This window comes from Eretmochelys imbricata, chromosome 3 (genome assembly GCF_965152235.1).
Source record: "Eretmochelys imbricata isolate rEreImb1 chromosome 3, rEreImb1.hap1, whole genome shotgun sequence".
NCBI classification, from domain to species: Eukaryota; Metazoa; Chordata; order Testudines; family Cheloniidae; genus Eretmochelys; species Eretmochelys imbricata.
In genome coordinates, this window is record NC_135574.1 from 83,062,599 (window position 1) to 83,350,956 (window position 288,358).

The 288,358-nt window shown below is 41.5% G+C and overlaps 1 protein-coding gene across 4 annotated transcripts; it reads left to right on the plus strand.

The window, feature by feature from the left end:
- Positions 1-35,565: 35,565 nt before the first annotated feature.
- Positions 35,566-184,638, plus strand: FOXO3 (forkhead box O3). Of its 4 annotated transcripts, XR_013345610.1 has the most exons (5): positions 35,591-37,600; positions 160,291-161,732; positions 176,527-176,596; positions 178,011-178,161; positions 179,660-184,638. XR_013345610.1 is itself a non-coding variant. In XM_077812904.1 (3 exons), the coding sequence occupies exons 1-2, from the start codon at positions 37,034-37,036 to the stop codon at positions 161,695-161,697; spliced, it is 1,974 nt and encodes a 657-aa protein (XP_077669030.1). In that variant the 5' UTR covers positions 35,593-37,033; the 3' UTR covers positions 161,698-161,732; positions 179,660-184,638. The 4 variants fall into 4 exon arrangements, 2 of the variants coding, with proteins under 2 accessions (XP_077669031.1, XP_077669030.1); XR_013345609.1 differs by lacking the exon at positions 178,011-178,161; XM_077812904.1 differs by lacking the exons at positions 176,527-176,596; positions 178,011-178,161 and having other exon boundaries at positions 35,593-37,600.
- Positions 184,639-288,358: the final 103,720 nt, after the last annotated feature.

The window sequence follows — 288,358 nt, forward strand, 5'->3', positions numbered from 1 at the left end:
ACATTAACCTTAACTATTCTAACTCTAGAAATTATTATTCACATAAATGTCTGGTCCCTTTGTAAGCCTTGCTAAGTTTTTTGCTAGAGTGGCATCCTGTGGCAATGATTTCCATTATTTGATTGTGTGAAAAAGTATTTCCTTGTATCCGTTTGAATTAGCCACCTTTGCATTTCATTCAATGTCCCCTTGTTCCTGTGTTATGAGACAGGGTGAAGAGAAGTTCCCAGTTTACCTTCTCTGTGCCATTCGGTATTTTATATACTTGTTTCCTCTTAACTGTCTCCTTTCTAAAATAAATAATTCCAGTCTCTTCAATCTCTCTTCATATGAGAGCTTTCCTGTGCCCTTGATCATTCTCACTGCCCTTCTTTGAGCCCTCTCTAATTATGCAATATCCTTTTTTGAGGTAGGGTGAACATGAGCAGTACTCCACACCGTATTTCAGATGAGGCCATACCATTGATTATATAATGTCATATTTTCTGTTTTGTTCCTAATTTCATTCCTTTTGCATCTTGTTTGTGTTTTATTGTTTGTTTCTTTTGTTTTGCCTTTTTATTGTAGTTGCCCATAATGATGACCAGGTTCCATTTTTGAGCTGATATTATTAATGTGGAACCCCGTGAGATGAAAGAGTAGTTTCAAATTTTTCCCTCCAAATGTGCATTATTTTGTATTTATCAACACTGAACTTAATTTGCAATCACGTTGCCTTATACTCAGCCAGGTTAAAAGAGAAAATCCCTGTTGCTGACTTCTTCCCACTGAAGGGTTAGGAAGGCTACTTGTGTTCAAGTATTCTCTGCCAGCAGATACTAGGCTCCCCTTATCTTCTGTCATTTTCTGGGGTAAGGGTACCTCACCAGTCTATTAGGCCGATGTTCAAGCAATGTCTTTAGTGGATGGCTGACAAGACCTTTCCAAGCAATGTAGCCAGGCCCCACTAACACAAATCCATCAGAGAAGCATCTTCAAAGACAGGATGCTTTGTCCACCTCACTATTAGGTGGCAGGGGACCAGGAAAGGTGTGCCTTCAAATGTCACCTTTCTTTGCCCTGGCTTAGAGAGACACCCAGAGTATTCCACATTAATAAGGCACCTGTGGGGATTCATTTTCATTAGGTTTGCAGAGCTCTACAGCATAAATCTTTCTCAGGAATATAACTGTAGAGAATTTTCTTTCTTCTGGAAGTGCACCACTTCCCTTAATAGTTGGAATGAAATAGCATGGTAAATCTGGAATGTCCATGCTGCCTTTGAGATGGAATATTTTTCCTACCTTTTGGTTAGGTCAATGGATGCATTCCCATTTCCTCCTGCTGAGAAGAAGCATTTATAGCTGCAATCCACTGTCTAAGAGAACAGGAAAGGGACAACAGATGGAGCATGCAAGCGATTTATTTCCTCTCCTTTCCAGCTTTCTGCATTCTCCACATATTTGTAAGACTACTTTTGTTTTAAAAATTAATGTAATTCTCTTTGAGTGCCATCAAAATATAGAAATGTTTCTTTCTGACCTATCACTCTGCATTCATGCTGGTAAAATTTTGGCTGAGTTTCTTATATTTTACCATGCAGTTTTTTGTCAGGGTGAAGGGTTTGCTTGGCTCTGATACTTCACTTGCTAGCTGAAATTGTTCATTTAAATCATTATAAAACCCAGTCCTTTCCAATGAGAATCTTGTATTCCAAAATTCCATTCCCACTTCTAATACAAAGATTCCAAATTCTTCTTTCAGTGCAATCAGGGTCTCGACCTGTCCAAAGCAAGTTCACAAACAGCTGTCCAGAATGCCCTCAGTTCACCTTCCAATCAGCAAGCTCATCCATAAAAAGCATAGGAAAGAATAATTAGGAGATCTCAGGTGATGACAACAGTTATCTGTTTATCAGTTCCCTCAACAATGAAACATTGCTCTGTCATGTTCTTCTACTTCAAAAAGATTATTCCACACAGTTGAGCTCCATGATTTATATGATACAAGTTTATTCTAAGTGAACTGTAGTGCAAAAAACTCATTAGGGTTACTGTGCATAACAGAACTGCAGAGTCTCATCATTTCTCCAACTGTCTGCTATTAAGTCACTTAAAGGGTGAAGCGATGTGGTTTGACTGTGATTTGAAATAAGATGGTCAGACACTGTAAGGCTTTTGCAGATGGCAGGAGCTGTAGAGGAAGCAGCACTGTAACAGTAATGGCTAGGAAATGTAAGGAACGATGTTCCTCTCCATGAAGTTGGGTAACCTTTCTATCCTGATTGAGTTGCAGTGCATATAGCTTGTGGAGTACTCCATTTCCTTGGTGACAGCAACTCTGCTGGGCACAAACCCTATCCCACCTTCCCCGTCCCACCTTTTTTGTTGGTTGGTTTCAAAAGACACCACATTCTGGTATCTAAAAGCAAGAGACAAGGAAGCAGAAACAAAGTGGCAGAAGGTTATAAAACACAGGAATAATTATAAAAAGAAAAGGCGTACTTGTGGCACCTTAGAGACTAACCAATTTATTTGAGCATAAGCTTTCGTGAGCTACAGCTCATTTCATCGGATGCATAAAGTGGAAAATGCAGTGAGGATGTTTTATACACACAGACCATGAAAAAATGGGTGTTTATCACTTCAAAAGGTTTTCTCTCCCCCCACCCCACTCTCCTGCTGGTAATAGCTTATCTAAAGTAATCACTTTCCTTACAATGTGTACGATAATCAAGGTGGGCCATTTCCAGCACAAATCCAGGGTGTAACAAGAACGTCTGAGGAACAGTGGGGGGGGGTAGGAAAAAACAAGGGGGAATAGGTTACCTTGCATAATGACTTAACCCACTCCCAGTCTCTATTCAAGCCTAAGTTAATTGTATCCAATTTGCAAATGAATTCCAATTCAGCAGTCTCTTGCTGGAGTCTGGTTTTGAAGTTTTTCTCTTGTAATATCGCAACTTTCATGTCTGTAATTGCGTGACCAGAGAGATTGAAGTGTTTTCCAACTGGCTTATGAATGTTATAATTCTTGACATCTGATTTGTGTCCATTTATTCTTTTACGTAGAGACTGTCCAGTTTGACCAATGTACATGGCAGAGGGGCATTGCTGGCACATGATGGCATATATCACATTGGTTGATGTGCAGGTGAACGAGCCTCTGACAGTGTGGCTGATGTTATTAGGCCCTGTGATGGTGTCCCCTGCATAGATATGTGGGCAAGGTTGGCAACGGGCTTTGTTGCAAGGATAGGTTCCTGGGTTAGTGGTTCTGTTGTGTGGTACGTAGTTGCTGGTGAGTATTTGCTTCAGGTTGCGGGGCTGTCTGCAGGCAAGGACTGGCCTGTCTCCCAAGATTTGTGAGAGTGATGGGTCGTCCTTCAGGATAGGTTGTAGATCCTTGATAATGCGTTGGAGTGGTTTCAGTTGGGGGCTTAAGGTGATGGCTAGTGGCGTTCTGTTATTTTCTTTGTTGGGCCTGTCCTGTAGTAGGTGACTTCTAGGTACTCTTCTGGCTCTGTCAATCTGTTTCTTCACTTCAGCAGGTGGCTATTGTAGTTGTAAGAATGCTTGATAGAGATCTTGTAGGAGTTTGTCTCTGTCTGAGGAGTTGGAACAAATGCGGTTGTATCATAGAGCTTGGCTGTAGACAATGGACCATGTGGTGTGGTCTGGGTGAAAGCTGGAGGCATGTAGGTAGGAATAGCGGTCAGTACGTTTCCGGTATAGGGTGGTGTTTATGTGACCATCGCTTATTAGCACTGTGGTGTCCAGGAAGTGGATCTCTTGTGTGGACTGGTCCAGGCAGCCAGTCTACACAAGAGATCTACTTCCTGGACACCACAGTGCTAATAAGCGATGGTAACCTATTTCCCCTTGTTTTTTCCTGCGCGTCCATCCATTGTCCCCGTCCCCCCCTCAGTGTTCCTCAGACGTTCTTGTTAAACCCTGGATTTGTGCTGGAAATGGCCCACCTTGATTATCGTACACATTGTAAGGAGAGTGATCACTTTAGATAAGCTATTACCAGCAGGAGAGTGGAGTGGGGGGAGAGAAAACCTTTTGAAGTGATAAACACCCATTTTTTCATGGTCTGTGTGTATAAAACATCCTCACTGCATTTTCCACTTTATGCATCCAATGAAGTGAGCTGTAGCTCATGAAAGCTTATGCTCAAATAAATTGGTTAGTCTCTAAGGTGCCACAAGTACTCCTTTTCTTTTTGCGAATACAGACAAACACAGCTGCTACTCTGAAAGGAATAATTGTAGCTTCTTTGCTTTAGGCTTAACTTATACTAGTTACACTGAATTCCCAAAGCCCCTGTGGGTTACATTAGCCTTTCAGAAACTAGATGTCTATGTTTGTAGGGTGTCTAGCACAACAGGGCCTTCATCTTAATTGGGGCCCTGAGGGACCACTAAAAATGAAGCAAATAACTATGTATATATTATTTTAAGCTGAAGTTAACCAAGCTGGGAAAAGCAAAGGATTACCTCTGCCTCAGGAAAAAGTCTTAAATGTGTCCTCTGCTGTATCTTTAAGAATTGCTAAAGCCAAAAAAATCTTCACACAGCAAGCACAGAGTTAATTCTGTTTATAGTCCCTAATGACATTGAGCTCATGTATGCTATGAACAGACTGAAATATCTTTCATGTGCTAGCTCCATTTAGGATGAGGATTGGGTTTTGGTTGTTTTCTTTCTTTCATTTTCTCCACAAACTCTGTTCTGACTATTACTGGCGCTCAGAACTTCTTGATCTGGCTGATGTGTTGAGCACATTCAGCGTTTCCCTATAGAGATAAGATTTTAAACATTCTGCAAATGACTGACCAAGTTGTTGTATTTGGGAGAAACCTGAGGTTAAACGCTTGGATACTATGGTGGCGATCACTATAGAATATCCTAGCAGAGAGAGAGATTTTCCAGAATTGTAAAGTTGGACTGAGTGTGAGGCCCATTTAATGAGGCAGCTGCCAGTTGTGCCTGTTTGCCAAGTAAATTGTTGTCCACTGAATGCACAACACAAATGAAATTTCAGTCACAGACTCCTGTCCAGTTTTGGTTTCATGCATCCAAAGAGTATACAGACACAGGCAATGAAGCATTAAAAGTGTTCCTCCTCTTTGCATTAATATATCTTAGGAAAGCTGCCTTTTGCAATGTTTGAGATCAAGACAAAGCATAAAAACTGTGTGCAAATTAACAGCATCAATAGATCCTTAGATATCTAGTTACCATTTATTCAATACTCCAAGTACACTGGTCTGCAAAAGGAAAATTGCATTTGGCAAATGTTTTGAATACAAATAAGTGTCATCAACTTGTTGCACATTGTTAATCTGAGTAAAGATAATTATCTTTCAGTGCAAGAAAAAATCCACACAAACATGTCCTGGATGTTCTGAAGAGGTTCATACTTTAACAGAAAAGCTTTAAGACCATAAATAATATTTCTCCACAAAAAAGTGACACATTCCTTTTAGTGGTGGTTAATATTGAATTTTTTGTATGATTGTGCTTACATGTATGGTTTACCTACATTTCCTAAATAAATAGTGGTTTTTAACATAAGAATGGCAATACTAGGTCAGACCAACGGTCCATCTAGCCCAATATCCTGTCTCTGAAAGTGGACAGTGCCACGTACTTCAGAGGGAAGCAACAGAAATGGGCAACTTTGAGAGATCCGTCCCCTTTCATCTAGTCCCAGCTTCTGGCAGTTAGAGGCTTGGGGACACCTGGCACATGGGGTTGCATCTCTGACCATCTGGGCTAATAGCCATTGATGAATCTATCCTACATGAACTCATCTAGTTCTTTTTTTAACCCAATTGTATGTTTGACCTTCACCACCTCCCATGACAAGGAGTTCCACAGGTTGACTGTATCTTGTGTGAAGAAGTACTTTCGTTTATTTTAAACCTGCTGCCTATTAATTTAATCAAATGACCTCTGGTTTTTGTGTCATGTGAAGGGGTAAATAACACTTCCCTATTCACTTTCTCCACACCACTCATGATTTTATAGATCTCCATCATATCCCCCCTTAGTCGTCTCTTTTCTCAGATGAACAGTCCCAGTCTTTTTTAATCTCTCCTCATATGGAAGCTGTTCTGGACCCGTAACCATTTTTTTTTTGCCCTTCTTTGCCCTTTTCCAATTCTAATATATATTTTTTTGAGATTGGGAGACCAGATCCGCACACAGTATTCAAGATGTGGGTGTACCATGGATTTATACAGTGGCATTATAATATTTTCTGTCTTATCTCTCCCTTTCCCAAGGTTTCCTAACATTGTTGGCTTTTTTGACTGCCACTGAACATTGAGCAGATGTTTTCTGAGAACTATCCATGATAACTAGGGAATTATTGATAAAACAGTAATAAAACAGGATGCTGTGTACGAGCACTGAACCAGCAATACAGAAACTGATATTTTCTAAGCAAGCTCAAGTATCATGTTAGAAAAAGTGATTGTCCTTTATGTTTATTGCATAAAATAGTTAGGTATCAAAGTGAAATGTCTCCAATTCCCTTCTGCTCTGTATAAGGATACTAGTGTTCCTTGGTGCCACCTGCTCCCATTGCCTTTCATTCTCAACCGCTCCCTACTATCTAGGTTCAAAACGTACCTTGTCACTCCTAATGATTATTCCCGTTAGATTAAAGGAAAATAAATCAAAGAGAAACTCTGGTATGGCATCTGCTATTCAAGAGTGGAAACCAGCTTTCATTTAATAGGAATACTGCACATGTTCTATGTTGGACTTCTTCAGATCTTTCAGTAGCCATTTTTACAGCAACGGTTTTTCTTCTTTCAAGATGTCTTCTTTTGTGGGGTGAGGGAGAGAGTTCCATTTCTGTGAGTTCAAAACACTGTGCTTATCCCAAGGCCTTCCATGGTCACTGCTGTTCTTACACTTTGGGTTGTTTTATATTTATGAACTCTCACCACCAAAGGGCACCACCAAAGTCTACCACTCAGCACTCTAATGCTGCCTTACTCTGTTGCCAGCTGGAGCTGCAGAACTTGAATGGAGGATAAGCATGAATAGAATGTGTTGCAAGGGTTTTCCTCCCTTCTGCTATGAAACCAAACCAGTACCCAACAGAGGCTGCTGCTTTTTGCCTTATGCTGTGTAAAGGGCTCAGTCAGCACTCTGTTTGTACAGTTCCCTTTGTAAGGCCACTTTTGAAATCTGCACTCAAGCACACCCTCTGCTGATAGTCTTCTGGTCTTGCAGTGATTACTAAAAATTGTACTGTAAGTTAGTAATTTTTTGTGTTACAGTAACAGCTAGAGACCCCAGTCAGGGCTGAGACTCCTTTGTACTAGGTATGGTAAAACACTTCTGTGGTTCCAACGATCAGATGTAACTGCACTGTAATATTCCCTCAAGATTACACTACAAACTGTCCAAGTGAAGAGGAAGGGTGAGCTAGTGGTAAAGGGGCTAAACCTGGGACTTGGGAGACCTGGGTTCAATTCTCTGCTGTGCCTCAGCCTTCCCGTGTGACCTTGGGCAACTCACCCTGTGCCTCAGTTCCCCGTGCACAAAATGGGGAGAACAACCCTCCCCTACCTCCCTTGGGTGTAGGAGGATAAGTACATTATAGATTGTAAGGTGCTCAGATCCTACAGCACCAGGCCCAGATAGTGGCCTGAGCCACATAGAAATAACACTGAAATTATGGCTCTAACCCCATAACCAAAGAAATCTAGGCTTGGAGCTGAAATTCTTTTCTTAATATGCCCTGCCCACAAGTGTTTGACTTAAGTACTAAAGTCATAGATTTATACGTGTAAATTAAATTAAATACAGAAAAACTCTCAGTGGAGTATGCAAGACACTAAATTGCATTACATTCGTTCTCCGACATCAGCGAAGCTACAAGTGAATTGACTGTGATTACGACACTATCTGTCACTGTAGACGCAGGCTCTTTCACATGCATTGATGACTTGATTTACTAATGGCTAATACAGAGCTGTTATAGCATATTATGTGTGTATACTCAGAGACCTTTTAATGGGATTTAGTGTCTTCATGGAGTGTCTAATTGCTTCCATAGGCTTGAGTTACAGTTTCATTAAGGGACTCTAATCTGTTGATTCTTGAAATTGGTTATTGACACAGCAAAGTGATTTGAGTGATACTTGGGGATACCTTAGTCAGGTCAGACTGACCCTAATAATAGCCTGGCATGGTGCACTGTAGGTGCTTTATAAGGCACAAAGTTAAATGTCTTCTGTGCCTAGGATATCCCCATTACACCAACATGTGTTATAATCATTTCCTTTAAGCCACAGTGTAATTGGTTGGTCTCATTTTAAAATATTTTCTTCAGTCTGTATAATTCTTTGGAGTTTTACTCTGGTTCTTTCCAGTTACACATTCCTATTTCATACTGCTCTCAGCCAGTCAGCCTGCCAGTCTGAGGCACAATTACTCAGGGCTTGTCTTCGCTACAAGGGTAAGTCAACGTAAGTTACGCTACTCCAGCTATGTGAATAACGGAGCTGGAGTCGACGTTGCTTGGGTCGTCTTACCCTGGTGTCTGCACTGCGCTGAGTTGACGGGAGACGCTCTCCAGTAGACTTACCTCACTCTCCTCAGAGAACTGAGGAGTACCGGGGTTGACCAGAGAGCACTCTGCTGTCGATTTAGTGACTCTTCATTAGATCCGTAAATCGCCACCCGCCTCATTGATTGCGGCAGCGTCGATCTCCCCGATAGTAAAGACAACCCCTCAGTGCTTAAAGGGCGCGAGGGTGAAATGGGCCAAAGACCTGGGAAATACATTTTCTAAAAAATGAGTTGGGTTGGTGAGGGGACTCATGATCTTCATAGCACCTGTGAAACAACACCCTCTGACTGGTTGCTTTCCCTAGCTGTCCCCACATCCTGAGGTAGAGCAGCCAATCAGAGCTGCTGCAGAGCTCTCTCTCTCTCTCCCCCCACACCTCTATCTGAAGCCAAGACTATTTTCATGCTGGGGAGGGGGAGCAGAAAGAGCTCTTCTCCCCCCTCCCCGTGAGGAATGGGATGGCTCTGCTGCTCCTCCCCTACACTGCAAAGCAGGGACTCTGCTGCAGGCCTGGGGAGGGAGATGAAGAATTTCAGAAGCTGCAGGAGAAGTGAGGCTGGGAGGTGCTGAATTCATAAGAAGATGGGGAGGGGGGACCAAACTGATGGGAGGGAGGAACTGATTTGAGGCTTAGGGGTAGAATTAATTACTGGCCAGGGGGATGGGCAGATTGTGGGGGTGACGAGCCCTCCCCTTTGTTCAGATCACTTTAAGAACTAAAATTACTGACTCACCATTATACAGGAATTCTCTAACCACAGTGTGCAAATTCCTGCTCACTCATTCTCTCCTGCCTTAGAATCGCTCTCCCTATGGCCACAACTATGCTGACTGCCTCAACTTTCGTTTTACCCCGCTGACAAGAAGAAAAATGTAAGCTTTTCCTACTGTTAAAAGTCAACATTTTAAACCCAACTTTCCCTTATTTAATAATGAAATGGTACAGTTTTATATCTAGCAATAGCCTCATGGTGCTTGGACTTCAGCATTTACTTAGTCTACAGCTATTAGGTAAAATTTTCAAAAGCAGCTCAATGACTTGAGTCATTTTCAAAAGTGCCTTAGGCTGCTAAGTCGTATTGACATTCAATGAGATTTACATTCCTTAGGGCCTAAGTGACTCATGAAAATGGGACTCTGGCTCTTAGGTCTCTCAGTTGCTTTTGAAAATTTTACCCATTGCCTTTTAAACAGGAAGATCATTCAATGTAACATGTCTAGGTCTGTGTGGGTGATCAGGGGTTAAAGAAAGGAAGAGGGGGTGGAGCCTAGCTTCCCCCTTCTCTGCTAAAAGCAGAATAGAGCTCTCCTATCCCCCTTCTTCCTGGTATTGGTTATTCACGGGTCCCCTCCCCCTGGTGCAGTGAGATTACCTCTCCTTGTTCAAGCTGTTTGAACCACACTGTGCAAATATTGGACCATACAAAGTATACGTGGAAATATTTACATGTGCGATTGTATCTGATTTATTTCAGAGTAACAGCCGTGTTAGTCTGTATTCGCAGAAAGAAAAGGAGTACTTGTGGCACCTTAGAGACTAACGAATTTATTTGATTTAGGGGCTTCTATACGTAAACTTTGCTACTAGTTTTATTTTTCATAACTTTCACCTAAGGAAAATTGACTTCTGAAAAAAATAAATGCATGCTGGTTGGTGTGTTTTCTTTACTTTTTTGACCTTTTCATCACTGGCATGTCAGATCAGGAAAGGTATTCTATACTGTATTTAAAAATTAATTTATATAGTATAATTCAATAATCCAGTTAAAATGTAGGATTAAACATTTCAAGATAAAATAGTGCATGTGCTATGCTATCATGTAAGACTGAAAGCCATGAATAGGTAGTTAGTCCCTCATGGTTGTAAAAAACATTTTTACTTTGGGTATATATGTTACTTTTCATATGTCATCATCTAGCTCCACCAAGTGTTGAGATCAAATCTTTCTGCAGTAGGGGAAGAGGAGAAGATACTCTTTATTTCTAACCCCATTACATACCAACTGGCCCATAATAGTACACTTTTTAAACCTCTAAATGTTTTAATATATTCAATATACATTGTATACATAAATCAAATGCATCATCCAGTGTGCTTCCTTAACACTTCAGAGATAAATGTACTCTCTGCAATCGGGTCTTATCCTCTAGTCTTCCACAGACATTCTGCAGGAATATGCACCTGAAAAACATGGCCATTCCTGCGGCATTAATGGCAGGAAAATCGTGAGGTAGGCCTGCTGGTTTCTGGTTGTGTTTGGACTCTGAGGGAGCCATGTTTTTAGAAGTAAGATACCAGACTTCTGTAAGAACTTGTCATATACAAAGCTTACATCACTGGGCTTTGCTGCTTCTTCCCCTTCAAACTTTGGAGCCTGATTCACTCCCATATCCACCCACCCTCCCACAGAGATGCTAAGGGTATTCCCTTTGAGCCCATAGAGACTTCAATGCAATTCACAGCATCCCATAGAGACTGCCTGAACTTCCCTTCCATCCTTTTCAATGCACAAGCCTGACCTTGTCCACCATCCAAGGGAGCACGTCATTTTGAACTAATGGAATTAAACTTAAAAGAACACAATCAACTTAAAAAAAAAAACCACACGTCTTTCTGAAAATCTCCTACCTGCTATTGTTACAAGTAACACCTAACATTTACTATGACTGAAGGCTAGGAGAGAAAAGAGAACAAAACATTTCTCTCCCCTCCCACCCCAGTTTGTCTGTGCACTTGGTGGCACTTTGTATATAATCAGAACTGGCCCAAAGTTCAATTGTATGGAGCAGGAGTTTGGTACTGACTCATCTCTATGTGCATGTGACATTTTGGAAAGCCTGGGTTACCTACGAGGAAGGCCATGCTACCCACAATTGATGACTATGGGAGCTGCAGGTGCTGGGCATATCTGACCATCAGGCCCACGGCAACTGAGACTAGGCACCCAAAAGTTGAAGAACCCAAAACAAGCCACCACTTGTGAAAATTTTGTCCTAGTTTTTTTCCAAAACTTTTTTTAATGTATTTCCCCTGTTTCCAAAATTTTGATATTATTTAAATGTGTCATTTTTAAAGAAGAGGAAGAGCCTGACTACGTTTTGCCAATAAGAACAATCAAATGTTTATCTTAAAGAATGAAGAAGGAATTTTGTTGACCGGTTGCAAAAGGAACCATGGTTAAATCCAAAACACAATTGTATTTAATGAATTTTAAGAGTACAAAAATAAAATCTCCTTTTTATTTCAATCTCTAGAGCTTTTGTTATTTACAGGTATTTGATAATTGATTAAAAAATTCTAGCCTATAGAGGTTCTTCTACAGCCCTCCTCATGGTAGCTTTTCAGTAGTGCATTAAGCAATGTGACTACAGTATCTCATGTGTGTAGTTTGAGCTCTCTCTCATGGGAAGAACTGTGTATGCAGTGGAGAGTATTGTTTTGGTAGTGCTTTATTGGTTTTTAAAAGTACACTCTGCTCTGTTTGTTAGAGAAGGCAGGTAGAAGTGCACTTTACACTTGGAGCGCAGGGTGGTGAGGTTTGTGCTGGTTCTTAGTTCCTGTGGGAGTTACCTTCCACCATACAGGACAACATTTTCAAAAGCGGCCGCCTATTTTGGGCACTCCAGTTAGTGTCTTTCCTGACTTTTACAGATGAGGCCTGATTTTCAGAAGTGCTACACACCCCTAATTCTAAGTACAGTCAGTGACAGTTACAGGTGCTCTGAAAAATTGTCTGTTTATCCTGTAATTACACATTTACCACTTATAGAAGGGCTGTGTATATTGTGATGGTGCCTATGGCCTCTTCCTTCTCTTATTTTCAAATAAGTTTTTTTCAAAATTTAAAAGAACCAGTAAGAAACTTATGGAAAAGGAGGATTATGTTACATTCCATGCTTTTAATTTGAATTTGCCTGCAAGTATGATTAAGACCACAAGATGGCATAATCAGATAATTGAATATAGGGTATTAATATTTCTGATTTTAAACAGCTGGGAAGGAAGTGACTTCTTTCACTAGCCTGCAAACTTAATGGAAGATATTTCTTCTTACTCCTAACAAGTGAGAAAAACCATGCTGGGACCTTCCCTCTCTACTTCAGACAGCAAATAAAGGAAAACAAATATATTGCATAATCATATTCCATTCTTTCCTGCATATACAAATTCTGTCTAGTGAGCACTACTGATGTGGTGACTGTACCTTTGGGGGTTTTTCAAACCACAACAATTCTGTAAAAATTCTCCATGATTCAGAAATATAAACACACAAAACATATTTAAGGGTCACGTAGTGAAAGTAATGTTGCTGGAAAGCCTCACTGTTAGGAAGAATCTGCCACAACAGAGGTCTAATATTGTCTAAAAACAAGGAAAACTTTTTTAAAAAAGGCAGGACTAAATAAATAAATAAATAAAAAGGGGTAGAAGCTGCAATATTTTGGCAGGCAAGAAAGATGATCAGTCAAGCTAAATCAAAGGCAAAACAAAGAAAAAACACAACCAAAGATGTGAAACAATAACTCTCTTTGTAGGGCATCTTTGAGGAAAACAAGGATTCCAACCCTGTTAAAGAGCCTGAGACTGAACATAAGACAATACTAAATTCTATTAACATAGAAAAGAGGCACATTAACAAAACAAGTCAATGAATTTTGAGAGAATTGATTTCCCCAGATAATTAGCTGCATTGCTGGGGTAACCAGATTGGAAAGGCCAAGGAACACAAATCAGCACACCGAGAGATGTAGAGATCTGCTACAAACTTGTATGGACCCCCAAAAATTAAGACAAACTGGCTGTCCCAGAAAACAGGTTTCACTTTAACAACGTCTGTTTGCTGGACTCTGTGGTATCATGGAAGTATTTCTGCACAAATTGATTACTAGTGCTAGTGTTCCGAGACCTGGAGGGCTTTCCACAGCACTCAAAATAGAAAGGGATCTCACAGTGCTGGCCCAAGAACTGGATCTAAGCCAGCTGGGCCGAGCTATCAGTTCTCAGTGATACATTATTGTAAGAGTGACTGAAACCTGTGAACACCACGCAGAAAAAAAAAACAGCATTGGGGAACCAATCACTTATTTTACCCCAGCTTTAACACTGAGGTACAAAAAGAGAGAGAGAGAGAGAGAGAGAAGCCAAGAGGAAACTGAAGGAATGAAACGGTACACTAAATTCCAGCTTAGACAGCGGGGAGAGAGGGGGGATATTTTAACACCCAGAGGAAATCTTTACCCACCTGGAAACTAGAGATGGCCTCAACCAACAAGGCTGAGTTCCCAATTAAAAATTTCCCACTGTTTGGGCAGATTTCAGATTCATGGTTTTGGTTTGATTCCAGATCTAGAAATAGGGACCCACTCATAAAATTACAGAGCTGAATGTCCCCTAAAGCATAGAAAATTTGAGTCTGGTTTGGATCACTATACTGAAGACCCATGCAAGCCAACATATAAGAATGGCAGAAACCCTAGGCAGGACTTTACCAGGAGTTTAATAAATCCGTTTCTTTCCCTCTGTTCACAAGTCCTACCTCCAGGTGATCTGTTCTGTTTCCCCAGTTTGGAGGCTTATGCTCCCTCAAACACTGTCTTGCCACTCTCCAGTGCTAGGATCTTACATGTACCTAAACACGGGCATCTAAAATACCATGTCATTAACAGACGCAGGCCACAATACATTTGTAGGAGGGAGAACTGATGCATTTTGTCAAACATATTATGAGAAAGAAACAGAGCCTGCTCCCAGAATTTGCTCTGGGAAACATCTAAGGCTTCCCGTGCCAGAGCTTATCAATAGATGGGACAGAGACAGCCTTTTTTATTTGCGGGAGGAGGCTAGAGGTAAAAAATAATAGCTGCTGAATATCACTGGAGTAATTTTGTACCATAACTAAATTGGTTCTCTTTTAACAAGTGAGATAAATGAGCTTCAGAACCAAACTCAGTGTTTCCTTTATTCATTAATGCAGTCCCTAATTATTTGTGGGGGCAGGCAGGGGGAGCTAGACCCCCAAATTGTTTATGCCCATGAATAATACAGTATATTCAGCTCGAGAGTAGAAGGAAAGTAAGCATACACCAGTTCCTAGGGAAATTAGGAAGTCTAGAGTACAGGCTGTTCCAAGTCTCTAGGAGATGAAATAAGAACAATCCAAAGGGAGACCACTCATATTCCAACATAGAAAAGAAGGGAACTCATGAATCTGAGACAAAGGTTATATTAGAAAACCGATGAGGACAGTGACAGCAGAGCAGCATGGGGCTACCATATGGGCTGCTAAGCATGGTGCCTTTTACACTCAATCCAATAAAATGAAAGAAGCTGAAGCCAATTGGCACAGGGTTTGTGGACTGGGGAAGAACTCTGTGCTCAGCATATATTATAAGGCACTGAACAAGTAGCTGTAAAAGATACACCTTTCTTAGAAATTTTGGACAAATTTCTGTGTCAGTGTTTGGCCTTCATGTTGACTGTTTTCTTTCACTTTCGTCTAAGTGCAGCTCTTCAGTAGAGTTTAAGACAAGAAGGGATCATTAGATCATGTACTTGTATATTATAGGTTCTTACATTTCATCCAGTTGCCCCTGTACGGGGTGCAATAAGTTGTATTGACTAAATCATAACTCATATTTGGCTAAAGCGGATCTTCCACTCTTGATCTGGTAGTTTGTTCCTTTGATTTTTAATCATCCGCCCTGTTAAAAATGTGTGCCTAATTTCTATTTTGAATTTGTCTGGCTTCAGCTTCTGACCATTGGTTCTTGTTAGGTCTTTCTCTGACAGATTAGAGAGCCCTTTAGTACCTGTTATTTTCTTCCTGTGAAGATACGTGTATATTGTCTTGGCCAGAATTCAGGTTCTGTAACCTCTCTTAAGAGTGTCTTGTATGGTACTGAAAGAAGCCCATTTCCTGTGAATACATCTTCCTATGATAACTACTTTCATAGCCAGTTGTCTTTCTGTCTCTCTGTGGCTCACTGCCTCTTTAAGAGACCAAGCATCTCACGTGTGTATGCCCAAGATCGGTTGCTTGCTTCTGTGTACCACCACAAACTCTTGTTTTATCATTTTTCATTTGTAGTTAAGTGTCAGTGTGTTCTCTCCAAACACTGGAATTGTTCCTCCATTATAGTCTTTCACAGACATTTTTGACTCTTCCACTTTTATGTGCTCCTTACATCTTTGCCTCTCCAGGCTTTTCTGGCCCCAACTCTTCAGCTAAAAAAGTTCAGTTCCCCTTCTGGGGTGTATCAAAGTTCAGGCCACTTTCCCAGTGGCTGGTGGGGCAGGACCTGGGCTCACACTCTACTCCGGGTCCCAGCCCAGGGGCCCTATAGATAACAGCTCTCCACTACATCCCTTTAAATAAACTGCATTGTTGCTACAATTCCCTGAGCAACACTTCCCTGTGGCCCAGCACGTTCTTCACCTTTACCTCAGAGTCTTGTCCTGTTTGAGTTCCAGCAGCCAGTCCAGAGCTCCTTCATGTTCCCCCCGGCCTCTGCCAGCACTGCTCTGTCCAAGGCTCTGTAGCTCCCTCAGCCAGTCAGGTGCACCATCCACTCTCCTCCACCTCTAGCAAGGAACTGATCTCTGCTCTGCACTGCAGCTTCTTTTATATGGGGCTGCTGGGCCCAGACTGGCTGCTCCCTGCAGCCCCTTCTGACTGGCTACATCCCACACAGCCAGTATAGGCAGCTTGGAGGACCCGCTCCACTGCCCTTTTCTGGGGTGGAGTGTGGCAGAGTCGCAAGGCCTCCCGCAGAGGGGCCTCAGGGCCTAGTCCACCCTGTCAAAGACACACAAGAGTCTTTGGCCAACAAGCTAGTTTTGTATGAAATTACACGAATGGCAGCTGGTGAGTAGTTCATCCACAGAGATGACACTATAATGAAGTCTAAAACAGAAGTTGTGCATTTGTCCTGAGATGAGGTATCCAGCTAAAGGGATATAATAACTTCAATCTGCCCTCCTTTTAATGTGTGGGAAATACAAAGAGTCTCCCATTTATGTAAGTTATGTATGAGATGCTTTCCTTCTTGAATGGAGCACAGCATAACACTGAAAATGTAGCAGTTTGCTGTTAGCCATAGATGGCAATAAGATGTGACCATCATGAGCTAGAAATACCTGTTAACAGAACTTTGGCAAACACTAACAGCAAATCTTGTATCCTTTCAAGAGCCACTAATTCAGGGTTTCTCTGCTTGAAGTGCAAGAAGTTGACTCCTCTGTATAAATCCTTTAATAAAGTAGATCAGTTTTCTATTCCTTCTTACACCTCACAATATGCACAAATATGGCACTTCCTGTCTGGGTCTACTACCTACCTCTGATCTAGTTTTAACCACTACAATAAATCAGCAAAAGCTAGAACTGGGTGCATTCAGCAAAGCTTACTTTAATCCAGTTACATCCAGTTATTGGGTAGGTTATTTGTTTTAGACCCAAATATATCTGTGTCTCATGGGTAAGGTTGGGCCTGCACAACACAATACAATTCAAGTTTCTAATCCCACAAAATTTGCAGGGTTTTCAGATTCACTGTAGACATAGGAGACATCTGAGAAATCCATAGCTGAGTTCAAATTCCAAAGCCACAACTGCTTCCAATTTCAGGAATATTCAGATGAGGGAATTTTTGAGACAAGATATCCTCCACCCATCTCACCATTAATTACTGGACGTTTTTTTAAATCAGTCTTTTATTTTTACTATCTTATAAAAAGATATTTACATCTGGTCCAAGCCTCTCTCCCTTCCCACAGACGTTTTATTTTCCTGATGTATTATTAATTTTTCTGTAAATTAGTGACATAAAAATGCTGAATCACAAACCCAAAGCTCAAAAATAAAACAAAGCAAAAAAAAAAAAAAGCAATTCATACACTGAAGACCTGTATCTTACCTCACTTCAAGCTTCCCTGTCTGCTCTTTGGTGTCATGTTCCTCATTATGGGCCTCTGTTGAAAGTTCCTTTAAATACAACTGATCATTGACAAGTAATGAGAAATATGCTACATGATAGTTCAGATATCTTCTCTCATATGAGAGGGCCCAACAGCAATGCAAGTGGAGCTGTTTCCAAAACCAGTCTGCAGCAAAAATTCAGTCATAGTAATATTTTTCAACGCATTCTTGAAATCAATATTCACCATCATACCAGGATTCCATAGGCTGGGAATTACTGCAACAATGAAATGTTACTGCCACCTATAGGTAAGTAGTAGCATTAACATTCATATTTTATAATTCAAAGTAGAAACGTATATTGAACTGGTCACATTCTGACTACAGTCAGGAAAGTTTTAACGGATTTTAAATAATTTTTTAAAATATCTTGTAACAGCTAAGCTATATAATTTGAGGAAAACTAAATTAATTCCAGTAATTACTTCTCAAAGCGTTTGTTATAACATTAAGTATTCACTTGAATAGCCTACTTTTGGCCGAACAACTATATTATGATGCTCACATGTCAACAATCTAGAGAAGTCTCATTATAAAGTCTAGAAAGACAAAATAAAAATAATAAAGTGTGGACACAATGATCCTGTGTTTTGTTGTTTTAAACTAAAGATTTGAACTTACTCTGAAGTTACTCAGGTCCATTTTTGTTGTGATGTTTTAAGATGTTTGAAAGACACAAAACACTAACAAACATGCCTCTGTCCTACATGATGGAGTAAATTTAACTTTTTTTCCTAAAATTTGCAGTAGGAACAGAGGATGCTATCCTGGCGGAAGAGGCAATCAACTGGTTTATTGGTTCATGTGAAAACAAATACATATCCCTTCCCCACTCCGTGCCCCAAAATGTGTTCTGATCTATTGCTTCGAATGTAAAAATGATTTTTAAACACCGCTCTTTTTCATTCATATTTGCCTTTAAGTAAGAATTTTGTGCTAATTCAGTAACTAGGTGGGCTATATATGAATTACCTATCATTTTCTTCACTGAAATCTTTTAAAGAGAATTTTTTTTAGAAGTATAATTTCTGTAAGATATACAAAACAAAACTGAAGGCTCACGCTCACTGAGAGACTATAGAGGTGACATTGCAAAAGAAGTCAAAATAACTCTACCATCAACAAACCAAAAATAAAACATGCTTTATGGTAAAATCTAACTAGTCAGGCATCTACACCACACTCGTCTCCATGCTATCGGATAATAAGGATTGGATAAGGCCACCCAACTGGTAAAGTTCTCTGCTGACACATTAGAGACTTGGGTCCATTTTTAGGTACAAGCTATTGCTCTCCTGGCAGAAACCGTGAAAGCTGTGAAGGGAAAGTGCTCTGATCCTGAAGGCAAAGATTGCCCCATGTCCTGTCAGTCCACAGTGATTCAAATGGCTGAGACATCAGAGTGTTGACATGTCTGAAGGGAGACCTATCCAGGCTTATTTGGACAAGAAAGGTCACTGTAACACAGAACTGGGAGGGAGGAGCAGTAGAAATGATGTGTTAAAGACTGAAGAAAAATATTCCTCCATTGAGGTCAAAATCAAAGCAGACCTCTGGATAGCATTTCATAAAGAGGGAAGCAGAGGTAATTAAAAAATAGCATAAAATATGCAATTGAAATTGCCACAAACTCATAAGCAAAAGACACCTATTTGCTCATACAAATACCTTACTTTCACGCTTGGCTACAGTGACTGTACAAGTTGGCCTCTCCATCTGAAAACATAACCCTTGAAAGTTAAGGCATCTTAAATTCAAACCCATCAAGACAAGTACTGTATCATTAGCACTGAATCTGTTTGTGTCTCAACCTTCAGATTATTTAAATATAGTTTGTTTCATACTAGTATATATTGCATGCCCCATAAATACTATTTAAGAAAGTTTTTGTTGATGTGTGTACCATGTTTCCAAAGTTTTCCCACTTTATGGGCTTTTGTGTGTTGTCACAGTTTCATTGGTTCAGGGATGTCCCCTTCTTTTCAACTGATTGATATAGGCAGTAATCTGAAACAGATTTGGTGACCCTATAGCATTAAATCATGCTTTGTGGTGCTTTATTCCTGTTTCAGAAGACTTTATGCACTAGTGGGTACATAAAATTGCACCAGAGAGATTGAATACATACTGAAAAGTAATACATGGCTCCATATGGTCTTCATTTTTAAAAGTGGTACACTACTGTTTTAAAGCAATTTATGTTTAATTTTCCAATTAAAAAGCTTTAAATAGATTTTCTAACATGTGGACATGGACACACACACACTTCAAGAGTTCTCCCCAGCTGAGAGGTTGGGTGAATTAACAGCTTTCATAATCAAATGCTGTCCTTGGTCAGCTAGCTAGCAAGGATGCCATCAGCCTGGACAATTAATTTCTTCCTCCTTTTACTCAAAAACTGCTTGTGTCATCATTACTGCAAAGACACAGGACATAAAGCCTCTGCAAGCAAATTGAATAGCATACATTCCTCCTTAAGCCTCTTGTACTTGAACATATGTCAGCCCCAAACTACACTCCCACCCTAGTTTTCCACTCTACTTTGCCAGGAAAAAAATCAATTTTGAAAAAGCAAGTCTTTGCAATAATTCATCACTTATATATTTTAAGTTTAATGTGTATTTATATTATGAAATGTGAGCCTTCTTTCTTGAAGAGACCTGTTCCCTGTGTATTTCGTTATATGCTCATCTCAATGACCAAAAACAAACAAAAAAGGAAGAAGCAGTTGTCAGATTTTACTGTTTTTTATTCCTCTTAGCCCTTCAGAGCTAAAACAGCTGAAAGTGAGCTGAATTATAGCTCTTTTTTGTGCATGGACTATTGTTTACTAAATTGAAGGCAATAAGATTGCAGAGGTATCAATGAGGGCATAATGTGGTTTGCAGAACCTCTGTTATTGATAATGCACAAGAAGGGAAAAATTCAAGTAAATTTGCCAGATCCCAGGAAGAGTATGTAGGGCTGGCAATTAAACACACACACAAACCCATCCACTTCTAAATTAAGCACATTTAAAGTGGAAGTCATTGAGGCACATAGAATAGATTCATAGATTCCAAGACTAGAAGGGCCACTGTGATCGTCTAGTCTGACCTCCTGTGTAACACAGGCCACAGAACTTCCCCAAAATAATTCCTACAGAAGATCTCTTAGAACAACATCCAATCGTGATTTAAAAAAATGTCAGTGATGGAGAATTCACTATCACCTTTGGTAAACTGTTCTAATGATTAATTACTCTCGCCATTAAAAAAAATCATCTTATTTCCAGTCTGAATTTGTCTAGCACAGTGGTTTGCAATCTTTTTTCATTTACGGACCCCTAAAAATTTTTGAAAGGAGGTGCAGACCCCTTTGGAAATCTTAGAAATAGTTTGCAGAACCCCATGAGTCTGTGGACCACATGTTGAAAACCGGTCTAGCTTCTACTTCTACCGGTCTAGCTTCAACTTCCAGCCTTTGGATCATATTATACCTTTCTTTGATAGACTGAAGGATCCACTATTCAATATTTGTTCCCCATGTAGATACTTCTAGATTGTAATCAAGTCACCACTTAATCTTATATTTATTAAGCTAAATACATTAAGTTCTTTGAGTCATGTTATCTAATCATTTAATCATTCTTGCGGTTCTTCTCTGAACCATCTCCAATTTATCAACATCCTTCTTGAATTGTAAGCACCAGAACTGGACATGGTATTCCAGCACCAGTCGCATCAATGTCAAAGGTAGAGGAAATATAACCTCTCTATTTCTAGTCAAGATTCCCATTCATGCATCCCAGGATACGTTAGTTCTTTTGGCCACAACGTCACCCTGGGAGCTCAGGTTCAACTGATTATCCACCATGACCCCCATGTCTTTTTCAGTCATTGCTAACAAGGATAGAGTCCTCCATCCTATAAGTATGGCCGATATTCTTTGTTTCTAGATGGATACATTTACATTTAGATGTATTAAAATGCATACTGTTTGCTTACACTCAGTTTACCAAGTGATCCAAATCGCTCTGAATTAGTGACTTGTCCTCTTCGTTATTTACCATTCCCCCAATTTTTGTGTCATCTGCAAATTTTATCAGTGATGATTTTGTTTTTATTCCAGGTCAGGAATCCCCCTGGAAACACACCCTACTCAATGACTATTCCCTGTTTACAACTACATTTTGAGACCTATCACCGAGTTTTTAACCCATTTAATGTGTGCCATTATAGTATAACATTTTTTTAATCAACTCAAACATCTTACAGAAGTCTAAGTAAATTACAGCAACATTATTACCTTTATCAGCCAAACTTGTAATCTCATAAAAAATATTGAATTAGTTTGACAGCATTTATTTTCTACAAATGCATTTTATTTGCATTAATTACATTACTCTGCTTTAATTCTATATTTATCAAGTCCTGTATCAGTTGCTCCATTATCTTGCCCAGGATCCAGTTAAGGTTGATAGGCCTATAATTACATGGGTCATTCTGCTCACCCTTTTTAAAATTTGGCACATTTGCTTTCTTCCAGTATTCTGGAATTTTCTTTGTGCTCCAAGACTAACTGAAAATTATCTCTAATGGTTCAGCGAGCTGCTGATTTTAAAATGTCCAACTTTAGTAGCTTCTGTTTAACATCCTCCAGAGATACTAGTGGAATGGAAAGAGTGTTACCATCACTATATGATGAGACTATATCACCTGTTTTTACCTCAAATACAAAACAGAAATATTTATTGAACACATCTGCCTTTTCTGCATTATTATTGATAATTCTACAATTTCCATTTAACACCACTGTCAGGATTCTTTTTGTTCCTAATATATTTTTAAAAACTCCTTCTCATTGTCCTTAACTCTGCTGGCCATAGAGTTCTCCTTGTAGTCTTCAGGGTAGTCTTCATTCAAATGTTTCCCTTATCCATTTTCTACAATTCCTAATGTCTAATTATGTTCATTACTATCAACTTCCCTTTTCTTCCATTTGTTATATATTATTTTTTATAGCTACCTTCATTTCCTCTTTAAGCCAGGTTGGTTTTTTAACCAGTATGGCCTTCTTTCTCAATTGTGGCTGTTTGGGCAACTAGTATGGTGTTCTTAAATAATTCCCAAATATCTTTCACTCTTTTCTGATTAAATTCTTCCTTTGAGCTGATCTGGCTTGTAATTGTTTTCAGCCTTGTGAAACTGGCCTTATTAAAGCACCAAGTATATAACTGGTCTGGACTTTATTCTGTTATCACATTACAAATGTGATCAAGTCATGATAACTTGTACCTAAGCTACCATTAATTTTTAATTCTGTGATCAGTTCCTCTTTATCTATTATGACAGGGTCTAATAAAGAATTTCCCATGTTGGGAATCTCACACTCTCATTTTTACAGTCATTTTTCACAGGAGAAATGCATTTTAAATGGAGTAGGAAAGTCACTGCTTTTTCCAAAAAAAAACTGACAACAGATTTTGATTTCACTTGAAAAGATCAAGATATATTCATATCTATGAGACTGATCATGCTTCCATTATTTCAGTGAAAAAACTCCCATTGACTTCAGTGGGAGCTCAGCCCACTGGACTTTTAAGAATGACAGATTCACTGTATGTTCACTCAGAGCCCTAAATCCTCTCTCCATATTTCAGTGGTCAGACATTAAAGTTGAACTTTTCCCCGCATGAAATATAATTACACTTTCAACAGATATCACAAAACTTACAATCGTTTTAATAACTCAGCAACTAATACTGTAATTTCAAAACAAACCCCAACCATAACCAAATGAAAGATACAATACATAGTGAAGCATGTTTTAAGCAACTACTCAAGGGACAAGCAAGCAGAGGGTAGTCTTCATTCAAATGCTGAACAAAAATATACGAGAAACTCTGAGGGAAGCTTTAAAGTGGCCTGTTGAAGGTGGTCTTTAGTGCAAGTTTCCCTGTACTTTTAACATAGAATCATTTTCACTGTTACTATCACTGGGAATGGAACAAATCTTGTGCAGTAATTTACATAAACAGAGAGGTGCCTCATGTCTCCTTCAAATGGAGACTTTTATTTGGCAGTTAATTTTTAGGCAGTGTTTAAAGTCTCTCCTTTGAAGGATGAGGGAATTTTTCTGCATGTGTCTCAATCAGACCAAGAAATGTGGTGGATTCACCATCACTTGACGTCTTTAAATCAAGACTAAATGTCTAAAAGATATGCTTTAGCTCAACCAGAAGTTATGGGGCTTCATGCAGAAATTACTGCATAGAAATTCTATGGCCTCTCTTATACCAGAAGTCAGACTAGATGATTATAATAATCTCTTCCAGTCTTAAAATCTATGAGACATTTAAAATGTCCCTCATAATTTAACTCTCATTCTCAGTGTCCCAGCTGCCTAATGGCCCTAAGCAGTATGCAGCCTCTTTCCTCTCTACATCTTGACTGTCATCTAAAAAAATCATCATAGTAACAGTTTGCTCTTTTTTTTTTCCTTTTTGGCATCCTAGTTAGCTAATTTCAGCAGTACTGCTGCCCCTTCAGCTAGAGCACCACCATCAGTACATCCCATTTAGAACAGGAACAGTCACAAGAGTAAAATGCCTGCAAGTTGCATTGAAACTATTTAAAAACACCATAATAGACACTCAAACTAAATGTATACCCAATTAAAAAAAAGGTAAGAGAACCAAAAAATGCCTCTATGACTAAACAACAGAGTAAAAGAGGCAGTGAGAGGCAAAAAGGCATCCTTTAAAAATTGGAAGTCAAATACTGCTGACAAATGTAAAAAGGAGCATAAACTCAGGCAACTCAAGTGTTAAAATATAATTAGGCAGGACAAAAAAGAATTTGAAGAGCAACTAGCAAGACATAAAACCAGCAAAAAATTTTAAGTGTATCAGAAGCAGGAAGCCTGCCAAACAATCAGTGGGACCACTGGATAACTGAGGTGCTAAGGGAGCACTCAAGGAAGAAAAGATCATTGTAGAGAACCTAAATGAATTCTTTGCATTGGTCTTCACTGTGGAAGATATGAGGGAGATTCCCACACCTGAGCCATCCTTTTTAGGTGACAAGTCTGAGGACTGTCCCAGATTGAGATGTCAGTAGAGGAGGTTTTGGAACAAATTGATAAATTAAACAGTAATAAGTCACCACGACCAGATGGTATTCACCCCAGGTCTGAAGGAACTCAGTTGTTCTGCAATTTCATATCTAACTGTGGTATATAGCCTATCACTTAAATCAGCCTCTGTATCAGATGACTGGAGGAGAGCTAATGTAATGCTGATTTTTAAAAAAGTTCCAGAGGTGATCCTGGCAATTACAGGCTGGTAACCCTAACTTCAGTACCAGGCAAACTGTTTGAAACTGTAGTAAAGAACAGAATTATCAGACACATAAATGAACATGATTTGTTGGGGAAGAATCAACACTGCTTCTGTAAAGGGAAATCATGTCTCATCACTCTATTAGAATTCTCTAAGGATGTCAACAAATATGTGGACTAGAGTGATTCGGTGGATATAGTTGTACTTGGATTTCCAGAAAGCCTCTGACAAGGTCATACACCAAAGCAAATTAAGCAGTCATGGCATAAGAGGGAAGGTCCTCTTTTGGACCAATAACTGGTTAAAAGATAGGAAACAAAGAGTAGGAATAAACGGTCGATTTTCACAGTGGAAAGCGGTAAATAGCAAGGTCTCCCAGGAATCTGTACTGGGACCAGTGCTATTCAACAAATTCATAAATGATCTGGAAAGGAGGTTAACAGTGAGGTGGCAAAGTCTGCAGATGATACAAAATTATTCAAGATAGTTAAGTCCAAAGCACATTGAGAAGTGTTACAAAGGGATCTCACAAACTAGGTGACTGGGCAACACATGGCAGATGAAATTCAATGTTGATAAAGTAATGCACACTGGAAAACATAATCCCAATTATACATAGAAAATGATGGGGTCTAAATTCACGGTAATCACCCAAGAAAGAGCTCTTGGCATCATTATCGCTAGTTCTCTGAAAAGATCTGCTCGATACGCAGCAGCAGTCTAAAGCACTAACAGAATATTAGGAACCATTAAGAAAGGGAGAGATAAAACAGAAAATATCATAATGCCGCTATATAAATCCATGGTATGCCTACCCCTTGAATACTGTGTGCAGTTCTGGTCACCCTATCTCAAAAAAGATATTAGAAATGGAAAAAGTACAGAGAAGGGGAACAAAAATTATTATGGGTGTGGAACAACTTCCATATGAGGAGAGATTAAAAAGACTGAGACTGCTCATCTTACAAAAGAGATAACTAAGTGCATATATGACAAAAGTCTATACAATTATGAATGATATTGAGAAAGTGAATAAGGAAGTGTGTGTTATCCTTTCACATAACACAAGAACTAAGGGTCATCCAATGAAATTAATAGGCAAGCAGGTTTAAAACAAACGTAAGGAAATATATCTTCACACAACGCACAGCCAACCTATGGAATTCATTGACACAGGGCTGTTGTAGGCCAAAAGTATAACTGGATTTAAAAAAGAATTAGCTATGTTCATGGAGGGCAGGTCCATGCATGGCTATTAGCCAAGATGGTCAGGGATGCAACCTCATGTTCTAGGTGTCCCTAAACCTTTAACTGTTAGAGGTTAGGAATGGACAACAGGAGACGGCTCACTCAAATTTGCTGTTTTGTTTATTCCCTCTAAAATTTCTGGCACAAGCCACTGTCAGAACACAGAATACAATAGAATCTCACCATTACACCACCTCAAGAATGAAGGTTGTTTGTAACTCTGAAATGTTCACAGTTCTCAAGAACAAAACGTTACGGTTCTTTCAAAGTTTACAGCTGAACATTGACTTAATACAGCTTTGAAACTTTACTATGCAGAAGAAAAATGCTGCTTTCCTTTTTTTTCCAGTAATTTACATTTCACACAGTAATATACTATTTTTGCTTTTTATTTTTTTTACTCTCTCCTGCTGCCTGTACTTCCGGTTCCAAATGAGGTGTGTCGTTGATGGGTCAGTTCGTAACTGTGGTGTTCGTAACTCTGAGATTCTACTGTACTGGGCTAAACGGCCCATTAGTTTGACCCAGTGTCGCCATTCTTATGTTCTTTATAAGAGTTAGTCATGTGTGTAAGGACGTGCAAGTTGACTTGCAACAGCAGATGAACAGAGGCACATATGACTGGTGTGTGCATCTCACCAGGTTAGCTGAACATGCATTATACCTCTTACCCCAGTTAGGCCCCTTCTAGAATACCCCCCCCCCCATAGGGTTGCTAACTTTCTAATCATACAAACAAAACACCGTTGCCCTACCCCCTGCCCCTTCTCTGAAGCCCTACCCCTTCTCCGAGGCTCTGCCCCTGCTCACTCCATCCCCCCTCCCTCCGTTGCTCGCTCTCCCCCACCCTCACTCACTCATTTTCACCGGACTAGGGCAGAGGGTTGGGGTGCACAACGGTATGAGGGCTCCAGCTGGGGGTGCAGGCTCCAGGGTGGGCCAGAAATGAGGTGTTCAGGGTACTGTAGGGGGCTCCAGGCTAGGAGTGTGGGAGGGAGCAGGGGATTGCGGTGTGGGAGGGAGTACAGGCTCTGGGCTGGGGGTGCAGGCTCTGGAGTGTGGCCTGAAATGAGGAAGGAGAGCAGCAGAACAGAGACCCTGGACTTCAGAAAAACAGACTTTGACTCCCTCAGGGAACTGATGGGCAGGATCCCCTGGGAGGCTAATATGAGGGGGAAAGGCGTTTAGTAGAGCTGGCTATATTTTAAAGAAGCCTTATTGAGGGCGCAGGAACAAACCATGTGCAGAAAGAATAGCAAATATGGCAGATGACGGGCTTGGCTTAACAGAGAAATCTTTGGTTAGCTTAAACACAAAAAGAAAGCTTACAAGAAGTGGAAACTTAGACAGATGACTAGGGAACAGTATACAAATATTGCTCGAGCATGCAGGGGTGTAATCAGTCAGACAAATGCACAATTGGAGTTGCAGCTAGCAAAGGATGTGAAGCTAACAAGAAGGGTTTCGACAGGTATGTTAGCAAAAGAAGGTCAGGGAACATGTAGGACCCTTACTGAATGGGGGAGGCAACCAAGTGACAGATGATGTGGAAAAAGCTGACTACTCAATGCTTTTTTTGCCTCGCTCTTCACAGAGAAGGTCAGCTCCAATAGGAGCTGCAGAGCCAGTGCTTGCCTGGCCGTTTCTCCACGTAGGAGCCAAAGACATGTGGGCCGCTTCCCGAGAGCCACACGGAGCCTGCCAGCCCTGCGCCAACTGGACTTTTAACAGCCTGGTCAGCTCTGCTCAGCGCTGCCAGGGTCCCTTTTTGACCTGGCAACCCTACTCCCCGCTGTCACAAGGCTAGCTCATACAGGCCCCATCGCTCTCCTCCTCTCCCTCTTCAACAGGGGCGGCCAAGGCAGCTTAACCCTAAGGTTTCCACCTGCCCCTTCTTTCCCCCCACCCCCAAGTTCTCACAGGCACGGAGGTCTGCCCCTGCCCAGCCTCAGGCCGGTGGGGGCGGGGGGCGCTGTATAGCCCCCCCCACCCCAGGCCCGGGCCACGCACCTCCCCGCAGCGCTCACAGACACAGCGCTGGGCCACCCTGCCCGCCCAAGGAACCTCCCCCGGGCCCTGCCACGTGCCCCACCCCGGCCGAACTGCCGCAGGGCCCTCTGCCCGGGGCGCCCTCCCGCAGCGGCCCGAGAGGCCGCCCGCCGCTGCCGGGGCCCCCTCCCCGGGCGCGGCAGGGTCGCAGGCGACAGCAGCCTGCCCACGCCCCTCGCCTAATGTTACTAGCTTGTTTATTATTTTGTAATGGGCGGGGGAGGGGGCGCCCCGCACGACCAATCAGGAACGCCGTTGCCTAGACGGATGGCAGTGTCCGGCCAATGCTGGGAGAGGGCGGGTCCCTGTGATCACGCGCTTATTTATAGCATGACATCATCTGTTTGCACGCCGCAGCCTAGCTTGGTGGGGAGAGGCGGGCTGGGAGGGGGAGCGACCTACGAGAAGGCGGGGGTGGGAGGGGAAGGTGTAGGTTGTTTGCAGTTCGGGTGCCTGGTGGCTCCTATAAACCCCTGAGAAGGCTGCGAAGAGAGTTGCTCTGCGTTGCATACAGTTCCCAGCAGTTCCCAGCACTGCTGATGCGTCCATGCCTGGTACAGCATATTGTATACAGCCCCCAAGAAAAGAAAAGGAGTACTTGTGGCACCTTAGAGACTAACCAATTTATTTGAGCATGAGCTTTCGTGAGGTACAGCTCATGCTCAAATAAATTGGTTAGTCTCTAAGGTGCCACAAGTACTCCTTTTCTTTTTGCGAATACAGACTAACACGGCTGTTACTCTGAAGCCCCCAAGAAAGTGTCCATGGACCTGCTGCTCAGGGGTCAGGAGAGGGGTCAGGCCAGCAGCTTTTAACTCACTGCCTTGTACAGCAGTGCTACTCAAAGTGGTGGTCTGCGGACCGGTGCCGGTCCGCGAGCCATTGGCTGCCGGTCTGCACGCACATTGGACAAAAAAATTGCCGGTCCCCCACATCAGATAGCTTGAGAAGCACTGTTGTACAGTACACTCTGACGTCCTGCTCAGTTCTTTGCAAATAATTCTGCTGCATTGGGGAAAGGAGAGGAGGGGGCAAAGGGTTCCTGAATGCACTTTTGTGTCTCTCAGTTGGAAGGTGCTTTATTTACATTAATAATAATAGGTGCATTGTGATATTTGTTCTATATAGCACCTTTCTTGGAAGCCTCTCAAAATACTTTACAAACATTCATAAATAATATCTCGCAACACCTCTCTGAGGCAGACTGACTGTATGCGCCTAGGGTAGGGATCATATCTTCAAATATCTAGGTAAAGGGGCATGTTAAATTATACTAATATGGTAATTAAGTAATAAACAGGTATTATTCCTATATGGGGTAACTGAGGCATAAACAGGTTAAGTGACTTTCTGAAGATTACACGAGTCAGCGTCAGAGCCAAGAGCAGAACCACATTTCCTGACTCATTAGAGGAGTCCTGGTGAAATGAATAAAGCACCCAACCAAGTGATCAGAGTTGTCAATCTGCGAAATATTGAGTGAAAACATTGAGATTTTTAAATGCCTCATTGAATAACACACGCAGAGCAAAATCTTCCATCATAGAGGTGAAATACTTCAGATATTGCCTAAAAATTAGTGCATTAAAGAAGGACTCTCTTTTTTAAAGGCTGGTAGGTTTTAGCAGCTTAGATTAATTCCACTATACAAACTGAACTATTGCAAACCCCCTAGTATTAAAAATCCACAAAACAGGCCCCCCCACAAAATCATGAGCTGTTAAAAAAAACCCTACATGTGGGTTTCTTTCTATTTGACTTCTAGTTTTTAAACCCTTAGAATACACACAGATGACATTTTCAAGCTTTTCTCTGAAACCATAAGGTCTAGGACTGTACGGTTGTTTTAAATTAAAGGGGAGATTTCATTTAATAGGACTTTAGGGTCTGGGTCTTTAAGGAAAAACACCAAATATTGCAAGACTCACAATGAAATTGTGAAAGCTGGCAACACAGAAAATGCTTAAATTATACACACTTTGGGGTTCTTGTTTTAAATAAAATAAATGGTTAAAAATCTACTTCTCCCACCTAGTGGATTGTCCTTTTCTTGCAGTCCTTACTCAGTCCAAACACTATTTGAACTCAGTAAGAGTTTTTCTTGAGTAAAGACTACAAGATTGAGAGCTGTGGTAAACTCTGGCAGTGCAACCCCAGCAGGTGGAAAGCAGACTGGACTGTAATTGGGAATTGTAGCGTAGAAGAGATCTTCTCACTTCTCCAGTCTGCTTTATAATTCCTTACTGAGATTTATATCTTTTGGGCCTTCTGCAATAGATCGCTTTCCCTTAGATTGGTCAGCCTGTCTACTGGAGCCAGCAACTGCAGTCTGGGGCCTGCAGAGTGTCGAAGGTGGCAGATACTTTCTACTGAATGCAGGCATATTTAAGTTTAAAACTGCCCAGTTTTAGGGCCCGTTTCTCAACCCTGAGTCAAGCTCTCTTGGTAAAAGAGGTTTCCATAGTGGTCAGGGGAAGGAATTCTCCTTCCTTTTCCACAGCAATGCAACCCTTTCATCTGTTACTGCATTGTCTCTCCCCTCATCCAGGCACCAGCTTTGCGACTGCTTGGGGCAGCAAAATTGGTAGAGCCGCCCCTGCCCCCCATAAGGATATTTGGTGAGTTAGTAATCCACAGTCAAAACCCACCCTTAGTCTTCTAAATCACAGTGTCCATTGTTCAGAGGGAATGTTTGTGGGGCACAGCTCTTGTAACCTTCTCTGGCAAACCCTGGACTCATTCACTGCAAAATTGCACGTCAGCTTTATTCAGCATGCATATTTGTTGTATGGTGTGCAATGAATGAGGCAGGCTGGCACACATTAAAAATTAGGACAAAATAAAATTTTTAGAGCTGCCTCATTATATAACTGTATTGTATTACAGAGCATAGGAGCAGCCATCCTAGGTCAGATCTGAAGTCCAGCTGGATCAGTATCCTCTCTCTGACATCCTACCGGATGTTTTAGAGGAACGTGCAAGAAACCCCGCAGTAGACAGCTATGGAACAGCCTGCCCATAGGGACATTTTCTTCCTAATCTCCTCAGTTAGAAGTTGTCTTATGCCCTGAAACATGAGCATTTATATTCCTTCCAAAACTATCTGAGTGTTTTATTTTTTCAAACCTTACTATTATAACTCGGGACAGCTATTCTAGTTTCTCTGAAGATATCCAAATCCTTTTTTGAATCATGATGAGTTCTTGGCCTCAATTATAACTTGAGCTAGTGAGTTCCACATTCTAATTCTGCACTGTGTGAAAAAACATTTATTTTTATCTTTTTAAAATTGCTGCCTTTAGTTTCACTTACTGTTCCATTGTTCTTGTATATGAGACAGGGTGGTGAACTGAAGTTTCTGATCTGCCTTCTTACCATTCATTATTTTGCATAACTTCACCCTAATCCCTTGTATTGGTCTCCTCTTGAAGGTAAAAACTGCTAGTCTTTCCAATTTTGTCTCATAAGGAAGTTTTTCTTTGTCTTTTATCATTCTTGTGACTTGTTGCCCATCTTTGAATCCCCTCTATTTCTGCTTATCTTTTTTTGAGTTGGGGTGCTCAGAACTGAACACAGTATCCAGGTGAGGGTGCACCATTGATTTAAATATATCTGTACATTTAAAGAGTTTCCCACAATGGAGGCGGCTCCACAAAATAGGTAATATAACATCAGGCTGATTTTTTTTTAGCAAGTTCTGCTGGATGGATGCTAAATTGCAGCCCTACCAGCTTTGCCCCCAACCAGTCCACTCCTCCTTACTCACTCACTGTACTCTTTCACCCATGCCAACCTCTGGATTTGTAGATAGCCTTCCCCACAATTCAGGAAAGGGGATGTTGCCACAGAAGCTGCTGAATCCCACATTCCATGTGGGAAGAGTGGCATCACATACCGCTGTGTAGAAGCATGACCCACCACAATAAGTAGTTAGCTAGAGTGTGTGAAGATCATATGCAGAGAGAGCGCCATACAAGAAAACATAGCTCTGCCTTGAAGAGTTTTCAATCTGAATAGACAAAATACATGGGTGGATTCTCAAAAGGTGTCTGTGCTGGCCTAATTCTGCTTAGCCACTGAAGCCAATGATAAAACTCCTGTAAGCTGAGCCCTTTTGAGAATCCTATCAATGGAGCTGAGGGAATGGATGCAACATGTGAGCAAAGTGAGTGAGCAGTTTTGTTTGGCATGTGCCAAAGGATATGTGTGTGTGTTTATGTTGTAATGAGAGATCAGTTAAGGATTTTGAGATGAGATATGGAAGAAGTGGTGAAGAAGTGAATTTTAGGGAGAGACTTGAAGGAAGAGAGTGATCAGATCATGAAGACTTTGGGCTAAATTCTGCTCAGTTTACATGTTGAATTCAGTGGGGCTACTCCTGGGATTGTAATAAGCAGCTTTTAGCCCATTTACCCCTTTTTTATATGGAGGTCTGTGCAGGTAAAAAATTTTGGTGTTAATTTTTCATTCTTCCTCTACACAGCAAAAATGAAGACAATAAATTCTATGTGGAGCTCTGAAGAACTGGTTAGTTGTAACTCCCTTTGATAAAGACTATATGGCTGACATGTCAGTGGACTTTTAAAAGGAAGGATGGTCTTGTGGTTAAGGCCCTGGATTGGGACTCAGGAAAATTAACTTTAGTTTCCAGTTCTGCCATAGACTTCCTGTGTGTCCTCAGAAAAGTCACTTAATCTCTCTGTGCACCAGTTCTTCATCTATATAATAGCGATAATACTACTTCTTGTCTCCTATACTTTGTCTGTCTTGCCCGTTTGGATGGTAAACTCTTTGGGACGTAATCTGGCTCTTACCATCTATACATATAGCATACACATATAGTGTATATAGCATCTAGCACAATGAGGCCAATCTCTTTTGGGGTGCCCAGCATGCCAGCATAACTATGCCTCCAAATACATTGGTAGGGCAGAGTCAAAGTTATCTCTGCTTCCTACCCTCTCCTACTCCACTGCATGAGCAAGGGACATAGCAGCTCTGTGTAGCCTGCTACCTCTCCCCCCAACCCACGTGCAGGAAGTGGAAATACATCCCTTAGTGTTCTCACCATTCTCCATTAAATATGAATTTTCTTTACAACATATTTCTGTCTGATCTCTTTTGGAAGGTATTTATTGACATGGAAGGTGTGCCAGCCAATTTCAATTTTAACAAATAGTCTAGTTCATAGATTTCATAGAATTTAAGTACAGAAGGGACCATTTTAAAAAGAGATTCTAAGTAACTAAGCATTTCAGTCCATGCCAGGACTGTGCCCCGGTAGTCAAGAAGGAAGCCTGGTCCCTTCTTGTGATGTGAATCTGGGAAAAATAAAAGTGGGCCTAACTCTACTGGTAATTCTGGCAAATTAATTCCAACTATCCAATGCTGGTCTCATTGAATACTGAGCTATATAAACTTTTCTTAAATAGGATAAATTATGTTTAAAAATCTCAGTGCACACCTCAGTCACTCAATAGTCCAGGGGAATATTAGGAGGGAGAGCCTATCACCTATAGGTCAATGGTTCCAGCCTGTGAACTATTGAAGGTCCTTACCATTTAGTGACTGCTCAGAGATGAACTGGTGGGCTAAATTCTTTGTAGAGTGCATAGCATCATGGGGTCCTGAACCATGATTGGGGATCCTAGGTGCTACCACATTATAAATAATACAAACTAATAATTAGCTTAGTTCTCAGCGGACAAATATCAGTGTCACAACTGTACCCTTGCTGATATCCTTACCAGAGTCTGAACTACCCTTTAATTCCTATAGGTGGCCTCTGCAGACATGCTCACAGAGTCAAACCTTGATGATCCTAAATGAGGTGTGTGTTAACTGCATTGAAATTTCCCTTTGTTGTTGGAACCTATGTTTATCACAATTAATTCAATGACCCCATTCCATCAGGAAAATTGAGGATTACTTGTATCCATATTAAAATGTACTAAATCTTGTAGTTGACATCTAAATTATATCCTATATCTGTTGAAGTGTTGTCTCCTATAATAAAATAATGGTGAAAGACTCCTAATGGGAGCCACTCAGATTTGCAATGGAGACAAAATACATAATTAGGGCCAAATTCTGAGCCATACTCAGTTTTGAGTTACTGAGAAAGGCATGCAGCATCAGAGCCTCACTTTTTTATAACCATTTAAAATCAAATTATTTCAGACACTACGGCTAATCCATAATTATAAATAAACCAAGGATAATTTTATTTGTCTTCTGAGCTAATTCTATTTTTTTCTTCTGCCATGAAACACATTAGAAGCAAACCAATTTTTCAATAGGCAGTTGTCTATAACTGGTACTTGGGAAGATGCTATTTTTGTATTAAATCGAATTTTAAAAAGTAAATACAAATCTGTGCAGTACTCATACATTTATGTTGCTATGTTGTATATTTATACCTACATTTCTGTTACTAGTTCTATATCTGGTATACCCGTTGGCTTTGCCAGACTGTAGAAGTAATTAACAGAGCCTTCCATGGAGCTATTTAGGAGTGGTTTCTATTACAGTATGTACTCCAAAGAGGAAGTCAAGTGGAATTATATGCATATACATACATGTCTGAACATGTTCCCCTAGTCACTCAAAGTGCGGAATGAAATTTTGAAGAGACACTGTCATATTATATTTGGCGTAAAATATAGATTTTCTAAAAATAACTTTTACAAAGTTTAAAATCAAGAGAAACAATTCCATGAATGTAGAACAAATATTACAATGAAAACAGTTTTTAAAACAAAACCAAAGCAAAACAAAACAAAACACAACAAAAAAACCCCTCTGTTGTGTTTACAACCCAATAGTGAAATGATTACAAACAATATATATTGAAATAATGTGTTAGTGGATGAGCACCTAAGTGAATCTGACTAAAATGAACTATAAACAGAAGTGATACTAATTAATCTATTTGCATTGTCCAAAATGAGATAAATACAGAAAGTCAACAAACAGTATAATAATAATAATACAAAAATACAACGTTGCACTTTTACAGCAACTTCTATATGAGAATCTCAAAGGACTTTACAACCAGAAATCAATTATACCCCACAACTCCATTATGAAGTAAATATATATAATCCCTATTTTACAGATGGGGAAACTGAGATACAGCAAATGAAGTGACATCTTCAAGATCACACAGAGACAGTGGCAGAGTGGATTAATAAAAAAAAGTAAGTTAGATGTTCTCCCGTCCTCTACTTTGAATAAATTAAGATGTTTGTAGCCAGGCACTGGGCTTTACAATATTATATAGTTAATAGGGTGGTGTCTCTTTAAGTCTGTATAGCTTTGCAATGTGATAGAAACATACATGGCCTGATACCATATGACACACTCTGACTCTACTTTCTGAATGTCCTGACTTTCGAGGAGTTAAAGACAGACTATTAACAGAGCAGTTGACAGAGACAGATCTATATGATAACACAGGTTTCTGTAGTAGCTTGGAAACTTGCCCCTCTGCTTGCGGCTTAGCTCATCAGCCCTCCCAGTGGGCGGGGACAAGGCTGCTGTATGGTTAGGTTGAGCCTCGCTGCGTGCGTCTATAACTTTGTGTTGCTTGCTGCTGCTGGTGGTTAGGAGAAGGAATGTGGAAGTCAGTAGAGTGCAGGGTGACAGGCTGGTCGGGCGAGCTGCAGCAGCAGCATTATTTCTCCCTGGCAGATCATTTGCTTTTCCCCTTCTGTTTACAGAGGTACCGTGCGGTTGTTTGCCTTCTCCTCCTTTGCCTTTAAAGGGAAGGCGACTAGAAGCCGAAGACGCAGCAGCCGGAGAATCAGGAAACCATGCGCCAGCACTGCTTTTTCCTCCTGTGAATCTGGATCTTTATTTTTGCTGGAGAGGGTAGAGGTTGCTGCTGGTTCTTCCCCTTCCCTCCTTCCCCTGCCGATGTGTCTTCCTCTGTCCCTTTTGCCAGTGTTTTTTAAATGACTTGAGCGGAGGGGGGAAAAACTGTCAAGATGGCAGCAGCAGGAGCAAGGAGGTTATGAATGTGGTGTTGATGCTGGAACAAAACCCATCCTCTTGGCAGCCCGACGGAGGGCTTAAAGCTTCTGGACCTGTTGGAAGACTGGTGATTTGATTTGTTTTTGTTTTGCTTTCCTCGCAAGAAGGGTAAAAAATCCAGAGTGGCTTTTTCTTCCCCTGTTCGGTTGGTTGTGAAATTTAGTTTTGTATATATATCTATAGATCTGTATATTTTTTGGAAAGTGGAATGCATAAGTACGGCAAATGCTAGTGTGCGATTGGAGGTACATTAAGACTTCAGCTCCCTCTGGGGCGTTTTGAAGGAGGAAAAAGTCATCAATGTAATTTGAAGGACCCCTCTCTCTTTCCCCCGGCCAGAGAGAGAAAAAGGGACACGTCTGCCAGAGCAGCCGGGAGCAGGCTTGGTGGTGTTGGAGGGGTCTCTCTCCGATGGATACAGCGTGATTGCCAGTGGAGCGCTTCTGCAGCTGCATGGAGTGAAACATAAACAAACACACACCACTGAGCTGCACCAACTCCACTGCGTTTGGGCTGCCGCTGGCGCCATCCCCCCACCCATCGGGCTCAAGGGGCGCATCTGGAACCTCTGGCCTTGCCTGATCCCTTATTGATCGCCTTGTGATTATTAGTGGTATTGTGTGTGTGTGTGTGTGCACTGTCTGCTGGGAGAGGGGGCGGGGGAAGGCAGGAGGCTGCAGGACTTTAATGGAGAGTGGCATGTTCACTCGCTCCCCCCTGCCTGGTAGGCACTGATCCGCAGCGGCAGGAGGAGGACTGGGGTCCGGACCTGTCTATCCCATCGCAGCACCAGGAGCAGCAGCAGCGGGAGGAGGGGAAGCCAAGATGGCAGAGGCGTCTCCCGCTGCCCCCCTCTCCCCCCTGGACGTGGAGCTGGACCCCGAGTTCGAGCCCCAGAGCCGGCCCCGCTCCTGCACTTGGCCCCTACAGAGGCCTGAGTTGCAGGCGAGCCCGGCCAAGCCCTCGGGGGAAGCGGCCGCGGACGCCGCCTCCATGATCCCCGAGGAGGAGGACGACGAGGAGGAAGGGGGCAGCTCGCCCATGGCCATCGGCAGTGGCGGCGGAGGGGAAGCGCTGGCCCCGGAGGAGGCGGCGCGGCTGCTGGCCCCGCTGTCCGGGGTCGGGACGGAGGGCTCGGGCCAGGCCCCCGGGGCAGCGGCCGCCGGGGGCAGCGGGCTGGGCGGCGGGCAGCCGGCGGCGGCGGCGGCGCCGCGGAAATGCTCGTCCCGGCGGAACGCGTGGGGCAACCTGTCCTACGCCGACCTGATCACCCGCGCCATCGAGAGCGCCCCGGACAAGCGGCTCACCCTGTCCCAGATCTACGACTGGATGGTGCGCTGCGTGCCCTACTTCAAGGATAAGGGCGACAGCAACAGCTCGGCCGGCTGGAAGGTGAGGGGGGCCGGGGTGCCCCGGGACCAGAGGGGGGCTGGAAGGGGAGGGCTGGCGGAGCGATGGCGGCGGGGGGGGGGGTGCCCCGGTGGAAGAGGGCAGGGGGCCGGGAGGTGCCCCGGGGGGGCAGGAGTGGCACTCAGGACGGGGGCTAGGGAGGCTCTCGGGCGGCGGTCCCGGGGTAAAGGTACAGGGAGGGTGCCCGGGAGGAGGCGGGGGGGGGGGGGGTCCCCGCGGGGAAGCGCCCGCGCTCAGCCAGGTAAACCCAGTAGCAGGCCCGTGTGCGGCACCCCCGGTGCGCTGGTGCGGAGGAGCTGGCGTGGCACGGGGCGGGCTGGCCCCCTGGTCGGAGGGGCGATGTGTGACCGAGGCGCCCTCGGCCGGAATTAAAGTAATTAACTGCTGTTCGCCTAACGCTGAGGAGCAGCGTTTTCGTGCAGTGTCCGTGGAGCACAATACTTCGATCCCAGCCCCTCACTTGGCAGGCAGCGGGCTCGTCAGTGCACCAGCCGGGGGAGCGTGGGGAGTAGGTCTTTCCTGCCTTTGAAATGCAAGAAGCAGATACTCGGGGAGACCTTGGACTCTTGGGCCTCTCAACCATTTGAGCTCCTCGTCTTGCACCTTCCTCTTCCTTGGAGTGACATCTGCCAGGCAAACTCTGCCTTGCACGGTTCTCCAGTTAAATATTAAACGTGGGAGGCACCGGAGTCCAATGAGCTTCCTGGAAAGCTCTGGTGAGACTCCTCTTCTTATTGCTTGGCTGGCCGGGCCCCAGCACCTGCTGCTGACTGAACCGGTAGCTGATGTTTGCTAATTTGAGAGTGACCCAGACTGCCTCCACTATGTACTAGCGAAGCAGGCGGCTTCTCGGCTGGGAGAGGGGCTCTCTGTTTAGATGAACTTGGCTGACTCCTCTCTGTTGGCCCATGTCAGTTTCTTTAATGCTCGAGGCACGTGATTTAAAGGGGGTGTGTGGCGTGGCCTCTGAGATCACAGTGACCCTGCTGCAGCCAAATAAAATGTTAACTGTTGGACGAATTGTCTCGGTGTGCTTAGCCTGATGTGCTTAAATGGACACCGTCAACCTGAAATCTAGTCAGTTAAAAATGAGTTAAGAGTAATTGCGGGGACCACATCTGCGTTGGAATCCCCCTGTAGGTCGTGAAAGCTTATGCTCAAATAAATTTGTTAGTCTCCAAGGTGCCACAGTACTCCTTTTCTTTTTGCGAAGACAGACGAACATGACTGCTACTCTGAAACCTGTCAATTTTTGTGGTTTTACAATCGCATTTTCTGAATTCGGAGAAAAAAATGTCCCCCCTTCTTCCCTTGCTCTGCAGAAGACTCAGCCAGACCTGAAGAAGAGCTCTGTGCAAGCCCGAAAGCTTGTCTCTCTCACCAACAGAAGTTAGTCCAATAAAAGATATGATGACCTAACCCACCTTGTTTCTCACAGAAACAGTAAAAATTAACTAAATACAGAGGAAACAGTGGGAAGACTATACACAGAATGCTGTCAAATGATCAAAACAACAAACTGAAAATAGACAAATATGTTTTCTTCAATTTTTTTCAATTATAGGAATCTTAGCTGTTGCATGTGACAGTAGTAGGCCAAAAATATACAGATGCAAATCTCAGAGTTCAAATATAGAATTACTACTAGTTTTTCAAGAAAAATTGAAATTCCTCCCTCCACCCAAAAAAAGCCAAGAAAGGTATATGCTTTTCTTTATAAAGTTAAATTAATGGTGGAATTCTTTAAAGGGTGACTTCTCTGAATGTTTGGAATTTTTTTCCTGGTATGTTAGTGCATATAGGGACAACATCAATTGAAAAATCACACATATCTGAGAAATTTTTATTTACAGTTTTTACAAATCACACCTATGATTGTTATAATGTAAAGACATTAGAGAAAAAATCATTTTCCAGATTGTTTACTTTGTGCATGTGAAAACACATTGTATATAGTCAGGCTTTTGCTTTTGAAGATCGCTTTTAAAATAAAGGTCTTACTAGTAGCTAATATTGGGTAGACAACATTTTAAAAGTACTTTACAAAAAGCGTTTGCTTTGGTATTGCATGTTCATCTGTTAGTATGCCATTTGCTAAAATGCCATTTATTTAAATGTTGCAGCTGCACAGTAAGAATGGGCACTTGCACGATGTAGGTGCTGTTTACAAAGGAGGGAAGACTGGTTCAGTTAAATTACATCATGGTGCCACTATGTGCCATTTATGATTGAGCGTCTTAGTGGATGATAGGAGGAGGATTCTTGAGGAAGTTTTAGCATACAGTATTATATAGAAGTTAACTTTCCTGCTGAATCTCCTTATTTGATTCAAATAATAGAGAGCTTACATGATATAAAACAAATGAGTTGGAAATGTATAAGCTGGAAGAGTCTCATATATTCTTATGCTAGTAACCCATTCTTATGTTTTGATTTCAGAGTAAGACATACCACTAGGAAATTAATTTGAATACAGATGCAGGATTTTCCCCTCCCAAATGGAGCATTACAGGAAAAATGTTTGCACTGCATTTGACTCAGGCTAGGGAAATATTTTAAGAAAAAAGGCCAGTTATTTAATTCAAGACTGATATCTTAAAAACAGATGCATTTTAAAATTGGATGCCTATTTTATACATTGAATTTGATGAGCTTCCACAAGCATGATAGAGAGTGTGATAAGGCTTAAATCGAATATGACAATCCTTGCTTTCAAATATATACTTTTATGTCCTTTGCAAAAGCATTGGTTTCAGACCTCAGCTGTTCTGTCTTATCTGCTATGACAAATCCAGTCTTTTATTGAGTACTTTGAGTTTTCAGTCAATGATATCAAATCAAATGGAACTAAAAATTATAACACAACCTATAATGTATAGGGTCTAATACTACTTCCATTGAATTTGGTGGCAAAATTCCTACTGACTTTAGTGGAAGTAGGATCTTGGCCATCATGCAAAGTGCTAACATTGATTAGTATGCTTAATACGCTTGCAGTTTTTCTGACAATTTATACTTTTAATTTGATATTGATTCCATTTCTGTGCAGTATTAACTGGTACTCGGAGCTAATTAAAATATTAAAAACTTGGATCCTTTGAGATTTCACTGATATAATTTAGTTCAGAAGTTTCTCACTGGTCTCTAAAATGACCTTCATCAGAAGATGAGGGCACATTAGAAGCTCAAAATCTTGTTTATGGTTGAGTGCAAGTTGTCTTTGAAACTGACGGTAACATGTTTGATTTTCTTAGCAATCTGTGCATATGTGTGTGTGTGGCTGATAGGAATGTGATAAAGTCGGGGAAGGAGAGGTCAGGAGCTAATAATCTGCCAGGCATCCCAAAACAGAGATTTTAATTTCTGACAGGATTAGTGTTCTTTTTAAGGTGTGCATATGCATTTAAAACAGGGATCTTTCTGTTTCTTGACTGGAATATCAGTTACTTTTTATGGAAACAATCCTGTTAGACTCCATCTACATCTGAAATGGGTTGTTTCCACAGTAGCTTGGAGAGTGATTCCCAGCTCCTGTGTGCTAGCACGGCTTGAGCTAGCATCTAAATAAAGACGCGTAGGTGCGGCCACAGAGGTGGTGTCTTGTGCTGGCTGCCTGAGTGAAGTCCTGCCCAGTGCCCTGGGAATGTATTCAGATGGCTAGGCTGAACTGCTGCCCATTCTGCCGTGGCCACTCTGCTCTTTTTAGGCGCTAGCTCAAGCAGAGTAAGGAGCATACATATACTTGTGTTGGGAATTACACCTCCCAGCTGCTGTGTAGACATCCTGTTGGTATCTAAAACACAGTAAATGAATATACACTGTTTTATCATTTTATTTCCCTCATAAGTATGGGATATAACTGTTTAAAGGACATATGACTAAGCTTTTCACTTTGGACCTTGGGAAAAGTGACAGGGAAACTGAGATTTTAAAAATGATAAAGATTTGTGTATGAGAAAGCCTTTTACCATAGTCTACAATTATTTTATTATATAAATAATTTGAGCTTCGTAGACAAAGAACACATTTAACAGTGTTATTTCCCTCTTGCATCAAAAGGGGAAACTGTTATTTTAAATAAAGGTGAAAAAGATAACTTAGTTTTATTATCATACATGTTATATATGAAATATTAATTTTGTTTCCAGTGTAATCAGCAGAAGAACATACTTCATAAAACTATCTTAGATTATTCTCCCCCAGAACAATGACTTTAAAAGCTATGCATTAAAATTACAACTATCATTCACCTGCTTTTTTTTTTTTTTTTTTTTTGCCTAAGGCATTAAAGCAGAAATGAATACTCAGGTGTGGTTAGGAAGACAACATTATGTTTCCTCTAATTCAAATAAGATTTGTCCAGTTCACACACCAACAGGCTGATTTGTTCCCCCCCCCACTCGCAACCCATTGGAATGTCAGCTTATCTAACGGTGGATGGCAGCTAACTAGTGCAGTAATATATAATAAATCTTCCTAGATGCAGCATACACTCTAGTATACTCACATGCAGGTCTTTTCAATACTGACTTATATGTTTCCAAACCACCCACAGTTATTTAGATATATGATTCAATATCTGCTCACTGCTTTGAAGAGTGATAAAAGTGAGTATTTTAGTATTTGATGTCTATGAAGAAAATGCTTTGAAAGAAAGAGACTGTGTATGCTCTGTTGTACAGAAGCACATGTCCTGATAGTGTCTTGTCAGTGCACAATATGTAGGCGAATTTTATCATTACTACCACAGAGGTTCCTGTTCACCAGACTTGCACGTGTTCAGTTTCTAAATGAAAGTATCTAATGCCACATCAAAATGCTGCATTAAAAATATGCATTCACAAAATCAGTGTATTAGAACTGATTTTTATTACTTTGTTAAATTGTTCAGGATTCAGTAACTTCCTTTGCTCAATATTTTCCATCTGCCCTGAAATGGTATCTTCAGGCACCTTTGTATGTAGGTTGGAGGAATGTGCAGTTTCACTGTAACTTCTGTAAGTACTTTGGTATCTCTTGCTATAATATTATTTTGTAACTTCTTATGGCAATACTTTGTGAAACTCAATTCTTTCTCTACATGAAGAGTACACTAGAGGGACTATTTTCCTCTTTATTGAGCAGAATCCCAAGACTGTGAAATTGGTCCTTTATGAACATCTACCAATAATTCCTGAGTTTAAATGCAGACCATTTGTTTTGTTTTATTTTTGTATCATGAGCCTAATAGTTTTTCACATGTTCCTTACGAAGGATAAAGACCAGTTACTAGTATGTGTAATTGTTTTTGGAAACTTTATTTGAAAGGTGACACCAAACATGAATATACTATAATTCAGCTTTGTTTTTAGTGACTGTAAAACCTACCTAGATGTTGTAATTGTTAAATGTCACTGCGGGCTTGTCTACACATGGAGTTACTCCATAATAGCTATTCCTGATTAATTCCACACATTGACACTCTTATTCTGCAATAAGTATGTTTCATTCCAAATTATCTGAATTCACTTCAAAGTGGATTAAGCTAATTCAGAATAAGGCAGTCTTCTGTTAGAATAAGAACATCCACACATGCAATTAATCAGGCATAGTAACTGGCAATAGTTAATGAATAGTTTAAATTCACATCCTGCCTTATTCTGGATTATTTTTTATGTGTAGACAGAGAGTCCCACACATCTTTGATATGAGCCTCTGTCTATGAGATTTAGTTATCCATCTAGATATCTGGTAAATGTGCCAGGAATAGGTAATCAGGAATAGCTGTTTTGGAATAACTCCCCATGTAGACAAGCCCTCAGTGACATCCAAGGTCAGCACCGTTTTTGAAAGACTGTGGGGAGGGAGCAGCACCAATCTCTTCCCTTCTCACTTCTCTTCCAGTAGGAACTGCACTTAGCTTCTCTAAGGGTATGTCTACACTACCCATGTTACAGCACGGCCGCAGCAGCGCTGTGACATGGGCAGTGTAGACATGCTTTATTGCCGGGGAAGAGCTCTCCCGGCGATTAAAAAAAACCCACCCCGAACGAGCAATAATGCACTGTCTATACTGGCACTTTTCAGCGCTAAAACTTTTGTTGCTCAGGGGTGTGTTTTATCACACCTCTGCACCACAAAAGGTTTAGCGCTGAAAGTGGAAGTGTAGACACAGCCTAATAGGAGCAGCAGAATGAAATTTACCAGAATCGCATCAGTTGCACTCTGTGCACTACTTCCCTGTTCTGGGACCCGACTATCTGGAGTAATTGTTTTCCAGCTTTGTACTATATTCTTAATTTTTATGTGAAATCTAAAGTAGTTTAATGATTCATACAGAAGTGTGTGGACAAGGAACTGTAGTATGACTGTTTAGATAGCCATTTAGTAAAGCACTTAAGCACATGTTTAACTTTAAACATGTGAGTAGCCCTTTGGGACTTCTGCGATATTACTTGGATGCTTAAAATACATGTTTCAGAGCTTTGCTAGTTCAACGCCTTAGTGTGTTGTGCTTTGGTGAACTATTTAAGTGAGTTTGGTCAGTGTACTCAGAACTGAACAAAATAAAGAGACTACACAGTTCCTGCCCAAAATTCTAAATTGGCAGACTATACAGTTCTCACATCAGATGGATGGAAGATGATCCAAACTGTAGCTCACAAAAGCTTATGCTCAAATAAATTTGTTAGTCTCTAAGGTGCCACAAGTACTCCTTTTCTTTTCACTATTTAAAATGGTAAATCTTTTTTGCTTTCTTTTTAACCTTCCAGTAGAAGTCAGAGGTAGGTAATAAGGCACATAAACTGATGGTCATGACCATCTTACATCCATTATTTCATCTTATATCTGTTAACTCATCTACCTATGCTTTAGATATCTGAATAACCTACATTAAAATTGCTCAGTTTCTCCAACATTTGCATCCATGTAGTAGCTATTGTAGGTGCGATGGAGCTATTTGACAGTGTTTCTCCAATCATGTTCAACTGAGGAATGCCTTTACTGAAGGGCCTTTCTGATACAGATGTGTCTGCCACCTCAGCTGATGTCGCTATCCCCAAATAATCACAGGTTCTGAAAATGTTAAGTGAGGCCCAAATAGCGTTCACAGCAGAGGTAGACAGAGCTCTTGATAAGTGTGCAGAATGACCTACCTGATAACAGAACACTCTGGGGTTTGGGTTGCTTTCGGTGTGGCTACCGAAATGTATTGCAGTGTTTAGTAGTAACTTGTCAAGTTATGTGCAAAATCATTCAATTCAATACTGCTTGCTTAGCACCACAGCAGTTTAATGACAATTATTTATGCTATTTTATTTTTGTACACTTTCCTGACCATTACTACACGCTATAGTTCTCAGTCCTGTCTAGGCTAGGAAAATGTGGTGTGTTTAGCAAACATGATAGCTAACACGTGTTAATTAACATGTTTTAAACACCACGTAGCACCTAGGGTAAACAAAGACAGGGGCCTAGTTTTCCTTTAGCCTGTGGCCCCTTTTAGAGTTTAGAGAGATTAAGACCCTTTACACTGCCATAGAGATGTAAACCGGCCTTAATATAAACCAGAAACAGGCTCAGCAGTGTTTAAAAATGTGCTAGCAGGTTGTTGTGAACCCTAGATTCCTTTCTAGAGTTGACCATGACCAGCTAATATGTTACTGAAGGTGTTGTTTAAATGGTAGGTACAGAGTCATGTTTAAAAACTTGTTAGCTAACGTGTTACCTAACATGTTTTCAAACACAACTTATTTTCCTTGTCTAGACTGGACCTGTATTTACTTCTATATTGTTGTATATTTATCATTGTGTTCTACTCTGTTCTCATGCTATGGCAGGTTGGCCTCAGCTTTTCTACCACATGGAATAAATGATTAAGAATAAATTATTTAAATTGAATAATTTTGGAACATCGCTTTCATGATCTAAAGGCATTTGTTTATTTTAACTAGAAGACCTTCTGTATTAGTTTGATCTATATTCCTCTAACCATACACCAGCATCCTTATAGTCTGAGAGTGTGCACTCTTTGTATGTCAGTATGGGACTCTAGCTCTAGACAGAGATTTCAGATCCTCCAAAGGTCCCCCCCCCCTTTTTTTTTTTTGAGCAAGGGTAGTTCTGGACTTGTTCGCCCACTTGATTACCTGTAAATAGAGATTTTCTTCTTTCTGGGTGCTCAGTCAGCATCTGTACCCCAACATTAACAGTCAAATTCAAACTTAAAATATTGTTTATTGAAGAACTAAAGAAAACAAGCAAGAGAAGAATCTGAGTGTAATTTTGAGAGATGAAAAGCCATGATAGTACAGACTTTGATGGTATGTCTACATAACATGTTCTTACCCGATTTTATAGCCTTAACTTCCTCTACTATGCACACAGAAAAACCTCTGGCCTGGGTTTGGGGTGCTTTAAGCCCAGGCTAGCTTACCTGACTGGGGGTGCAGGTTAGAGCCCAGGCTTCACTTTATCTCAGTCTGGAATCCATCCACTTTTCAGTGAGGATGCAGATAAAATTACTCAAATACTGATATTCCTCCAGTTCCCTTCCCACATTCTTTTTCAATTGACACAGTTGACTGGGAAAGAATCCTAGAACAGCTCAGCCCAAAGAGCCCTGGGTTATGCACTCAGATGCACATGAGTGAGTGCAGAAACAAGAGGACACAAAAAGAAAAGGAGTACTTGTGGCACCTTAGAGACTAACCAATTTATTTGAGCATAAGCTTTTGTGAGCTACAGCTCACTTCATCGGATGCATACTGTGGAAACTGCAGAAGACATTATATACACAGAGACCATGAAACAATACCTCCTCCCACCCCACTCTCCTGCTGGTAATAGCTTATCTAAAGTGATCACTCTCCTTACAATGTGTATGATAATCAAGTTGGGCCAATTCCACCATGATTTCAACAATTTCAACAATTTCCATCCCACCAGCAGTGATCACTTTAGATAAGCTATTACCAGCAGGAGAGTGGGGTGGGAGGAGGTATTGTTTCATGGTCTCTGTGTATATAATGTCTTCTGCAGTTTCCACAGTATGCATCCGATGAAGTGAGCTGTAGCTCACGAAAGCTTATGCTCAAATAAATTGGTTAGTCTCTAAGGTGCCACAAGTACTCCTTTTCTTTTTGCGAATACAGACTAACACGGCTGTTACTCTGAAAAATGAGGACACAGTAACACAGGTAGACGTTTGCTATGGAAGTACCCAAACCTGGGCTATGCTAACTTGGGTGCTCAGACCTGAGTGGCAATCACCTGCGTTAACTGTGTGGTGTAGCCCTAGCCTGAGACTTAGTTTCAAAGCTAAAAGTTTGTAAATGTAGAATTTACTAATTATTTGCAAACTCCTCCTCTCTCAGGGTGAAATTTCCCCCAGTGCTGAGGTTCAGCACAAGGCTCTATGCACTACCTAAGCCACATAAGTCCTTAATATAAAATGTAAGTAAAGTATAGAGATTTATGAGTAGGGGCCTACTTAATTCTCAGTTTTGCGGATTTCACTGAAATTGTGAAATACGGGATTGTTTGCTAAATTAACCTTCAAAATATAAATATGTATTATTCATAAATGTGCTGCAAAACTTCTGTGATTACCACAATGCAAAAACAGATGTCTATAATGCAATATCACTGCAATCATCATAGTGTATAGTTGATTGAGAGTGTCTGTCAAGTTGCATGACATAGACTAAAGTGAGCACGACAGTCAATATAGTAGATCTTAGATTGAGAGTGTGTCAATAAGTGAGCACGAGAGCCATCAGGTCGAGCGAAAGGATCGTTATTGCATATAAAGATGGCTGACAAATCAACAAAAGCCAAAAAACATTTCTGCTTTGAGTCGTGTGAAGCAGCACCTAGTAAGAACCTTACCTGCAGACGGTGGTGAATTGTTTTGTTCATCTCGCAGCGTGACTCTAGGTTTGTTCAGAAAAAACATGATTGATCGTCATTTTGATTCTGAATCACCTATGAACCAAAAAGCATGTGCAGAGGCTACGGATCAGAACACAAAACTCACGACGGTGGCCACACTGTTTAAAAGAACAAAGAAAGTAGTTTAGCAAAAAGAAACCTACAGTGGAGTTAGTGGAGACCTTCACTGCTGTCAACATACCTTGAGAAACAAATGGATAATCTGAAACAAAGAGAGTACTTTAGAAAGCACGTACCAAATGCTCCCATGTGCAAACAAATTTTGCCAAGATTGTCTAGAAGGAGTGGAATATAATTCCACTTCAGTTGTAGCTGATGGAGAAAAAGATGCACAGGATATGTACTTACTCCACTTTTTATTTGTATCTGGCAGCTGGAAAGACAACTGTATGCCTGTTTTCCTAACGGAACCATTCTGCTTGACTTGATAAATTTTTCAACTGAATCACAAGCTGTAGTAAAGGTTGTTGTAAACTAAGGCTTAGATTTCAGCAAGGTCTCAGCATTTCTCTCTGACGTGATGTACATGTGCAAAGCTTTCTCTGATGTACTACAAGGAACGATGCCCAGTGTAATTCATGTTACCTGTAATGCACATTTCCTTTTAATGGCCGTTGATCTCTTGTGCACACATTTCCTTCATGTGGATATGCTGGATTCTTCTTTTAAAAAAATATTCAAGCATTGTCTAAGCTGTAAACTACGATTCAAGGCCAATCAAAGTGTTAGCCAAGCAGTGATGCTTCCACCTGAAGTGATCACAAGGTGAAATTCATGGTTTAATGCAGTTGCTTACCACCATGCAAAGAATATTAAATACTACCAGCAGCACTTTGGGTGTGAGGTGCTTGAAATCACATCAGGCACACAGTCTTTGCCTAAAGTCTCTGAGCGACATTGAAGACCAAGTGAAGTTCATGGCTGAGAATGCAGTCCAGTTCATGCAGCTTCTAACATGGTTTGAAAGTCGGCAGGTTTTGATTCACAAAGCATACAACAAACTAATAGATCTGATCCGAGATACGGCATCGCAGCAACTTTCAGGCTGGCAAACAGAAAATAGCTGCAGGCAAGAAGTGTTCCAGTAAATAGCAGAAAAGTTAAACCACTACTACAGGTATGATCAGTCACTTCCACCTCTGTTTAAACAACCAGCTGCTTACTTTTTGAGTGCTGTTCACTTTTTCAACACAAATCAGGGGCCTTTTCTGTGGTTTGACCCTGAGGTAATTCAAGCAATTCCTGAGTGGGAGAAAGATAATGACAATGAATGTGCTTACCTGACCTTTGTCAAAGAATGCCAGATGCCAGTAAAAGTAACTCAGTTTTGGGACTCTGTTTCTGATTGGTTTCCAAATCTCTACAAGTTGACAAAATGCTACCTTACAATTCCTACCAATTCTGTGGATGCAGAATGTGCAGTTTCAATGTATGGACAGGTATTCACCCCACAGAGACAGAAAAAATGAACTGCAACTGCTGGTGGATGCTGCATGCCGGTGTTTAACAATTAAAATGGACTATTTTATTTAAGTAAGCATATATATGTATTTCTAAGCTTTATGTACAACTTTGTGTATTATACTTTATTATTACTAATTCATTTAGCAGCCTTCTTTATTCAGGGCAACTTGCAAAGGTGATAGTAAGTATAAGGGGATAGCCGTGTTAGTCTGTATCCACAAAAACAACGAGGAGTCCGGTGGCACCTTAAAGACTAACAGATTTATTTGGGCATAAGCTTTCGTGGGTAAAAAACCCACTTCTTCACTCCTCATTGTAAAGGTGATAGTAGTACAGTACAATACTTGTTGTATATATACTGTATGAACACACCCGTGAAATTTGCTATTTATGCCATGACCAAGTTGTGAAAAATGTAGGATTTCTCTGCCATTTAAGTAGACCCTTATTTATGAGGGCTCCCAGGGTTGGGGTAAATTTCATCCTTGATACAACTTGCAGCTTGGGTAGATAGGCATCTTCCAAAAGTCAGAGGTTGTTTTTTTGGGGTGGTGCGGAGGGGGGTGGGGGAGTGTTTTGTCTTTTCCCCTTATCTTTATGGAGAGTTTTGCTGTACAAGATACCTGCACAGTTATACTGTATAACAGTTTTCACCTGTATAGAACATTTTAGTTTTAGAAGAGGTAGAGTCATCTTCTATAACTTCATTTTTATTCAGAAGGAAGTAACCTATGTAAGTCCTCTCTAACGTATACATCAATATAGCTGTACTTGAGAAGATTGTTTGTTTTGACACAATTTCAGTCTGTGATTGTAAGCATTACTATTTCAAGGGCTCACTGTTATCCTTGCTGTGCTGAAAACTGTTTGATTACTCATTCTGACAATACAGTTCCCACCCTCCCCTGTTTATCCACATAGATCAGAAGCCTCTGCCTGGGGGGAGCTGCTACAATTCGGATGCAAATTCTAGTGTAGCTTCTTTGTACCCTGCTCAGTCATTGTTAACACCTGACAGGGAATCTGACCAATGTGCATGGTGTGTTCATAACCAGAAACAAAGTAATGAGTCTCCAAAGTCTCATAATTAATATGCTTTGCTAAACCAGACTAATATTGAAAATAGTAGATTCACTTTTTCTGCAAGCATAAACATAGAGGGTTCAGAGGCTCTCTAGTGAATGCCATTTACAAATATCTCAAAGCAAATTTCAACTTGAAGTCAAAAGGAGCTTCCTGTGCTCAACATCCGGTCCAAGTTGGGCACTGAAAAAACAGAGACATCCAAAATCAGTGGTCACCCTTGGAAATGTTGCCTTTAATCTGTGGAGATACATTTGTGTTCTTTATGGATCATGTTGTATGGATTAGCCCACTCTTCACCATGACTACTACCACAAAGATATTTGATTTCCAATCTCTAGTACTAGCTATCCCCAGCACCACCCCTGCATTTCATCTAGACCCCTTCTCTGCATCTTTCTCTCATTCAGTTATGATTTTGATTCTGTCATCTGTATCTGTGTGCAAATTTGAAAGGGTTGTTCTGTCTGTTCAGTATTATTCTGGCTGTGCTATTAATTAGGTGGTATCAAAGAAAACAGTCGTACTTGTGGGCATCACAACAAGGATTTACTGTTAATAAGCAAAGCGTAGTTTACAACGGTCTGAAAAAAGTTGAGGGCTTTTAATATGTGTACTAGCAATATTTTCATTTAATTCAGAGGTGAATATTCATTTTAAATTCTTCAGACAAAGTTTAATCCATCAGTCCGTCTTTTTATTGATCATTTCCCCAGTACCTCCTGATCCTCTAATCAGCTTCTTTTGGTATAACTGCAGCAGTCATGAACAAAATGCATCTACGCCTGGAGCTCTCCAGTTAAATCTTTCTGTTTCAGAGATGTTACAGAAAATGTTGGTTTACCCTTTCAGACAGCAGGATAGGTTTCACGTCTGTCTTTTTCTTCTTCGCCTTCCACTTCATTGCTGAAAACCTCCCTTTGGTTTCTTGTGTCTACAAATTCAAGGACTTGTAGACATCCATTGTTCCACCTTCTGCTTGGTGCTGTATTGGTCAGTGCTTCTCTCAGTTGTTTCCAACAGTCTCAGAATAAAACTCCAAATGACTGAGGCCCTGGTCATGTAGTGAGAACAATGCTGCACACACACCCTGGCACCTCTCTGGAGCCACATTATCTGCCCAAAGCCATTTGGCAAGATCAAGGTCTTGGACTCTTGGAAGAATTTGTACTTAGCAGCCTGTACTTGAAAATTTCTCCCCCAAGGAGGTAGCGTTACGAAAACAGTCCATCTGGAAGTGTGTAAGCAAGTTTTCCTTCCTCACCCCCACCGTTACCTCTTTTTCCGCCCATGCTTTTGAATAGAACAGTGCTCAAGTTTCTGCAGTTTATATTCAGAATATTTGCTTCTGGTCTCACAGTTTGACCTAGAGTATTTATGGAAGTTGAATTTCCTGGTTCTTAAATTCTTGCTAAAGGATGGGCCTAGCAAGAATATAATTCAGATCAAAACTTTCCCAAAGTTTGTGCGAGTTGATGCCTGAAGTTCTGGTATAAACCTATCTCTAGCATAAATATATGTTTGCTGGCACCTCATGGAGGCAATTTACCTGTTGTATTCATTGGTTTCTTGATAAGCCCAGTACATAAAGCTGCCTTCTGATAAGAGGAGAATATTGTAATACAAACAATGCCTTTGTGAGACTTTTAACAGGGCTCCTAAATTGTCACTTTTTCTCAGATTGGTCACGCTCTGGGCACAGTGGCATGGTTTCTTGAAAGCCTCTCAACTGCCATTTGTTTTCCTAGACTGCTCTAGACTTCAGCTCTGACTTTCAGAAGATTTTCCAGGAATTTGCAAGAGGAGACAGTGCTGTTTCAAGTCATTGCACAAGATGTGTAAACTGAGACATGTAAACTCCCCGTCCCAGTTTTATGCAACAAAATCTGTTCTACTAGAAGTTTCACTTTCTTCTGAAACTCAAAAACCATTTGTCGAACAGGTCAGGTTTCCAACTGAATGGTCGTCTTTTATTCATCAAAATGATAATTTTATGAATTTCCCATAAGCACCTGCTACTTTTCAGTAGCTTGGGCTGTAAACATAATCAAATTAAAGAGGCGTTTAATCTATCCAAGAGTGTAAAGTTGAAATCATCTCAGAGAGTTGAATGGCTAGGGCAGGAGATTTCAAATTCTGTTTAAGCAGTGACTAATATCTCAAAATCCAGCAGTATTATTGTTGCTGTTGTTATTCTGCTGACAGTATGTCGATCACTCTGTAAAGCATGTACAACTTAGCTCAGCCACAGACAAAGCAGTTCAAATTAAAATAATATACTAGATGATTGCACGTGTTTGCAATTGGGTAGAAATCCCATATGGGGTACTGTTTGTTAAAAGTCTTCGGGGAAGGGAGTGTGTTTTAAGGAGGTATTTGAAGGGCAAAGGGAGACCATTTTCAATACAGGCAAAGCAAAGCTATTTGGGGCACAAGGAGGTGGTGATGTAGGAGGAGTGAGAGGAGGAGTACGAACTTGATGCAAAAAATGATTAGCTAGGAGGTGTCTATAAATCAGATATACTGGACCTGGAGGTGCAGTTTAGAATACGTGGCAGAATAAAATTGTTACCTAATCTAAAAAAATAATTCCCCCAGTATCTTTAAAAATTAAAATATATTTAAAATATATGTTGAATGTCTCTCACCACCCACTCAAGTCCTCCAAAATGCAAGTGTTCCTCGCCCCTGGTGTTTTATTCCCTCTCCTCTAGGACTCAACAACATATCAACCATCCTTGGTAGGTGAGTTGGACATGCCAGCTGGACAGAACTTTTCCTGTGCATACCCATAAGACTTCATTACAATCTGTGGGAGGATGTGTACATTTTTTTCCTAATTTTGCCTGCCATTTCTGAATGTGGAAGAGGAATCCAAGAAGATAAATACTGTGCGTGAAGTCCTGGTCCCAGTGAAGTCAGTGGAGCCAGGATTTCACTGCATGTGTATATAATTTTAAAATGAGTACTGCTAGGTAGCAAAGCTAGGTCCCTGTATGGTAAGAACAGCTCCATTTCTACATTTTAGACCCTGGAGGGAAGAAGATGATGCTAATTGCAAGAAAAACTAGTTGACTGCTTTGTACTGTGTTTAAAATGAAGGGGGAATAACACTGATTGAATGACCTATTTTGGCTTCCTCTAGATCATTTTTTTTCAATCTTGTCCTGTGCATTGTATGATACATATTTTGGATCTCGCATAAGTTAGTACCTTTATTTACTAAGAATTTTAGTCTTAGAGCATTAACTGTGAAGTTTCCTCTTGCCATGTGACACACTGGCAACAGTTTTCCTACTTCTGTGAAGACTCCTTGCCATGCAACACTCTGACAATAGTTTTTTGTACAAAATAGTGACCTGTCAGGAATTGTATAAAATAGGGCACTGAAGGAGCCTAATTTAGAGGTAGTCAGAGCATAAATCAACACTTCTGTCTGCTTGCAACAGTTAAGGCCAACGTAGAGAAATGTTTCCTACATGGTAAAATGACGCTTATAACATGGCCAATTTTTGCCTGTTTTTCATGCAAACAATAAAAAGCGTATCCCTGACACAAAGGCAACCTGCTACCAAATTTTTAAGTCAGGCTCCAAAGCATGGGACGCTAGAGCTTCTCAAAAAAAAAACTATTGTAAGATTATTATTTTTTTTAACACGAGCAAAGCAATGTATTTATCCCTGATGTCATTGTCGGAAACAACTGAACAATTTTTGTTAAAACTTTAAAAAAAAATTAAAAATATTACCCTCAGCAGCTGCCAGCCTGGGAAACTTTAGCTGTTAAAGTTTGGCATCGTTATAAGCAAGTGGAAACAGGGTTTTATAATGGGAAGTGTTGGGCAACCGTAAGTATAGGCAGAGCTACCAGTACCACCTATAATTTACAGTTTTACTTATGAGTAGTCCTGTTGCTTTACTTATGAAACTGTGTAGTTGCTTGAGTGGTCGTATCCATTTCATTGGAACTACTTGTGTAAGTAACAAGGTGGATAAAAAAAATGAATTTTTAAAAATTGATTTTTTTAATTTAAGTAGAATTTTTGATTTAAATACAGGTTTATATTTTTTTTAAAAGCAATTTATAATTAAATCTGAAATTCTGACAACCTATGGTAAGGCCTAAATTTACTATCATCTATTAAAACAATTTAAGTTAATTAGAGAATAATAATATTAAGCAGTACATGTTTGTTGCCAATTTTTTTTTAAAAAACAGACCACTGAACAGAGGAAGTCACTGGTAAAACACCTGGAATCAGGGTTTATTGAAGTGCTAAACCAGCTTTTCACAGCAGTAGTCTCTTTTGCAGGTGCAAAGAGAATAGATTTTTTATTTCAGTCTGTTAAACTAGTTCAGCTCAATTCAAATTTAGGAAATCAATGGGGAGTTGAAAAAGCAGGAAATCCTGGTGTCCTCTTTCAATATACGAATAAAAACCAGGGGTGAGAAGATGAGATCTACTGGTTATAAAATCTTGAAGGGCATGGTGACCAGAAACAATTTGTTCTGTTCACTAACCACAGATAAAATACTTCCTTTGTTTAATAATTCAGTTAGTTTTAAATGTAAAACATGTTTTTGATAATCTTTCTGATAAACATTTTTCTTATGAATCCAGAAAGGTAGTTTTATTTAACTAATACATAAATTAAAATGCTGTTTTTGTGCTTTTTAATTGAATTGTAATTTCTGTCCAAATAGAGCTTGACACAAATCACAAGTAAAAAAAAAAAATCATCTAGTAAATAAGAAATACATCATTCATCATTTTCTAACATAATACAAAGTTTAAAAATTAAAATAACAAATAAATGTACGTTGTATAATTGCTGAAATAAATGTGTATGGATATAGTGTATTCTCCTGGTTAGCAAAAAGAAGCACCAAATCTAGTGTAAAAACTATATATTACAAATCACATGTTTTTATGGGTACCAACTAATGAGAATCAGCTTTTCTTTAGGAAAATAACTAGAAAGTACAAATACAAAAGAAAATTAAAATGGATATGGTAAATCAAGGTTTCCTGCTTGCTGATTTAAATCATGATGTTAACGTCGCTTTGATTTCAATCAAACCACCCTGGGAAGTAAGGATTGTTTGTTTGTATGAAGGATGCAGGATCAGGCCCTAAATATGCAGACTTAAATTTCTGTTTTGCTGCGGCTCTTCGCTAAACAGTAAAAATCATCTAGGATGGTACTTCAGTACTCACGGCCCATGATGTTAACAGAGCAGTAGTTAAACTATTGAGCAGTTCAGACAAAGTCTTAGAATTCTATTCCTTGTCTGCTTTGTGACAGATGGGAGTGAATTAATCATAGTTTCTTCCAACCTTCCCGTAATTCTGGGATACATTTGTTAGTGAAGGGAAATACTTCAAGTAAAAACAGACTTAAAAACAACAGGTTATAAGCTGAACTCCAGAAGTGCTCCATTTGCCACCCTCTTGCCTTAGCAAGCCCATAGGCAGCTGTCTTTCCTATTTTACCAAGTTAGTGAAAAGGACAAGTGAGAGTGGCAAGGCTTTGAAAGAGAGAAATCTACACAAATGGCCGCTTGTGTCAATTCATAGTGATAGAGCCAAATGTGGCCTTAATGTAAGTGGGTGCCACAGTGAAGTCAGCAGAGTTTGTCTCATAAAAGCCCTCACCTACTCCGTCTGCTAGGGTGTGTATTCACTGCAGAGTTACCTGGGCTCTTACTTTAGCTCAGCCCCCCGCCCCCCAGTTCCCACACACTAACCTTTTACCTGGGTTTTAAACATCAAAGCCTAAAAAAGGTGACAAAATATGTTACATGTAACAATTGTTCTAATATCAATGGTGAGGGTTTTGTTTTCAAAAACAATTGGTGGGAAGAAAGAGTAAGAGGAAGGTCTTTGATAATATGCAAAATATAAAGATATAGAGCCCACAGCCAATGCACAATCTATACCTGCCTTTAGCACATAGCCTTTTAATCTGCATATTTGGAATAGGAAATACAAGGAGATTTTTCCTGGCAACTTCCTGTTTTCCTGAACTCTTCAACCTCTCCTCCTACCCTTATGCACTTTCTTGAATAGGCTTGGTAAATACTACACATATGCATAAAAAACTGAGAGCAGTTTTTTGAGATAGGAAATACAGAGAGAATCTGTCTGATCCCTTATCTAAAACTGCAAGGTGATGCTTAAATATGCAGCAATATACCCCATGTATTTGGGTACAGAATTTGTTCCTTTCTTTCTTAGGGCCCGACCCAACTCCTATTAGACTAGAGAGTTTTCAGCTGTGCTGAAAATGTAGCACTGTCCCCATGGCACTTTTATTGGTGTAATTTATGTCGCTCAGGGGGTGGTTTATTTACAATCCTGAGTGACATAAATTATGCTGACATAAGGTATAGTGTAGACAGGCCTTAGAGTCAAGATTCTTGTTGACTTTATTGGGAGTTGGATCAATTCATGTAATGGTAAGATCAACCATTTATTTGCTTTTTTTTTTTTAAAAAAAATACAGACATTTGCACAGAGCTTGCATGTTTTAAATCTTTCTTTATGTACCTGTAACTTCATTCAGTTGAAATAATGTGAATGAGCACATGCACAGGTACATACACAATTCAAAGTCAAAGCTGTTGTTTTCCCCCCCTTAGTGTGAAATATATATTTTATTCGCTGTCAGTGCTCTCAAGGCCACTGTCGTGGCTCCATAGGCTAAAGGGTTCACTTGTACTAACTGCTGTACTTCAGATCCTGTGCTTTAGTGCTCCAGACTATTGATAACAGCTGTTTAATCACATCTCTGGGTCATGATGTACTGGGATTTTCTGAGAGGCTGTGACCTTGGGGGGAGGGGAGGGAGTGAGGGATATAATGTTTCCAAGAATTGGAGACACCCTGTGCAGTTGAGCTAGAGCATACTGCTGGATCAATGACTAGCATTGGCGGGATTTTGCTGTAGGGGAATCTTACAGCTGCATCACAATCTTGTTATGAATGGGTGACTGTTAATTGAGGTGTTCTACTGCAATATGGAGTCAGATATTTGTGCTGGGGAGGGAACTTAAACAGTAGATTTCTGCTAAGTATTTTCCTTGCAGTATTATAACACATACTCTAAAAGTTTTGTGCCGTTTATATTTTTAGAAAAATATCATTGGGTCATCTAGAAATATAAACTTGGGATCTTGAAGCAAGCTAATTTGGGGTAATGTTTAATCTACTATATTGCAGAAGTCCTTTACTTTTGATTCCAAGATGTTTTTAATGTTTGGTTTTGTGGTTTTGTACCATACATGTTTAAACTAAAGAGGGGGAAAACAAACTAAAAAAAGGGGGGGGGGGGGTTTAGAAAATGCAGAATCTAACAGTAACATCTTGTATAGTATTATAATGAAAATGATTAGAATCACTTCACATGAATATGTTCCGAGGGCCATGGTGACAGCAATAACCACTGCAGATGCTCTTGTCTTTTGGTAATGTGTGGGTGAATTTTTATCCTCTTAAAAATGAGGAACTAATAGCATTTTTGTGAACCAAGCTATTACAAAGCCGGCCCTTTGCAAGTTTTTCTACACAAGTTTTGCCAGTGTACCTCAATCTTTTATCTGTAGCACCACCTTCTACCCAGTCATTGCAAGTCTTGAGTAGACTGCTGATCATGTGACATTGTGTGGTCATTTTGTAATGTACTAGGAAGACAGTACTAAGCTACTTTTAATTTATGACCTAACAGTTAGGTTACAAACTACTGCATTGACCACTATGCCCTATTAACTTTTCATGGTACATGTTTTTATAGTTGCACATGTTCATTTTTTGCAGGTATATTGTGGAAATCTGACAGGTCTATTAAGATGAGGTATTGTTTACATTAGCACTTTTGTAGTTCCTGAATTCACAAGAAATCCCCTATGGAATTATAGTCCCATCATTCACAGTTGTCTGTTGTTTATTCTGTATGTAATTGACTGTCAAAACATTGCATTTAATTCAGGCACTGGTGGGATTTTCCTCAGAATGTCTATGTAGTATTAAGCCAGTCAGGAGTTACAAATGTAAATATGTTTACATAGAAATGAGGAATGCATGAAAGCTGGCACTGCTTAAGCAGCCAAAAGCAGCATGATTAGATGCTAGAGGGACACTGAAAATGTAGGTTGCCTAAGTATGCCCCCAGAAGTAAATCCCAACAAGCAGTGCTTAAAATATTTTTCTTTCTAATATGCTATGTACTATGGCTATTTATACAAGAGGGTCAAAAAGAGCACAGGATTGGTTTTGATGATAAAGCAGGCAGATGTTTCATTAAAAGGCTATCTTTTTTTCTCTGACTGTGAAACCTAAGGATTTTAAAATTGTTTTTAGGTAATTTATTGGATATAACAGTGTAGCCATGGGCTTTAAGCAAATACTTAATCCATCTCTACTTTTCTCTTTGTGCTTAGAGAAATGTAGTCTGTATCTCAACTGGCCTTTGTTTTCAGTTTTCCTGAGCAGTAGCACTGTAGCCAACAATAACTGGGAGATCTCTGACGTATGTGTTTCATAACTGAAAGTTAGACATTCTTCACAAGCTATCATATTTAGTGCTGTGTGTATGGGCACACACACACACACACACAGAACATTGTTTACTTCCTCTGTAAGTACTGGGACATTCAGTACTAAGAAGTATGATATGCTTGCACAAACACTGGGCCAGATTTATCTCTAAATCCTATCTTTCCTTTCCAGTCTTGGAAAGTGATTAATCTGCAATACACAGTTTGTTCTTGGATTGCAGTGCATTAGTCTCTAATCATTTACAGTTTTACAAAACTATAGAACTAAGTTAAAGGAACATTTCTGTCAAGTATCCAAGACTGGGCTGAGGCTTTAGTAGTAACTAAAATTTGAGAAGCAGGAAATTCTTCTATAGACCTTTCTGTGACTTTAAAGCTGTTTTGTTTTTCTTTGGATTGTTTGCACGTACTTCGAGGGGTCCTTTCTTACATACTTTTTTATAATGAAAAGATTCACTTTTAAACTGCAGATAAATTATTTCTGCTGTAATACCTAAATGAAGCCAATGTGTCCCTGGAGAATACTGTGTAGATATTAAAACACAATCCAATTATTAGGATGTACCCACAGGTAGTTTGTGTGTGTGTTTTAATAACTTCTGTTTTCCAGCCTTCACACCTTGTATTGAAATTTATTCCAGTTCAAAAATGTTAACCTATTCAGCTATAAATATAACCACATTTGTGCAACGTCAAAGATCTGACACAACCAGAAAATCAAAGAAATTGAAAGTTGAACCAGAAAACTCACAATGTCTCAGTGGTATTAATGCCTTCCATTGTGTCTTTTGTTTGTTTTAAATTCTGGTTCCAGGGCGGGGGAGGAAAGGTTTACAAACCAGAGTCAACATATTATGGAATGAGATTAGAGCATCAGATGGGATTTTGAGTTTTAACTGTGAATTTCTATGTTGTAAACCAATAGTTTTTCTTAAATTGTTAATGGCATGTAGACCACTCTGTTTTTGCAATAATTTTGTATCACTTTCCTACAGCCCAGAGAGATTTTTGTTAATGAACTTTGTAGAGTTGTCATGCAGAGTCTTTAATGATAAAGTCCAATGGAATTTACATGCAAGGAAAAGGAGCATTAAGGATCATGTAAAGTAGTTGCTTTTAGGAAGATTACAAACTTGTTTCTGTAAACATTGAGTTGTGAGTGTATTTATATACACATGTATCCTGCTGTATTTGATGGATTCAGTCCAGGAGGAGTGGGAGATAGCGTCTGGTGGTTTGAGAAGGATATTTGGCTTGATCCTTTGAAGAGCATGTACCTTCCACTGCTGTGGTGTTTAGCATTTTGCTGGATTTCGTTCTGTTAGCGTATTGGTACAGTAATAATATTTAGCAGTTATATAAGTAGCAATTGTGAATTGGCTCCTAATGTGGGTATTGGTGTAGTGAATATTTAGAGATAGTGAGCTGTACCAGAGAAACATTTCAGCTGCACTAGCCACCGCATGCCACTTCAGGTACATCTACGCTGCATACTTCTTTCAGTGGCATGTAGGGTACATACCCACAGAGCGTCTCCCACCTGCCCGAATGGGTATATTCAGCAGTGTAGCTGGTAAGGCACAGTTTAGGCAAATAGAGTGAAGACATGCCCGAAGATGTAGGTGTATATGTGAGTATATACCCTGCCTACTCTCTGCTTGCCCAAACTATGTCCTGCTACTGGAGCCTTTCCCCGCCGCAGTAAAAGTCTCCGGCAGAAGGGGCAGTGGAGAAAGGTTCTGCCAGCTCCCCGCTGCTGGAGCTGGAAGTGAAAGGTTGCCAGAGCCTTTCCTCGCTTCAGTGAAAAGCTCTGGCAGTGGAGAGTAGCTGAAGTTTTTCCCCGCTGTCTTCCCCCCCGCCAGAGCCTTTCCCTGGCACATGTAGCTACACACCACAGAGTGGATGTAGCAGGCTTTACACTGCAGTGTGTAGCTTCACATACCCTACACACTGTCAGTATAGATGCAGCCTTCCCATTCAATTGTGTTCACTCTATATCACATTAGAACTTGGTCTAAACCTCTGTCTCCTTATCACACTTTAGCTGTATGACATAGTTTGAGCCCTCAGTAGAAGGCATTCAGCAGGACCACAGGGTCTCAGCATCAAGGTAGGGAAGGAGAGTTTAGAGTCTGAGTTCCTAGAGCCTGAAGTGCCAGAACTGGTACAGACACCAGTGGCTGGAAACCATTTCTGTACCTTACATGGGATCGTTATGGCCCATAATTCAGTAGTAGATTGCATTTCGGTTTTTGGGAACCATTACATGTTACATTAACTTCTCTTATGGTACACAGATAGAATCTGTCATTTAACCCTCTCCCTTCCCCCTTCGGCATTCATAGCTGCCAAAGTGTGTGTACTTCTCTTTCCAGAAACAAAAAGTGGCTATTCTCTGGTTTCAGGCAGAGGTAAGAACCAGCTCTGTACACAGTGGTTTGCTGGTTTACACTGGGGTTTACACTGGGATTTGCTCCAATGCAGCTACACCAGCTGCTGGCCATCAATTAGATTAATAAGATAATAGAGTCATAGATTCCAAGACCAGACGGGACCATTGTGATTATCTAGTCAGACCTTCTGTGTAGCACAGGTCATAGAACCTCCCCCAAAATAATTCCTAGAGCATATCTTTTAGAAAAACATCCAATCTTGATGTAAAAATTGCCAGTGATGGAGAATCCACCAGGACCCTTGGTAAATTATTCCTGTGGTTAATTACCCTCACTGTGAAAAAAAACAAACACTTTGTTTACAGTCTGAATTTATCTAGCTCTGTCTTCTAGCCATTGGATCATGTTACTGTAATCGGGTCAAATCTCCAGTGTAGACAAGATCTGAGATACCCAATAAATTATCCAGCAACTCCAAAGAAGACCAGAGTTGTCATTCCTGATATTTCTAAGTTAAAAGGGGGGAAAAAAACTTTAAAATGCCTTCAGCTTTTCTTTTGCAGCATAAAGAAGCAAAAATGACTCAAGCCTAATTTTTTTAAAATGATTTATAGATCAGCCTTAAGGAAATTTGTTTTTACATTATAAATGTCTAACCAGGTTAAAATTTAATTATGAAAGCTTCATGTCATATTAAAAGTTAGTTCTTTCTCACTATGAGTCCAATCCTGAAAGGTGCTGAGCACCTTCTAAAGGATGCAGAATGGGGCTGAGATTGAGGAAATGAAATCAGAAATGGGGGAAAATGACTTTAATTATAAATAGCTGTGGTAGGAAAGTAAATATTTGTGTGTGTGATAGTACAGTACCTACGGTGTATTTTAAGAGAATCAAAGAATAGCAGCTGCACTGAAATGCTTGACAGTAAAGTCCAATATATTCTAGAATTAAAAAAATCCCTGCAGACACTGGAATTCTCATCTGAAACCTATATGGTGTGAGGCACAGACTGTTCTGTACTATGAAGTGAAGATTGCAAGTGAGTCTAAGAACATGAAGCTCTGGTAACATGATACCTCCTGCACATACGGTTATGTGCATTTCTAGCCCCCCACCCCCCAAAATGCCTCAAGAATTAGAAGAAGTTGGTAGTTCTGCTTCATTGCTGCATAAGTGGGGATTATAATTTATAAAGCTTTTTGCTGTGTTGTGAGCTGTGTTGGTCCCAGGATATGAGAGACACAAGGTGGGTGCGATATTATCTTTCTTGGACCAACTTCTGTTGGTGAGAGAGACCAAGAAGAAGAGCTCTGAAGAAGAGCTCTGTGGAGCTCAAAAGCTTGTCTCTTTCACTAACAGAAGTTGGTCCACTAAAAGATATTAACATTGTTTTACCCCTAACGTACCTGTTGAATTTTAGATTATAGAACCAGGAGACACCAAAGTTACAAGCACAGAAAACAAAGTTCTTACTACATTGTGAGATCAAAAAGGATCAGAATCTAAACTAAAGTTTTCCTAAAGTTCAGGTTTCGGTCACAAATTCAGGAAGTTGTACATGAAAATCTGCCCGGACACTGTTTCCTCCATCAGTGTTCTTCAGCTAAAAATAATACTTTGAGTGATGGCCATGAATAATAGCATGGGTTAAATTCTTGTCTTGTATCTAATTAAATTGTTACAACTTGGTCAAAGTAGAGGGAAAGGATAAAGGTAGTAATATGAATGCACTTGAAGGATGTACAGCTTGCAGTGTTCAGTCAGACTTTTTGGAACAGCACCCAATGCTGAATTGCAATCTAATTATTTAACTGGTAAAATTAAAAGAATGTGGATCTAGAGAGACTTAGTATTTCTTTTTTAAAATAAAAATTGGGGAAAATCCATGTCTGGTGAAAAACCCATTGACTTTAGTAGAGTCACACCAGGGGTGGAATTGGTCTGTAATCTTTAAATGCAGAATAAAGGGATTTTCACTTGACATAAACTTTATTTTAAAGAAACTGTAGAATATATTTAAAAAATTTTGGTCAGTCATTTTACATTTGGTGCAAGATGCCTTCTCAGCTTCATGTTCTTTAGTTACTGTCTTATTCTAGCATACTGAACAATGATCAGTGATTGCAAGCAACCTAACTTTTCACTGTAATTTTTTTAGAGGAGTATTTGCCAGTAAAATAAAGTTACACAGTGGACAAAAAGAAAAGGAGGACTTGTGGTACCTTAGAGACTAACAAATTTATTTGAGCATAAGCTTTCGTGAGCTACAGCTCACTTCACTGCATCCAATGAAGTGAGCTGTAGCTCACCAAAGCTTATGCTCAAATAAATTTGTTAGTCCCTAAGGTGCCACAAGTCCTCCTTTTCTTTTTGAGGATACAGACTAACACAGCTGCTACTCTGAAACAGTGGACAAAGTAACATCCTAAAGTTGGCAAGGGAAACTTTTTATATTGTCGGCCCAATGTTACAGAGTTCTTTGAAAACAGGATGGGGAAAGAGTGTTGCCTGTGTTTGTCCCTTGAACAATAACTAAGGACAGTATCCTAGGGAGATAGTGTTTATCACACCTGTTTTAGTTTCTGTGTTAATACAGAGAAGAGTTTAAGATATTTTGGTACTAGGATTTATCAGCTACACCTGGGGCCTCTTATCAAAATTCGCCATTTGTTGTGGATTTGAGAGGCCATATGAGTAGCCATTTAAAGCAGCACAATTCCTAAGAGAGCTCTGATCATGGTCAGTGAAAGCAGTAAACTCAGAGACCTAAGGGGATAACAACAGTCAATAACATGGCTGCCAATCTTTAAGCTTAGTCATGACATGTTTAGGATTGAGACGGGGTTATTTTTATGTGTGTTCATGTTGGAGAAAAAATTGATGTGTGCTAAATAGATTTTACAATGAAGTTAGCCTACATGTGTGATAAGTAAGGTATACCACAATGAAATTAAGCTAAATGTGTGATAAGTAATACATATTGCAATGAAATTAGGCTTCACAAAAAAAATGGAGAGAGAGCTTTATTGTTCTTGTGATAATGATGCAATGCCACTGACACACTGGTAAAGGCTAGCACATTCTATGATAGCATATAACATGTACAAATGTAACCAGACAAGTGTGGCATGAGCTAATAGCTTTGTGTAGTTGGAAGATTTTACTTGGAGAAGATATTTGTACATAACAGATTCAAAATATTTTTCAGGTTGCATTCAATTTTGATGGAAAAATGTTTGTAAAGACAGAAATTCGGGACCTAGTCTTGCAAAGTGTCTCAAGTGTCTACACCCTCAAATACCATTGCAGTCAATGAGTTGGTAAAGTGTCATTCCTTGTTTTGTAAAATATTTTTGATTCGGACAGGCATTTTTAAATAGGCAAGATTTCAGATATGCCTTTCTTCAGAGCAGTCCATGAGGAGGAAATGATTGTGTGAATTTAAGATGTAAAGTTATTACATCCATGTTCGTAATTTCTCCCAAATCTCCTGAGCATTTCCTGCCTTTTTAAGAGTGTCTGCTGTGAATTTTCATTTGTAAAGATTTTTTTCCCTATTCTAACTTCAGATTTCCTTGTGTGCTACTATATATGAGGGCTGAGGTAACAAAAAGGCCCTTCTGTTAAGTAATATATAGAAAATAGGAATCTAGTGTGCTTTTTAATTGTTTACTGAATGAATTGTTGAAGTTGTGTGCTGCCTTCCAAAAGTAGAATGAAGTATAAAAAAGATAATTTAAAACTAAAGAACATTTAAAATTAAAAGCTTAAGCACAATAGAGCAAAAATGAATCACTGCTTTTTTAATGGAATTAAATATTTGTTGGGGAGAAAGAAGAGAGTTTTTGAATATGTAAAGAGGATAAATGGATAGCAAATACTTTTCAGTACATACAGAAAATATGGAGTAGGTTTGTGCAAAAACATGTTTTATAGAAGTTTTAGTACTGGAGAGAATTGCTAGATTAAGTGCACAGGAAATTGAAATACTTATTCACAGAATATGCAGAACAAAGGCAAACCACTTGACATTGTCCTGCCCCTATTCCTCAACTTTTATCGGAATGAATCATTTCTAGGAATGGAGGAAATTTAATCTCCATACCCCATTCAGTCCTCAGTCTTCTTGCTACAGGTGCCAATTACTGCCCAGTTATATTGAGTTTTGGGACAAGGATGCCTGTCTATCTGATATCTAAAGCTCTTGCTAACTTGGAATCTAAAGACTGTCTACTGGAAACTGGATTAAAACAACCAACTCATTTTTCACAGGCCTCTGAACAGCTATCAGACAGTGACTAGCAGCAACCTGGCAGGATTTCATCTGATGCTCTAGAAATGAATAACTCTATTCCATTATCAATTCCATCTCCTGACTCTGAACTTTGCAGCAGGTTCTAAACAAAAATATTATTTTACCCCCTTTTTTTTTTTTATTTTTTTTTGAGGTCTGCAGTGCTAAGTAGAGCTACGCAGAAGGTGCAACATTAGATTTGGTCGAATTTGGTTTATATTTGTTTTTGTGAAGAAATTTGTTGCGTAAGAGTTCTTTGAGATTCCTTTTCAGTTTCCCACATGACTAGCTTAAAGTAGGTTGGTGTTCAGTAAGAGCCAGCTGTTTTCCCCCTTCTTCTTAACTGCTCGGGCCATGCTGCTCTTGTTCTTACTGCCTCCTCCAGCTCTAAAAATACATAAAGCAAATCTGAGCTGTGCTGCATTGGCTGTTTTCCATAGGCTTCTGGTCGTTCCCTCCCCTTCACCTCATTGGCCAACTGGTTTTAGCTTGGCTCAGCTGACTGGGAGTTAATATAGGTCAGTATAGCAATGTGGAATTGACTAGCTGTTCTCATTCCCAAATCCAGCTTTGTTTAATCTGGCATGTTTCCAGCTCTTTCTAAATACTACTCTACACTTAGAGCCTATGTGGCATGACAAGATTGAGCCACAGAGGGACAAAGTTTAAATTTGTTGTGTCTTTTTTATTTAAATAAGTAGCATTAGAAAAAAATTAAAACCACTGTTCAGAAATATTTGTAAAGCCCCTTAAATAAATGCAAGGCTCGTAACTGTAATTGAGTGGAGCTGAGACATTAGCACAATACTTTCTGAATACACAAAATGAAGATATTGTGAAGAAATCTAAGAGTTCACAACCTGATTAGCAGAGATACTGAGCACCTGCAATTTCCACTGATTTCAGGAACTCTGGATGTTCAACACCTCTGAAAATCAGGATAATAGTTTGTACTTCAGTTTGAAAACATCAGGGATTGGGTGGATGTAATTGTAGTCAGAATTTGTTTCCTAGTAAGTAAAAGCTAACAATTTCTATAAATCTTGTGGATGGATGTACTAATATTTTTATGCTAAAAACTGAGTTTTAGTAAATCAAGACATCAGTATTTTTAATTGATTCTGAAAGATTCAGTGTGTAGTTTGAAGCTCATGTTTCTTTCAATCTCTCTTTTTGAGAGAGTGAACACATGTAGCATAGTATTTTGCAGGCCGTCCTTGGTGTGGAATGCAAATTATTGTTTTTTGTAGCAAGTGAAGAAGAGTAAGAAGGTTTTCACTAAAGCTGTCACCTTTGTGTTCTGCAATTAACCTACATTTAACAAATGGCTCGAGAGGGCTAACAAAGTTTTCTAAAAGTAATGTCTTTGGCTGTACAATTGTTGTGTGAAAATGCCATGACTGAATAGCTTTGATAGCCTGCATTTGTCAAACGACTGTATGCAGGGAAAGGTTTTTGTTATGTGTCTTCCCATTGTTTACTGCTGTCTCCTGTCACCCACCGTCTCTATCCCTATTAATAGTGGGTTTTGTAACTCTTTTTTGCAGGATGGATTGATTGTAAATCATCAATTTTTATCAACTTGTCTGTTTGTACTTCAGTTATTTTCTAAAGAGAGGTGCGGTCTCGGTTGACATAACCATTAAATTGTACATTCTTAGTATGTTAGAAAATGGTGAATGATATATTGCTTATTTACTCGATAATTAACTTTTTGCTCATGATTTATGTCAAGTTGCATTGGAACAGTAACTGGAATTTAATTAAACACACAAAAACAGCATATAAAAACAAGCCCTTCATACAATACATGACCTGTTGTGTCATATTTATAAAGCATGACCTAAAAAATTTCTGTTTCCTCAGATTTTTCTTTATGTAGAAAAGCAACCTTTAATTCAGAGTTTTTGATAGCGACTCATGGATTCAGCATATTTATCTTTTATTTAGATGTTTTAAGAGATTTTATGTTTAGGCCTTGACATATTTTGTATTAAATTCAGATTTCATTTTAAGCAGGTTTACTTTTAAAAAGAAAACCATATAATTTAAATAACTAAATAAAAAATCTGATTTTTAATTTTTTTTCAAAACAAATCCTTTATTATTATCCACCCTGCTTTTTTGTTATATGTGTAATTTAGAATGCAAGTTCTGTGGGGCAGGGACCCTCTCTTATATTTCTGAAGAGGGCTGTGCATTCCAGTGGTGCTATCGGAACAAAGTTACCCAGGTCATTTACAGAGTCACTGTTTTGTTACTCTTTTTTGTTTGGTGTCTTTCACAGAAAACATACTTTATTCAGGAGATAATCTGCTGATATTGAGTCTGATAAAAAATGTTTCTCCAGCTTTGTATCATCTACTCTGGATACAGTCGTAACTGTTGGGTATTTCTGTTCATTCTAGTGGAATGGAGACAGAATTCCATTTTTCCTTTCAAAACTGAGACCTTGTCCTCGCCATTCTCTTTTTCTTAAGCTTTCCCGCACTTTTCACTGCCAATGTAGCTCTACCACAGGTGTGCTAGTGTAGACAAGCTGTCAGTTTTTTAACCAATGTGTTTAGTCTTAGCTTTAGCAAGGTTAGATGACATGCTAGTTAGAACTAGATCTTTCACTATTACTAGCAATGGTAGGAAATTACAAGGGGAAAAAACAGTTAGTGCAAAGACATCCATAATGCTCCTCCTGCTGGCATGTTTGCTGAACTGAGAACACTCTCCCCAGTAGGTCCCTCTTCATGGAAAAGAGCAGATGTTTCCACTTCTGTTCTCCTTGGGCCTAATCCTAGCCCCACTGAAACCAATGGAAAGATTTCCATTGGCTTTTGTGGGTTTTGGATCAGGGTTAATGGGAACCTCTTACAAGGGATTCTTTTTTCTCTTTGTTTTCCCCTAGCATTTTACGTTTGGAATGGCGTGCAGTACTTGAGGCAGATTACCTTTGCATTAGAAGTGTTCTCTCTGTGCTACCTCCAGCAGCAGACTTCAGCAGTTCTTCACATGCCCCAGCAGCTAGTGGTTTAGCTGCCTCCTGCTTTGCTGCAGAGAAGATCGGGGATGCTCTGGAAGAGTCAGCAAAAGATTTTTGGCACCCCACACCAGCCTGCCTTTCCTTCAAGATCAGTTTGGAGAGAGGAGCAGAGCAGTTTTTGAACTAATTCTGCCTGACCCATAAAGTCACCAAATCTGAAAGAAAGTTCAGATAAGGGGAGGAAAGCTTCCTCAATAGGGTGCTGTGCAGGCAGCCGTCAGAGTTGGCTTTGCGGAGGGCCTGCACACTTGTACTTGGTTTTTCCTTTTACTCTGTCTCCCCAGTTCCTGAAAACAATTACTCACACATTCCATGTGCCCTCCATGCTGGATTGACTGACCACTATCTGTCTGTAATCCAGTTATAAAGATTTGACGGAACTTGGAACTTCCTGTGGTGGTGCTTGTGTACCTTGAACACTTACGTCTATGGTTACTTTAAAACAACAGGTCCCTAAGTGCAAAGTGGCTTATAAAGGAGGCAGGGCTCACTAGCAGACCTTCTCTATTCTTTCATTTTTACCATATTTACTTCAATGTGCCTCATTATTTCTAAGCAAGATGATGTGCGGGGGTAGTAATGTAGAGAGCGTGCAGAAAATCAAGTAGTTGGCTCAGGATATGTCCTGTGCTCAGGAGAGTCTTAGCACCAGGACTCTTTTCACCTCATTGGAGCCTGGACCTTTCTGTCTTACAAGTGGGCAAAACAATAATGAAAAAAGCCCCCTCAGTCTTGAAATGGTGAACCAGAGTGATTTATGATAGCAAAATAATAACAAATTACTATTCTTTATTTCTCTCTCCTTGGGTCCTGCTCCTAGGGTAGCTTGTGTAATTCAATTTTCAGTGGGTATGTAAAGCTGTGAAGCAAGAGGTCTAGCAGTTTGTACCATACTGCCTGCCAGTAACTGTTGCTTCTTCTTAGCTGTTTTCTGGCAGTAAAGAATGCGGCCTGACCAAACAAAAATATAAAATAAAGCATTATTTCTCAAGGTATATTGCAGTCAGAAGTAGATGTGTTTTTCACCAATCCTTTCCTGATCTTGAGGCAGGTTCAATGGATGTTGCTCCCAATCTTTCACAGCGTTCTCCTAATAGGAATTGAAAATCTTCTAGGAAGACATCCAGGTCAGGGCTTGAGTCCAAACTAAGCCCCTAGAAAGGATGATCCTAAATAGATGTCATTCTCTGACCAAATGGTGCAGTTAAATACACTTATTGCTGTTTCAACTTGCCTCTTCCATCTAATCTCACCATTCAAAGTACTAAATACCAAGAGTTGGGGCCACATCAGTCCCCAAATAAGTTATCCTAGTCAAGGGTATAGGTACTCCCAAGGTCTCTGGAAAAAATAATAAAATTTGTGATACTTCAGAGCTTTCTGATTAAAAACAAACAAACAAACAAACCTGCCTATTAAAAATCCTCTCCCTTTTTTCAAGGGGCTTAAACTGAAAGTATGTCTTTTCAGAGAAGGCCCTCAAGGATGTATCTTACCTGACTTCCTCATTATGACCCACTCTTCCTTCTGTGATGAACATCTCTTGTACAGTGTTTAGAGACAGTTCCCTCACCCACCCCACTTGAATTTTTTAGGACAATTCTATCCTTTTCAGCTATTTTGTTCATTTGGAGTTAGTGCTGCACTTTCATAAGACATATAACCAATTCAGATCATTCTTCACCATCTCTGATTACAAAGCAGATTGGCTGGTTCTAAAGAAAAGAGAAAACAAACATGTTCCCTTTTCCTTCTGGGCCACTCCCTCTTTGACCAGACCATTTCAAAATGTCTTGTATATTCTAGAGTTTTTCATCTTCCCTTCTGTGGCCTTTATGCCAACAAAATTTAAGTTCAGAAGTTCAAGGACATATGGCATACATAATCACTCAAGTATTGTTGTCTAATATGGTGTGATCTTAATAGATCAGTTAAAGGTGAAGGACATTTACAGTTAAAGGTGAGGGATCCTACTGGCAGGGCCACCAACGGGTGTGTGTGTGTGGCAAAAGGGGTAGCTGCCCCAGGGCCAGCGATTTTAAAAGAGCCTGGGGCTCCCGGTCACTGCTGCTGCTACCAGGCCCCGCCCCTTCCGTCCGAGGGCCCCTGCCTCCCCTCCCTGGAGCTGGTCCCCCGTACCGGTAAGAGTTTAATATTACTTTCACCCCTGGATGTGGGGAACCTCTATGATAGTTTGCTTGGTCCAGAGCAGAGGCTTACTATAAAAGTTGTATAGGTCTTTAGAGCACAAGAACCTTTAAGCATCTTCCCTAGCATTGGTCCCTCAGTGGGAAACCAAGGAGGTTCTATCCTACCAGGTGAGTAGTAGTTCTCTTCCAAGCCCTGTACATCCAGGCCAGAGCACTTTTTCTAACAGATTAGCTAAGTCAATAAGATCTAGCAGCTCCTAGAGGCTACTGATCATAGCTCTGCCAACGTCAAACAATGTATCTTTCCAACTATAGTGAACCTGATTTAATAGGGTTCCGTTTTCTCCACTGCTTGCAGTGTCTCACCTGAGACTTAAGTAAACTGTCACTTCTTGGTCTGAACCATTCAGAGGTTCTAGCTCCAGAGTGACCCTGGATAAAATATGATTCCTCTTTTTCTCCATGATGTTACCGTAAAATTCCGGTATAGACATTTTTTTCCACAAGGTCTGAAAAGGAAGTCACTTAGGTTCAAGTCTCAGCACTACATACCATGCAACCTTTCCTCTTCTGCAGCAGTCTTCAGCTGCACCCAGCTATTTCTCACTGTTTTGTAGCTGTACCTCACAATTGCTTACCTATAAGATAACATGGGAGCCCAGAATGCTCGAATGTGATATTACAAGTCCTCTTTAAAACTTCATTTGAATGCATTTTCATAGCTTACAATTCTAACTCTCCTGTCCCATGACTTTCAGTTCAGTAGGAGGGTTAAGTTTGTTGGATTATGTTATTTCATTTGTAAGACCCTGTTTTCTGTTGTCTGGATAAGATGAGATCCATAGATCAATCCTAGATTGTGCCTAGGGTGACCAGATGTCCCGATTTTATAGGGACAGTCCTGATATTTGGGGCTTTTTCTTACATAGGCTCCTATTACAACCCACCCCCTGTCCCGATTTTTAACACTTGCTATCAGGTCACCCTAATTGTGCCCCACATACAAAAATGAGCTCATTTAAAGCGGTCATTTCCTTCTTTCAGTCATAATCTTTTGACCACTTAGAAATATATTTTCATTCTCAGGAAAAAGTTTGTACAGTAGCTTATATCTAAACCAGTCTAATATATGGAGGACGTTTCATGCCTTTCTCATGGTGTCTGGCAGTATCCTGAAAGGACTACATTATCCTCCAAGACTTACGTTGCCAGATGGATTAAATGATCCCATTATCCAGACATGGATGTCAACAATCCAGGAATCTCTGTTGACATTTTGTGACTCATTCTGCTGAAGATATGCAACATGATGGATGAATTAACTCTAGCCCTCTTTAGAGGAAACCTGCAGTGTTTCTAAATGGCCTTCAAATACATTCTTTTCCTGTGCATTACAAAATAGAGTTGCTATTTTTTTATACAATTTTTGGGCAACAGATACTTCAAAATACTTAGTGCATTTCAGGATGAATATGTGTATTAATAATTATAATTACATCACAGGAGAGTGAATACTCTATAGAGATAGGTGAAATTATTTCTTCTGGATGGAAGTAATTTCTGCATTTAAATCTAATTGAATGGACTTTAGAACATCTTTTAAATCTCAGACTAATTCTAGAGGATTACTCGGTGGTTAGTTGTATTTGACCTACTGTCACCTTTCTGTTTTCTTTATTTTTAAAGACAATTTTCATGTTTAACTATTTTATTAACCTCCTTATGTGGATTGAGGTCACAGTTCGCTACACTCCTTGAGTTATGACTTCTGTCCAGAGTAGTGAATTCAAAGCAGGAGAAAAGCAAAGGCTTTTCTTGCTTGTAATTTTGACCTCTCCTACTGTGGATCCACTAGTATGACTTATCTAGAATTTGATATATGTTTGGTTAAAACAGGATAGTCTTTTGCCTCCTTTCAAATCAAGACAAAAGGGCATGTCAAATGGAGCTAACATGCACCAATGACTTCAGTTATTTAGAATTTTAGACTCCACTTTTATTCAGGCTTTTCACAAGATTTTGGGGGAATCAATAGGAACAAACTAACAAATAGTCTCAAAAATGAAAGAAATTTATGAAAAAAATTGTTTTCTGCTACAGTCCTGCAAGCACTCACATGCTTAAAGTTAAGCGTGTGAGTAGTTCCATTGCAGTCATTTTGGTGTGATAAGGGAAGATAAATGCAGGGGTACAAAGTGAACTGGGGTAGGGCCGACACCCCTTAGGAGCTTGGGGAATCCCTACCGTTATATATTTTAAGTGACTTTAAGGATTTAGTTGCTTGGCACATGAAATTAAGATGGCAATCTCAAGAGCTGTTCTAGTTAAGGATGGCCAGTATTAACGCAAGAAACCACTCTCTTTCAAGGAGTTCATAATTAATCTTATTATAATTCGGTTGTGACTACTTAGTCCATGTTGGAACCTGGCATACAGAGTCTCAGCCCAGAAGTAAATGTGTTTTAAATTGTTTATAATAAGGTATGGTGGTTCCTCCATACATGTATTCGGTTTCTTATCCCCATCCTAAAGATTCCATTAGTGGAAAAGCCTGCCTCCTAACAAAGATATTGTGACAAGTAAATACAAGTGGTGTGTACTTTTACATGCTTGCATCTTGAGAGTATTAGATAGCTTCTCCTCCAGCTCCCACCACCTTCTACAGTCTTAAAGTAAACCTTGAATTAATTGATTTAAATTGTCTTGGAAAAATTCCAGGGACTGGAATGTGCGTGTCTCTGTTTTTCTCTTCTCACTCAGAAATAATTGGACAATAATAATGAAAAAAAAGCAAATGTATTGCCATTTGAAAGGTGCTGGTTTGACAGGCCTGGAGAATGAAGTCCTCTTGTCAGCAACAGGCCAGGTACAGCACATGCAGCAGCAGTGCAATGTTAGTCTTTAAGGTGCCACCAGACTCCTCATTGTTTTTGTGGATACAGACTAACACGGCTACCCCTCTGATACTACATCTCCAGGAAGGTATCTCAGGGGTGAAAGGGTAGTTCAGTCTCCGAGCCAACTCCCTACTTGACATTTCTGATGAGACTGTCAACTATGGAAGGAGTTCTTATCAATCAGAGTCTTGTTTACTAGGAATGGAATTGAGACCACCAACTCATTCACGCATACCACCACTAAAACTGCTTTAAAGCATTACTGTGTGTGTGGAAGGGGGCACTGAAATATCCATTGCAATGCACTGGCTGTGCTGCTGGTTCCTTTAATGGTAGATTATGAAACAGCCTGTCCTGGCTGGATGTAAACTAGCTCAGGTCTCGGGGTGAAAGATTCCATATCCACCCGTAGCTGTCCAGTCTCCAAGTCAAATAAAATGGTTTAAGCTGAATCCACACAGCCTGTCTTAGTTCGAATGTCAGACTGTTCCCCCGAGAGACCAACCAGGACTACCACGGTTGAGGTCAACATTTTTGTGTGTGGATGGGAGTCAGGTTAGGGGCAACACTCCAGTAATAACTAAAGGTAACTTTGCAGTGAGGAAATACCCTTAGTTTACCTTTTTGGCAATTTGTAATCATAAAAGGCTGTGTGCAGTTTGTGTTGAACAGCTGTAGTCTATCGAGGCACCAGAAAGTGAGTTTAGGATGTAGTTCGGGAGATAACTTCAATTTTTTTCTTTAATTCTTAACTCATTTGATATTTTGGTGGAGTGTAACATGGATATTTAGTATCATATTGATCTGTCTTATTTCCCAGACATCTCTGTCTCAGTCTAAATATGTTAATTTACCCTAGTGAGTACAGAACCCAAAAAGCTTAAAAATGTAATCAAAACCACAAAAAATTAGATCTTTAAAAGTGCTCATTTTAAAAGCATTTAATATCTTATGTTAATAAAGCTGGTCACTACTTACTATCTCTTTATTTAAAACTTTTTTTTGTTTTGTTTTTTGATTTCAGGAATCCCTGAATCAGCTGCAGCAGATTTCATAATATGTTATTGTATTGTGTACTTATCACTGTCTCCTGTGAAAATTTTCAAAGTATCCATTAGTTAAAACCCTCTCTCCTCTTTTCCTTTGCACTGACTGTCCAAATGCAGTCTTGGGACACTTGATAAATCCTGGCAATTACTCACTTTCTTTAGTTTATTTGTTTGGTTAGGCATTACATTTTGCAACAATGACCCCTCCCCTCTGAGTAAGGAGTAAAGTTGACTGGCTCCAAAGCAGTTACATCCTCTCTTTTTTGGCTTGAAGGATGGTGACTATAATGTTGGACTTGAGAGTAAGGGTAAAATCCCCTTCTCTAGTAGTTTGTTATAATAACATTATTTTTTTAGAGTGGCAGGTAGTGAAGAGTCACAGGTGAGGAACGATTTTTAATCAGATGGATCAGTTGTGGGTTTGCATGTGCTGCACACAGTGGTGTTTGTGGTGTCCGTGGTTAACTCTCTCAGAGCTTTGAGTTGAAATAGATGGGAGCAATTTAGTAGCTCAGCTGTGACTAAAAACACTTCATACTAAGTAAAGTTGTGGTTTTGTTTTGTTTTTAATTTAACAGTTGAGGCCTTCTCTAGCCATTTACACACACAAAGTTTTCCCAGTAGGACCTTGATTTGTTCTTTGGGTACAACTTTTCCTTAAAAGTTGATATTATTGAGACCGTCAAACAAAGACTGAAATCTTTAAGTAACAATGTTAGCAGCTTTTTGGCTGTTGTAGATAACCTTTTGCCCTTATTAGCTGATTGGGTAATTACTGCCGTAGGTCACCTTTTTGTGTCAGGGTTGTGGGTTTGGGTTTTGTTTTGTTTTTTTGGTGGAAGAGCCTGTCAAGCATAGAAGGAGTCTCCTTTCCATCTGCCATGCCCCTCATTCTGGAGAACAGGGGGAGGGCAGTTCCTTTTGTAAATACTGAGTGCATACACAAATCAATTCCAATTCCAAATGCCTGTTTGCTAACTATGTATGGTTGGGTTTTTTTAGTTCTTTGGCTCTCCATAGTATTCTCAAATAATTGCCATGCCTTTAATGCCTTTAATTTTTTGCATCTTTTAAAAAATAGAGATTAATGTATTAGTTACAGACAACTGTTGCAGACTGTACACTCAGAGTTCTCTTCTCACAAGCAACTTGAGCGTTAAGCTAATTTAATCAGAAAATGAAAGCCATGTTCTTCTCACTGTACAGCAAAATGGCTGGCCTGAACAAATCTGTTCATTAGCTCTGCAACTTGCTTTAATTTCCTCTCAGCCCAATTACTGGCTGAAAGAAAAACCCCATAAAATGGTTTCATTCACATTATCAAACTTTGCAGACTTAGTCTAGAAAGATTAAACTTTTGTTCTGGTATTTGCTGCCAAGATATAGTAATTTAGTGGGGGAAAAATAATTCCTTTATGATGGGTGTGAATTGAAAGCTATTTAGAAAGAGTGAAGTTTCTGTTACCTCGTCTGTATATGTGTGTTATGTGTAAAAAATGTATATATACCAATTGTGTTTTTTAACCCCCCCCCCCGGTCTCAAAAAAAAGTTCATATGTAAATCAACACTGGCTTTATGAGTTATTTGAAACCACACAATAGCAGAAATGGCTCAAATTTAGCTGCTTTTCCTAGTGCTCTCTATGACCACCATTTGGACAATAAGGGGGGAGATTTTTCAAATGCACAGTGAGTTAGGAGCCCAACTCACATTGACTTTTAGTAGAAGTTGGGCACCTATCTGCCCTTTGTGTTTTTGAAAATGTCTCCCTAAATGATTTGTCTCCGATTTAGTAATGGGGATGTATTTTGGGAAAGACTTTTAGCTAGTACTTTCCTGAATTTCTTACCAGAACTAACAAGCAGAGCCTTGCACACACTTACACTGATTTTGCAAGAGTATTTGACTGGGTTTAATTTTTGTTAATGCTTGTATTTGGTTTCTTCTGTTACAAATACCTGTATTCTCAGTTGACATTTGCCTGAGTAAATACTTGAAAGGTTATAAGGAATATTATGCTGGAACTCATGGACTGAGCTAGCCTGTTTCTCAGGTTTCACAAGGTTGGGGGCAGGGGAGGTGTGCGTGTGTGTGTGTGTGGGATGGGGGTGGAGGGGTGCTGCTGGCTTTTTCTACCCATCCTGTAAGGAAAGTAGTCTGAAGAGCTGTAGTCAATTAAAAAAGGAATCACAATTAACTCTCCTAGGTCAGGACAGGTCCAAGTTGCCATCTCTTTTTCCCGAACTGCTTCAAGCACTGTTAAAATCAGACTTGATACCCAAAGAGAAATGTTTTGTTTTACTATCATACAGGGCCAGATTCTTATTTACACCAAGACTCCTTTGTTCTGTTCTGGCACAATAGAGGGGGCTTAAATTTTACATGCACTGCCAAAGCAGTGTAAAAAGGGGCCATAGGGAAATGAGAATCAGGCCCAAAAGCATTCAACTCTTTATGCTGAGTGGTACATACTCACCTGAGTAGTGCCATTGATGGCAATGGGACTTTTCACATCACTACTACTTAACATGAGGATGTGATGCACAATTGTGTTCACTTTTTGAAATCTTCCTTCCCCCTCTGCTCCCCTTGTGTACCTTTATTGTTTATTTCTTCTCCATTTAGAAAATTCATCTGGAGAAGACAATTAGTAGGTGGTAGAATACTTTTATCTGTTCTTTAAGGTATTTAAGGCATCTTGTGACTTCTTTTCCTTTACCAGAAGTGTCTATTGCTCTGTTTTAATGATAGATTAAAACTTATCACCCAAGGCTTTCATTTTGTTTCCTGTCTGAATTAACCAATAAATGTAGGGACTGCTCATGTTAGTAAAGTTACTCACATGCATAGGTATTTTCAGGATTGGAACCCAAGACAGAATTTCTACAGTAAATCCATCTCAGCAGGAAAAGAGTCTAAACTGTATTGGGGAAGGATAAGTGATGCAAAGTAAATAAAGTCTAGATATTTTTTTCCGGGACTGCATAGCAGTCCAGTTATATGTGTTCTGGGAATTAAGATAGGTTTGAAAGCTCTAAATGACTTGTTTTGATGAGGCAAGGGAGGAAGAGAAGAAAGGAAATAATATGATTGGATATTTTCTTCTATACAGATCTGTTGCAAATTTTCCTACTGAAATAATGGATAATGGTTTTGGATTGTTGATGGGAGGTGTATACATGTGCAAAATCTGGAAAGAGCATTTTTGTTTTCTGTGTAAAAATCAATCTTTTGTTTGAAAGTGGCTGTCTGAAGGAGTATGGCAAACAATGCTATCATAGTGCATCTTCTTTTTCTTTGGGTGCAGTTGTCATTAGAGATTTATAACTCTTTTCTTGGTTCATTGTTCCCTGGCCAGTGTGTACTCTCCATTCAGTGGTGCCAGAATTAAGATCAGGCCTGCCTGTTTCAATAAGGCTGCTTTGTTGTCAAGATGGCAGTACTTGTATAGAAATTGGATTGACTCCAACAGAGCTTGCATGATACACTGCAAAACTATTGTCATATGATCCTTTTATTACTCAGAAAAAGCTTGTTCTGTTAAAAAGAAAGACAGGAATAGTTATTTTTCTGTTTTCTTGTTAAGGGGAAAAAAAGTCACCAGAAAGATTTTCTATGACTAATTTACTGCAAATTTGAAAACTGTGCCTTATTATTGAGTATAATAAAGAGATCAGATTAAATGGACATTAATGTAGAAATATGATGGAATCATATATAGTTCATCTTATTGAACAAGAGCTGTAATGAAACAGAATCAAGTAACCAGTGTGTACGCACATGCAGTTAATCCTCAGAAAGGAGGGGGTGGGAGATGAGGTGTGTATGAGTGCTAAAGAGAGAGATCGAAAGATCAATGTGTGCTATATGTCATTGAGGTCTCTGTGTAGTATAGTTCTTTTACCTATGTGTATATTACCAGTAGATACAAAAGGGGCATTGTCAATTTACTTTAACTGAGCTCTTTGGGGAAGGGACCATCTTTTTGCTGTGTGTGTTTGTATAGCGCCTAGCATAGTGGGGCCCTCATCCATGACTGGAGTTACCACAGTACAAATAAATAATTAATAATAACAAAACAACAACAACAAAGTTTATTTTAAAAAGAGATATTATAAATTGGTAAATAGAATTAATTTCAATGAAAACAATTAAACAAAACTAAGCATATCCCCCTCCAGAGTTGGAAATACAGACAATAGGATCAGGCTAGTGCATGAGAATCAGAAAGTGAAAGTGCTGACAAGTCTAGCTTTATTGTCCAAGCTGATTGCAAAGCAGAAAATAACCATACAGCATGCTCCTTAAAAAATAAGTTAGATATTAAAATTCTGTCAGTCTTAACAATTGAAGTTCTCAGTAACACAAATAAGGGATTTTGTTCTTTAAAAACATGGAGGGGGAAATCAGTACAGTACGTATAAGTCAGTAGGAGTTCAGCACATTTAAGGAGAACAAAATATCATTTGATAGCTAGATTATATATTTTAAAAGAGAACTGTCCCCTGACTTTTTATCTTTATCTATTCACAGTAAAAAAGTAAATGCACTTTGTACTGCAAAGCAATGTTAGCAAAAGAATAGTAAGTTACTATAGTGGTAATGCGAGGTGGAGAAATTACATTAGATTCACATGCATTTTGTCTCTGTGTCTTTTTGTTTTGGAATGATTAATGAACTCTTGTTGTCAGGAATCAGGGCCTGCAGCAGAGCCAGTCTCTGTGCAACCTAATGAGCGCAGCTGGCCTGTAGTAGGCTGCCTGATTGGCTGGAAGAATCAGCAGGCTGGCTCTTAATTCCAGCAGCACTTCACTGGCTTCTGAAAAGCATTCACTCATAGCTGCAATTGCCCCTGCCTTGTTCACAGTCCTGCTTGCCTTGCCCCCACCCCTACATCCTGCTTTGACCCCAGCTTGCCCCTGCCTTGCCAAACTCCAGGTAACCTGACTCTTGGCCCTGATTCCTGATTTCAGCTTTGACCCTTAGCTCTGGTGCCTGTCCGCTGGCTTCTGCCCTAAGCACTAGGCAAGACCGCCCATGTCCCAGGCACTGACACTTGTATAATTGTTCAGGAGAACGCCTCCTTTCATGCCACGTCTGGTGATTCTAATGAAAATTTCTTCTTTGGGTTTATGTTTACTGCAAAAGTGTGTGTAGTCTTGGTAATTACAAAACTGTTTTTGAGTTCTGATAATGCATAGATGGGAGTTCATAGATTTTTAAAGCCCGAAGGAAAACTTAAGATAATGTAGTGTGACTTCTTGTTTAACACAGACCATAGAATTTCACCCAGTAACGTATGCATCAGGACTATAACTTCTGATTGAGCTACTGCATATCCTTTAAAGACATCCAATCTCAAGTTGACAGCAAGTGATAGAGAATTGACCATATCCCTTGGCAAGTTGTACTGTTAGTTGATTCCATTTACTGGTAAAAGTTTGGACCTTATTTCTATTCTCAATTGGTCTAGCTTCTACTTCCAGCCATTGGATCTTGTTATACCTTTGTCTGCTAAATGAAAGAGACCCGCTACTGTGAGAAATTTTCTCTTTGTGTAAGTAGTTATGGATCATGATTGAGTCACTTCTCAATATTCTCTTAAATAATCTAGATAGATTGAATATCTTAACTCCCTCACCATGAGACAGGCCTTCTTGAAATAATTCTTTTGTACATGTATGATTTATTATACTTTTGTTCTAAGCTTTTTTTAATAAACTGAAATGTCTGAAATCCTATTTATTCTTCCATTAATAAGTTACTACTTTCAAGTACAGCTGAACGCACAAGAAAGTATAATTTGTATTTGGCAGGCATGGAGTGAATGTGTATATAGATGCTGTACAATTTTTAACTGATTTTAGGAGTCAGGAAGTGTGTAATTCATGGTCATTAGGTAATGGGAAACTAATATGTGATGTTTTAAAAACTTGGGCCTAAACCATCCCCTCCAATAGGAGGAGAATAGTTATTTGGAGAAACTCCCACTAAGGGTAGATCTACACCGCACCCTCCTTACGGTGGCATGTAGAGTACATCTGTTGCACACTCCCCTTGCGCGGGTATGAATAGCAGTGTAGACAGTGAGGCATTGCTTCAGGGGATGAAAGAACCACCTGAACCCAGTAGGTATGTACCCTACACACCCAAACAATGCCTCCCCTGTCTAGACTGCTGTTCTTAGCAGTGTAGTGACTTGTTGCCAGAGCCTTTCCCCACGGTGGGGAAAGGCTGAGGCAGTGGGGAAAGGCTTTGGCAGCTTCTTGCTGCTGAGGCCTTTCCCTGCCAGAGAGCTGCTGAAGTCTTTCCCACTGAAGGGAAGGACTCTGGCAGCAGGGAAAGGCTCTGGCAGGCAGGGCCAGATTAATCTTTTGTTGGCACTGGTGCCCAGACCGTGGCCCTGCGTCCCTGTACTCTGCCCTGAGGCCCTGCTCCACCCACCCTTTGCTCCAAGCACGGCCGGCCCTAGCCATTTTGGTGCCCTACACAGCCCCCCAGGCCTCTGGGGGGGAAGTCTGGCCCCAGGCCTCCGGGGGGGAGGTAATCTTGCCTCCACGGGAGCAGAGGGCTGAGGGGCAAGGGGGAAACGGCCATGTGGCCCCAGCCCGCTCCGCTCCGCTCCCCTGGCTCTCAGCCTTGTGGGGGGAAAGAGGAAAAGCGCCACCCAGCACTTGCTGGCAGCGCGGCTGGGAGTCAGGGGAGTGGAGCAGGCTGGGGCCGGGGTGCTCCATTTACCACGCGGTGAGTGCAGGCCTGACCCCTGCAGCAGTCCTCAGGGGAGCGGGGGCGGGGCGGGGGTGGAGCCGGGCTTGGAAGAGGCGGGGCGGGGGCTGGGCTGGGGTGGAGCAGGGGTGGGGAAGAGGCAGGGCAGGAGCAGCAGCAGCTGCGCAGGGCACCAGGAAATGTGGTGCCCCAAATTCCCTGGTGCCCTACGCAGCTGCGTACTTTGCGTATAGGTAGGGATGGCCCTGGCTCCAAGGCCCCACCCCAGCTCGGCCTCTTCCCCTTAAGGTCCTGCCTGCTACGCACACATGGGGGAGGGGGTGGAGAGGAGCGAGGTGGGGAGGCGTCAGAGAGGAGCGAGTGGCAGGTAGGGGCTCAGGGGGAAGAAGCCGTGAAGGGGCCTCAGGGAAGAGCGCAGGCGGAGCGGGGGGGGTGAGGCCACGGTGTGGGCGCCGGGGCCCCTTTTGAGTGTGGGCTTGGCACCAGTGGTGCCATTGTAAACCTGGTACTGCTGGGAGGAGGAGGCCGCAGGGAAAAGCTCCAGCAGCTCTCCGCTGCTAGAACATTTCCCTGCTTCCTCCCCAGGCCAGAGCCTTTCACTGACACATGTCGCTATACACCACAGTATGGCTGCAGCTTGCTTTTCACTGTGGCATGTAGCTACACATAGCCTACATGCTGCCACCAGTGGTGTGCTGGGTAAGCATACATTGACTTATACGGAGTTCTAGACTCCTCATCCCCTTGTGGGGCAGTGGAAGGCACCTCCAAGCACATAGATGATGTGAATTGCAAGGAAATCTCTGGGTCTCTCAGCAACTACGTGGCTAGTAGAGTTGAGCGAAATTTGGGGGAAACTGACATTTCAGCATTTGTTTTCATCTCAGAACAGTTGACATTTCAAAACTTTTTGTGGAATGGAAATTCTGAAACATTACAGTTCAGAAATGTTGATACATTTTGTTTTGACATTTTTGATCAACACAAAACATTTCAGCATTCACAATATTAAAATGTTTTGTTTCACTTTATAGAAATGTCCCAAAATGCTTTATTTTGAGTCATTTCAACATTGAATTTGCATTTCCTTATGGTGCATTATGGGAATTGTGATCCCAGCCCCCATTCTTTTCTGTGGGCCAGGCTCCCTGGTCAAACTATATCTCCCATCATGCACCATTTAGCTCCACCAGAAAGAAATCAGTGTGTTGCCTTATAGGAGATATAGTCCTCCTGGGAGTTTGGCCCACAGGAGAAAATGTGGGCTGGAACTACAGCTCCCACAGAGAATTGCAGTTGAATGTTTTATGAAACTGATTTAAAGAAGATATGTCAGGTCAATTCAAAAATGAAATATGCTGATTGGGGTCAAATTGACCTGATATGAAATATTTCATTTTGATTTTCCTGAAGGAAAATCATATATTTTTGGCAAAATCAAAATTTTCCCATGGAAAAGGTCAATTTTCTGGAAACTGCATTTTCCTTTGGAATATCATTCTTATGGAAAATTCCTGACCACATCTAATGGCAAGCTTTTTGACTTTGCCATAGGCTGTCTTGGAACATAGCTCACTGAGGAGTTGTGCTATGATTGGTAGACCTGCCCTTCCTTGTAGGGTTAGTGCTGAAACTCTCAGTATTATTTTCCTCTGGATTTTCCACTAGAAGGTCTGTGTATTTGCTGGAGGATGATACAGTACAGACCAACTGTCCTCCAGCTCAACCCACCCTCTGGACTGACATGACACTCCCAATATATAGAGCTACAACCATACAATGTTCATGACTCTGAACTTCCACCACTGTTGCGTTTGTCTTATTTGGTCAGTATATTCAGAAGATTCATTTCCTCTGTGCAATGCAGCAAAGAGCTGATATGGTCTTAGTTTTATGACATCACACCCATGAATTACAACTTTTGATCGAGGAGAATAGTACAAAAGAAGTAATTCTAAAATCCATTTGCCCTCTGCACATGGCTTCTCTAATGATTATTCACACCAGCTTCGTCTTCTTTGATTCCTGTCTGTCAGATCAACAGCTATGGTGGGGCCAAATTAAGTTTTTCGAACCACTTTCTATCTTGTACCAGCTTCATTCATCTTTAAATCTTTTTGTTCTTTTCGTTCTTCTCTGTATCCAACGCATCCTCAGTCTTCCTCTGTTTCTGATTCCTTGCACTCTGGTATGTATTGCTATGTATGGTATCCTTTCTGGGTCCATTTATGACACGCTGCTATCTTCCTTGAATCTTCCGTAAAAGTGTTATTTATTGCCCTAGCTGTTTTCTTATCCCGTCTTTTTTATTTTCTGCAGTCTTGATACTCTCAGTATTCCCTTCTGCCAGTTCATTTCTGCAGTCAAAATCTTTCGTTCACTGCCTTTCTTCATACTCCTGCATTTCAACCCATACAGCAGTATTGATATGATGGTTGTCTCCAAATACAGTACACTGATCCTTGTTTTTATCAAAATGTCTTTAGCCTTCCAGATCTTGGCTAGCACCTAGTACGATTCTTCTTTTTATGTAATCTTCACAATTCCCATTCTTTGATATTAGTCCTCCAAGGTACACACACAATTTTCCACTTGATCTAGTTCTTTGCCTCCAAGTTTTATCTTTGCCTCTTTCTCTTGTCTTCCAATTTCCTTAATTTTTGTCTTCTCCATGCTATTCTTCACTCCTAATTTTCTGCTTTCCGAGTCTGCGATATCAATTATTCTCTGTAAATCCTCCTTGGTCAATGCTGTGACATCAATATCATCTGCAAATCTAAGGTTATGCATTGTCCTACCACATAGCATGACTCCTCTCATTTCATCTCACAGTGCTGCAGACATTATTGCTTCCAGAACCAAGATGAACAAATGTGATGATAGTGTGCATCCTTGTCTCACTTCTACAGTCCTGAACCATTCTGTCAGCTTCTTTTCTACTCTTATGGCACTCATTGACTTGCTATAGATGTTTTCTATCAGCTTGATCAATTTTGGGAGGATACCATATGTTCTCAGAACTAGCCATAACACTTTCTGCCAAATGCTATCAAAAGTCTGTTTGAAGTCTGTAAGGTTGTAATAGCTTTGGCTGTGTTCTGTGTACTTCTCTGATATCTGTCTTATCACAAATAATTGATCTTTATATTTCATCCTGGTCTAAATCCAGCCTGGTTTTGTGTCAAAGGAACACACCCAGATTCATTTTTAATTCTTATCTAAAAGCTTTATGGTAGTCTTTCTTGCTCCTGATCAAACTTTTAAATGAAAACAAGTATCTTTTAAAAATAATGCTATTACCTCATCTCATTTGAGGTTGGGCCTCAACTTTGCTTCCAGCTGGGTGGAGGATCTGTTTTAATGGTGTGGCCTCAGCGATTAATAGACATAGTTGGATTCTCTTATTAGTGGTACATTTTCAGAAATGATTGAGTGGAACTGGTCAGCTGTTTCACCAGTAAACCACTCTGGATATCTAACTGAACATCTTGATTATCTTTTGTCCCTTAGTAATATAATGTCCCCTTTTTCTCTGCCATCTTTGAAGGTCACTTTGGTAGGTAGATGATCCACACCGGAGGAAGCTGGAAAGGAGGAAGCTAAAGAACAAATGATGGGCATTGCATTCTGAATCTGACTGATTGCAGCATAAAGAATTTTTGGAATCTTGTGCCAGAGCAGTGATAGAAGCAGAGAAAAGATGGTTTTCCTCTGTCACGTCAGGCCTGAAGTTCCCAGAAATTGAACTGTTCTGGGCGGCAGACAGTTTGGTGCATCCGAACGGTCCCTCCTAAGACAGTGTCAGATATTTCTTGCTGCAAGGAGTTATCAGTCTGCTTTATGAAGAGGATGGCTTGGACTTGAGCCAGATTTGCTTATTCCATGAAGACAGATATATGCCACTTCTGAACTGAATTCAGGCTGTTTTTCTTATTGAGGTACTAGAGGTGGATTTGGACCAATGGAGCCTGGTTAGCTGGTAAAATCATGCATGGGGAACTGAAGTGGACTTTTAGTAGACTGTTAACACCTCTTGGGAGCGCAGCTGTATCACTCAAATCGTTGTTGACTATGATAATCTCAACAATTATTTTCTGTCTCTGTGGTCGTAGATTGTCGAGTTTATGGTGAAGCAGTGCTGGAACTATCTTTACTTTTTAGATTTCTTTTGACCCGTTGCAATGTGGTTCTTCACCGGGATATAGTGCACAGACTGTTGATCTCATTGGCCAATTAACTCCTTTTTGGAACTGTACAAAGATCAAGTGTCCACACTGATTGTGTTAGAACCATTAGCTGCCTTGGATACTGTTGAAAATGTGTTGTTGACATGTTTGTGGACTCTGGCATGGATACACAAAGTTGCTTTTAATTGGTTCTATTCGTTTCTCCCTTCAAGGACCTAGAGGTTTTGCCTTGAGGGCTCTGTTGTAAGGCATTCCATAGGCTGCTAGTGGGACATATATGAGGTCACCAGCAGAGATAGTGAGACATTTTGGGCTGCAGTGCTGCCAGTAGGCTGATAAAAGTCAACTGTGCATCTGTTTTAGATCCAGGAGATATAGTCATTCAGCATTCCCATAGTCTGTCTGAGCTAGAGGGTTGGATGATGAAAGTAAAATGACTGACACTCAATTCAGGTAAGACAAAGATGATGCTGGTCGGCTGGGAAGGTAACCAGAGAAGATGGTTATTTGTAAAGGGCATTGCAATATTCCAGCTGATCTCCTCCCCCCACACTCCCTCCAAAAATTAGTCTTCTGCTAAATGAAGATGGAAAAGGCTATTCAGCCACTGCTGTTATCTATACATCCACAAGCAGCTGAAGATCAAGTAAGAGCTATCTTTGCAATGAACTTCAGTAACAGAAACTATCAGCTTTGATCAAGGAAATGAGGGCTAATTTTCTAAAATATAAACATGGAAAGTTAAATAGTTAATTGCTTTTGAAAATCATTATTGAGTGAATGTGCTTTCATGTCAAAATCTCAACTATTTATGAGAAGTGATAAATCTGGTTTGGAACAAAACGTTTAAAAGAGGTGGAGTAGTGTCAGCAAATGGCTAATTCAGCATATTTTGCAGATCTGCAAGGTAAATAAGGATTCTGTCTGTTAGAGGCCAATCAAGCCCTGCTTCTTTAGTGTTGGGAATGTCTGTGTCAGATTATGACTAATTAGTACTCACAGCTAGAAATGCAGGAACTTTAGAGCTGAATTTCCTTGTGAAATAAAAGCTGCAAAACACCATTTTTGTAACTTGTTTTGCAAATCGTCCATATGTTAGTTTCTGTTTCAGAGTTGCTAGATTGTAAGTTAGTAATGCACTTTTGCAGCTCTGACTGCAAGGAAGGCTCTTAACAACCATTCTTTCGTAAATTGTGGTTTTTGTTTTATTTACATCTCTTTAATGTTTGGTTTTGAATACAGTAATAGCAATGCAATAAAGGAAAATCATATTTTGTAAAGTTACGCATATGAGTCAACATTGAACTGCATCTTAGTCGTTGTTAATATAACGCTATGAGAGATGTACAAAGTGCACTGACCAAAGTAGTCTAAAAATAAGATTCTGCATTATTATAAAGTATTGAGCTGTATGATCAGCATTTGTGGTAACAGAGATGGGAGGTAGTAAACTCAGAGTGGTTCTCTGAGTTCTGACCATGAGTATAGCTATCAATCAGAATTTGTTATGATAATGTGGAAAGGTAATGTAAAATAAGAAGGCATTAAATCTAAATACAGAATCTATTATTAGAAATAACTCTGTATTCTATAAGCAAATGAACAATCAATGAGATTCAACATTACTATTAATTAACTTTATTATCATATCAACCCAAATAAATATTTTAAATAAATATTCAGATGGAATTTCCAGAGCTAAGCATTTGGTGAACAGAAAAAACTTTCAAAATCTTAAATTAAATACATATGAATATACACACTGAAATACTCATTTAGTCCTCTTGATCTTTCAGTGCCACTGTGATGCTAATATTCTTCTGTCTTCACCAACAAATAAAGAGGTCAATTTAATGTTTAAAGTTGATCCAAAGTTTGTTGGGGAACAGTAATTCTGTTTCCATGCCAGCATCTGGAAAGACTTGCTTCACTAGTCTGTGTTCAGCTGTGCTCCTCAGAATTTGAAAGGATGGAATTTTTCCCTGAGAGTTAAATTTCCTTTTGTCCTGTGGTCCTCAGAGTTCCCTCCCTGAGAATTACATTCAGTAGTCACTTTACAGTAATTGTTTCTCTTGATCACACTGGCACTGGACCGATTGCACACCAGTGTCAGGTAGCAATTTTCTGTGTAAAGAAAATCTTCTGTAGGGTTCATTTGTATTATAGCCTCAGTATCCACTCTTTAAATAATAAAGGGGTCAGGAGGCTGCATGTGTGTCCATCTGTCTGTCCAGAACGGCCAATATATTATGGGCATGGGTCTGTTTGTCCAGAGTCTTCACTTACCTCTCTTACAGGGGATATAGAGAGAGACATTTTCTTTAGACTAAAATTTAGTTGTGAGAAGTGTAGCTTTTTAATTGGGAGAGTGTGGTTTTCTTTTTCTTTGCAGTACACTTGATCCAGTTCTCTCCTCCAGCTTGTCCATCCAGGATAGTTTTGTTTATTATTCATTAGTCATTGAAGTTTGTAACTTACCAGTTCTTGCCAGGATCAATTCAAGCAGGCTTTTCACCTATCCATATTTTCCTGAGAATGCTCCTTGTAACAGTCTGTGGCCGCAGCAGGTGCTGCTTATCGAAGTCCAAAGAAGCGCCTCACTCCATCTTCTGCTTCTTCTTTATTCTTGCCTTTAGCTTGCGGTAGGTTGTGACAATGGAGGTAAGGTTGAAGAACTTGAGGAGGAGGATACTAAGGCCTGAAGTGGAAGAACCTCTTGTATGAAGCTGCAAGAGGTTTTTCCAACAACATTTTGACTGACTCTTCTGCCTCAGTGATGACGTAAGAAATATCAAGGAAGGCAAAATATAATATAAGGTGATTTTTAGAAGTGGCAAAAAATATCAGTATTGGCTTTTGTATAGATTGAATCACGCGTTCGCCCTCTGACCTTTCATTTTTTGTGTTTTTAAAAAGAGCTGAATCTGAATCAAAGCCTGCTAAGTGCCCTTTTATTTTAACTATCACAGAAGCAGCTAACTTCTTCCCTTTGTTTCATGAATGCAGCAAAGTTTAGCCGTTCTAACTGATAAAGTTATAGAGCAGAGGTGGGCAAACTTTTTGGCCCGAGGGCCACATCTGTGTGGGGAAATTGTATGCAGGGCCATGAATGTTGGGCTGGGGCAGGGGGTTGGGGTGCAGGAGGGAGTGCGGTGTGTGGAAGGGGGTGCGGTGTGCAGGAAGGGGCTCAGGGCAAGGGGTCGATGTGCAGGAGGGGTGCGGCCTTGGGCTCAGGACAGGAGGTTGGGAGCTCAGGGCAGGGGTGCAGGAGGGGGTGCGGAGTACAGGAGGGAGCTTAGGGCAGGGGGTTGGGGTGCAGGAGTGGTGCGGCAAGGAGCTTAAGGCAGGGGGCTAGGGGGCTCAGAGCTGGGGTGTGGGGTGCAGGAGGAGTTCGGGGTGCGAGCTCTGGCCCGGCGCCGCTTACCTCGAGGGGCACCAGGGTGGCAGCAGCGCACAGCCCTGCCTGCCCTGGCCCCAGGGTGGATTTGATTTAAATCACTAGTCAGGAAGACTCTATTTAGTCATGGATTTCTACATAAAAGTACATTCTTTTTGGTTGTTATAAACTTAATACATATTCTTCACAACTCAGAGATAGATGTAGGTTTCATTTTTAGAAAGTACACACCATACACTTTTTAAGTGATTTATTTTGAAAACTTTTCAGATTAGTTTTACAGCTGTATCAGAAAATGAATGATTGTTTGGTTATTTCATTTACCAAAGGTAATTGAGGCAGATATTTATGAAGTCATTGGGAGGTGAACTATTTCCAATTCAACAGGTTAATCATTAATATTTGGAGGATTTTCTTGCCCTGCTATATTAGGAGGAGAACATCACCAGACGGACATTTAAATTGTTTTATTTAACTAAAACAACAACAACGTTATGTATTCTGGATTTTTTTCTTCAACAGCAAACATATAATATTTTAACAAAACAAGCATGTGAATTTTTGAATTTAGTTAAACATTCAAGTTTTTTTAAAATCAGGTTTGTTTTTGTTAAAATTGTTTTTAACTAAAATAGTTAAATGAAATATTTTATAAAAAAAACCCAAAATTAAATCGACTATGTCAGCCAGGTCAACATGAGAAACTTAAAATTTTGGCTTCTGCAGCTAACTCAGTTGTCTTCATCTTCATTTTGCTGTTTGTTCATAATCTGGAAAAGAAAAACAAGGTTTCCTGCTTTTTCAAGTCCCAAATGATTTCTCAATTTGGAATGAATTAGTCCAAAGGAAGAAAACATTCTTTCTACACCGGCAGAAGAAGCTACTGCTGTTAAAAGTGAGATTATCACTTCAACAGTCTCAGAATCTAAGTGCTTAAGTGACTTCCACCAGTTCACTGGTGTGACTTTCTTTAAAACATCACCAGCAAACATGTATTTCTTGAATGGTTCACCCTTAGTTCTGTAGTTTATTATACTTGTCATTATGAAGGGATGATTGCTGGATGTCCATATCATAGCCAACTCCTCTTCTTCAGCAGTTAAGGTTTGACCCTGGTACCGAGTATTGAGAATATTTGCGAGAAAATGAGCTGGAGATAGTGCTTGTCCCATTCGTTTTTTTAATGCTTGTAATTTAACTCTGTCATTGCATATTTCTGTTTTTAAGATCGCACTCAGTTCCTTCCAAATTTCAACAGCATCAGCAATAAAACAGCTATTTCCCTGCATTTTGTTCAAGGCTACAGAAATAGGCTTGAGGGTACTCTGCACGTGTTCAGCAATTCTCTTAAGCCCAATGTTGAGAACTTTGGCTGTGAGGGTGCCATCTATTTTTTCACGATTTTGTTCACAAACTGTCATCAGATTAGGCCAGTTCTTGACACAGTGCTCAAAACAGTCCACTACTGAGTTCCATCGCACGTCTTGTGGGAGAGTTAGCTTGGTTCTTCCCACTTTTTTCAGAGCAGCTGCTGCAAAGTGGTTGTTATGGAAGTATTTTGCAATTTCAACAACATTAGCCTTAATTTCTGGAACACTGAAGTCTCTGGCTAGGAGGTGCATCAAATGAGCACTGCAGTGGTATGTTATTAGCCTGGGACTCTCTTCAATCTCTTCTAAATAATTTCTTGTCATCTTGGATACATTTGCAGCATTGTCTGTGACCAAGCTGCATGCTAGACATTTGAATTTTTTTTCACAGTTTGTTATAGCTTTTACTGCTACATCTTGTAAGTATTCTGCTATGTGTGCGCATTTCCTGATGTATCAATTGTTTCTGTAAGGTAGACATTCCCTTCTTCTGTTGTCACACAGGCACATACAATAGGATCATTGTGGACATTGCTCCACCCATCAAGACTCAGATTAACAATTTCACCCTCTAGATCCTTTGTACACTGCTCAATTTCTCTTTCATACACTTTATCCAGGAATTTGCCTGGGACATCTGCTCTGTTGGGTGTACTGTATCCTGGTCTTAATGACTGAACCATGTTAATGAAGTGTGGGTTCTCAATCATACGGAAAGGAGAGTTTGTTGCATAAACAAACAGGGCAATTTTTTCATCAGTTACCTCTTTTTGTAATCTGCTGGTTCTTATCACAAACTTATTTATGGTTGTTTCTGGATGATGGAGATTTTTTTTTTCTTTTTGCTACAGGTGATATACTGTGGCTATGTGACATACATGATGTCAGTGAAACACTATCATTGGCAGATAACTCTGAAACTGTAGAAAATGATGCTGATCTTGAAGGTGGATAGTCTTCAGAATCCTGTATGTTGAGGATGGATTCTCCTAAGCAAAATAAGTCAATGCAGTTATTTAATTATTATTACCATATTGCTTATTTAGTATTGCTCATTACATTTACTGATATTCAGTACTACTTTAAAGGTGAAATTGTAAAAGGAAGATCTGCCTATTTCAGGTATTTATTTTTTATCACAACTGCATCTAAAATTATAGTACCATAGAGTAACAACTATATTTTTTGCTCAAACATGAGAGTTCAAGAATAGTCCAGAAGGAAGACAGGCAGTCCTTAAGAAAGAAGTATGAAATAAAAGTTTACCAATCTGAAGATCCTGCATGTTCAGACATGTTCCTTTCATCATCTTCAACTCAGCTTCCTCCTGAGAAGGAACACTTCTCATGATGTTGTTTCATTTGGGCAATCAGGCCTCGCATTTCTTTGTTGCACTGATTGCATTTTGCACACATGCCTGTCTTACTCACAGGTAGAGGAACTTCATTAAAATATTCCCAAAGTGTCTCTTTTACGGCCTGCTGTCATTATAGGTTTTCCCTTCTAGTGAGAGAATGGTATGGTAGATCTCAAATCAATGAAGGCTACACTCAGAAAGACCTCAAGACTTCTGGAATATGCTGCTCAAACAGTTTCACTTTTGTTTCTACTGCCTGTCCCTCCCTTCTCACATTTATCTCCAGACTTCTTCTCCTTGTCCAGATCTATTCCACCCCCAACAATCTTCTATTCATTGAACTTTTTGAAACTTTGCACTTTTAGAGAGAGGTAAAGGATTGACTCTGTGTACACAAATTTGCAGTGGGACAATAAGGTTGAAGTCTGTTATTTCTCACCTCTATATATTATTTATTTATTTAAAAACATTTTTGCTGTTAACCAGCATGTTATCTCTGGAGACACAAATCCACAGTTTGAGAATTTCAAAACTAAGCATCTCTGATGGTATCTTCTAGACTGAGCACTGAGTCCCAATGGATAGATAGAAAAATTAACCTAAATAATCTATACAGAAGCCCCTGGAACCCCATAAGATTGGGTCCCTAATCCATGAACTATTGGAACTCATTTACAAAACTTTTCTTAAACATTACATGAGTATATTGTCTCATACTATAGAATTAGAATTTATAATCCCTATTCCATGATGAGATATCTTTGAGCTATAATGTATCTTAATTAAAACTATCTTTAGATAGGTTTTTTCCTCAAAAAGCATTTTATCAAAAAAATCTGATTTTTTTTTTAATTTAAAAAATAATAATTGATTTTTATCCAACCTGCCTGGCCCCACGTCACTCCTGGAAGTGGCCAGCATGTCCAGCAGTGGCTCCTGGCGGTGGGCTGGGGCAGGCGGCTCTGCCGTGCGCTGCCCTCACCTGTGGGTACCACCCCCGAAGCTCCCATTGGCTGTGGTTTCCTGTTCCCGGCCAATGGGAGCTGTGGGGGGGCCTGCAGGCAGAGGGCAGCGCATGGAGCTCTCTGCTCCCCCCTCCCCCAGGGGCCACAGGGACATGGTGCTGGCCGTTTCCGGGAGCGGCGTGGGGTCAGGGCAGGCAGGGAGCCAGTCTTAGCCCCGCTGTGCCACGGGGCTTGCAATCCCACGGGCCGGATTGAAAGCTGTGATGTGCCGGATCCTGTAGTTTGCCCTCTGCTTTTATAGAGGGGCAAGGAGAATTTTGAAAAGAGAAATCACAAGGGTTAACTTCGTACTTTACGCTTGCTTCCTCAACACTAGAGATTCTCTGTTTATGCTGTCATTTAGGGGTATAATTTGTTGAAAGCAAAGTATAGACATTGAACAGTTTATATGCAGTAATGCATACAACACTTCCAGCTGTAACTCAAAAAAGAGAGAAGCTTTCAAATTCTTTGCTTGGGTAGTTTTTGAATGTCATATGCAGTATGTGAGAAACTCATATGACAATTTTGGTTTGCTTGTGTCTTAATCCAAATCGACAGCTTTCCAAGTACATGACACATGTCATTTAAAAGCAGTTTTCAGGTTCAGTGCAGTTCCCATTTATTAGGGAGATGGGAGTGTAACAGGTAAGCTGAGTTAATGGATTAGCTTTAAGCAGTACTGTTGTTGACACTGCCTGAAAATGGATTGTATACCAAAAAGTCATTTCTAGCAAGTGCTATTCTTTCACTCTCTGATTAGAAATGAGTAACATAAATAGAATGGCATGTATGGAAATGATTCCTGCAGGAAAGTAGCATGTAAAATCAGTAACGGCTATAAGTACTTGGGGCAAAATGTTCAAACATAATACCAGCTCCAAGAGAGGGGACGGGGGGAGAAGCATTAAGTCAAGCATGTCTCTGTCCATCTCTGTCTGAATGCTTGAGATGTTACGGACAAATGACACCTTCCAGGCATGCAGCATTGCTATCTTCTTTTAGGACCTTCATGCAGCAGGTTTTACCTTTAGCTGTTTTTAGTAGTTGGGTACTCTTGGCTTGAGGGGGAGTTACATGAAGAAGGTCATTTAGGAGAACGCCTCCTAATTACAAACACTATTGGTGAAGGGTAACCTATTTCTTGAGAGTGGGTTTTTTTCTTATATGCTTCTTATAGAGTAACATTAATGCTAACATTCTTAACGATAATATGATACTGACATATAGCGGCTGCCATTAAAAAGATAGTTTACACATATGTTCTCTACCGCAATAAGGATACCAGCCTTCTAGCACCCATTGCCCCGAACATGAGCGAGGGTGATCCCCCTGCCCCCGAGCTGTACAGAAAGGATAGTGGGGGTAAAGTCCCTCTGCTTGTGGTGGCAGTAGTGCTGAGTTTAATGATACAGGTGCTGGAAGGGTTCAGGTTATGAAGTTAGCTCTGGTGGTGAGGTGAGTTGTGGGGGGTTGATGGAGGAGCAGAGAGTGTGTACTTGTTAGATGTCTTAATTTTCATTTCCTTGCTGGGTGATTTTGTTTTATGTGTATCAGTGAATTGTAGACCAGCTTTAACTGGCATACAACATTGTGGTTTTTGTATTAATATACATTTATTTTCAGCTCCTGAAAGCCTTGAGTTAGGTTTACAGCATGGTAAGTATTTAACCATGTGACTCACTAATATCAAAGGAACAGTTTAAAAGTCACTTATGGTCTGGATTATTTTTACCTGCTATTGTTACAAGCAACAGCTAAGATTATTGTAAATGAAAGATGTTAGAGAAAAACACTTTTTTCTCACGATTTTTTAAGTCTGTTTACTTTTGTGCACTTGACAGCACTTTGGACGTAAGATGAAGTACATTGAAGTCATTGGGAGTTGACTTCAGAGGATTTGGGACTAGGCCCTTTGGGTAGAGTCGATTTCACTCTTTCCCCTTTATTGTCAGTTGCTTTCCTGTATTGTTTGTGTGGGTCTTTCACACAGCAGGGAAGAGAGAAACTCTTTAAAAATAGGACAGTAGGATTTGTAAAACCACAATTATCAGGGGGATTCAGGGTAGTCCCTGAAACTGCTTTTAAGTTCGTTTGTTTTTAAATGACTATGTTCTGAGCTGACAGTGTCTCTTTGGGGTAAATGAAGAGGGAGGGTTCTCCGAAATATGCACAAATGGGTGTATCATGGCTAAAACCCTGCATCTCAAACATTGAGCATAGTCCTACTATTTTTCTAAGGGAGTTGGAGGAATTAATATGAAAAGAACACAAACCAACAGTGTACAATTAGAAGCAGTATTCAGTTTTTGCTTGGGAAAAAGAGAGGGTGGGGTGGAATAAGTTTAGGCATTTTGTATAAAAGTTAGCTCACCTCAGATAATGCTACCTGTACACTAGTGCTTGAGACTCGCCCTTTCCCTAGTATAGTTTCAGTTCTGCAAAGACTTCTGTACAAGAGTAACTAAGGTACGCCCACTCTGCTCACTTCTTTTGGAGGCGTGTAGGGTACATACGTGGGTAGACCCCCTAGCACAGATATAAAGAGGAGTGTAGATGGTGAGGCTCTGCTTAGGTGAGTAGAGTAAAGATGTGCCTGAACCCTAGGGGGAGGTATCCAGGTATATACCTTACATGGCTCTCTATTCACCCAAGCAGTGCCTCCTTGTCTACTCCGCTGCTTCCCCATTGCTGGAGCGTTTCCCCGCTGCCTCCCTGGTGGCAGAACTTTTCACTGACACATGTAGCTACACACTGTAGTGTGGATGCAGCTTGCTTTTCACTGTGGCATATAGCTACACGTTGCCTAGATGCCACCAATGCTGGTATGCAGTCGTGTGAGTAGTGCCACTGAGCTCAATGGGATCAGGGCTTAAATGTCCAGATTTTGGAATAGGAACGCATAACTGATTCTGATCAAACCTTAGACATCGATCCTGCACCTTATTTCATGCTGGTGCACCCCTGCACCTGTGCAATGCTCCATTGACTTCAGTTGGGCTCGGAGCAGGTGCAGGGGTCTGCCCACGCTTAGATGTGCTGAAGTAACAAATAGAGGGATCCACGTGCTCAGAATCAGTTGAAGGATCAGGGTCTAACCTTGAATACAGGAAAGGGGAGACGTTTAATATGCACATTCTTGAAGAACTACTCTTCCTCTTCTCCATCTCACCACATACTATTGAATGCATTGTACCCCTCCTCCTCAGACACCCCAAAGTGATCTGCGTCCGTCAGGTTTGTTTCCACATATAAGTGGAACAAATTCTTGCAATTTCTTCACGTATATATCACTCCCTCTTTTGCTGTTGCTCTGTTTTGAGTAAAGGGATTGAGAGTCACAGCAGTGACTCAAGCCAAATTAGAAATAGAACTATTCTTACAGGACCAAAAATGATAGGTAATCTTTGGTATTGTCCTCACAGTATATTGTACTCTTTATTCTTGTTGTGTTTCTCCATTGACCTCTTCATCCTAACTTCACATTAAAAAAGACATTTAAATACTTGTTCTATTTATGGAGAAATATATAGGTGAAATGTAAAAATTTTCCTCACTTCTCTCTGGTGATAAAGAAAATGAAGTTTTGATTTGCATTAAATTGTATATACATATAGATATTGGAATACACCAGGGAACAGACATTGATAAAATGTTCAAGCCCTGATAATGGCTTGAATGTTCGGCACCCACCACACTAGCTGTGGCCTGTAGCAAAGATAGAAGTCCACATACTGTTAAGGATGTAGTTTTATTAAAATGTCTACCTTTTTGCTTTCAAAAAGTGAGAGCTGATCCAAGAAGTTTTTTCACATTTTGAAAAGCTTGGTTAGGGGAAAAAATTAATCATTTAAAGATCTATATACTCACACATGCTCAGGAATGGGTTAACTAAATGATTGAGTTAAAAAAGACACAATTAGGAGTAAGGTAGTTCCTTTGTTCCTATAGTTCATGAACCTGCATAGACCTCTGTGTTGGATAAGGGGTAGTTAGAATTAACTGTCTTTTTTTAACTTGTCTATTAAGATTAATAGATTTTTAGAGTCAGTAATGACCATGTGACCATCAAATCTGACCTGCATTAAACAAGCTATAGAATTTCACCCAGTAATTCCTGTATTGAGCCAGTAACTTTTAGAATTGGAACATTCTTTTTAGAAAAGACAAAGATTTTATTTAAAAGTAGTTTAATTAGAAAATGGGTGACATTTTAGCTAGATATCATTTTTTTCATGGATGAATTTCCACCACCTCCATGTCCCCCAGCCTGCCCAAATTTAGTCTATTTACATACAAAGCATTTGGATCAGATACTAAGTACAGTAGTAGCTCAGTGTTACCATTTAACATAACTTAGAAATGAAGCAAATTGAATAGGCACTTTTAAAATGTTTTAACACAAATCCAAAAATATGTGCAGTATTGTCTGCAAATAGAAGCTTTAAGTTACTTTGATATTTAACTCCCTGCAGTTCACAAACAGGACAGAACAGCTTTTTCAGTGTGCTGCAGCAGGTTAAAAGTGCTACCTGAATTGCATACCTTCAACTGTCATTTGTACAATTGCATCTTGCCTCTGCCAGCGGAATAATAAAGCAGTGTTTCATATGATTTGTCTCCTTCGGCAACTCTTTATAGGGAACTTTCTGAAGCTGCAATGATTCATTTGAACTCCACTCCAAGCATTTAAAGTGTCAAAGAATAGGAATGTGACCTAAATTCTGGTCTTATTTTATGTAAAGAATTGATTAGTCTCATTTCATGAATGTTAATCAACCCATTTGTGTTCAGGTATTAAGATATTTCTGACATAATGTCTTTTTATATAGAGAGTGAATTCAATTGACCTTTGCCTCTCCCTCTTCATTTCTGTAACAAGAACAGGAGTACTTGTGGCACCTTAGAGACTAAAAAATTTATTTACCACAGCCTAGACCAATCCAAACAAGCATTTCCTGGACACTGCTGTGCTAATAAGCGATGGTCACATAAACACCACCCTATATCGGAAACCTACTGACCGCTATACTTACCTACATGCCTCCAGCTTCCATCCAGGACACACCACACGATCCATTGTCTACAGCCAAGCTCTAAGATACAACCATGTTTGCTCCGATCCCTCAGACAGAGACAAACACCTACAAGATCTCTATCAAGCATTCTTAAAATGCCCACCTGCTGAAGTGAAAAAACAGATTGACAGAGCCAGAAGAGTACCCAGAAGTCACCTACTACAAGACAGGCCCAACAAAGACAGTAACAGAATGCAACTAGCCATCACCTACAGCCCCCAATCTCTCCAGCGCATCATCAAAGATCTACAACCTATCCTGAAAAATGATCCCTCACTCTCACAGATCTTGGGAGACAGACCAGTCCTCGCTTACAGAGAGCCCCCCAACGTGAAGCAAATACTCTCCAGCAACCACACAACAAAAACACTAACCCAGGAACCTATCCTTGCAACAAAGCCCGATGCCAACTCTGTCCACATATTTATTTAAGTGACACCATCATAGAACCTAATCACTTTAGCCATGCCATCAGAGGCTCGTTCACCTTCACATCTACCAATGTGATATATGCCATCATGTGCCAGCAATGCCCCTCTGCCTTGTACATTGGCAAAACCGGACAGTGTCTACGCAAAAGAATAAATGGACACAAATCTGACATCAGGAATCATAACATTCAAAAACTGGTAGGAGAACACTTCAACCTCTCTGGCAACTCAGTAAAAGACTTAAGGGTGGCAACTTTGCAACAGAAAAGCTTCAAAAACAGACTACAAGGAGAAACTGCTGAGCTTGAATTAATATGCAAACTAGATACCATTAGCTTGGGTTTGAGTAGAGAGTGGGAGTGGCTGGGTCATTACACACATTGAATCTATTTCCCCATGTTAAGTATCCTCACACCTTTTTGTTAACTGTCTAAATGGACCATCTTGATTATCACTACAAAAGTTTTTTTCTCCTGCTGATAATAGCTCATCTTAACTAATTAGTCTCTTACGGTTTGTATGGCAACTTCCACCTTCTCTGTATGTGTGTGTGTGTGTATATATCTATATCTATATCTTCTTACTATATGTTCCATTCTATGCATCCAATGAAATGGGCTGTAGCCCATGACAGCTCATGCTCTAATACAGTGTTTCCCAAACTTGGGACACCGCTTGTTTGGGGAAAGCCCCTGGCGGGCTGGGCCAGTTTGTTTACCTGCCACGTCCACAGGTTCAGCCGATCACGGCTTCCACTGGCCACAGTTTGCTGTGCCCAGCCAATGGGGGCTGCGGGAAGCGGCGGCCAGTACGTCCCTTGGCCCCGTGCTAATTTTGGGAAACACTGCTCTAATAAATTTGTTAGTCTCTAAGGTGCCATAAGTACTCCTGTTCTTTTTGCAGATACAAACTAACACAGCTGTTACTCTGAAACATTTCTGTAACAGTTTGTTATTGGAGTACCTCACACAGCCTATTCACTGAGAGGTTAATACCTCCTGATTATGGCTAAAGGCAAGACCCACGTAAGCATATGTTGCATGTTGCCTTATCTGAAATTGTGAGGGTGTGATTAATGGCTTTAAAAATTTTAATTTGGCGTGTCTTTCTCTTAAGTGGGGTTGCAAAGCCTGACAAATGACTGCTAGATACACACACCTGGGAAGTGGCACCAACTTCCTTAAACAGTGTACTGTGTCTCTGACTGATGTGCTCAAGAGAAGGAAAGAATTCTCAAGCTGGGTTAAAGTTGGAACACATTTTAAATCTTATTTTTTCAGATGTGTATTTTCATATCTTACCCCGTTGGCCGTCCATTTGGTCTCTGAGGTGCCCTCTCCTGTGCCCAGCTCCTGCTACACATCACCTCCGTTGGGGCCTTTGGGATAGGCAGATAAGCAATAGAGGAGTATATAGGGACCAGAGCAGGGAGTAGAATCCTTCCCACATTTTCAAGGTTATTAGGTCAGAAGACAGATCTACCTCAGACTCTTACCTTTTTGAAATTGAAGTGTATATTTACTTTAGCAAATAATTCATGCTTCATGTCTTAAAATTAACAAATAAGATGATATGTGACTGTCTTGAAAATGTACTGCCAGGTACATAAGCTAGTTGATCTAACACAGCGGTTCTCAAATTGTGGGTCGGGCCCCCAAAGTGGGTCGTGACTCCATTTTAATGGAGTCGCCAGAGCTGGTGTTAGACTTGCTGGGGCTTGCTGGGGCCTAGGGCCGAAGTTGAAACCCGAGACCCACTGCCTGGGGCTGAAGCCAAAGCCTGATGGCTTCAGCTCTGGGTGGCAGGGCTCAGGTTACAGGCCCTTGGGCTTCAGCTTTGGCCCCCCCAGCCCGGGGCAATGGGGCTCAGGCAGGCTCAGGCTTCAGTCTCCCCTCCTGGGGTCATACAGTAATTTTTGTTGTCAGAAGGGGGTCGTGGTGCAATGAAGTTTGAGAACGCCTAATATAACAGATATTCACACTGGGGAGACAGCATGGGCCAGTGGATAAATCATCAAATTAAGAAACATAGGTTCAGTTGCTAGCTCTTCCACTGACCTGCTGTCATTTCATTGGGCAAGTCATTTCACCTCTCTGTACCTGTCTCCCCATCTGCAAAAGAGGCACAGTGACACTTCACTTAATCTGCTTTGAGATCTATAGGTGAAAAGCACTGTATAGCAACTACGTCTTGTATTGCCATTCTATGTTCCTTTTTTAGCTTCTAGGAATAATAATAAATAATAAATGCTAATAAATGCTGCACACGTACCAGGATGGGAAACTAGGAAATGGCACTGGTGGTTTATTAGTCTGACAGTTTCACAATGCCATCTTTATTAATTTTACTAAGGAAGCAAGTTTTGGTTGGGAAAGTAAATAAAAATGCATCCTTGAACTCTAGAAGGTGAAACAAGATCGTTGTCAAGATAAGTCGGTTTATTGTTGGCCACAGTACCTTGATCATGTACTTTAACTTCAAAATAAAGTGTTTTATTTACCTGACATGATTAGTTTCGAAAGGAAAAGTGTGAAGCATTAACATCTGGCCAATTTCCCTGGGATATAGACGTTCTCTTTACAGCTCCGTAAATTTATGTTGTTCCTTTTTATCACTCCAATGATGTTGAAACCAATTAGATTAGAAGCCACATTTATGGCCTGATAACCAGAATTCTAAGTAATTATTTATCTTGGAAAGCTCCAATGATTTGTTTTTAGTTGTAACAATTCTGTAAATTTTTATATTAGGCAGCCAAATGTTGTTGGCTTAGAATACATGTGTCCTCAGAACTGCTGTTTTTAACTTTTGGATTTTGGAGCAGAAGTTGTGTCCTGTATAAAAGGCAAAGCTTTTTTTAACAGGTTCAGACAAAGACCAAACTGGTTATTTCATCACATAATATACATACTCAGCAGCTGATTTTGTTGGTTCCATGGTTACAACAACAAAACCAAAAAATATGCGTGTAGCCAGCTTGCATTTTTGTTGTTGAAGGTGGAGGATCTTCCATAAAATGAGCTTTAATGGACAAGCAAGAAAAGATGAATTCCTGTACTTGTGCAATTGGAGTTTATGAAATCGGACTGGAAAAGTACACAGGATAATTGGGCACATCCTGTACTTAGTGAATCACCAAGCTAGTGCAATAAACATTACTGCATTCAAGTATTGAGACCTGTATCCCTGCTCTGCTGAAAATGCTGGGGATAGGTTAGGAAAACGAATGCACTGAAACTTTAGCTACCTGCACTGTGTGCTGTGAACGTTGGTTTTCTTTTGTATGTTTAATATTTGGGGGGGTTAATTTTGGATGTATAGACTTATGACTTAGGCACCAATCTAATCATGTCTTCCTTAGATCAGGTTAGACCAGGCCAGTGGAACTTGTGAAACAAATAGCATCTGTGTCAGTCCATTTGTAAAAGACTTCTGTGATAAAACATACGGTTCCTGTACATGAAAATATAAATTCCAGTTACACAACATGCTTGTTAAAAGAACAATCTATTGTTCCCAAAAGTAAAAATATAAAATACGTACATCTAATGGAACTTCGGTGTTGTTTGTCTGTTAAAGGAATAAACTTGTGAATACATTTAAGAAGTTATTGGATTTATAAACAGCATGTTTTCTCTGTTATTTAAGAGAGATAGAAACCATTACGAAGCTAAAAACAACTCCAGACAAAATCTGCTCTTGGATCCACGTGTGGCTCCTGCAAAGTCAGAGTGGGTTATGTATGCACATTGACGTAATAGGTGTGTATATAACATTGAGGGACAGAATTGTCCTGACCATGAGGTTTGATCTGCAGTCCAATTGCTGGGATGGAAGTTTGCATCTCAGGCAATCTCTGCCTTCCAGCTGTTGCCAAACCAGTAGAGATGTTGACTTGCCTTGAAGAAATTCACAACCAGTCCTCAGCCAGATAGTCAAGATGGCCTGATATGGAAGGCTATTGGTTAAGAACAAAAGGGATAACTCTGGGATTCCCTCCATTTGCCTTTCTCACCAGAATCTTAATAGTCTTTTTAAAGAGAAACTTTGGGTGTCTTTTGTTGGCAAGTACCATTTCTGTGCCAGCCATATTCATTCCTATGCTCTGTGCAAGAGGAGGAGATAAGTTTCAGAGAGGATGCAAGTTATGATGTTGAGGGGGGTTGCACCCTTACAGTGAAATCCTGGCTCCATTGAAGTTAATGGCAAGACTCCCTTGCAAGACCAGGATTTTACCCTAATGTCTGGTATCAAGCAGCATTAAAGTCCTGGAGAATCTTTTCTGTCACAGTTCTGCTATAAGCAGGGAATGGAAGTCAGGAATGTAAGAGTGGGTTGAAAAAATCCCACAGCCTTTACTTGGACAAATCAAACATGCTTAGGTACTTCCTAATCATTAAGACAGAACAGTGCTTGTGGAATTTCTTGTTGTTTAATCTTTGTTCCCTTTTTTGTTAAAAGATTGATATTATTTTGTATTAGTTGGCTTTCCTTGGGGAGAAGGGAAGTGGACTAGACCAGCAGAGAATTCCATGCTGGTCTTGTCGCCAAAGACAGAACTCCCTCCCAAACAAATAATGCTTGTAGGACAGAACATTAAATCTGGGGATAAAATCAATTTGCTGCACTCCTTAATTCAACACAAATGCATCAGCAGTACAGTAAGTGACTCATTTTGCAGTGATCTTTGAGTGGTGAAACTCTTACGTGCAACGTCTCCTATTCAGGCATTTTGTTTTCTAATTCTCCACTCCTCATTCCCAGAAACATGAATAATGCATCTTTTAGTGGAGAGATGGAAATGTTCCCTGAGACACAACATGAGGGGTAGAGCATTCTGTAAATTGAGTGCTGAGTATAGCATTAGGGATAGGGGAAATAATTCGCTTGAACTGTTGCTCACCCGGCAAATTAAACCCAAAAGTTTTGATCAAGGTCAGATAAGGTCACTCCCTCTTTTTGACTTCCATTGGAGCCCCAAGTCCCTTCTCCTCTGTAATCTACCACTCTGTTCTCATTTCCCTGCCTTTGAAAGACCCTTTTATAGAGCTCCGCAGCTCTAGAGGTTCCCTAAGCTGGGGTCTGGACATGACAGAATTAAAGTCTAACTTGCTCTGAAATACATAACATGTTCTGAGGTGCATTAATCTGGAGCATGTGAAAATTACGTTTTGGGAGTCTTGGAAAACAACATTTACCAAAAATCTAAGGGGAAGTGGCCAGCATCTCTAAACCAGGTAAAAATCAGGGCTTGATTCAGAGCCTGTTTTAGTCAATGGAAAGCCAGCCATTGACTTTATTGGGCTTTGGATCAGGCTTCAGGTGAGGAAGGTGGTGTTTTTGGGGTGGAGAAGGGGTGCAGTTAAACCTTGGCCTAAGGCTCAGGCCCTGTGACTAAGTGGAAAGAGAAAACTACCTTTCTACCCTTAAGTTGATTTGCATTCAGACTGAAATATGAATCAGACCTGATCTTCATTTTCATAAAATTCAGTGAGGAAAATCCCATTTTTGAGTGTCTTTCTATTGTGTACAGACCCAAATATAAAGCACTGCTATAACACATAAAGTATGTGTGGTGCAAATGTGACTCATGTATTTTATTAATATAAATGTAATGTAATTAATCTCCTATCCATATGGCAGGTGGTGTTTTCATTAGGAAGAGAATAATCTGAGCTATAGGCTCAATGGAAGGGGGATGGGGATGGAGGAGATTCAGGTCATCTGCTATGGGTCCATAAATAGAAACTAACAAGGGAGTCCTTTCTCCCCTTGCATACAAAAACCTGTAAATCTGTTGCCTTTATTTTTTCATGAACAGATTATTCTTGAGTTTGGGATCTAGTGTATTAATTAAACCTTTCTTGGAATCATGCAGTATAACTCCTCATTTGTGATGGTGGGTGAAGGGGCAGTTTGGGGGGGAAATAGATTTTATGTAAGAGAATGAAAATTTAAACCAATATGGACAGAGAGATGAGATTAATACCAAATTTTCAAAGTTGTTTAGTTTATACCCACAGATAAAGTATTATCTGAACAAAAGCATAGATTATTTAGGGATTTATACTCACTTCCAAGATCTTGATTTTTTAAAAATAAATTTGTGTCAGAAAGAAATTCAGTTTTACGTATACAATGAGTGGGATCGATATTTTCTAAACTAAATCTGATTGCTCTTTGTCCCTTTGTGTGGCATCTTCTGTTCCTGGGCAAAGTATTCTGTGACCACATGGAAATAAGAGAATGATTTCCTCTTTCCATGTCCTACCAAGGCTTTTCTTGGCATAAACAGATATCAAAAGTACTAGCTTGAGCTGTGCCCTGGAAAGATACAAATGTTCTGGCCCAGTTCCAGGAATGTTCAAATGAGGATTAGGTTTTATATATTATCTGGTAATGTTCAGGACAACCTATCAGGGTTGCCAGGACAGGAGGGTGTTCGCTTAGTAAAGATTGCAAGAAAAGAAGTAAACACACAAAGTTATTTTTTTAAAAGTTTTGTAGGGGTTGATTGGAGCAGTATACACTCTCTTGAAATTGCATTATCCATGCATTTATGTACCATTGACACTGAAGTACAGAAGCCTAGAGTTTGTGTGGCAGTTCTGTAAAGGAGCGGTTTGTAGTTACACAAGCTTTTTTTACTCTCAGAAAAATTTTCACCAGGTAAACTGCAGGTCAGACGAGAGAGAAGTTAAATTGCTGTTCATCCAGAGCACAGTGCAGGAGGGTCCAGAGTATAGTGTATTAACTTATTTCTGAAAATGCACTATGACAAAATAGTTAACAGATGATATGTTTGGTGGTCACCTTTGGGAAGACCTACTATTGTGAAACCACAGTAGGAGAGGCAGTCCCTTCAAAAACAATTGGGGAGCCTAGAGCCCAACCAGTGCCATTGTGTCTATAAATACTACTTCCATGTCTGGAATCATTTTATTCCTGCCAGTTAAAGGTGCTTTCCTCCTTCCCCCATATAGTAGTAACATTTGAAAGGGAGCATTTAACTGGTATTTTCAGTTATTTGGTATTGGGAACTGATGAAACCAGGAGATAATACATAAAGTGTCCCGGGGAAATGGTTGAGTAGAATTTTGCAAGACTGTAATAACGCATGTTTGAGCCTTTTGTAGACTTGTGCTTTGCTTTCAATTTAATCATGTGATTTATCCTCCTAACTTGCTCAGGTGTTATCCTGAAGAGCTAACTGTTCAATTCAGTGCAACATTCCTGACCCTCTGCCTCCTTTAGCCCACTCTGCTTAGTAGGAACTAACTGTACTTTGATAGGTGTTTATGCTTTAAATGTTATATATTTTTATTATTGTATACAACAGTCTGCTTCTCTGAATTAACCATGCCAAGGGTCTTGTGCGTGTGTCATGTAGGTCAATAGACTTGTCAAAGACACTATTGTAAATTCTGTCACTAAATCAATTGATTTTAATTTTAAAAAATACATGTTGCTCTTCAGAAGAAATACACTCGGTCATGTAGACATGATCCCAATGCAAGAGAAATGCCTGAGAGCTCTTTGTTCTACCTACATTGGCCATTAATCTTCGCTGATAAGTTTTTGCTTTGTTGGTGATCAGATGGATTAAAATCCTCTGCAGAATCAAGGAGATTTTTATTGTTAAAACACTCTCAGTGTAGTCTGGTTTTCTGCAAAAACAATAACAGCAGAAAACTTAACAGGTAGCTAATGCAACAGGTGACAGTCATCCTCTTTTACAGATCCCTCCATTTCTTTCCCACCTCAGCCCTACAGAAATATACAGAAGCCCCTGATATGATGGCAAAAGCAAGACACACATTTTTGTTCACCATTGTAATTCCCTAATGGCTGTATTCTTAGATGACATAATCACTTAGTTCATGCCCCGTCTCAAGGATAAGCAGACATAATTCATGGCAGGCAAGTCATTCATCCTTTGAGATAACTAGCAACTACACACCATAGGGAACAGGGAGATAAAGATACTATACATCAGCAACAGTAGTTCAAGGTTTCAACCTCTCCACCTCCTTCCATGACCCCAGCAGTTGTCTGCAGTTGATTATTCAGCCATTTTCATTCTTCACAGTGAATGCACTGGTAGCAGCGTGTAGAAGCAAATGCATTTTCAGTTTTGGCTATGCATTCCAGCATTGTATCAGTGAATCTGTATCTGAAAGTATGTATCCCTGGATAGTTGAGAGATTTCATGTCCCCTCCCTGTACCCGCCCCCAATAGCTACAGTTCATAAACTGAAATCGACATCTGGAGATGCCCTGTGCTAAAAAAATGAAGAAGACAAGTGATAGGCTCAGCTAATGTTTTGTGATGACTAAGCCTAAATGAATCATTTTTATCTTCTCTACACACAAGAGCAACAAAAGAAAGAGCAAGGGCAGGGCTTTCTTATGGGATGTGAGATTGCCGTGGCGTGATTCACAATTTGTGTTGTAGCTTTTATATGTGGGGGCTTCTTTGGAGTTATTTTTTTCTTGTTTATGGTTTAATTTCTAGGGCTATTTTGCTTTGATTCAGCAACTCTAGATAGTACCTATTGTACTACTGTAACTGGTAGTCAGGATTGGGAAGTCAAATGATGGTGATGATAAAAGCAAATATCTTGCAGTCTCAGAAGGGAGTAGGAAGAGACGGAAGCATTAGTCCTGTTATGCTTGTGTTTGACATTGATGTCCCTCTCTGCGCTTGTGTTATTCTGTTATCTTCAGAACTGTATTTCTGAAGAGAAACATTAAACAACTGCCAAGTAGAAATCAAAATAGTTTCACATAGTGTTCTCCATTTTAAAAAACCCAACCTGTTTAGATGAGCAAGACATTTTGTTTGAACATCCCAAACAAGAATTCTTATTACAAACAAATTAAAGGGATCTTTTGCCTTTAATAGCTTCTTGGCCCATATGGAGAACATCTAAGAAGAGACTGGAGAATGGAGGTCATGGGACTGATATAATGTCTCTCAATATGTAGCAGCATATTGTGTGTACATTTTCATACCCTCCTGCGTGATGTACATGAAACATAAATTATGCCCTGAAGGATACTTCACAGCTTTCTCTCTTTCAAAATTTATAAGCATTGAATTTTTACTTCTAAGGTTAATTCTCATTAAATTTCACTGTGTTATGTTTCAAATGTGGTATCGCAAAAAGAAGTGTTGGCAAGATTTTAAGAGTTTGACTGTTTTCATTTTAGTTATTATTTTCAATCGGTTTCTGTTTCATATGTGCAAGATCCCAGTAAAAATTCATTTGTATTGACATCTTGCTGTCTGTTTTATATACAGAGGGATGCCAACTAATGCACCTAATGCTTATCATCTTTTTCTTCTTTTCCAATCTCTCATTTTAATGTAAGGCATTCACATCTCAGGCTTTCTTTAAAATAAAGGCTTTCTGTCCTTTGACGTAGGAGCCTCCAGTATTTCAAGTGGCTCAATGGAAGTAACAGGGCATGAACTTTAGGCATCATTCTCAAGTAAAGATGCCAGCTTTAACAGCCATTAAAGAAGGAATTTAGGAGAGGGAGAGTGTTTTTTATTTTATTTTAAAGAGTATTACAGGTGGAAGAATGGGAATTGAAAAGTATGTGGTATTGTATGTTACCAGATTTTGCAAATGTATTCACATTCTTGACTGATAGCCTATTCCATCAAATTCCCTTTGAGATGCTCTTAGTGTCTTTTAATTGCATCATTTTGTATTATTAGAAGCAGTATTTGAAAGCCTCCTAATTGGCCTCCTGTGTTTAACAAATGTCAGAAAACTTAAGCATGTCATTCCTGTAATATTTAATAATCTGAAAAATATGAGTCCATCCCAGAGCCTTTAATATTATTAATGTATATTGAGAACTGTGGATGATGCCCTCTCTTGCAAAGGAACAAGACTTTTGGGCTTGCTTCATTCTTCTTCTGATTCTCCCCCTTCTGTAGTCTGTACCATTTAGTTCACTTCAAAATGTTACTCTCCTTGCAACTTGTAATTGCAATAAGCACATTTGATGATGCAGAAATAACCTATCTTGTGCACAGTTTAGCTGACTCTGGATTTGCATGCAGGAAGTACTGCATGCGAACTTCAATCATTCTTGGCTTACAAAAGCCTGATAAGTTAAGAAACTTGGCAAGTGAGACATACTGGAGGCAAGTACAGTTCAAGGTAAGAAAGGAGGATAGGACAATTTACCATGTGACTGGGTAATAAATGTGGAAGGTGAGTGTATATATAGTATGGCACCTTAAATGGAAATCTGGAAAAAGCATGAAGGAGCAAAATGGGCTTTCTCAAAAATTATTAAAATGCTGGAGGTTCTTCCTAAAGGTGCTATTAATACTCAGTTGAGACACCCTGCTGGAGTGCCCTGTAGACTCATCCAGTTAACTCACAATGCTGCTGAGTTTTGCCTTATGTATTCTAGAATGAAAGACAGATCATCTGAGGGACAGTATCATAAACTTTGTGCACAGCACTGGACAATGCAATGTATCATTCAGCATCTTCTACACAGGATCTGTACTGGTACTTTAGATGCACATATTGGTAGGTAACATTTTATTTTGCTGTGTTTTTAATGTTATCATTAAGTGTGTAATGGAAGTGTGCAACAGGGCAGAGGGATTTTTTTTATTTTGACTTCAATGCAGTTAAACTTGGGGCTGGGCAAAAATTGTCAATCAGAACTTTTTATTCAGCAAAAAAATAAATAAATGCAGATTTGGCATCACAAAACGTTTCCTAAATTCATCTCAATTTCACCAGATTGTTCACTTGGGAACAAGTCCTTTTAAAATCCCCCCCCCTCAAATCAAAATATTTGATTTTGACATTTTTGAAAGGAAACATTTCAGTTGTTTTGATTCAAAATTTCTTAGAACCATAGAAATGCAGAGCTGGAAGGGACCTTGAGCCCAGCCCCCTGCTCTGAGGCAGGACCAAGTAAACCTAGGCTATCCCTGACAGGAGTTTGTCCAACCTGTTCTTAAAAACCTGTAGTGATGGGGATTTCTGGGAAACCTGTTCCAGAATTTAACAGCGCTTACAGTAGGAAAAAGTTTTCCAAATATCTAACTTAAATCTCTCTTGCTGCAGATTAAGTTCATTGTCCCACCGTCAGTGGATATGGAGAACAATTAATCACTACCCTTTTAATAACAGCCCTTAACATATTAGAAAAATGGTTTCAGGTTCCCCCCTCAGGTTTCTTTTCTCAAGACTACACATGACCAGTTTTTTTAACCTTTCCTCAAAGGCCTTTTATCATTTTTGTTGCTCTCCTTTGGACTTTCTCCAGTGTATTCACATCTTTCGTGAAGTGTGGTGCCCAGAATTGGACACACTACTCCAGCTGATGTCTCACCAATGCCAAGTAGAGTGGTACATTTACCTCTTGTGTCTTATCATACTTCTGTTAATACACCTGAGCCTCCACATCCTAGTCAGTTATTCTCCATTTTATAGTTGGCCATTTGATTTTTCCTTCCTAAATGTAGGTCTCTGCACTTACCTTTATTGAGTATCATCTTGTTGATTTCAGGCCAATTTTCCAATTTCTGAGGTTCATTTGGATTTCTAATCCTGTCTTCCAAAATGCTTGCAACTCCATGTAGCTTGGTGTCACCCACAAATTTTACAAGCTGTACCGTCCACTCCGTTATCCAAGTCACTAATTAAAATATTGAATAGTACCACACCCAAGACAGACCCCTGTGTGACTCCACTAAGTGCATCCTCTCGCTTTGACAGCAAACCATTGATAACTACACTTCGAGTATTCCCATTTGACCAGTTGTACGCCCACCTTCATAGTATTTTCATAAACTCATAGACTTCAAGGTCAGAAGGGACTATTGTGATCATCTAGTACCTCGTGAACATTGCAGGCCACAGAACCTGATCCACTCCTGAGATAGACTCCTAATCTCTGGCTGAGTTACTGAAGTCCTCATCTAGACCACATTTCCCTAATTTTCTTATAAATTCATGTGGGACTATGTCAAAGACTTTATTAAAATCAACTATATCACATCTACAGCTTCCGCCTGTGTCTGCTACACCAGTAACCCTGTCAAAGAAGAAAATTAGGTTGGTTTGATTAATAGATTTCCATCCGAGAAGTGAACATTGTGATAATCTAATCTGATCTCCTATATAATACAGGCCATAAAACTTCCCCAAAATAATTCTTACAGTAGATCTTTTAGAATAATATCCAATAGTGACATAAAAATTGTCAGTGTGGAGAATCCATCATGACCCTTGGTAAATTGTTCTAATGGTTAATCTCACTGTCAAAAATGTATGCTTTATTTCTAATCTGAGTTTGTCTAGCTTCAACTTCCAGCCAATGGATCATGTTGTACCTTTCTCTGCTAGATTGAAGAGCCTATTAAATATTTGTTCCCTACATCGGTACTTACAGATACTCATCAAATCACCCCTTAATCTTCTCTTTGTTAAACTAAATAGATTGAGCTCCTTGAGTCTATAAAGCAGGTTTTCTAATCCTTTAATCAGTGTAGGTGTTCTTTTCTAAACCCTCTCCAGTTTGTCCACGTCCATCTTGAATTGTGCATACTAGAACTGGACACAGTATTCCAGCAGCAGTTGCAACAGTGCCAAATATAAAGTTAAAATAACCTCTCTACTCCTACTTGAGATTCCCGTTTATGCATCCCAGGATCGCATTAGCTCTTTTGGCCACAGCATCACACTGGGAGCTCAGGTTCAGCTGATTGTCCAACCCAAATCTTTTTCAGAGTCAGTGCTTCCCAGGACAGAATCCCCCCATCCCGTAAGTGTGAACTACTTCCTTTGTTTTTAGATACACACATTTACATTTAGCTGTATTAAAACACATATTGTTTGCTTGTGTTCATCTTACCAAGCGATCCAGATCGCTCTGAATCAGTGACCTGTACTCTTCATTATTTACCACTCATCCAATTTTTGAGTCATCTGCAAACTTTATCAGTTATGATTTTTATGTTTTCTTTCAGGTCATAGATAAAGATGTTAAATAGCGTTGGTCCAAGAACCATCCCTCAGGGAACCCACTGGAAACGAACTTGCTTGATGATAATTCCAGTTTACAGTAACATTCTGAGAACTATCACTTAGCCAGTTGTTAATCCATTTACTGTGTGCTATGTTAACTTTATATTGTTCTAGGATTTTAATCAAAATGTCATATGGTGGCAAGTTAAATGCCTTACCTAAGTCTAAATATAATATGTTAACACTGTTATCTTTATCAGCCAAACTTGATATCTTCTTTTGGTGAGATTACAAATTAGTTAGGTAGGCTCTATTTTCCATAAACCCCATTGATTAGAATTAATTACATAAGTCTCCTTGTAGACTTTACCAAGTTACTCCAATATCAGCTGATCCATTATCTTACTTGGATTGATAGAATGATTTGTTCTTGACAAATCCATGCTGGCTATTTCTTTTAACCTTATTATCCTCTAGGTGCTTACAAATTGATTATTTAATAATTTGTGTGAGTAGCTTTTCAGATATCAAAGTTAGGCAGACTGATCTGTAATTCCCCAGGTCCTCTTTGTTTTTTTTAGATATGTATTATGTTTGCGCTTTTAAAGATATGTATTATGTTTGCGCTTCACCAGTCCTCTGGGACCACACCCGTCCTCTATGAGTTCTCAAAGATAATTGGTAACGGTTCCAAGATAACTTAAGGAACTAGTTTAAACACGCTAGAGTGAATTTCATCAGGCCCTGCTGTCTTGCGTACATCTCACTTGTCTAAATATTCTGTAACCCGATCTTTCCCTATTTTGGCTTGTGTTTCTTCCCCTTGTTAATATTAATTGTGTTAAGTTCTGGACACAATATACCCTTTTAGTGAAGACTGAAGCAAAATAGGTCTTAAACTCCTCAGCCTTTTTGTAGTCATCTGTTATTAGATCTCCTTCCCTGCTTAGTAGAGGATAAGCACTTTCCTTTGTTGTTGTCTTGGTCCTAATGCATTTATAAAACCTCTTTTTATAGCCTTTTATGTCCTTTGCTAGTACAACTCATTTTATGCCTCAGCATTTCTGATTTTGTCCCTACATACTTGTGCTATTCTTTTACAATCCTCTAGTAATTTGTCCATATTTCGACTTTCTGTAGGATTTCTTTTTGATTTTCCGGTCATTAAATATCTCCTAATGGAGCCATATTGGCTTCTTACTATTCTTCCTATCTTTCCTCTGTATCAGGATAGTTTATGGTTATGCTGTTCATATTGTCTCTTTGGGAAACTGCCACCTCTTCTGAACTCCTTTATCCCTTAGATTTTCTTCCCATGGGACCTTGCCTACCAGATCTCTGTGTTCGTTAAAGTCTGCTTTTTTTTAAAGTCCACTGTTCCTATTGTATTGCTCTCACTCCTTTCTTTCCTTAGCATCATGAAATCTGTCATTTCATGATCGCTTTAACCCAAATTGCCTTCCATCTTCAGATTTGCAACCAATTACTCTTGGCTGATTGGAATCAAGTCTAAAATGGCTGTCCTCCTGGTTACTTCCTCCACTTTCTGAAAACAAATAGCTGTCCCTAAAAGATTCCAGGAACTTGTTGGAAGTTTTGTATGTTGCCACATTATATTTCCAATAGATGTCTAGGTAGCTAAAATCCCCCATTACTCCCAGGTCTTGTGTTTTGGATATTTCTATTAGTTGTTCTAGAAGTGCCTCCTCTTCTTGATTTGTTGATCTATAGTAGACTCCTACCATGACATCACCCCTATTTTCCCCCCTTTTATCTTTACCCAGAGACTTTCAACTGATCTGTCTCTCGCCTCTTTCTGGGCCTCAGAACATGTTTTTGGTGTATAATGCAACACCTCCTCCCTTTTTTCCCTGCTTTTCCTTCCTGAACAGGCTATGCCCCTCTGTTCCGTCAGGAGGTTTATTCCACCGACTCTCTGGGATGCCAATTAAGTCATAATTTTGGTTACTTAACTAGTACTTCCAATTCTTCCTGTTTATTTCCCATACTCCTTGCATTTGTGTATAGACATCTAAGATGCTGATTAGACTTTTCCAACTGATTTTCCTCTTGTTGCTCCTATGACCCTATTGCAGTTTTCCCATGTCCCTCCCCCAGCATCTAGTCCTCTGTTAAGGGTGCCCTTTTTTATGCTTACCTGTGGGCTTTTGTCACCTGCTCCTTTTGAACCTAGTTTAAAGATCTCACTAGGTTGGTGAGTTGGTGTGTGACGATGCTCTTCCCCGTCTTGGCCAGGTGGACCCCATTTCCTTTAATTGTATTTAAAAAAAAATCAAAATCATTTAAGAATGTTCAAAATATAAATGAAACATTTTGTTTGACCTGAAATGAATTTTTTTCCAACTTTTTGGTTCACCGGAAATTTTTGTTTGTGACCTGAAACAAAACTTGTTTTGAGAATTGTCAAAATTGCCGTTGGACCAAATAATATGTTATTTGTCCAGTTCTAGCTAAAATCTTGGGAGAAGGTTGTGCTTTTTCCCTTTTGCAGGTGAACTGCACTCTCTGTCCCTCCCCCCCTGACACACAAACACATACACACACAAACCCTGACCTACCTACCAATAAAATTTGCCAGGTGCAGATAAAAGGTTGTCACAGCAGCCATGCCCTCTGGACCTCTAGGAAGCATTATGCCTGGCTGAGTCACAGTGTTTTCCAGAGCTCTCACAGGGCCAGTGATCTCCTTCACTATCCCCAACAGGAGCTGTACATTTGAAGCACAGTAGAAGTTTCAACCTTAATGCAATGTTAACATAGTTCTTCGTATGTACTTGGTATTAATGTTGTTCTTGGCATGTAGTTCTTTTCATTATAGGCTACTGAAGCTAACTGCTGCTAAAGAGGGGAACAATAGATTAGATTTCCCAAGGTTCTGAGTTAGTTATAGAGGAGATCTAATAAGGATTGGAGTGAGTGTTCTGCTTTCTATGGATCTTGGAACACAGTAATCTTTAAAATGTTAGACTTGCATAACAGGGCAGCTCTGAAGAAGGAAGTCATAGGTTGAGGACTCTTGAGTATTGTTTTTTCCTGAATTGGCCCTAGGATAGAGGTAGAATCTACTGGGAAGATTGTATCTGTTGGGACCTGCAGTCAGTTCAGTATCTGTTGGTAAGGCTCAAGGTACAGGTCACAGGTTTATGACTTAGATGAAAATGATCTTTGTACAAGGGGTTTGCAGTGATTTTTGTACAAGGGTTCCCCTTATGCTACATGCTTTCATTTGCAAGTACTTTTACATCTATCTTTTGTAAAGATTTTTGCCAAACTCGTTAGGACATTAAAATTAGCATTAGTTGCTTAAAACAAGATGAATACAAATGTATCCAATGTAGCTATCTTAGGAAAGCTCTGTCATTTTAATGCCATTTGTCAGTTGTTTTTAGGAAGGCTATCCATAAGCCAAAAATAGAGAGGGCAAAATTCAAATAACTGCTTATGGACTGATTAAAAAAAGATTACTACTAGAAGTTTTTGGAAGATTCAGTATATTCTATAGTTACACTATATGTAACTTAATGGGAGTCACATCATGTGTTTAGTTCTATAAAAAAAATTAAAAAATTGGGTATGTTAAAATGTCTTTCTGTTTGTTGAGAAATAAAATATTAAATAAGCAAGTGCCCTCTATATTGTTACTTTGTAACACCGTATGAGAATATTACATTTGGATCTAAAAATGTTTATGAACTGTACAGTGAGTTATTGTCTGGCTCTTAGAGAACCAAGGCAGAGTTTGATGCTGGAAGTGACCCGATTCAGGAAAAAACTTAAACATGTGATTATGATCATCCCAGTTCAGGAATGTACCTAAGCATGTGCTTAATTTACATTCACTTCAGTGCGATTTAAGCACATACTTAAAACTAAACATGTGCATAAGTGCTTTCCTAGGTAGGCATCTTTTTCTGAATCCAGGCTGAAAAAGAGAAAGCTACTTCCAAAATTTTAGCAACTTGTTTTAATTTGAGTAATTTTTTACACATGGAAAATTATGGAAGCATTGATTCCTTTGGGTTTGATTTTCAAAAGAGCCTAAGGGAGTTAAGTGCCCAAATCCTATTGAATTTCAATACATCGAGAACTCCCTGAGGCCCTTTTGAAAGACCCAGCCTTTGTTTATATAGTAACAAATCAACCTGTGCTGCTTATTGCAATATGTTTTCTCCATACCACACTGACACTTACCTTGATGCTCGTCCTTGGTTACCACATAAAAGGCTATTTATCTCCTTACCTTTTTGTCCAGTATTTCCAAATACTTGTATGTTTTTGTTGGTTGAAATATTTTTGTGGAACTCTAGGCCACATCAAAATCTTCAAGCTTCTTTAACATGTTAACAGACATTAATAATTGCAGCCCAGAGAGAAGTGTGGAGGTAAGAGAGATGAAAGGTAACTAAGTGACCTGTAGCTCACGAAAGCTCATGCTCAAATAAATTGGTTAGTCTCTAAGGTGCCACAAGTACTCCTTTTCTTTTTAGTGCCAGTTAGTTTCTCACAACCGAAGTGCCTTTTGTAAGCCAGTGAGGTCTGGGTGGGTTTTTTAGTTGAGATGTGCCTGAACCATACCTCCCAGTCGAAACAAACTGGAAAAATTGGCTCTGGATCTGAACTTTGCATCTAACCCCTTTCTCTTTTCCAAGATGAGCCAAAACCTTGATTTCAAACACCCATGAACTTTGGGAAAGTGCGTGCTGGATTTGAACTTTGGGTGCTTGGCCCACCTATACTTTTTGTTTAGTTTTTATGGTGCCCAGTAAGAGCAGTGACGGTCACTTCACAGTGGATATGTCTTTTAGTCACTGATAAACTTCTCAGTATTTCTTAGTAGGTGTGCATTACATCTGGATAACTACAGAATATGATACCATTGTGAGAGAAGGTGCTGTAGAAATTTGAAATTAATGCTTTTAGAAGAGAAGAGGCAGCAGGCTTTGGAACACAGTGGGGTTATTTAAATTAATCCTTTTTAATTTGAGCCAAAGCCATGATAAAATCATAGTCAGCATTAATTAGCCCCAGACATTATAAAAGCATAGTGCAGTCATCGTTTTTAAAAGGTACGAGGCTCTTGGGGTCTATTGACCATGGCATGCAATCTCAATCCAAATTGAAGGCAAACTAGATCAAGGCATGTTGCATGATGGGAACTAGAGTATCTCTGAAGTGACTTCTGTATGAAAAATGACAGTGACAGCAATGTTCCCTGCTGCTGGGAAAAGTTTGAAAACTCCTCCGTTAGTCCTTTCATGTACATATACAAAAACACTGCTAAATTCATATAACAGCATCTTGTCACGTGTAATTTTTATTCTTTATTAGAGAACCAGAATCTAAACAAACATTTTTTTGGCCTGGTCCTTTTATCGTATTAAACCACTCTGGGAGAGATTTTTCAAAGACACAAATGAGAGTTAGGCACCTAACCTTCACTTACTTTCAGCGGGAGTCGGTCACCTAACTGTCCTTTGTGCCTTTGAAAATCTCCTCTTAGTTTTTTGTCTTAGTGAAAACCTTCTCAATTCATGTATAAAAAGATTCATAAGTCTTTAAGAAGCCATATAAGTTCTTTGGGGTGAGGCTCTTGTCTTGTTAATATCTGTGAAGGTCTTAGCAGACAAATTAAACATAAATAAATTGAATACTGGACTTAGTTGCAGATTTATTGGATTTTTTTTTTTGAGTCGCACGTCTGATTGAAGGGAATGAAGCAGACAAGAGAATCATTTGATATTTTGCCCCTTCGCCTGTTTGTTTCTTCTTTCAGAGTTTGAGTTGTCAGAACTCTATCTCTACCACACTGCTGCACAAGGCCAGTATGTGGCTCGGATATCTCAACTAACGTCTGTGCAGAGCAGATTACAAGAAGAATTTTGCTGACTGGGATTTTTTAAGATGAGTTGTACCTATGCTAGTTTAGTACGTGGGTGTTCTATTTTTCAGCTTATTTTTCATTTTCCCCAGGTCCTGGCCATGCAATAGTCTGTATTCACAACTTGTTCATTTTTTCTTTATTTCATCTTTCTGATGTTTGTGACTTCTTCCTAAGCCTCTGTTCTTTTGCAGTTCCACTGCAACTCCACTTCTACAGCACCAAACTGTGATACATTTCTCAATTTTTTATTTACTTTGTTAATCAAAGTTGACCTGTGCTGTTACATCTTGGGGGAGGGGGAGTATTGACATTGGGAAAGAGTTTGAGAGTGTTTAAAAAAAATGTTACCACATGGGTAATAAGCAGTTTTCATATAGTTAGGAGGAAAGTTGTAAAAGTCTCTTTATATCAGACTTTTTTAAAGGAAAGAGCCATGTTGAAGGGAGTGAAGAGCATTTCAAATGATATTATCTTCACTTCATATCTTGCATCTTTTCCTGTCCGTTTCTAATCCTACTCCTTGAAAGCAGCATAAAAACTTAATTTGCTCTAGTTTGGTGTTATGTTAAAGTCAGTGTCAAGTGAAAATGTTTAGTAATTTAAAATTTGCACATGGAATATCATTGCAGGTTGTTGGGGTTTTTTTTAAGTCTGAGGCTGTATGTTTAAACATTTTAATGTCATAGAATATCATGGTTGGAAGGGACCTCAGGAGGTCATCTAGTCCAACCCCCTTGCTCAAAGCAGGACCAATCCCCAATTTTTGCCCCAGATCCCTAAGTGGCCCGCCTCAGGGATTGAGCTCACAACCCTGGGTTTAGCAGGCCAATGCTCAAACCACTGAGCTATCTTCCCCCCTAAAATTAGTCTGTTCAGAGTCAGCAGGATTCAAACCTGCATAGGGAGAACCCAATGAATTTCTAATCTATTGCCTTAACCACTCAGCCACAACTATTTAGTTACTTCCAAGAATCCTTGGCATAATAGGCCATGTTCTACTATTGCTCTGCATCTTGAACTCCTATTGTTGTTTATAGGAGCTCTGTCTAAAGGCTTAGGGGAGAATAGGGGCCATTGTATTTTTATAGCTGGTTTTTTGGGGTTTATTTTGTTTGTTTGTGTGTTTGTTTTTTGATGTGCAAGTTTGGATTTCCCAGCACTAATGCAGTGACTAATCACCACTGAATAACTGCTGCATAGCTATTTCTGCACCTGATTCCCAAGGGTAAAGTGGTTGGAATAATGGATTATTCCAAGTTTGTATTTTTACATGACACCTTCTATATGCTGTGTGCAGAGTTTATTTTTGTTTTTTAACTAAGAAGTAAATCAACTGTGTGCTGATTTTTGTGCTGCAGGCAATTTCATTTAGAGTTTTTCGTGCTCACAATTGCATTCAGTGTCAAGTCTGACCTTTTCAAACTTACTGTAAATTAAGTTGGGTGGGGAACAGAAGGGTCTAACAAGACAAAAATCATTGTGTCTTAGGCATGTACTGAAGTTTATTTATCCTTTCTTTACTGGAACTTGGAAAGCATGCCAGGCTGCCTGAAATACAGGGGAAACACACAGTGAAATCTTCAATAGTTATTAATATGGAAGCTCTTGATATGATGGGCATCTCAAGTACATTTCGGTCAACACATGTGCAGGTGTTAAGCACAAGATTATACAATTCATCTGAGAGGTTTTAATACAGCAACAAATAAATGCAAGGAAATAGTGGATTCCTTCTTTTTTTGTACCTCCTTTTCATCTTTTCTACCCTTCTTCCATTTTTTTCTTCTTTGTATTCTTCTTTCAAGAACAGTGCTGGAGGATGGGGAAGGATATGAAAACAATATGAACTATTGATGGAACTGCTGATTTTAATAGCACTTCACCTACTTCCATGCCACTTTTAGAATTCACTTTTTACACAATACTTTTTTTTTTAATGAAAGTGTGTAATAGCAATGCAGCTACAAATTGCTGCCATGATAGATGGAAGAACATGATACAGTTTTAGGACTACTTAGTACAAAAGGTAATTCATACTCATAATATTATATACTAAACTAATAAACAATCAGATTTTAATGACATCTCACTGTGAATTATTTTCCAGTGCTTATCAGCAAAAGATTAACATGGTGTTTGAGCTGCAGTTTCAGCTTGAAAGGGCAGTGTGTAGATCCTTCATCTTCATGTTAATGAAAGGACACTGTATTCACACTGATTCCTTATTGGTATGATATGATGGTAAGAAAACATTCAGCAGATTCTTCATCAGTAATATGATCAGCTTTTAGTACCAATTAAACCTACATTTAGCTATTGATTCACCCCTGAATAGTGTGAGCATTGCATCCTCTCTACGTCCAATGACTGCTGAGCCCAACAGTGATTCACACCAAGGGAAGGCAAGCAACCCTTCTCCAGAAGTTTTGACAAGTATAGGCAGCTTAATTTTGTGGATTGGAATGTAGATGTAGTTTAATCTTGTGCATGGAGCTACAGCAGAGGCTTCCTGGGGAATGAGTTGAATCATTTTTATCCCTTGAATGTGCGGGCCATGTCCTTTAGTGGTCACTGCCACCAACTTTTGGGGCAGTGCTGGTCAGCGCCACCCTCTGGCAGAACAGAGGTTTCGTATTACTTGAGTCAGTGCAACCCCTTTCCTTGCTGACTTCCCACCACTGGGAGCCTCCTGCCCTTGGCAGAAGCTGACCTAACTTAGGGCTGAACTTTTGGCCTTTAGTTTTTTCTTCAGTCACTGTGAAACCAAGGGCACATGTTCCTTTTTGGCCAACCCTTGACATCCTGCCTTGCTTTGTAGTAAATGTATACTCTTCAGAATCTGAGATTGCTTGATGTAACTTCAGGAGTTAAGAGACTTATCTGAACATCCCCCCACAAACACCAGCTCATGCCTTCACCCAATGTATGCATGCACATACACACACAGGGTACTGGAGTTACAATCTATTCCTACTCATGCCTAAAAAGCACTGTCCTAAGATGGGTCCAGAGTTGGCACAGGTAGGCAAACTTTAAGTTCAGTGCTCCCATAAATGGTGGTGCACACTGGTCAGTTAGTCTGTGTGTATCATGTATTCCGAGAGCAGAAGGGAGGGATACTGCTGAAAAAACAGCCAACAGGAGGGTGTTGGGGACGGGGTTGGAATCCACTTCATATTACCCTTTCTTCCACCCTGTAAGGATCCAAGTGTGCCGGTCTAGACCCTGGGCTGTGGGTGACCTGGATCTCTGACATGTCCTGCTTGCCACCAAGGAAGATGGACAAAGCAACATCTCTCCAGTCCTGGTACACCAGGCCCCATGGGAAGTCCTGTTGGAGCACCCAAGGCCTGCAGCTGCCTGATTGGCTCACTCCTGCTACTTAAGCCAGGAAGTGACTCAGGTGGGCTGTCCAATCAACTGTGAAGACTTGCTGCAGCAGCTGGAGCACCACCACTACCATCACCACCACCATCATTGGACCCTGCTCTTGCCTGTCTACTGCAATCTGCAAACCCTGTTCCTGGTCTGCTCCTGGCTTTCCTCTGCTCCTAACTCCCACCTTGCCCCTGATCCTTGCCTCTCCTCTGGTTCCTGCCCTGAGGCCTTGCTTGTAATCATTGGCTATCATTTCTGGCTCTGACCCCTGGCTCTGAGTCTGGCTCAACCCTTAGCTCTGGCATTTGGTGTCTGAGCCTGGTGCCGATCGTCAGCTTTGAGTCCTGGTTCTGGTCCATGACTCTGGCTCTACCCCTGCTTCTGGTAATTGACAGCTGACTCTGGTCTGACCCCCACTTCTGTTTGCTGGCCTGCCTGCTCCACCCACTAGACCTGAATTCCTGCTCTGACCACTAGGCAAGATTGCCTACGTCTCAGTTCCTAACGCACCCTTTCATTAGTTACTACTTCTGCTAAAACCCTGTTGTTCTTCCCCCTCAGCATGTAACTTACACCTGCTTACTAGGGTTGTAATTTACACTATTTATCTCCCTCTGAATCTGGTTCATAATCTTTGCTTAAGATATTAAAATAGTGATACGTTGTACCCTTGACTAATTAGAGCTCCACAAACAGGTCTCTGATAAGACTGTGTTTAAAGACTTTTGTTGCAATGAGCTTTATTGATTATATTGAGATTTAATTTGCTTTTCTATGCTATTGAGAGAGTGGGTTATTTTGCATCATGCATTTTGAATTGAATTCTATTCTGGCAGTAGCTTGGAAGTGCTGTGCAGTGGAGAAATAATTGGGGGTAATACATCTCTTGTTTTCCAAAGTTAGAGTCTAAAAAAGCAGCTTTATGCTGTTGGCTGGAAGCAACACAAAGATAGAGTAAAATAACTGGTGTAGAAAGTCTAAACTTTGAAACTAATGCCAAAAATAAAATCAACCTACCTTTACTTTTTCCACCCTACATAGACGTTTCCAACCACATCAAGTAAAAAGGCTGAGTGGGTGTATTGTGTTTCTCACTAAGTTATACATCGTACATTAACTGGTATGTTTGTTTTGTTCCTGCATTAGTTTTAAAATGCTTCTGAGGATAGGGAAGATTATTTTAGAGAGATTGTCACATTACATATCTGATGATGTATCTCTTTTCCTGATTTTGGGGAGAGGGCTACGAAAGACAGTGATTATTTTTGTGATTTTTTTCCCCCTCCTCCCATACAGTTTTGATTGAAGGGTAAAATTGTGGGAGTACAGAATTCAGTGTCAAGGTATTACCTGCTATCAGAGATGGTGTGAATGTTTTCTGAGCTCATGTTTATCTACAGCAACTGTCAAATGGTAACCCTGTTTGTACCACCCACACTAGAACCCAAATGGGGTATCATCAAACAGATACAACCCATACTTTCTAGGGACCACATCTTGAAAATCTTTCCTGAATCCCCTCTTCTGGCCTTCGAACAACTCCCCAGCTTTGCCAAGCTCATCATCAGAAGCAAGCTCCCCACAAACTAGGACTCACCAACTCAAAGCGACACTAGACCCTTTCAGAACAACAGATGCAAAACCTGCAGACATATATCCTGCTATAATGTTCCATACACCACCGCCACAACACACCCTTCAAGATCCCTGGGTCTTATACATGTCTATCACAATATGCAGTATAACTCCTCCAGTGCATCAGATGACCCAGCAACAACCAGTCAATAACTACGCTTTCAAATGAACTCACACAGAAACATGATATAGGACAAAACACCCTATCATCCGTGGGCGAATGCTTTCCACAAAGTGATCGCTGTATATCTGACCTCTCAGTCCTCATCCTCAAAGGAAACTGCACAACACCTTCAAAACTTGAGCTTGGGAACTTAATTTAATAACTCTGCTAGACACTAAAAAACATGGATTTAACAAAGACACTGGTTTTATGGCTCATTACAACAATTTGTAACACACCCTACTGCCTGCTAACTTTTAATTGCCCACTTCATTTTAAGTGATCTCCTGTAGCATAAGTGAACTTCTTATACTTAACAAACTTTCCCAACTTGTATTAAGCTTAGACATTCTGGTTAACTTCCCCAGACCTGAAGAATAGCTCTATGAAGCTCGAAAGCTTATCCTTTTCAAAAACAAAAGTTGGTCCAGTAAAAATAGTACCTCACCTACTTTGTCTCTCTCTTATGGTACTTAAGTCATTTTATATAGATAATAGCAAACTTTCTGGGTGGGTGCTCCCTCCCCATCCCCTGTGGGGGCTGATCTGGGCCCTGCCCCCCCCCCCGAATGTTCCTTTGTGCCCCTCTAGGATGGCGTGCCCCACAGTTTGGGGACCTCTGGGCTAGGGGTTGGGTTGAGACTACTGAGAACAATTTAACTTAACAGGTGAATGATGAGTATGACTAAGTTTGGGAGCAGTATGATCCAACTACTTGCAGTACAAGAGTATTTTGGCCACAGCATTTTAAGGGCTTGCCTATGTAGGGATACTCAGGAAAATTAATCCAGATAAACTAAAGGTGTGAATTTAAACTACATTAAATCCCTGTGTGGACATTCATACAGAATTGAAGTGGTCTTAGTTTGGTTTTGTTTAACTAATTAATTTAGCATAGACAGAGTTAGCTAAGAACAATTCTAGCAACCTTCTACAGATGGTGATAGACATTTGTAGACCATGTAGGTGGAGAATTTTAGGACCACTGCAAGATTTCTGCCAGTATGAACAAAGTTAGGAGCTCAGCTGAGAAGAATGTTAGTGGATTTAGAAACATAGGACAAAAGAGACCTTGTTACCTTGAAGGATTTTAGTCTTTTAAACATTCAGTTCAGTCTTAGGATATTAAAGTAGATGGGAGGCAAGGAGACAGGAGATTAGATATGTAAGAGAGTGAGTCACTTTAGATACAGCATTGAGAGTTATCCACATGAAGGTAACCAGTTAAAATATTTTCCCAGAAACTTTATAATAAACTCTCATTTCTAGAGGGTTTCCATGTTAGAGGTAATATTTTGGGGTGGGGAGGGGGAGGTAATGTTTTATCAGTTTGTGTATGGTCTTCTATTCTTCTTACCATCCAACCACCCCTCCACCTCACAACCCAAAGGTTTATTGTATCATTGTGGTGATAAGGTGAATTGTTTTTTACTCATATCACACCAGTTTTTATGTGGAGGGGCATTCCATCTGTACTTCTTTGTCACTTCTCTGACCTCATGCCAATTACTGTAGTTGTACTCTTCCCCCGCCCCCAGTTTTGGATCCTTTTTTGCCTCACTAAGGGTGAAGAGTAGCAGTAATGTCCAGTTTTAAGGATCCCACTTGGCTGTTCATGAGTTGGAGTGACCACATTTCTGATGTAAGGGGATCTCTTCAGGAGCTAAAGGTTTACTCTGTTTTTTTTTTTTCTAGACAGCCATGCCCTTGAGTAATTTTTGAATAGAGGTATTTTTTTCTGAAGGTCAGGAGGAAGATAAAACATAATATATGTACTTATTCTGGCTTTTGTCGCAGGGAGTATACCTGAGTAGGACAAGTTTCTGCCATAACTAGGGTAGCTGGATTCCTTCTTTGAGTTGACTTTTATCAATTTGTTGTCTAGTCATTTGATGTATTTTAATTACTGTACATGCACCAGAGGCAACATCTGATTTTGTTAAATAAATAAATAAATACATCTAAAGTGTAATTTACTCACTGGCTCAGAGCAGAATTTTAGACCTAGTTTTCTAGTCTGCTTTATTCGAGGAGAAACCTTCATACTTCAGCACAGTCCTTCCCTATGTTGGAGGATAGAGATAATGTCTTCTTTTGTCATCTTTCCTTGCCTTGGTCCAGGAGTACTAAGGCTAGAGGGATGGTGAAGAGGTGAGTCTATTTGTGGTGTTATTTATTTTGTAACCCAGCTGGTCTTCTGTGAGCCAGGTTTTTATTTGTATTAGTATTTTTATATTCTCTATTATTATTATTTGGCTTATTTCTTCTTGCTGTACAAAATGCAAAGATAAAGATAGACCCTGCCCCCCAAAAGATTACAGTCTAAAAGACAAAGAGAAGGAAAATCCAAAGGAGAGACTAACTTAATGTGAAGTACGCGGAGCTGCTCCGTAATAGTTTGTGAATACCTAGTTATTGGGATATTTACTATATAATATGTAGGTTTAGTTTAAAAGCAGGCTGTTGGAAAAACAAGCAGGAGAACAAGACAGTGGCTCCAGATAAGACCCCTCTAGATAAGTATTTTCGGGGGAGGGAGTTAAGAGTCAATGCCTGAACTATTAACTGGGAAGATCTGAAGTGAACTCCCTGTCTCCATCCAGGTTACACAATTTGTTTTACCAATGTTGGGAACCAACAGATCAAAAGAACAACAAACAGTTAAAAAGTCTCTCTCTATCTGGAGAGGAGGCAGTCACTTGGGAGCTGAACACAGAGAACAGACTGACAACCAGAGACACCCACTTGGGGGTCTAAAGAAACTCAGCCTTCCTAAGCTCCCTACATGGGGTGGGAATGGTGAGTAGGCAGGGGTAGGTAAAATAGACATTTATATAGACTTTTTATTGTTTTTCAAACCCTTTTTCTGTTATGTTTTGCTTTGTTCCTGTTGCTCAGAGTAAACAATGCTTTTGTTTGAGAAGGCTGCTTTGAGTCACTTTATTTATCACTGGTCACAGCTCCCAAAGGGAAGGACCACAGATACCTGAACCCAGTCAGACCTTTTTGGGGTAAGCCCAGTTGATCCACAGGGTACTTCAGCCTAGGACTCTGTCTACAAGTGGAAGGATTGGTGAAGACACAAGGTCTGAGACCTGAGTAGGTGCACTTAGAGAGCAATGAGAGGTTTAACTAGCCCTGTAACAAATGCTTCGGGTATTTTTATTACCATCACTATATTATTATTGTTGTTGGTTTAGGATGAACTTGCTACTTATGGATAACACAAAAGAAGTGATTTTTTTTTTCTGCTTTGGGGGACAGGAATTAGGAGACTAGGCATGGTCATATCATAAACTAGCGCCAGCCCCATTGTTAATCAGGTTTCCTTTGAGAGAGGAGGATGCTGGGTAAAAGGACTCCAGAAGGGCCTCTTCTACAACGTGCCTAGTTCTAGGGGCCTGTTCTTTTTGAGCAGGGCTCCTTTGTTATTTTTTGGGTCTCCTCTGAGAGTTTTGGCATTTTCAAAATCTACTTTTCCAGGACACGTGGTTCTTAGGTTTTCTTCTCTCCTTGCATTTTCCTACCTATCCATTGGCTTTCCAGAGAAAAGGGAAATTAGTTGGCAGGCACCCATCTGGAGATTTCTTAGATTCAGGTGATTTATAACTCAATTGCTCATCCATTCTGCCAATATTCTTTTTGAAAAGTCTTGTGGAGTCCTGCATGTTGTAAACCCTTCCCCCCTCCTTTTCTTTCCAGAAGTTTGTACCAAGGACTTTTCCCAACATTAGCCTCCTCCAGATTTGACATGTCCATTCCAAAAAACTTCATCTGAGCTGCCTTCAATTTTTTTTGTCCATCTTAACTTTGAACCCTTCGTAGTTAGACTGTGGTGTAGTGTTTGGTTTTCTTTCTAATCTCTTAGAGGCATTAAATTAGTTGTTGTTGCCTCTGAATATATGGTGCTTTGTGTCCTTCCCCAGGGTCTTTTTCTTGCCTTGCATCTTTTCTTGCTCTGTGAAGATGTTTACTCTAATAGGCAGTGGCACCCTCTGGCTTTTGCTCTCTACACAACTTCATGCGGTCCTGCTGATACAGAGTCCTTGTGTGAGTACAGCAGGTTTACCAGCCACAGTGAATGTTATAAGTGGAGAGAGATTTTGATGGGATTGGAGAGTTAAACATATCTTATGGCATATGGGCCCTGCAAAATCCATCTCTGTAGTTAGCCCTTGGTTATCAGCTCCCATCAGTCATCACTTCGTGCAATGAGTTGCAGAAATCAAATTAGCAGGCAAGTCTCATTTGGTTACATCAATCAGAGGTGTTGCCCTCATGATGATATGCGTAATCCTAGGTTCCCTCACTGCATAGTTTTTAATTTTAATTATGAGACCTGCAGTACAATGAGAGGTTGGTGAAATGCCTTTGTTTCTGTCCTGCTTTAGTTTACTTTTGTTGCCTACAGCATTGACTGAATTGTCACGTGAGACAAGGGCAGCAGAGAATGTGTTCTTGTTATAAATGTAAATCCACTTACATCATGATACTGTTTAAAACAAGATGTCATGACATGCCAGACAGAACCACGTCACTCAATAGTTTTTTAGTCCGTCACTGTACCACTATATTACACATCAAGTGAAAATTAGCACAAGACTGCAATAGGCCCTTAAAATTCATGGCGATTGTCATGTATGTAAAAATGCAGCTTGCTGTAAATGCTAATATCTAGAGTCGCATAAAGAACTGCTACATAAATCAACAGCCTCATGGTTGATAAAGAACAACAACTCGAGAATCCTTGCATGAATTTATTTATGTCCAGATAGCAGAATGCTGCTACCATTTCAACAAAAAGTTTCCATCAGAGCCTCAAGCCTGTCATGTGAACCTCTTCCTCTAAACAGATACCATAACTAACTTGAAATACATGATAAGATCAATCACTTTTAAGTTCTTTGTGGCACAGAAAACAAAGATGAGATGCTATTCATTTCTTGTGATGGGGATGAAAGCAGTGTACTTCACACATAATGTTTTAGAGTTTTTCTTATATAACCCCTTCCCCCCCAAAGTACTTATTGTGTCACATGTTATGATCTCTTGTGGTGACTCTTAACTTTCATCACTACTGCAAGTGCCAAAGTAATATCAGAGCAGAAAAGACTGTTCAAACTAGGACTGGGCAACTAAACTTGGATTCATAGATTTTAAAGCCAGAAAGGATCATAGAAAATATGATTTTCTGCATAACACAGGACATAGAACCTCACCCAGTAACTTCTGCTTGAGCTATAGCATATCTGCTAGAAAAACATCTAGCTTTGATTTAAAGATTTCAAGTGTTGGAGAATCTACCATGTCTCTTGATAAATTGCTCCAATGGTTAATTATCCTCACTCTTAAAAATGTTCCCTATATTTCTAGGGTGAATTTGTTTAGTTTCAGTTTCTAACCACTGAATCTTGTTATGCCTTTTTCTGTTAGATAAAATAACCCTGACCCTTCATCCAAACCTTCACAAAAAAAATTTTTTTTTGAGGTTTCTGGATCTAGTAGTTCCAGAGATCGCCATCATTTCGATTCCAATAAGAAGCTAAGACAGTAAAATGGAAATCAAGTGATCTCATAGTAATGTCTTATATTGTAAGTATCTCGCAGTCTGCCTTTCCTGGTAACAATTGCTGTGTACCAGTTGAAGGATGGGAGCTCCAATCATTTTGGTGGTGTAATGCATTTGTTTTCTAGCACTTATGGTGCATGGAGTATCTGGCTATATCTGTCCCTATTGTCCTCAATCTAGCACTGCTTTTTAGATTTGGGAGAGAATATAACAAGTCTTATAGGATTAGTTTAATTTCCAATCCTTGAAATAGATTTAAAAAAAAATTAAAAACAATTTTTGTTCTACTTTAATGGTCAATGTTAATCTGTAAAAATGTAGAGTACAGTACTTATACTACATGGTCTGATTATAATGTCAAAGGGTTTACGTGGAAGACTCAGCTATATGAATAAAAGATTGCAGCATGTTCATAATGGCATATGAGTCTGTGCTGTTAAACAGATACCACCACAGCTACCCTCTCAGGCTCACAAGAGGATCAGTCATTGTAATTTTTCTCAGTGGAACGCAATGTAAAGCCCAATTCTGCTTGTAATGGGAATAAAATTATTCTTTTATTTAGATGTTTTTTAAAAAATGAACTAAAGTAACTGAACTTTTGTCCTTTGCCCTGTAGGACCACAGTAAGTCTATAAGATAAATGTTTGTGCTTCGTGGGCCAAATTCAGCTGTCAGCAGTGACTAAATGACTGATCATGTGGAGAGCTTTCATCTCCTGTTGAAGTCAGTGGGAGTTGAAGTGAACTCTGCATCTCACAGTGGGCACTCAACACACTGTAGGATCTGGTCTTTATTGAGACTAGAGTTTAGCCAGTGTATTGGATTATTTTGCAATGAATATACTAGCAAAATATGCTGATAGTGATGTCTTGAATCTTCTGTTGATAAGATTTTTAATTTCTCCCAGTGCAAAAATAACAGTGTGAGCTAATGAAAGGGTACCATAGACTCCACTTTTGATGAATACGTGTGACTCCTATCAACACTAGCAGTAGTTAGTCAACCTGCATATGTCTATGGCAAGATGAAAACTAATGTTTGCTCAGACTTTATAATTATTTGCAATGCCACAATGAACTCTCTTGGTTTCCATCTGTGATGGAATGGACTAGACAGGCTCTATATGTGCAGTGCTGGGGAAGAGCTATTGGTGTTGGTACATGTAGGTACTGTGACATAGGGAAATGTAGAAGAGAGGTCTTGGAGACCAAATTTAGGCTGCTAGGTAAGAGAGTAAGGTCCAGGACCTCCGTGGTAGCATTCTCTGAAATAACTCTAGTTCCATGCACAGGGCCAGTTAGACAGGGAGAACTGCACGACCTCAATGCGTGGAAGAGAGAGTGATGTAGGGAGGAGGGTTTTAGTTTATTAGGAACTGGGGAAAGAAAGAAACCTCTACAGGAAGGATGGGCTCCACCTTAACCAAAACAGAACCAATTTGCTGGCATGTAAAATTAAAAAGCCTTAGAGTTTTTAAACTAAAGACGGGGGAAAGCTGACAGGTACAGAGGAGCAGTGGTGAGTTGGAGCTGGTTCGCACCAGTTCATGCGAACTGGTTGTTAAATTTTGAAGCAGTTTTAGAACCGGTTGTTAACCCGCTTCCCTGCAGGGGGAGCTGAGGCTTTGATGGGCTCCCGCCGGGAAGTGATGTAATTCCTCCTCCGGCCGCCGGGGGCGCTGCGCTGTGGGAGCCATGTGGGCTGCCGCCTGGCCCTGGGCATGAGCCCTGTTGCTGCTGCTGCTCCCCCGACCCCTGGCCCTGGGGCTCCCGATGCTGCCTGGTGGCTCCCCGGCTGCTCTGCTGGGCCTGGGCTGCGTCCTGCTGCTCTCCCTGTGAGTACCCACCACCCTGCCCGCAGCCAGCCCCTGCCTCCAGCCACCCCCGCACCCCCTGCCCTGCCCGCAGCCAGCCCCTGCCACACCCCCTGCCTGCCTGCAGCCAGCCCTGCACCCTCTGCCCGCAGCCAGCCCTGCACCCTCTGCCCGCAGCCAGCCCCTGCCACACCCCCTGCCCTGCCTCCAGCCACCCCCGCACCCTCTGCCCGCAGCCAGCCCCTGCCGCACCCCCTGCCCTGCCTCCAGCCACCCCCGCACCCTCTGCCCGCAGCCAGCCCCTGCCGCACCCCCTGCCCTGCCTCCAGCCACCCCCGCACCCCCTGCCCGCAGCCAGCCCCTGCCGCACCCCCTGCCTGCCTGCAGCCAGCCCTGCACCCTCTGCCCGCAGCCAGCCCCTGCCACACCCCCTGCCCTGCCTCCAGCCACCCCCGCACCCTCTGCCCGCAGCCAGCCCCTGCCGCACCCCCTGCCCTGCCTGCAGCCAGCCCTGCACCCTCTGCCCGCAGCCAGCCCCTGCCACACCCCCTGCCCTGCCTCCAGCCACCCCCGCACCCTCTGCCCGCAGCCAGCCCCTGCCGCACCCCCTGCCCTGCCTCCAGCCACCCCCGCACCCTCTGCCCGCAGCCAGCCCCTGCCGCACCCCCTGCCCTGCCTGCAGCCAGCCCTGCACCCTCTGCCCGCAGCCAGCCCCTGCCGCACCCCCTGCCCTGCCTCCAGCCACCCCCGCACCCTCTGCCCGCAGCCAGCCCCTGCCGCACCCCCTGCCCTGCCTCCAGCCACCCCCGCACCCCCTGCCCACAGCCAGCCCCTGCCTCCAGCCACCCCCACACCCCCTGCCCGCAGCCAGCCCCTGCCGCACCCCCTGCCCTGCCTCCAGCCACCCCCGCACCCCCTGCCCGCAGCCAGCCCCTGCCTCCAGCCACCCCCGCACCCCCTGCCCTGCCTCCAGACACGTCTGCACCCCCTGCCCGCACCCTGCCCCTGCCGCACCCCCTGCCCTGCCTCCAGCCACCCCCGCACCCTCTGCCCGCAGCCAGCCCCTGCCGCATCCCCTGCCCTGCCTCCATACACCCCCGCACTCCCTGTCTGCAGTCAGCCTCTGCCGCACCCACTGCCCTGCCCGCAGCCAGCCCCTGTCTCCCAGCCACCCCCGCACCCCCTGCCCTGCCACCAGCCACCCCTGCACCTCCTGCTCGCAGCCAGCCACCCCCGCACCCCCTGCCCGCAGCCAGCCCCTGCCGCATGCACCCCCTGCCCTGCCCGCAGCCAGCCCCTGCCTCCAGCCACCCCCACACACCCTGCCCGCAGCCAGCCCCTGCCGCACGCACCCCCTGCCCTGCCCGCAGCCAGCCCCTGCCGCACCCCCTGCCCTGCCTCCAGACACCCCTGCACCCTCTGCCCGCAGCCAGCCCCTGCTGCACCCCCTGCCCTGCCTCTAGCCACCCCTGCACCCCCTGTCTGCAGTCAGCCCCTGCCGCGCCCCCGCCCTGTCCGCAGCCAGCCCGTCTCCAGCCACCCCTGCACCCCCTGCCCGCAGCAGCCCCGCCGCACCCCCTGCCTGCAGCCAGCCCCAGCCACACACACTCCTGCCCTGCCCGCAGCCATCCCCGCACCCCCTGCCCTGCCAGCACCAGCCCCTGCTGCACCCCCTGCCTGCAGCCAGCCCCTGTCTCCAGCCACCCCTGCACCTCCTGCCCTGCCCGCAGCCAGCCACTGCCGCACCCCCTGCCCTGCCCATGTGGGCTGCCGCCTGGCCCTGAGCACGAGCCCTGTTGCTGCTGCTGCTCCCCCGACCCCTGGCCCTGGGGCTCCCGATGCTGCCTGGTGGGTCCCCGGCTGCTCTGCTGGGCCTGGGCTGCGTCCTGCTGCTCTCCCTGTGAGTACCCACCACCCTGCCCGCAGCCAGCCCCTGCCTCCAGCCACCCCCGCACCCCCTGCCCGCAGCCAGCCCCTGCCTCCTGCCACCCCCGCACCCCCTGCCCGCAGGCAGCCCCTGCCACACCCCCTGCCTGCCTGCAGCCAGCCCTGCACCCTCTGCCCGCAGCCAGCCCCTGCCTCCAGCCACCCCCGCACCCCCTGCCCGCAGCCAGCCCCTGCCTCCTGCCACCCCCGCACCCCCTGCCCGCAGGCAGCCCCTGCCACACCCCCTGCCTGCCTGCAGCCAGCCCTGCACCCCCTGCCCGCAGCCAGCCCCTGCCTCCAGCCACCCCCGCACTCCCTGCCCGCAGCCAGCCCCTGCCACACCCCCTGCCTGCCTGCAGCCAGCCCTGCACCCCCTGCCCGCAGCCAGCCCCTGCCTCCAGCCACCCCCGCACTCCCTGCCCGCAGCCAGCCCCTGCCACACCCCCTGCCTGCCTGCAGCCACCCCCGCACCCTCTGCCCGCAGCCAGTCCCTGCCGCACCCCCTGCCCTGCCTGCAGCCAGCCCTGCACCCTCTGCCCTCAGCCAGCCCCTGCCGCACCCCCTGCCCTGCCTCCAGCCACCCCCGCACCCGCTGCCCGCAGCCAGCCCCTGCCGCACCCCCTGCCCGCAGCCAGCCCCTTCCACACCCCCTGCCCTGCCTCCAGCCACCCCCACACACCCTGCCCGCAGCCAGCCCCTGCCACACCCCCTGCCCGCAGCCAGCCCCTGCCACACACCCTGCCCTGCCTGCAGCCAGCCCTGCACCCTCTGCCCTCAGCCAGCCCATGCCGCACCCCCTGCCCTGCCTCCAGCCACCCCCGCAACCCCTGCCCGCAGCCAGCCCCTGCCGCACCCCCTGCCCTGCCTCCAGCCACCCCCGCACCCCTTGCCCGCAGCCAGCCCCTGCCACACACCCTGCCCTGCCTGCAGCCAGCCCTGCACCCTCTGCCCTCAGCCAGCCCATGCCGCACCCCCTGCCCTGCCTCCAGCCACCCCCGCACCCTCTGCCCGCAGCCAGCCCCTGCCTCCAGCCACCCCCGCACCCTCTGCCCGCAGCCAGCCCCTGCCACACCCCCTGCCCTGCCCACAGCCAGCCCCGTCTCCAGCCAGCCCTGCACCCCCCTGCCCTGCCTGCAGCCAGCCCCTACCTCCAGTCAGCCCCTGCCCTGTTTCCAGCCAGCCCCACACCCCCTTGCCTCCAGCCAACCCTGCACCCTCCTGTCTCCAGCCAGCTCCGTACCCCCTGCCCTGCCCGCAACCAGCCCTGCCCCACGTCCCTGTCTGCAGCTGGCCCCATGTCCACTGGTGCCCTGCAGTTCCCAGGGCAGTAACCCTGCACACCTGCTTCAATGAGGGCGGCAGGGAGCAGCTGGGACCCACACATGTGCACACCCTAGGGTGACCACACAGCAAGTGTGAAAAATCAGGACAGGGGGTGGAGGGTAATAGGAGCCTATATAAGAAAAAGAACCCCAAATCCGGACTGTCCCTATAAAATAGGGACATCTGGTCACCCTAGCACACCCCCAGGGAGTGGCGGGGACCCACACGTGAAATGGAGCTCATTTCCAGTTCAGGCCCATCTTTTTAAAAAAGAACTTTAGGCAGGGTTAACATACATCCATATTTTCTCGGACAGGTCAGGCTTTTTTATTCTTAAATCGCCGTCAGGGAGGAATTTTTAAAATTTAAAAATTCCTCCCGGGAAAATACGGATGTATGGTAACCCTGTTGGTACAAAAAATACATACTGGGCACATCCCTTAAATCAGAACTTTTTATAGGGAACCAATTGTTAAGATTTTGGCAGCTCATCACTGCGGAGGAGCACATGGTTCGAACACAGACAGTCCATAGGAGAGGATCTATTAACAAGTATTCTCTATTCTAGTAAAGAAGAGAGGATAAAGTACAGGTGGGAACTGAAAAGAAACAGTCAAACAAAAAAAGGAGTCCCATTGAATTACATCACATGAAGGCAGACAACTAAAAAGTGATAGTAAAAAGTGCTTGTATACATGTGCTAGAAATCTAAATACTAAGATGGTTAAACTTGAGTGCCAGGTATTAAAGGAGGATGTTGATATAAGAGGCATCACAGAAACTTGGTGGAATGATGACAATCAATGGGACACGATAATACCAGGGTACAAAATGTACAGGAATGATAGAGTAGGTCAAGCTGGTGGATGAGTGGCACAATGTGTGAAAGAAAGCATAGAGTCAAATATAGTAATATCTTAAATGAATTATGCTGTACCATAGAATCTCTATGGATAGAAATTCCACGCTTGAATAATAAGAATATAGCAGTAGGAGAATACTACTGACCACCTGACTGGGATGGTGATGGTGATTGTGAAATGCTCCAGGAAGTTAGAGAGACTATAACTATAACTCCTTCTAAAAATAGAAAACTCAATAATAATGGGGGATTTCAACTGTCCCGCTATTGACTGGGTACATATTACCTCAGGATGCGATGCAGAAGTAGAGTTTCTAGACACCATTAATGACTTCTTCTTGGAGCAGCTAATCCTGGAACCCAAAAGGCAGTTCCTGATCTAGTGCTAAGTAGAGCACAGGATCTGGTCCAAAAGGTGAATATAGCCAAACTGCTCAGTAATAGTGACCATAATATAATTAAATTTAACATCCGGGGGAGGGAGGGGAATAACAAAGAGGCTAGTTTAATGGAAATTATAAAAGGAACAGTTAAAAGAGTGAAATGCCTGCAAGCTGCATGGAAATATTTTTAAAAACACCATAGAGGCTCAAATTAAGTGTATATCACAAGTTAAAATAATAAGAGGACCAAAAAAATGCCACAATGGCTAAACAACAGAGTAATAGAGGCGGTTAGAGGCAAAAAGATATCTTTTAAAAATTGGAAGTCAAATCCTAATGGGGAAAATAGAAAGGAACATAAACTCTGGCAAAGATTCTTAAGCAAACTGAGCAGTTATGGAATAAGAGGGAAGATCCTCTTGTGGATCAATACCTGGTTAAAAGATAGGAAACAAAGGGTAGGAATAAATGGTCAGTTTTCACAATGGAGAGAGGTAAATAGCAGTGTCCTTCAGAGATCTATACTTGAACCAGCGCGACATATTCATAAATGATCTGGAAAAAGGGTAAACAGTGAGGTGGCAAAGTTTGTAGATGATACAAAATTATTCAAGATAGTTAAGTCCGAAGCAGACTGAAGAGTTACAAAGGGATCGCACAAAACTGGGTGACTGGGGAACAAAACAGCAGATGAAATTCAATGCTGATAAATGCAAACTAATAATGCATATTGGAAAACAATCCCAACCAACTACGCATACAAAATGATGAGGTCTAAATTAGCCGTTCTCATTCAAGAAAGAGATCTTGGAGTCATCGTGGATAGTTCTCTAAAAACATCCACTCAGTGTGCAGTGCCAGTCAAAAAAGCTAACAGAATGTTAGGAACCATTGGGAAAGGAATAGCTAATAAGACAGTAAATATCATAATGCCGCTGTCTTCTAAATCCATGGTACACCCATGCCTTGAATACTGTGTGCAGTTCTGGTTGCCCCATCTCAAAAAAGATGTGTTAGAAGTGGAAAAGGTACAAAAAAGGGCAATAAAATGATTAAGAGTTTGGAACTGCTTCTGTATGAGGAGAGATTAAGGACTGGGACTGTTCAGCTTGGAAAAGAGACGACTAAAAGGGGATATGATAGAGGTCTATAAAATTGTGACTGGTGTGGAGAAAATGAATATGGAAGTATTATTTACTCCTTCACGTAACACAAGAACCAGGAGTTTCCCAATGAAATCAATAGGCAGCTGGTTTAAAACAAACAAAAGGAAGTACTTCTTCACACAACACACAGTTAACCTGTGGAACTCGTTGCCAGGAGATGATGTGAAGGCCAAAAGAATAACTAGATGCAAAAAAAAGAATTAGATAAGTTCATGAAGGATAGGTCCACCAATAGCTATTAGCTCTGGGTGCCCCGAAGTCTCTGACTGCCAGATGCTGGGACAGGATAACAAGGGATGGATCACTTGATAATTGGCCTGTTCTGTTCATTCCTGTTGAAGCATCTGGCATTGGCTACTGTCGGAAGACAGGATTCTCGGCTAAATGGACCATTGGTCTGACCCAGAATGGCCGTTCTTATGTTCTCATTTGCTTCCCCACTAGCAGAGTATTTTGTCTCATGATTATTGTACATTGCTCCCGCCCCAGCCTTCGCTGCTCACTTTTGGGTCAGTGTGGGCTGGCTCCACATGACCATGCTCCTGGCAGACTGAGAGTTGCAGGTGCCTTGCACTTCTATAGCTCTTTTATCCTGAACTGGCTTCCAACTACTAGGAACTAATGGAAACCTGGGAGTGAAACGAGTCAGATGTTCTTAATTTGCTGGTTGTTGCCAAAATCTGTTGGCAGTCATTCTATTCTGTATGCATTGAAAATGGGTTACTTACATTTTTCCCCTTTTTGTTACAATTGTAATGTAAACATGCAAGCTCTAGCTTTGTGGGTTTTTTGGGGCAGTGTTTGTGTGTTGGATTTCAGGCAGTCTGAGAAATGGGCCTGTTTTCCTACAGTCATTCTGTTTTTTATCACATGTGACCACAAACAGCATTATATCAAATTAAAGTAATGTTCTGATTCATGGGAAGGGAGGGGTAGCTAAAGAAAGCTCTTTGTGTCCGCTGGCCAAAATGCCACACAGGGTGAATGAGGTTGAACTGTTGCGCAATTTTATGGCATTTAATTGTTGATGATAATTTTTCAGAGTATATATTATTTCGACATATGGCAGCAATCCAGTATCATTCCAGCATCATTTGATGTGTAAATGCACGTAAAGAGTACAGTAAATGTTGTACCTTGCACCAGGTACAGAAATAGGTTATGAAAAAAACAACAGAACAATACCAGAATGTGACTAGTTTAAAGTAGTGTCTGAAAGTATATTGAGATAATCTTTCTTGAAAGGCCTTTGAATTTCAGACTATGAACTCTTTGCCTCTTGGCACACACACATTCTTTCTCTTGGAAGATTCTGAGTAACAGTTGCCCTTTTTTCTTTTTTAAATATCCTTGAATCAAAGGACTTGCATATTCTGTTTTTCTTGTTACAGGTCTAAAGCCATAAAGACTATGTCAAAGTAATGAAGAGAACATTGTATACTGAATAGAAGGGGTGGGAAGAGGGAAGAGATAATCTTGTCTTCAAGCATAGGACTTGATCCTGCAAACCCTTTCTCATATCAGGAGTTCTGTTAAGGTGAAGGGGACTTTTCACATGAGCAAAGATTACTCTCGTGAGTAAGGGCTTGCAGATCAGGACCACACTATGATTCTGCTTAAAATATTCTATGTAACTTGGCCAGGTTTTAGGATAACAGTCATAAAGTGGTTTAAATTAGGTGAAATACTGTTAAAGAATACTGTGGGTACAAGGAGTTTATTAAGTAGAAATGACCCACACTGGGGTCAAACTCTGGAAAAATGTGAAATGGCTCCCTGAAAAGGACTCACACATACACTGCAAAAGCAGAATTAATGTGCAAGTTGGCAGCATTTCTGAGGAGCCACATAACTACACTGTTGCCAGGAATCATCTGCACAAGGGGCCCAATTTTCTGTTCTGCATCTTGTGAAGTCATTTAAGCTAGTGCGAAGTCAATGCATAGTACACTACCAATCAGAATGGTAGCAGTTTCCCCCTACTATGCACTCACTGTGCACTGGTGTAAATGGCCAGATAGTAAGCTCCTTGGGGCAGGGACCAACTTTTTGTTGTGTGTGTGTCTAGCACCTAGTGGAATCCTGGTCTATGCCTTGGACTTTTAGTTGCTATGGTAATATGTATAAGTAATAATAATAATACATAAGGTGCAGAGTAATGGAGACTCAGGCCCAGGGGCTGCCTAATACATAATAAGTACATATTGTGCTTCCTAACAAAGAGGGCCTGTGGAGTCTCCTGCTGGACATACGTTTTCTGGCATGTGCCTGTGTGTAACATCTGCCAGAATATGGCCTCTTGTAAAGTAATCTTGCTAAAATATAGCTCATAAGAGACTCCCTCCTCTGGGTGCTAAGGGCACGGTACTCAGATGCCCAGCATCTTGTGAGATTGGGTCTCTGGAGAGAAGGAGCTCCTTCATGCTTATAGCTGGCAGGTGGATTGTTATTTTGACTTTATCTGATTATAATGCACTCATAGGAGCAGGGGGAGGAATTCTTAAATGTTAATTAAACAAGGGAAACCAAAATTCCCTCTACTCCCATTGGTACAGGCAGAACACCACAGAGGGCAACAGCTGACGAAGATAGCAGCTGCTACGGATACAGGAAAATACAAGTTTACAAGTTCCCCATCTGTTCCCCCCGCCCCGCCCTTTGTTGACAACACTGCTATTTCTTCTGCTGAAACCGTATGTGGCTATCACTAACCATTTTCATGAATGTTCAGAACATGCTGAAAGACTGGGCTATCGCCCCATCTCATTCTCCTCCTTTATATGTCAGTAGAGAAAGAGAGCTAGACTGAGATGGGTTGTCCAGGGTCATCTTATTGTACTTACGATGATGGCAGCAATTCACAAGCAGCTGACTTGTTAACCTTATAAAAAGATGACATTATATTGCATTTAGCTCCTTGAGGGTTCCTTTTTTCTTCTCTTTCACCTTTTTTTTTGGTGTCCCCAAGTTAGCATTAGGGAGTATCTCAGTGGTCACTCTGCTTCTGAAGGACTGCTAGGATTATATGATAGCTGTGATTGGATAAACTTGAAGAGATATTTTCTACTGAAAATAATTAATATGGTATATTTTCACCCTGTGCAGAGCTTGAGACAGAGCCCATTGAAAGCTCCTGTTAACTTGACTGGCCTTTAGATCATGTCTGTGACACAAACTGGAAGCCAGATATTTAAAAAAAAATGGTTATTTACATAAGTAAGGCCCTCATCTGACAAAGATTTATGCACATGCTTAGCTTTTTACACCCTGTGAGTATTCCCATTGAAGTCTATGAAACTACTCATGGTGCCTAAAGTTAAGCACACACATAAGTCTTTACAGATTCAGGACTTAACTTTGTATAGTGTGATACAGACAGGGCCAATATAAAGAGAACACTCTGAACAAAATGGCTTTGTATTGGCTTTGAATAGTCCTATTAGTGGAAATTCTTGAGTGTCTCATCTCCATAGTTTTACAGATAAGGGAAGCAAAGGGACCCCAGGAGAAATCTATGGCCATCTGAGTTAGGGACAATAGGAAGGAGTTTTTTAAGTATGTTAAAAACAAAAAGAATCTTAGCAATGATATTGCTCCATTACCGGATGAAAATGGTAGAATTATCAATAATAATGCAGAAAAGGCAGAGGTGTTCAGTAAATATTTCTGTTCTATATTTGGAAAAAAGCAGATGATGTACTCATATCATATGATAACACTCTTCCCATTCTACTTGTATCTCAGGAGAATGTTTAACAGTAGCTACTAACATAGACATTTTTAAATCAGCAGGGCCAGGTAACTTGCATTCAAGAGTTTTCAAAGAGCTGGCTAAGAAGCTTGCTGGACTGTTAATGTTGATTTTCAGTAAGTCTTGGAACACCTAGAAGAAAGCTAATCTGCCAATATTTAAAAACGGTAAATGGGCTGACTCACATATCAGTCCCGGGCAAAATAATGGAGTGGCTGATACGGGACTTGATTAATAAAGAATTAAAAAGGAGGGTGATATAATTAATGTCAGTCAGTACAGGTTTATAGAAAATAGATCCTGTCAAACTAATTTGATATCTTCTTTTGGTCAGATTACAAATTTGATTGAGAAAGGTACTAGTGTTGATGTAATATACTTAGATTTCTGTGGGGCAGTTGACTTGATACCACATTTAATTAAAAAAAGTAGAAAGATATAAAATTAACATGGCACACAACAAATGGATTAAAAGCTGGCTAACGGATAGGTCTCAAAATGTAATTGTAAATGGGAAATCATCATCAAACGGGTCTGTTTCTAGTGAGGTCCTGCAGGGATCAGTTGTGCGCCCTATGGCTATTTAACATTTTTTATCAATGACGTAGAAGAAAACATAAAAATCATCACTGATAAAGTTTGCAAATGACTCAAAAATGGAGGGAGTGGTAAATAACAGAGAGGACAGGTCACTGATTACCAAGCGATCCAGATTGCTCTGAAACTTGGCGCATGCGAACAATATGTGTTTTAATACAGCTAAATGTAAATATATGTATCTAGGAACAAAGAAAGTAGGTCCTGCTTTCAGGATGCGGGACTCTGTCCTGGGAAGCACTGACTCTGGAAAAGATTTGAGGATCATGGTGGATAATCAACTGAACTCCCAGTGCAATGAGCTCCCAGTGCAATGCTGTGACCAAAAGGGCTTATCCAATATTTGGATGCATAAATGGGATTCTTGAGTAGCAGTAGAGAGGTTATTTTACCTTTTTATTTTGCACTGGTGAGACCACCATTGGAAAACTATGTCTCGTTCTGGTGTCCACAATTCAAGACAGGTGTTGATAAATTGGAGAGGGTTCCGAAAAGAGCCATGAGAATAATTAAAGGATTAGAAAACATGCCTCACTAATAGACTTAAGGAACTCAATCTGTTTAGTTTAACAAAGAGAAGCTTATGGGGTGACTTGATTACCGTCTGTACTTATCTATATAGGGAACAAGTATTTAATAATGGGATCTTCAGTTGAGCAGAGAAAGGTATAACATGATCCAATGGCTGGAAGCTGAAACTAGGTAAATTCACATTGGAAATAAGGTGTACATTTTTAAGTGAGAGTAATTAACCATTGGACCAACTTACCAAGGGTCATGGTGGATTCTAACCATTTTAAAACCAAGATTGGATGTTTTCCTAAAAGATCTGCTGTAAGAATTATAATTAGGGAAGTTCTGTGGCATGTGTTACACAGGAGGTCAGACCAGATGATAACAATGGTCCCTTCTGGCCTTGGAATCTATGAATCACAGAGATCATGAGATCGTGATTCTGGATATTCTCTATTAAAGTCTGTCTTACAAAGGTCTTGGTCCTGTAACACTTAGCAGGTGATTAACTTTAAGTGCATGAGCAATCTCATTGACTTCCCTTCCCTCTGAGGGCAGCATGTTGGGCATGCATCATCTTATCTCATGGGCATGGGGCCACGACCCCCAAGAGGCCGAGCAGCAGCAGCATCAGAGAGCATATGCCTTCAAAAGCTTGGGGGCCGGCAGGAGAACATACAAACAACAACAAAACCAGAAAAGCAAACACGTTAGCAAGATTCCTGCTTATTTTGTCTTGGGCAGGGAACTCTTTTTGTGAAGTGAGGAGACCGAAGGGGCAGACACTTCGGATGAGTAATGGTAGACCAGATTGTCTGGAACAGCTGTACATAAAGGATGGTAGTATGGGAGCAGTTTGTGGGAACTAAACAAAACCTAACAAGTGAAAATGAAGCTATCCTATTTTATACTTTTAAACTATTTTTTGTTGTGATGGTAGTGTCTTGGTTTAATAGTTTGTTTTGTTTTGGTTTTTTGCATGATATACTGTTGTTTGTCTATCTTGTCTATTGGATTTATAAGTTTTTGGGGAAGAGACAATGTCATACTCTTTATTTGTGCAATGCCTAGCACAGGGATTGGCAACCTTTGGCATGCGGCCCATCAGGGAAATCCGCTGGCGGGCTGGGATGGTTTGCTTATCTGCAGCGTCCGCAGATTTGGCCGATCACGGCTCCCACTGGCTGCGGTTCGCCATTCAAGGCCAATCGCAGCTGCGGGAAGTAGCGCGGGCCGAGGGATGTGCTGGCCGCCGCTTCCCACAGCCCCCGTTGGCCTGGAACGGTGAACCGCGGCCAGTGGGAGCTGCGATCGGCCGAACCTGTGGACACTGCAGGTAAACAAACCGTCCTGGCCTGCCAGCGGATTTCCCTGACGGGCCATGTGCCAAAGATTCACCGATCCCTGGCCTAGCATAATGGTGCCTCCATCCTGAGATAAATTAATATATGACAGGGATGTTGCTTATTGTATGCTTGTATTAATGTATCACAAAGACCACAACTGTTTACAGAATCAAGGTCCTGGAATGCATTACCTTGCATTCTGAATAGAGTTCTGGATCTATCAAACTTTAAGGGCCAAATTTTGCCTTGACATACATTCCATGCAATCCTTTTGAAATCAGCATGTTTTGATTGTGAACTGAATTTGATCCTAAGTTATTCAGTATTTTACTTCACTTTTTAAAAAGGCCTGAAACACAAATATTAAGTAACATAAATATTAAGATACCACTATTGTCCTAATCTCAGTTTCAAAATAAATGATTACGGTGTTACAGGTTCACATTTGGAACACAAAATGACTCCATTCATCACTTTGCTATTCAGGATTTGGTGTCAGGGTGTGGTGCTAATAATGTGTTGGAAGTATTTAAAGACTCTGATGACCTAGCTTTAGAGTCAACACTTAACCTACAATGATACTAGTTTCTCAAGTAAAGTAAATAGCCAATGAAAATAGACTTTCCTTACCTGTTCATTTTGCCTTGACTCTGGGGTTTCCTGGTTGGTGGTGCTTCATGCAGAACAGACACCATGGGAACATCCTGCTTGCCATATTAAAAGGGTGATTCACTGAAAGTATAGTAAGTGTCACCTTCCATGCTCTCTTCAGTGTTGTAGTTGGTCTAGTAAAAGATATTACCACACCCACCTTCCATCCTGGCAGTCATGAGGCATATTTTACCTCCTGTGGTTTAAAAAAAAATCTAGTGAAACCAGTAGGTTTGATTAAAGCAAAAACAGTTTCTGAGATGAATCAATAACGAGGAGTCCTTGTGGCACCTTAGAGACTAACAAATTTATTTGGGCATAAGCTTTCACGGGCTAGAACCCACTTCATCAGATGCGTGGAGTGGAAAATACAGTAGCAGGTATATATATATACATAGTACATGAAAAGATGGGAGTTACCAAGTGGGGGATCAGTCTAATAAGACAATGCAATTAACAATCGAATACCAAGGGAGGAAAAATCACTTTTGTAGTGGTAATGAAGGTGGCCCATTTCAAACAGTTGACAAGAAGGTGTGAGTAACAGTAGGGGGAAATTAGTATGGTAAAATCAGTTTTTGTAATGAGCCATCCACTCCCAGTTTTTATTCAGGCCTAATTTGATGGTGTCCAGTTTGCAAATTGATTCATCTGCAGCAGGGGTCCGCAACCTTTCAGAAGTGGTGTGCCAGTAATACACTTTAATGTTTTTAGAAGGTCTCTTTCTGTAAGTCTATAATATATAACTAAACTATTGTTTATGTAAAGTAAATAAGATTTTTAAAATGTTTAAGAAGCTTCATTTAAAATTAAATTAAAATGCAGAGCCCCCCCAGACCGGTGGCCAGGACCCGGGCAGTGTGAGTGCCATTGAAAATCAGCTCGCGTGCCGCCTTTGGTACGCGTGCCATAGGTTGCCTACCCCTGGTCTGCAGTTTCACATTGGAGTCTGTTTTTTGAAGTTTTTTATTGAAGAATTGCCACTTTTAAGTCTGTAATTGAGTGACCAGGGAGGTTGAAGTGTTCTCCGACTGCAGAGGTCGGCAACCTGCGGCACACGAGGTAGCACACGAGCCGATTTTTACTGGCACACTGCTGCCAGCCGGGTGAACAGCCCCGCTCAGCCTGCTGCCTGCCTGGGTGAACGGAACCCCAGGCTGGCAGCGGGCTGAGCGGGGCCGGCGGCCGGCATCCTGGCTGGCAGGAGCCAGCAGACGGAACCCCAGAGCAGCGGCGGGCTGAGCGGCTCAGCCCACTGCCGGTCTGGGGTTCTGTCCACCAGCCTTGCTCAGCCCACTGACAGTCTGGAGTTCTGGCCACCAGCCCCTTGCCAGCCAGGGTCCCGGCCATCTGTCCCTCTCAGCCCACTGCCGGCCTGGGATACCAGCCGCTGGCCCCGCTCACCTCACTGCTGGTCTGGAGTTCCAACCGCCTGGCCCCCTGCCAGCCAGTGTCCGGGCCTCCGGCCCAGCTCAGCCCTCCTGCTCTGCTCCTGGCCTGGGCTCAGCGCTCTGCAGCCCTTATCAAAAATTACACTAAAATTAGCTTAAAAACTTGAAAACTTAAATACTTTGTATATTACAGTAATCGTTAAAAAATGTATAATGTTAATAAATACATAGGTTTGATGAAACAAAGTAGTTGTACTTATGTGCCTGTGCTTAATTTGTGTTTTCGATGATTTACCTTCTAAACAAATCTCGCATGTCTTGCATCCCCAGAAAGGGCATCTCGCACCCCCAGGATGTGTGTGCACCCCAGGTTAAGAAACACTGCACTAAACTGATAAGATCTGCATTTTAATTTAATTTTAAATGAAGCTTCTTAAACATTTTAAAAACCTTGTTTACTTTACATGCAACAATAGTTTAGTTATATAATATAGACTTATAGAGAGAGACCTTCGAAAAAATGTTAAAATGTATTACTGGCACGCATAACCTTAAATTAGAGTGAATAAATGAAGACTCGGCACACCACTTCTGAAAGGTTGTCGACCTCTGTCCTACTGGTTTTTGAATGTTGTAATTCCTGAGGTCAGATTTGTGTCCATTTATTCTTCTGCCTAGAGACTGTCCAGTTTGGCCAGTGTACATGGCAAAGGGGCATTGCTGGCACATGATGGCATATATCACATTGGTAGATGTGCAGGTGAACAAGCCCCTAATGGTGTGGCTGATGTGGTTAGGTCCTATGATGGTGTCCCTTGAATAGATATGCGGACAGAGTTGGCACCGGGGTTTGTTGCAGGATTTGATTCCTGAGTTAGTGTTTTTGTTGTGTGGTGTGTAGTTGCTAGTGAGTATTTGCTTCAGGTTGTAAGCGAAGACTGGCCTGTCTCCCAATGTCTGTGAGAGTAAGAGATCATCCTTCAGGATAGGTTGTAGATCCGTGATGATTCGCTGGAGAGGTTGGGGGCTGTAGGTGATGGCTAGTTGCATTCTGTTACTGTCTTTGTTGGGCCTGTCTTGCAGTAGGTGACTTCTGGGTACCCTTCTGGCTCTGTCAATCTGTTTCTTAACTTCACCAGATGGGTATTGTAGTTTTAAGAACACTTGGATTGTGTGATGTGGTCTGGATGAAAGCTGGAGGCTTGTAGGTAAGTATAGCGGTCAGTAGGTTTGTGGTATAGAGTGGTGTTTATGTGACCATCTCTTATTAGCACTGTAGTGTCTAGGAAGTGGATCTCTTGTGTGGACTGGTCCAGGCTGAGGTTGATGGTGGGGTGGAAATTGTTGAAATCCCGGTGGAATTCCTCAATGGCCTCCTTCCCATGGGTCCAGATGATGAAGATGTCATCAGTGTGGGTCTGGTAGTCTCTTTTATTGAACCAACTTCGGTTGCTGAGAGAGACAAGCTTTCGAGCTACACAGAGATCTTCTTCATGTCTACGAAACATTGAGTGTCACAGCTAAACACAAGGTGGAACAGATAGTTTAGCATAAATAGTCAACACACATTTCAAGAGACCATTCAAGGTAAAGTGGCCCCTTTAGTCAGTCATAGGGAGGGAAGGAAGGGAATGAAAAGGGGGGCAGCTGGGGGTTTGTTAGTGGGTTATGGATTGTTGTAATAAGCCATAAATCCAGTTTCTCTGTTCAGTCCATGATATTTAGTGTCTAGCAAAGCTATGCATTTAAGCTTCCAGGCTCGTCTTTTGAAAGTGTTGTGCAGGTTTCCTTTGACGACTGGATAGGTCAGATATAGAGACTAGATACTAAAAATCATGGACTGAATAGACACACTGGATTTATGGCTTATTACAACAATCCATAACCCACTAACAACTTCCTCCCAGCTGCTTCCCCCTACTTCCTTTCCTTCCAGTGACTGGAGGGGTGTTAATGGGTCACCTAATCTGGAATGGTCCCTTGAAATGTGTGTTAAGCACTTACGCTAAACAATCTGTTCCACCTTATATTTAGCTATGACACATAGTTTTACCAACCTAACTTCTTTCCCTTCTCCCCCATATAGATAGCAATGTGTCGATGGGAGAGCGTCTCCTGTCAACAGAGCTACCATCTCTCATGGAGATGGATTAACTATGTTGACAGGACAAGCTCTCCTGTCTGTGTACTAGCATCTTCACTAGTGTGCTGCGGTTGCACCGCTGTAGTGCTGTACGTGAAGACAAGCCCTAAGCTTCCCAGACCTGAAGAAGAGCTCTGTCTAAGCTCGAAAGCTTGTGTCTCCCATCAACAGAAGTTGGTCCTATAAAAGCTATTACCTCACCCACCTTGTCTCTCTCATATCCTGAGACCAACACAACCACAATAACACTGTATACACCAAAGTGATAGTCAGCCATACAGCGACCATGGCCCCATCTACCCTATGATTTTTAAAAAGGGTTCTACATACACAGGTTAAATACTGTTATGCCCGAGAGTGTGGAGCGTGCATAACTGCGTTTAAACTATTAAATGGGATGGGATAGTGTTGTTTTTGAGACTGAGAGCTCTCTCCAGATCTCTTACTCTTTTCTCATGCAATACTGAGGGAAGTTGGAATAAAGAGTACTAAATAGGTGTGTGTATCTACTGTCTCAAAAAATTTCAGAAATGGTTTAAAGACATGTATTGCCCCACCTGCACGATTTGGCATACCATGCATTTAACATGTGTTTGCTGAAACCAATTATAAACCCATTTTAAAATGTATTTTCCAAATTCTGTGCTTAAAACTTGTTTCCTAAAATGGAGAAAATCTTTACTGTAGACAGGGCTTGGGTGTTCTCTGACATACTGGAGTGGAATAATTACAGCTCAAGATGAAAACTAGTTGATTCCTATTTTTAAAAACATTTTAATATTTTATAGCTAGCATTACAGCTTGAAGATGGTGCAGGCTACATACTTGTTGGTATCCTATAGTCACCTTCAGCTTTTTTTTTTTAAAGGGGAGATGCCCATTTTTCAAAGTGTTTAATTCACTCATCCATCACTTCCATACCAACTTCTCGAGCTCATTCAACTGTTTGGCCTCCTGTAAATAATTCTGGTTACAATTCTGCATTTCTCACATAGGAATAAATTCCTGTGGGAGCCATCAGGAGTTTTTGCTTGAGTAGAGACCACAGAATCAGGCCCATTGTAAAAAGAAAAATTTAAAATCACATTTCAAATGCTTCCTTAAGTTGTTTTGCATCATGGTCTTGGGGTTGTCATACAGACTGTTACTATTGCCGTGCCCATGGCCAGCTGAAATTAATCATATTTTAAAATAAAAAAAAATATTTAAAAGTAGATCATCTTTTCTGGTTCAATAATAAACTAATTATGTGTTTTAAATAGCTCAGAATAGAGTTCCTGATTCAGTTTAGTCTTCTTAATAGAAAGTCTGAGGACAATGCAGGAGGTAGTAAAGCCTCTTGCTTGGAGAACTGTTACTCCATGCCAGCTTTTGAAGGGCCTGTACAGGCCTGCTGAAACTTGGTCAGTTTACAACGTGTTGATCTATTTCTCTAATCAGTCACATGTTAGCTATATACTGTCACCAGATTTGAAAGTTAATATGTGCAGCTGAGTGCTTCTGATTAATACTGTCCACATATTTAACAATCTATTGCTGACCTGCTATTTCAGAGTTAACTCTTTGCTGAACTAAACTCAGCACATTAGTACGCTTTTGTAAATCAGGCATTCCCTTTTAAAGGTTGCATTGTTAATATGATATATTAACCAACACAGACACCATGAAAAAGTCAAAATTTTGCCAGTCACTAGAACAGATGTCTCCAGTTGGGTATAGGGAAAAGAAGTGGTAATCTCAGATGTTCTTGGCACATGTTAATACTTTAATGACCGCTTTTTTGCCATGACCCCTAATGGTAATATCACTTACTATTTTAATCTTTCGTTACCTTATATAGTGGTTAACATATATACATTATTGTATAAAACTAGGGTCTGATCCTGCAAGTCAGCAGGACTGTTTGCATGAGAGAGGTACTGGGATTTTGGGATGCTTATAAATACAAATGGAGCTGATTAGTTTTATTCTTTACCTCCTACAGTATGGTTAATCTTGTTATAGAATAGCTAGTTTAGTCACGTTTCTTAGGCTTGGTACATTTCAATAAAATGTGTGTATTTATAAAGGGTGGTATAGCATTGACTCACCCTAGTGATCGTTCATGTAAAACTAATATTTCTAGCAGTGGATTATTATAGGCCGTAGCAGCACTTACTCACATTTATTTAGAACAGTATGAAAGGACACCTACATGTTCATCTAAGGAGTCAATGTATAGTGAAGGCCATATGTTGAGAAAGAAAGAAAATAGCTATTTAATACTTCAGTTCCCACAAAAATGTGTGAGGTATTTGCTATGGTGGTTTTCTTTCTTTTTTTAATCAGTTAGAGGGAATACACTCTTGTAGTTTAAAAATCTGCAAGCCAAGAATTTGCCTTAGAATAAAACTGGAATGTTCACATGATGCACAGCCCAAAGATAATTCAAGTCTACTGGAATTCTTTCATTAACTTCAGTGGGCATTGGATCGAGCCCATGGTGAACAGGGTAACTATTTTTGAGTATTACTGTATTGAATAACATTGTGATTAGTGATGTGTGTGCCTGCTCTTTTCCTGGGACTTTCTTGAATTGAGAGGGAGAATTGTACTTTCCTATTGTGGTACTATATAAACATAATGTGATATAATCTCAGAAGTTATCATGGGGAAAACGTTTTAAGTAATAACTATTTTTAAAAGAACAATAAGACATACATGCTAATGACACTGATCATAAGTAGGGATTCAGAGTTTCTGTACAGTAGTTCATCATATCAACATCTTTGAGGATCTCCATGGTTACTACAGAAATTAATGCTTTGTTTTGAAAAGAAATTGTTTCAATCCTTTTCGTTGTGAAGAAAACGTTTTGTGTGAGACCAGTGCAGAGCCGCCTCATTGAGTCAGCAGACAGACAAACTGAGAGCTCTGTGAGCAGTGAGTTCCTCCTATTCATCTCAGTGAGTTAAATCTGAACACTAATGATGACTGCTTTTATATCTACATTAACTCTTTCACTGTTGATCATTTTAGTAAAAAAATCAAGCTTTTCTGGAACTGAGGGTAGATTTAGGGTTGTTAGCAAATCTCGAGTATAGTAACATCTCTCTTCCAGCACACACACACTCGGATTCTTGGACATAAACATTAAAAATGAATCAATGACTAAAATCAGGAAACAAGAACATACATGTAATATATAAAGGGACATTATGTAGGGATTCTGATAATTGGAGGTTCAGATAAGAGGGTTTCGGATTAATGGGCGTATACTTACTGTACAACCCTCTTATAAAAAAGATTGGTGAATAATAGTTTACTAATGAAAAATAGTGAAGGATGTGAACTCGGGTAAGGGTTTTAAGCTGTAATAGCACCAAATTGTCAGGGTCCACCCATTTCAACCAAGTGCAGAAAACTGCAGAAACCTAAATTCTGCAGCAGGGCCCCTCCCCTCCCCTCCAACCAACCATGGCCTAATGAAAATTCTGCAGCTGCCTGAAATGCATAGAGAATACATGCATCAGATACAGAAGACTTTGATTAATTAAAGGATATAATGCATAACAGTTGATGCTATAATAGACAGTAAAATACGTTAGTAAATATTTTTCCATATATTTCTCACTATTCCATAATTTCCAGTTTGCTGAAGAAGAATTCAGTGCGGGTGTGCACACCCTTGGGTAGGGGGATTGGCCACAAAGTTCAGGCCCACTGTGCTTTAGAACACATTGCTCTATCCTGCTTCTCCTCCACCTCTTGTCTGCTAAGAGGGGATTGGCAACTCCATCCCTCCCCATCCTGCTGATGGTGAGGGAACCTCCCTCTTCTCCCCCCACTCCAAGTATTGCACAGAGGGGGATGTTTTGGTGGCTTCTTCATCCACTGAACGACGCTGGGTCTTGATCCTGACGATTGCTTCGGTAGTCAGTGTTCTGTGTGCTCTGCTTTAGCCCAGTCTGTTATATTGTATAAAAGACAATATGGGATGTATCTCACGGTATGGGCTAATATAACAATTTACCCAGAGCTGTGGGACTCTGAGCACCTACATGTTGCAGCACCTGATGTACAAACTGTTATTTCCAAACACTTGATTGTTTTCCAAAATACCAAAAGATTAATAAAAAAATAAATTTATAAAAACATTGTACTAATCAGTAGGAATCCACCCAAAAGACTGCCTACAGTGTCTGCAGAATGGATGGTGTTCTCTTCAGCCTTGTTGTTTCTAACCACGTTTACAAAAAGTGCATCTGCAGATATGAAAAAACAACAACATATATTGCGTCCAGTAATTTCAAGTGACATTTGAAACAGCAAAGATACCAGACCACCCCTCCAAATCAAGCTTTTTATTATGGCAAATCAAACTCCGCTTTCATTGCAGTGACCCTGGTAATCTGAACTAGCCGGGTTTACTTCTCAGGGTATGTCTACACTGCAATTAGACACAAGCAGCTGGCCAGTGCCAGCTGACTGGGGCTTGTGGGCCTCTGGCTAAGGGGCTGTTTAATTGCGGTACAGACCTTCGGGCTTGGACTGGAGCATGAGCTCTGGGGCCCCGGAGGGGGAGTGTCCCAGAGCTTGGGTTCCAGCCGGAACAAAAAGCTCTACACAACAATTAATATAGTCAGCTGGCATGAGCCTGCCATGGTTTTTTTAGTTGCACTGTAGACATACCCTTACTTCACTAGTTTTATCTCAGTGTAAAATCATTTCCTTCAATGGAGATACTCCATATTTACATGGCTGTGAGTTCAGTATCAGGCCCAATTTATTTTCATTTATTAAACTATTTTTACAGGGCAGCTCAGTTTAGCAGTTGTCAGCAAACTTTCTACAAGATACAGTTACTTGTTGCTTAACCAGACCTGTTGGAGGGCAGCATACCGGCCAAATTCAAACTTGCTGCAACTCTGTTGAAAATAATAGTCACACCAGAAATGAGTTTGCCCATAATTTTTAAGATTCTGTTTAACAGAATGGCTGGCTGTAGGTGTTTTCATTTCTAATCCTTTTTCTTCTCTATAGTACCTCCTAATAAATATAAAAAACTGGATTCCCTCAGTTTCTTTACCCTTGGATGTGATTTTTAAAGTTTGAAAAATATATTTTTTTAAATACAATGGGAACTGGAAATGTTTCATTTTTGAATTTTGTACAAGTTAAGATTTCAAATAGGAATTTTATTACGGGGCTGTGATATATACCAGAAAAGATTTTAATGTATCCAAATGTAGGGTCTGTCCTGCCAGGTGGGGAATCTATCTAGATCCTAGCTGACTGCACTCAGTGTTCATTGGCTTCAATGGCAATAGAGGGCACTTAGCATGTCAGTAGGTACCCAACACCTTGCAAGATCAAACCCTGATAGTAAATTTTTATTCTTAATTGAAAATAATGTTGTGATCTTGAAGTATTTGCATTCATGATCTAGTGTCTGGATGGGGGCGGATAATGGAGCTCTTGTTTACAAGACCCATCTTCAACTCCTGATTAAATTAGTTTGGGGGGTGTGCGCGCGTGTGTGTGTGTGGATTAGGGTGACCAGATGTCCCAATTTTATAGGGACAGTCCTGTTTTTTGGGTCTTTTTCTTATATAGGGTCCTATTACTCCCCGTCCCGTCCCGATTTTTCACACTTGCTGTCTGGTCACCCTAGTGTGGATGCAGATACTTTATTTTTACACAGTATTCTGTGTTAAAGTGTATGTGTGCAGTTTTCTAATGTTGACAGGAATTGCTGGAGTGCTCAGCCAAAAGGAAAAAAAAACCTTCTGAGAGCGGCTTCCAAAGTCCAGTGTGTGCCGGAAGCACAGGTTTGGCTGTGTGGAATGGAATGTTCTCTGTACTCCTCCAAGAACAAAACCAGCTGGGAAATAGGCTACTGAGACAATTTCTAAATCTGAAAAAATAAATGCCGCACAGCCGTTGCCGTCTCTCTTCATGAAGTTTACTTCACTTTTCGGCACATTCATTATGTTGTGGTTTTTTAGGGTGAGAGGTTGTTTCTACTTTTTTTTTTTCTTTTTTTAATCCTCTGACTTTTTGCTGTTTGGTCGTCCTCTAAAATTACATTATTTACATTATTGAGATTTACTTCACTCCCTTCCCCCACTCAGTGGAAAAAAGTAAACTGAAACCAGCGTGCTTTACTAAAAGCAAAACAAATGGTAGTTATTTGAGTCCTCCTGTGGTCATTGGATGGCTGTCTGTAAAATAACTGGAAATTTTGCAGCTGACTGGAAGTGATGTGTTCAGCCAATTCCCAGACACTTTTACCCCGTTTTTTGTGTTGTTAGAGTAGTAGTTTTAAATGTCAGTGTTTTTAAAGAACAGGGGCAGCAGCATGTTTTAATGATAATGTTATTGTGTAAAACATTTGATTAAATATATATTTAACTAACTAACTCATATAACTGTTTTGCTGTAACTTCCCTATTGTACATACACTTTCAAACAGTGTGTAAGAAGTCCTTTTCAGCAGCTAAATGGGGAGGGAGTAAAATTCCTACACATGGGAGTTTCTTTCTACTTATGCTGATGTAAGGGAGCAAAAGCCAGCAGAAAGTACATGTGTAGGAGAGCTAGTTTCCCCTTCTCTAAGCGAACTTTCCCATCACAATATGGCACAGTTGGGATCCTCACTTTCGGGTGGACTGAGGTCTGCAGGGTAGTCTCCTATCTGACCACAGCAGATTTCAGAGTGTAAATCTTCACTCCAATGAATGTTGCTTCAAGCAGTTCTAATTATTCCCTTGATGCCCTCTACCTTTTCGAAAAAAGAAAAGGAGTACTTGTGGCACCTTAGAGACTAACCAATTTATTTGAGCATAAGCTTTCGTGAGCTAACACGGCTGTTACTCTGAAACCTACCTTTTCGAAGAGTAGGAGAAAGGATGTGCGTGGGGGAGAGAGCTAACTGCAGCAAGGCTCTCTCCTGGCTCCTCTCTTAAAACTACACTCAGAAATACCTCTCTCTTGAGAAGAGAATAAGAAGGGAATTCCACAAAGCAAACTTTTCAGAGTTCCAGCTGACTTTTCTCTTCCTGCGATTTTTTTCTACAGAAAGGTCACCCCAGCTTGGTCATCTGGGGCTAGCAGAAAGGAGCCCATGGCTCACTTTTTTACTTTATTTCTGCTCAGAACTTTAAGTGCAATAACCATTGTTAACTGTGTATAAAGGGCCGCTGCTCTCACTTTGGTAACAGTCCTGTTCTTTCACTGCATGTTCTGAACATCTGTTGTGATTCACAGATTTCATCAGATATTGAGACTAGAAAATGAAACTATATCAAGAACATTTCAATTTGTGTGTGTTTGTAATATCTATATTTCATGCTGATACACAGTTTATGGAGAGAATATGGAATGCAAAATCTAGCGCTAATGCAGCGTTTCAGATTGAGAAATCGAGCACTGAAATGTGAAGAAATCTCCAATTCTGTATTTTTTTCCCTGCAACTTTAACTGCTTAGGTAAACATTAATAACAAACAGGAATATATTTTAAAAAATAGGTTTATATTCAACAAGAAACACAGGAAATAAAAATTACATACGTGTAACATGGCTGAGTTAATGTTGTGGGAGAAAGCTTGATTTGAACTTTTACTTCTGAGTGCTTTGTTTCTCTGCGTCTGCAATGCATTAACACTAGTTATTGTGTTGCATGTCCCTGGTATTCTTAAAGGAAAACAGGGACAGAGAAGATAAAATGTTCTTGAGTTCTCTGGATCTTTTAAATTTCTTGAACCAGAGGAACATGGCAGTCCTGTGGAGCTATGTAGGAAAGGTCCTTTCAACACTAACAAGTTGGCTCTTCACCGAGTAAAACAACACTGTCTAAAAGAGGTGGTTAAAGGCAAAAACACATCCTTTAAAAATTGAAAGTCAAATCCTAATGTGGAAAATAGAAAGGAGCATAAACTCTGACAAGGCAAGTGTAAAAGTGTAATTAGGCAGGACAAAAAAGAACTTGAAGAAAAGTTAGCAAAAGACTCAAAAATTAAAAGCAAAAAAATATTTTAAGTATATGAGAAGCAGGAAGTCTGCCAAACCAATCAACGGGGCCACTGAATGATTGACATGCTAAAGGAGCACTCAAGGAAGAGAAGGCCATTGCAGAGAAGTTAAATTAATTCTTCGCATCAGTCTTCACTGCAGAGCATGAGGGAGATTCCTTCCCCTGAGCCATCCTTTTTAGGTGACAGATATGAGGAACTGTCCCACATTGAGGTATCTGTAGAGAAGGTTTTGGAACAAATTGATAAATTAAACAGTAATAAGTCACCAGGGCCAAGTGGTACTCACCCAAGAGTTCTGAAGGAACTCAAATATGACATTGCAGAACTACTAATTGTTGTATGTATCCTATCTTTTAAATCAGCTTCTGTAACAGAGGAGTGGCGGATAGCTAATGCAATACCAATTTTTAAAAAAATATTCCAGAGGTGATCCTGTAAGACTAATTTCAGTACCAGGTAAATTGAAACTATAGTAAAGAAGAGAATTATCAGACACTTAGATGAACGCAATTTTTTGGGGAAGGGTCAACACAGCTTTTATAAAGGGAAATCATGCCTCACCAGACGAGTAGAATTATTTGAGGGACATGTAACTTAGTCTCAGCATTCACCAGCTGTACCTCATCATGCTAATCTTCAGGCTTTTTTGTTTTTTTAACAGGGGCTTTTAAGAGTTAAGTTACACAAGTCTCTTTTTATTTTAAGTGAGTAGATTCCTTGTTGCATTGTTGATAATTTTCAGCCTTTTTTTTAAAAAAAATAAATAAATAAAGGGGGGGGGGCTTTGAAGATTTAAGTTACACAACTCTCTTTTTATTTTTAAAGAGAGTGGATTCCTTGTTGCGTTGTTGAGAATGATAAATTGATACCACATGTTGCTTCCAGACAAAAAAGTCTCTGTATTCCTGTGGAAGCACTTGCAGCTGGTGTCTGAGTTAATGGATGGGCTCCACAAGGTAAACACAGTTTGGAAGAGACTGAAACAGACACTGGCTAGGAGAGGCGGGGAAATTCTTGCATTTTTAAAGACGAGGGGTTCTGCCAGTTTTGCCTGATGAGGATAAAATGCTGAAATACTTTACAATTGCAAGGCCTTTGTGGCAAGGAGCAGTTAGGTGTCTATATCAAATCTGGTATATAATATTTTGGAAATGATAAAATGCCCGGTATGTAATCCTACCTTTTTGTAATCCTATCAAAAAAGGGTCAGAGAAATAAGTTATCAGGACATAATAGGTACACCCATTTTCTAGAGCAAAACATAGCTGATTTTTTGAAGGAAGACTAATTTAAGGAAGTTTTATGCAGTGGATAAAAGTTTGCTCATTAAAATTTGAAAATATAGTTCTGGGTTCTATAAAAGTAGTACTTCCATGAGTGCTGTTGATCTGAGCACTGGTCTGCTGATTCATTATGAAGGGACCATTGTATGCTAATGAGCCCTGTCCTAGCATACAGCATTCTGTCCTTTTCACATACAAAACAATATGAAAAAATTAAAGGTTGAGATATATAACAGACACAAGAAAGCACACAGCAGAGGAGCCAAGGGAGAGAGTTTGACACTCCAGCCCCATTTTCATAGCTCCACTAGATAAGTTTCAGGCCCCAAGCATTTCCTCCTACCCATGTGGCCCACCTCCACCAGACTTCTCCTTCCAGACGTGGTCTATAAAAGGTCTCCCCTCCCCCCCTCAGAAATCCCAGCAGAGTTCTTTAGCCACTTGCAACAGCAAGAGCCACAGTTCAGACGCAGCAGCCTTCTGACTTCATGTGGACTCTCTTCTTCCTGGACTTTTCATCTTGACAGTGGCATCTCCAGTTGCTTCTAACATCTTGCTGACTCTCTGACATGCATGCCCCCTTGCTGCTAGGCTCACTCCCCCCTGCTCATCATGCATCTCATCAGGAACACCACAACTTGTCCCAGCTCCAATTCTGCTCAGTACCCATCTCAGCCTTTCCCACCCACTAAAATCCATAATCACTAACACCAGTGTTCAAATAATTGAGTTGCCTGTAACTTTGAGAAGTGTGCAGCCAAACAAAGGCTCAGCTTTTTCTTATTTTCTTGCCACCATCTTATTTTCTCCTCATGGCATCTTTCCTATTGTTCTTCATTTTTGTGTTGAATCTTTATTATTTTTATTATTTACTATTTGTAGCGCAGAAATGCCTAGATCCCCATTGAGGGATTGGGGCTCTGTTGTGCTAGGCACCTATACAAACACATAAGTACTCTATACATTTGATTTTAGACTGTAAGGACCACAGATATTCTATCTGTTAATAAAATATATAGCACACTTTGGGCACCACAGACAATAAAGGGAACAATGCACCGTATTTTTTCTATTCTGTTCTTATCCAGATCCTTATATTGCGCCCATCACTGAGGTATCTGAGCCCCTTTCACTGATTCATTAAACAACATGACTAGCATCTGTCTCATGCATATGTCCTCCAGTACAGTGCCACGAGAGTGCCATTATAGTATCTTTAAAGCGTCTCATTGGGCATGGAAGGATTTGTTATATTTCCATCTTAATGGCTTAATCCTGCTCCCATTCGCAAAGGCAAAACTCCAATTGATTTGAATGGGAGCTGGATTGAATCCTCACTTGGCGTTTTCCTGTGGGAGGTCCCTTTGTGGTTTGTCACAAGGATGATATATTTCTAATGCAGATTTTTGTGAGTGAATATTTCTTTCAGAATCTTTTACATTTTTTTTATGACAGTGATATAAGTCCACGTGACACTTCAGAAATCCTGTAAAAGAGAGGGTCACTCCCACTTTACAAGATGATGGACAGATCCTATCGCCTTTGCTCATGAGACCAATCAGTTGCATTGACTTTAGTGGGAATGCTAACAAGAGAAACACTAGCAGGATCAGGCCAGAATTCAGACTGACTTGGATAGATGTGATACATGGGACCATAGTTCCAGCACAAGAAGGTATCAAGACATTGTGAAGAGAGTAATGTGGGAAGGCTACACAAAATAATTGTGTTTTAAGGAAGTATTTGAAAGGGGAATGGGAGGGCCCTTCGTGTATGGAAGCAGAGAGGCATGCGTGGAGCAGGGTGGGGGTGTGGTGGGACACAAAAGTAAATAGGCAGCAATTATGCTACAAAAAACAATCTTCTTACAGAAACCAATAAAGGAAAACCAGAGTTGGTATGTAAATGGCACTTTGTGTAACTTAAATGAAAACAAACCGCTTGGATTTTTCATAACCACCAATTTTCAGTGGAAAAATTATTTTTTTATTTTTTTATTTGTGTAATACCAACACTGTGCCTCAAAGAGATGATGATCCATATAAAAATACAAACTACATCTCCCTCCCCCCCCCCACCCCCACATTTAGGACCTGATCCTGTAAACTGCTAAGCTCTCTCTACTCCATGAAGTCAATGCAAGTTGAGACCACTCAGCATTTTGCATGTCAGGGATTTATGGGATAGGGTTAGAGCTGGCAAGCATCAGTGGGTTGTTTTGCATTGAAAATGGGTGGCGATTGACATTTCAGGCAGTATGTTTGTATGTCTTAAGTTACATAAAGTACTATTTACATACCAACTCTTGTTTTTTTTTTACTGGTTTCCGTAAGAAGATCGTTTTCTTTAGCATAATCACTGGCCAGTTTACTTGTGTGTCCAGTCTTCGTTGTGCTCTTGTTATAGTGGTTTGAGTGACTTTTTCTTACTGTTGTGTGCAGTTAGACCTAGGATTGCAAAGTGTCTGGTTTTCGGTCGGAAAGCCCAGTCAAAAAAGGACCCTTTCAGCTCTGGTCAACACCGCTGACCGGGCCATTAAAAGTCTGGTTGGTGGGGCTGGCAGGCTCCCTGCTTCGCTCTGCGCAGCTCCCAGAAGCGGCAATATGTCTCTCCGGCTCCTAAGTGGAGGGACGGCCGGGGGCTCCACATACTGCCCCCACTCCAGCTCCGCAGATCCCATTGGCTGGGAACTATGGCCAATGGGAGCTACAGGGGTGGCACCTGCAGTGGAGGCAGCACAGAGCCGCCTGGCCACCTCTACACGTAGGAGCCAAGGGATGTCGCCGCTTCCAGGCTAGACCACCCAGAGCCTGCTCCCGCACCCATGCCCCAGCCCTGAGCCCCATGCACACCCAAACTCCCTCCCGAAGCCCATATGCCACACACACTCCCTCGCACCTCAACCCCTTGCCTCGGCCTGGAGCCCCCTCTCACATTCTGAACCCCTCAGCCCCTGCCTGGAGCTCCCTCCTGCACCCCAAACCCCTCATCCCTGCCCCCAGCCCAGAGCCTGCACCCCAACCCCCTGCCCCAGCCCAGTGAAAATGAGCGAGTGAGTGAGGGTGGAGGAGAACAAGCGACAGAGAGAGTGGGGATGGAGTGAGCAGGTGGCAGGGCCTCGGAGAAGGGGAGGGGCAGGGGCGGGGCAAGAGTGTTCGGTTTTGTGTAAAAAGTTGGCAACCCTAGTTAGGCCTGATCCTACAACTGGATCCATATGGACAGACATAAATACTTCCTGCACAGAGGCCCATTGAAGCCAGCAAGGCATGGGCATAAGAGTCCATCCACATGGACCCAGTTGCAGGATTGGAGCCTCAGGTAGGAAATGTTAGTTACATTTTAAAAACTCAAATGATTTATTTAAGAGCCCTGTTGAGGGAGAGTGGGAAAGTGGGTAGTGGCATCTGGTTAATATAATTTAAAACATATTTCTGCCGGACCCTAAATATAGTTAAAATCTCACTAATTCAATAATAAAAAAAATTCCCTCCTGGCTAGACTGAGGAAATTTTATGCTGAGAATGAACCCAGAATAATTTTTTCAAGGCATTATATAGTCCCTTGGAAATATAAGAGTGTATAATTGAGATGCTGATACAAACTTAACTTTAGTGTCATTATGGAGTCTTGTTTGCTATGCTGTGCAAATTGTTTAAAAATAACAACTCCTGTTCTGAACTGTAGTTTATTAATTTTTCTTTTTCGTGAGTGGTAAACAAGAATGTTTCTGTGGCCCATGTGTGAGAAGAATTTGAGAGAAGTGGCGGGGGGGTAGGGGGGCAGTTCTGAAACTGACCAAAAATACAACATTAAAAAATTTATTTACAGTCAACAAAACAGAAAAAAAATAATCTGGGCTACATTTCTTCACACAGCCAATGTGTCTTCATTTCACTTACATCAAACGACCCTTTATGTTAATAGTATGAATGCTAATGTGTTTATGAATAATTGTTTGGTTGTGTGTGTTCTTTGTCCAGTTGAAACTGGAATCCCTTCAGTGCATTGTAAATGGAAAACACTTATTCTGGCTTGTTTGATTACAATGAGAGCCTGTTTACTTTCTCTTTTTAAAACATGCTGGTGGAACACATGTATTTGTATCCTCCACATAGATACAGCTGATGTTTGCCAATATTTTAAAAACATCTATGACTTAAAACTTGTTCATATTTAATATACAGCATTAGTACAACTGGTTTGCCAAAATAATATGGCATCGCTCCAAAACTCTTTAACTTGAGCATAAAATCAAAAAACATACAAATTCTTATTAGCAGATTTCTTATGGTCTTTTTAGCTGTATTTTAAGCAGAGGCTCTAGAGTGAGATTTTGATCTCAGTTACACTTGTGTAAGTCTGGTGTCATTTTATCTGAGTTACTGGGAGCTAGTTTTCTGGGTCTCTCTCAGGATTTTGTACTGGGTTCAATCGCCATAGTGTGAAGTCACACCACTCTTTTGAGAATGCATAGGCAGAATACAGGACTATTTTTCATTTCTTGTGCCCAGTGTATCTGGTGGCATCTGGCAAGATTTGGGATTCATTGGACCTTTTATGGGTATTTCTGTTACTAACAGCCTGCTGTGCTAATGATCTTATTGCGCATAATGGCGTTCCAACTTTGGGACACTATGAGGATGCTGTGGGTGCAGGGAGCAACAGTCTGGCTACCTTGTATATATAATTCAGATTCCAACAATGGAAAGAAAAAGTACATCCCACCTCCAGTGTGCAGTTCTATAGGAGGAGGCGGGAAAGCAGTTGTGATTTGCACTGGAGTATTGTTATAATACATGTACAAAATTGCATTTCAGTAAAGAATACAAAGGTACTTACAGAAGCTGCAATGAGAGTAGACAGCCTTTCAATCACCTTTATTGAAGTGTTTGCAGTTCTCATTTTGAGAGAGTTGGAACAATAGTAACTCATAATTTAATCTGTATGCAGGACATTTTATTCAGTCAAAAATAGAAGCGGTACAGATGCGGTTTGTTTGTTTGTTGCTGTTGAATGATTTGAAAGTCTGAGCAACCTACAGAGGGCTCAGTTGTCACGCTCAGCCCAGAAGAAGGGTGGGTTGTCAGGGTGTCAGTTGCAGCTCCCTCGTCCTGCAGTCCCCAGCCTGGGTGATGGTTACACCAGTGGAGGATGGGCCCAGCAGAGTGGAGCTCTGCCACATTCCTTCTCCCTGGAAGTGCTCTCTATGTCAAGGGTGAGGCGGGATAAGGAGCGGGCTCTGCTTTACAGCAGCATGACATTCTCCACAAGGAAAACTCCCTGCTCGCAATTTACACCCAGTATCTGACCCCTGCCTGAGCAGCCCAGTGTTTTGATCGGATTTCAAAGTTTTGTTTAATTTTGGGCTTGCATGATTGAGATTAGACTAGCAGTGGAAATGGTACTTGCTCTGACTTTCTGTTGTATTCCTTTCCCACAGAACTCAATCCGGCATAATTTGTCACTTCACAGTCGATTCATCAGGGTACAGAATGAAGGAACTGGGAAAAGCTCTTGGTGGATGATTAATCCAGATGGTGGAAAAGGTGGGAAGCCCCCCCGGAGACGTGCTGTTTCAATGGACAATAGCAACAAGTACACAAAGAGCAGAGGCCGAGCAGCTAAGAAAAAGGCAGCCCTGCAAGCTGCACAAGAAGCTAGCGAGGACAGCCCATCGCAGCTTTCCAAGTGGCCAGGGAGCCCAACTTCCCGCAGCAGTGATGAGCTGGATGCTTGGACAGATTTCCGCTCTCGTACAAATTCAAATGCCAGTACAATAAGTGGCCGTTTGTCACCGATATTGGCGAGTACCGAACTCGATGACGTTCAGGATGATGATGCTCCACTTTCTCCAATGCTGTACAATAGTCCATCAAGCATGTCCCCGTCGGTAAATAAACCATGTACTGTTGAGTTGCCGAGGTTGACTGATATGGCAGGCACAATGAACTTGAATGATGGACTGACAGATAACCTCATCATGGATGATCTTTTGGACAATATAACGCTCCCCTCTCCCCAACAGTCACCATCAGGGGGGCTCATGCAAAGAAGCTCCAGTTTTCCATATGGTTCCAAAGGTTCCGGACTTGGTTCTCCATCAAGTAATTTCAACAGTGCTGTGTTTGGACCATCATCTCTGAATTCTCTTCGTCAGTCTCCCATGCAAACCATTCAAGAGAACAAGCAAGCTACCTTTTCTTCCATTTCTCATTATAACAACCAGACGCTGCAGGATCTGCTGGCATCTGACTCACTTAGTCACAGTGATGTCATGATGACGCAGTCTGATCCACTCATGTCTCAAGCCAGCACAGCTGTGTCTGCCCAGAATTCACGCAGGAGTATCATGCTTCGTAGTGATCCAATGATGTCATTTGCTGCTCAGTCCAACCAGGGAAGTTTGGTCAATCAGAACCTGCTCCACCACCAGCATCAATCTCAGAATTCTTCTCTTGGTGGCAGTCGTGCCTTGTCAAATTCCATCAGTAACATGGGCTTAAATGATACGAACAACTTGGGGTCGGCCAAACACCAGCAGCAGTCACCTGTCAATCAATCTATGCAAACACTTTCTGACTCGCTCTCAGGCTCTTCTTTGTATTCCACTAGTGTGAACCTTCCAGTCATGGGGCATGATAAATTCCCAAGTGATTTGGACCTGGATATTTTCAATGGAAGCTTGGAATGTGACATGGAGTCCATTATCCGCAGTGAACTCATGGATGCAGATGGGTTGGATTTTAACTTCGATTCCCTCATCTCAGCTCAGAACGTTGTCAGTCTGAACGTGGGGAGCTTCACTGGTGCTAAGCAGGCTTCGTCACAGAGTTGGGTGCCAGGCTGAAGGATCTTTGAGAAAAGGAGAAATGGGCAAAGCAGGTCAGTGTTCTGTAGACATGGTAAAAATATTTGGTTTGTTGTTTTTTATTGGTGTTTACCCTGAGTAGTCAATAGTTTGTGTGCATTAATGCTATTAATGTGGTCTGTGGTGAACTTGTTGTATTGTGATATATATGATATAAGCAAACTTGGGAGGTGTTGAGGGAGGGGAGGAAAAGCTAAAGGTTGTAAAGATTTCAAGTTCAAAGTTCAGGGCTAACCCCCAGACCCCAATTAGGCAGTTTCTTCTTAGCTGCAACACTGTCACTGAGGGAGACAGTGTCAAAAGCCACCGGCTTTTTTAATTTAGTTTTTAGAAATGTTAACTACTAATTAAACCAAACTTTTTAGTTACAAAAAATAATGAAAAACCAATTAACAGTGGAAGACGTGTGTTTTAGGACTCATGGAACTCAGAAATGACTTATTTTTATATCACGCCAGACTGAACCTTCACTACAGTATACAGCCCAGGTAACCAAATAACTGGGGTGATATGCAGGGATGGTTGGTGGCAGAGGGCCCCGTGGTGTATGGAACAGCAGTACAGCATAGGATAAGAGATTGCACTCATGGATCTACTCAGTGCATGAATCTGGTGCGGTAAAGTGCACAACGGATTGGGACTTAATCAGAGCTGTATTTTTGCTATACATATTTTTCACATTCTTTTCTCAAGGAAAAAAATGCAAAAATCATGGAATTATTAGGAACCTGGGCCCAGGGAACAGCCATTTTAAATGTGTAAAATGTGTAAGGGGTAATCACAGCCACAAGTCGCCAACTCTTTCCATTTTAGGGCCCAATCCTGTAATCTGTCCTATGCATGACTCCTGGTAACTTCACTTAGAGTTTCACTCACATAACACCAGCGGATTTGGGCTGAAATATATTCCTGGTTAGGCGTTAGCCTCTTCCCATCTTTTTGAATTGACTACAGTTACATGGGGTTTCTCCATATTTCTTTTCCTTAATAGTGGAAATTGTCAAGCTTGCCGCTGATGTCAATGTGCTCCTCTTTGTTTCTGCAGATCATTTGGGTTTTCATCTGCATCCATACATCCATCTTCTTACATACACACATTCACTCTCTCATGTTATAGATTCCTCCTGAAGTGTCCTTTGTCTCCAATGTTTGTTTATTAGTATAGGGGAATAGATTTCAAAATACAGGAGTACAAAAGGTTAGTTATAAATTAGAGTGTGGAAATTCCATTAACTTCAGACTAATGTATAGAATACCCCAACTGCAAGGCTAATAGTTTGCGACATACTATAAACTTTTTTTTTTGTCTTTCAAGTTTAAATTGCATAACGTGCTGACGAACAGCCCGCTGACCCTTGCTACTTGAGGTATTCTGTAGTTAATGGAGATTTCTTTCTCTAATTCACAGTTAGACGGTTAAGGAAAGGCTTTGAAGCTGGGGAACAGCAGTGGTGAGCGATGCTTCCAGCTGCATGTTTTGAGCATTGTAGAAGATACAGATTGATTTGTTGTCTGAAACAGAAAGGACTGTGCCATGTACAGAATTCCTTCATTTAGTCTTCAGAGGCCACTTCAGTAGATGTGATAGTTGGCTGCCCCCATCCTTTATATTTTCTGGAAGAAAGGAGCTTCACTGATTTCTTTGCAGTACAAGCCAAACTCTTTCCACATGTCAGACTGCTGAAGTGCAAGGCCGGGAGATGGTCTTTGGAGAGAATGAGCCGAAGAATCTTAATCTCATCCTGCTGATCATTCTGTAGGATAGCATCTTGACAAGGCCGTGCATGCTATGTGGTTATTTACTGAAATTCAAAAGACTCAGACTCTCTTTCAGTTTTGTCTTTTAATAATTTTAAAAAAGAATGATTGCAATCCCTCAGACTCTAGAACCCTTGTCCTTGAACTATTAACAAAAACTTCCAAAACTCCATACTTGTTGAGAGAGCTGGTTTTTTTCTGTGTGTGTTTGTTTCTTTTCCTTCTCAGTGCATACATAGTGTATTGAGTTAGAAATCCCAAATCTTCAAGTGATGCATAAAAACAAAGCAGGAATGTTATCACAGTAAAATGTACAAGGTCACCGTTTGCCAACAGGCCTCACAAAAATAAATGCCCTTGACAATATTGGTTGACAAAATGTATCCAAGGAAATGCCTTGACACCATGTTTTAGTAGCATCGCTATGCCACTTACACGAAAAGGATATCTACATGGAGCCTTGGCTGGTCAACATTATAATAAGTGTTCTGCGGAGGAATATCTGCAAAGTTCTCTCAGCTGCCTCATAAAAGATTGCCCTTTGTCATTCATGGAAAGAATAGATGTCTTGATCTTTCCCAGGCTGAATACTTAGAATAAAGAAACTGGTACTTGTGTATGAAAGGCCTTTCTTTACAAAGGACAGACTTGTTAACTCTGGTGGAGTACTGGCCACTTTTCTGTGGAGGGCTGTCATGGCCTCTGATTATTGGACCTGGTGCTATTGGTTCATTTGGTACCAGGTGCAAGGGTAGATGTGTTTTTTGTCTGAATTTACTGATTATGAATAGTTCCTGGTTTATTAAACAATCCCATTTGAGAATTTGCTTCCATATGAGTGTCTCTTATTTTGGTAAAAGTGTCTCACATAAAATATTATGCAGTAATTCTGCACTGCTTTTTCAATTATTTGTCTGCTTCACCATAGTTATAAGGAGCTTGAATTAAATGCTTCTCTAAGCAATTTTCTGATCTCAGTAAAGAATCTTTATAAGATTAAAGCTTAAGAAACTACTTTTCAGCAGAATGTTTCAGCCATTGCAAACATGAAATCTGCTCCACGAAAAAGGCTGAGTGGGATTTCAAAACCAAAATGTATCATTTTCAACAGGTTATCAACATACATAGAATACTAAGTACTAAATTTTCCATAAACCGGCAAAATCTCTTGGGAGTCAGTTTTTTGGAAAGAACAAATAGAGTTGTTTTGTTTGTGCTTAGAATTTATTTTCTACGTGGGATTTTTTTTTTATTTTTTAATCCAAAGACTTTCTTTATAGGGCCAATGCAAATGTGCAAAGAATCCAATGTTATGAATTTAGTTTATGTAGAAATTTCTGAGATAGAACACTCCCCACTTTTGTTACACTGGCTATGTGCCTCTGATGGTAACCAGGACCAGCATTTCAGAGGGACCTGATTGGAGCATGATATAATGGTTGTTGGTTTTAGTCTAGAAGAAGGAAAGGGAGAGAATCAGTAAACTTTCTCCTACTTCATTCACTTGTCTGCGATTTCCTCCTGTTCAGACAGTTGAGGCGTGTGTTCCTTTTTAGCTTCCTTTCTTTTGTCCTTCTCCTAAAGGTATTGAATGTACCCCCCAACACCCTCAATAATCAGGACAATTTTTCAGTCACTATTTCCCTAACCTCTCTTTAGAGTACTTCTGATTGTTAATGTCTCTTCTTATCACCTGGGTGTCCCACAACAGCTCTTCTTTGTTTTGTGGTTGTTCTCACCCACTGAACACTCAGGAAGCAGTACTGACCAAAACGTACCTAGAAAGGTAGAATAGTTTGGAACTTTATATCAGAATGTCATGGGCTGGTGATCAGCATCTTCTGAAGAGAGATTTTAAATTTCTATTTCATCGGATTCCTCTAGGTTCCATAATATAGTTGCAGGGGGATTGAGTTGACTTGTTTAAAAATTGAAAATAAAAATACCTCAAAAATTGGCTAGAGACGTTCATTTTTCCTCCATGCATCATTTAAAATGGTACATTCCTAGGTCAGAGAGTCCTGGCAAGGTCAGCTAACTATAGTTGTAGATTACCCAAATTACAAAGGGTAACCCATAGTGTTACATCACTGAAAACAACAATTACCTCCACAATATAGCAAATGAGATGAATTTTTGGGCTGGTTGTTGATTTGTTATACCTGTATTCACCAGTTAAGCCTCTCTGGGTGAAATTCACCCCTGTGCTCACACAAGGCTCCGTGGATCACTGAAGGCCCACTGAAACTCATGTTTAAAGCTTAAGCAGTGCATAAAGCCTCTACACTTGGATAAATTCCACCCTTTGAATTGGAGAGGTTTGCCTAGAGAATGTTCCACAAAGATGTTTTTGTCTTTGTAGAAAATAAGTTTGCTGCTGCTGCAGTTGAAATTAAGAAAGCAGAGGTTGAGCACCTATTGTCCAAGGAGTCTGACTGTCCCAGGGTCATACGTGTTCCCTTTTCTGAAGTAAACACCATCATGGGGATCACCATGCTGGTCAGAAAGAAGGCACCCTCAAATAAGCTTGTATCTTAAGTGTAGGGTCAGCAGGCAGTAGTTATCTAGGTTTATATAGATGGAGATAGGATAGAGATTGCTTTTAAAATCTAAAGGATTTTAAAGCCACCAGAGGATTAAGGGATTTCAGAGAGGCCCTTGGATGGCAGGTAGGACTCAGAGAAGTGGCACAAGGACCCACACAGAATGCTGAAGGAACTTGATGGATATTTGTACATCTCTTGCCCCTATTGAGACTGGGCCCTGCCTAGTTTGTGGCCAGACTAGAAGGCAATTTTATGGGGTTGAAGAAATGCTGTCTACTTTACAGTTCACTTACATTCTGATCTAAGTTATATTCAGGTCTGAGTTTGAATCAGCAATACCCTGATATTGATTACTATTATTATTATTATTATTTATCATTTTACAATGCCCAAACATGTGGTAGGCACCTCACAGCATTGACAGAAGACATGATCCCTGCCTTGAGGATCTTACAATTCAATAGGTGACATGATACAAGAAGTGGGGATTGCAACCAATAGGTAATATGGGGTGCTGTGTGAGTTATAGCAACAAGATTACACAATTACCAAGATTAGTCTTTCTCCCAGGCTGATTCAGTCATCAGGTTGGGTTTTTTAATAGTAGCTGATATGATAATAAATTGTTGGCTCATGTGGGCATTTCAGCAGAATCGAGTCTTCAGGAGGTTATTTGAATGAGGAGAGTTTAGCAGCTTGGCAGACTGGAAGAAGGAATGTGTTCCAAGCATAGAGGCCAATATGGAAGACAGCACAGAAATACTTGTGGGACTATCTTTTTCACTAATTATTTGTGAAACCATCACCTTTATCCATTAGTACATGTAAGACCGATATATTTTCTAACTGTTGTATAAAGCCAAACCTTTTCATGAGCATAAAATGAATTCTCCATTTTTAAAAAGATAATGAGGACTAAAAGGAATCATTTAAGTCCTAAATCTTGTTATAACATATCTGTATTTTTGTATTTTTTCAGATGTATAACAGATTCTGATTTCTACTGCACATCATCAACTAGACATTTTGTAGATGTTTGCCAGTTTATCTATTAACATTTCTAAAGTGCTTATCACTATAGTATTACTGAGATATTTGATGACAGTATATGTTGCTCGGGTGAGATTAGAAACTGGCTCATTTTCTCTAAAATTGCAATTTAATTAGTAGGTGTGGATTTGACCTCTTTGGATATTAAATTTAATATTCATGTCTGCTTATCATGGCAGTGTTTTAGAAATAAACAATTAAATAAGGTTCAATTCTTCTTCAAGTGATTGCTCATGTCCATTCAACTTAGGTATGTGTGCTCGCCATATGCACCAGTGCTGGAAGTTTTTCCCTCAGCAGTATTCGTAGGAGACTGGCTCTGGCGCCTGCTGGAGTGGCACACGTGTGCCACGGCATGTAGGGCACCACCGATGCCCTCCACCCTCAGTTTCTTCTTGCCACCAGTGACGATGCATGGAACTGTTGCTGTTTCATCTAGAGCTGTTGCTTTTCTTTCATTCGAACTCTTTTGCCTCTTGCAAATATTACTGTATACAGTTTCCCTCTAGTTTAGTTCAACCTATTTGTTAAGTTAGAGACTTAGTAGGTCCCTAAAGGGACTTCACCTTGGGACAGGGCATGCCCCGGTCCCCAGGCCTTAAGCCCTGTGACCATGCCCATTAGTGATCCACATAACAGTTGTTTACAGCGCTTGGGCGAAGGTCACATTAGCGATAAGTGCAAAATCTGTAAGTCCTTCAAGCCCAGGATGAAGAGGGAACGTGACATTCGCTTGAAGGCGCTCCTGATAGAGTCTGCCCTTACCCCGATGCTGGAGCAGTGCTCCGATTCAGCACTGAACACCATGACCTCGGTGCGCAGCGCCCCCCCCGGTACCGTCTGCGAGTCGGTGCCGGTCTCCTTCCGTGGCTCCAGCCAAGAAGCCCAGGAAGACGGGGCGAGGAAGGTCTCCAATTTCCCGCAAGGGAAAGGACAAGTCTGGGGTGGACCAAGGCCCTGTCTCAGGCGCCTCTTAACCACCTTTGGGATCTCGGGCCCCAGCTCAGGTTGAGAGGTGTAGCCCATCCCACTCCGCGTCGGCTACCCCAGATAGCAGCAGAGGTCGTCAGCTCTGGGTGTCATCCTCGCCCGAGGCCCTCCAAGCAGCACAAAATAATATGTCCCTCCCAGTGTCGCGCACTCCGACCCCTTCGGGATCACAGTCCCGGGGTAAACGCATGTTGGGACCAGCATAGTCTCCACCTTTCCAGCAGCGCTTCCCGTCATGGGGGAATGTCATGCCAGCGGTCTCCCCCTCACAGCCGACATGCTTCTGATCATGATAGGCAGACGCTTCATAGCCCCATCCGGACTTCGGACAAGGGCTGAGAGGTTCGAGGCGCTGCTCGCCAGTGACCAGATGCAGTCCTCTGGAGGCACGCGCCCCCCGGCAGGAGTTCCGGAGTCAGTGCCCAGAATCTGTGTGGCACCGGTACTGCTCCAGGGACAGATCGAGGGACCAACGTTACCGTTCCCCAAAGCGTCGCCGATCCCCCAGGGCGGCGTCATCACGTGCAGCTGCATCTTCTCGACGCCAAGCCCGCTCTAGTTCCCGATCCCGCTCCACATCGCGGTACCACTCATGAAGCGTGAGGCATAGATCACCAGCCTTTGGCCATCGCGGATCCGCTGAGCGTTGCCAAGGCCCCGGTCCAGACACACGTCAAGGTCAACCAGATCCAACTCTGGGAGGGGCGACCGGTACCAATCGGGACAGAGCCACCAATCAGCTCCGTCTTGTTCGCAGGGGAGCGACTGCTCGGGCTCTGGCTCAGGTTCGAAGCAAGGTTCCCTAGCAGCAAGACAGGCTCCAGCACCTACGGTGCAGACTATGTCAATGGCACCACAGCCAGGCCTGTGGCCTCAGACTCCGTGGCCGGCACAGTGGTACCCCTGGAACCCATGGGGGTTCACTCAGTCCTCTCAGGCCACCTGCTCAATATCCAGAGCTTTGGAGAGACTGGCAACCGCCCTTTCCCATCCCCCTCCAGCCCAAGAGACCCTGGCTGCAGGCACCCCGCAGGCACAGGAGGAAGTGGGTGAGCAAGCCGCCAGACCACCTCTGGTTGCAGAGGACCCCGTGGTACCAGCTTCCTTCTCATCATCGCCAGGTGAGGCCATAGTAGGGCCCCTTCTACCGGTTCCCCGGGATGATGCTACGGCACATCAGGAGCTGCTAAAAATGGTCGCCGCCAACCTGGCTCCAACTCCAGGCAGAGGAGTTAGAGGAGCCCACAGACTCCCTCTTTAATGTTCTCTGCCCCGTGGCCCTGGCCAGGGTAGTTTTGCCCCTACATGAGGGGGTTGCTAAAATTACAAATGCCCTCTGGCAAGCCCCCTCCTTCTTGCCTCCAATCTCCAAGAGGGCGGAGCGCAAGTACTTGGTGCCATCCAAGGGCCACGAGTACCTTTATACCAACCCTGCTCCCAATTCCCTACTGGTAGAGGCGGTCAACCACAGGGAGAGACAGGGTCAACCCGGGGCTACCCCTAAGAATAAAGACTCAAGGAGACTAGACTTGTTTGGGCATAAAGTTTATTCATTCTCCAGTCTACAGTTGTGGGTGGACAACCGTCAGGCCTTACTAGGCCGCTATGATTTTAATATGTGGCAGGCCATGACCAAGTTCATGGAAGTCTCTGCGTTTCCCCTGACCCCAGCTAGGGTTTGCCTACGCATACTAGGTCACATGGCGACATGTGCATACGTGGTGCTCCGCACCAGGCTCCGGATGTGTCCCCTGCAGCAGTGGCTAGTGATGATCTTCTCCCAGTCCAGGGGCCACCTAGAGAAGGTTGTCACCATGGTATTTATATCGCTGCGATGGTGGACCAACCCCAGGAAAGTCCTGGAAGGAGTTCCCTTTGTCAGCACCCCTCACTTAGTTGAGTTGGCTTTGGACACCTCGGACCTCAGATGGGGGGTGCACCTTGGCACCCTCCAGACCCAAGGTATGTGGTCCCCAGAGGAGTCGATGCTACACATAAACGTCAAAGAGCTCAGGGCAGTGCACAGAGCATGCACAGTCTTTCTAGCTCACCTACCGGGCAGCGAGTCAGAGTCCTCATGGACAACACAGCCTCGATGTTCTACATCAACAGGCAAGGCAGAGCATGATCCTTGGCCCTTTGCCAAGAGGCACTCCATTTCTGGGACTTCTGCATTGACCAGGATGAGATAAACTGTTTTATTTGTCTGGTGAAATTATGAGGTACAAGGTGCAATGCAGTCCCTTCATTTGGACCATGTACCCTTGAAGAGTCTCATTGACTTCAGTGGGTAGAGAAGAGGGTAGAGCAAAGCGCACTATGGGGGTGTGATTTCTACAGCGTACTAACATCTTGCACATTAATTGGTCCATGTAGACACTGGTGGAGTGCTTTAACATGGTGTTAAAGCGCATTAGGGAACCTTTAGTTCACACCAGCAGGGGCTACATGGACCAATTAATGTGCAGCACCTTAGTGTGCTTTAGAAATCCCACCATAGAGGACAGTACTATGTAGGCAAGCAATTGCCATGGGTATATGGGTCAGAACTAGCAGACTCTATTGCATGATTCAGGCCTTGAGTTTATTCTCAATGCTGACAACCCATTCTTCTTCTTTCGTATGGGTTGGGTAGGTAGCAATGACTACAAATGTGTATCTTAAGTTTGATAGCCAGCACATTGCCGCAGCAGTGTCCATGGATAAAGATTGAGTAAAATCTGAATAAGGCATGTGCTTCATTATTGCATGTAATAAACTGTATTGTTTCAATGCACTGAGTACCTGCTACAAATGCTCTCAATTCCCATTGGCATTCAGTACCTCACAGGAGAGGTTCAGCACCTTGCAGGATTGGGTGCTTAATTATTGCATTCAGTACGTTATTTGTAAAAATGTATAGACATTAGTTTGGTGTTTTTATTTTTACTCTAAACTGTGCTGTCAGTTTCTTCATATTTCAGGAAACGTTTCCCAAAGATTGGCTTTTCTCTGTTCTTTTACTTTGTGCATATACCGCACATTGCTTATAGTCTACTTCACTGTTGCCCTGAGTAGTAAGTCAGGGTCTGACCTTGCAAGGAATATAGGAAATCAATGGGATTCTGTGCTGGTGAATTTTTATGCCCCCAAACTTTATGCCCCATTCACTTTCCATATCCCTTTGCAGCATCAGTGCCTTAGTGAGTTCCCCACTTGTTTGTGTGGGTCATTTAAAGGTGATAGTAAGAAGAGAGAAAGAAATATGCTGACAATTAGGAAATGTTCTTGTAAACCACAAAAGTTTTGGCAGGAGGATACAGGGGAAGGTGTAGCACCTAAAATATTTCTGACTCACTGTTAATGGATTAGTATTTGAGTTGATGGTGTACTTTAATGTTAAGTGTTTTTTCACCCCAGGCAAGCTTTTACGTATCAGGTTTGTGTCCAGGTGAACATCACATTCACCAGCTTTTGTCATTTATAAAAAAAATACCTTTATTTAAATTTTTTTAGTAGATTATTGTAATTCCAATTAATAAAATGTACAGGTCCATGGCAGGGATGTGCTTATCATTAATAAATACACTACATTAACAGTCAAATCATGGGGTTTACAGTCAACTCCAGAAGATTGACAATTGAACCATCCAGATGACTATGCACGAGAGGGAATTTCGGCCCTATGTACCCCGCCCAAGATCTCTGCAAGGCACTAGGTATGTCCAAAAAGAGAGGAATCCTCCCTTTAAGACTGCAGAGCAACAAGGGAGACTACTCCAGCCTAATGCTGGAAGTGGTTCTCATGGTCCTAGCACATTCCCTGGTTGGGAGGAAGGATTCAGCTTATTAAGATGCTACAAAGTCTTTCAAAATAGAACTCAAAGAGTATGAAGTCTTCATCCCAGTTTCAGTTGGACTTAGCCCCTCGCTCCTAAATGTCTGTCCTTTCTTTAAAATTCATTTCTTCACCCCATTCCCAAATGGCACTGCCCTTCTTCCCTGAGGGTCTGGCTTCCCTTCAGAGTTCCAACACTCTTCTGCTCCAGTTCCTGAGGGTCTGGCTTCCTGTTTTCACAGCACCTCTTGCCTGGAGTTTGACCTTCTCCACAGGCCTTCCCTGCTGGTGTCTTCCCCCTACTGACTCACGGCCCTGCAGGAGACTTTTTACTCCCTGCTGTCTGCACACCTCTGCCAACAACCACCTGCAGCTGTCTCTCCCTTTGAAAGACTCAGGTGCCTTCCCTTAAGCCTAACTGGGCAGTAAGTAATCAGTCCAGCTGCATTGGACCCTGCTTGCTCATAAAGGGGCCAGTCACCTGTGACAGGCCCCAAAATATAATCACTGAATTGTTCACTACTTCTGCAATTGGTAGGTTGGTTTATCTGGAGTTGGGCTGGATTTTACTTTTTGTTATTTTTTATTAACTAAGAAAAATAATCTATAAAAATCAGCATCCCCTCCATAGAATAGAGTTGTGAAAAGACAACTGCAAAACCAGAAATTTTCTAATGTTGCCTCTTTTTTTTTTGGATTTGTTTTATTTTTATGGATTGTATTTTATTTTTTAGTACAGTATGTTTTTGTCATGTGATTCAAGAGCAGTAATTAGCTGAAACTTGCCATCCCTGCATGCCATCCATGCAAGATTACAGGATGACATACTCTCACCAGATGACAGCATAAACTGATATTTTTAGAACAGCCTGCATCAGTTGGTCTCCCAAATGCTTTCCTCTTTGTATCAACAGCATTAGGATTTTATTACAGGATGGGTCTTTGCAAAAATTTTTTCCTGTGAATGAGCTGTAGTGATTGTTTAGAACTGCAGGTTAGCATTTGTTCTGAAATGTCCTACTGCCTAATAACTGTGATGGTTACAAGTTGATTTCTTTTTAAAGAACATTGTGCCTTTTTTTAATAATCCTTTAAAAAACACAATTTTCTTAAAGAATCAAGCACATAGAGGTTCATTTTAGAAACACAGAGTCAAGAGCGGTCTTTTTTTAAAAAACACTTTTTCATGTGAATTCTGTGCTTGATTAAGGTGATGGACAGTTCTGGAGACTGCTGTTTATTATGTTCACAGATAGGTACAGCATAGACCGCAGCAGTTCAAGCTTCCCCACTCAGATACTGCAATAATGAATGCCATAAGAGCCTGTAAATTGTGCTCTCAGTCTCCAGGAGCATTTAATCCTTGGTCTTTCTACTGAGATGGCCAGCGAGGGTGGCAGTTGTTGTGGGGTGGTTGAGGTGGACATCTGTTGAGTGGTAATTGGACTGAGAGCACTAAACTCATTTCACAGAGGTCACGGCGTGGCCCTGAAGGTCTGAGATCAGTTTCAAGAGAAAAATGCCTTTCCAGATTATTCTAGAAAGAACAGTGGGTGTTTATGCACATTTTCATTCTCAGTTAATGTTTTCTCCAGTCTTTTTTCTTATATTGCCTTGTTTCAAAATTCTTCTTTTCCTGATTTTCACAGAAAAGTAATTGATTTCAAGGAGGGCTAGAGAAATTTGATGTAGTGGGAGAACTTTCTCTCTGTCGCATTTCCTTCTGAGTTTCTGCCCCTCTGGAGCTTGTGATAGACGAGATTGTACCTTTCCTCTATCATATCTATAGGGAGCGCCTTCCTTTTAGTGATTTTTGCTTGGCTTATTGGCCTGTCATTTTCAGTTAACTTCAACAGAAAATGGGAAGTCTGTATGGCAGGAAGGATCCTTTTAAAGAGATGCTCACTACCCTAATCTGACAGAGGAAAAGCAAGTTATCGGTAAATACATGTGGAGTAATGAAGAGTAGATTTTATGTTTCTATTGCAATATAATCCAGAATTCACTATGTCTAGTTCTGCTGTCAGTCAGCAAGATGCTTTTTACCCTCTCACTGCGAAAGTGGCATTTGTTCTTCAGATACAAAAGTGGTAGTAAAATCCTTCCTTCTACTTCATAGAGGCACTAGGATACCACTTCCTCTTCCTATTAACACATGTAGCAAGACCTGACCTCTCTCTCGTGTTCCAGAGAACATAGGAATTATCTACCGTGCCAGCTAGCACACAATGTCTCATGCAGGGCATGATTTCACTATCTTGCAGACATATCTAAATCCTCTTCCTCCAGCTAACTAACCTGTACGTTTGGTCAGCAGCATCGTGCCCTGCAACTGCAGAATGCCGGTAGTGCTGAACATGCAAGTTGAAATCCTGACCCAAGTCAATGGCAAAAGTCTCACTGAGTTCAGTGGTGCCAGGATTTCACCCACGGTTGATACCACTGCTCTCCCCCTGTGTAGGTCTGTGGGGGAAAGGCAGAGTTCTGCCCATCGAACGGTAAGATCAGAGGCTTCTCGGATATTGTAGAGACATAATGTCCTGTACTTAAACTTTTTTGAGCAAGCCAGTTTCAGCAGGAGCACATTTGCTGTGACTTGCACTTGGGGAACATCAGTGCGTCACCTTTCTATTTTGAAGAAGTTTCCAGTGCAGTATAATGAACACCAGTGGGAACCAAAGGGGGAAAGCAGTCTGCATTAGGTAATGCTTATAGAGTTTCCCTCTTGGTGCCTGAGTTGAGATCAGGGCTTGGGGGACTTAATTCCAATTTAACAGTGGTGGAATGATGTTATATAGTGGTAAATTAAATGTTATTGCATAGAGGGAAATCCCATCTCAAACAACCAAGTCACAAAGTATGCAAAGAGAAGTGGTTCATAACCTGTGGGGAGCAAGCTGGGGTGAATAAGACAGGAGGAGGAGGAGGGGGCAGAATGAAAGGACTGTGTGTTGTCTGCCACACAGTCACTTGCAAGTTAAATACATTGAAAATACTAAAGCATTTGATTGATTGATTGATTACCTTGTACCTTCGCCTAGTGGAATTAACAGATCATCTAGGATTCAAAATGTTAATTGCGTATTATAGAACAGAACATAGTCTTGAGCTATCTGTAGTCAAAATGAATTTATAGTCAGTGATTTTAAAAATATGGACACTATTTTCTTAATATTGCTTGCATGCGCGTGCACACATACACATTCCCGTTTGTTACAGGTTACACACCACTGTGGAAAAAGTCCAGTGGCCCTCTTCGTTACTGTGGACTTCTGTGTGCAGAGGGCCAAAATCAAAGCTATCATTAGCAAAGCTGCTACATCTGCTTACACTGGTTCTGAATTTAGTGCAGGTGCGTGCATGTGTGTGTTTGCGTTAGAGTTGTTGGTATTAACTCCGTAGTCAAGGTGCACTGAGGTTTACACTAACAGTGAGACTGAAATGCCTTCGTGTCGCATGTTGCTGGTTCAATTTAGTCTCCAAATTTGGCACAGAAACTCTTCAAAGGATCATTGACTTTTCTGTTTGCATAGGAAACATTTAGATATGCTCCCTATTGGAAATTCTGCCAAACCCATGGAACTAGGGAGCCCACCTACCCATAGGAGCCAGAGAATTGACTGGGCTGGGGACAAGTGGGCAGGAGTCCAGGGAGTCAGCTAAGAGATCTGCTACCCAGGTCCACTACCCACCCACCTACGTGGATTCCCCATTCCTCCCACAAAACCCAGCCCACTTCTGACCTTCTCTTCAGCTGCCCTTCACCTGTGCCCTAACTCCATTAGACATTTTTCTGCATTGGTTACATCTGTTCACACTTCAGCTTTAATTATTCCTCTCACCCTGTCTCCATCAGTAATAAGGGAAATGGTGTGGACGGGGGGTGAGGGGTGAGGTGAAAAGGAAAGTATGCCTATTGGTGCTTTAGGACATAGGTGGACACCTGTGGGCAATGGAAAGGAGGTATTTACAGTTGAGTAGGAGAACTGATCAGCAGAGGGATGGATGGAGTGTTGAATGATATAACTGCTTATTTCCCTGTGTTTTAGTGGTGGGATATTGCAGTCTAGCCATCTTAACTCAAAGCTAACAAAGTTTATCATGGGCAAGTCTATGTATATGATAAACTGTAATGGGACAATGTTAAAGTCTATAGGTTACGAATTTAACCTACTTCTTTCTTTTTGTTAGTGACAGTCCAGGCAGATGCTACCTTAGCTGCATGTTTCTCTTATTTAACACTGTCTCTTTGCTAAGCCTCATTCTAGCTATTCTTTATATTGCCCAGTATATTGTTTGTAGTTTCAGAAGAGTATTTGATGGTGCAAATTACAAAAATTAGATATGTGATTGTCTATCTCTAGTATTTTCTTTTTTGTTCCTACTCTTTCTCGATACAATTTTGAAATAATTTTTTTAATGTAAATGCTGAATAACTTACTCAAGACCCGATTCAGTAGTATGCTTAAGTACATGCTTAACTTTTCAAGTATGTGAATAGTCCCTTTTGAAGTCAGTGGGACTTTTTACATATGCTTAAATGCTCTGCTAAATAGGGAACTTGATTTGATGCTGAGGAGTGAGTCTTTCTCCTGTAATTAATTAGTAGTCTCTAAGGTGCCACAAGTACTCCTTTTCTATTTACAGAAGGTGATAGCTTCCAACACCACCAGTACCAAGGAATTAATGAAAACGTGGGAGTATGAGACCGAAAAGGGTGTGTACTTATTGTACTATATAAATCGCTGCCCAGATTATATTGTGAGTACTAGACCTGGCTCACTTTCATCAAATGACCTTTTGTGATAGCATCATCGCACATTTACTAAATGGAATCCCTGCTATCCAGCCAAATTACTGAATGGCGGACGTTAATTTACTCTTTAGAAATGAAAAAATCGATATGTTTATCCATGCAGAAATCCCCTTATTCATCAAATATAGTCTATCTAAAAATACATTATTAAGGATGAAGCCAAATTTTGATTGAGTGAAACAATAATTCATCTGCTTTCCAAGGCATTCAGAATGAAGTTCTCCTGTAATGGTACAGAGAGCAGCTGTCGTTCTCTTGCTCCAGTAACCAAGAGGCAGAATTAAATTTCTGTCAGTCATTTGGTAGTATAGGAATAGGTCATTTTAGTAAAATGTTATTATAGGATCAGTGTCTGGCAACTTAGAGGGTGGAGACTTCAGAATATTCTAGCAGCCAGAGATAGTCACTTGATGACAACATTCTAGTTCACTGGTTGATCTCCTTTGTTGTTACTCACCCTGGAAATAAGGAACGTAGCCAAACTAGATCAGATCAGATCAGTGGTCCATCTAGTCCATAGTGACACTGCCTGATAGTGACCAAGACGAGATGTTTCAGAGGGGGAAAACATTTCCTTTTATTAGTTTTCATTTTGTTGCCTTTCAGTTTCATTAAATGCCCCATTGTTCTTTTATTACACAAAATGCTAAATAATTTGTGTTGGGTAAATTTTCAAAAGCATTTATGTGAAGTAGGAGCCTAAACCCCCTTTTCAAAAGTCAGCTAGGGCCAGATTTTTAAAAGTATTTAGGCCCCTAGCAATGCAGATAGGCATCTTTGTGCTTTTGAAAATCCTCTACCGCATAGTTATGTGCCTAAATACCTTTCAAAATCTGTCCCTAAGTGGCTTTGAAAATTGTCCCCTTTGTCTGTACCAGTCATAATTTTATATACCTCTATCACATCCCTTTACTCATAAGTGGGAAGCTGATGAGGACGATCTCATCACAGTCGCCTCCAGCACCTGACAATACAGCTTCACAAGTTACACAAACTTATTTGTAACTTTTTGTTACCTTTTCTTATCCATACTTATTAGTCTTTCATTTCCATGTTAATTCTCCTCTCCCAGCAGTACAGAGTTAGTGTTAGTCCAAACTGGTGTTTTCTAGCTTTTTAGTTTCTTTAGCTTTTCTTCTTCTCACAAACATGATTACTGTGCAATTTCTTACAGATAGAGTGACCATAACTGAACACAGTACAGTAGGTGATGGCATAACATACATTAATATAATGGCATTAGAACATTTTTTGTGTTATTTTCTATCTCATTCTTTATATATCCTAACTTTTTCTTTCCTTTTTTTGACCACAGCTGCACACTGAGTAGAGGTTTTCATTGAGCTCTTCACAATGACATCCAGGTCTTTTCCAGTAACTAATTTAGGATCCATCAGTGTAATTTATGCTTGGGGATTAGTCCTGCATATACAGTACAGCAGCTCCAGCATTGGGGGAATGTAGAGGTGAGCGTTATGCTACCTTGCACACCCCGACTTGCTCTGTGTGCTCCTCAGCTGTAGCTGAGGATGTGACCCTTAATGTTTTTGATTATCACTGAATTTGTAGGGGCTCACCTGTTGGTCTAGTGGTGGCATGTTGTGCCATGTGGAAGGTCAGAGTTCAGGGCCTGAGCTTTTAGTTCATTGCTCCTTGCACCAGCAGAGGCCAGAAGTACAGAGGAAGCAGCACCCTCAATCCCAGGGAGGAAGGGAGCAACTTGTGTTTCTCTTTGGCAGCATCCTCTAGCTCAGTGGTTCTCAAACTTTTTTTTCCGCAGATCACTTGAAAATTGCTGAGGATCTTGGCAGACCACTTAATGATCTTTCCAAATGTTGTTCGTACCATTAGCTGACTATTGTAAAGCGCATTAGATAAAAGCGCTATATTAAAAAAAGAACTTAATAATAATTAATGTTTTTTTGTTCTACAAATAAAAGCACACAACTCGTATTTTAATATCGGTAGTCTTACCTTTCTAATGCGATGGATGTGCCCTCTCCCCACCACCACAGCACCCACAGAGCTGGGGCTGGGAAGGAGGGCCGTCTCTCCCCAGCAGTCGCAGCCCTGGAACTGGGGAAAGTCGCTTCTTTCTCTGGCCGCTGCAGCCCTGCACGTCCCAAATTCCCCCCACCCCCTCTTCTCACCCCACTGTCCCCTCCAACCTACCCCTTATTCCCTCCAAGCCACCACCTCACCTTACATGTGTGTCTTCTCCAGGGTCTGGCACCTAATTAGTGGAGCCACGCCTGCATGGCTCCACTAACTAGACGGGTGGCCCTTCATTCGCTCATGTGCGGCCGCCCAGGTGTGCACCTTTGAGGGAACTATCCACAGACCACCTGAATGGAGCTCGCGGGCCACAGTTTGAGAACCTCTGCTCTAGCTGATGCCTGTAGTGATATTTACTGTCTGACTCAGACAGAAGTTGTGTCCAGCCATCTGGTGATGTTGGGAAGGCCCACAAGGGACGGTAGAGAGGAATGGGTTAGACAGACTGGTGGATCCTTCCACCAACCATCCGGAAATATATTGCATTTGCAGAAGCTTTATTAGCTTTCCTGCAGTGTGTTTGTAGCCATGTTGGTCCCAGGATGGTAGCAAGGCCAAGTGGGTGAGGTAATCTCTTTTATTGGATCAACTTCTGCTGGTAAAAGTTACCTCACCCTCCTTGTCCCCTGATTAGGTTTCTGTCATTCAAACTTGATCCGTAGTGTTCTTTAATTAGGAGGGTTTGTTTAGTTTTTGGGAGACGCTAAACAATTTGACATTAATCCTTCCATGCCAGAAGCCAGCATTTGCTTGATGCTTAGGGTTGTTATACAGTGTACCATGTTTCCAGCAGGAGAGCTCTGAGCTTGCTGGTTCCAAATGGTTAATGTTGTCTGTTGATTTCAGGTGGGTTATTTTTTACACCTAATAATCTTGTTTTCTTTTCTTTTGTTCCTTCTTCCTCTCCAGGCCCTTAAACTGACATGAGACCTAAAGAGAGAACCCTTTGCCAAATCTGCTGTCAGCAAGTGGACAGTGATACCGTTTACAGCTTATGATCTTTGTGAGCCCTGCATTATTTTCCTAATGAAGCAGAGACTGTTAATGGGCCCCTTACCCAAGCGAAGAGCCTCCTTTTTCGGAATTGAACTCGTTCTAAAGTATGCAAAATCTTCCTTTTATGGGATGGTCAAGCACCTACTGTGGAGACAATGTTCAGCACCATCCTGTTGAGAACACACTGTGTAGCCTTTACAGTAGTTATTTGTCAATGAGTATGTGGTGTTTCAATATATTAATGGTTTGTGGGTTATTTTAAGTTGGCTTCTATTTTGGGGGGGGGTCTCCATCTCACCCCTCTAACCTTCAGTTTGTTTTGTTTTTTAAAGATGTTTTAACCATTTTCTCTTTTTCTCCTGGTGCATCTGAAATACAGTGTATGCACAATGAAAGGCTATACTAATTACCATTACCCAACATAGCTTCAGACATCAGCACTACCTGAGTATGTAGCATTCATTACACCAAGCAACTGACTGAAGTCCAGAGAGAGGTGGCTTGTGGGTTTTGTTTGTTTGTCTTTTTTTTCAAACCTTTTCTTCAATTTAATGGTACATACCTTGTTTTTCATAAACAGCAAACCAGAGTTGATTACATAACGAGAGAAACTAGCAAGGTTGCTAGTCCTGTCCAGTGTTTATAAGGACTGAGTGAGGGTGCCATTTCATCATATTTACTGATTCGGCACCTGATTTGATTTGATCGATCTCACCTATTGCATTATGTTAGCACAGCTGCCCTAATGGTTGCAGTGAATAGAATTAGTCTGCCTCAGCAGTTTGGAAACTGGTTGATCTTAAAACAAGTAATAAGATAAGCTGTCCACCCATTGCCAAACAAGTTGAATGTAACCACTTGTGAGGATATGGTTTAAAAAGGAAAGGGAAGTAAAATATATGACATTGCAGAAAAGATAACTTACAGTATATGCATCAACAGTGACTTACAGTAGAGTCATCAGAAGTTCAAATGCAGATCACTGCAGGGTAAGTTATTACATCAGTGATTTTTTTTTACATACATATCCTTGATTATTTTTTCCTTCTCACTATGCGTAATCCAATCTGAAAGAAGCTGTAGAGGGAAAGGCAAGAAAGTAATGCTATACAAACAGCTTTTCATATAAGCTTAGATTGTAATTGGATAAATGACACTGAAAGACAAGGCAGTTTTTTATGTTTTGCTTATATGGGTTTTCTTTTGTAAAATGAATAATAATGAATAAAAGGTATGGTGCTGCTGTATAGATTCTCTCTATAATCTGGAAAGCTTGATTACTTTTTATTACTATTTTTTTGCGGGGGGAGGAAAAAAGAGGAGGAAACACCAATGGTACATAAGAACTTGGTATGAAGACGCTCTGAATAGGACAGTGTATACATACTTCTCCAAAGTGATATATGAAGACTTTTTTCTTTGCATAAAAGCATTATGCATATAAATATATAAATATATTTTATTATGTACAGAAATGGATCATTATGCATGGATGTTAGGAAAACAAGCTAGCATTTTAACCCAAAGTTTCAGTGCATGAGTTCCCACTGACACATGTACCATGCAATGTGGAGTGACTCCCTTTCACCGCTGCCACCACACATGCACGCATACACACACACACAAACTCACACGCACACATTTGTGGGCCCCATCTTGCTCCTTACTTTCCAGTTTCCTGAAGTAATATTGGTGAAATAACAGCTCCTAGTGTGATGGAAATTTTGTTTTTGTATTGTAACCTCCTCATGCTTGTGCTGTTCTGTTTTATAGATGAACCTGTTGATTTCATCCTGCCCTTTACTGAATATGTAAACTCTGTGCAGTTGTGATTATAGTAGACCCGTAGCATATCAAGCAGCTAAGAGTTTATCATTTTCATTAGGTGAAACAACATTTTTTTTAAATTAAGGTGGTCTATTTATCAATGGCAGGGACTAGTTTATTGTTTTTTCTTTATCATCAGAATTAGTTGATGATGCACATTACTGATCTCCCCAGCTGAGATGATATTTCGGGTAACCAGCTACCCAGTACGACAATGGTGTACAGCAGTCGTCTGTTTTAGGGGTCAGTTCACTTACAGGAGTCCAGATGCAGGCACCTTTTACCAAAGTTAGTAAAGAGCTTTACTGCAAGCCTTCACTGTACTCGGCGTGTATAACAGTATCTGTCAGGTTTTTGGTACATCATTAAATGTGAATTAAACTGAGGGTGTTTTTCTTTCTTTGTCTTCTGTGGTATTGTGCTTGCTGATTGACACTTTTCAATCTTAAAGTCTCACTCTCTGATTAATAGGAGGGCTGTGCACAAGTACTCTGGTACAAAGCAGGCTTTGTGTTTATTTCTGGTGTGACGTTTTGTTGAACTATCTATTGTCCACTGGAGGATGGAATACATCGTGGCGCTGTCATAGAGCAAGCAGCAGATTCTCCCTTTCACATGGTCTAATTTAAGGCAGGTTACAAATACATAGGTAGGACAGGATTCTGGTACTGAATCTACCTACCGTATATATTCACTGACTGCACCTTTTTTATTTGGATTTCTTGGAGAAATATTGGACCAACCTGTCTGCTCACATAACTTAAATGGCATAGTGCCAACAGAAAATTTGGCCCACTTTATAGAGCAGAATAACAAAACATATTGGGTCAAATTCTGCTCTCAGTTACAATGATGTAAATCTGGAATAACTGATGGTAGTGAGTTACTCCAGATTTACAGCACTGTCTCTCCCTGATGCACAACCCAAGCACTCTGCTCTAGGGATCTTCTTGGGAGCAGGAACAAGGAATCCTCCTCTCCAGGCCACTCCATAGCTGGTACTCCAGCATCAGAGCAGAAATAGCCTTAGCACTGCCTTGCCTGTGTGCTCCTCCACAGCGGGGAATGGCCATCAGATCCACGTAGCAGCAGATCCACCAACTGTGCCCCATCCCCAAATCCCTTCTGGGCAGTACATACTGAGGTGAGCTCCACGTCTTCAGATATTCAACTCCTGCAGACTCACATTGCAGCAGAACTGCCCCTCTTCTTCCACTGCAGGCAGAACCTGCTTGTACCCATTTTGGAGGACAAGATTTATGCCAGTGACCAGGATTTGCCCCATCGTTCACAGTTGCACACAAGGAGATAAGGCCCAGTGCTGCAGTCTTTACTCAGATGAAATCTCCCATTAAATGGGCTTGCCTGCATAAGGAGTGCAGATTGTGTTGTTAGAGTCCTTTGTTAACACCAACAAAGTTCTGTTTTGACGTTATGACTACGGCAACAAAGACGAGTAATTTTATTTTTTCTTGGTACGGAACTAATATGTCTAATGGAAGGGAAAGACTGCTTGTTTGAACAAACTGGGCTAAACTTTGTTACTGCAGTGTTAATGCAGCGTGACTCCCATGAGATCAGTGAAGTTACGTCAGATTTGCAAAATATGGTCCACTTTTTTTTAGAAAATGAAGAAATACCAGTCGGTTCAGAGACATCCAATCAATGGCAGAGAAGTTATAGAACCTTTCAAACAAATCAAAATCAAAGCACAAGCAAATAAGGGGCCTCCCACTGAAGTTAATGACAAAACTCTCATTGGCTTCCGCAGTGCAGTTTTGGCCTCCTAGTGTTAGGGGAAAAAACCTGCACTACCTGAGGAGGGATGGACTAGAAAAACATAGAGGTTTTTTCTCTCTCTAATTTTGGCGGCCAACATTTTCAAACTTAAATATGTGAAGTTAAGCACCTACGGCTGGAATTTTCAAGGGGCATAAGGGAGTTAGGTGCTCTGCTTTCATTGTTTTTCAGTGGGAGTAGGGTGCCTCATTCCTTGAGACCCCTTGGAAAATCCCAGGCCTAAATGTATATTTAGGCACATAAAAAGGGCCCCAATTTTCAGAGGTGCAGAATAGTCACATCTCTTAGAGCATCCAACGGCAGCCATGGGAACTGAGCACCTTTGCAAATCAGATCACTTATTTAGGTGCCAAAGTATGGATTCAGGAATTTTTGAAACTTTGGCCTTTGTTCCAGGAATATATTTGAGCATTAACCCCCCCCCCACACACACACACACACAAAAATCATGCCCAACAGATAAAGTCTCAGAACACATGCACAGGTGATTGTTTAAATGTTGTGTTTTAAAACATTCTAAAAAGGGTAATGCTTATGCAGTTTAGACAAGTCTGCTTTTATTTAATTTTCTTTGTGAAATATCTTCTCATGTGAATAGCTGGTTAATAGGCCACTGCCTAACTCCAGAAATATTGTACTACTGCTTTACAAAGCTGAATGTTGGGACATACATTGCTCTAAAATTATGTCATTGCTTGGCAATCAGGCTCCTATAATTGTTTTAGTACATTATGTACACTGGAAATGTCAACACATGTGCAGGAGGACCAGATGCATTTTGTTAATATGGGGGGGGGAAATGATTGTACGTTTTGGCTTCACATGTTAAACTTTTTTTAAAAAAAAAAAGTTGCATGACTGGAAAATAACCTGTATACAGTATCTGTAAACCTGTTTTATCTGTTTTTGTTTCACCATGTCAAGCCATATACATTGGAAAAATATTAAATTGACAGCCTTTATGCATGGCTGTCTTTACATACTGAAGAACTGAAGAATTAATTTGGGCTTTCTTGCACTTTCATGTTGCGTTCTTACTGAGGACTTTGTAAATTAGTTGCTGCCCTGGATGAATATACTACCTTACTACACAAAGATTGGAAACATGTTTGATTTTAAAATCTTCCCCTTTCCAAATGAAGTAGAGATGCAGTGCTTACTCCACTTGGTGTTAGTAGATATTGCCTTGTGTATTCCATTTTAAATTGTAATCTAGTTTGTAAAAGAGATGGTGCCGCATGTAAATAAAGCATAATGGATCTCTACATTGAATGTGCAGCTTTGTTTTTGTCATTCTATTTTATTACATTTCAGACATTTAAACCTAGAAATCTGGAGGGGAAAAAATAACTTATAAATTTAACTAAATATAGTTGGGTTTTGTTTGTTTGGTGTGGGAGGGGGAGAAGGGGGGAGCTCATCAAAGCCCAATGATGTCAATTAGAATGCTTATTTACATAGCCTTCATTGGATCAAGCCTATACTGAAGACATTCATAGAATCTCAGGGTTGGAAGGGACCTCAGGAGGTCATCTAGTCCAACCCCCTGCTCAAAGCAGGGCCAATCCCCAATTTTTGCCCCTGATCCCTAAATGGCCTCCTCAAGGATTGAACTCCCAACCCTGGGTTTAGTAGGCCAATGCTCAAACCACTGAGCGATCCCTCCCCCCGTTTAGCTGAAGGTTGAGACATTAAGAACAATAGGGCAGGGCATTCTCAGTAGCAATCCCTTGACTCGGGACGATTCATTCCCATGAAAAATGCAGCTAAACCCAGACACATTTATAAAGTCTCTTATTCCAGGCTCTGGGGTCCCTGGGTTCTAATATATATAAAACTAAACCCTGATTTCTGCACCAAAAAAAATAGCCAAACTTGGTGTAGGAGTATTGCACAGAGATTAGGGAGAAATGGCAGCAAAGCTATCCTGTGGCCACCACTGCAGGCCTGAGGCTGCAGTTCATGCTGCTCATATGCCCTCTCTCTCTCTCCAAGGATCAGTATCCGGTATATCAGCTAAATGACAAATCCACTGACCCTATCCCCTCTCCTCCCTGGCATGCCCTGCTTCCCATCCCCGCACCGCGATTGCCTTTCAGAAACAGATATCCCAAAGCCTACACCTCCCTCATGTCCTGCAGAGCAAAATTAGATTGGTTCCACTGTGCCTTGAGCCCCCTGTAGGCATGGAGGAAATACTCCATGGTGAGAAATATCAGGTATAAATAAGAGGTGTGAATATTGGAAGTAGAGATCTGCATGGGCCTAATATTTAGGCCTGACCTGCACCCAAGCCCACCCAACCTGAGCCTGACCCTCCCCCTCCCCTACAACCCTGAGGCAACGCAGCCTCTCCTGCCCGTGGAGTTGGTGCAGCAGCAGCTGCATGCCCTGTTCCTGCCAGCCACCACCCACTGCTGTGTTGTGTGCGCATTGTGGAATGAGAGACACTGTGACTCCTCGGCACACTTGCTCCACAGTGCACACAGCACGGTGAGGTGGCAGCAGCCAGCAGGAGCCGGGCACACAGCTGCCATCATGCCGACCCCATGTGCAGGAGGAGGAAAACTGACCCGAGTCCAAGAGGGTCCAGTTGTTTTACCACCCAACCTTGACACTTGTAGTCAGCTCCTGTCAGTTTTGGGTCGGGTGGCAGGGCTCTAATTAGACATGTATTCATAAAATATGTTGCAGAGTTATGGAGTTTTCAGGATATGTATAGCCCAGTTGTGAATGTGCTACCTCTGCTGATAAAGTCATAGGATCATAGAAATGTAGGGCTGGAAGGGACCTCGAAAAGTCATCAAGTCCAGCCCCCTGCAGTGAGTCTGGCCCAAGGAGACCATCCCTGTCAGGTGTTTGTCCAACCTGTTCTTAAAAACTGTCACTGATGGGGATTTCGCAACCTCCCTTGATAACCTATTCCAGTGCTTAATTACCCTTATAGTTAGAAAGTTTTCCCTAATATCTAAACTAAATATCTCTTCAGGCAGATTAAGCCCATTACTTCTTATCCTACCTTCAGTGGACATGGAGAACAATTGACCATCCTCTTTAAAACAGCCGTTAACATATTTGAAGACTGTTATCAGGTTCTCCCAGCAGGCTTCTTTTCTCAAGACTAAACCTGCCCTGTTTTTAACCTTTCCTGATAGGTCAGGTTTTCTAAACCTTTCATAAGTTTTGTTGCTCTCCTATGGACTCTCTCCAGTTTGTCCACATCTTTCCCAAGTGTGGTGCCCAGAATTGGATGCAGTACTCCAGCTGAGGCCTCACCAGTGCCAAATAGAGGAACAACTGCTTCCTGTATTATAAATACAACACTCATGTTGTTACATCCCAGAATATTTGCTTTTTTTTTTTTTGCAACTTCATCACATTGTTGGCTCAGATTTAATTTGTGATCCACTATAACCCCCCTCCCCGATCCTTTTCATCAATATTACTACCTAGCCAGTTATTCCCCATTTTGTAACAGTGCGTTTGATTTTTTCTTCCTAAGTGAAGTACTTTGTAATTGTCTTTAGAGAATTTCAGTTTGATGAATTCAGACCAATTATTCAATTTGTCAGAGTTATTTTGAATTCGAATCCAGCCCTCCAAAGTGCTTGCAACCCCTCTCAGCTTGGTATTATCCACAAATTTTATAAGCACACTCTCCACTCCATTATCCAAGTCATTAACGAAAATATTGAATAGTACCGGTCCGGACCCAAAGCAGACCCCTATGGGACCCCACTAGATACTTCCTCCCAGTTTGACTTTGAGCCATTGATAATTACTGTTTGAGAACTGTTCAATCAGTTGTGCACCCACCTTATAGTAATTCCATCTAGACAACATTTCTCTAGTTTGCTTACAAGAAGGTCATATGGGACTTGTCAAAGACCCTACTAAACTCAAGATATATCATGTCTACAGCTTCCCCCCATCCAGTAGGCCAGGAACCCAGTCAAAGAAGGAAATTAAGTTGGTTTGGCATGATTTGCTCTTGACAAATCCATGCTGGGTGTTCCTTATAACCCTATTGTTCTCTAGGTACTTACAAATTGATTGTTTAATCATTTGTTTCAGTATCTTTCCAGGTATCGAAGTTAGGCTGACTGATCTATAATTCCCTGGGGCCTTCCTTTTCCCTCTTTTTAAAAATATGTACTATGATTACCGTTCTCCGGTCCTCCATGGGTTCTCAAAGATAATTGCTAATGGTTCTGACATTGCTTCAGCTAGCTTTTAAGTACCCTAGGATGAATTTAATCAGGCCCTGCAGACTTGAATATATCTAACTTATCTAAATAGTCTTTAACCTGTTCTTTCCCTATTTTGGCCTGTGTTCCTTCCACCTTGTTGTTAACATTAATTGTGTTACAATTTACCTTTGTAGAGAAGACTGAAGCAAAATATGCCTTAAACACCTCAGCCTTCTTGATGTCATCTTTTATTAGCTCTCCTTCCCCACTAAGTAGAGGACCTACATTTTCTTCATCTTTCTCTTGCTCCTAATGTATTTACAGAACCTCTTTTTACTCCCTTTTATGTCCCTTGCTAGGTCTAACTCATTTTGTACTTTAGCCTTTCTGATTTTGCCTCTATGCCTGTTCTATCTTTTTGTACTCCCTCCTAGCAATTTGTCTACATTTCCACTTTTTGTAGCATTCCCTTTTGATTTTTAGATCATTAAAGAGCTCCTGATAGGAAGGATAATAAGAGACAAATATGGCTCTATCTTTCCTTTGCCTGGGATAGTTTGCCATTGTACCTTTAATATTGTCTTTTTGTGAACTGCCAGCTTACCTGAACTCCTTTATCCCTTAGATTTTCTTCCTATGGGACTTTACCTACCAGTTATCTGAGTGTGTTAAAGTCTGCTTTTTTAAAGCTGCCCATGCCCAAAGTTAATGCTGCCTCTAAAGGGGATTAAGAGTGGGTATATGGTTCTAGGCCTCCCGCTAGGAGGGAATTCAGAGGTGTTCAAAGGCCAGATCCAAGTCACCACCAGAGAGGCAGCAAGCATTGAGCATACAGCCATTTGATTGCAGCTCTGACCTCTCTGTACTCCTGTTACTAGCTGTGTCATAGCTGATTGCTGCTCTGCTCCCAACAGGCTGCCTTCCAGGTGCTGATTGCCTGTTGGTAACAGCTGGAGGAAGCGAGGGCTGCTCAGGAAGAAGCTTAGAAGTAGGAGATACAGGGAATGGATGCCTTTCCTCACTCAGGTCATGCCATCATGACACAAGAAAAGGGGGAGGGGCACAAATACAGAAGGGTGATTCATTCTAGCAGACACATGCTCTTCCACAGAAGTCCTTTGTCTGGGGCAACGCATACTTTCTTACCAGCTCTACCTCATCACCCAAAGGAAATTTCTAGAGCCAAGGATTCTGAAGGGAAGAAGCCAGCACAAAAGTAAAGAGAAGGTGTGTGGGGGGGAAGCAGGCATCCTGCTCAGAATTGGTGAGGAGATATGGAGGGCTATTTCCATCCTGGAGGTTGGGAGTGGACCAAAGTTTTTGTGGAGTCTGCAATGCTGATGTAGCCAGGCTTTATGTTTTTCAAGATGTTAGAGATCCATGGTAGAGCCTCCAGCCTCAGGGTCTCACCCACCTGTGGAAAAGGTCTCATGCCCAGACTAGCTTGCCAGTTCTCACACAGTGATTCTTCCCTTAGGTTATAATTGGAGGAACCGGGCACAACAGTGGCTAAGAACTACGAGGCCATTACACACTGGGATGGTAAAAGAAGAACGTGGGATACGTGTGTGTAACCCAATTTTTAACTAACAAACAAAACTTGATGATAGAAACCAAAATGATAAATACAGAGAACAAAATGAGAACTGGTGGGAGAGAGGGTTAGGAAAGAAACGCCTTCCTCTGTCTGCAGCATGTGTGTGCAGGTCACTTGTCCGGATTGTCAGGGTATATCTCACTTAAGCAATTCCCTGCCATGGCAGGGGGTCTTGAGCTCTGGTGCACTTTGGTTCTTGCTATTCTCGGCTAGTAGTCTAGTCTCCTGTGGGCTGTAATGCCTTGGTGTCATTTCAGTTCCTGGGTTAGGGTGCATGTGCTGGTGGTGTTGGTGGCCTTCTACAGGAGGTCAGATGAGATGATTTAGTGGTCGCTTCAGGCCTTAAACTCCATGACTCAGCTTTAGTTTACAGAGCAAGCAGGAGAAGACTTTGTTTAGAAAAATGGCTTCCAGCAGTGGGACTGAATATGCCAGGAGATTGCTGTCATCACCATTTACTTACAGTGCCCCAAAGCGTCTGCAGTGCTTTAAACGAATAAATAAAAAGATATTGTCCAAGCCCCAAATTGCTCACAGCCTCCATTCAGACAGGACACGAGTGAGACCAAACCCACTGAAGGGGAGAGAGGAGCTCAAGGGTAAAATCATGTGGTCACTTCGGTTTGTTCTGTGCATATCTAAGAGCATCCCCATGCACACCCCAGCCATGCTGGGGTAAGCCTATTGACCAGGTTCAGGAGCAGTGTTAAGTGGGCAAGTTTCAGGTCTGCTGTCTGTCAGACCAGGACAAAAGCAGAGCCTGGGGGTAGGCTGCATGACACTAGAAGTAGCACCGTTCACCTGCCAGTCACAGGGTCAGTGACACTGCAGCTTCAGGAACAGGGGAAGGAAAAGAGGCTGAGCACAGCAAACAAAGTGTAGTGCCAGTCAGAAGGGAGAAGGGTGGGCCTAGATATCATCAGCCAGACAAGTAATGTCTTCGGAGAAGGCGGTGAGATCAGGGGAAAGTAAACTTCTGAGGGTGCCTCAGCGAGCCCCGCTGTGAATGAGTTGTCTGTTAGAGCCCTGGGGTGATTGTGGAGGGAGGAAATAGGTTTGGGCTTTGCATGTTTAGTGTTCCAGCCAAGCCAGAATGGGCTGTATAAACACTCCTAGAGCCTTGCAAATTTAGCAACTGCTGCAGGATGAGGTTTGGTTTGACTTAAAAGCTACGTCCACACTACACAGCTTTCACCAACACGGCGGTGTTGCTACAGCCGTGCCTCTGAAAGTCAGACAGTGTAGCCGCTGTTTGTCAGCTCTCCTGCCGACAAAAATCTTCCACCCCCCCAACGAGCGGCGTTTGCAAGAGCGCTCCTGCAGACAACACGCTGTTCACGCTGGCGCTTGTTGTCACCAAAACTTTTGTCTTTCGGGGGGGAGGGGTGTTTAACAGCTCTGAAAGACAAAAGTTTTGTTGTTCAATTGCCAGTGTAGACATAGCCTTAAAGAGAGAGAATAAGGCCTGCAGGCTGCAGTCAGATAGTTCAAACTTCAAAGCCAGTATTTTTTGTGAGGAAGGAAAGCACCAGTTCCATTAGTCTGCCAAGCCAGAGTAGGTTTTGTGGTTAAATAACCAACAATTAGATTTCCTGCTGCTGTTGCAAAAACACAATTTCATTTGATTTCAGGAAGGTGGTGGCCTCTCTCTACTACTTCGTTGCTATTGCACGTGTAAGCTGCTCCTGCCAGGTTGAGACAGGTTTATTTGCAAATCAATCTTTGTCTTACACACTTGCTATTTTAAGCACATTTGTATGAGAACTATATACTCACAGACTTGCTTAGTGTAACACAGTATTTGAAAAACGTCTGAAACACATGATGCCACCACATTGGGATTTGAGGTAAGAAAACCATCAGCAGAAGGTAATACTCTCAGCCCTGGGCGAAGCAAGCGGAAAGCACATGGCATAGAAGAGTATGATAAGGAATAAAAGAAACTTAGACCAAAAAAACCCCCACTCACCCACATCCATGGGAAGCAAGGTATTCATAGGTTTTGTATAAGTTTCCAAAAGCATAAACTTTCATAAAAGGGGGGCCCTTTTACATGAGAGCACGTGACTTTTAGAGCGGAATCCGTGCATACACACAATCACTCTACTGTTCATGTGAAACACATGGAAACAGAAAATGTCACTTTCTCCACAAAAAGCTCCTATTGCTGGACTGCTGTGGAAAATGCAACATGGTGAGATCCCCAAGTTTGCCAGCTTGATTAATGCAGCTAACATGGCTGCTAAACACAATTTCAGTTTTAGAGATTTTTGAAACACTCTGCAAAGTGCGGGCAAAAAAAATAGCCTGAATCTTGACTCGAACTTGTAGGAACACCCACGGAGTAAAAGATTGAACAGAGCAAATTGCAAAGACAAAGAAAGTGTCTCAGACCTAGCTTTTGGCATCCATGTCTATTACTGTGCTTCCTGATGACTCCATTAATAGGTCTGGAGCTGAGCAAATTCATGTACATTAGACCTGTGCAGAATGGGAAACCTTGTCCTCACTTCTTTGCTCTCATAGTAGACTTGGAATTCACAATTTATGGCAACTTTAGGAGACGTGGGGATCAAGACAGATGGGCTCAAATCAGAACAGCTTGGCCTGAATTTAGGTGGGGCAGCAGTGAGTATAGGTTGTTCAGATGGGGTACACGCTACATTAAACAAGATCTACTCACTATGCTGTGCATTGCATCAACCATGACCGTGAGCTCACTACTCTCAATCTCAAGTACAATTATACTTATCTGAACACGTGGCTTTATTCTGAAAATATTTTCAAACTTTACTAAGTCCCAAAAGACAAAAATCATTTCAAGCTCTTGCTGATGCCTGTGAAGAAACTGGGAACAGGGATGTCTGGGGGAGGGGGCAGTTTATCCCACTGACCCTTCTTTGCCCCAGAGCTAAGCTGCCACTGCAGGGTAAGTGCAGTGCAGGCTCACTTTTCAAACCTCCCCCTGCCTGCCCTGCCTCCCCTCAACAGTAACTTTTTGGAAGGGTGGGAGGCTTTAGTTTCAGATTTTGCCCCAGTCCCCCAAAAACCTCCGTGTCTGTGGCTCTGACTGTGAGCTGTTTTGGAACTATTGACCACATATGTTCAGTGGCTAGTTAGGCCAGACCACTGAAGACAATGATCCACATTTATCATTTGGCTGTCATCCATTTGAAACAAGTCACAAAAAGTCGGGGCATTCTTAAAGGGATTAAGGTAAACAGATTTGGTAGCATACCTTATTTCATGATTGGCTTCATCACCATTATGACTGAAGTCTCCCTTTTCAAGGAGAGGATCTCTTATTTGTGGTGGTGTAAAATCTAGATTAAACAGATTCCTTTCTCCCCACAATTTGACTCTGCACACTGGGGGAAAGAATATCCCTTGCTCTGTGGTGGTGCAACCATATTTGTATTGGGTCCAGGCCCAAGTTTGGTGGGCCTCTCTCACAACTTTAAGTACCTTATCCCCTTCCACTTTGCCTCACCCACCCAAAATGCTCAATTAGTTGCATGGCACTCCACCCCTCATTTACGCTGATAGTCCTGCATCTCTCTTCACACACACCCTCCCTCTCTCTGACATCTGTGCCCTACTGACTGATGTTTGCCAGAAGAAGTTGCCACCAGCTGGCTGTGTGCTTGCCTACCCATGTTGTCTGCTTCTGTATCCAGCTGTTCCAGGGTCTCTGTTAGAGATGGAGGGGCCGGAGGCAGACAGATGAACTAGCAGCTTCAAAGAAGCCACCCACAGATGTTCCTGCTGACTGATCACTAAGAGCTTCTGTCACCAGGTGCACTGAAACACTTCTGTGCTATGCAGCTTTTGCTCAGGGCCCTCATAGATACTAACAGCCTGCTCCCAGCACAATAGTCTCACCCTGGCTTCCACCAACTTGGTTACTCCTTGCAGGGTGACACCAACAGCGCCTCCAGTCCCCTGTCTTCCCAAAACCATCTCATCTGCAGTGTCCAGTGCCTCTTACTGGATACTCGCAGAAGTTAATCAATTCACTGCCTCCAAAGAGCCAGAGCCCACACACACCTGTTAGTTTAGCTGAGGAGTTCACCCTTCCATTTAAGACAGAGCACTGAGATGGCACTGTCCTAATAAACATTCTGTTGTTTTTGTTAAAGAACAGATATTTAAATGATAATAGGTAAGAATAGAAGACCCAGCTATGTTACAAGTACAACAAGTATCAGAGGGGTAGCCATGTTCGTCTGTATCCACAAAAACAACGAGGAGTCCAGTGGCACCTTAAAGACTAACAGATTTATTTGGGCATAAGCTTTCATGGGTAAAAACCCCACTTTTTCATGCATGTGAAGAAGTGGGTTTTTTACGCACGAAAGCTTATGCCCAAAGTAAAACAAAGCACCCTTTCTAGTGAATAGCCCTTAACTTCAGCAAGTTACAATCTTTGTCTAAGCCCGTTTCTCACCTAAGGTCAGTTTTCAGAGACATCAGCTTCCTTGGTTGAAGGATCCATCTTTCTCAGATTTCAAGAACTCTGGCCCCATGTGTCCGTCCAGTGATGAAAACCAAAATGGCTTTCTGCTTCTGCTTATATTTCTCAAAGTCTATTGTCTCTATTTCAAGAGCCAGGAAGGTTTCCTGGATATGCAGGCTCCAGCCCTCATTGTGTTAGTTAAGCGGTCTTTCCCCTCACTCATGTGGCTTGATGGATTTGTTTACCTCATATGTAGATGTACTTTTCATTGTCCTCTGAGGTATTACCTAACTCAATTTATGTTGGAGACACAGGAAAACAGGTGAAAGAACATCCCTTTGTCTAGAACAGTCAGGGCTTATGCACTGCTTGAAAAACACCTTGTAAGAACATATTTCCAGTACACCGTTATAATTCTTTATACACGGACTGCACATACATCACACAATAATATTAATGACCAGTTTGCATATGATACCTTACGTGGCAGCTTTTTGATACAGATTATGGAAGTGAGTGTGTCAGGCCTGATGTGGGTTATGGTGTGCACTCTGCCAATTGGCAATGACTGCCTTTCTGGCTCACACTTCCCCTCTTACAATGCTTCAGAGGGTCAGCTACTGGCAGAACCATAGGCAGTGGGTCAGAACCATCTTTCCTGGACAGGGCATCTGGCACTATATTTTCTTTTCCCTTAGTATGCACAATTTCCATGTCAGATTCTTGGCATGTCATGCTGTCCTACAGCAGTTTAGAGGTGGTTCCCTTGGTTCTGTGTAACCAGACTGATGGAGAATGGTCAGCAAAGGCCCTGAATTTCTTGTGAAGGAGATAGGGCCTGAACTGCTTCATTGCCCAGAATATGGTATGACATTCTTTTTCTTTGACAGAATAACTTTGTTCAGTAGCTATCAGCTTCTTCAAGTGATTCCTGAGCTGTATTCCACAGTAGGTGTGCGTACTCACCATGTGCACCGGTGCTGGAAGTTTTACCCTTAGCAGTACCCGTACGGGGGGAGCACCGCTGCAATCCCTGGAGTGGCGCCTCTATATCACACTATAAGGGGAGCTGCACGCTCCCCCCCACCCTCAGTTCCTTCTTGCCACCAGTGAAGGTAGTCAGAACTTCTGCTCCAGTTCTGCTGCAGCCTTTTCCAGTGTTCTTAGTAGTACCTCTAGTTAGCGTTAGCAGTTAGTAGTTAGTAGTTTTAGTTGTTAGAGTGGGCTCGGGGTATGCTCGGATGACGCCATAGACCCTGTACACACACATTATAAAAAGACAGTCCCTACCCTGAGGAGCTTATAGTGTCAAGAGACAAGATAGAGAAAGGAAATATTTATCCTCCTCTTTTCTTTAAAACAGAAATGAGGCAGAGAGATATGAAGTAACTTGCCCAAGGTTGCAGAAGGTCAAGGGAAGTGACGTATCCGTAAGTTTCATGTCAGTTTCCTTTTAGATAGTGGCAGGGGGAGCCACCCCCTCCTGCCTATCAGCTACCCCAATTGCATTTTGGCTTTTGCAGTCTCTGGCCAGTTGGAAGCTAACTGAGGGGATCTGATTCACCCCTAATGCTCTCAACGCCATAATACCATCCCCCAAAAACAAAGAATCCAGAGTATCTGACAAAACACTGACAGTCAGCGCCCCAACATTTCCTGGGTCTGAATAGAAATCTGGACTGTGGGGAGACTGAAGGCTTTTGCACCAGGAACTTTAACCCACATTTCACACTCTAGGAGCATCTGATGAGGTTTCACAGCACGAGGCTTAACTATAGTCTTGGCAATGCCAGTTCTTCTCCATCCAGGGAGTGTCTCCCCATTAACTACCACCTTCCGCTCCTACTAACAATCGGCTGGATCTGCACCCGGGAGGGTGCAGCATGACATTTGGGCAGTGGTTAGGGGTGTGAATGCTCAGCATGAATTTATATGCCATCAACTAACTGGCTATGTGACTCCCTCCCTACCGAGATTCAGGCACACAGTTCACTTTGTGAAGCTGAGGTGCAGCTGGCCTTTCCAGCACTGCACTGGACATCAGGGGCCATACTGGGCACTCCTGAGCCATACCGGCCACATATGGAACACCACTTTTCCTCACTTGTCCGAGGACTTCTCAGTGGTGGTTTCCCTACCCACTGGCATGGGTCTCAGCTTAGGCCTGATCCTTGTCTTCTGATCCCGTTCCTTCCCTGTTAGTTGTTCTGGGTTTGATAGAAAACCCATCTGCCTATTGGTCTTTCCATTATCCAGCTATAGCTACATCTCTAGGATTTTTGCCTATTAATCATTATTTATGGTTGAAGTGGCAGAGTTTACAGAATTGTTCTATTAATTTGTAGACCTCATTGACCATGGTAACCTCCCAACCAGTTCCTCATTTCCTTATATAACCCCTAATTAGAGTTGAAACCTCAGCACAGATCATGTCCCCTTTTTTCTGAACTCTCCAAAACCTGTCTGTTTCATGGGTCAGTTTAAACTTTGGCATCAAAGCTGGTCTACATAACTCATAAACTTTATAACTCTCCCTGTCCATAAGGGTGAAAATGTCCAAGGTATGTGTCCCTGACAGTAATGGAGCCAGATACCATACTACGTCTGCATTCCCCACCTTATTCAATTCACACCCCATTTCAAAAACATTTAGAAACACATCCATGTCATCCGCCTCGCTAAAGTAAGGAGATAGTTTGGAGTTTATGCCACCCACCAGGATAGGTACCTAAGATCTGGCTTCACCTACCGGACTAAGGTCCTGCTGGTGTAGTTTCTCCATCTCAAGCTAATATTGACAGTCCTAATTCTTCTCTTCTTACCTGTGCTGGTGCTCCTGATCTGTTCTGTCTTGCTCCCGGTCTGTTGGATTTCCAGATGAAGTCAGTCCCTCTCTAGCTGTATCCTCTCTTGGTCCACCTGTGGACCTATCCCTAATTCCAGCAGCAGTGATGCATTTGGGCTGGACAGAACATGGTTTGCCTCTGTCAGCTTCTTTCCAGCCTCCCTCCAGGAAGGGTTGGATGTTCCCTGTGAACCTGAACTATCATTCCTCTTCTGGTCATCAGAATATCGCAAGTCAACTAGCTGTGTCTTTTGTCTGGTTCTCAGGGTTGAGCTGCCTTTCTTTGCATACCTCAACCAGCTTACCTTTCTTCAGCTATACATAATCCATTTTCCCATGTCTCTCTTTTTCCTATTCCGTTCTTGAATAGACTATTGAGACTGTTCTTTGTACTTTTTCCCTTCTAGTGTACTTGCTTTCACCACTGTTGGCACTTATGCAGTCCACACATGCTGCCACCATAGATGTCAGGACACAGTTCAGGGCAATTGCACTTGTACTCCCCCTCTGTGGACCAGCATGGACTCCCAGCTCCTCAGCCATCACCTTTCTTGGCTGGAGACCTGTGTGTGTCTCTCACCAAGAGTTTTTTGTGTGTGCGTGATTACAAGTTCATAATAGCTGTTAGATCAGAACAGGTCCCTCCCTTCTCCCCCCCTTCCCCCCCTCCCCCGCCATGAATTGTTCGTTCTTTCCTTTATACAGTTTGGGCCTTTGATCTTGTCCTCATGTAACAGATGATCAGCAGATAAAGGTCCCTTCCTCAGGCCAAAACTTCAAAAGGCTGAGTTCTTGCATAACCAGAGGGGGAACATTTGCATACACCTCTCCCTAGAGATTTCCTGGGAAACCTGCTTAACTTTGTCCCACAAGTTCATTCTTGTCTGGCACATTGTTTCAAATAGTCCTTTGAAGCGCATAACTGTTCCCAGGCTTTACATTATTCATGTCACCCCCTTCAAGGAGTTACAGTACATACAATCCCACAATAATACATAAACTTTGCATTTTTAGTACAATGGAATCCAGAGCTAATCAAACTTATTTCAATAAGGTTTTTCAAGGATATTGCAGGAAATTTCATATCTGTCACAGATGCATCTACTGACAAATCTTTTCTAGTATAGATTAGGCCTTAAATATAGTTTTGCACAAAGTAGCAAGGTTACAGCCTTCAATGGACTATTTGTTCTTTTTGAAGGGCTGGGGGGTCTCTAAAAATTACCCCTTGTGATTGGACTAAATTTGCCCCTCCATCACACATTCCATGGGAGATGGTCCCTGTGTTGGTCCCTATTCAGTTTCCTCTTAGTAGGGTTTAGTCACATTCTGGACTAAGAAAACTAACATCCCCAGAAAAAATGGAAGAGAGCTCAGACCTTTGTAAAATATTACAGGATGGTTGTCTTTGCTTCTTTGGCGCAGCCCTTGGCTGTACATATTTTTAAAAGGCTTAAGGGGGTGAGGTGTTGGCTCCACTTTCCCGAAATCTGTTTTTTGGAATTATTAAACTGATCTCTACACAATTCAAGCTCGCACAGGCAGAGGTACAGAAAATGAAATTGTTTCTCACTTTGTGTGCTTGACCCAGACCTCAGAGACGCACCTGTTTTGAATAAACATATTTTCTTCCAAATCTGACTGCTCCTCCTTTGGAAGGCATCTCTTCTTGCTTGTGAAGTTTCTCCAGCCATTCAAGAGTCTGTCACCCTTCTCCCCAAATACTTGCTCTTAAGAGAGCAGCTCTCCTATCGTTAGAGTGAGCTAATTCTGTTTGTTCCCTTTTGTCTCCTTTTCTTTCCTCTCTCCTGCTACGGTCAAGCTATGTGCATGACAGAGACAGAGATGAGAGTGGGATACACAAGGGTGTGGACACTTTTGAATGTTGTGGCTGCCTGTTGAGCAAAGTAACTAGAGAGAACTTTTCAGTGTACATCAGTGTAGCAGAAGGTGTGAAACAATAAATGCAACAAACCCTTACATTTATCTCTTCCTTCTGCACTACGAGCAAATCATGTTGCTAAGTAGTGGTAAATAATAAAAATGTTTGCATGTAATCCAGAGCTTCCATTGACTGATCAAATCAAACTTGCGTTCCTGTGCATTTATAAAAGTGTGTGTGTGTGTGTGTATCCTGCTTGACAACCGTCCATGCTAAGGGTGGGCGTGACTATCAGCACTGGAATTTGTGGCATGCTCACCTTCAATAATTATCTGGGCTGTAATCTGTTACATAGAACGGCTGACCTCAGATCACCCTAGTTTTTCTGAATTGGAAGCCTCCTACCCAACATAATGATCTCATGGAAGAAATGAACAGTTTGGGGATGTTTTTAGACTGACCTTTTAGTGACCTATGAGAAAAATTGTCAAATTTGTTTTTTCCATGGTAATAGTCAGTCCTTGGTAAATAAATGTACCAAATTTCAAGGCTGTAGCTCTAAAGGACACATATATCATTAACAGATTTGATTAGCTCACAGTTCAGGAAAGACCTCTTAAAGTGTCTGATTTCCAACCACCTCCCTTGACATACCTGGATGTATACTTTTCTTGAATCCAGTTAATCCACTTCGTCTCAGACACCTGCAATATATACTGAGATTGATAGCACAAAGCCAAATTAGCAAAAGCAGTAGGTAGGCAGGATTTGGTACCTGGAGTGTGGAATTGTAACTTTTATTTCCTCTACTTATATAGTAACCTACATAGCAGAACCTAATTTATCTGACCTTCTTATCTGAAAACCCCAGTTATATGAAATTGGGCTAGGTCCCTGATATGCTTTATTTGTAATGGAAAAAAGTATTTTTGTCCAAAACCTTGTTTATCCAATGATGAGTTTCTACTATATACATCAGGAGATTCATCAACAAAAGATGTGTACGTGCTAAAATAGTCGAAACCACTGTTATTCAAATTACAGTTTCAAATGCAACTGTACAAGAAATATATTGTATTAATCTAATTAAATTCCATAAACAAAAAAATTATTTAAATGGGACTAAGGTTGGTTAAATGTGACAATGTCATAATTAAGGCCTAAAATATAAACATAATGTGTAAATAACTTTGCTTATTACAACCTAAATTTTGGAAGATGTATATTTGAAGGTAGATGGCAAAGAGTTTAAACTATATGGAAAATAGTAAGGATAATAAACCAGCCATAGTTGGCAAAAATGTGAGATACTAGAAATTCTTAAATATCCCATTTAAAAAAAATTTTTTTTTACTCATATACACTAAGAGATTCACTAGAAAATCCCCATAAAATTAAATCTTTATCCACAGATTACATGCTGTAAATACTGGGGGGGGGGGGGGTGATGGAGAGGATACACTGTCTCTTCATACAAAACAGAGAATGTGAATTGCTGTTTTAAGTAAATAACTGAACCCAACCTTAATACAGAAGGAAGAAAAAGAGAAAACATAAAGGCATTTCCATGCCTCTATTATTCTTGTGAGCATTGTGTAGTTTGTGATGTGTGTTTTCTTTTAAAACCAGCCTTTCCTTACTCATGATGACTAAACCACTCAATGGAGACAATAAACATTAATACGCTGGCTAGCTGGAGGTTTTTAATTCCTTTCCCCAGTAAGAAGATATTCAGCATGAACAAATGAAGTCTTTGTAGACCTACTGCTCATGTGACTTAAACTAGTGGCTTGCATAACCCACGCCAAAAGTTTTGAAAGACTAGAGTGTCAACCTTCCAAGTCTTATTCTTCGTCACTAATTACCCCAACAATATCTGTATGAATAATATGAAAGAATATATTTTCAGATGTAAGAACTTTGCAAACCTGTAATTAATTTAGAAAGTATGTAAATGATAAATTTCTACCAGCAAACCTGCTTTGTAATTTGCAAGGTGTAAATTACTACAATGTAAAGGGTTTTTTTAATGTTATGAAATTACTTTAATGATCATCTCAAGAGAAATGAGTGTGTAGAACAGTGGGTAGATTAGGGGAATCAGTAAAACAAGCTAAAGCCGGGATCGGCATCCTGGCAGGCCGCATGCCAAAGGTTAAGTCCCCGGGTGGGACGCACCAGTTTATTTACCTGCCGCGTCTGCAGGTTCGGCCAATTGCAGCTCCCACTGGTGAAAGTGGCGGCCAGCGCATCCCTGGGCCTGCACCGCTTCCCGCATTGGCCTGGAGTGGTGAACTGCAGCCAGTGGGAACTGTGATCGGCTGAACCTGCAGACGCTGCAGGTAAACAAACCGGCCCAGCCCGCCAAGGGGCTTACCCTGGTGGACCACGTGCCAAAGGTTGCCGATCCCTGAGCTATCGACTTTCACTTCAATCACTGTTTCAAATATAGCCCAGACTGGAGTTGGCTTCAAGTTCTAAAAGATCTGTTCAGCCTATATGAACTGAACTGGGCTCATTCCATTTCCTGGAGGACAGGTTCTAGTTGTGTTTGCCATTTTTTAATTAATTTTTATCTGTAATAATTATCCAGGCACTTGGGGAAAGTGTCAGAACCAGAGAAGTGGAATATACATAGGAGTATAATCCGTTTTGCATTTCTACGTATTAGAATTAAACATTTAAAACTGGTAAGTTTCACCCTTTTGTGTAAAAATGATTCACTTGAGTAGTAAATAATAATAATCAAGCACCACCGGCATGTAAAGAGATTTTTTTATATTGGCCAAGCACTCCGTAATAAGTCCCATTGAACAATGAAAAATTCACAACAAAGAATTTGAGGGAGTTTTCCTCCTCCATTTTTTAAAGAACTTTGTTTAAAATGAACTGTAATAGAGTCCTTGGTGTTCCTCATTTGTGGGGCATGGGGGAATCTGACCATGCCAAATTAGCCATACTGGATGGTCACTACCTGGGTCCCATTTCCCACTCTTTGTGGGGGGAGGGGGAGTTCTGCCCTTTGTGGGCCTCCTTAACTCTTTTCAGCAGGAGGATCAAAATGAACGCCATTAACCCCCATGCATTCAGAGATACTCCCCCCCCTGCAGTCCCAGCAAAGCAGGGGATGGAAGGGGGGTGATGAGTCTATAGTGCTGCCAATGATCCAGCCCCAGGCAATGGGTTGGGGAAATCACTCTGGCTGGGTCTCTGAGACCAGCTCAGACTGTCTGTCTTTATGCTGGGAGACTGCTATACTCTCCTTAAGGTTGGGGTGAAGGCTTCCTGCCTAGGAGTTCCATCCACACCTTCAGGAGCTGCTCCTGAAGTCTGCTGCTTAAGGCAATCCTGCTCCTTCCTCCCCTGCTAACTGCAGTTTCCTCCCTGTTAAAGGCCTCCTCTCTATCATGCATGATTGACAGGGCTGGAGGGATGGGGCTAGTCTGGCCATCAGGTCCTCTCTGCCCCTTCCTCGTCCGGGTGGGGTCTATACCCTCCACCTCAAAAGTGACACAGAGGTGTTGCTCCTGGTGGTAGATGTGTGTTCTTTATCCATGACGGTGTTCGTACTCTGCAAGAAGAAATCAGCATTAGTGTGGGCCCTGCCAGCCCAATGAAGCACCTGGAATCAGTATGGCTGAAGGGTTTGGTACCAACACATAATCTTAGTGTTGATGTCTTTCATTCTGTGTAGCTATCAGAGGGACGTGTGGCCCATGACTAGCAGAGAGGGGTTCCCAGTACATAGTAGTACCATGTATCAATGGCCCGCTTCACAGCCAGGCCCGTTTTCTATCACAGAGTAGTCTCTTTTGTGCAGGAACATCTTTCAGCTTAATTATAATATGGGGCGTTCCTCTCCCACAAAGGTCTGGAATAGTACTGCCCTAAGACCAACATCTGATGCATCTGTCTGGAATATAAACTCCTTTTTGAGAAGTTGGGGTTCAAGAGCACCGGATCATGACACAACACCTCCTTCAACATTTTAAAAGGCCTATCACACTCATCTGACCACTGCACCTTCTGAAGTCTCTCGTTTCTTGTCAGGTCCGAAAGTGAGGCTGCAATGGCGGTGAAGTCAGGCATGAATTGTCTGTAGTATCTGGCCAGACCAAAAAATTGCCTAACTTGTTTTTTGGCCATGAGTATTGGGTAGCTATTGTACTTTGTCCACAAGTGGGTAAATATGCCCGCCTCCCACCACATACCCCAGATATGATCTTGCTGTTTCTGAATTTATACTTAGCCGGGTTGGATGGCAGGCTGGCTTTGGCAATTGACTTTAATACTGTAGTGATGTGGTATAGATGGCTTTCCCAATCTGGGCTATATATTACTATTTTGTCTAGATAAGCTGTGGCATAGTGTCTACGTGGAAGGAGCACCCAATCCATTTGTCTCTGAAAGGTTGTGGCCTCCCCACGAAGTCCAAATGGCATGGTCAGAAAGTGGTATAGTCCAAAGGGTGTGATGAACATTGTCTTTTCCCTGAAATCTGGAGTCAATGGGATCTGATAGTAGCGTTTTGTCAGGTCACTTGTGAACAGGTACCTGGCTGCCCTGAGCTGTTCCAGTAGCTCGTCCACCTGTGGCATGGGGTATGCATCAAGCTTCAAGATCATGTTGACCTTGTGGAAGTCAATGAAAAACCTTGTTGTGCCATCGGGCTTTGGGACAAGAATTGTGGGGCTTCACCATTCACTGTGGGATTCCTCCATTATGCCTAGTCTAGCATTGCTTGAGTTTGGTCTTGATAGTGTCCCACATCTTCTTGGGTAGGGGTCCAAGGTGTTCCCTCACTGTCTGTCCAGGGTTTGTTGCAATATGATGATACGTCAGGTGAGTACACCCAAGAAGGAAGGGGAATACCTGAGGGAATGCTTATACCAGCTGATCCATCTGGGCTTTTTGTTCAAGCATCTCCCCCAACTTGACAGCATTACCAGACTCCGTTGTTGGAATCTCAGGTCCTAGTTCCAAGTCAGTGGTGAGGTGAGTGATAAGGAAGGCTTCCCTGTCACACCAGGCTTTTAGTAGATTTGGGTGTCTTTTCTTTCTCCTAGTTGTCATACCTCATATTCGATGGGGCCTGTGTGTCACAACACCTCAAAAGGCCCCTGCCTTTGGGCCAGTAGCTTGGTCTCTGTGCTCACCAATAGCAGAAGAACTCAGCCCCCTCCCCCCAGGTTGAATTCTTGTAAGTGGGTCCCATGATTGTACGTCACTGCCTGATGTTGCTAGGTCTCCTGTAGGTTCTCACGGGTAAAGGCCCCCCAACCTTTTAAGGTGCTTGTGCAACTGAAGGACATATTGGGCTAAGTTTTCTGCTCATGGTCCCTGGCTTTCCCAGGAGTCCCATAATAAATTGAAGATGCCCTGGGTGCGGGGATGTTGGTCATATAACAACTGGAAGGGGAAGAAACCCTTTGATGCTTAGGGAACCTCCTGGACAGCAAATAGTAATAGGTGCAACAGTTGATCACATTGTTTGAAGTCTGAGGTGACAAACCTCTTCAACATCCCCTTGAGGCTCTTGTTAAAATGTTCCACTAAGCCATCTGTCTGCAGATGGTAGACCAAAGTTTTTAACATGCCTATCTTCAGGAGACAATCAGGTTGGACGTAAGGTTGGGTCCCTGGTTCGTCAAGATTTCCTGTTGCAGGCCTACCCTGACAAAGAGTTTCATTAACATGCTTATGTTGACAGATCACAAGGGAATGGCTTCTGGGTAACATGTTGCATAATCCACTATCACCAATATATAGTGATAGCCTGCTGAGCTCTTTTCTAAGGCACCAACTAGATCTAATCTATCCTCTCAAAGAAAGTTTCAGCTAGGGGAAATGGGACAGGAGGTGCCCATTTGACCTTCACCAAGCCCCTAAGAATTGGCAGTCCATGCAAGATGCAAAGTAATCTGCAACATCATGGAACACCCCAGGAAAAGCAAGCTGTGAAGCGATCATCTATATTCTCCCTCCCTCGACGTCCTGCCAGGGCCAGCTCTAGGTTTTTTGCCGCCCCAAGCTCAGGTGGGGCTGGGGCTCGCAGGCGGCGCTGGAAGCGGAGGGAGTGATGTCACCTTCTCCCAGCGCCTGCAGGGGCTTTCCCCCCTCCCCCGCCCGGCCGCGCAGAGAAGCCCCAATATAAGGGGTGGCACAAGGCAGCGCAGCAGCCCGTGCGCAGATGAGGCAGCGCAGCCCCGGCTCCCCAGCAGACTCACCCTCTCCTCCCCAGGTAGCAGCTGGGCCCTGGCAGCTCAGCATCTCGGAGCCAGGGCTTCCCCTTCCCGCTGCGGCCAGGGGCGCGGCGCCCTCGCCCCGTCTAAGTGACACAGCTCCGAGAGCGCAACTGCCCCGAAAGAAAAGGAGGGCCCAAATGCCGCCCCTGGAGATGTGCCGCCCCACGCACGTGCTTGCTTTGCTGGTGCCTAGAGCCGGTCCTGCATCCGGCGCAGGGAACCTCATGGGCCAAGTGGAGTACCTCCCGCATATACATTTTGGGGACTAGCAGTTGGGCCCTAGTTTCTCCAGTCTGTCTTGCTCACTCTATACTGTACAATAAAGCCATTTTCCCCATAATTTGAAACAGGGCCATTGTCTCTCTCTGGGGGTCTATGACTTCCCCGTTTACCACAGCTAACTGCTCATACATGTGGGAGAGGGTGGGATCCACTTGTTGTTCCTGCACAAAGTTGGTGTTTCGGGCTAGAATATCTGCATGGTCATTATAGATCTCAGCTTTGAGCAGAGGGCTTGGATGGAATGAGGGTTGGGCCATGGTTTGATGGTCTCTCTCCAGGGTTTTCTAGTTCACTCATCCCTACCCATGAAGGTTCTATAGTGGAGTGACATTGGTCTGGTGATTGTGGGTTTGCTTGTTTTGCCAGGACCTCATTGAAACGCTCCCAGTCCCAGCCTAGTATAACTGGGTAGGCCCTACACAGATGCTACGCTCACCCATATATTCACTGAATATACCCCCCTAGCTCCAGTCGTACTTACTGTGTGGGGTAGGGCCTTACATCCCCATAGAGGAAGATCGTTCCTCTTGTGTTGTTCCCTGGGTCTATGAGTTGCAGGCAAATCTGGATCTGATTAGATCCTGAGTCCATCAGCCCTACTACTTTCTTAGCCTCTACCCATGCTGGGAGTACTCACTTGGTGAGGCTCTTCTTACAGGTCCTAGATTATGTAGTCCATACTTGCCCATAGTCACATTCCATATAGGGACAGTCCCTTCAGAGGCAGCCTGCCTGTCCACAGGAGAAGCACTTCCTGCCTAATGGTGCAGAAGCCGGGGGTGGCATATACTGCCATTGCCTGGTCTATCTGGTTTCTCTGGGATTACAGCAGGGGTTCTACTATGGGAGACTAAGGGTCCTTTATAGGTGGTAGAGGGTTCTGCCAAGCTGCCCTCCTTTCTGGTTGTTCCAGTGTGGGAGCTTAGCTTTTTCTCTGAAATTGGGGGTCCTTGTGAGACCCAATCAGGACTCATACCTTGCATTCCTGGTTCTCAGTGAATCTCTCAGTCACTCTGAGTCTGACCTCTGGGCATGTCGGAGAATGCTTTCTCTCCATTCCTTATTTCTTCTTTCTCTAAAATCCAGCTTCCAGTCTCCCTTGTGTTGCGTCTCCCAATATTAATCTCCTTGTGATACAACCCAGGGTTTGACTGAGTTGTGGCTCCCACTGCTTTGCTACCAGCTCCCCACTCCCTCAGTGTGCCTGACTGCATCTGCTCCCACCTCCCATAGGGGATGAAGAGGGGAGATTTTAAATGTCTCTGTGCAATACAATGCAAAAGACTTCTTCACAAAAAATAACATTAAAAATTAATCCAAATCAAATGAGAATGGGCAACTCTGTGACTGACACCTTTCAGCCCCTGCCAATTTATTCTAATCCATAGTCGGCCATGCTCATAAAATTTAAAATCACAGGGGACATTGTTCTGCTGGTTTTGTCAACATCCAGGTTAGGGCATTCTAGTCTAGTATTTTCATTATTTACAGAACAAAATTAAAAACCATTGTTTCCTAGGAAATTAAATGACACTGTCTTGTACGGTTAAATTACAATTTTTAAATAAAGTGAGGGAAACAGCTGGTGAAGTAGTAACCAGTAGATGTTTTAGGCAGTGAAGACTGGAAACTGGTAAAAACAACTCCATGCAAAGATGTGTATGTACCACTTTTTATTTATTGTTTAATTGCCCCACCGTGCTCGAGGCAGCACTGATATGTAAGTGCCTACAGTTCGTGGCCTGAACAGCTTCAGTTTAGGCTCTGTTCTTGCAATGAACTTTGTTTCAGTGTATTCCTGTATGGGCGCAGAACCCCATTGAATTCGTGGGGCTGGTCGCAGCGTATAAAGTTAAGCACCTGTGTAAGTGTTTTCAGGATCAGAGTCTAAGACAGACAACTAATAAAAGGTGATTTTCAGAGCACTTCCAGCTGTCACTGATTTCAGCTGAAGTTGTGGCCATTCAATACCCCTGAAAATTAGGCCCTAGTTGTCTCAAATTGGACACTCAAAACTCCAGACACGCAAAGTTAGTGCACACTTTTTAAAATTTGGGTTGTAAGGTTTTTGGCCTCTCCCAGAAGGGTGGGAGTATAATATAGAACTGTGATAAATATGGCATAATTCTTTAGGGTGTTTTATACTTCACAGTGCTGTACACGTAATATTTATTTATAAAAATACATGTTTCTTTCAACACGTGCTATAAATTGGCCACGTCCACAGGGCTATCCCAAAGTTGCCAGATAAAAGACATGTAGCGTCAGAATGCATTTACAGTAACATTAATGCGGAGGTCTGTGGCAGTACCCCAAGGAAGTTCAATTTCATGTTATAGGTAGCTCTAGTGTGTGTTGCAAAGTAAGCAGTGTGATCGAGTATGTGCTATGGAGTATGGATAAGCAGAACAAATGTAATAGGCAAAACTGCTGAAATAAAAATACCCAACCTCCTGTGCTTTAGTCTGCATCCAGTAGTAGCCTATGATTTTTAGGAATGATGGATCAAAGATCTGTGGAGCGCTGCTGCTTTCTTGCTGACTGCAGGGGACTGCATTAGTAGGGCTGCTGAATTTTGATAGGGACTGGTATGTTAAAAGAAGCTGACTGACATGATAAGATACCTACCCATTAACTTACTTGTCCCACATTTTAAGCAGTTTAGTAGTATTTCTTAGGCAGAAAGAAATACTGGATCTGAAGAAGGCTGTGAGGCTAAAGGAACCTACTTCCCTGTATTTTCCTTTAGCTGCTTCTGTTTTAAAAAAAAGTGTGTAATTTAGTATGCGGTGTAGTTGTAGTTGTGTTGGGCCCAGGATATGAGAGAGATAAGGTGGGTGAAATAATATCTTTTTATTAACTTTGGGCTTGTCTACACTACCACTTACTTCGGTATAACTTACGAGCTTCTCCAGCCAACATAGCTACCACCTCTCGCAGAGGTGGAGTCATTAAGTCGACAGGAGAGCTCTCTCCCATCAGCTTAGAGTGTCTTCAGTCCATGATTTTTAGTGTCCAGCACAGTTATGAATTTAAGCTCCCAGCTCATCTTTTGACTGTGCTGTTGTGCAGGTTTCCTTTGAGGATGAAGACAGATAGGTCAGATATAGAGACTAGTCACTAAAAGTCATGGACTGAACAGAGACACTGGATTTATGGCTTATTACAACAATATGTAACCCATAACAGCCCCTCACCCCAGCTACTTTTCCCTCTTTCCTTTCCTCCCTATGACTGGAAGGGATGTTAACGGGCCACTTCACTTTGAATGGTCCCTTGAAATATGTGTTAACTACTTATGCTGAACAATCTCTTCTACCCTGTATTTAACTGTGACATTCTGAGTACAAAGAAAAGGAGTCCTTGTGGCACTTTAGAGACTAACCAATTTATTTGAGCATAAGCTTTCGTGAGCTACAGCTCACTCCATCAGATGCATCCGATGAAGTGAGCTGTAGCTCGCAAAAGCTTATGCTGAAATAAATTGGTTAGTCTCTAAGGTGCCACAAGGACTCCTTTTCTTTTTGTGGATACAGACTAAAACGGCTGCTGCTCTGAAACCTGTCATTCTGAGTACAGTTTTCCAGACCTGAAGAAGAGCTCTGAGCAGCTCAAAAGCTCTTTTTTCTCACCAACAGACGTTGGTCCAATAAAAGATATTACTTCATCCACCTTGTCTCTGTAATTTAGTAGTCACTGTAAGATAAAGGACTAACTGCATGAGCTACACCTTGCAATAGTCCAGGTGTGGACAGTGCGTGTTTCCATTCACAACTCTGCCAATGCAACCTTCAATTCTCCTCCAACACCCTTAAAATTCTAGTCCAGGGTCTCTCCTTAATAAGAATGTCAATTGCACCAAATTGTAAGATGGTTTTGTGATATATACAGTACTGGGATGAGAATGCCTTACTCACTTTCATTTGTGGCCCAAGGAGATTTTATTAACCTATGTCTTTAGCAGTGAAAGTCTACTGAAATAACACAGACCTATTTTCTATATTTCAAGACCTTAGGTGGTTTTTCTCCCATGCTCTCTTTCCTTTCAGAGCACAAAAAGCCTACAGTTTTGTGCTGCTTTCAAAGTTAATAATTCTCACTATCAGCCAGAACTTGGTAGGAGTCAGAAAAGCCAGTCATGGAAGAGCTAAAGTACCCCCTAAAAACACTTGTAATTTTGTGTCACTAAATGCTTGGAGCCGATTTCTACCCTCACTTCTATATGTGCAACCCCTAAGGCAGAGGTCCCCAAACTGTGGGATGTGCCCTCCTAGGGGGCAGAGAGGAATGTTCAGGAGGGCATGGCAGAGCCCAGGCCAGTCCCCACAGGGGACGGAGAGGAGCGCCACCCCGCCCTGCTCTGCTCCAGCTCTGCTCTGGGCCCAGCCTGAGCTCTGCTCCCAGCCCCGGTCCTGACCACAGCCTGGCCCCCCAGCTACAGCCCCAGCTCCCGACCGCAGCTCCGCTTCCGTCCCCCGGCCTGGCTCCTGACCGTGGCTCCCAGGGGTGTGCGGGTAGATTCCATTACTGGTAAGGGGATGGGGGTGTGGTGTGACAGAAAAAGTTTGGAGACCACTGCCCTAAGGGCAGCATTTGACTCAAGCTGGAGTAACTGGGGTTGGAGAAGGGAGGGTCTAGCACAAAAACAGCAGCTGAATTACTCTGTGGCCACTATTATAGCCCTCAGGCTAGAATAGCTCCAGCTGCTGTACAGGACAAGGGCCAGTGAATCTACATAGCAAAAAATCCTCCAGTGGTCACCTGGTTAATCCCTGTTCCCTCACCTTCCAAACTCCCCTGCATAGGAAAATGCCTGGAGGCCCGATTCCCAGAGCTACACTCTGCAATGCACAGGATCACGTATCTGAGCGGATAGAGCTGGAATTAACTGTTGTAGTAGTTCCTAGCTGTATCTTATGAGTAAGACTACGATTTTTTCATGGATATTTTTAGGAAAAGTCATGAACAGGTCATGGGCAATAAACAAAAAATCACAGAAGCCGGTGACCTGTCCCTGATTTTCACTAAAAATATCCCTGACAAAATGGGGAGGTAGGTTCAGCAACCACTGCTGCTGGGGCTCTGGGGCCCCCCACCAGTGCAGTGAGTGGGAGCTCTGGGGTCCCCCCCGTGTGGTGGCTGAGCAGCTCTGGGGGGGCCGTGCATACCGTGGCAGCAGGGAGCTCCAGAGGGTTCCCACTACCTGTGGTGGCAGGGAGCCCTGGGGTTCCCTGCCCCCCACAGGGGCTGGGTTGCTGCAGGGTCCTCTCACTCCCCATGGCAGCTGGGAGCTCCAGAGGGTCCCCCGCTGCCTGCCAAAGCTGGGAGCTGCAGGGTCCCCTTGCTGCCCGCTGTGGCTGGGCAACTGTGGGGAGGCGTCCCCCTGCTACCCCCTGTGGCTGGACAGCAGCGGGGTCCCCCCACCAGGGTGGGGATTGGGAGCTGCGGGGGTGGGGGGGGCAGTTGGGAGCTCCAGCCCTGGGGCAGAAAATGTCATGGAGGTCAATGGAAGTCACAGCTGATTTCATGGTTCTCACAAAGGGTGACATTCACCCTCCTCTGTCTCCTCAGCTTACACCCCACTTCCTGTAGTGGTTCTATTGTGTCTCGGGTCCTCCAGGACCAAGGAGAAGGGTTCGGGATAATGATGATTTTTTAGGAGCTTGGATGGATTTTGTCTTTAATGTCAGTTGGTTGGATAGGACTCACGGCACCACTGAAAATGTTGAGCTTAAACCTAGCAATTGTCCTAGTGGATGAGACCAGCACTCCATCAAATCTAACCAGTCTCCAGAAGTGATCCATGCCTAATATTCATGAAAAGCATCCATCCATCTCCTCCCTCATTCTTTTAGTCCATAATATACATAGTTAATTACTTTTGCAATGCTGTAATATATCTGTGGAAGCCAGAGGGGAAATCCTTTCCTGACCCTTACAAGGTTGATCCCTAAGCTTCCAGAAGCATGAGGTTTGATTACTCTTATCTTAGCTCATGTAATTATGTGAATAGTGTAAATGATCATAAAATTATCCACCCCTTTGCTAATATCAGTTAGCTTTGGACTTAACACTCAGCACCAGTCTTTAGACTTTAATACTTTAGGGGGATTTTTACACGTTGGCAGTAAGACTTGGGTATGAACGAGGTGGGGCAGCATGTTTTAACCAATGCATTCTTGCACTTAATTTTTCCACAGGCTACCTTCAAGATTGGCTACTCTTCATGATTTCACATCATACAAATGTGAGACTACATTATTTCTTCCTAATTGTAGTGACTGGATAAGGAAAATTAATCCCTCACAAAGCCATTCTTTTCAGTCTGCTAGAAATTAAACTTTATTTCCAGGACTTGTAGAGTGCTGGGACAATATGAAACTGGTGACTGGATCTTCTGGCCTGCAATCAGTGTCTATCTATGAGGCCTCTTCTAGGATTGCTTAGTATAAGAGTGGACTATCAGTTCTGTAAAATTAAGACCCTCTCCGCGAAAGACCCCACAGAAAAAGTAAAAGGTTATTTCCAAGAAAGCCTGCTCTTATGAAACTTCTGTAGTGTGCATAGCTATATAAATATAGGGGAGCCGCTCAGTAAATATAGTTGATGGCACACAATTAAAATAACATATCAATTAAAAAGTCTCTCATAAAGTTTGTTTGTTTGTTTTTGCTCTTGTGTGTTAATGCCTTTGTTTTTATGCTTGTGGTCTCCTTCCTGATACAAAACAATTCCAGAATCTGGTTTATATAATTGAACAGTAAATATACTAACCTCCATACTGCACATGTGCAGAGCCATAACTAGGCATTTTAGCGCCAAGAGCGAGCAAGCATATTTGTGACCTCTACCATTTTTCCCCCTTCATTTCTCCACTCCATTTTTCCATCCCCACGGCTTTGCACCCTACTCGCCCCACCCTGGTTGTGGCCCTGCACATGTGTATTTAGTCACTGCAGTGTCTGCAAGATGAGGTAGCCTCTGAAGAACTATAAATTACCATTCGATATACCATGAAACAAGTAAGAATCAATATGTTAATTAATGAGTCAACACTTAATGGTTTGTTCTGTCTCTTTGTTCTGAGATACGTATCTATTTATAGACACTGTGCATGCCAGCTAATGGTGCTTTGGCTGCACAGTGTTCCTAGAAGTCACAGAAAGAAATCTAAATCAGCAGTGGAAAAGACCTGTTAGATCATCTAGGCCATCCTGCTACTGGTGCAATATTGTTCTCTTGGACACATTTTCTAGTGTTGTGGCCAGTCGAGTTCAATGCAATCTTAGAAGGATGAATTAAACAAGACTGGGCAAAACACAAGAAAATGGAGGGTCTTCCTCCATTTCCATTAACCAATTGGTAAAATGAATATTATTGGTTAAATTAAAATTATTAACTAGTTAAGTAATAAGTTAATGATTGTGTATTTTGGATGTTCATTTTACCAATCATACACTAGGATCCAGTCAGATAGATAAAACCAGATAATGGGATGCAGATGTCAAATGTGACTTTCTCTCTCTCTCTCTCTCCCATGCAGTAGCACCTAAGAGACCCAGTCATGGATGAGGACCTCATTGTGCTAGGCACTGTACAACACAGAAGAAAAAGACAGTCTCTGCTCCAAAAACCTTACAATCTATGTATATAAGACAAGATGCAACTGGTGAATACAGAGCGACAGGCAGAGAGAGCACAAGGAAACAATGAGACAATACTGTCTTTGAAGTCACAGTCTGTGTTTTCACAAAACAGCCTTAACATGGGCTGTGAACTGTGACAATGCGGAGTCCAGTGAATTGTGGGCTGAGCAGTCACAGAGCTTGTATTCAGGACCATCAGTGAGCCTCCTATTTTGGTCGAGTCAGCTTTCTGACTCCGTGTTAGTCTGATACTGGGTCATGAATGAGAGCCAAATAGATGCAGCTCAAACTAGACATGACTGTGGTGATGCAGGGATGTTGGAGAAAGTAACCAGAAAACACAGTGAGGATGTTTCTGGTGTTTGTTATTTAAGTTCACAGTTTGAGGGTATTGTTAGAGTCTCAGCTACTGTTTAGACAGGTAACTGAAAGACACAGTGAGAACATAATGTCTGGCAATTTCATTACTTCTGGACTGTTCAAATTCTTTTAAAGTTAAAGTTAATCTTTTAAGGTGTTTGCTGCAAAGTCTGATTAGCCAAACCAGGCACTGGCCATCGTGAAGGTTGAAGACCTCTGGAAGGGTATTGCATATTTGGATAAGATAGTTAATTGGGAGAACTCTGATGCATTTCATCTTCCTGAGCACTCGTAGGGTAGATAAAACATACTGACAAAGGGAGTACACAAACAACTGTCAGTTCCCCATTTTCCAGATCTTCATATGGATCCAATAAGCTTTATGTGCCTACCTGCAGTTGCCAAAACCTCAGTCACAAAATTTCCTACCCATAAGCAAAACCATTTTACTCCCCACACCTTCTGAAGGCAAAATCCTGCATCATCCCCCTCCCAGCTGTCAGTCCTCCTGGTAACCTCAGTCACAAGCAGCTCAACCCAACACACTATTGGGCTCCAAGATGCTTACCAAATCATTCTGCTCATCCCCGTTAAAACACATGGTCCCTCAGAATAATCAAGACTCTTTTGTGTATGCCTTCCCTGAGAGACCTGCAATCACATGTTTGGAACAGAGGGATGGCAGTGTGGGAAAGTAGATGGTTCTGTGCTATAAGACTACTGAACTTTCAGTACCAAAGGGGTAGGTAGTTGCTAATATACTGCAAGGTTCTGCAACACTTGTTTGTTTTCCACTGTAAGCGGGAATCAGATAGTCCATATGTTTCCAGGTGGCTGTATTTTAAAATAGAATGGCAAGTGGTTGTAGAGCTGTAAATGCTATTTAGAAAAAACAGACCAGAAAAATGGTGTTTCAAGTCCATTCCCTCACTTTCATATTCATTTATTGTGATTTTCCAAGCATTCCTAGGAAACATGATCTAGTACAAAGGTTCTCAGACTCTACTGCACAGAGTGGACCACTTCTTAATGCAAAGATTTTCTCATTGGACTCCTCCCTTCCCATTCACACTTATGTGGACTATTTTCCCGTCACTGGCAAGCATGTAACAAGTGTGTTGCAACTGCTGCAACTGTTCACGTGGAGAGGTAATAGTAGGAAAATATGTCATGTATTTAGATTCTTTTAGGATGATGTAGCAAGTGGGAATATGGAGATGAGTCAGGCACTATGTGACACACCAACTCTGTATTGTCCTCTGTGAGCTGTCGTTGGTCCATGGACCACTGTTTGTAACCTTGGGCGAGTTACTTAGCTGATAACTTACACGTTATACATTGAGTCTCTCCATGTAAATGCAGCTAACAATCCCTTCAGTATCCCACTTCCTGGTTCTCCTTTTTCTCTGGGTCTTAACTCCCAACTATTTCATTAAAACAGGATAATTATTGTTATTGTATCTCCAACCACTATAACACCCTTCATTAATACATCCCTTCACTGGCTAGGAGCCTGCTTTGGTGCCTACACATCGTACAGCTCATCAGCGAAGCTGTCCAGCCCCACTATCTCTCTGTGGTATGAAAATAGGTGCTTATTTTAACCCAGATACTACAGGGGTGGGTACATTAGAAATGCAGATAGATAACATACAGTACAGGCAATATCCAACTCTGGATTTTCCTGCTCCTGATTACTCATTCACTCCATCCAAGCACATAACTGGATGAAATTACATTTCATCCCGTAATCTGATACAAGAAACAAGAGAATGATACACTAATGGCCTAGGGCTGCCATCCCCCTTTCCCTCCCAGTTTTAGATTTTTAACCATTACTATATATCCAGAAATGGTACGCTGAACCAAGACTTTAGTGTACCCTCTATGGTGGCTCTTTAAGGTCCCACTTCAGCAAAGCACTTAAGCAAGTGCTTAAATGCATAGTTCAGTAGGGGCCTTATTATGAAGTGATTGCTTGGGTCACACACAGATGATGCAGCTTGCACAAAGGTTGGCTTTATAGCCTGTGCAAGCCCTTCCCATTTCCAGAGCGGAGCCTGTGACTTAGTTCCACCTAAATGCCCATATATGGCAACTTTCGAAATGGCGGGGGCGGGGGAGAGGAGAAAGGCACTGAATGTATTGTGGTTTCCCTCCAGTCTTCTAATACAGGAAAATACAGTTAGCTAAGGAAAAAATTTAAGGGGGCTGCCTCGCTTGAAGCCGAACTCTTGGCTTCCCGTTCTGAAACACAGCTGGAGCTATCATTCAGGGGAAAGGCCTTATGGGGCTGAAGAGTTCTTTCCTTCCCTCAAACCAGCCTCACTCTTGCAAATAGTAATTGGAGGTGGAAGCCACATTCCTGTAGGGGAGCAACCTTAGTAGCTCTGCTGTGGTGGGGCCCTTCACCAGCACCTCCACCCATGTCAGTGAGTCATGTGCCTGAGTCATGAGCAGCTCCCCAGTCCCAGCCACAGAGAGGGTGGGTAGCTCTTCATTCACTTTGCATAGGGCTGACCTTCTCATCTCCCCTTTCCTCACCCCACCTCATAACAGGTTGATCCAGTGCACAAACGGCACATGTGACCTCCTGGAGTACGTCGACACTGCAATTAAACGCCCACGGCAAGGCTGTCCCAGCTGACTCAGGCTTGTGGGGTTTGGGCTTGGGCTAAGGGGCTGTCTAATTGCAGTGTAAACGTTCACACACAGGCTGGAGCCCGAGCTCTGAGACACTCTCCATCATGGGGTCCAGAGCCTGGGCTCCAGCCTGAGCCTGAACATCTACACAACAGTTGAACAGCCCCTTAGCCTGAGTCCCTTACCACTGAGTCAGCTGGCATGTGCCAGCCACAGGCTTTTAATTGCAGCGTAGACATACTCCTGAAAGCTGACCCTCTCCAAAAAGTGTCATACATTTGGAAAGAAATAGGGCTATTTGTTAAGTTATACTATAAAACATTAAAGGGAAATCTAAGTGTTCAAATGTCTCTTCAGAAGCCAATGAAATCCATGCTGCATTTAAAAAGTACTTTGAGAAATGTACCCAAATGGGAAAAAAAATTCTGTAATGTCATTTAAGATGTTGGCTGGCAATGCACCCGCCTGGGGAAGATAATTGTCTTCTCTAACTGCTAGGGTAACACTTTTGAAAGGATTTGGAAAGCAGAGCTAATTCATGAAGTTGGATAGAATGAAGAGCAGATCTGGGGGAATCTTTTCTTGCTTTGGAAGCTAAAACAATTATTACAGCTTCATTCAATGAAAGTGGCGGGGAGGGGGCATCATCCTTCTTTCAAATGACTCATTATACACACATGCACATATAATATCCTGAGCAGGTCAGTTGCTGGCTGGTTGCTAGAGCTCCAGGGAGAACCAGAAGATGGGTTCTGGTGACACTGGCATTCCGTGAGGAAGAACTTCAGCCCTGAGGTAAGGGTGAAGAGAAAGGGGCTATGTGGGAGGAGGGATAGCTCAGTGGTTTGAGCATTGGCCTGCTAAACACAGAGTTGTGAGTTCAATCCTTGAAGGGGCCATTTGGGATCTGGGGCAAAAATTGGGGATTGGTCCTGCTTTGAGCAGGGGTTGGACTAGATGACCTCCTGAGATCCCTTCCAACCCTGGTATTCTATGATTCTATGTGGGAAGTGGCCTAGCGAATAGCAGCAGCAACTATTACAGGAAGCAGCACCTGGCTGCTATTTATAGGGTCCCTGGGTCAGGACCTGGAGTAATGTGGGGGACTGAATCCCACCACTGGCAGGGTGGTCAAAGCCCTGAGAAAGGGATAAGGCTTGTTTAGAGACCCAAGTGAAGGGCAGGACTTAGAGTCTACAGGGAGAAAGCACAGGGGATGCTGCTCTATACGGGGCAGACACGGACTTAATGCTAGCTCGGAAGGGGCGGAGGACTGAGCCCAGTAGCTCTGCTGGGGTGGGGCCCTTCACCACCACCTCCATCCATGTCAGTGAGTAATGTGCCTGCGTCATGAGCAGCTCCCCAATCCTAAAGGCTAAAGACATTACCGAGGGCACAGGGACTGGCTCTGTTGCACATTTACCCTGGAAGGGGTTTGTTCATTCACATGTTGACTCTGCATGACTGGGCCAGAGGGCTGAGCCACTGGCGACCCACCTGATGAGGGCAAGGGCCGGTGGGACACCGTGAAAAGAGAGAGTGCAGGTTCACACCCACCCAACAGGAGGCACTCATGAGAGACTGTCACAGAGGTGAGCGAGAGGGGTCCAGGCTGGGCACACCCCAACAACACCTCCCCCTCCCTCAGCGATGCAAAACATGGCCCCCACAGCTCATTCCCCGCTCAACCACTTAAATAACAGCCTTCTCCTGCTGCCACCTAGTGTAATTAGACCTGTAGCTCAAACTGTGTTGCAATGTTGAAAGGTCAGGGTTCAAACTCTACTGATGACGCATGAAAGGGGGCTGTTGTAATTGGACATAAGTGAATTTGTTTCAACTTTTTCCTTCTAAAAAAACCCACCTTGGATATTACATACAAAAAATTATGTTGAAAGGATGTTGTTTAGGCTTGAAAATCAAGCACTGTAAAATTAGGAAATGCCAGATCTACACATTCCTATTGGAGAGGGTCATTTCTAGGAGAGTGGGAGTCTCACAGGTTTTTTTATTCTGATCTGAATAGATCCCACTCCTCATGTCTCCCTCACTGTTCCAAGAAAGACTGTCAGACACTAGAAAAATTTAAGGAGAGATATTGGTTTACTTCCATGTAGGAGACTGGAAACTCTATGAAACAGAAGAAACTGAGCTTCCTAAACATGACAACAAATTAATAAATTACAATAAATTAAAGCTACAGAAGAAAACCTCAAAGAAACCTATCAAAAATGGGTTGATAGACCAAACAAAATACAAATATTGGGCTTCGTGTTAGAACATATACAAAGAAGTTGTGGTCCAGAAGTTTATCTACAGAGTCTATTGAAAGGTGGTAGCATAGATTTGAGATCTTAAAAAGCCATTTTTCTTGAAAGAGTAATCTTTAAACAACAAGGTGTAAAAACAGAATCTCTGTACACACTTATGCTGTTATATGGAGCTTGAACTCCCATTTATTAGGACATGCTGAATCTAATGGAGGCTCTATTGGGACATCTCCCAAGGAACAAAATTAGCTTAATAATAATAAAACAAGGAGTCCTTGTGGCACCTTAGAGACTAACAAATTTATCTGGGCATAAGCCACCTTGATTGCATTGGCCTCATTAGCACTACAAAAGTGATTTTTCCCTCCCTTGGTATTCACCCCTTATCAACTGTTGAGAATAGGCCACTTCCACGTTAATTGAATTGGCTTGTTAGCACTGGCCCCCGACTTGGTAAGGCAACTCTCATCTTTTCATGTGCTGTGTATTTATACTTGCCTACTGTATTTTCCACTCCATGCATCTGATGAAGTGGGTTTTAACCCACGAAAGCTTATGCCCAAATAAATTTGTTAATCTCTCAGGTGCCACAAGGACTCCTCGTTGTTTTTGCTAATACAGACTAACACGGCTACCACTCTGAAACTTAATAATACTGTTAGTCACACAGACTGTTTAACTGGGACAATACTTGCATAAATTTTACTTAATGGCGATACGTTCAGCCACTGCCAAGTGAATGAGTGGTGTTTATCTAGGTGTTAAATTGCTTTAGAATTCCCAGCTTTGATTGTTTTTTAATAACAGTATTTGCCACATAATTATTTTATTGGCAGTATGGTCTTCTTTTAATAAAGTCAGTGCTTGAAAGACAATGGCATGCCTAACCCCCCCCCTCCCGCTAGGTTCCTTTGAGCCATCTAGGCACATGTGTAACTAGATTCATGTGAGTAGTCCCATCGATTTCAAAATTGACTTGAGTGTAGTCATGCACATGAACAATTGTCTGCAGGACTTGATCCTTAATTCAGACAGAGGCATAATTCAAACTAGAGTTAGTTAAAATGTTGTGGTGGGGTTTTTTTTAATGGACAATGGGGTGGATTTTTTTTTTAAACAGACATTTTAGTAAAAAATTCCAGTTTTTATTGAAATTCTGCAGGTTTTCATCATTTTTTTTTTCAGTTTCAGCAACTATAAACTGAATTTGTTTTGTTCAAAACTAGAATGTTACAGTTTTTGATCTTTCAGTGGAAACCTGATAAATCTTAAAAACTATTTGAAAGTAAATGGGGGAAAACTTGCTTCCATAAAAAGTGTTCCTGGGACAAATAAATTTCTCAGCCAGCTCTAATCAGGACATTAAGATATCCAAGGAGTGGGGAAGCAGTTGAAAGGATGCTGCTATATCATTGATATGCAAAGTAATTCAGGCATTTCCAACCATGAGGATTATAGCTGAGATGGCACATCAATTCCATTGCTCCTCCCTCTCAATCTAGTTGTTCAGTTTAATTGAGACCATCTGGTGATCTAAATCAAAAAGTTTCAAAACTATCCAGTTTCTGAGATTTTTGTTTACTCAGAACCCTGGCATAAATTCTTTATATATGAATTCACCAGTTTGTAACTTTTTTCCCTTTGAGCTAAAGTTGCCATCATATCTTCATATTATCTAAAAAATACAAACATGGTATTTGACTCTTTTTTTCATCAGACTCTTAGCTAGGCAGTCAAAAGATTGTCAGAAAATAACTTTTGCCATTTAAAAAAAAGTCTGTCATGCAGCCTTTATTTTAAGCTTTAAGGGTGCATTGATTTTCTTTGGGAAATATTTGAATAAGAAAATGTTTAATTTTGCTTTTAAACATTGTTATTTTGCAAATTTTGAAATATTCTCTCTGGTTCTTTTAGCGCTGAGTTCTTTTAGAAGCAAAAATATTTTTATCATAACCTGCATTTGTGTTCACCCTTCTCAATTTATTTAATTTTTTTCACTGATAAGAATAATGGAATATATGTCACTTTCATCCAGAAGGCCAGTGGAACATTAAAACATTGAGATAGATGCATATAAAGAGGCGATTTCACTTTTATTTCCACAGGCGTGAACAAAGACTCAAAAGCCATCATGTGGTCTAGTCCCTACATTATAAATTAAGCTCAGGGATACACCTAATTTAGGAAGCTCTTTTATATTAATGCTTTACTAACTAATGCTGAAATGCTTTACTAACGAAAACTAAATAAACTGAAGGATAGCAATAAAAACAAATGCCCGCCCATCCAGAGCACAAAGGAAAGCATGCTACTAATTCGTTTCTTTAAATTTTGTAGCAAGGCATAAAACAGTGTTGGCAAGATAAAGAGTCTTGCCATATGGTAAGGGAGCTTCACTCTATAATAACTTCTATATTCCTGGCAAGAATCAGCCCCCCTTTGGGGTTTAAAGAAAAAAAACCCACAAAAGTTGGTTGCACCCAATTTGAGTCCCACAATTTGGAATGTGTTTCACAGAGATGAATCTGTGAAAGAGCTCTGTGTAAACTCAAAAGCTTCTGTCTCTCTCTCCAACAGAAGTTGGTCAATAAAAGATACTACCTCACCCACCTTGTCCCTGTAAAGTATCAATCTGTAAATCTTGTTGATACTTTCAAAGTACACAAAATAATTTTAAACTCAGGTAAAATAAGAGGGTGATTTTAAAAAAAGAATATAAAGAGGTGGTGGCATTATTCTTCGGGTTTGTGATAGAAGTAGAGATAAATTCTTTTCCTTTTCCAATGAAACCCATTGCAAATAATCCAGATTTTAATCCAAATCATGAACCAGAGAGCTTTAAAGTTTGGGAGAGCCATGGCATACATATGGTTGGCCAGCTATTCAGCAAATAAATTTTTCTAACCTAGTTAGAAATCAAAACTAACTTTAACTGGCTTACTCTCCCATGGTTCCTGTACTTTCAAGTTAGGCAATATGATTCTCAAATTTCTAGAAAAGCTGTTCTATGCTGAAAGCTAACTTTAATAGAAGCAACGACATCTGGTCAATTACTGAGAGCCTCTCACTGGAAAAAAAAAATTGACCAGCTGTAGAGGATTGATTCAAAAAGATATGGGAGGATATTGTTATGGAAAAAATAATACACCAATTATGTATCCAGAAAAATAAGCAGAGGACTAATAGATACTTATTATATATTTAGTTACCATTTATTCAATACTCAAAGTATATTCACCTGCAAAAAACCTAACACACTTGTCCAATTTTTTTTTAATATTAACATTTGATAGACAGGCCAAATTTGAGTTTGTATAATCAGAGATTTCACCCAATTTAATAAAATCACTAGAAAGAATGTGTGAGAGCTGTTGTAATGATTCTCACTCAGTAATGTGGTAACACCTTGTTAGAGAGATCCGATGCCTTTATTCCTATATAATGTCTTATTATACAAAAGCTCATTGTGATTATTTTTTTGTTTCTGATATTTACATGGCAAGGATTTGTAAACCTGCTAATACTTCCTAAATAAATAGTTTAAAAAAGAGGGGGTGGCAGTAGAATTGGTTTTACCTGGACTCTCTTTCTAGATCTAAAATTAGATATAATCTACAGTGACTCAAAGAATATTGGCAGACTGCATACTCCAGATTGGATGGGGCTAGAGTTACTGTATATGCTTCATTAACCTTAGAACCTACCAATTGCCTCAACCTTCCAGCTTACACAGAAGGGGGTGAGGTATATTTGTATGGCTAGTATATTTTGAAGTGACAATGGGTGCCTGTTTAAATTTGGTTTTTAACCATACTCCTCATGACCCCTGCTCTATAGCAAAAGTTTGAAGAATGTTGCCCATTGGTGCTGGTTGCTGTCTCCTCCATTATACCAGTATATCCATTACATTCAGTATCTCCCCAAAACAATGAGGATATAAAGTTTTTAGTGTAAGTAGCTTACAACAACAAAAACTGTGCAATGTTTATTGCACAACATATTTTCCATTAAGTAACATCAAGAACAGCATAGAATGATCCCCAAACCTGAGCTCCCTGTCTCTTTCCTCTTCTCTTTCTGTTTTCATCCTGTCTCTCTCCTCTTCTCCAGTTTCCTTTTATCCTCACAACTTCCTTTTTCTTCTTTCCTGTCCTTTCCCTCTCCCTGCCCTAAAATTCTCTTTTCCTACTGATAGATCAATTGGGCAACATCTATCAACACTTACTGCTTCTAACTCAGTCGTGGGTCCAGTCGTGCTGTGCAGGCTGAGAGAATATGGACACCAGGCGTATGCCTACACTGTAATAAAAAACCCATGGTACCAAGTCTCAGAGCACAAGTCAGTTGAAACCCACCTCCCTTGTGGAGTTTCAGAGCCCAGGCTCCAGACTGAGCTAGAATGTCTACATTGCAAATTTCACCTTTGCAGCCTGTGTCCTGCAAGCCTGAGTCATTTGACTCTGGCTCTGAGACTCAGTGCCGTGAGCTTTTTTTTTTAATTGTACTGTAGACATACATTTGATGACCATGTTCTCTCACCCTGTACAGCTTGATTGGACCCGCAACTGAGTGTGGAGCAGTAAGTGTCTGGTGATGCTGGGACCAGCGAGTATGCAATGGAAGTGCAAATAACAGTGGAATCTAAGATCAGTTACCCTAGTGGACTTGGTCGTGCTTCCAGGGAAATCAGTCAGTTTTGCCAATGACTGAAATAGGCACAGAAGTAAATCTGTGTTTGGTAATTTAGGAGTGCTTTATTGAAGTTAAATTAGAAGGGCACCTTAAAAAGATTAATTAGACATTTTCTAGTGACATACTGAAAAATACATTTTCAAACCTGAAATAGGAGCTGCAGCTGTTCAATACCTCTAAAATCAGGCCACTTATTTAGGAGCCTAAATAGGCATTTAGGTACCTAATTTTGAAAATGTAGGCCTATGTTTTTAAAGATCTTCTCCTTAACCCAAAATAAAGTTAACCCTTTATTACATACATGCCAGTTAGAACACACATTTTCTTATCACACATTTTGGCACATATTGATGTGTATTTTCCATATAAGGTTGCACTTCAGGTTTAAAAAGGCCATTCCTTTTACATATTTCTGATGGATTTTAATTTTAGGTGGATTTTGTAGGAAGTGTTATTTCCCCCCATTTTTAAGCCCACATCATAGATAATATTTTTAATCTCATTTGGGGAAAGTCACCATCAGATCCTTCATTATTGCAAAACACTTGAGATGAAAAAAACAGATTTTTTTTAAAATTTCCCTTATGCAGGGTATAAACCTTGTTAACCACATACAATGTGATTATCGTAGAACAAAATTTCCCCCATCTTTCTTTATGTCTAATTTAAATGCTACCACTTACTCCAGGTGCAGTTTGATATTAAAAGGGCACTAAGGTATGAAAAAATGACTCCAGTACTTGCTGACGGATTAAGAATGTATCCCATTAGTCACTTTACATCTAAAAGGCAAAAACATTTCTACCTAGCAAGTGCAACAGCAATGGATGTTCAGTTAGGATTAAAAGAGCTATTTTGCTGGCAATAGGTTTTGTTAATCTCTGTCAGGAATAGCCCATTCAGCGGTACTAATATCTTACAGTCTCTGTCCTCTGATTGCCAATAGGAGTGTAACTAAGTTGCTGTCAATGCTGCCCTTCATGAATATAGACAGAATACAGATTCAGAGCTCTCTACCCAGGAGGAGTGAAAGAATATTAAAGGTCAGTCCAATGGCAGAGTGGTGTGTGCCACTGTGAGAGAGAGCTAGGTATGGAGGCAACTCTGAGATCTCTGATTTCTAATGCACTGAAAAAAGAATGTGGCAGAGAGTCGATCCATTTGGTGTGCAGGAGGAATGGTCTGAGCCATCTGGTATCTAATTTTCAGAGCTCCTTGCTGTGTGGCATCAGCGGCTGCCTCAGTGGAGGCAATGTATCTCATCTTCTTGGCTTGGATGGAAGGTCCCACAACATCTTCCTACTACTGATGTGGTGTGGGTGGGAAGTCAAGGGGCTATTGAGGGAGAACAATTTTGCTCTACACATTACAAAGAATGAGAGGAAAAGGTTACTTACCACTGCAAATCAAAGCTTTTGAAACCATAATTCTGGATGGGAAACAGACTCGAGTACACCTAGTTCTTCTTTTAATTTCTTAAAGCATATCTACCAGCTTTGGTCCTGTGCAGTGTAAAGCTACACAAAAAGAACAAGAACTATCCTTTCATTTGGGTAGCCCATTAACCACACCAAGTGTTCTGTACAGATCTGTTTTTTACACTGAAAGCCTAGAAAAGAAAGTAAGAGAGAAAATAGTGATTTGGGGGGAAAGGGTTCATTTAATTTAGAAGCAATTAAAGCTCTTTCTTTATTAAACCATCCTATTTTTATGTGTGTATATTTTGTTACGGAAGTCGTCTTGAAATACCAGGAAAAATCCCAAATCCTATTTGCTAGACTAGTGTTTTGAGCAGCTGGTTTCACCGAGCTGAACCTTCAGTCATATGTTCTTCTGGGTAGAAGCTACAATAGGAGAGGTTCAGAAAGAATATGGGATATGTTTGCGTAGTTCAAGGATCCTGTGCTGGGGGGAGATAAAAGTACCGTTTTTCAGATTTTTTTGTTTGTTTGAGGGGATGAGCCCAGTAGATATAGGAATTCTCCTTCCACCTCTAAAGTACAAACTTACTTAATTCACACATCACTAAACTGCAGGAAAATCATAAAATAAATCAGAGGCATTGCCATTCCTTTTATAAAGTGGCATTTACTGATTTAAATTTGATACAGCTATGCACTATAAGCTAGTATAACAAAAACAGGTCCAGAATAAAGTGTGTCACTCAGTCTGTGTTTGCATTCTTGTAATCCTAGCAAAGGTCTTTAGGTTTGGGGATATCTTCCCTCCAGAACAGGCATGGCCAACCTGAGCCTGAGAAGGAGCCAGAATTTACCAATGTGCATTGCCAAAGAGCCACAGTAATACGTCAGCGGCTCCCCCCTGCTCCAAGCACCTTTTACCCACCAGCAGCCCTGCCAATCAACTCCTCCCCCTCCCTCCCTGCACCTCCCAATCAGCTGTTTCCTGGTGTGCAGGAGGCTCTCGGGGGGGTGGGGGGGGTGAGGAGCGAGGGCATGGCAGTCTCAGAGGAGGGGGTGGGATGGGGTGGAGTGGGAGCAGGGCCTGTGGCAGAGTCAAGGGTTGAGCCGGGAACACCCCCCAGCACACTGGAAAGTTGGCACCTGTAGCTCCAGCCCCGGAGTCGGTGCCTATACAAGGAGCCGCATATTAACTTCTGAAGAGCCGCATGTGGCTCCGGAGCCACAGGTTGGCCACCCCTGCTCTGGAAGACCTTCTAGGAAAAGGGACCTCAGAGCTGGTACATATTTTGAGTTTTTATTTAAAATATATGTAATATAGTTTAAGGCAGGCACTGTTCCCTCCCTCCCAGTGCAATTTGTTATCTAGACATTGTTTTACTTCTACTTCGGTTTGTAAGGATAGATGTTATGGGCCGGCTCCTCAGTTGGTGCAAATTGGCATTGTCTTCAGTGGAACTATGTCAGTTCACTAGCTGAGGATCTGGCCTAATTTTACTCATAAGTAGGATTACCATATGTCCGGGTTTTCCTGTATATTGCCCCTTTTGTTGATCCTCTGTCCTCTGTCCGGGTGGATTTTTCAAATAGGAGGCAATGTTTGTGTTTTTTGCGGAGGAGATGTCCGCTTCCCAATTGGTCACTCCCTTGCATCCACATCTGATTGGTCCCTCCTACCCACCCCAGCTCCTAGCCCTGGGGAGGGGTAGAGCCCTGCAGGGAAGTGTGACAGACAGCCCACATCAGTGTCCTCTTTTGGGGAACCCAAAACATGGTAACCCCACTAGTAAGTGAATAATTGCTCATAGTTGTTAAACCTTTTGAGCATGCCCAGTGGCAACCAGATATTTCCAGAAACTTGATCAGGTTCATTTTGAGTGGAGTGCTTGTAAACTTAATTCTTTAAAAAAATAACATATCTTCTCTTCACCTTGAGTGTTTTCTAAACATCAGGCTACACTGGGTATTGCACATGTGTTGAATACTTGTGTGCCTCTAATTATGAATGGCATGGTGCCCTGAAAGAAACTCAGTCTGAAATTCTGATGAAGGTAAAGAATAGGAACAGTTTTATTCCAGTTAGAAGCATACAAGTTCCAGCCTGTTCTCCACTAGGTGGAAGGAAGAAACATAGACAATATTCAAAGAAACACAGCAACTTCAAAAGCAAGACAGAGCACAACAGCTTTGATTTTTTCCTGGGTGCAAGAACAAAAGTAAAGGGAATGAAGACAGTAGAGCAAGATCTGTCATTAGAATTTATATGTGTGCATATGTAGCATACATATATGCCTGTGTACGTTGCCAAATCTCTCTGCTTTACAGAACTTTTGGACCAGCAGAGAAAAATGTCAGCCCCCTTGTGCTGCTCCAGAAGTCAAAAGGGCTGGAAAGCAGATTTGGCCAGCTGAGAATTGCCCTGGGGAGCTGTCAGATGGTGTGGAGTAAGTGTACTTGGCTATTGCACCATCCTTCCCCAATAGATCTTGGCAAAGGGGGTATGGGTGGAGTCCACAGTGCTTTTGGGGACCATTGTCAACTCTCATAGGGTGGAGCAGCCCACCCTGTGCTGGGGCTGCACTCATCTGTCTTAACAGGCTTCCTGATGGCGGCTCCTCCTCTTCCTCCTCCTCCTCCAGTGCACTGAGTGGAAACGCAGCACAGCAGAGAACCTGAGCCAGTGATCGCCTTAGAATACTGTGAGAGCACATTGTACAACAGAAAGAGGTAAACATGCCGAGCAGCCTGCCATAGAAACATAATAGGTCTGTTTTCACATTCACGCATGAAGATTATTTAGTTCACTAAATAAATTTAGTCAAACTATCACATAACAAGTAAAATGTCATGATTATCTGTTAATTGTATCAAGTCTTTTGTATGGAATACAGTAGAAATCCTATATTAGGTAAAATTCCTCAGCTATTCTGGTAGTTTTGTATGTAGTTTTTTCAAGGAGGGAAAGTCCTTGTTGATTATGAACTAGCCTTTTTTGATTTTTCCAGTAACGGAGGGGATGTTTGGATTTTCCTGTAAGACATCTCTTGGCCATTACTATAGCTAGGTGTAGACATTTTGATTTAGGTTTGCACACTTTTTTTGGTATGATATTGATTAAATTATACTTAAGTGGAAACAAAAAAGCAAAAGTTGACACCACAAGGAGCTGAGCTGTTAATTCAAAGATATTATTCAGCAGTTTTTTCCACCATAGTAAACCCACTAAAGGATAAGCCCATGGTATATGTAGTAATTTGCCTTTATGTGCACTCTTTGATAGTAAGGGAGAGACTTACAAACTTGTATAATACCTTACTCCTCAGATGCTGGCAACAAGCCTTCACACGATGTGAACCAAATCTGCCAAAGCTAGGAGATGCAAAGAGCAGAGTACGCTAAGGACAACTTCATGTACATTTTAATTACTGTGGGCCAGATTCTGTCTACTAGAAATCCAGTGAAATAAATACGATGATTTGTTGAGTAAAGTACTACTTAGCAGGCATAAATAAGGCACTGTTCAGTGTGAGAAAGGGCGACAGAATCTGGCCCCTATATTGGGTGCTAAGGTACGATAGTGATGGGTGACTTAGGGATATCATAGCTATATTAGATGTTTCTGGCATTGATGGGGACATTTAGAGTTCCTGCTAGTTTACATTTCATTTAAAGATATTGAATATCATAATTTGCAGGGGCATTTTATTCTCCCTTTAAGTCTTTCTTCCAGCTGCCTGGCTGCCATGCTTGTCACTGCCTCAAAAGCTGGTCCTCAGTGTTTCATATAAAACTAAAATGAAAGCTGTTTAAAATGGTCTCTTGTTAGCTGCTTCAGTGAAAGTAAGATCTCAAAGTAGCTCAGACCCCTTTGTAAGAGCAGTTGTCAGGAGATTGGAGGCGGGGGTTCATCTGAAGACTGATAGCTAGGTTCAATGCCTGGTTCTACCCACAACTTCCTGTCTGACTTTGGTAAGTCACTTAATCTTTCTGTGCAGCAATTCCCCATTTGTAAAATGGGGATGCCAGTACTTCCCTACCTCACAGCGATGTTGTGAGGATCACATCTTTAATGTTTGAGATAACAACTACCATATCAATACATAGAAGAGAGTTCAGTTTTTGTACTTAAAAATGTAACTAGGAAGTGCTGATCAGTTCATAGTTACGTTTTAGAAATACTGGGCCAGATCGTCACCTACGGCTGGGGAAAACAGTTCAGGTCTGTGATTATGTATGAAAAGATGGTAAAAGTTGGAGAAGAAACTCCCCTGGTCTTGGGACTGATGTGTACAGGCCCAGTGCCCCTAGGGTGACCACCTTTTCCAAAGGCAAAAGCAGGACACATGCACGACCCCTGCCCCCACTCCGTGGCCCCACCCTGGAAGGCATAGCTGAGCCATGGTAAGAGCCACCCATGGAGCCTAGGCTGCTGTGGGGAGCCCTGGACTCTCCACTTGCCTTGAGCCAGGGGCTGGGGTGCCCGAGAGCAGCCCCCAGCTAAGTCCCTTCCCTCCAGAGCATGCCGCCCAGGGCAGGTGGAGGGTCAGGGACTCCCCACAGTGGTCCAGACTCCCTGGGTATCTCTTACTACTGCCCGGCTTCTGGCCTGGCTGGGGACGGGGCCTTGAGGGGGAGAGGAGGAACAAGGGGTGGGACCTCATGGAGGGATGAGGGTAAAAGGGCCACCTCATATTGCCTCCCTCCCCCAGCAGGAAGAGGCCAGCGGTGCTCCTGAGCCTCGAGCAGGCACAGAGCAGGCAAATGCTGTCCCGGAGTCATTCAGCCTGGAACCAGCTGCATTTTGGGACTGTCCCACCCAATTCAGGACGGGTGCCTATGTGCCCCTATGTTCCATGGATCCTTGGCTGTGGAATGTGCTATGGCAGCATTATTCATACTGTATTGCAATAACTTGCCACAGAACTCAGAGCCTTATTGTTGCTAGCACTTATGGTTGCAAATAAAACTTGTAAAACCTGAACCTGGTGTAGATTGGTACAGTGTTGTGAATTCCCTCATTTATCTCAAGTGGGCTGCCTCTGGAGCATAATGATGCCAATTAAAATGTAACCGTTGTTACCTATTTCACTGCTGATCGTTTTAGCAGAAACATCCAGGTAACTTACAAATTACACAGGTTTAAACTGCCTCTGATGCCTTCCATGGTGTCAAAAGCTTCAACTGTCCAGGTGCTAAAAACTCCAGCTTGTCCCCACTTCCTCACCTGACAACTTTTACAATACACTTCTACAGTGTCAGTTGAAAACTGAGTAGCCTGACCATTTAAGGGCATGCTACTAATAAACTGAAATCAATAGAAAAATAAATAACAGCTGGATTATAGCACTAGTTGTATTTATTCATTTAATTTAGCTGAAGCTGCCACAGAATCTCCAATCTGCAGAAAAACCAGGGGTCTTGACACATAATTTATGTCCAGATTACCACAATGAACATGGGAGCCTGGCCATGTTAGAAGCACAGACTAGGCCCTTCCTCTGGAGCTCAGAGCTTAAGCTTTGCCATGATGCCTGATTTTGTCTCATAGTGATATTCATGTACATGCACCCTCTTAAGAAAGAAATATTAGAATGGCAAGTGTTGTCATGTATCCATGTGTAAGCGGGGGAATAGTCCCGCTATTGTGGGGAACTTTCCTGGCTTCTGCACTACCCTGATGAAGTGGGCTAGCGAAAGGATCTGAGTCCTCGCTCCCACTTCCTTTACCCAGTGGCCTCCCTGCCCTTGAGGACTCCCCTTCCACTCTCCTGTGTGGCAGAGTCCTCGTAACCCCAACAAGGCTGGGCCCAGGATTCCTGGGGGGCTCGACCCCCAACCCTGCTGTGGTCACCTAGGACAGGGGTTAGGGTGTCCCCACTCTGGGGTACTCTCTCTGCACTGGGCACTTCTGTGACCCACTGACCATTACATACAAGTTAAAGCACATGCAAGTTATTTAATCAACAATTAATTTTAAAAAGAATAAGGGAAAATGGGAAAGGTTAAAGGAAACACATCACCCCGCTCTGCGGCAGGGAACATCACAAACAGTGTCTCTGCAATGTCCGGGCAGACATTTCCTTGTAAGTCCCAGGCCTTCTTCTCAGGCCCTGGCTGTGCTGCAGGGATGCTGTGGGTTGGACACTTGCTCTGGTGGTGGCCACACGCTCTCAGGCTCTAAGTGGTAGGACCCTTCTTCCCAGTGTCGTCCCTGCCCTGTCAGGGTTACGATCCAAGCCTGGCCTGCAGAGCCTCTTGGCTGAGGTGTCTCCCTGTGCTGGGCCCGCTGCCCAGGGTCCCCCTCGCTCTCCTCAGCTGCTCACCACACCCAGCTCCAGACTGCTCCAGGCCCAGCTGCACCACTCTGTCTCAGCACTGCAGCTCCTGCTGCTGCTCTGCCTCCAGCTCCCTGGGCTGCTTCTTTGGCCCCTCTGCCTCTGGTTGCTACAGCTCTGCTCCCAGGACAGGTCTGCTCTGCCGGCTGCTTCTGTGACTCTGCTCCCAGCACTGACCTGCTTCCTGGGCTGCTTTTCTGGCCCCTCTGGCTCTGGTTGCTACAGCTCTGCTCCCAGGGCAAGTCTGCTCTCTCTGGGCTGTGCCTCTGGCTTTGGGACTGCAGCTCTGCTCCCAGCACAGGGTCTGCTCTCTCTGGATCTGGCACAGCTCTGCTCCCCAGCTTAGCTTGCACCCCTGCTTTCTCTTTAGCTAGGCCCCACTCTGTCTGACCCAGGCAATTCCAGCTCACAGGGAGGACAGGACCTTCCTGGCCTCCTGACTCTCTGATTAGCCTGCCCGCCCTGTCATTCAGGCTGACCTGGAGCATTGGCCTCTTCCCATTGTTCCTGGGGCCTATCAGTCTCCAGGTCCTGATTTCCCATAGACCCTTCCCATTTTAGTACTAGGAGCTAGCCAACCAAAACACCCCCACTGAATGTTAGTAAAGGGGCAACAGTCCCCTTACACATGCAATAGCTGTCTCTCCTTCTTTAGGCCCTAAATCTTCTAAGAAGGTACCTAACTTTAAGCATGTGAGTTCTCCTATTGACTTCAGTACGACTACTTACATACTTAAATTTAATCATGTGCTCCAGTACCTTTCTGAAATGGGGCCTTAGTTCAGTTCCTCTTTAATAAGGTATGCTCACTTTAAAAGAATATTACAGACAGGGCCGCACAGGGGATTCAGGGGGCCTGGGGTCTTCGGCGGTGGGGGTCCTTCTGCTCCGGGACTTTGGGGCACTTCGCCGAAGACATGGAGTGGAAGGACTCCTGCCGCCGAATTGCTGCTGAAGACCCGGAGCGAAAGAAGCGGCGGCGTGTCCTTCATTGCGGGTGTGTTCGGCAGCACTGAAGGACCCCCGGTCGCTGAAGTGCTGCCGAAAACTCTCGTGGGGGCCCATGTGGGGCCTGGGGCAAATTGCCCCACTTGCCCCCTCCTCCTCCTCCCCCCTCCCGCTCCCACCCCAGGCGGCCCTGATTACAGAGGAGAGCAAGAAATGTCACAAGTGGAAACCTGGCTTTTTTAAAAAAGTATTGAGAGTACTGAAGGAAAACAAAGAACAAAACAAAAAATAGACATTGAGTTGTCCTTAATGTGGCATAAATCCCTGTATTTTAATAGATGCCTTGGTTGTAATGCTGCTATATTTTTGTGTATTCTCAAACTTTGGTTATATATTTGAATAGTTCTGAAAATGTTATTTAAAAGATTGTTTTTGATTAACAATATACTGTGTAATCAAGGCATAGTTTCTATAGCTCATAGAATCTTCCCAATTACTTACTGTATTGCTTAGTGAACTAATCTTCTCTGGTGCATATATTGTTTCCCTCGTTACTGGAATATCCTTGAATTAAATCACTGAGACTCCATAGTGAAATAAATAACACTACATTCCCAAACTCCTCTCCGAAGATGCACTGTACTCCATGTGAAACCCTGGATTTATTCTCTGAGGGTAGATTATTTCCTCCTTGTTTATTTCAAAATCCTGGTCCACACCCATCTTTTGGTGTAGGTCTAACCTTTCCCTTCCAGTGTAACTAAATCTTTCTCCATGCTCCTTCCACTGCTAAATTAATTAATTTCTGTGCAAGGGTTCGTCTTCCAAAGTCTGTCACTATCCTTTTTGACCATACCGTGGAACTTGTCCAAGTCAACAAAGAGGCAGCCTTTATCAGTGTGAGGCTGTTCATGAAGTGGATGGCTTCATACATCAGCGTGGGAGAATTGCCTTAACATAGTCTATTCATGCTTATGTGCCAGGTGCATCCACTTACACAACTCAAAAAGCTACTGCCACCCCATCCTCTGCTGCCAGGGACATTGTGTACTCTTAAGTGATGGGGCAAAGGCAGGACTGGAATCTTCTGTTGGAGGAAGTGGAGGGAGGGAGACCAATCTCAATTCCCATACTCCCCCACAAATCTGCTATTTCGAGCCTCTTAACTCTGAATTGCTCTGCAATACTGGAGCTTTAAAGGGGGATTAGGGGCAAAAATGTGTGAGTTTGGAGCAAGATTCTGTACTGGTTCACTGCCCTCAGATACTGTAAAAGGGACAAAGGGAAACTCGAATATAAATGGAGAGTGACATTTTCCTTGCATTGTCCACAATGAATACATTTGTACATGAACAAAATTGTTGGAACAAGACGACATGCATGCCTGATGTTGAAGAAAAGCCCATTTGTGCCTAGTACATTGGAGACATTGTTCTAAAATAGTTCATCCTTTTGTAAATATTGCCCCTGTGTTGGTGCCAAGGTTACTGTCGGTTTGGGTTATCAGCTGAGTAAGTATCAGTCATGCACGTGTTGCCTGGGAGAAACTTGAATATGTGCACCAGATTGAAAAGAAGAACAAATCCTTTCAAGGATCTTCCTGTTCATTTGTACTTAATCCTCCTTACTGTCCACCTTTCCCCGCATTCTTTGATTTACTCTGTTCTGCTCTATATAAGTAAGGTGTGTTGTGCAGTGTGAAGCACTGTAGAAAATGAACCGTCTTCCACTTTTCTTTGGGAGCCGTCACAGTTTTCCAGCAGTCATCATCAAAGCTTTTAATATAAGAAAGATATTTCATATGTATTACTGAGAGGCTCAACTTGCCACATCCCAAACTTCCTCTTAAGACTTTTCTCTACATAAAGTAGATGTTCTTTGAGCAGGATTTGGCATGGAATGTGAATTTGCCATTGACTTTTAATGTATACTATATATACTTAGAAAACATGGCCCAAACTAGTCTGCCAGTGTAAACTGGCATATATCCCACTGAAGTTGGCGGAGCTGCACCATATCAATGGAGAATGTTGCCTTTTTATTTATTCCAGAAATAACTTAAATTTCCAGAAACAGAAACATTGATATGTTATGGAGTCATTCAGCCAGAATTCCATTATTGTCAAAACACTTTCCCCCTTGCAATTCAATTAATTTCTATTGCACTTCAAGCAAACTAGGGTACAAATTTAGTGACAGCTTAATTATTATTAATATTGGCAGAAGGCCTCTTCGCTTCCTTCTGTCTGTCTCATCAGTGTGTTATAAACAAATATAGAGGTTACAGACTTCGAAGTACACAGCTTTTAGACTAATGTTTTTAGACTAATGTTTTTGACAAACCTATACTAGTCAGAGTTCTTCAAAAAGATATTTTATGTTGTCGTGAAAGCACTTCAAGACAGAATAAGCTACAAACCATTTTTAGTCCAAAAATATCTTAGTTGTTTGATATAAATCAGTTGCTAATATAGCCTTTTATTTTATTTAAAGTGAATTTTGTAATGTGATATTACACCACTGTGGGTTCAGCTCTGGTGGCTACAGTTTTAAGCTTAACAGAGTGTAAGTCACCTCTGCTACTTGCTTCAGATTTACAGTCTCTAGAAACACATAAAGACCAAGGGTAGTGACCACACACACATTCATTTTATTTAACATACAATGATTATATATGACATAACATGTGAGTTAATCATAACATCACACAATAACGAACAATAAACTAAAATTATTGGCGACAGTAATATAAATCAGGTACTAATACTATTCCTTCCATCTAAGGAGTTTAAAGCTAACATTTACAAACATCAGTCCTCACAACTGCCCTATGATGTAGTTACGATAACACTTACTGTACAGGTGACTAGACTGAGACAATACAGAGATATTAAATTATTTACTCAAGATCATATGGCAAGACAGTGGCAGAGTCAGCAACAGATGCCAGGACTACAGACCCCCATGTCTGTGTTCTAACAATTAGACAATACTTCTGTATGATGTAATACAAATTAGGTGATGATTTGGGTTAGTAGGTCAATACTGTTTATTGCAAATTAGGAGAAAAGAGAGCTTGCTAAAATGAGACCATGAAGATTAAAACAGAAAACAAAGAGCCCAATTCTTCCTTCAAGACAATTTTAGACTGGCATATTTCACTCATTTCTGATTCTCCCTGGGCTAGAGAGATAAGAGTAATCTTAAAGCTTTTATCCTATCCAGCCCCATGGCTTATGGATGGATCACCATACTGTTGTCTGGGACAACTCCTTTTGGGAGTTATTATGGGTCTCTTTCTCCCCAGGCTGGGCGCATTGCAGAAATGGCAATCATGGCCTCAGGAAATGCAGAGTACATTATTCTCCAGCATCTCCTAATGACAAGCTGAAGTTAAGTCCCTACAGTCTTTTAGGTAGCTAATGCCTTTGTGCCTTAAGGAAGGGGGTCAGGACTGGGTGTGTGTGAGAGAGAGAAAAGAGAAGGTACCAGCTTTAATTAAAGATCTGGTTGAAAACAAACTGCATGATGACCACTAGGACTGTCTTGTTCCCTAGTCTCTTATTTGAGAATAGGACCTCGGAAGAGCTAGCCTGGATGATAGGTAGAGCAGGCTCTTTAATATTTAGAACCTGTTGCCATTGAAGATGGGGGGAAAGGGGGGGGCAAAAAAATCCCACCATCCGACTAACTTGGTATATAAATTGTTAAAATATTTGTCTGTCTTGTACTAGATGTGTAACAAATTCACTTGACAAGAAACACAGGAGGCTAGACATAATAACCTGCCAAGAGACTTGCCACAATTGCTAGAAGTTTTTCTAACAGTATTTCATATCTGACTGGCCCTCTTTTTTTAAATCCCACTGAAGCTAACAAACCAAAACTTGTACCCTGCACAAAACAAAATCTGTTAAACCTTTCTGAATAACTGATCGGAGAGAAAACCTGGTGAATAAGAAGGGAAAAAAATAGCATATACAAAACAATGAAAATCACAATCAGTTAAAAGACCAGGTGTAATGGGCCAAATTCTGGCCTTAGTTACAGCTGTAATCCTATTCATGTTAATGGGGTTGAATCAATGTAAGTGACAACAGAAATTGGCCTACTAACTGCAGAAACCTGCTGTTTAACTATTTGTATTAAATGTTAGCACTACATATTGTACCTCCTGCTTTCTGTGACTACCTGACAAAAGGAGGAAGAGTAGTAGTAAGAGGAGTGGCTGCACAACAACAGGATCTGTCTCTTAGCTCATCAGTGTGCTGGGTAGTATGTAATTTTACTTCTATGCTATTTATTTTAAAAGCAGTTATCAAGGCAGTGTGTTGGCTTTTCACATTCCAGGAAGCTTCTACCTGCAGCTGAATGTTAAAGAACCCAGAACCTATCTGGTCCTTGATTATGTTGGTTTACACCCTGTGTTGGTAAAGGGAACTGAAATATCACAATTTAAATGAGTGTCTGTCTTTCTAATGAGCCATGACGGGTGAACCCTAGTTGTAGGACACTGTCCACATTATGAACACTGATTTCATAGGCACCTCCTCTCAGCAGGGAATAGGTTAGCTATTCTTTAACTGAGGCAGTAGGATTGCTTATCCATTATGATGTTAATGCCACCACATTTCCCCTTGCCATTAGCAAATTGATGAAATTTGTTACTCAGCCGACAAAACCTCATGTTGTAAATCCTGGAAAAAAGCATGTTACTTCATAGCAAACTCTGGCCATGTCTACACTACAAAATTATGTCAACCTAATTTACGTCGGCATATTGCCACCACAGTTATTAAATCGCTTGTGTGTGTGCATCCTTGTCTCCATGTGTCGGTGATGCATGTCCTCACCAGGAGTGCTTATTTTGATTGTATTGTCAGTGTGGGGCTGTCAAGGTTCCTCCCCCACTCTGAACTCTAGGGTACAGATGTGGGGACCTGCATGAAAACCTCCTAAGCTTACTTTTACCAGCTTAGGTTAAAACTTCCCCAAGGTACAAATTAATTTTATCCTTTGTCCTTGGAATATCCACTGCCACCACCAAACTCTAAGTGGGTTTACTAGGAAACATAGTTTGGACACATCTTACCCCCCAAAATCCTCCCAACCCTTGCACCCCACTTCCTGGGAAAGATTTGGTAAAAATCCTCACCAATTTGCATAGATGACCACAGACCCAAACCTTTGGATCTGAGAACAATGAAAAAGCATTCAGTTTTCTTACAAGAAGACTTTTAATAGAAATAGAAGTAGATAGAAGTAAAGGAATCACCCCTGTAAAATCAGGATGGTAGATACCTTACAGGGTAATTAGATTCAAAACATAGAGAATCCTTCTAGGCAAAACCTTAAGTTACAAAAAAGACACACAGACAGAAATAGTCATTCTATTCAGCACAATTCTTTTCTCAGCCATTTAAAGAAATCATAATCTAACACATACCTAGCTAGATTACTTACTAAAGTTCTAAGACTCCATTCCTGGTCTATCCCCAGCAAAAGCAGCATATATACAGACCCAGACCCTTTGTTTCTCTCCCTCCTCCCAGCTTTTGAAAGTATCTTGTCTCCTCATTGGTCATTTTGGTCAGGTGCCAGCGAGGTTACCTTTAGCTTCTTAACCCTTTACAGGTGAGAGGAGTTTTCCCCTGGCCAGGAGGGATTTCAAAGGGGTTTACCCTTCCCTTTATATTTATGACAGGGGCATTGTGAAACAGCTTCTGAAAGCCAGTAACAGTCCATATAAGCAATACACTGACACCGTCAACCTAATTACATTGACCGTGACTCTACGCTGCTCGGGAAGGTGGTGTTACTAAATTGGTGTACAGAGACACTTACGTCAGCAGGAGACAAATTTAAGTGAAGACACTTCCATGGCTAGGCTGGCGCAAGGCAACTTATACTTATTATACCTGTAGAGTAGACCAGGCCTCTGTTTCAGTTATCTCTGCAATGTGGCTCCTTATTTAACCTCAGAATATGTCTGCATGTGAAACAATCCCTGTATATCCTAGAAGAAATCAATCTTCTTGCTTCCTTCCCGTGTACTCTACATATATGGACAACAATTTGTATTGGAGAACCCCAGTGCAGATATATGTTTTAATAAAGAAACACCCAACAAACATAGTGACACTTCCATTTCATAATATCCCTCTCCAACAGAATTGTTGTTAGCATAAAGATCTCAGCAAAAGTTGCACAAGTTCTCCTGATAAGCCTGCGGGCAACACATCTCAACATTACTATAAACTGATTAGAGATTTTTCTGTTAGAAATATGACTTGATGTATTGAGTCCAATATCATTACTGTAGTTTTTTATTTTTATTTTAGTTAAGTGTACTTTCCCAAACCCCGTCAGAACCTTCAATAACACAGGTACAGTTGCATGAGGGTCAGACATTAGCACTGCAGATAGCAAAATGGTTTTTAGTCCATCTGAAGTTGGATATGCCATGCTACCCTGTTTTTCCAATCACGTGGGAAATGGGTTTAAGCTTCTTGGTCAACTCCCTGACCAAGAGGAAAATTAATATAGTTGAATTTAGAATACTGTCCCCCACCCATACCCATAAATAATATTCTGCGCTTATATAACACCACTGATCCAAGGCCCTCAAAGCATCTTATGGTGGAAGATGAATACAATTATCCCTATGTTACAGATGAGAAAATCAAAGCAAAGTGAGCTAGTGACTTACTCAGGTTCATGAAACAAGTTAAGGGAAGAGCTGAGAATTATACAGTTCTATTTCTACAGTGCTTAAGTGATTTTGAAAATGGGAGTAAGGTGCTTTTGAAAGTGTTGCCCTGTGTCCCCGTCTTAAAGAGTTTACAGTTCAAGAGATGTAATAGGGAAGTGACAAATCCTTGAGGTAGTAGGAGAAAGAGAGGGACCAGGGCTATGGCAAGGGGATTATGCAGTTGTTAAAGTTACTGATGCACATCTTGAAGATTACCAGACTCTTCGTCCCCTACTTTATCCATCTGACTGTACAGCAGAGTTGATCTGTGGCATCCTTCCAATCAAAGTTAAAGATTTTGTAGTTTGTGGTGGTAGTTTCATCTTGTTTCATATTGGAATGGGAATTTTGGAGGGGGATATTTTTTTTCCAAATTTCATTGAATCTTTTCAAAATCAAGTAATGTTTATACGCTCACTCCTGGGCATGAAGGCCATATAATTTTAAAAAATAATCTATTAGATTGTTTTTGTAAATAGAGTAATGAATATATTATTTCATTCCTACATAAGATTATTTTGACCCAGATCTTGCAAATTTGATCTCCATGTAGGATTATCATGTGGTATATGGCCTAGTCAAATACCCTTTTTATGTGACCCATGATATCTGATGACATTTGACTCCTCACCTATTATATCCTTCATGAATTCTGCTTCATTCTAGTTGCTTAACCAATTATACTTTGTGGCAAGAACTGTTATTAATAAACTTTTAAGTCATGCTATCCCATAAAGAGAGGAAAAAAGTCTACAGATAGCACAGTGTCCAGGAATTCATCTTTCAATTAATGTCTTACTTCATACTTGGTACCCAGGAGTTACTGAATATTAGTAAATTCTATGTAGTTGTTTGCTGATAAAATACTTGTATGCACTCAGTTTAGAATTCAACTAGACCAGCCACCTTTCCACAAACAGCTTTCATTTGAATATCGTTTTGGATACTCTCTCCAGTGTAGTTACCTGGGGTGAATACCTGTCCCCTGTTGAATCAATGGGAGTTTTGTCATTGACTTCAGCGGGGCTAAGATTGCACCCCAGTATTTTCATAGATGCTAAGACCAGAAGGGACCATGGTGATGATCTGTTGTTGTTTTTTAATTATATGGCCTTCACAGCACAAGCCATCAAAATTCCCCCAAATAATTCATAGAGCATATCTTTTAGAAAAACAACCAATCTTGATTTAAAAATTGTCAGTGGAGAATCCACCACGACCCTTGGTAAATTGTTCCAATGATTAATTACGCTCATCATTAAAAATGTACACCTTATTTCCATTCTGAATTTGTCTAGCTTCAACTTCCAGCCATTGAACTGTGTCATACCTTTCTCTGTTAGATTGAAGAGCCCATTATTAAATACTTGTTCTCCATGTAGGTACTTAGACTGTCATTAAATCACCCCTTAACCTTCTCTTTGTTAAAATAAATAGATTAAGCACCTTGAGTTTATCACTATAAGGCATGTTTTTAAATCCTTTAATCATTCTCATGGTTCTTCTGTGAACCCTCTCTAATTTATCAACATTTTTCTTGAACTGTGGACACTAGAACATGAGTTAGGCAGAACAAAGAAATCTAACAACCAAGAGAAATCAAACATTTTGATTCTAAGAGTAAGTGCATTGAGTTTGTTTCTATACAAACATAGCAGAATACTGTTAGAAGTAGCTGTGATATGTGGTGGAAATCAGCAAACTTCCCAGTTTTTAAAGCAAATGCAAAGATTTTAACAAAAAGCAGAAAATCATCTTGGGAAGATGGTGCATTTGACTCCAACAAATCTCCCTCCAAACCACTTCAAAACGTCACTAAGAAATATAGGATTGTAAACCAGAAAGACTGTAGAACTGCAGTGTGGATGGACTCATCATGGATTTGGGAGCATCAGAATAGTCAAGGCAGGACCTTGAAGGCAGGAAGCTGAAAACATCCCAGATACATTTGTGCTTCCTTGTTAGTTTTCATGTACAAGGTTTATATGGCCCTGGCCTAGCATCACTTTTCTGGTTGGTGGAGAGGCAGTTTCAGTTCCACTCTCTATCCTTGAGTCCAGCCATAAATGCTCTTCTAAAGACCACTCATCTGGGGTTGAATATAAAAATTCAGGAGCATTGACTATCTGCAAAAGACATCCTATCTTACTGCTCAGGAATGGTCGAAAGGGAGGAAACAAATTTTAAAATAACCAGCAGAATCCTAAACCAAGTTGCTTCATCACCCATCCTTGAAGATGATTGTAACTTTGATACCTTATGTCTGTTATTCACTCTTACTTTGCACTTCAGAAGCTGATTAAGCTAATGTACAGAAAGGCAGTGTTCTTGTGGAATAAGAGTGTCCACATGAGGAGTTAGTGTGGAATAGTCCCCTAATGTAGACACAGCCTACACCAACAGAAGGAATTTTTCTGTTGGTGTAGGATTACCACCTCCTTGAACAACATTAGCTACGTCAACGGAAGTACTATTCCTGCACTGGGGTTTATGTTGGCACAACTATGTTGATCAGGAATGTGGTTTATTTACCACCACCACCCCGGACTGGTGTAGCAATGCCAATATAACTGTTATGGGTAGACTAAAGTCTAAGTGAGCAGCTACAGCCAGAGGGCCTAGCTAGTTTGCATACCTAGAGTGAGAGGTGGGTGAGGGTGGAAGCGAATTTTCAGCCACGTCTCCCAACCTCCACCATGATTTCTTCTGACTTCTACCACGCCCAAAACAGAGCATTGAACTTTCTTCCAGCATGCCCTAATTGCTCACTTTGAAAATCCCCCTGAATAAGAATAATTCAGTCTCCAAATACATGGGTGCAAGTATCATTGGCATCAGTAGGTGTTTCACACACATATCCAGAAGAGAATTGAGCCTCCAGGCTCTGATTTTCAAATTGTGCACACAACTGTGTAAAAATGTGCAAACTGTGTGGAGATTTACACAAATGTGCCACACTTTTGGATTCAACAGGGTGCACAAAAGTGTGCAAAAATGCAGAACCTGGTTGTAATTACTGTGGTTGGGTGAACAAATTGAGAAATTATAAATGTCCAGTTATGAATCTGACTATATGTAAAGATACTCAATTTGTGCATGCAATCATCGTAACTACTTGTGCAATTAAGCATGAAATTGGGCACCCATATTTTGCACACTAATTTTGAAAATCAGGCCCTCTGTGTTGTAATAGTATTCTGCTATTTTGTTTTCATTCTGAGGCAAGAAGGTTGCATGACATTGAAACACTCCTGCAACAATAAATAATTATATATTTACAAAAAGGGCCATTTTTATTTTTTAAATGTTTTAAAGTGCCAATTTCTGCCCTCTCTTACGCGTGTATTTGAGCTCCAGACAAAATTAGATTTATCTTAATTGAAAACAATCCCAATACATTTGTAGCAGAAAAAATTGTGACTTATCTAGTCAAATATTTTATTTTTCAGTCTTGTTTTTTTCACTAAGATCTCTTTGGTCTTAACATGCCATGTGTAGTTCGACAAATGCTGTTTCTTTTAAACTGAACTGATTTCACCTTATTAGTTTTTTCCATCTTCTCCAGTTTTGCTGGAGTCCCAAGCGCCTCCTTACTTATATTACAAAAGGAAATCCTCATAAATCCCTAAAAGAGCTGAGGGCAAAATTGAGTAGATCTCTACTTTGTTACTTTTCTTCACATACGGTTATGCCACTGACATCAGTGGGAGCGCTGCACAGGGAAAGCAGACTCTCATAACAGAGATTCACTCTGCATATCTAAGAGGAGAAATTTGCTTTAAATATCCCCTCCCCACTCTGGCCCATGTTGCTTTTTAATGGAGTGTATTGTTGGATTTCATTATCAAGTACATCTTCATTACAGCATTGGTTCAATCCAATCATTCACAGGTGTACAGTCTGCGGAAATGGATTACTTGTCTTTTTAATGTTGGCCTGAAAACATATACTTAATTTGCACCGCACGTCTTCTTTTTCAAGAAGATTTGGAGGGGCAAAAAAAACGATTAATACAGCTTTAAATATTTTTGTTTGTCCATTGCTGATTATCCATGTAAAATTAATGTATATAATAAAAAGACACCCGAAGTTTGGATCTTTCTTTCATAAAACAGTAATTTCTGCAGATGAGGTTATAGGAGAAGCCCCATTACTGTTTTTCTATAGTAATTCAGCTTCTGGCAGACTTTGATATGTATGTATTAGTCTGACCTCTTTCCCTCAACCAACCCCCCCCATCTAGCCAAAAACACATGCATGCATACATACACAAACATACACACCATCAAAATAGTTTCAGGTCAACTAAGTACACCATGTATATAAGTTCGGTATCCCTATTATACTGAAAGCAGACTGCCACCTATGGGTAAGATTTAGCATTAGCAGATATACTGATCTTTTGAGTAGCATTCTATTATTACAAGTTGAATTCATCACAATGAGTAATTATTCTAGCAGAGCACAATCCCAATTTATTTGTTACATATTTTGTCTACAGCAATTAATTCTGTTCCTGTGTAAGGTGAATAGTAAAATGACCTCTTAAGAAAGCATTGCCACCTTTAGAATTAATAGAAAGCTGGTAGAATATTCTTGTTTTTCTTATGACGGACATTTACTATGTAGGATCATCCTAATTCCCTATGCAAGGGAAGGACTTGATGATATAAGGTGAGCTACATTATAATATGTGTAAATGTGTTAAACAATGATACAAAAAATGTTTTAACCCCATGTGTTAATATTTAATTTTTCTAGCATTTATATTGCTCATGTATATAAATATCTCTTATGCAATAAGTATATGGCTTATAGAATTCTGTATATAACTAATGTATAATAATAATAATATGCAATTGAAAATCATTTTAAAAAAAAATTAAAAAAGGTAAGTGTAGGCAGGGGGATAAAGAATAGATAACTGCCAGGCATGATTATGGAAGTCTTGATTATTTGATAATCAGCCTAATTAGTACCTACTTATAAAACTCATATGGAAGTACAGCGTGACATGCAAAGTTTATTGTATTAAAATATTTCTTTCCAGGTCAGTATTAAGGTACTTAAATATATTGATATATCTGCGTATCTCTGGCCAATAGAGAGGAAACACTACTAGAATATAGCCACCGTACTGTACTAGGCTGCATTAAAATGGATGTCACTCATCTGGTTTTAAAAATTACAGTACAAAATAGTAGTTAAAAATCTAGAAGATTAATACACATACTTTTTGTGACGGGTTCCCCCTGGGGTGCCAGAGTGTCACACTTTGTTTTTATTTCAAGGAAATATAACTTTGATGGACTAACCAGAAATTAACTGTAAGAATGACATGTTTTTCTCTTTCTTTGGGTTAGCAGTTCTATTGAGGGAATGGTGGTTAGGAAGTAACTTCCAAAAGAGAAAATTAAATAACAGCAGCCAATAAAATAAGGGTTCCACATTTTATTTTAAAAATATCCCTTTTGTAATAACCCTAGTCACAGGCCCACTCAAAAGGTATTGGTTGTGTGTTCTTCTTTATTAATTATGTAATTCAGCATCTCTGAAAAAGATTAAATAAATGTTACTTTACAGTTTGTCTTGAAATATCTGTTTCCAATATCGAATATATTCTCAATAATGTGTCTATAAACCTATAAAATACTGTAAACTGTGTATATGTTTCTTTGATATTGGAGACATTACCCCAAATCACATTTCATGCTAACCTTCTCAAGATGGAGTTCATTGTGTTCTACAGAACTCAGCCATTTGTGCTAAAATATTTGGGTGTTAATAGAGCAAAAATATTTTATAGCAAAATGTACTCTGGTTTATAGTAATTTGGTTCCTGTCCGCATAACTCCTTAGCACTAAAGCAACATATTTGAGAAATTACAGCACCAGCACTTCCAAATTCACACTCTTGTGTCCAAGCTCTCATACAGTTATCCAGAAACAGTTCCACATACTATCAGACTAGTCTGAACCTGAACAACTTACTTTCCTTTGATCGAAGGTTCCATGTTAAACATCGATTACCTCTTCCTTTTATCATGTAGGGATAGTTAAGAACAGAATATTGAACTACATGAACATCTGTGACAAATGGCTTATCTCAGCCATTGTGGTCTTTCTTGGTTAATCTCTCATTGGAGAACTACTAAGCAACAAATACCAGTACTTGCAAAAGGAATAAAATGAAAGAATATTTTTCTCATGAACCAATCCAAAACCTGACTGAATACGAGTCTTTATTTAAAACAAAACAAAAAATGCTAAAACTTTGAGTGCACTGAAAGGTAAAAATGCAGTAGAAAATTGTTAAATCAGAAAATCTGTTAAAAGAATATAAGTCAAATCCTCTGTTGCACTGGCATTTTACTGAGTTATTCCTGGATATATATCAGTGTAAATAAGAGTAGAATTTATTCCTACGTTTCCAGTATACCAAATCACAATATATTCCTACTTCAGAGCGTTCATAATTGAGGCCCTGTTAAACAAATAGGTCGTCTGAAAAAATACCATATTGGTGCAACAATAACAGACTAGATTATTATGCTATTTCAGTCAGTAAATGATCATCATGTAGGAAAGATAAGAAAGTAAATATCAAGCAACCTTCCTAATTTATTAGCTTGGAGTTCCTCTTGTCAATTTCATCTTTTTATGAAAGGACAAGGAAAATTTCACTTTCTTTCCAAATGAGTGAGTTCTGAATTACACATCGTTAAAAAGACCAACCATCCTTTTTCTTGTTTTTGTCAACTGCATCTCATAATGTATAATCTAGATTTTATAATCTATCTAAGGGCTGATTATGATTGTGATTATGATTATATTCTGTTTGATTACTCGTTATGGATTTTTATCCCCTTAAATAATATCTCAGTATTTTGTGACATTTTTGTATTTTTAATTAGTCTTTGCTAGGTCTGTTCCAAAAACAGTCTCTTTTTGGCCTGTTCCACCTTTGTTATACTACTTGAGTGGCTGTGTACAGATGCTTTTAAATATAAAAAAGCATGTTTAGTTTTTTTATGAGGAGCAGGAAGCAGATCAGTTTGTGACTTGGGAGACTGTATGCAAATTGTTGTTATGGGAAAAGAAAAAGGCTATGTTTATAATAACATAGTCTATAATTGATGGAGAGTGAAATATACAATGAACTTTACAGCAAGAGGATGGTTATGATTTGCATCGTAACTACAATAACAGAGAGCAGAGCTGAGAGCAACTAGCAGTAGCAAGTACTTGTATTACGGAGAAATGGAAAATCATTGGAGAAAGGGCTTAGTACCACCAATGTCAGAGTGATTTGAAGGAAATGAACATATATATTCCCTTGTGATATATTATGTAGTAACGCAGAGGGCAATCTGAGACATTAAAAAAGATGTGGAACCCACATTTGATCTTAAATTTATTATTACATAACTATTTTATATTGTTCATGGTAATAGTGTTTTGAATAATCTAAGTCAGAATATTATTATGGATTTATAATTTCAGAATGTTTTATTTGCCATCTTTTTGTGTATTTATTTTTTTGAAATGTATAGCTCATATTCAGAAAAGCATACTCAATCCTCATGTTAATGTTATTCAGACTTTTGTAATGGGTAAAATCTCAGACATGATCAAATCATTGGAATCAGTGCTATCTGAGACTACCTAGATCAGACTTTTCTGGTTCACATTCATGCAAAGAGAAAACTACAGTTGAACTGACACGTTTATAGATTAAGAGTTCCGTTGAGGAATAGCTAGAAATGGTGGTTCCATCTTGTTGCTATTGTGTAAAAAGAATAATGGGAATGAAGATATTATTTATGGCATTGTTTTTCTCAAACTCTGAACAGGTGGTGGCACAAACAAATTAATCTAAATGGACCTGGAAAGAGAAAAGACTTGGATTTGTACCTTCATTATTTTTTGCCTTTTTTATGATGTATAATTTTTTAAGGTGGCTGGAGATTTTTTTCCTCTCATTTCTTACAATAGAAATTCAGGTCTTGTCTGACTGATTGGAGAAGTAGTAGGATTATGACACTACAAATAACAAGGAGGTGAAATCCGATTGAAAAGGGGAGTGATTTTTATTCGGACTGTCTAAAACTCCTTGCGCTGGACCTTTAGCTGGTCTAAATCAGCAGAGCTCCACTGAAATCAATGCAGTTTAGACTGATTCACACCACCAGAGGATCTGGCCCAGTATCTTTGGTTAGCACCTGTTTACCTAAAACAATCTGGAGGAAAGTCTTTTTAATTGAGATTAAAGCCCTAAGGTAAAATTTTCAAAAAAATTCCTTTTTAAAATGGAATTTAGGCACTTCTGACAATTTTACCCTCAGTTCTTGGTTGGCCCGCACCTTGTGTGTAGTCATTTATACCAGTGCAAAATGGGTGTAAAATGCTACCATTCTGTTCTGGTTGTGTTTTATACCTACCTATGCTGCTGGAAATAGCACAAGATTCAAGGCAACAGAGAACTGGGCTCTCAGTGCCTTGTATAATTAATTAAGGGCTGAGAATACTCCCAGTACTTATTTCTGAATGATCTGAGAAGTCCTCCAACAGAAAATGGGAGAATGAGACCTGACACCCCTGAAAACAGTCAGAATTTTTTTTGTTACATTCATAAAAAAATAAAGACTTCATTCAGTATGTCATACAGAAACAAAAGATGGCATCAACACAGGTTTGGATTTTTCCAGAGCCCTTCCAAAAAACAAAGTTAAATCTTCCCCTTTGTATCTAGCATTATATAGAACTTCTCAGCTTTAAAGAGATAAAAGCTTAATCCTCACAGCACTCCATGACCTGGGTTTTATTCTCATTATGTAGGTAGAGAAACTGAGGCAAAAAGGTTATGTGACTTGCCATAGGCCACAGAGGAAGCCAGCACCTGGGCGTAGAGCCCAGAAATTTCTCAACCCAGTTATGGCAACACTTCTTACACAAACATTCACTTCGGGGGCTCACATTGAGATCACTTCAATGTTTTTAAGATTTTAAATAATGTGTTAAAAGACTTTGTTTTAAATAAAAAAGAAAAACACAAGAAACACAATTTAGAAAAACTTGAAAGGCATAAGGTAGTAAATAATGGCTACATGGAAATTTTCAAAACAACATTATGCTTTGGTGGTAAAGCACGCTAGTACATTCTCTTCTTAAGTCTGGAGACATGACTTAGATAGCAAGTGAAATGAGCTAGATTGTCTCAGTCTAGATCTTAATGGATTTTTATCCATCTCACAACATTACATGATTTGACATAGTTCTTAAACATAAGTAAAAGTCTGTGTTTAGAACAGGCCCAGGACAGAAAAAGCAAGGAATTGCATATCAGGATTGAGGTAATGGATGTAATTGTATGGGAAAGCTTCCATAAGTGGGTTTTGTTCTGAGTGCTGTATTTCACTTTTACGAGGACTAAATATTTCTCTCACTCACACACACACACACACACACACACTTACTCTAGAAAAAGAAGCAAATGATTATTCTCTAAATTGCACTTTTGATTCCCTATGCTATGTATAACATTCATGCTTTCATTTTTTGTATGATGTGTCTTTAAAGTGGCATTTATGTATATACGTGAGTAGTTGCTGTCGTGCAATCCATCTGTGTGGCACCTTGTGAATTCTAGCTTTGCTGACTAGGAAATCAAAAGATTCTTTGTCGTTCTCTATTAAAAAATTGTTGCACTTTGGCTTCTAACAGGTAGCTAAGCTTTTCCTTTGTAGAATAGTGATTGAGATATTCAGGCAACGGCAGCATAGTCCATTCCAACCTATCACATAGTAATTTGGGTTCTGGATCCTTCACTTGCTTTACAAAAATCCAAGGACTATGATAGGATATACAATACATTTATCTCTCCGTGTTTTCTTACTATTATTATAAATATTTTCATCTTGTTCTTTTTCCATAAAATTCACAAGGTATGGTTATTAAATCTCAGCAGACTGGTTAACCCACAAGTCATCAGTAATTTTTTACAAAAGCTCCATGAAGAAAAACACAGTGCAGCTACACTCAGCTTGATATTTATGCTACATTTCACTGCCCCAAGGATGTGACTACTGTATCCCTTAAAACAAAGGAGAAAACTGTAGTTTGAACACTTTACTCCAAATCTTTTTTTCCCCCAAACAGACATTACTACATCATGTAGCTAGATATTGAGTCCTGTTACCTGATGAACCCAGATAATGAACACAGGGAAAAGAATCCATCCATGATCTTCTAAATGTACATTAAAAAATATATTAAGATCAGCATAAAAATAATTCACTGACATGGCATGAAAATATTATAATACACATGACAGAGCTTTTATGCCTCTATGTATTTCCCTCCCTTAGTGACAGAGATGTCATTGGACTCTAGCAACAGCAGAGGCAGTGCTGCTATTGGGTAAAAGATGCTGGCTTATCCCTTTTGGTAGGTAGAGGCTAGCTGCTGTAATGGCCAATCAGGTGTTTTGTATCTAGGAGAAATATGGTATGTACAGCTATTTAAATCCAACCACAATGATGTAAGCAAGGGTGGCTGTTGTAAAGGGGGTGGGGAGAGAGGTTAGTAATAAGACAAACTGAAAGGAAAATCTTGTCAAGCTGAATTATTTACAGTGCACTGGCTAAATCCAAGTGGAGATGAACATAAGTGACCCACCACACCTGCACACTGAACCAAAATGTTAAAGCCTAATCGAGGCACCCTTCTATCTGAAGGGTTTATATAGACACACGTTCTCGCTCCCTAATTCTGAAATAGTTTATAGCAGCATGGTTTCTCCTGATGGTAATCTTTAAAATTAAGTATTTGGATTAATATTAAGGCTGCTGTTATAGCTCACTTTGAAACACATATCCAATCTGGTTTGCACAATGTTTACATGAAGCTTTTAAAATGAGCCATGTTCCAAACCTCTTTTAACAGAGAAATTAAAGGTGCTATTATGCATACAAATTGGTCCTGCAATCATGATGTGTCTTTTGGGGCCAAATTTTACCCTATTTTACACCAAACCTGCCTTCGGAGACTGGGCACCCTGAGAAACCTTCAGTGACTTCAGTGGTGTCGCACAGAGTGTAAATCAGGGGACAATTTGGCCCCTCATGTTTCCAGCATCATATTTTATTTTACAGAGATGTATGCCTTATCCTTCAATATTCCCTCTGGGCTGAAACAAGGCAAACATGGACTCAGCTCAGAAATACCTGAGAGAGAAAATTCCCCAAACAATTACATTATTTTAAAGATGTGTAATTGACATATACTTATTTATACTATTCTGACTTTGCATAGTGGATTGACTTGAGATATATTACTCTAGCCTGTCTTCCTTTAAAATTTCCCACTGTTGCTACTACAGATTCAGTTCTCATTTGGTAGGAATGCCAGGGTGAGCTAGATGTAGGCTGCTAGACGTCTCTGGCCACTAGTGATTTGTCTACACTAGTGATCCCATTGTTGCTAGCAAAGGTGTAGTTGTGCAGGTGGTAGCAAGGGGGAGAATTTTTTTAAAAGGTTAGTGTGGACAAGATTAAAAATGCATGCAATGGGACTGGCCTGACACAAATTATCTTGTAATTAGCACTCTACATTGACAAGCCAGAGACCAGGATTGGATTTCTGTGCTGGTCTCAATCTCCACAGGCTCGTTGTGCCTGTGAATCAGTGGTTTGCTGGATCTGCAGTGACTAACAGGATCAGTTAAGGAAGATAAAGACATTGCTAAATTATTTCTTTGAATCAGTCTTCACTGTCAAGAATATTGTGGAGATTCCTACCCTGGACCTGCTCTTTTCTGGTATTAAACATGGAGTACTCAGAGATGAAGGTGTCAGAAGAAGTGCTAGAGAAAATAAATAAATTAAAAAGCAATAGATCACCAGGCCCAGTTGATAGACATCAAAGAGTTCTGAAGGAGCTTAAGTTAGAAGTAGCTGAGCTGCTAACAAAAATATGCAATCTCTCATTAAAAACAAATACTGATCTAGAAGTTTGGGGGATAGTAAATGTTGTACCTATTTTTTAAAAGAGGTTTGATGGGTGATCTGTGGAATTACAGACCAGTAAGCCCTACATATAGACGTGGAAAATTGGTTGAAACAATAATTAAAAATAAAACAACAAAACACCTGGAAAATCATGATATGATAGGGTCTAACCAGCACGATTTCCTCCAAGGAAAATAATGTCTCTCTAGTCTCTTAAAGTTCTTTGAATGTGTCAGTAAAGTACTGGATAAAGGAGAACCAGCTGACATAATTTATTTAGACTTCCAAGGTCCTGCACAAAAAGCTACTAAAGAAACTAAGAAGTCATGGATTAAGAGACAAAATATTTATCTTGGCTCAAAAACTGGGTAGGAGACGGAAAGCAGAGTGCAGGATTGAATAGTTAATATTCATCATTGCAAAAGGTTAACAGCAATGTATCTTAAGTTTCTGCACTAGGTCCTGAGGTCTTTAATATATTTATCAATGATTTGGAAAGGGAAATGTGTAGTGAAATAGCAACATTTGCAGCTAACATAGTTATCCAGGTCTCTCAGAAATTCCATTTTTGTCCTGAGTAACCTGAGCTAGTTAGTTGAATGGGCAAAATGATGGCAAATGAAATGCAATGTAGATAAATGCAAAAGCTCATTGGAGGGAAAAGAATAAGCTACTTTTACACCTTGTCTGGTTCTAAATAAACTGTATCAGAAAACAGACCTAGATATCACCATGGACAGCTCAATGAAGACCTCCACTCACTGTGCAGCTGAAGTTTAAAAGAAACAACAAGATGTTAGCAGGCATATGGAACAATAGAATGGTGATAATACAAAGAATATCATAATGCCTTTGGATCTATGATGCAGTTTCATCTGGAATACATGCTAAAAGATGCACTTCTGGACCATCCCATCTCAAAAAGGATGTTGAAGAACTAGAGGGGGTCCAGAGAAGGGAGACAGAAGGATCAAAGTCCTGGAAAAAAATTTATATGAAGAGAGATTGAAAAATTGGGATTGTTTACCTTTAAAAAGGAGATGACTTTGAGGGAATATAATAGAAGAATATAAAATAAAGAATGGTCTAGAGAAGGTAAATTGGAAACTTCTGTTTTCCCTGTCTCATAACTCAAGAAAAAGGGAACATTCAATGAAATTATAAGGCTGGGGGAATTCAAAACCAATAAGAGGAAATACTTTTTTACATAAAGTATAATTAGACTGTGGAACTCATTGTCACAGAAAGTCACTGATGCCAAGAAGTTAACAAGATTCAAAAAGGGACTGGATAATTATATGGATATCAAGAATGTCCAGAACTGTCATAATTAGTTATAACAAATTTTGTAAGTGGTATTAAACCCTGTGCTTCGGGGCTTTAAGATAGTCTTTAACAAATAGAGATCAGGATGAGACAACGCGGGAGCAGATTACCCGACATCTTCCTACTGTGGGGTTCTTATACCGTCCTCTTCTCAAGCACCTGGTACGGTCCATGGTCTTAAGGTACATCTACACTTTAGCTGAAGGTGTAATTGCCAGTTTCAGTAAACAGACATGTGCTAGCTCTGATCGAGCTAAAGTTCTAGCAATAGCAGTGTAGCGGCAGTGGTGGGAGGCCCTAGCTTTCCTGCATACATACCTAACATCTCAGATTGTACTCAGGGCAGCCAGCCCCTCCTATCACTTGCACTGCCACAGCTACACTGCTATTTTAGTGCACATGCTTAATCAGAGCTATTGTGGGTACATCTACTCAAATTGGAGATTACACTTCCAGCTCAAAGTGTAGACAAACCCAGAGACCAGATACTGAATGATACGGAACTCTGGTCAGCTTCATTATGGCAGCAGGATACGGACCCTGGACTTCAGGAAAGCAGACTTCGACTCCCTCAGGGAACGGATGGGTAGGATCCCCTGGGGGACTAACATGAAGGGGAAAGGAGTCCAGGAGAGCTGGCTGGATTTCAAGGAATCCCTGTTGAGGTTACAGGGACAAACCATCCCGATGTGTCGAAAGAATAGTAAATATGGCAGGCGACCAGCTTGGCTTAACGGTGAAATCCTAGCGGATCTTAAGCATAAAAAAGAAGCTTACAAGAAGTGGAAGGTTGGACATATGACCAGGGAAGAGTATAAAAATATTGCTCGGGCATGTAGGAATGAAATTAGGAGGGCCAAATCGCACCTGGAGCTGCAGCTAGCGAGAGATGTTAAGAGTAACAAGAAGGGTTTCTTCGGGTATGTTGGCAACAAGAAGAAAGCCAAGGAAAGTGTGGGCCCCTTAATGAATGGGGGAGGCAACCTAGTGACAGAGGATGTGGAAAAAGCTAATGTACTCAATGTTTTTTTTGCCTCTGTCTTCACGAACAAGGTCAGCTCCCAGACTGCTGTGCTGGGCATCACAACATGGGGAATAGATGGCCAGCCCTCTGTGGAGAAAGAGGTGGCTAGGGACTATTTAGAAAAGCTGGACGTGCACAAGTCCATGGGGCCGGACGAGTTGCATCCGAGAGTGCTAAAGGAACTGGCGGCTGTGATTGCAGAGCCATTGGCCATTATCTTTGAAAACTCGTGGCGAACGGGGGAAGTCCCGGATGACTGGAAAAAGGCTAATGTAGTGCCCATCTTTAAAAAAGGGAAGAAGGATGTCAAGGTTCCTCCCCCACTCTGAACTCTAGGGTACAGATGTGGGGACCTGCATGAAAAACCTCCTAAGCTTATCTTTACCAGCTTAGGTCAAAACTTCCCCAAGGTACAAAATATTCCACCCGTTGTCCTTGGACTGGCCGCTACCACCACCAAACTAATACTGGTTACTGGGGAAGAGCTGTTTGGAAACGTCCTTCCCCCCAAAATACTTCCCAAAACCTTGCACCCCACTTCCTGGACAAGGTTTGGTAAACAGCCTCACCAATTTGCCTAGGTGACTACAGACCCAGACCCTTGGATCTTAAGAACAATGAATAATCCTCCCAACACTTGCACCCCCCCTTTCCTGGGAAATGTTGGATAAAAAGCCTCACCAATTTGCATAGGTGATCACAGACCCAAACCCTTGGATCTGAGAACAATGAAAAAGCATTCAGTTTTTTACAAGAAGACTTTTAATAAAAAATAGAAGTAAATAGAAATAAAGAAATCCCCCCTGTAAAATCAGGATGGTAGATATCTTACAGGGTAATTAGATTAAAAAACATAGAGAACCCCTCTAGGCAAAACCTTAAGTTACAAAAAAGATACACAGACAGAAATAGTTATTCTATTCAGCACAATTCTTTTCTCAGCCATTTAAAGAAATCATAATCTAACACATACCTAGCTAGATTACTTACTAAAAGTTCTAAGACTCCATTCCTGGTCTATCCCTGGCAAAGACCAGCATACAGACAGACACAGACCCTTTGTTTCTCTCCCTCCTCCCAGCTTTTGAAAGTATCTTGTCTCCTCATTGGTCATTTTGGTCAGGTGCCAGCGAGGTTACCTTTAGCTTCTTAACCCTTTACAGGTGAGAGGAGCTTTCCCCTGGCCAGGAGGGATTTCAAAGGGGTTTACCCTTCCCTTTATATTTATGACAAAGGAGGATCCTGGGAACTACCGGCCAGTGAGCCTCACTTCAGTCCCCGGAAAAATCATGGAGCAGGTCCTCAAAGAATCAATCCTGAAGCACTTACATGAGAGGAAAGTGATCAGGAACAGTCAGCATGGATTCACCAAGGGAAGGTCATGCCTGACTAATCTAATTGCCTTCTATGATGAGATTACTGGTTCTGTGGATGAAGGGAAAGCAGTGGATGTATTGTATCTTGACTTTAGCAAAGCTTTTGACACGGTCTCCCACAGCATTCTTGTCAGCAAGTTAAAGAAGTATGGGCTGGATGAATGCACTATAAGGTGGGTAGAAAGTTGGCTAGATTGTTGGGCTCAACGGGTAGTGATCAATGGCTCCATGTCTAGTTGGCAGCCGGTGTCAAGTGGAGTGCCCCAGGGGTCGGTCCTGGGGACGGTTTTGTTCAATATCTTCATAAATGATCTGGAGGATGGTGTGGATTGCACTCTCAGCAAATTTGCGGATGATACTAAACTGGGAGGAGTGGTAGATATGCTGGAGGGCAGGGATAGGATACAGAGGGACCTAGACAAATTGGAGGATTGGGCCAAAAGAAATCTGATGAGGTTCAATAAGGATAAGTGCAGGGTCCTGCACTTAGGACGGAAGAACCCAATGCACCGCTACAGACTAGGGACCGAATGGCTAGGCAGCAGTTCTGCGGAAAAGGACCTGGGGTGACAGTGGACGAGAAGCTGGATATGAGTCAGCAGTGTGCCCTTGTTGCCAAGAAGGCCAATGGCATTTTGGGATGTATAAGTAGGGGCATAGCGAGCAGATCGAGGGACGTGATCGTCCCCCTCTATTCGACATTGGTGAGGCCTCATCTGGAGTACAGTGTCCAGTTTTGGGCCCCACACTACAAGAAGGATATGGATAAATTGGAGAGAGTCCAGCGAAGGGCAACAAAAATGATTAGGGGTCTGGAACACATGACTTATGAGGAGAGGCTGAGGGAACTGGGATTGTTTAGTCTGCAGAAGAGAAGAATGAGGGGGGATTTGATAGCTGCTTTCAACTACCTGAGAGGTAGTTCCAGAGAGGATGGTTCTAGACTATTCTCAGTGGTGGAAGAGGACAGGACAAGGAGTAATGGTCTCTAGTTGCAGTGGGGGAGGTTTAGGTTGGATATTAGGAAAAACTTTTTCACTAGGAGGGTGGTGAAACACTGGAATGCGTTGCCTAGGGAGGTGGTGGAATCTCCTTCCTTAGAAGTTTTTAAGGTCAGGCTTGACAAAGCCTTGGCTGGGATGATTTAATTGGGGATGGGTCCTGCTTTTGAGCAGGGGGTTGGACTAGATGACCTCCTGAGGTCCCTTCCAACCCTGATATTCTATGATTCTATGATTCTATGAATTCCCTTGTTCCTGTGTAATACAGTGAAAGCAGGAAGCCTGATCCTGACCCATTGGAGCCAATGAGAATTTTACCACTGACTTCTAGCAGCATCAAGACAAGAGGGCCTAACACCTGTTGAGGAAAACAGAGTGCTTTGCACTGCTCTCCAGCATCCCCTATTAAACAGGAAAGCATCCCTTGTTTAACTGTATGCATGTGCTTATGTGCTTTCCTGAATCAGAGACCAAGTAAGACATGGAGTGATGGACTCCATAGAGAATGCTCTCCAGCCAGCCTAGACTATAGTAGGTGGCTGTGATATGGAACCTACAGGGAGGAGAGCAGAGACATCCAAAGACTAAAGACTCATACAAAGGAAGAAGCCAATACTGTATTATGGGCTGAAATAGCACTTTCAAACAGTGCATAATATTTACTTGAGACTATATTTAGCCACTTTCAAAGTGTCAATTCAAATTTACCCAATACAGTAGTTCATAATTATGGACAACCTTTTGTTCAAAACTAATATGAATGCACCTTAAAAAAATCTGTGGATTAATATCTTATGATAGCACAATAAAATAAGCTAAGCAAATTAGACAGTCACCTGTCAGTCAGGGTCTAGATAATACTTAGTCTTGCCTTTTGTGCAGGGGACTGGACTCTCAAGGTCTCTTCCAGTCCTATCATTCCATGATTCTATGATTACCTAACAACAGCAAAATAGCTTTAACAGAAAAAATTTAAGAAATTCTTATTTCAATATTTCTCCAAAATATAAAATCTCTGTATGAAATCTTGATGAAGATAATACTTTGCATTTCTATAGTAGCTTTTGCCCAAGGATCTCAAAGTGTTCTACAAATATTGGTGAATTAAGCCTCAGAACAAAGGCCCTGGAGGTACTGTCACTATTTTAAGGCTGGGTAAACTGAGATACAGAGAGGCTAATACTTACTAAAGCTCACAAAGAAAGTCAGTGGCAAACCAGAAATAGTGCCCAGAACTCCTGAATTAGTCTTATAGTCTAGCCCTTAGAACTCATTTCTGTTCCTGACTGGTGAGAGATTGATATTGTTATGTTTCTTTTCCCCATGAATCTTTTTTACAGATTTTACAGTAAAGGCTATTCTTTAGTCTGGTGCAAGACTCAACTGCCCTCAGAGTGCAGTATGGGGTCAGTCTCTGCTCTGTTTTTAAAATAGGAGGGAGAAAAACCTATGCAAAACATTCTGAGCAGACACAGCAAAGCTTTTCAATTTTTAAATGTGTTTTCTGTGGGAAATCCCCAATTAGCAAGTGCTATAGGCACCACTGCATCTTTCATCCGCCTGGATCAAACGGACAGTTCTAGTCTTAAAAATTAAGCACAATTTATTTCATGATCCTTTGACTGAAGAGAGAGGGAAAGAGAGAAATCTATGTGACAGTTTTTTGTTATTTTTTCCAAGGGGGCGGGAGCAGAGCAAAGGGAGGGTTTAAGCACTACGAGCCTTTTACTCCCATTTTTAGTCAAGTTACTGACATCTGAGCTCACAAAGAAAAAAATCCCCAGAAACTGACACTGTAAAAACTGAAGAGGCAGTGGTACAGTACTACAAAGGATGGCAAGGCTGGGCTCCATCTTATTTTCCTGGCTTTCATCGGCTGCAATGGTCTGTTTATTTTACTTTTGACATAGTGTACCTATTTACGTTTCAGTTTAAATCATTTGTAGGAGAAAAAATAAAATAAAAGAAGCATGTGCTGTCAAATGAGCCAGCCTTATGTACCAATGGACACTAATTGTTGTAGCTTTCTTTTAAAAATTGTGTTTTGGAACCATGGAGATATTCAAATTTAACACTTTCTTCCAGGAAAAGCAGCTACTAATGATTAAAACTAAAACACAGTTTCTCTTTGTTTAGGGAATCAGTTTATAAAACCACCTTTAGATCAGTTTGGTAGATCAGGCAATTGCTCTCATTGGATAGCAGTTTGTCAGAAATATCACAGTGCATTTACTGTAGATAATTCATTACAATTTGATCTGATTAGCAATTTCTAGCCAGAAAAGGACTGCAAGAGCAGGACTAGGAAAGCAACACAATTATCAATTGCATCTTTCCTTTAGAGTGCTGATGGTCATGTTTTCGAGAGAAAGTGTCCAGGTTCAAAGGTGGTCTCCTGTTTCAGACACTCTAATTGCACTCTCTCTCGAAGTAATTATCGTACCTGAGCCTGCATTTCTTGTGCACGCTAAACTCCCTCTTGAGTTAGTGGGAGTTTGCAATGTACAAGAAATGCAGAATCAGACCCTAGGCCTGGTTTACTCTAGAGAATTAGAATTCGAGAATAGGTTTCAGAGTAACAGCCGTGTTAGTCTGTATTCGCAAAAAGAAAAGGAGTACTTGTGGCACCTTAGAGACTAACCAATTTATTTGAGCATAAGCTTTCGTGAGCTACAGCTCACTTCATCGGATGCAATGAGCTGTAGTTCACGAAAGCTTATGCTCAAATAAATTGGTTAGTCTCTAAGGTGCCACAAGTACTCCTTTTCTTAATTCGAGAATACTAACCAGTTTATGTCCACCCAAGCATGTCTTCAATACAGCATGTGTCCACACACAAAACTGCTCCCAAAAATGTAAGGGTAGCCATTATTTTGTCTCCACTGGTGCAGTGCCAGTGTGGACAGGAAGCACTGGAGCAATGAGTCCACAGCTGCAAACAGTCCTCCGACCACCATCCCACTGGGGCTTAAGTGGCCTGTCCAGTCTACATTCTGGCCCCTCCTATACAGACGCATGAGCAAGAATGTTATGTCATATGTCTCACATGTAATGCCACCAAAAGTGCAGATATTTTTATTTTCTTACTTGTACAGAATACAAAGTTTTGTCAGCTTGTCAGTATTGGCCTGTTTGAGAGCTTGTGTAATATTTGTCACTATATGTAACATGATATATTTTACCATGTGATTTTTTTTTTAATTAAAAAAAAACACCTTTGGTACAAAAACTGAACAAATGAAAATTTAATTTGATCCTGGGGCCTAGGAAGAGGGTGGGTGGAGTGGTAATTTTTACATTAAATACCTCAATGCGGGGGAGGGGGGTGGGAAGAGTCTCCCTTCTGTGATCCAGAAAGAGAAATCTGAGGCCCAATCTTGCAAGTGAACCCACACAAGTGAACCCCTGCACTCCACCATAGAGACTCACTGGCTTGTATAACAAACATCGGAGTTCACAAACACAGAGCTGCTTGCAAAATGTGGGCCTGAGTTTCAAAACTGCTGGAGGAAAAAATGGTGAAAACACCTGACAGAACGCCTAGGGCTAGGGCCAGGGCCAGGGCTTGGGATGAATGAAGGGCCCAAACTGGTATTTAAACTTTCTGTCAGTAGGGAGGAGGGATGCCTGTGATGCAAATCCCCAAGTTAAATTGCTTGCTTTGAAATCGCTATCAGAAGACAGATGAAGTTAATTTTAAATGGAGCTACAATATAAGGATGACCAGACAGCAGTTGAGAATACCTTACTCTCAGTCCTCCCAAAGGAACAGAGGTGGATGAGACCTAGGAAGTTAAACCCCGTGTGGCGAGGGTCTATAGGAATTAAACAGAGAAAATTTAAACCACCTATAGCAGTGGTTTTCAACCTGGTTTCACAGACCCCTGGGGGTCCACAGCCCATGTCTAAGATTTTCAAAGGTGCTGCACTTCCATCTGAAATTTTTTAAGGGTCTGCACATGAAAAAAAGGTCGAAAACCACTATAGCACTTTATACGAGGGATTGTATTCTCAAGTTCTGCAGAAAAGATATCATTCCTATTAAATTCTATAGGTTCTAGAGTAATTTCTTAGAGAACCTATTTTTGTTTGAATTCTGGTAATTTCTAGAAAATCTTCCATAGAAGGAAGGGGAATAAAGAGGAGTGCACCAGAGCAGTCACACACTGGATGTAGATGCTTGTCAGCTCCTTGGTCTCTCGCTGTGTGTGTGTGTGGAGAGGGGGGAGGGATTTTAAGATTATCTTTCAAAATTTGCTGCCACAGTTTTTACCCCAAAAGCCTGAAAAACTTATTATAGCTGTCATAGATTTTAAAGCCGGAAAGGACCACTCTCATCATCTAGTCTGAACTCCAGCATAACAGAGGCAATGGAACCTCACCCAATAATTTCTACATCAAGCGCATAGCTTCTATTTGTGGTAGAGCATATGTTTTAGAAAGACACCCAGTCGTGAGATCCAGCCCTTTCATAATGGGAATTTTTTCTCTGCTGTATGTTTTATGCCTTATAGCTACTGTAATGAAATGCTTTAATAATCACCTCCACCTTAGATGGAATGCTTCCTTAAGACATTACCCAGGAGATGTTGTATGTGAAATTCCACTAGTGGGCCAGAGAAAAGTGTTTGAAACACAGTCCTCAGTAACAAGTTAAATCCTTTCCCCATGCCAGATGAGCCATGGTGAGCAGGCCTGCTGCAACTGCAGCTAGTGTGGAGGGGACAGGCCCATGGCACAGCTTCGCCCAATTCCTAGTGTAGTGGTTTGCACCATAGGGCATGATACCAGAGTACCACTCCTATGAGCGCCCAGGGGACCTAATTCTCGTGTAACTATGTAAAACTGGTATAGTTCCATTATTTTCAGTGGAAATACTCCTGACTGGGAGTGGGGTAAGAGCAATGAAAATCAGACCTACAGAGTTAAGTTGTGTCTGATCCTTCAGCAGGTTCAAGGAGGAGAAGACTCTTTCCTTCCACAACTCCCATGCATACTGGAGCAAGAGCCAGACACAATTTGGCTTCTTGTAGTTGGGGACCATTTGTTTTGTTTTATTGAACTTTTTAGATTAAAATATCATATCTAAAGCTCTCTGGCACAAATTGGCTATCCCACTTCCTTCTGCATTCTTGGAATAATCTTTTTGTTAGCAGTCACAGTCACTCGGTTATGTTTGGTTTCAGAGTAACAGCCGTGTTAGTCTGTATTCGCAAAAAGAAAAGGAGTACTTGTGGCACTTTAGAGACTAACCAATTTATTTGAGCATGAGCTTTCGTGAGCTACAGCTCACTTCATCGGATGCATACCATGGAAACTGCAGAAGACATTATATACACACAGAGACCATGAAACAATACTTCCTCCCACCCCACTGTCCTGCTGGTAATAGCTTATCTAAAGTGATCATCAAGTTGGGCCATTTCCAGCACAAATCCAGGTTTTCTCACCCTCCGCCCCCCCCCCCCCCCACACACACAAACTCACTCTCACCAGCAGGAGAGTGAGTTTGTGTGTGGGGGGGACGGAGGGTGAGAAAACCTGGATTTGTGCTGGAAATGGCGCAACTTGATGATCACTTTAGATAAGCTATTACCAGCAGGAGAGTGGGGTGGGAGGAGGTATTGTTTCATGGTCTCTGTGTGTATATAATGTCTTCTGCAGTTTCCACGGTATGCATCCGATGAAGTGAGCTGTAGCTCACGAAAGCTCATGCTCAAATAAATTGGTTAGTCTCTAAAGTGCCACAAGTACTCCTTTTCAGTTATGTTTGATTTTTGTGTATGGTCATGTACTGCAGGAATTCTATGATATTGGGGCAAAGCTATTTCAAACTCCTACCGATTGTATTTTCTTTGCGATTCACCAGCTACTAGGCATATTGATTTTCTAAGCCCACAATTTTAGCACACTCTTTTAAATGTTGCCATCTGGTTGTGCCATTGCAAAACTCCATTGCAAATGTAAACTAAATTGTAACTTTCCCACATGAAATAAACCTTGCGCAGACAAAGGCTAGAAAAATCATACTATTCAAGTGTCAAGTCTGTCTGTAACTTGCTGAGAGGAATATAGCCTGCTTGGTCTTTGCTCCACACTACCCCCTAGAAAGAACAGGAGTACTTGTGGCACCTTAGAGACCCTAGGCTGCCCGAAGTCAGATTCTAGTGACTGGTACTGCAACCCAGAAGCATCCACTGTCTGTTAGGCCAGCAACTCAAGAAAATGGAGAAAGTATTAACCTTCCTGGCACTGGAGACAGGTATGCTATAGACAACCTTCTTCAGGTATAACTGTCAGGGTCAATACATATTCAACCAGTTTTGAAAAACAAATATTTAATTCTTATATCTAGCAGAAGAAGGTATAATACAATCCAATGGCTGGAAATGGAAGCTGTACAAATTCAGACCGGAAATAAGGTGTACATTTTTAATAGTGAGAGAAATTAACCATTGGAACAATTTACCAATGGTTATGGTGGATTCTCCATTACTGATAATTTTTAAATCAAGATTTAATGTTTTTCTATAAAGATATGATCTACAAATTATCTTGGGGAAGTTTTATGGCCTGTGCTATACAGGATGTCAAGACTAGATGTTCATAATGGTCTCTTCTGGCCTTAGAAGTACAGTGTCTATTTAAGGAACGCCTTAGAGAACTGGGGAAATAGAATATAACACTTATCCTGACTAGAAACGCCTGGGAGCTTCTTAAGTAAATAAAATATAAGAAATATTAGTCACTTAGGCCTCAGTTCAGGAATAAACTTTTCCCAACAATTGTGATGAATATATAATTCAGATCTCTAGGAATATTCTGAGAGCAGCATGGCAGGACATGAAGGTTAAGTGATGAAACAATGGGACATAACCACATGTTTACGTGCTTTCCCGAACAGGGATGCTTTGCTGAATCAGGATCTTAACCAGCAGTTATCTTTGGTAGAGATCAGTTTCTGATACAGTATGAAACACTAGCCATGCTGCTTTCTGGATGGTTCCAGATATCTGGCTTATATATCTTCCCTAGTTGTTGGGACCGGGTGGGGAGGAATATTCCTCATTCTCTGTAAGAAGACAGGTGGAGTTTCCCTTAAACAGCCTTCTAGCTCCATTTAAGTTTTATCATTTGTGTTACGCCCCTCCCCTGGTTCTTGTCACACAGACAGAAAGCAGACAGTCCGAAGTGCAGGCAATGCGATGTTTATTGGGGTTAATCAAGCAAGAATATCCATAGCTTTGCACACCAGTAGAGCTTTTTTCCCTGTGTCCCTGTTCCCACCTCCTCCTCCTCCTTAGCAAGCCCAAATATACCTGCAGTGCTCGCCCCTGGTCCCACCTCTTACAACTTATGGTCATATTCCATTTTGGAGAGTCTGGGGACTTTGGTACCACCTCTTTTATATTCCATGGGATGGGTAGGAAGCGAGGATGTGCTTCGGTCAGGGACAGGCATTTCTTTGGCTTTTAGTGTTTCTTATACCTTCCCCTCCTACATCCCCCTCATCCCTCCCAACTGGTTGCTTGATCTTTTCTTGGTAGAGGAGTTGAGACAGGACTGTCCTTCAAGCGTACGCTCATATATTAAACTCATACTCTACCCAGCAAAACTTTAGCTCTATTCCTGATCTTTTCTCATTATACTAACAAACCCATCTGGCTGGGCAGAAGCAACACACAGTGTCTTTATTCTTTGTTCACACATATTAGTAAGGATATAAGAGTATCAAAAATCAAACCCAAAATTCTATCTCAGGCTAACAAACAGGCCTACATACTAACAATATGTTATATACTATTCAAGGTTATCTGCAGTATCTTGCACTACTACATGCTGCCACTGGGGTGTAATGCCCACCCCTGCTCTGGTCCTGTGCAGTCTGAGAGACAAGCAAAGGCCTTTATCCTTCCCTGATACCACTATTCTCCACCAAAAACCTGTTGCTATAATATGCATGTGAAACTTCGCCATATGCCAGAGATATTCACGGTTACAAATACATGATTAAAAACATAGGTACATGCACATTGATGATTCAAGAGTGGGCAATTGCTTGACACACAAGCATCTACAAATACTTCCAGGCCTAGAAACAAAATACATAACCCAGGTACAGGCAGCAGTCACTAGTGACATAACTGTATTTCATAACTGGAATCCTCTGCGACTCCGATGGACATTGCATCATAGAAATGTAGGGCTGGAAGGGATCTCAAAAAGTCATCAAGCCCAGCCCTCTGTGCTGACGCAGGACCAAGTAAACTAAGCCCATCCCTGACAGATGTTTGTCCAACCAGTTTTTAAAAATCCCAGCATGGGCACCATGTCAACCCCTGCGTTCAGGGAGGCTACTCCCCACCCCTTCCTCCTGAGGCCCTGCCCCTACCCTACTCCTTCTGCCCTCCTCCCCTGCCAGAGCCCTGAGCCCCTCACCATGGCCAGAGGAGCCCCACCCCAGCTGTCCCAAGTCCAGGCCCACCGGCCAGCCCGAATCCTGGCCTGCCAAGTCCAGGCCCAAGCCAGCCCCAGCCCCAGCCCCAGGTGGCCCCCGCCCTGGACTGGCTGGGTGGCCAGAGCACCAGATGGCCCCAGTGCCAGGTGGCCCCAGCCCTGGAGAGCTGGGTGGCCCCCACCCCAGTTGGCCAGCCTGAGCGGTGGCCCCAGCCCTGAAGAGCTGGGTGGCCCCCACCCCAGTTGGCCAGCCTGAGCACTGGCCCCAGCAGCCCCGAGTCCCAGGCCACCGGCCAGCCAGCCTGCTCTAGCCTCAGTCCCCACATGCTTTGGGGAAGAGGCTGAGCAAGGGGAGGAAGAGGAGCACAGGGGGAGACTAGGATGCAGGAGGGGGCCTCGGGACAGAGCCTGGGCAGGGCCCTGTTTGGCCTCCCCTGGCCAATGATACCCGCCGCCCATTACGTCCAGTGATGGAGGGATTCCACACTATCTTGGAATATCAGAACTATCTTGGAAGCCTATTACAGAGCTTAACTACCCGGATAGTTATAAAGTTTTTCCTAATATCTAACCTAAATTTCTGTTGTTGTAGATGAGGCCCATTACTTCTTGTCCTACCTTCAGTGGACACGGAGAACAATTGATCACAGTCCTCTTTATAGCAGCCCTTAATATATTTGAAAACTATCAGGTCCTCCCTCAGGCTGTGTCTACACTAAACTGTCATTTTCAGTGCTAAAACTTTAGTCCTTCAGGGGTGTGAAAAAACACACCCCTGAGCAACAAAAGTTTTAGCGTGGCTCCCGGCAATAAAGCTACCACCCCTCATTCAAGGTGGTTATTTTTTTATTGCCGGGAGAGCTCTCCCCCAGCAATAAAGCGTGACTACACTGCCCACGTCACAGCGTTGTCATGGCCGCACTGTAATGTTGGCAGTGTAGACATAGCCTCAGTCTTCTTTTCTCAAGACGAAATGTGCCATTTTTTAACCTTTCCTCATAGGTCAGGTTTTCTAAACCTTTAACCATTTTTGTTGCTCTCCTCTGGACTCTCCAATTTGTCCACATCTTTCCTAATGTGGTATGCCCAAAACTGGACACAGTACTCTAGCTGAGGTCTCACCAGTGCCAAATAGAGTGTGACAATTACCTCCTTGGTTTTACATATGACACTTCTGTTAATACACCCCAGAAGTATATTAGCCTTTTGGTGTATTAACATATTGTTGACTCATTCAATTTGTGACTCATTGTAGTGTTGCGCTAAGAACCAAGGGATATGCCACCACTCAAGTCCTGTCACAAGCACCTCCACTCCAGTCAGAACTGCAACAGTGTGCACGCAGTAACTTGAGGATTGCTGTAGTTAGCCTTTGCAGTGTGGATGCTCTCACTTGAGCTAAATAGCCGGCGTGAAGTACTTCAAGAGTAGTATCTGGAGTTAACAATGCAAGCCCTGTGTTACTTACAGGGAGCTTGGTACAGACCAAGAGAGGAGGGCACAATGATGGTTTAAAGCTGCCATAGCCCCCTGCAGCACAGAATCTCACTCCTAGTGCAGGCTTTGTTTGCAAAAAGTGGTTTAAATGGGGCTGAGGAGGAAGTGAGGTAGCCATCCAGACGTTTACTGTCCAGCCAGAGCAAAGTGTGAAAGGTAAACAAGCAGCAAAAATTATTAAAAGAAAACCAGATTTTAAAGAGAATTTCAGTTTTAATAATCTAAGGTGTTAACAAAGGTAAGGAATGGTTCTTAAAATGTGATTTTAATTCTGATAGTGTCTCAGTAATAGCAATTAATTATAAAAATGTTTCAGACATTGTTCAAGTGGCATTGTTCACATGCAGTAAATATAAGAAACCTGTGCTTATTACCAGGGAGTTTCATTCTGATAAACACGGTGCCATATGTTTTTATCAGGCGCTGGTTTGGGGCAAAGTTAATCTTTATAGAGTTATTATGTTAGATTGTCCTAGTTATGTCAAAGTATAGAGCTGGGGGCTTCTTCATTTGTACAAATATTGCTGAACATTTAATTTCAGATTCTCAGTCTGGTGAATAATAAAAAATGACCTCTCACCAGACTTGTGGCAGTAAATGCAACCTGTGCTGTTGGAAGCTCATAGGAGGGGGATTAATATTACTGGAATTGGTTTGTTTTTCACCAGCGTGTCTGCATTTAAAAAAACCTTCCTCCTAACACTTTTTTTTGTTTTTACTTTATTGAGAAGGGGAAACATGGTATTAGAAAGCAATGGTTTTAAAAGCGAACTTAAGGAAATCTTTGGCAGAGACTAAAATATTTTCAAATAAAAGGAAATAGCATTTCTATCAATCAGCTTGTTGAAACTACACCATTATTCCTTGATCAATGATTTTAAAAAATAAACAAAAATGTCTTTTTGCTTTAGCAAAATACATTTTAAATAGTTATATTAAAAGCAATTTAATTATCTCAACCTCACCTTGAAATTTATTTTCGAAAAACATTTTGGCCTTTATCTATCAGCATAGTTGAAACAAACTTTGATTCCATTTATATTCTGTCTTAATCAAATCAGTTGCCATATCTCCAATTTTAGACATTTTGTAAACCACGCATATATTTAAGATTTTGCATCTTCCATACGGCATGCATTTTGATCACTTGCCCACAGTCTGAACTAGGCTTTTTTTGTTTTTAACATTTTCCCCCACTACTGCAGCTCCATCACTGGTAGCAATGGTTGGTGCTCAGGTGTAGAGAAGGCACTGTTTTATTCCCCCACGGTGTCATATAACCCTGTTCAGTGCAACTCTAGATAACAATGGTAAAAATGTCAGTGGCTTCTGATGTCTTGTCTGTACTAGGAGCTGCACTGCTGGTGGTGCAATTATGGGAAGTTTTAAGAAAAAACTGATTGTAGACAAGGCCCTAGTTCAGGTACTGGGCAAGCAAGCAAAATACATGCAGTATGCTAGAAGCAAACCCTTCAATATCTGTTGTCAATGGGAGCTCTGGATACTCAGCATTTTTGGAAACCCGATCACTTTTATTGGATGCATAAATATAGATTTAGGAGCCCCAGTATAGGTGCTCAACATTAGAGAATTTTAGTCAGTGTACATGTTAATGCCTTCCGTGCAACTACTCAGAGGCTTAAAGTTGAGCATGTGTAAGTCTTTGTAAGACCTTTTGCACAGTGCCTTCCATATTATCAGTGCTATCTAAATAATAATAAATGCTATCTAGTCTGATCTCTGTAATACTCCTAATGGAGAGCAAAATTCAGGGAGACACTTGGCAACAGGAATAATCTCCTTCCCTCCACAAAGAGACACACATATACACACTGGATGCAAAAGCAGCATGTATGATTATATTCTGGATGAGAATAATGTCATGCAGAGTCCCCGTGTGCTCTGTTTCTACTAAGAGGAGGAATAATCTATGTGGGGTCCTGCATACAGCCATTGCCCTTGTCAGAGAGCGTGTGTTCATTAACACACCCAACATGCTTCTGATCCTTTAGCCACAACTCCATGGTTGCTGTAATAGAAGATCTGCAGCGTGACCACTAGTTTTTGTGGGAGGTAGTATAGGGGAAGGGGAAGAGGCATTTTCCTTTATGCACTCCAACAACAGTGCATCAATTTGGCATATATTTATTTAATATTTATAGTAGCCTATTTTAAACTGAGGGCTATGTTCACTCACCCACTCCAAGAACTCTCTTTCTCTTCTTCCTGCTCCTTTTTCGGTCTGCTTTTGAGCACAGGTATTTTGACAGAGAGGGGAAGAGATATAGTAATGAAGTTTACTCTCTCTATTAAGGGGCCAAATGATTTGTGGTCACGTTTTGTTTTTTTGTTTTTTAATATCTTGTTTTCAAATAGTGATGGATCCTGTTTTTCCTGCTGCGTTCACAGGTAGGCTTTTGGTTTGAGCCCATCCAAGGTTTTAAAATTTTTCAGAATCCACCAAATAGCAACATGAAACAATTGCAGAGTTTGATGTAATTTTTTTATGAAATGTTCAGCTTCCTTTAAATAGATATTCCTAACCACAGGAAAAAAATTAAGTCCTAGATTTTGTATGAGTCATCGTTTTTGTCTGAGAACTAGACACCCACTGTGCTGAAAAATGGGCTTTGGATCGCTAGCTGTTAATTGAAATTAATTACACACTTTATCAAAAATTATTGTCAGTCTGTATTGTAGAGATCTGAGCTCAGCTTCTCATCTTGCCTCTTGCTCCCAGACCCAGGAGGGACTGGGTGCCATTCAGAGGCAACACCATGCATCCCCTTGTGAGGGGAAGAGTTCCTTGACTCTCTCAGTAATGACACACTCCTCAGGGCCAACTCAGGAGGGGTACTGAAGGGTTGTAGTAAGGCTAGGTCCCAATTTTCTGGACTGGAAGGATGTGTCATCCAGATGCAAGGCCATTCCAACTCTTGTGATTTTTGTCATGATTCTTGTGATATTTGGTGTCTTTATTAAAGACTTGCTTCCTGAGGTCATTGAATTCACATGAGAATCTCTGCTTTCATTTAAAGAAAAATAAGTCTTTAGCTCTCATGCTTATGGAGAATAGCTTGAAATGTGAACCCTGAAGACTCAAAAGCCAGAAGGCAAACACAAAGAATCCAACATTTATTAGTTTAAAAATATCATGATTTTTAAAACAATTCTATGATTTTGGGGGTCTGCATCATGATTTTGGAATGCAGGGGGTTAGCAACACTTGAAAATAAAGGAGAAAAAGTAAGAGCACCTTTCCTATTGAAAGCTATTGGAATAATTTTTAAACGTATGTTTAAAACATAAGATGACATTTCAGTTAGTTGGTGCTTATAGAGATAAATGGCAAGCAGTCAAAACAAGACCAAAAATCCACTTAATTTAATGGGTCAAGTTCATCCCTGTTGTTATTCCATTGAAGTCAATGAAATTATATTAAACAGGGATCAATCTGACCCCTTTTGTCACAAAATACATCTGCAGAATTGTGGGGTTTTAATATTTTTTTTCTTTCCAGGAGAAATTTCCATTAACTTCACATGGCATTCCTACTACATAAGGACTGCAAGATTAGGTTCAAGGTTGGCTCCTTTTGAAGATCAACTAAACATATTTAATTTTATTTTGAAAATGAAAACTGCAATCTGATTTTATATTAAGTATTTCAGGGTTCCACTGAATTTAATTTGTTGCTGGATAATTAACAGTGCCCAGGCCTGAAACAGTTATAGTTTTGGTTAGTACTAATTCTTAATAGTAAAACATAGGAGATAAAAGTTAAGATAGTGTAAGAATTCTGTAACTGATTCTGCTACGAAAATATACAGTACAATAGTTATATGCTATTGGGAGAAATGACAATGTTGTGGTTAAACTGCTAGAGTATATGTCAGAACAGCTGGGGTGAGATTTTCACCCCCGCCCCCACCCCTCCCATTACAGCCCCTGTATGCAGCTACAGCAGTATACAAGGGCTGTGAAATGCCCTTAGTTGGCTGAGGGAGAATTCCTCTGTTTCAGAAATTACATAGCACAATTACAGTCTGCTCTGCGTAGGGCCTCTTGCAAACCCTAGCACAGGGAACTTGCAGGGGTGGAGGCTATGGCACATAGTGCTATGGAAGGGTTCTGGGCAGCCCTGGTGCCCATAGGCACCCTGGAATGGGTTGTTGTAACTTAATAGCTCCCCTAGCTGCCTAGTTATATCAAGGAGCCATTTCAGTCCCCAAATCATAGAATCATAGAATATGAGGATTGGAAGGGACCTCAGGAGGTCATATAGTCCAAAAATCAGCCTGGAATCAGTGTTATTTTTTTTCTTCTCCAATTATCTTCCCATAAATGCATATCAGGTATATTTACAGGTTTCAGAGTAGTAGCTGTGTTAGTCGGTATCCACAAAAAGAAAAGGAGTACTTGTGGCACCTTAGAGACTAACACATTTTTTTGAGCATAAGCTTTTGTGAGCTACAGCTCACTTCATCGGATGCATGCAGTGGAAAATACAGTGGGGAGATTTATATACACAGAGAACATGAAACAATGGGTGTTACCATACACACTGTAACAAGAATGATCAGGTAAGGTGAGCTATTACCAGCAGGAGAGCGGGGGAAAAAAACCTTTTGTAGTGATAATCAAGCATAGCACTATGTGCCATAGCCTCCACCCCTGCAAGTTCCCTGTGCTAGGGTTTGCAAGAGGCCCTACGCAGAGCAGACTGTAATTGTGCTATGTAATTTCTGAAACAGAGAAATTCTCCCTCAGCCAACTAAGGGCATTTCACAGCCCTTGTATACTGCTGTAGCTGGGCCATTTTCAGCAGTTGACAAAAACGTGTGAGGAACAGTGGAGGTGGGGGAATAAACATGGGGAAATAGTTTTACTTTGTGTAAGGACACATCCACTCCCGGTCTTTATTCAAGCCTAAGTTAATTGTATCCAGTTTGCAAATTAATTCCAAATCAGCAGTCTCTCATTGGAGTCTGTTTTTGAAGATTTTGTTGAAGAATTGCCACTTTTAGGTCTGGAATCAAGTGACCAAAGAGATTGAAGTATTCTCCGACTGGTTTTTGAATGTTATAATTCTTGACATCTGATTTGTGTCCATTTATTCTTTTACGTAGAGACTGTCCAGTTTGGCCAATGTACATGGCAGAAGGGCATTGCTGAGACATGATGGCATATATCACATTGGTAGATGTGCAGGTGAACGACCCTCTGATAGTGTGGCTGATGTGATTAGGCCCTATGATGGTGTCCCCTGAATAGATATGTGGACACAGTTGGCAACGGGCTTTGTTGCAAGGAGAGGTTCCTGGGTTAGTGGTTTTGTTGTGTGCTGTGTGGTTGCTGGTGAGTATTTGCTTCAGGTTGGGGGGCTGTCTGTAAGCAAGGACTGGCCTGTCTCCCAAGATCTGTGAGAGTGATGGGTCATCCTTCAGGATAGGTTGTAGATCCTTGATGATGCGTTGGAGAGGTTTTAGTTGGGGGCTGAAGGTGATGGCTAGTGGCGTTCTGTTATTTTCTTTGTTGGGCCTGTCCTGTAGTCGGTAACTTCTGGGTACTCTTCTGGCTCTGTCAATCTGTTTCTTCACTTCAGCAGGTGGGTATTGTAGTTGTAGGAATGCTTGATAGAGATCTTGTAGGTCTTTGTCTCTGTCTGAGGGGTTGGAGCAAATGCGGTTGTATCGTAGAGCTTGGCTGTAGACAATGGATCATGTGGTGTGGTCTGGATGAAAGCTGGAGGCATGTAAGTAGGCATAGCGGTCAGTAGGTTTCCGGTATTGGGTGGTGTTTATGTGACCATTGCTTATTAGCACCATAGTGTCCAGGAAGTGGATCTCTTCTGCCATTTCCTCTGGGAAGTGCTTCTACTTAGAAAGAAAACCTTATCTACTTAACTCTGCAACTTGCTTCTTCACCTATCCTTGCTACAAAATCAAGAAGAACACAATGATGCCGTCAAAATTTATGTTTTCTCTGATGCCTTCAAAGGTCAGGTGTACATTGGCAGATAAAGGTAGGATCCAGGCCTGGTAGTCTAAAGGGGCCTGACATATTAGCCAAGATAGTGAAAAATTGAAGGGCATGTGCCCCTTTCTTTTGGCTGATGTGTGGAGAAGCCATATTGTAGGAAATCTATGGAAATGGGTTCGGGGGAGGCATGTAAAAGGGACAGGCATGGTGTCATCTTCCTCTCTGACACTAATCTACTAGAGCTCAGTTAAAGAACGTGTAACCAAAAAGAAGGTTGAGGCATTTTGCGTTCTCAGTGTAGCATGATCCCTATCAGGACAGCAGAATTTACGATTAAGACTAAGTGATACTCAGACTGAGGCTCGTGAGCCGCAAGTGGCTCTTTAATGTGTCTCCTGCAGCTCTTTGCAGCACATGATATTAAAACACTGTATGATTTAATATTTAACTAATCTAAGTTATTAACCAATCAAGATCCTTTTACCTTGTTATTAACCCATTGTAGTTGAGAAAATAATAATACTTGGACAGTAATTTTGCTGTGAGAATTATATATGTAAAAATAGTAAATGAAACAATGAATTCACCCTACTGTGGCTCTGTGGGTAATGTTGATTGCTAATTTGACTCCTGAACCACTGAGGTCTGAGTATCACTGGATTAAGAGTTGCTGCTTTCTTGGAGCAGCAGTTGATGCATTCCTTCCCTTCTCCTCCTCTCCTCCTCCCCCGCCCCGAGTAAAAAATCTGCTGGCGAGTTGTGGGCAGGTGCTGGCAGAGAGCCAGCCAATCCCAGCATGGTAGGGACAAGATCCATGTTGCCAGTGTTTCAGGAAGTGTGGGGGAGGAGTGTAGCCATGGCCAGGCTGAGGTCTGTGAATTAGGGCTCTGTGTTTCCCATTGATCTTGGCCATTAACTTGGAATTCTGCCATCTGTTCTGCCACTGGCCCCACCTCCTACAAGAGTTCATTCAGAATGCCTAAAAAGGGCATGCAGCTGAGATTAATGCATCCTTATCTATGCTGTTAGCTGGGAAGGGTAGCATTTGACCCTAAGTATGTCTGGGAGAGAGAGATCTGGGAACATCTTGTAAAAAGCAGCAAACAGGGAGGAAGAGATTGTTTTGGATAGGAAGGATCCAGGGAAAGAGTCCATTTGGAGGGGCTGAGAGGAAGATCAAAGAGCCTGGAGAAGGAGAGGGGATTCATAATTTTTTGGTTGACCCCAAAGAGTTCATGAATCTGGTCTGCATTTATTATAGTCTATATTTCACCACAAAAGTACAGAGAACAATAGACATAAAGAAATACAAATAAACTTATTACCTTATGAAAGGTCAGCAAAAAGAATAAAGGAAGAATGATATATTCAGGAAAAAAGATTTGTTTCTCGTTCTGAAGGAATAGAGAAAGGAACAAAGCAGACTTCATTTCCCCTTACTTTTTAATGTTCACTTTTTAAAAACCTTTTTCAATCTTTAACATAGCTTCTCAAATTGATATTTTACCTCAAGAATTGCTGTAATTCCAAGCTCAATATTATTCTGGATGAGGATAGAGGTTGCTCAATACCTGAACTAATAACTGGAAAATAACTTCCTAATAATAGAACAAGTATTTTCTCATTAGCCTTCCTCCTGGATGCCATATTTTGAGGAGCCAGAGACACAGAAACAAGAAATGGAGAGACAATAAAGAGCAGCAGTAGAAAGAAAAGAAATTATTCATTCTGATGTGGACACTTTCCCTCAGCCTTTGGGCACATAAGAATTTTTCACTGAATTTGTTGGCTAGCTAGTTGGTACGCAGCTTTCAAGGAGAGGCCACAGTTGTAGAAAAGAAAAACCAGAGAGAAGTCTACCTAACATTCATAGATGTCCTTCTCACCAGTACGTTAATAATCTTCATCCTATGAGATTATAATGTAAATTAGGAGAAATATAAATAACCTGGGATGTTTCCTAGAGTCATCTTTTAAAAAATGTGAACTCAGAATTTATGTGGCTGGTACATTCTGATTACACAGTTTGAACAATATTCTCCTTGGTTCAACCTCATTCATACCAATCTGGTTTGGTATAATAGGGAGGAGAATCTGGCCCTTCTTTTTTTCCCAAATCTATTGTCATCTTGAAACTCTGCTTGTGTCACAGCTAGAGACCAACAGAAATGGTTAGCAGCAGAATCAGATCTGTGAGAACCCCTTGAGCTAGTCTCCTCCAGTGCTACCTTCTGCTGTCTGAATGGAATGACTTGAACCAATGCCAGTGAATGGAGAAGTAGAAAGTACCTAAAAGCTAGTATGATAAAAGAAGAAAGTTCAAAGAAATACATTTTACTTACAACTCCTAGCTTAGTGATGAACTTGAGAGAATGTATATAGCTGTGTCATACCCAAGCAATTCCTCTTATAATTCCCCAAGCTTTGAAATAAAGGTATCAACCTTTGCAATATTCACTAAGGTTTGATTGTCTTACCCCCATCATTAAACGGTCTAGGTCTTTGATTTCAAGGTACTACTAAAATGGGATTCTTTTTCTATTGTGATTCTAAAATACACTTAATGCTAATTTCTTTCCTTATTGGCCGTGTTCCTCATACACCTGTGCAAACTAACTATCATGAATATTTCTTCCTTGACCAGTCCTGCATAAAATTCCATTAACATGAAAATGACTAGATCACCCTTTTAAATCCATGGTACAAAGCAAGCAAGTTTCAGTTGTGTAATGCCAACAGGACTGCTTATTTTTTTGCAATAGAGAAGTAGAAAGTCGTAAGTACTGAAAAGATTATAAAGCAGATAGGCGTCCCATAGGCTATCACACAGGCCTTGTTGGCAGTCTCATCAGAAAGCTCAAAGATTCGAAGGGTATGGAGACTGAACTACCTCTCACTCCTAGGTATGATCCCTTTAGAATCAGGTTGAGGCAGTGTAACTAGCACTACCATGCTGGACCTCTGTTGTGAATATATAAGCAGCTTTCATCTCTAGGGCTATCGTCACAAGTGTAACATTCCCTTTAAAAAATAAATGATCTACTTTTTCCTTGTGAGTGTTAAGAATGGTTTACGTTGATGAAATTGAAATAAATTATGTCGTGTTGCTATATCAATTTGTACATAATCCACTTTCCATCATATGTACTCGTTAAATGCAGCAGAAAATCTTATTACAGTTAGGGCTGGGCTATTTTTAGGCCTGTCTTCACGTAACATTGGCTATTAACATTTCATGGCATCTGGCAGCTCTGACTTTCCTATTATGTTTTGAACCTTACCAAGTAGGAATTTATGTATCTTTTAAGAGTAATTTTTGGTGCTGCCTATATACATTTCAGAATTTTTGCCCGAAAAATAGGGAAGTTAGAAGGTAACTTCTCAAAAGGCAGCTACTCCTTCTCTACATATTCTCTGTATACAATAACTTCTCTTGATATTGTATGTCAGTTTCACCAAAAAAATTCTTCATGGCAGGTTACTTACTCTATGTATTCATTCCACTTGGTATAGCTACTAAAAATAGTGGCTCTTATGTGTGCAAGTACTTTCCTCTCATGTGTATATCAATCTAGAGTGAACACTTTTGTGACTACCATTACGAAAGTGAATAATAGATCAACACTAACAGAATGAGTGGATTGGATTTATCAGCTGGCAAAAACGGAAACCATATGTTCTAAGAAAATTTGATGATTTAAAAAAAAATCCTTAGGATGGGTGCCATTTGAAAAAGAATTAACCCTTCTGCCACTTCGCATTGGTTTTCCTTTTTCTTCCCTCTACCATGTTCCAATTTCCTTTATACTTTCTGTCTAAAATTTTTTACCTTGATACATTTTGTGATTTTTGCCCTCCGTTACCTTGTCATATTTAAAGTTCCACATTCTCATTCAGAAAACATTTGACAGAAGCATGGAGGCTGCAGGGCTCTGCATTATTCTCAAGAATATTGCAAATACAGGATACACAATTCCCCTGTATTTGCAGACCCGCAGGAAGTATTGCAACAATAGGGGACATGACGATTTCTTTGAGGACAGTTTGCTGAGAGACATAACGAAAAGCAATTCAAGTTGTTGGTGACATTCACAGAGCAGCTGCAGAAGGTGTAGGCCCAAGAAACAAGCACTGAGAGGTGCGATTGCATCATAATGCACGTTTGGGGTGACAAGCAGTGGCTGCAGAACTTTCGGATGTGAAAGGCCACATTTCTGGATTTGCAAAAAGAAAAGGAGTACTTGTGGCACCTTAGAGACTAACCAATTTATTTGAGCATGAGCTTTCGTGAGCTACAGCTCACTTCATTGGATGCATACCGTGGAAACTGCAGCAGACTTTATATATACACAGAGAATATGAAACAATACCTCCTCCCACCCCACTGTCCTGCTGGTAATAGCTTATCTAAAGTGATCATCAGGTTAGGCCATTTCCAGCACAAATCCAGGTTTTCTCACCCTCCACCCCCCCCACACAAATTCACTCTCCTGCTGGTGATATAAATTGGTCTGTAGCTCACGAAAGCTCATGCTCAAATAAATTGGTGGATGGGCTATCACCAGCAGGAGAGTGAATTTGTGTGAGGGGGGTGGAGGGTGAGAAAACCTGGATTTGTGCTGGAAATGGCCTAACCTGATGATCACTTTAGATAAGCTATTACCAGCAGGACAGTGGGGTGGGAGGAGGTATTGTTTCATATTCTCTGTGTATATATAAAGTCTGCTGCAGTTTCCACGGTATGCATCCGATGAAGTGAGCTGTAGCTCACGAAAGCTCATGCTCAAATAAATTGGTTAGTCTCTAAGGTGCCACAAGTACTCCTTTTCTTTTTGCGAATACAGATTAACATGGCTGTTACTCTGAAACCTGTCATTTCTGGATTTGTCTGCCAAGCCTGCTCCAGTCTTCTAGTGCAGGGATACCAGAATAAAAGCTGCATTGACACGGCATATGGAGATTTCACTCTAGAAGGTTGAAACGCTGGATTGCTACTCATCAGTGGGAAATCATTCTGGAGTTGCAAAATCAACAGTAGGGATGGTGTCATGCAAGTGTGTGAGGTTATTAATCATCTCCTGCTACTCATGACTGTGAACTTTCGGCAATGTGCAGGATGTAGTGGATGGATTTGCAGCAATGGGGTTCCTGAACTGTGCTGAGGCAATAGACAGTATGCATATCCCTATTTTGACCCCAGCCCACCTTGCCACAGAATACATCAACATAAAGGCCTATTTTTCTATGGTTATGCAAGCATTGGTGGATCACTGGGGATGCTTCACTGTGAGTTGATCAGAGAAGATGTGTGGTGCTTGCATCTTTAAGAACACAGGACTGTTCAGAAAGCTGCAAGCAAGGGACATTCTTTCCAAACCAGTGGATTAGTATTTGCAATATTGAAATGCCAGTAGTGATTCTGAGGGATCCAGCCTACCCTTTGTTCCCATGGTTCATGAAGGTGCCCTAGCCACCTCGACAGCACCCAGGAAAGATTCAACTACTGGCTCAACAGGTGCAGAATGACAGTTGAATGTGCTTTTTGTAGATTGAAGGGATGCTGGTCCCAAAGCTATGAATATTGTTGCTTGCTGCATGTTTATGAGCACTGTGTGTTTTCAGTACCGCTATGCATTCTGCAATACGTGGTGTTGTGAACTAATAAAGATAATTTTATTTTTCAAAAATAGAAATTTATTGCATGGCAAAAACAGTGCAGACAAACAACGGCAAAAAAAAAAAAAAGCCACAAACAAGTAAATACAAATTTTAAACATAAATAAATGGAATGAGACTTTGCTGCCGTTCCAATTTCAAACCTTTCTGTTCATTTCAGTGCACAAATGTAGTCTGTTATGATCACACACACACACCTACTGTGGTTCTCACAGATCAGGGTATATGAAGCTGTGGTTTTCCTTGTTGTCCCCCAGTATAGAGTGGTAAAGATAAAGATGCGTTCCCCATGATGCCATGGTGAATGGTGAGGGGTGTAGGCAGCTGCTACAGTAGAGTTCTTCAAGAACTGTAAATGGTGGAGAATCTGGGATTTTTGGACCTGTAGGCCAACCACGATCTGCAGGATTTGTGTTTAATGCCTGAGAAGCCCTATTACATCCTGGTGCATCTCCCTCTCCTTTTCCTGCTGGAATTCCTGGGGCTTTCTCCTGTCTGCTCTTTCCTTCTCCATGCCATCTGCCATAATCACCCTCCAGGACCTTTGTTCATGATCTGATACAGCACTGGCCTGCAGGATCTTGCTGAACATGTCCTCCCTGACCCTCTTCTTTCTTTTCCTCCTCTGGATCAGGTGTTCTGTGGATGTGGAGAAGGCACCCCTGAAGGCTGTAATGGAAGCAGCTGCTGATAAAAAGACAGGTGTAATTGGATTTATAGTAGGGTGATGTCCCGATTTTATAGGGACAGCCCCGATATTTGGGTCTTTTTCTTATATAGGCTCCTATTACCCCCCACCCCGTCCCGATTTTTCACACTTGCTGTCTGGTCACCCTAATTTATAGTCACAATGGAAAGGGAAAGATAAGTTTCAAAACTCCCTTGCATCCCCATAAAAACTTTTAATAAGATATGTTTTTTTACAGTTCGGTTTTTCACCTTCTTTGCACAGCACTGCTCTCCAGCCCCGGGCATGATGAGTATCATTGCCGGGAGAGGGGAAGTGCAGAAGAATTTCAGCTGCATGAAATAATAAGATTTTGGTCCCTATCCCATAGGTATGAGTATAGAGCAATGGCACTATCTTCCACGGGTGGTGATGATTTTAGCTGATAACACTCCTGACTCCTGAGAGTCACAAAGACATAGAGAACACAGCTGCTACTGGCATCCTGAAGCTGCCCAGTCCTGCATTCCAGTAGCCTGTGTGCTGCAATGGTGCCAGCCAAACTTATTGCAGAATGGTGTGGGAAGGTGTTCTACCACGGAGGAAGAAATAAGGCAGCTATCCCTAGAAGCCAATAGGAGACGATTGCATAGTATCTCCATGAAAGTTTCATTGAGATCTCCCAGGAGGATACAAGCGCCAACCCTATGTACATAAACAAACTGCATCGCATGCCCACCCCCGCACCTAACCCAACAAGAGAATGAAATACAGATAACAGCTCTTTCTGTTCGTTGTCCTGATACCTCTTCTTGTCTGAGTAAAACAATGGAAAGTCCATACCTGTGACTTGTTAACTGGGGGATGGGCACCATCTTTATATTAAATTTTGTAAGGAAAAATGTATGCACACACTTACCCAAGGCCCCTTCCCCTTCTATCAGGCTTGTCTGCACTCATCTGGCAGGACTGGCGAGATTGTGGTGGAGTCTCGACTATATTTTGGCTCAGGCCGTGGGGTAGAGCCCCCTTTGTATGTCCCACTGTCCATGGCAGGGTTCGCTGTGTCAGGTTCCTCTCAAGTGTCCACGGTGATCTGTGGGGTTCTTGTAGAGTCTCTATCTAAAGTACAGCATGCAGCTCATTGTAAAAGCAGCAGGTCTGCGGCTCAGCACCAAGCTGCTTGTTGCACGTATAGTATGCCAGGTGCAGTTCCTTCTCTCTCACGTAGCTCTGCTTCTGATTCCTGTTGTATTCTTTTGCCTGCATTTCCCATGGTGACATTCCCCAGAGATACCCATGCAAGGCAGCCCCCTGCTACCTGTTCTTAGTGTGAAGTAGTCTTGTCTGTGCCTGCTGTGTATCAGCTCCCTGAAACCAACAGCCTCCAGCAGCACAAGCACTAACCTTCCAGCCCTCTGCAGACCTTGCTCTCTCTGTACAAGTAGCAATGGGCACACAATCAACCAAATGCTTGAAGCGTTCTCTGCAATGTCCATCCCCTTATCCACTGTACACTCTCAGAACTCCCCAGCCTGCTATTTCCAAAGGAGCAGTATAGACCAGCTTATAAGATTCAACTCAGGACCAGCACTTAATTTAACACCACAGCTTAGATATATTGATAGTGAAAAAAAGAATAAACGCACTGACAAAGATTAGAGTTTCCAGTAACAGTGAGTAAGAATATTGCAAACAAATGGCTACATTTAATGCAAAATAATAACCTGCTTTCTAGAGATTAAACTGAACTAACAAATCACTCTCTAGTCTAAAGAAATTTCTCACCCAAAGTTCTTTTTGGTGTTTTCAGCCAAGCCTGGTTGAGATCCCTTTTCATGAAGCGAAAGCACTGTCCTTTTACTTCCTCAGTGAAGGGTGCCTGAACATCCCCTCAAATATACTCAGGCAAACATTTGATATGCCCTGCAAGAAAAGGTTCTTTCCCCCCAGCTCTGGTTCTCTTCCCGGTATTCTTTCTGAAGTTCTTTCTGAGGGCAGGGCTATACTTAAAAGGCTGCATTGGTGCAGCTACATCGATACAGCTACACCGCTGTACTGCTTTAATGAAGGTGCTCTACACCAACAGGAGAGAGCTTTCCCAATGGTGCAGTTAATTCACCTCCACAAGAGGCAATAGCTATGTCTCGTGCCGTCATAGCGCTTTCTACCCCAGCGCTTAGGTCAATATAACTACATAGCTCAGATGTGTGGATTTTTCATACCCTGGAGTGACGTAGTTATATCAAAGTAATTCTGTAGTGTAGACCTGCCCTTACAATCTATTTACATTTTTTTCAGACTAGTGGTAGGGGAACCACTGTGAACAAGAAAATAGTTAATTTACATGTAAACAGATAGGTGGCTAAACATCTGTTGCCTGACCAAAAACCTGTTTTTCACCTTAACTGATGATGAATACCTTGATACAGACTTTAAGAACATACTTTCAGTATATATACATGGCTCCTTACATACAATTGTACCTGTACATACATTTCACAATGATATTGATGATCAGTGTGATATGGGCTTTCGCTAGAGACCTCACATAATATAACATTTTTTGGTGAACCAGAATGTGTGTAACAGAATCAGGAGTTTCCTGTAACCACTCTTCACTCCCTTGCCAGATGGCAGTAAGAGGTTCTTTGGTCATACCTGTGCAATGTGTTCACAGATGTCCACTTTTCTATGGCTGGTTCATAGCTCTGCTTCCTCAGCCTTTTCTCCTCACCAGCTCAGGAAATCCAATACCTCCTGTCTACTCGAGGTCGAGCATGTCAGTCTAGGGCAGTGGTTTTCAACCTTTTTTTCATTCGTGGACCCTTAAAAATTTTTGAATGGAGGTGCAGACTCCTTTGCAAATCCTAGACATCGTGTAGGGATCCCCAGGGGTCCATGGACCACAAGTTGAAAACCACTGGTCTAGAGCATGGAGTTTGTCTACAAGAGGAAATTTAGCAGCATAATTATACTGCTATAGTTATATGGGTATAACTCTCAGTGTGAAGAGTGTCCACAGAGGTAATACCACTATATATATATACCCCACTGTATTTATGCTAGTAAATTTCACCAAAAATTACTCTGTCATGGCTGAGTCTTTGGGGGAGAATGGCAGTGAAATCATTGCATCCATGTCCCTGAAAGTGAATTTTCCCAGGACACAGTGGGACAGGAGGAGTGTGGCCCATTATATCAAACAGTTGTGTGCTTTCATATGAAGTGCTGTGTTCAGCAACTTAGTAAAGATATAAATGAGCATGGAAAGGACTCAAGACAGGCAACAAAGATGGTTAGAGACATGTTAAGTTCCTTTTTTAAAAAATGGAGAGGAGGGAGGAAAAAAACCCAGAAAATGATACATCAGCCATACCAATTCTATGTAAAATGTTTTTCAAAGTTTTCCATGAGGCATTAGCAGCTCTTTAAAGGATAATCTGTACTGCTTTGTAATGTACAAAGCAATAAACAGCTGCTGAGATTGATTACATGATTCAACTTTGCTTTGACTATTAATCAATCTCAAAAGCCATTTATTGTGAGTACACTACAACAGAGATTATTGCTGTTACACAACAAACCATAACATGGGAAGGGAACAAAAAAGGATGGTTTTCTTCCATTGTTAGCGCTCAAAATGTATGCTGCCTCACAGGCACCGGCTTCTAATTTTCCACAGGGGTGCTCAACCCCCATTCTGCCCCAGACGCTCCCACCATCGGGCACCTTCCCCCAAGCCACCCCTGGAGTCAGCGCCTATGGGCTGCCTTTTTCTTGGGCTTTCAAGTGACAGTCACATTGAATGTGGAAAGCCTTTGTTCCTGCAGGGAATGGCCTATGTAGAAAAAAGAGTGACACTAATAAGGACTTCAGTATCATTTGTGAGAGGAACAGTGTGATGCTAACAGACCAGGTGCCAGCTCATGCCAAGAACCCAGGCCTCACTGACAAATGGATAGCTGGAAACAAGTCTGGCTCACATTTGTGTTAGTATAATTAAAATAGATATTAAAGTAAGAAGAATTTAGCTGTATTAAAATGCATATTGTTTGCTTGCGCTCAGTTTACAAATGAATCAGTGACCTGTCCTCTTCATTATTTATCATTCCACCAATTTTTGTGTCATCTAAAAGAACTCAAATGTGAAATTGTGGAACTATTAACTATGGTTTGTAACCTGTCCTTTAAATCAGCTTCTGTACCCAATGACTGGAAGATAGCTATTGTAACACCAACATTTTAAAAGGGCTCTAGAGGTGATCCTGGCAATTAGAGACCGGTAAGTCTAACGTCAGTACCAGGAAAATTAGTTGAAACCATAGTAAAGAATAAAATTGTCAGACACATAGAAGAACATAAATAGTTGAGCAAAAATCAACATGGTTTCTGTAAAGGGAAATCATGTCTTACTAATCTATTAGAGTTCTTTGAAGGGGTCAACAAACGTGGACAAGGGGGATCCAGCGGACATAGTATACTTAGATTTCCAGAAAGCCTTTGACAAGGTCCCTCACCAAAGGCTCTTATGTAAATTAAGTTGTCATGGGATAAGAGGGAAGATCCTTTCATGGATTGAGAACTGGTTAAAAGACAGGGAACAAAGGGTAGGAATAAATGGTAAATTTTCAGAATGGAGAGGGGTAACTAGTGGTGTTCCCCAAGGGTCAGTCCTAGGACCAATCCTATTCAACTTATTTGTAAATGATCTGGAGAAAGGGATAAACAGTAAGATGGCAAAGTTTGTAGATGATACTAAACTGCTCAAGATAGCTAAGACCAAAGTAGACTGTGAAGAACTTCAAAAAGATCTCACAAAACTAAGTGATTGGGCAATAAAATGGCAAATGAAATTTAATGTGGATAAATGTAAAGTAATGCATGTTGGAAAAAATAACCTCAACTATACATACAATATGATGGGTTATAATTTAGCTACAACTAATCAGGAGAAAGATCTTGGAGTCATCGTGGATAGTTCTCTGAAGACGTCCACACAATGTGCAGCGGCAGTCAAAAAGCAAACAGGATGTTAGGAATCATTTAAAAAGGGATAGAGAATAAGACAGATAATATCTTATTGCCCTTATATAAATCCATGGTATGCCCATATCTTGAATATTGCGTACAGATGTGGTCCCCTCATCTCAAAGAGGATATACTGGCATTAGAAAAGGTTCAGAAAAGGGCAACTAAAATGATTAGGGGTTTGGAATGAGTCCCACATGAAGAGAGATTAAAGAGCCTAGGACTTTTCATCTTGGAAAAGAGGAGATTAGGGGGGGATATGATAGAGGTATATAAAATCATGAGTGGTGTGGAGAAAGTGAATAAGGAAAAGTTATTTACTTGTTCCCATAATATAAGAACTAGGGGCCACCAAATGAAATTAATGGGCAGCAGGTTTAAAACAAATAAAAGGAAGTTCTTCTTCACACAGTGCACAGTCAACCTGTGGAACTCCTTGCCTGAGGAGGTTGAGAAGGCTAGGACTATAACAGGATTTAAAAGAGAACTGGATAAATTCATGGAGGCTAAGTCCATTAATGGCTATTAGCCAGGATGGGTAAGGAATGGTGTCCCTAGCCTCTGTTTGTCAGAGGGTGGAGACGGATGGCAGGAGAGAGATCACTTGATCATTACCTGTTAGGTTCACTCCCTCTGGGGCACCTGGCATTGGCCACTGTCAGTAGACAGGATACTGGTCTGGATGGACCTTTGGTCTGACCCAGTATGGCCATTCTTATGTTCTCATCTGCAAACTTTATCAGCAATGTTTTATGTTTTTTTAAAGTAATTGATAAACATGTTAAATAGCGTAGGGCCAAGACCTGATTCCTGTGGAGCCCTACTGAAAACAGATCCACTCGATGACAATTCCCCATTTACAGTTACATTTTGAGACCTATCAGTTAGCCAGTTTTTAATCCATTTTATGTTTGCCCTGTTAATTTTATATCATTCTTGTTTTTTAATCAAAATGTTGTATGGTACCAACACAAACATTTGACAGACAACTAAGCATATTATATCAACACCATTACCTTTATCAATTAAAAATCAAGTTAGTTTTACAGGATGTATTTTCCATAAACCCATGTTGATTTGCATTTATTTCAATACCCTTCTTTAGTTTGTTTTTAATTGAGTCCTGCATCAGCCACTCCATTATCTTGCCTGGAATCGATGTCAGGCTGACAGGCTTATAGCTACCTGGGTCACCCTTTTGACAGAACTTTAGCTTTCTTCCAGCATTCTGGATCTTCCCTAGTGCTCTATGACTTATTGAGAATCAACATTAATGGTCCAGCAAACTTCTCAGCCAGCTCGTTAAAAACTTTTGGACGCAAGTTATCTGGATGTGCTGATTTAAAAATGTCTTTTAGTAGCTTCTGTTTAACAACCTCCAAAGATACTAGTGGAATGGAGTGTTATCATCATGATATGATGAGACTACATTATCTGTTTTTTCCCCCAAATACAAAACAAAAATATTTATTGAACACTTCTGCCTTTTTTGCATTATTATTGATAGTTCTCCCATTTCCAGCCTGTAATGGACCAATACCATTGTCAAGATTCATTTGTTCCTAGTATATTTTTAAAACTCCTTATTATCCTTAACTCTGCGGGCCACAGATTTCTCCTTGTCTTTCTTTGCTTCCCTTATTAATTTTCTACAATTCCTAACTTCTAATTTATATTCATTACTATCAACTTCCCCTTTCTTCCATTATTTACTTATTTGTTTATTTATTTATTTTCACAGATGCCTTCACTTCCTCTCTAAATCAGTTCATTTTTTTTAACCAGTAAAGCCTTCTTCCTCAATTGCTTTTCAGGAATCTCTGGGTATGTCTTCACTAGCAACATTAAAGTGCTGCTGCGGCAGCGCTTTAACGTGGCTGTGTAGTCGCGGCACCAGCGCTGGGAGAGAGCTCTCCCAGCGCTGTAAAAAAACCACCCCAACAGGGGAAGTAGCTACACTGCTAGGAGCGCGGTTTGTTTTTTCACACCCCTGAGCGAGAAAGTTTCAGCGCTGTAAAGTGGCAGCATAGACAAAGCCTAATAAGGGGTTCTTAAATGATCCTCAATTATCATTCACATTTTTCTGATTAAATTCTTCTTTCCAGCTGATTTGGCTCATAATTGTTTTTAGCTTTGTGAAATTGGCCCTATTAAAGCACCAAGTATATATATTATTGGTGTGGACTTTAGTCTGCTCAGACATTATATATGTGATCAGGTCGTGATACATGATACAAATACATGAGAAGTAAGAGGAAGACCAAGGATATGGTAGACCCATTACTCAATGAGGAGGGAAAGACAATAGGAGAAAAGCAGCAATGGCCAAAGTGTTAAATGCCTTTTTTGTTTCCGTTTTCACCAAACAAGTTAGCAGTGATTGGATGACTAACATAACATAACATAGTGAACATCAGTGTAAATTGAGTAGGAGACACTGGAGAAAGCCCAGAAGAGAGCAACAAAAATGATTAAAGATCAAGAAAACTTGACCTATGAGGAAAGATTGAAAAAAATGGATTTGTTTAATCTGGAGAAGAGAAGACTGAGGGAGAGCATGATAATAGTTCTTCAAGTACAGAAAAGGTTGTTATAAAGAGGAGGGTGATAAATTGTTCTCCTCAGCCACTGAGGCTAGGCCAAGAAGTAATGGGTTTATATTGCATCAAGGGAGATTAAGGTTAGACATTAGGAAAAACTTCCTAACTGTAAGGGCCGTTGAGCACTGGAACAAATTACTTAGGGAGCTTGTGGAATCTCTGTCGTTGGAGGTTTTTAAGAACAGGTTAGACAGATACCTGTAAGGCATGGTCTAGATCAGTGTTTCTCAACTTTTTTGATACCAGGCACTGACTTGCTGCCTAAACTGTGTCAGGGAGCCAACCATTGAGAAACATTGGGACCCCACACATATCCAACCCCCCTCCAACTCCCCCCCCCGGTTCCCCGTCCCCTGACCCCTATCCACACCTCCGCCCCCTGAGAGGCCCCTCGGGACTCCCACGCTTATCCAACCCCTCCCCCCGTTCCCCATCCTCTGACCACCACCCCCAGAACCTCCGCCCCATCCAACTACCCCCTGCTCCCTGTCCCCTGACTGCCCCCCGGGACCCTCTGCCTCTTATCCAACCTCCCGGCCCCCTTACCATACTGCTCAGAGCAGCACGTCTGGCCGCCCAGAGCACCGCCTGGCCGGAGCCAGACACGCTGCTGCGCTGCCCTGCCGGAGCTTGCACTGCAGCATGGCTGCAGGGGAAGGGGATCAGCAGGGGAGGGGCCGGGAGCTCAAGGGCTGGGCAGGACGGTCCCACAGGCCGGATATGGCCCACGGGCCATAGTTTGCCCACCTCTGTGTTAGGACAAGGTCTAATGTATAATTGCCCCCCAATGTTGGCTGCACACTTTTTGAATTAGGCAACTGTCATTGATTATGTTTAGAAATTCCAAGGATGTTTTAGTACGGGCAGTATGATATCTCCAATATATGTCACTCGAATTGTCCCTCATGATCACACATCTTTTTTTTCCCATAGATAGATGCGTAAGGAATTGGTCATCCTGTCCCCTAGTGTGATTAGGTGGTGTGTAGCAGACATCAACTAGTACTCTATCTTGTGCTTTATCCATTATACATTGATCCCTAACATTCAACATCAATAACTTCTGAGTTATCAGTGATTCAGAAACAGGTAATGCCATTTTTAACATAGAGTGCCACTCTCCCTCCCCTTTTGCCCACTTGATCCTGCCTAAATAGGTTATAACCACAGATTTTAACATTCCAATTGTGTGAATCATTCCATCGGTTTCAGTAATAGCAACTAGATTGAATTTATGTTTATCAGTGAGCAATTCCAATTCTTCTTGTTTATTACCCAGGCTCTTAGATTTGGTGTAGAGGCAGTTAAAGAATTTCTACTCTTTAGGTCCTTTGGTTCCTGGATTAATTTTGTTCTCAACATCTCAATTTTGTGCTGAGTATTCATATTGTCCCTCTTTTACTCTCCCCTTTTGCTATTAGTTTATACGCCTCCTGACTACTCTAGACAGCCTGTTCCCAAGGAGATTGGTCTCCCATCTACTGAGGTGGAGGCCACCTATATAGCCCCTCTCCCCATAGAGGGTGGACAAATGTTCCACAAAACCTAAGTCTACACCTCTTACCTACCTAGCAATTCACTTGCAGAATTTTCTGCCTTCTGTTTTCCTTTGCTCAAGGTGCAGGAAGGATCTCAAAGAACATAGCTTGGACATTCTTCTTCTTTGGCATGCTTCTGAAGTATTACAGCTTCTCAAAAAAAGCTTTCAAGAATCTTTGTTATAAATTGCTTCATCTTCCTCTGTAATGCAGCTGCAACTGAGGTAAAACATGGCACTAATTTAACAGCACATGCAGCAAGACTATACAGACTACCATAGGACTGGAAAACTTTGTCAACATGAGGTTCTTTAGCAAAAGTTTCACCTCGTTGCCACCACTCCTGCAGCTCCATTAGAGATAGTTGTGTTAGGTTGCAACAGTAGGAACCCTTGTCTAGACAAGGCTCCTGTGGCAATTAGAGTTTTTAGCTGTGTGTCACCTAAGTCTGATCATAGCAAGTATGAGTGGCATGGGTTTAGAATCCCAAGAGATCATTGATAAAAAATGTTTAGGACCTAAATTCTAAGCCTAAAAAAGATGGCACTTCCATGAGCATGGTATACCTTAGCACAGTATTGGGACATTGGTTCAATACTGACTCAGGAGAAATTACTCATAACACTTCCTTGCAGAACATTGTTTTTTAACTTGGTAATCCAAGTATTGTCCTTCCCCAGTCCTAACCAGTTTATGCTTTATGCTCTCATCCTAAACTCGATTCTTCAGGAGCTAAACAGACAAAGAAAGGAGTTTGTCTTTCACCTGGCATGCCTGAGTTAAAGCAGACTCGGGGCCTTCTTTCTAATCCAGCAAACAAGCAGGACCTCCAGTCCACGAAAGGCCCAATCATTATAGGGAAGGATAGGAAGGACTTTGGCCTACTGAGGCCCCCTAAGACTGTGTTCTTTTTCAGAGAAAAGGGTGTAATGACTTTTGAAACCACGAGAAAACCCCTGAGTGGGGGTTGAAGTACTTCTGCCAGAGCCCATGTTGCAGTTGGGATGATCTTTGGTAAATTTATTAGTATGTGTGTAGGTTCTTTTACTGTTTTTAATACCTTTTCTCTGTAATGCTTCTACCTTAAGAATAAAATGTGCTTGCTTAGAAAGAGCTGTGTGTAACTTATAACTGTGGGAAATCATACTGTTATTAGTACCTGTAAAGAAAGAAAGGAGGCATGCTTAGGCAGACTTTTTCTGGAATAACACAGTGAAGACAGGAAACTGGTCAGCCAAGATATACCCCAGGGAGAAGAGAGATGCAGCATCCAAACATGGTCCAGGATTAACTGCAGATTTGCAGGGCTCTAGATATAAAATTTGGATCCACATCCATCCATGATCCACATCCGTGGAAATCCATATAAAGTAGACATCCACAGCTTTGCAGGGCTCTAGTTGTGTTCCCATTTCTTTGTTAAAGAAAATGAAGAGGAAGCCCTGGTCAAAGAAAACCTTACTCATTATATTGTATGTGTGAATTATAGGTCAGTTCCTTACCCACTGTTCTGGGGCAATATTCTAGATAAGTTTCAGTATGTATTCAGATAGGACTAAACCCAGAGACCGTCCCTTTTAGAGTCATAAGTGATCTAATCACCACAACAGATAACACAGGCCTCTCTTTGTTACATATTTGGGAAGTTTTTAACAGGGGTGCTGGAACAATTTTTACAGTGGGGTTGCTGAGAACCATTGAACCAAACTGTAAACCCTGTACACAAAACTACTTCAAGCCTGGGGGTGCTGCAGCATCCCCTGCACTCCTAGTTCCAGCATCTATGGTTTTTAATACTGCAAACCATCAAATTACCCATCTGGGTGAGAGGTTAAGTATAACTGGGAATCACTGAACTGGTTCTCATTGCCTCTGGCAAAATGATTCCAATAATCATGAGATGGATTTTCAGCGGCAGAGATCAACCATGTGAAAGGGAGTGTGCCCAGGATCTGATAGGTATGGTCAGGGTTATAATTCCTATGCTGCTGAGACCAAGGTGTGTGTGTACATGTATTTATATAAAATATCTCTCCCCAGATTCCTGAGAGGGATTTGCATAGACTGGACCTGGTACGACTGAATGACATGGAAATACCTAAGACAATATTCCATAGGAAAGACTGAGATGGCCAGGAGATATGCCAACATTTCCAATTTTTGATGGCAAGATGATGAAAATAACCAGTGATTCAAAAGCTGGACATTGCCATTGACTAGGATGACGGAGTAAACTGGT

What these genes read in the sequence shown, in the direction of transcription:
- FOXO3 (XM_077812904.1), top strand. Translation starts at nt 37,034, where the DNA reads ATGGCAGAGGCGTCTCCCGCTGCCCCCCTCTCCCCCCTGGACGTGGAG. An exon ending in ACAGCTCGGCCGGCTGGAAG is followed by an intron (nt 37,601 to 160,290) that starts GTGAGGGGGGCC and finishes CCTTTCCCACAG; the next exon opens with AACTCAATCCGGCATAATTT.